The 211,942-nt window shown below is 38.6% G+C and overlaps 3 protein-coding genes across 11 annotated transcripts; 1 reads left to right on the top strand and 2 right to left on the bottom strand.

Annotated features, from left to right (window-relative positions):
• Positions 1–3,178: 3,178 nt before the first annotated feature.
• LOC130249732 (collagen alpha-1(XV) chain-like) lies at positions 3,179–118,452 on the bottom strand. Its single transcript, XM_056484782.1, is given in 43 exon segments — positions 3,179–5,083; positions 5,421–5,470; positions 5,472–5,537; positions 6,572–6,757; positions 7,696–7,755; positions 8,964–9,023; positions 9,198–9,326; positions 10,350–10,414; positions 13,586–13,730; positions 15,078–15,188; positions 16,936–16,985; positions 19,874–19,963; positions 20,786–20,831; positions 23,192–23,233; positions 23,581–23,649; positions 25,325–25,384; positions 25,465–25,518; positions 29,526–29,561; positions 29,682–29,759; positions 31,780–31,842; positions 33,546–33,581; positions 35,436–35,501; positions 40,945–41,028; positions 41,122–41,157; positions 42,064–42,126; positions 47,101–47,145; positions 49,469–49,537; positions 53,370–53,522; positions 54,617–54,652; positions 56,692–56,754; positions 60,528–60,653; positions 61,548–61,616; positions 63,240–63,317; positions 66,978–67,040; positions 69,687–69,713; positions 70,953–71,081; positions 73,849–73,967; positions 75,208–75,334; positions 77,644–77,736; positions 78,113–78,187; positions 81,084–81,631; positions 117,909–117,991; positions 118,122–118,452. Coding segments are annotated over 43 exon segments (3,876 nt in total). The 5' UTR covers positions 118,133–118,452; the 3' UTR covers positions 3,179–4,866.
• Positions 118,453–143,513: 25,061 nt separating this feature from the next.
• TRIP13 (thyroid hormone receptor interactor 13) lies at positions 143,514–155,746 on the bottom strand. Of its 2 annotated transcripts, none has more exons than XM_056484793.1 (14): positions 155,656–155,746; positions 155,319–155,421; positions 153,657–153,822; positions 153,223–153,352; positions 151,916–151,971; positions 150,125–150,215; positions 148,814–148,886; positions 147,816–147,879; positions 147,480–147,566; positions 146,603–146,709; positions 145,827–145,980; positions 145,544–145,656; positions 144,339–144,408; positions 143,514–143,787 (listed from the first exon to the last, which is right to left on the bottom strand). In XM_056484793.1, the coding sequence occupies exons 2-14, from the start codon at positions 155,408–155,410 to the stop codon at positions 143,692–143,694; spliced, it is 1,299 nt and encodes a 432-aa protein (XP_056340768.1). In that variant the 5' UTR covers positions 155,411–155,421; positions 155,656–155,746; the 3' UTR covers positions 143,514–143,691. The 2 variants fall into 2 exon arrangements, with proteins under 2 accessions (XP_056340768.1, XP_056340769.1); XM_056484794.1 differs by having other exon boundaries at positions 143,523–143,787; positions 155,319–155,418; positions 155,656–155,742.
• A 46-nt stretch (positions 155,747–155,792) lies between these two features.
• Positions 155,793–181,338, top strand: BRD9 (bromodomain containing 9). 8 transcript variants are annotated; one of them, XM_056484786.1, is made up of 18 exons: positions 155,793–155,915; positions 157,055–157,275; positions 158,852–158,984; positions 160,634–160,694; positions 161,624–161,768; positions 163,556–163,666; positions 164,417–164,592; positions 165,504–165,593; positions 166,388–166,520; positions 168,775–168,850; positions 170,169–170,264; positions 170,869–171,001; positions 171,773–171,884; positions 173,482–173,514; positions 173,984–174,055; positions 175,331–175,433; positions 177,174–177,341; positions 178,076–181,338. In XM_056484786.1, exons 1-18 carry the CDS (start codon positions 155,846–155,848, stop codon positions 178,174–178,176), a joined length of 2,034 nt encoding a protein of 677 aa, XP_056340761.1. In that variant the 5' UTR covers positions 155,793–155,845; the 3' UTR covers positions 178,177–181,338. The 8 variants fall into 8 exon arrangements, with proteins under 8 accessions (XP_056340761.1, XP_056340762.1, XP_056340763.1 ...); XM_056484787.1 differs by having other exon boundaries at positions 164,477–164,592; positions 173,482–173,520; XM_056484788.1 differs by having other exon boundaries at positions 164,480–164,592; positions 173,482–173,520.
• Positions 181,339–211,942: the final 30,604 nt, after the last annotated feature.

Raw genomic sequence — 211,942 nt, forward strand, 5'->3', positions numbered from 1 at the left:
GAGAAGTGGCTGGAAGGGTTAAAAATGGCACTGACCAGAACTGTGTCGGGGAACAGTTCAGCTGTCAGTCAGATGTGATATTTCTGCTAATAGCTCTGCCTTGGCTGTGATAATTTTCTAGTACATCCTTGGGGATGAGACTAGCCTCCGTTGAAACCTTGAGGCCTGCAATGTGAAAATATATAACTGTAGAGCAAAGCTAAATACTGAGAAATAATTTTTTGGGTGCTAAAACCCACCCATTTAACTCAGTGGGGAAATAGTGTTTTTCCAGTACCAAATCATCATTATGGCTAGAACCTCAATGAGTATGTCTGGAACCAAGGAAGGTCAAACAAAACACCTGTGAGGTGGAATTGTTACTGATCCATGGAAAACACAGTTATTATACTGCTGTTCATGTGAACATACTCAAAGTGCACCATACAAAGCATATATTTCCTGCAATGTTATCATCATCCTGGCTTGAATTTGAATGTGATCTTAGGTACTTCTTATAAGGTCCAACAGGGCTGTCGCCCCCTTTTCTGCTGAAGCATTACTAGTATCCCTGAGACAGGCTGAGGGAAGGTTATATTACCTCTGATCAACACCAGGGTGTGATGCTGAATTGATTTCATATGTATGTTGTGGTTTAACCCTGACTGGCAGCTGACCCCCCCAGAGCTGCTTGCTTACTTCCCTCAGGGTGGCATGGGGGAGAGAACTGGAAGAGTAAAGATGAGAAAACTTGTGGTTTGGGTTTGATAGGTGAAACACAAACAAAGCAAAATAAGGTATTAATTCACTGCTTTTCCCCTTTTCAGGCATTGTTAAGGCATATGCAGGAGAGCAGGGCTGGAATGGAATGGTGGAATGGTGACTTGGGATGACAAATGCCATTGCTGGAATTATTCCCCCTTCCTGCTTCTTCCCCCCATTTTATAGGCTGAGCATGATCCCATCTGATATGGGATATCCCTGTAGTGAGCTGTCCCATCTGTGTCCACTCTCAACTTCTTGTGCACCCCCAGCTGCCTCACTGGTGAGAGGCAGAAAAGGCCTTGGCTCTGTGTAAGCCCTGATCAGCAAGAATGAAAACATCTCTGTGTTAACAACACTGTTGTCAGCACACAGCCAAAACACAGCCCCATAGCAGCTACTGCAAAGAAAATGAAGTCTACCCCAGGAAAACCAGCACAATGCAGAAATTCCCACAGCCTGTGCTGTCTGTAATTCCACTACTCTCTTCTGCCCACACAGGATGAAGAGATGTTCTGACTCTGGGTTCCCTCTCTCACATGCAAAGTCTGCTAGTGCTGGAGCTGAGACATCCACTCTGAGTGCAGCTCCAGGTTAGGCTGTGTGTACATAGAGCCATTACTTAGGCACATTAGGAGTAGAACAGGGTGGTGTTATGGTGGGGTTTTTAAAAATATAGATACAGCGGGAGGGAATATAATAGGAAAAATTTTAGATCAACTGGTAACAGTGGAAATTGCATGAAGTCACAGAATAGGCCTTTTAAGATGCAACAAGTAGCAGCCCTCTGACTGGGTAAAAAGGGAGGCCAGGTTCAGGCTAAGGGATCAAAGTAGTCAAGGAGATGTTAATCTAGAAATATTTCTGTCTCTGGGCAGCTATTGTTGAAGTATTAAGGAGAAGCAGCAGGGAGGAACTGTTAGAGTGCAGGCTCAAACTATATATCAAAACAGCAAATAAAAGCCAAACCCCAATCAGAATTTTTTTTTTTTTTTTTTTTTTTTTTTTTTAAGATGCATGCATGGCATTAATCCCACTACTTGAACACGAAAATGAAATTGCAATTCTAGCATCTAGTTTTTCAAAAATCTAGAAGGCAGGTTCTCTTCTCCAGGACAATACTGGAGTGAAAACAAGACTTGCAAGTATTAATGCAGAAGTAATACCTAAATCTCAGTGCCAAAGAAGAGGAACTGTGGAATCTTCCAGGGAGGACGAGTTGTTCTTTCTTCTTTCACTGCACAGCTCAGAAGCAAGGCTGGCAGTCTTTGGTTACACCAAAATGAGTTTTGCTAATTGTCAGTCCTTTGAGATGGATATGCTGCACTGCAGAAACTTGCAGGTTTGGCTTGATTAAACAGCAATGGGAAGAGAAACTGCTCCTCTCACTGCAGTTCTGGGCAGCGCAGCACACTATTGATAGATGGTAACACAACAAATTTTGTGATTGCCAGAGAAAAGGTCCCTAAGCTGAGGAGGGCAAAAGACCTGCTGATTGCCTACTGCTAGCAAAACCAGTGGGCCAGATCAGGATATTGGGGTATTCACAATTCAGTACAATTAGAACTGCTACATTGATTTCTTGTGCAATTACTGTTTTCAACCTTGCTCTAGTGCTGTCTTTGTGATTACTTTGCCCTATACACAGTTTCTTACCTGAATTAGCAAACATTCTTCCTCAAGTGCAGCTGACCTTCATGTTGGAACCGTGCTGAAAAAGGTACTCTCCTTTGGTGTAGAAAGCTGATTTATTTTTGAGTACCAGGCCAATTTTTTTTCTCTGTCATATTCTTGATGAATGTTATTTTTAGTTTTTAATTATACTAGGGAATCTAAAGAACAATACTGGCTTTGAAAAAAGGTGTGTATTGTTGTTGTTGTTTTCCCAAAGGGAAACATCATCTTTATAACAGGTCTCTCATGCCATTCTCTGGTAAAGGCAACTCCCTTGGTGTGTGAGCAAGCCAGTGAACTCAGCACCACAGCAGCTCAGGTGGTGCACAGTTCATGCTCTGTATACTGTTAAAGGGTGTGCAATAAATTCCTGTAGCCTGCAGATTATTGTTAGAGGTGGGAAGCAAACACAGAGAGTGTTTTTGCAACTTATTGATGCTGCTTAACCATTTCAGTTCCCTGCTAAGCTCTGTTCAGGATACAGGGATGGGTTAGCTCTGTGAAAGGACTGGCACAAAGATCTCTGGATGCATTTTGCTGAACTTATACTCTAGTTCAGTATCTCCTGAAACCTGCATGTTTTTATTCCTTTTCTCTCATCCCCCTTCACAGAGCTCTTCTGTGTGACCCCATGACCCCGCCACCTCTTGTCACTTGTCACAGGCAAAGGGACAGCCAGCTCCCCAAGTGCTGCTCGAGGAAGGGGACTGATGTAGATGAGTGCCTTAAAGCAGAGACCCCACTAGCCATAAAGGACTAAAAGTAGATGGTTCCTGCTTGAAGCAGGTAAAAGCGCTTTATTTTCCCCCCTTGATCCTTCTGTGACTCAGAGTGAAACCCTGCTGTACATAAATAACTCTTCCATCTCTGTGAACTGGAGGAATTTGGCACAAGAGTGGCTCAGTATTTTAGGAAAGTCGACTGTAAATGAGTGCAGTGAATTGTTATGCATACATTTTAAACGTAATACAAATGGCTTTTGCCTTATTGCCACGCTGTAATAATGGAGTAATTTAAATTTTTTGCTTTTCTAGGAAAAAAATGAAGATATCATTCAGGTGACCCTGGGAAATAAGCTTTTATAATCAATTGGGAAAATAAAGCTGTATTTCAAAATATTTAGTTGTATAATTACATCATTTTAGTATTGTAAGTGTAATTTGCTTTTGTCTGTTGACAAATGCTGTCTAGTTATTTAATACTCTATTTGTCAGCAAATGAACATGTATTTCCAACACAAATTCTTGTTTAAATCTTAAAAGAAGTGATAATGTGGAGTTTGACCTCCATAGTCACTGCCTGATAAAACATAAGTAAATATATTGTTTAAGGTATGCAGTAGACAAATATATCAGCAAAATACTTCAGATATTATGGTGATACTATTAGTGAAAAATATTACCATTTCCTGATCATTCTTATAATTGTTGCAGTTATTTTATATTAACAGTTCTTTAATTATGTGAATGCCAGAAGGATAAATTCACAAAAAGGAAAATCACTTTACATATAACTTAGTGGGATAACAATGTGTAGAACCTATTTTGAAGAAACCACGACAGACATATTTCATTCGTCAGTCTGACACAAAAGGAAATGACTTCCTCTAATATGCAATGAAATAAATAAAGGTCAGATGGTTCATTTGTCTGCATTTGCTTTGCTCAGTTCTACCAGTTAAACAGGATGTTTTCTATTAACATTGCTTTCGGGTTTCCTGGTAACAATAGCACCAAAATAAAGACCAGATTTTGTCAATGTGAAATTCACTCCTCCTGCATAAAGTCCTATGCCTAGAATCTGCAAAGAGAAAAGCTGAAATAAGATGTGGGAGCTGCTATATTTCTGTGTAAGCACCAGGCTGAGATCCGTACAAGCTTACAGGAGGCAGGCACTCTGCTTCCACCAAAACTCAGAGGAGGTGAGCACCTTGTTCTTAAAGCTTTGTTTTGCAAATGGGAGCTCTGTGAGGCCTAAGAGCCTCCCAGTATTCTCTGTGTATATGAGCATGTATGAACTGTGCCTTGGGTATCCAAAATCTGTGCAGGTGAAAAGGAGAGCACGGGCCATGCATCTTCTCAGCTGTGGAGCAGCAGCAGCCTTGCTGAGCCAGACTGCTTACCAGGCAGGCTACTGGATCTTCCTCACAGACCACACTTGGCTCCTGCCCTTAGGTGACCTCCAGCTCAGGCAGAAGAACATGAGTTAACTGCTGGCAAGCTTCAAACCACATGGGGTTCAAGTGGAAGGAAGGGCTTTAAGCCAGTAATGTGTGCACTGGATGTTCCACCTAACTGGAATGTGGTTTGTGTTGAGGTATGTTTTCCTTGGCTATTTTTTTTCCTGAAATGTGCAATTACAAAAATTAAAATATTTACATCATTACCAATGAAATTTCAGTGTCAGCTTTTTCTGTCGTCAAATGGAATATTCCTATGTGCAGCAGGTGGATTATTTTCCTTGGGGGTCAGACACAAAACTGTTTTCAATGCAGAGAACAATAAACAGATTATTACAGCTATATACTTTCTGGTCAAGAAGTTTCCCTGTGCTCAGAGGTGATGCTTGTCCCATAGCTCCCACATCAGCTGTGTGCCAGGCTTCACAGTAGTTGCTAACCAGTCGGATCCCATTTGCAGTTGAACCATGCCATATTATTTTTTGAGGCCTGAAAGGTAACATTAAGAAGTTATTTACTGGAAAAATCTCTTGCTTTATTCAACTGCACACCTGTGATGTGTGGTGATCTGCATTCCTCGTGCTTGAAGCAAAGAGTGGTTGGGTAAAGATGAAGACAGAAAGGAGAGAAAGAAAGGAGAACACAACCTGATATCCCATTTCTAGACTACCAGAGAAGGCAAAGAAAATTGGCATAAAGAAAGTGAGAAATTTCTATCACATCTAGTGGCCCAAGATACTGCTACTATTTCTATTAGTAGCTGATATAAGTAGAAGAAAATCTCTTACATGTAACATAGAAAACATAAATGGTAATGTCAACTCACCAAGAGGAATCAGTCATGACATTCCTCCCATCGAAGGAATATATTGGAACACTGAATGTTGAATTGTCCACCATTTCCATCAAATATAGATTCCCAGTTACTGAAAAGGGTTTCTCCCTGTTAAAATTTCAAAGCCACTTTTACAAACAAAATAAGTCCCAAATCTACAATAAGTACACAAATCTACAAATAAGTCTCAAATCCCAAGTCAGATCTCAAATTCCTTTATAGATTTATCTGTAAATTGAAAATTTTATCTGCATTTTAGGAGACTTGTGATTTCATCTTTCCCATCACTTTCTGCATAATATTCCCAAATAAACTTGTCTCTTCTGTCATCTCTATGTAAATAGCTGTCTGGTCCATGCCTTTGCCTCAGAGTTGTCTCTCTGTTCTGTTGTTACTCCAAAAATTCAGCTTGGTCATCCCCTGTCCTTTTCCTCCTAAGGCATTGTTTGAAAAATTGCTTATAACTATTGTAGCTGTAGAGAAAATACAGCCATAACTTCTACTGGAACTTCTGTTAAGGTCACAGTTTTGTGAAAACCCTTGCAAACATTCAGGCCAAACCCTTTGCATTTGGCCTCCTCTCAAACTGCTTTTGAGTTTTCCCAGTCAAAGTTGAGACAATATTGTCTTCACAAATTTCTCTCAAGGCTCTGTGTTTGCATGCACTTCAGAGCAGCATCCGTTCAACATGTTCCGAGCATCATGTGTTATTCCTGTAGGTTTCTTTGGCCGCTTGTCCTGGGAGCCAGCCAATGCTACAAAGACATGGTTTGTTTTCCTCAGTTTTAGAGTGTGTCTGTTTATGTGAGACCACAAAATGACTCATGCTCTAGACTCTCCGTTTCATTGGGGTCTATCCAACAGCATTCCCAAGCATAGAATTTGCATTTTTCTTAGAAATGAGAAAAATAGGCATTTCATCCTGTGATCAGCACTAGAAGATAGAACATAATAACTCAGTAGTTTTCTGCTTCATCACTACTTTTTTTGTTTCTTGACTCTGGCTGTGAAACATGAAGCAAAGCTTCTTCTTTATAAAATGCAGTTTGGGCTGAAACTTAGTGCTTTTGCTATTTTCCAAGATTTTTGGGGGAACCTACAGCCTAGCCTAAATAAAAAAAGCACTAAATACCCATTTTTACCTGGAGATTGACTACTGGCAAATGCTGTCGGTCTGTTTTTCTGACAACTGTGGCCAGGTCTTGCAAGTGTGATGAGAGGAAGGCTCTGTAGGTAGATGTCAAACCTGCAAGCTGGGCCTGCCGAAAACACTGAAAATCTGCTCGCATGTCACCAGACAATGGGAAGTTCAAAGCCACCAGGTGCAACTGGAAGAAAAAAGAAGAAGAAGCACCATTAAAAAAAATACTTATCACACAGGGAAGATACATGTTTGGAACAAAACAGTGCCCCCTCCTCCTGCCAGCACAGAACACGTACCCTTCATAACAGGTATGAAAGTTATTTTTTGCCATAACATTACATTTCCCAGAACCATGAGATCCTTAGCAGAAATATCAATTTATCTTTCAAAGTCAAGGAAACCATAGATTAGAAGAAAGGAAACCATAGAAAGTAATCCACAGAAGGTTATATACTCCTAAAAATAACAATCTTTTAGAAGCAGCTAATATTTTCAATCAGAAATTTTTGAGTTTTCACAGGAACAAAATCCCAAATCCTAAAAACATGGAAAAAATAGTAAGAAGTGACTAGGTACCATTTAAAAATACCAGAAGTAGCATGCTTAAGTCAAGCAGCAAGATGCAAGAACTAATTCACATTCTTGCTTTTTTTTCTTTCTGGTTTCATTTTTTAGATATGCCAGTTATCTTATTTCTTTGTCTAAATATTTTAAAGTATTTTAAATAAAGGCTTAAGTTCTAAAGTGTCTACCTAAGCCAAGCATCACGGTGAAGATTGAAAATATTGTTATGAATATTTTAATTATTTAATTGTTTCACTATGGTTAGTTTAGAAGTTACTCTGTATTGCAGGTGCAATCACTAAATGAAGAGGTATTCCTAACTCAGAGTCAGGGTTTTTTTTTCCTCTGAGATGGGAAAGATCCTGGGATGATGAAAATGGATCTGGAGGGAACAATTTCAAATTGTGTCTGAGATGTCTGAACAAGTTAAAGTGTATTTGTAAATTTTGAAGTAAAATCTCTGAGTTTGCAGAGCAAATATTGCAACTGTCCCTCAAGATGCAAACTATCCCTTTACAAAGCACACATCTGCAGCTGCTATACAGATTTCATACTTACTGCTGGTTTTCCATGGTTCATATTTGATATTGGTCTCAGTGCTGGAATAGACTGAAATCCCTGTTATTTGAACACAAGCAAAAAGAAAAAAAAAGTTAAAGGTCAGAATTTTAGACACTCACTACTTTTTAAATAAAAATTTAATCAAACCTGGAGTCCTGCATTAAAGCAGTCTGCTCTTGATAGGAGCACAAGAACAGTTGAGGAAAATCAAAACTGAAAGAGCAAGCAGGAAGTGAAAACAGAAAACGTAATGGGTGGAAACACTTCTCAACCGTGCTAATTGTTTCAGGAACAGCAAAGTTTCTTCTCTAATTATGGCAAGTATGAGTAACAAGCCATTGGCTGTAGCAGATGGGAAACTCAGGTGGTGTCAACTGGAGGCTGCAGAAAGTTTCTCATAACTTGAGGTCTAGACATTTTCCCAGTGTGCTAGGTGAACTTCTCCCCAACCTACAGCAACCTTTTTTATTTGTTTCTGGCCATCTTCCTTCTCACTGCTCCTTCCTAGCACTCTTTTGCCCTTTCATTTTCTCAGCAGACCAATTAAGCTGTCATCAAAAAACCTTTCTCTATTCCCTTTGTCATTTCTTGGTTTTTATCCTCCCCCAGTTTTTTGGGACAGACAGCATGTTCAGATGCAGGTTGGTACAATAACTTGCAGAATGGGGTCAGGTCCAAACTCACAATTGAGGCTTTAGAGTGCACCCTCTGCACACTGCTGGGTAAGCTACTCTCAGGTGATGATTATGGTGCACTGAATACAGAACTATGACCTTTCAAAGAAAATCTGCTTTTCAGAAACCTTTTCTGACCTTCCTTGAAGGGGATCAGGACTTGATATGACTGATACCAGGCTTATGAAACAGAATTCTCTGGGCTTGTGGGTTTTGGGTTGGTTTCTCTTTTGTTAGTTTTTTGGTCTCTCTTGTTTAGTTTTGGGGGTTTTTTTAATTTTTTTGTTTGTTTTGTTTTGTTTTGTGGTTTTTTGTTTGTTTATTTTTCTGGATTTTTTTTGTGGGCAGCTTACTTTATTCTGCTTTTTGTAAATGTTGCTTTGTCTCTGTAGTGTTTGGAATCTCAGAAGATACTGGAAACAGATGACTGTCCAAGCAAATCAATCTGCAAGCTCATGGAGTGGTAGGATGCTTATTTTGAACTGACAAATCTTGGTGGAAAATATTGTTGTGCAGAGATCTGCATACAACTTCTGCTGAGTGTATCACACATCTAGACTCAGTTTTTACAGTCCAATATTTTGTACTTACATGGCTTGATATGGCTGGAGGAGGAAGGCTGTCAGCAGGGATGGGAATTAACTCACCAAGCTGAAAGAAACAAAAAGGAAAGTAGAACAAAAAATATCACCAGGAGCTTCTGAATTATAAAAAAAAAAAAACAGAGTCTTTGCACCCACACTTCCCTCCCTCTGTAAAAATATCTCCCTCACCTTCATTGTGAGGAAGGGAGTTGGTAAAGATTAGGGTGTGGTGCAATAGTACCTGCAATTTTCTCCATCCTTTCCGAACACGGATAAAAACCTCACTGGTTTCCCTCAGGTAGATTAGGGTACCTTCTGCTACATAATGAACTTTTTCCAACATACCCTCAATGTTTTGGAATGTTGTAACCTGTCAAATAGGAAAATGAAACATACTCATCAGACACACAAAACATTCTGCAAGTTAAATAGTCTCATTTGGACACATAAATGTCAAGGCTTCTTCTGCAGGAAATGCTCATAAAGTCAGTTTTATGTAATTTAATCCATAAAGGAATATGAGTATCTTGCTATTTTGGCATAATAGCATGATCATTCTGTGGATTGTAGTAGAACAACAGCAATTTTGTACAATTTTGTACAGAGTGAAGATTGTTGCATTCCTACCATTTAGCACCCTGGGTCGAAATGGCAGAGTTCAGAAGAGAACTGCAGTTTAAGAATGGGACAAATTTCAGGATAGTGCAATTTCTTTCCCATTTCTTTTTCTCATTTCTTTATTATCAGAAGGCATTGAGTACTTTATAAATCATGCAGACCCTCCTATAGATTTGTATATATTTTAAAAAAATCTTTGTTTTGACCTAAGTAAGCTCAGATCTTCTGTCTGAGACAGCAGCTCCCACCCTGCAACTACAGTTTTCTGTCTTGGGGAACTAGTCTTTGAACATCTGTTTCTTCCCTGAGAATTGCAACAAATGCCCTCTGCTAACTTGAATAGGGCTTTTGTAGGGGTTTCCTCAGGCTTTTTTGGTGGTTTTTGTTTTTGGCAGTTGGTTTATATTTTTTTTTAAAAAAAAAGGGGGGGGTTTGTTTTTTTTTTTTGACAGAAACTATGAATTCTTAATTTAGAAGTTACTGAGACTTCTGCCTTAGCTGCTTTTTTCTTTCTTCATGGATATCTTGGACCCAATTTTGATTAATTTCCTAATATAAGAAAAGAAAACAAATTTATATGTATTCTCTGGCACAATGATTTTTAGATTTTCTAGGGAAAGCTACAGTTTGCAATTTAAAATCATGTGGTTTATGAAACATTCTACTAAATAAAAACACAGGATGGAACTTTCACTCCTCTTTCAGTGCTACTAGTGACCACCAAAAGTTTTGAAGAGAATTTTCTCTAGCAAACTTCCTTATTTTGCTCTCTTACCAGATTCCTGGTGGCAGGTGACCCTGGCTCTCCAGGAGGACCTGGTGGCCCAGGCATTGCAGCTGCTAAAATAAAATAAGCATACAATACATGCTGAAGGTCATCTTTTTTGAGAGAAAATGTGAGTGACACAAAGAAATGACTTAGTGGTGGTGTCCAGGAGCAGTGGAAGTTTTAAATAGCCATAGTCGTGTCCTGAATACCTCAGGTCAACCACAGAAATACATTCTAAGGATTTTTTTAGAAGCAAACAGTCTCTTCTCTGATTTTTGGGGGGTTAAGGCCAACAGATTGCAATCTGTTGTAGAAACTGCAAATGAAGAACAAAACTTATTTAAATAGACCAGAATACTGTTCTTTTAGCTACTGCACATGAAAGAGGAAGAACTTTTTGCTCCTGCCCATATAAGTTTTGAGGGAGTCATTACATCTTTTGCTCTAAAGGCAAATGAAAATCTACTTTTCCTGAGATGAAAAATTTATGTCTGTAAGCTCAGCTTGTGCTACAAAGCAAAAAAGAGTTCTTCAGGAATATGAACTTGGACTTCCAAGACTGCAGCCCATACCACATGGTACCTACTCCAAAAGTGAATTTCTTCACCTTGAGCTGTTTTCTGGAGTAAAAACTTCTTTCTTTTAAGGCAGGAAAGTTTCAAAGATATGGAAGACAAAGCATTTTGTGCAAATGCATGGCATGATAATGGCACTTCAAAGCTGCTTGTAAGAAGGAACCTCAACACAAGACTTGTTTGGTTTTGTGAAACCCAGAGGAGGCTCGAAATCACCTTTTACAAGAAGTATCTATGCACTGAGGCATTTGCAAGTATATTCCAGAGCAGGTCCTTCATGTCAATGGCAGGGGAAGGAGGTCAGCTCTCAGAAGTGTTTACAGCTATTTGCCTGCAGATAAGCTACTCCTCTTTCCCCACATCACAATATGTGAACTCCATACTACAGAATGTGAACTCTGTAATTACAGATAGCAATAGCTTTAAAAGAGATAACTGAACCTCAAAGATAGGGAATAAATTAATATCTGTTCTGAACATTTAGTAAAATGTGTGCTGCCCAAAGAACCTTTTTACAAAGCAAAGAGGAAAATGTGTAGGAGGATGACGAAGGCTAATGGCAGAGAGCATAAATGAAAGTATAGGGACAGAATACTACTAATAATTTGTTTTGTCTGACTGGGTCTCTTAGCTAATATCCAGAAGTGCTTAATCTAAATTACACAGGAAAAGGCCTGAAGACCTTTATGTGCTTCATGGATGCTGTGCATCTGTCTGCATCATAATGATCAGGTACTGATTCACATAAAGCCTATGGTCCAATGTTGAATATGTTAAGGATTTTTTCTTTCTCAAATATTATTCAGAGGATGAATACTTCTGATAGACACTGAATTAATATTATTGACTGGATGACAGATTGGAAGTCTCACCTGCTATATAAACAAGGCTGACCAGGTTCAAGAAATATCTGGAGAGAACAAATTGAAGAGAGATATGTCTTCTCCTCAAACTAGCATACTGGAAGCACAGGTGGGAAAGCAGGCTAATTGTTAGTTCTCAGGAATGGAGACCTGTATTTGGTAGACCTGTCAAAACTTTAGGAAGAACAGATCTCTGTCACAGCATCTCTATTCTGTTGAAATCTCCTTTTCTACTAGTACACCATCCTCAGCTCAGATTAAGGAATGCTCTGGTCTGGTTTTACCTGTCTGGATTCCCATGCTGGTCACAGATCCTAGAGGGAGGAATTAGTCATTTTCTCAGGCATACCTGTCAAGTAATGCCAGAGGAGTCCAAGACCCTATCCACCAGAATCTAAGGCTGGACATAAACAGTATGAAGCTTGTCTTTAGGAAACCTGTGACCCAAAAGGAGTACTACTGTGGGTACTGCCTTTTCATCAGAAAATCAGAGAAGCCCTTGGGTTGGAAAAGACCCTTAAGATCATCACCTCCACTGGTGACAACCAGAACTGCAAACTCTGTACTAAAATATGTCCCTAAGTGCCATGGTTAGCCTTCCAGAGAGGGTGACTCAACCACTCCCCTGGGCAGCCTGTTCCAGTGGCAATCCTTTAGGAGAAAAAAAAATAAATTCCTAATATCCAATTTAAACTTCCCCTGGTACAACTTGGGGCCATTTCCTCTTGTCCTGTTGCTTGTAACCTGGGAGAAGAGACTGCCCCTCCTGGCTGCACCCTCCTTCCAGGCAGTTGTAGAGAGTGATGAGGTCACCTCTGAGCCTCCTTTTCTCCAGGCTAGACACCCCCAGCTCCCTCAGCTGCTCCTCACAGGGCTTGTGCTCCAGACCCTTCCCCAGCTCTGTTTCCCTTTCTCTGGACATGCTCCAGCCCCTCAATGTCGTTCTTGAAGTGAGGGGCCCAAAACTGAGCATAGGATTCAAGGTATGGCCCCACCAGTGCTGGGTACAGTGGGACAATCCCTGCCCTGCTCCTGCTGGCCACACTATTGCTGATCCAGGCCAGGACCATTGGCCTTCTTGGCCACCTGGGCACTGCTGGCTCGTGTTCAACATCTGCCAACCTGCAGCCCAGATCCTTTTCTGCTGGGCAGCTTTCCAGCCACTCTGCCCCAGCCTGTGGAGCTGCCTGGGGCTGCTGTGACCCCAGGGCAGGACCCAGCACTTGGCCTTGCTGACCCTCCTACAGCTGGCCTCTGCCCACTGACCCAGCCTGTCCAGACCCTCTGTAGAACATTTCAGCAGATCAACCTTCCCATCTGACCTGGGGGCAAACTCACTAAGGTGTGCATTTGATCCTCTAGCCCAGATAATTGGAGAGGTCTGGACTCAATATTGAGCCCTGGGAAAAGCCCCTTGTGACGGCCACCAGCTGGATTTAGTTCTATTCCCCACAAGAAGAGTGTTTTGTCCCAGATTTAGCCAGCTGGTCAATTTGATGGATTTTGCAAAGCTGTCAAGGTAACCTATCTCTACTATGCAGATTTCCTCCCAACCACAGCCACAGAAAGATCCTTCAGGTAATTGCATTCCCGTGGCACTAGTCAGTGGAAACTTTCTGCAGAGAAATTGTCCCTTCTGTGCTCTTAGTTCCAACTCACCTCTGGGAGAAATTGCTGGAGGGCAGGAGGAGAGGGGGAACAGCCAGATTCAGGTATGCAGAGGGGGTGCCAGGTGTGAAAGAATTGGTCATGTGTGGGTTGTGGGCTTGTGGCTGGACACTCCTATATAAACTGGAAAGCTCACCTGAGCCATATATTGCAGGGGGGCCTGGTGGTCCAGGTGGTCCAGGTGGGCCAGGAGGTCCAATTTTTCCATAACCTGGTAAGCCAGGTAGGCCAGGTAATCCTGGAGGTCCTCTGGGTCCAACAACTGAGTCCCCTTTTGGTCCCTGTCAGTGGTGAAAAGTATTTCCTTGAATGTACTGGTAGTAACATTTACCAGGTGCCTGTCACTCCACCACCATTTAGACGTGAGCCTGTATGTAATTTTTCCAAGAACGCATGGTATAATGGAAAATGAAAATTTTAACCACGTATTGAAACAAAGTCAAGGATTTACATTTCAGAAAGCTTTCTGAAAATTCTCATGCCTATCCCTGAGCAGCTGATACCTGCAAAACTCTCAACAGTGCTCTCAAAGTCCTGGATCTCTACTCTGCTCATGCTGAGACTCATTGCTTTGATGGGCTCAGAGAGTTTGTGGAAGACTTTAATGTAAAGTGTGTCTATGCAGGGTGTACACCTCATGATGAGCTCTGTCTTCTCCCTCCTGTGATCAAATGTCAGCCCTTAACCTCTCCAGCTGCCAGACTTGCAGAACAAAAAGGCTTCAGCTCCCTTCATTTCCAGTTTAGCAGTGTGTCCTCAGCCTGCCTGAGGAGGGCTTCTGCTCTGTGCTCCATCCTGCAGACATGGAACACATTGGACCCTGGACAAGGAGAGCTCAGCTGTGCCATCCAGCTCCTTCTTGCCTGCAGAACAATTTAGTTTCTAAGCAAAGAGATGGCTCTCAGCAATGTGGAATAGAACCAGGGGGCCTTTTGAGAGTGGTCTTGCTAACCTAATGCTTCATCCTCAGCTGTGGCCCACTCATTCATGATTCTTGACACAGACACAGCAATAGAGGAATGTAATGCACATATTTGTTGCCTGATCCCAGGGTTAAACTAGTTTCCAAAGAATTGGTGAATTTTATTCCAAAACAGCTGTGGTGGCAATTGCAAGAAGATAAAATTAAAAGGTAGACAGTAGACAGTGGCTGAATTTTATAGAAATGGTGCAGATGGCTACACACTGCTATTTTCTTTGTCATGTCTTTGGATTACTAGGGAAATAGAATTAAATATTTAGATGGCCAACAATTTTCAAGTCAGCCTCTCACTAACTTTATATGGTCTATTTTGGTATTTATGGGGGTAGAGGTAGTAGCATCAGGAATTATACATGCTGCTTTGATTTGTAATGCTGTTAATAGCATGATCTACATACCGGTGTAGCTGTATGAGACAGCTGAGCACAACATGACATCAGTATTTCATAGCAAAGTAATTCTGTGCACAGCAGTGAAGTGTCTGTGTTTACACTTAGTGCAATTTTCTCCTATTCACCTAATGCTTAGCATGTAATTTTTTGTATAGTTCCTAGCAATCCTGATGTTTGTCTCTTTTTAGTGCCTTCTAAATTAATTCTAAGTGGGTAGTCACAAATATTCCCATTCTACAAATTGCTTGACTTACGATTATTCCCGGTCTTCCAGGTGGTCCAGGAGGTCCTGTCAGAAAAAATCCTCCATTTGGTTCTCCTTTTTCTCCTTTTACACCAGTGACTCCATTGTCTCCTTTTTCTCCCTTTGAAAAAAAAAAATTTTTAGAATGGTGAGAAGTGAGACTGGAACACAATGCACTGAACTTTTAAATTTATATCAAATATCTGAGTTTGGTAAAGGAAAGCACCTGCTTGAAATGTTTTTAACATCACTTTCTTCTTCTGGGATATGGGATGAAAAGGAATGCTTTCTCTATTGAGGCTGCAAGGCTCACTCAGGTCAAGGGCTGGGGAGGTGGGTTAGGTGGAGGCACAGAAAATGCCTTTGCTGCTGTTTCCTGCTATTCTGCCCAGCAAAACTTTGTTCAGTGCTGTAGCTGGAGGCGAAGGGAGAGTTGGAGGAAGAATAAAAGGCTGGCTTTGTGCTTTCCTCCATCACCAAGGAAAAAGCAAAGCAAGATTGACATTGAACGGACAGATATTTGAAAGTATGTGACAAAGTGAGCAGAGCAGGGTGGGGGTGAGTACCAGGAAAACAGAAGAGACACCACAAAACTGCAGACAATTTAAACAGTATGTCTTCTGCTCTGCATGGCTGATTATCAGTTAGTTTGGGAAACAGAGCAATAGTAAGAAGAAGTACTGAAGTACTACATTATTATGCTCCTGTGCAAGATCAACCAAAGCATTTATACATTTCTCCTCATGTTATTTTTTTCTGTTTGTCTGCGCTTTTTTCCTTTTTTTTTTTGAGTTTTTTTTTTGTCCACTATTTTCATGTTTCTGAGAAATAAGCCTGTGGATAGAAGAGGCAAAGGGCAAAGCAAGAATGGCAGGTATCTGCAGACACCCAGAGGACATGGCTATGTACAGCTCCTCCTCCAACTTCCAGTCTTTGTAGATTCCCAGTAAACACAACTCAAAAGGTTTCTTTATTCCAGACCATTTTGGGGAGTTGAAGGACTAGATGAAAGATGAGTTCATGGCAGCTAAATCTATAAAGCTACAGACATTACATTATAAGGTCAAAGAAACCCTATCAGCTTTGCTACACACATGGGACACTTTATGCCATAGGAATAACTTGGGTGGACTCAGCCAAGCAGAAATAAAATCCTAAAACCAGGCAGCACTAAGAGTCCTTCCAAGAGACTGTCAGCACAACAGTTTTGGTAGTGTCATTAAATGATAATTTGATTCAAAATTTTCCAGTTTTTCTACTGGTAAAGAGTCTTATTCACCTAAAATCACATAAAACAATACCATGTTTTTTAATTTTTGTTACTTGAAGCAGCTAAGAGAATAACAGAACAGCAAGAGACCAAAAAAGTCAAGGTATGGGTATACTTTGCTGTAAGAGCTTCCAGGAAAAGTAGTTTCCATAATTTAATTTTATTCAGTGTGTTTAAAAGATAAATAACATGACATGGAAGTGATTTCCACCCCTCTTTTCCCTCACCCAGTGTTCTAGAAGCCCTTTAGGTAATGGATGTCTTTTACCTGAGCTGGCATGGAAACAAAAGCATTCATTTGAGGCAGATATGTTAGGCAACAGTGAATTATGACTCACTTTAATACCACTGGGAAGGTTAAAAGCCTCAGTAATAAAGTTTCTTTCAAGAGTAATCTTTATAGACCTCTGACAACTGCTATCTCTATACTAATAAACGTGCCTATGTAGCTGGAGTTTAAGAAATGAATGTAATTTGTAATTACTGATGCCCTTATATTTGTGTATTTCACCATGTTGCATTGCTTTATGCATAATTTATAGTAAAGTACACTTTAAAAAAGGTTAACAGAGCTCAAACACAAATGGGATATAATTACCTTTATGCTATTAATAAAGTGGCTGAAATATGATGGAGGCAGAGGTGGACCTGAAAAATGAATAAAATGCAATAAAGTACAATAATTATCTGTAATTTTCTTTTCAAAAACACTGCTTTTGCTATTACTGGTTGAAGAGTTTAAAGGAAAACTATTTACAATAATGGCATTAACCTTTCTATCAATCAGATATTTTTAGTTTGGTTTCCTAACAAAGCAAGACTTATACAGCCTATCTTGTATGTGCCCTGTCTTGTCTGTCACTCTTCCACCTTAATAACTTCTGAATCTATTGGATTTCAGAAAAAATAGAAGCAAAGAAGGCTCAAATATGAAAAATTCCCAGTTTTCTGAAAACATAGCAGCTGGGAGGAGGAGTGAAAGAGAAGCATCCAAGTTAACCCTTAGATGGAAGCCAAGATAAAAGAGCAGCTTTCTATAAGTTTTGCTGGTAGTGGGGTGATCCATCAGTAGATGTGTGATCTTTCCTGCAAAGGCAGCACCAGAACTGACAAGAGAAAGAGACAGTGTTGCTGCTGTTCTGCCAATTGTGTGATAACTCTTCCTTGACATTTTTCTGCAATGAAAACCAGTATCAGGTTCAATGGCTATACCACCTGTGCTGTCTGCCAGTGCTGCTCAGCCAAAACTGTCAAATCCACACAAAAGGTTCAAAAAGCCTTCAAATATTTTCTGCTTGGTATACATTTGGGAACAAAAACCTATTTTGCAGCTTCCCAGAACAGTTCAATGCATTTCCTTCAAATGTGTTTTGATTTTCATTAATTTTTGAGACCTTTGGGCCCAACACTCAACCAGCCATAGGACTCATTTCCCAGTGAGCCAATTCTGATAAAATTAAATCAAGCAAAAATTGTGGGGCAGAAATGTATTCTCATTATGGCACCTGTTTGGGTTTTATTCCAGCCTTACCAATTACAGCTTGCAGCAGTGATCTGCTTGATCCTTGTGTGGGGAAGGGAATGGACAGGTGGAATGGAATGGTAGATGTCCTTCTCAGATCTCTACACTGAAAACTATCTGAGGTCTTTCTAGGATGACCAGTAAATAGTCTAAGAGAGAATAAGGTATATGAAGCCCATGTCTTTTGAGTTTGTTCTCATACTTTTTGTCTTGGCTTCATATTTTTGCATGTTATCAATTAACAGACCCTGTTTATAAGGTTGTAGAGGTGACATTTTGTGAGAAGCAAAAATAAATCCAGTGCACGGACAAATACCACAGTTCAAAAAAGCTTTTTCTGGTTTCTGCAACTCAACAAATGTAGTGGAAAGAGTTTCAACCTCTTTCCCCTCAGAAAATGTTTCTTGAAAAATTCCTGTACTTTATTATGCGACTACCAGCTTGTAAATTTTCTCTCTCAGTGGTTATGTGAACACCTGTGAGAAGCAGAGAACTGCTTTGTATGAAAGAATACTTTAGCAGCTACATCATTAAGCAAAAACCAAACATGAATATTTTTAAAGCATCAACAGAATTGGTCTTAGTTAGCATGCTTCAACTTCACATTGAACAAAATGTTGGAGCCAGTTGATCTATTGGATCAAATGAATGAATCTGTTATTTTAGCAGAAAAGTGAGTTGATTCTTGTATTATTTTCGCCATCCTTTACTGGCTGCAGTTTTACAGTAAAATCATAAGAACAATCCTCTCACAATCTTCTCCTTATGAATCACCTGAAATCATCAGATATAGACAAGAAAATACTTCTAAGAAATTAATTTTTATTCAATACAGAGCCTGAAAAGGAACAGATATGTTCGTGGTGGATAAGCCAGCACAGAAGAGAGAATTTTCTTGTTTTCTGTTTAGGAAAGTTTCTTGCTTCTTTTTTTTTTGTCAAGTTTATTGATGACTGGAATCACTAACTGCTTATTTTAAGATATTGGATCAGAATAAAAATTAATGAGGACAAGACAGGAAAATTTGTTTTACTACAACAAACAGATGTTGTCTTAAAAATAACCAAAATATCTTCTCCAGTCAGCAGAATCATGTGTTTGGAACAAAGACAAAAATATCTATATAGATATGGTGAGGGGTTATAGTTATTATATGGGGTCAATATAGTTACTATCAATGCATTAAAGAAAAATTACTATAAATATGGTATAGCAACATTAATTCAATATATTGCATTTTCTATTTCAAATGATTTCTGGCACTGATTGAAGCCTTATCTCAGTATATGAGATTTCACAAAGTGTGCAGAAAATGAAGCATTTGTAATTAAAATCTTTTCAAACAGATGCTTGTTTCTGTAACTCTTTTTGAATTTGTAAGAATTATAAATGTGTATCAACTTTTTGATACAGAAAGCCAATCTTTGAGTGCAGAATAATTCTTATGATGCTCTTACTGCTAGTGAATTGATATTTTCAGTGCACACAGACTCTTCATGATTTTCACAGATAAATTAGAAAATATTTTAAAAATTAGTTGAAATGGAAATAATCCATTTCCATCTCCTGTAAGAAGCATGACTGTCACCAACAACTGACTGCCTTGAACTCAGAATGCACAGGTGTATTTCCCTGAAATGTGAAGCACTGGATTTCAGCACGACCGGCTCAGAAAGACTGACAACAAAATAATATCTCAGGAAGTGCCCATGATGTCCTTCCAAAATGTCAAGAAACCTCTGATCAGCCACTTCCATTTCGACATCTATTCTTGTACTTAACACATTCTTAGTTCTCACAAATGTGCAGTCTGTCTTTTCAGAAGACACTTTGGACAGCATTCTGAGCTTTGCTGTTCTGTGTGTCAGTTCATCAAGGAACACTGGTGTAAATCTCTGGGCAGATAAGGCTGCAGAGATAAGTATCCAAGTATCTTGCTGAATTGCTTTTCAACTTAAACATATGTTCCTCCACAGGATGTCAATAACATATTATATTTAGTCTCTAATAGTACCTGGTGGTCCTGGAGCACCTCTATCTCCCTTTTCTCCTTTTAAATGTGCTGAACTGTGCAGTCCCCAGGAATCTCTGTTTGCTCTAGCACCTGCCAGAAAAGCAGCAGAAATTCATGAGAACTTGAAAACAGCAGAGACTGTAGCAGTGACAACCAAACCACTGAAAGTGGGAGCAGATTTTTCCATATATGTGAGGCACATGGCTCCTGTCTCTCTATGCCTGTCTCACCCATGATCATTGAATGGCTGCCTGACTGCCCTCTCTCACCAACCCCAATGTGTGCAAGACAATCTCTCTCGCTCATAGGTCAATCTTTTATTCCCCTTTCCCCAACCACCCAGCCTAAGACCCTCTGAACAAACCTGGTTCTAATTCTCCATTTGTGAATTTCACTGGAGCAGATGCAGAAACAGTTCTTGAGTTACAACTGTGTTGTATACCACTACCTCCAGATTCCCTTCCCTTCCCTTCCCTTCCCTTCCCTTCCCTTCCCTTCCCTTCCCTTCCCTTCCCTTCCCTTCCCTTCCCTTCCCTTCCCTTCCCTTCCCTTCCCTTCCCTTCCCTTCCCTTCCCTTCCCTTCCCTTCCCTTCCCTTCCCTTCCCTTCCCTTCCCTTCCCTTCCCTTCCCTTCCCTTCCCTTCCCTTCCCTTCCCTTCCCTTCCCTTCCCTTCCCTTCCCTTCCCTTCCCTTCCCTTCCCTTCCCTTCCCTTCCCTTCCCTTCCCTTCCCTTCCCTTCCCTTCCCTTCCCTTCCCTTCCCTTCCCTTCCCTTCCCTTCCCTTCCCTTCCCTTCCCCCAGTTATACCATAGCCAAGAAAAAGCAAAAAGCTCTTAAATACGAAAAACCCAATTAAAAAAAAAAAAAAAAAAGATAACTTATTTAAACCAAGGTACAAGAAAAGAATCACACACCATGGTCATTAAGAACTTCTTGATTTCCAGGATAGGGAGTGTTCACCTTCAGACAAAGAAATCCATCAAGAATTGTCCATACATATCAAGCAATGGAAATACATTACTTGGTGTGACTGAAAAGCCTGGCAAGTTTGCATGCTAGTAAATATTATAGCAACACTCTGGGATTATCTCCAGTTTGACAGGTCTGAGTATTAGCTGATCAAGTTTTTATGAGGATTATGCTATCCTTGACATGCAACATGCTTTCAGCTGAAGGGTAACATCATGCATTTTGGAGGCATCAGCAAATCCTACTCTCAGTTGTGCCAGTGAAGCATCAGAAAACTCACTCTCCAAGAACAATTCTGAATTTACAGCACTGTATTTGGAAGCAGGGTCTGCTTTTTGACTGTGAGATAACAGCCTGTGTTTACTATTCTTTTCATCAGACCTGGGCTGTGTTATGTCTGATGTTGACCTGTGTTCCAGATGCATTGAGACCACAATGGGGAGGCAGAAGCTGTTCTAGCTTCTATCCTTTTCTGACACCAGCTACCTGTAACAGTGGGCATGCTACCTGCCTCTGTGCCTGTCCTCAAAACAGGCACAATGCAGGAACTGAAATGTGGCACAGTGCTTGGAAATCTGGGTACTTTCTCGTACTATTTAAAGGAAACTAAGCAAGTCTATGAACAAATGGAAGTTGCTGCAACTGGCTAATCCTGTGGTATTAGCCTGTAAAAGTCTTACTCACATGGAGAGCTCCATGAACTTCAGAGGTTCAGACCCCATGAGGAAAACTGGTGGGGTTCAGTCTGTAGCTCTTTATAGACACCCATTTATGTAGGCATGAACAGCAGACTTCTTATCTATAAACTTGGATAGGTTTAGGAGATTACTCACAAATGTAGGACAGATCTATCTAGCACACTCAGGTGCATGAAGAGATGTTTACAAGTACATGTTTCTATTACTTGTGCATGTAAAAGTTAGTGCTATTTTTTCACTGATTGTAACCTTTCTGAAAAGTGGCTATTATTATCTGAAATTCAGAGAAAATAGGTTTGTTTTGTTTGAATCATTCCACAGAGATTCAGAGGAGAGTTGAGGCTGGAAGGCATCTCTGGAGGTTGTCCAGCCTAAAGGAGGATCAACTAGAGCAGGTTTTTCAGGGCCTCATCTGGTCAGGTTTCAGAGGTGAGGCTGACAAATACTTATGTGACTATGGACACATGTTACCCATGTACAACAGTGTTATACAATGGGAGTGAGAAGATCTAAGGGAGAAATGCAAAGGGGTAAAAAAATTATGTGTGGAGGTGGTAAGCCAAAACTGTAAAATGGCAAATTACCATAGAGTAATGACTATTTATCAATAATTCCCAAAAAGATCACAAGTAGGGATACAACTTTTTTCAGCAGTAAGGTTAGGGTGATGATGAGTATCAATACATCTAGCATAGAGGAAGTCAAGAGTTGTTTCTCTAAAATAAGTGAAAAAGAACTGGAGTGCAAATTAGAGGAGAGGGCACAGTATTTTTGGAGCTATACTGTTTAACAGAAAAGTAAAACCACCATCCTGAGCCCTACACTATTCAGGGGTGGGCTGTGGCTCCTAAAGACAAAATCCTTTCCAAGTACACACCCCATAACTTGATAGTAGGATATTACTCTAGGGAAAATACTTCCAGGACTGAGCTATGTTCACCATTCATTCTAGGATGCAATTTCTGTAATTCATTAAACAAAAAGCGCACTAGGACATTCTGAAAATATGAAATGCATCTCCTTTCTTTTCATTAAAGTGTGAAACTGCAGGGCCTTTGAAGGTAATGAAGGCTTTGTCATACTCTTTGAAAGGGAGGAGCAGATCTTCACCTGCTGCCATTCGGTGTGAACAGATTGCATTTGAGGGTCAAATAAAGAACTTGGTCTTCCTTTTCTGATGCATGTCACAATGAAATACATAACAAATATTATTTTGGACAGGGAAATTAAAAACTGCTAAAGACATGATAACATGGGGACTGTATTTATACATACATCTAAAAAATATGTGTACCTGTACTCACATACTCATTATAACACATTCAGGTTTCCAAAACAACTCCTAAACTGTGGAAACACAAGCTTTGAAAGGCATTGAAAGTATTAGGAGAAACAAATAATCAAAGTGCTTTAAGAAAAAGAGTCTAGTGTATCTAGTTCTGTCATATATTTTATAAATGTCTCAGTTTTCACATATGGCTAAATACTTGAAAGTCTGTTACCTTGAGGAACAAGTCACAGATCCCTGGTGCAAAGCAGAAGGCAGGGGGAGAGAAGCTGCAAGGTTATGTTGTTTGGGTGCACAGCTGCTTTGGTTATGTCCTGTCATGGCCATGCATCCTGCTAGGAGCAGGTTCTGCACCTGGGACTTACTGGCATTTTGCAGTGAGGCCTGGGAGGGACTGGGAACACTGTCTGTTGGGAACAGGAGGGAAATTAGTGAGCACAGGTATGATACAGCATGTAATGCACTATACAGATTGAACAGACATGGTGAGGCTAAGCTGGAAACAAACCCATCACCTCCCTGGGAGAAAGCCCAGCTGGCTGCCAGGTCTGTCATCGTGTCCTTCCCTCTCTCTGGGGCCATGGGGGCAAAACTCTCCCATGACAGTGGCTTTGGCTAAGAGATCTTTCTTCACTGCACACACCCACTGTGAACTGTGCTGACTGAAACCAGTCTTGATGTTTCCCTTTCCAAACTGCTTCTAGGGCAGCAGGCTTCTGAGACAAGCCAGCCTCTGATCCCCACTTGTACTTACTCCTTTGATATAAAGGATACGTCCTGGGGGTCCAGGGGGCCCTGGGGGCCCAGGCAAGCCAGGAGGGCCCTGGTAAGAGAAAATGGAAAGAAGGGAGGTATTAGACAAAAATAAACCCCAACTGGAAACTGGAACACCTGCAGCACTGCATATTCAAACTAAATTAAAGACAGTGTATCTCTCATCCAAGGAAAATTAGGTATTCTACACTGATCTAGATCTCTCAAGACTGCTAAGATTCACAGATTTTCAGGTGCCAGTCAGATCTGTGCACACTAATTAGCAACCCTGAGGAACCCTGCTAGACTGGGGGTGTGTGACTGCTTTTTACAAAAAATGTATGTCAGCTCTTTACTGTGCAATTTGAATACTTGGCACAAGGCTGTGTTCACCTTTCAGTCCACATCAATGCAACTTTCTGTGTGGTGACATGTGCCATCTCATCAATAATTAGAGATCCATTAGATTCTATCTTCCCTGAGCACTCCAGGAAGGATGACTAGAACAGGTAACTTTTTTTGTTTGCTTGTTTGCTTTAAACTGTCAGCCTGATGTATTTCATCTAATTATACATGTTACAATAGCTTTTGTATAGTTAAAGCAGACAAGCCAGAAAATGAACTTTCATATTGTTTGAAGATATGGAAGAAAGAAAAATCCACTTTGGCATTTTCTGTCAGTGGGTGGTAATTTTTCTGTCATTTTCTTCCAATTAGAATTTGTGTAATTTGTCTGTTTTCACTTTCCAGGAACTATATTTCTATTTATACCTTCTTGTAGACGTGTAAGCCACACTCAGTACCTGGTCTTTTTTTATTGTGGATATACTTAAATACTTACCAATTCTGTGAAGATACTTACCAATACTCAGTCTCCCTGCTACTTAAATAAAGCAACATTATCTCACTTGTATTTATTGTCTAGATAGACAAGACATTTGTGACTTGCAGTTTGTGTGCCATGTTTTTTTTTTTTTTATTTTGAGCAATGTAGAACCAGAGGCTTTCTACAACAGAATTAATTTGCAAAAATTGCTCTGCCGAAATACAGTGATACTGACTTTATGCTAACACAGTAACATACCCATGTGTTTTTTTCAGCATTATTTCTGAAGCAGAAGAAATAGCATTAGCATTAGCTGCTGTTGTGGCATGGGTACCCCATTTTCCTAGCACAGATTGTCCCATTACATCAGAACAACCACACAAATTGCTCTGCTATTGTGGAGCTTACTGTTTATGCTCAGCAGTGCTAGTTGTTGTGTGGTCCAGTCTCAATGTTTGTCTGAAATCTTTTCATGAGAACAGACTTGCAGCAATAGGAGCTTGGCCCATTACTTGTCATTCCACAATTACAGGTAGTAGGTGAGCATGGACATACTGCCATCTCTGCAGAAGTCATTATTTTGGATACATGTACACGGTGACTGTAGAGGGAGCAGGTATTAGTGAGTATCCCTTTGTTAATAAAGTAGACACCACTTCCTTATGAGATGCTCAAGTGCTGTTTGTACCTGGGCTAGAAAGCTCAGAGCCTGTGGGGGTAGTCCTTGATATATATAAAAGAACTGGAATTCCAAATCCTTTGCTGTTTGAAGCTGCTATGGTAACAGTGAATGACACCCATAGCTGGTACACCTGGGAGCTGACACAGCTATGTGTGTCTGCAAGAACTGCATCAATATAAATCAGATTTCAGATTTCAACAGATTTTATTTTTCAGCTAATTGAAATACAAAACTTACATTAACTGCTTCACCTCTATCACCTTTGGCACCTCTCAGTCCATTCAGTCCTGGACGGCCCTGAAATAAGCAGAAATTATTTAGTATGTGTCAGAAGCAAGTTTTTCTGCCTTTATCCCACTTGAGAGCATAATACATACTGGGCGTCCTGGGAGACCAAGTTCTCCTTTGGGTCCAGTAGGTCCTATTGGTCCCTGAACAACAACAAAAAAAAGTGATTATGGCCCATTTTGTTGACCTATATTTGATTATTTAGAGTAGGAGACATAGTTTTATATCTACATTAAAAATCAGTCTGTGATTGCCTGTAGAGACTGCATGGAACATTCTCTCTGCTTGCTCTGCTGAGTGATCTCAGAAGCTGCGGGCTGCATGTAGCAGTCTGCTCTCATTTGGAAAAGATCACCTATCTGAAATGAAGTTGGAATTCCCAGGGTGTGCAATTCAAAACTGACTCACCATGTATTGAAGAAAACTTAAATGCATCAGTCAGGAAAAGGAAGTTACAGGTGTATGCTTTGTTAATCTTCTTTTTTTTAAAGCTTTTTTTTTCTAATTATTTTTGAATCAGGCTCTGTGACGAAATGTCTGTGGGTAGGTCTAAGAATTCATGCAGTGCCAGGCTTCAACTTGCCTCTCACCATCCTGGGTTTGTGGATTCATGGGGCTGATATTTGAAACAGAATAATTCCTCCTTTACTTATACAAGTTTGACTGACACACCAGGCTCCACAAAGTAACACAAGCCACTGCAAAAAGAGAGGAGAAGCAGCTGCCTGGGAAAGGTGGTCCAGGACTGTGGATGACCTGTGATGGGCATTTACAAGCATGCAGCTCCTAGGCAGCCTGCAAGTGATCAACCAAAAAGCAGCAAATCTGAGAATCTACAAACTTTCAACTGATGTCAGCTTCCTGAAACCCACCGAAACCACAAGAGTCTAGACAACTTCTTTGTGTATGTGTCAGCCTTTCTGGTTTCACTTCCTTTTTTCAGCCTGCTGAAATGCTGAGATGTTCCTTCTTGCGTTACTTGTTAAATAATCTGCCTGTAGATCTCACACGGATACTGCTTACATGTGGCAGTGGGTGTGTTTAACCCTTCACATGATATCATTTCAGTGAAAAGTGATATGTGCATTCATGAAAAATTTATCTGATGGGGAAGAGAATTTCACTTAGCATCTAGCTGAAATTCATGGGTTATTTGTTGTAACTTTTTATCCTGGTGGAACTGAAGACTGGATTAGACCTGAAATTCATAAGCAGCTAGCATATGAACATATCAATTTATAATGCCACCATTGTAATCAGAATTTAAAGCTCAATAATGCCAGTTGAAACTGCTTGAAGGTGGTAAGACTTTCATTAATATTTTATTTTATTTCCTGTTTGAAAGTAATTTCTCCCTATATGATCAAAGTTAATGTCTGTGTCTCAATCAGGCAAGAGATTGCTGGTGATCTAGCAGATGTGAATTTCAATATTGTGCCCCAATATTCCAAAATTCCACCCATCTTTCCATGATACCACATCCAATTATGAGGTTTGAAAAAAAAAAAGAAATCCAAAATGTTATTAAGCATTTTCCTATTTCACTCTCTGGTACCTGAGCCTTTAAAGATTATGTAAATCTGAACTTTAATCAGCAGTGAGGATGATTAGAAACAGACTTCTTTTTTAGTTTCAAGAGCAGTGTCTGACCCCGTGCTTTAACTGGGATTTCAAATAGCAATTAACAATGTGAGAGTTGACTAAGCTGTGGCCACCTTTACTATTTTCTCTAAGTGCCAGCCCAGCCTGGCAGGTGTTATCAACTCCCTGAGACAGAAGCCAGCACTCACAACTAGAAGTGAAAGAAGGAAGCATGGAGGCCACAGGAGTCTGCTTACCACAAAGGAAATTTCATGTACAACAGCACAGGAGATCTGAGCAGACTGACCCTGAGGTTCTTACCAAGTGCTCTCCTTCAGTGACACACAGCCATTTGCTTCACCAACAGGGAACAGCATAATCCAGCATGTGAAATGTTCTCATTTCTCCTGTGGCAGAGCTTGGGTTCAGTCTGCCCCTTCTGCTTTTGCTAACAATGGTACTGACCTCCTGACCATCCCTAGTTCTCATCTGCCAGACTACTACTTCTCTGTAGCTCCTTGTGCTCCAAGATCCTGTGATCCTGTCTTCTGCCCAGCTGAAGGTCTCAAAAAGGAGTAGAGCAATGACTAGGGATTTGATTTTAAATTCTGAAAATTTGTGTATGAGCCTGAGAGCAGAGAGGAACAATCAGAGTCCCCCACTACCTCAAAGTTTTTTCTGGGCCAGAGACTCATTTGGAGCAAAGTGGAACAGAACTATTTCACCAAAACTTTTCATAAGTTGTGTGTCAGAGTCTCTGGCCCAGTACTTGAAGTCTGTATATTTTTGCTGCACAGGACTCACACCAACTACAATGGGATTTTTTTCTAAGGGACATCACCAAATTGCATCACCCCATTAGCAGCAATGCTCAAACAAGAGTTCTGTGCTAAGAAGAGAACTGGCTGAGCAAAGCCTTTGAGACAGGCTCCATGTGCCAAACTTTCCTGAAGTGTAGCCATTCCCACCAGTGCTGGCAAGAACCTCCTTGAATGCTGAGCTCTATGAAGCATCTTGTGACAAAAGGAGATGTAAACCACAGAGTTTGGGGCTGAGAGGAAAAGGACATATCCTCAGGATGCACAGCAAGTAGCAGTGAACACAAACCAGAACATGAGAAATTCCAAATAAATATAAGGAAAAGTTTTTTTACTCTCAAGTTTGTAAATGCTAGGAATGTGCTGCCCAGAAAGGTTGTGGAATTTCCATCCTAAGTTTTTGAAAATTTCACTTGACAAGTTCCTGAGTTGAGAGACCTGCTCCAGGCAGTGATGTGCACACAGATCATCCCTGAAGTTTGCTTTCACTCAAAGTTATTCTGTGTCACGTTGGAAGGGTAGATCATCCTGCAGTCACACCAGGAGGAGGAGAGAAACACCCTTTCTGGCAACTTAGGAGAGCCTCCTCAGGGTATTTTGGCACACAGTAATTAAGAAAGCAGTTACTCAGCACACCCAGTTAGCGCCTTTTGAAGACTACAGAAACTGATGTTAAAATCTCCTACCCACCCACCCTGGTGTGCAGAAATGTCAACACCTACTGACACTCACTAAGGCACAACAGAGACCTGGCTGCATCAAAGCAGAGGCAAAGAAACGTCCTTGACATCCTTGATTTTTGGAATACTAGACTAGAAGAAATTGGAGCCCTGACACTGCTAAATCTGGGCAATTGTTCTTATTTTAGAACTAATTTCTTGTTCTTTCTTACAACCTTCTGTGTCCAGTCAAAAATATCAGACTAAATACTTGAAAGAAGGCCTTTAAATCCTGATTTTGGTACATGGTCTTACTCTTCTTCCTGGTGTGCAGCTTTCTCAGAATCCAATGCAGTTGTAAATTATTGGCATTGACAGAAATTGAGCTGATGTAGTACTTGTTTTAACATAAATCGTATAAACAGAGAATAATTTATGTGGAAAGAGAGAGATCCTCTTGTACAACCTCTTGCTTACAAGACAAAATTTTAAGTTAGATTTGTAGGTTAGGTCTTGCCACTCAACACCTTTTTCCAGAATCCATCATCTCACTGGGCACCTATTTCTGTGTTTAATCACTTTTGATGTGAATTCTTGTCTTTATATAAAAGTGAAATTTCCTTGCTGGAACTTGTGATCTTTTCTCTTTCTTTGTGTTACTTTTCTCTTTCCTGTGCACCTCTGAGAAGGACCTGACTTATTTTTATGATTCCCTTTCAGGCCAAAGCAGGGAGCAACTAGAGCTCCTCTCAGTCTTTTATGTTCAGAGCTAAACAAACCCAGTTCACTCAGAGTCATAAATCATGTAAGTTTCTAGCTCTGATGATATTTCCCTGTCAGTTTAGATAGTAACAGATAGATTTGTTCTATCAGAATTTAAACTCTGCATCAAGTCAGTAGTTCACAGCACCACTTATGTATCAAACACATTATTTTCTGAAGCACACTGATCACCCTGAAGCATGAATTCTCCTTATCCCCACTCAGAAGGAATGAAAACCTAAACCAAACTACCTTTACATTTACTAATATCTGTAAGGTCAAAGCAAAATAAAAAAAATTTAAAAACATTCATCTTTGGAATCATCTTACCATTGGTCCTGCTGGTCCCACCACTCCAGCTTCACCCTGTTGAGGACCAAGACAGAGAGAGCAATGACAAGGAGAATTCCTGCAATGTCTAGCAGAGGTGGCTGGTAACATGGCCACCACATAATTCTGGAGGAACACATCACAGTATTAGCTCACCTTCTCCCCTTTTCTTCCTAATAACTCAGTTAGAGATCCATCAGCAGAAATGATGGCTCCTGGTTCTCCCTTTTCACCCTGCAATTATCAGAGTAATTACTGTTTACAAAGCAGTTCCCAGTGAATCAGAAGAAGTCAAAGCAGCATTACTTTTGCTTGAAGCATGACAGATTAGTCACGCTGTGATATCAAACATAAAGTGATATCAGTATGAGTAGGGTGAATCTTGTTTCTGAGGAAGAAAAGAGATGATCTTTCTTAAAACATAATAAAATACACTAAAAATATCTCCCTGAGACGAATAAGTTCTTATTAAAAAAAAAAAAGGCTTAATTTGCTCTCCTTAGAGTAACTCTCTGAAACATAATGTGTTCACAAAAGGTTTCTGCCAAAGGCAGACAGGTTATTGGTGTCTTCTCGTGTACCATCATCTTAATGGTCAGCAAATCCTGCTGGAAATGCACCATCTTGGTGGAGGAGTAAATGTTTGGATTTTACTATCAGGAAAGCATGAGTCATTCTCTCTATGTGCCTGGCATGATGCAACCTCATTAACTTTAATGAAGGCCAAGTCCCAGCGTTCACTGTGACCCTCTGCATTCCTATTCCACCACCACCACCAATTATCACTTCTCAGTGCTAAGAGCATAGCTCCCACTCTGGACCTTTCAGCTGTAACTTTACACTTCCTACCTCAGGCAGCTTGCTACAACATCTTTCCCAAAATCTCATGGAAGAAATCTGGCTTGAAACCAGCAATTGCATTGCTGATTAAAATGACAGTCCATGTTATAGACCTTTCATTGAGCTCCAAGTGCTGTAACTCAGTTCTTCCCACAGGTCCTTAAACCATTGTGAATCTTTGAACTGTCCTTGAAGATACTTGGATACTTTGGAGTCTCCCTAAAACTCAGGTGGCTTCACTGACTTTATATTGTGTAAGAATTTATGGACCTGAGGTTGAATTTCATGATCCTTTAAGTAAAATGCTCCTAGATGTCTGTACAACTTCACTGTGGTTCCCAAACTTCATCACTCTTGAGCATAGCCTGGTCTTCATAGCTCAGAAACACCACCATATACATCACTATGTTTTTAGTGGGTCCAAATTTAAATCTCTTCAAAGCTTTGAGTTCTTGCCAGTGTGGACACCAGAAGCAAAAAAAAAAAAAAAAAAAAAAAAAAAAAAAAAAAAAGCACCAACCCAAAAAACAAAACTAAAACCTCCACAACCTAAACCAAAAGTCACCCAACCTGTTCTAAGGTTGAGCTGGATCATTTCATGCACTCTGTAAAAGAACAGGAAACCTTATGATAAACAGGGTCTGGTATTTATGGCCTGAGAGCTTTCCTTCTGAGCAATGACAATGCTGTTCATCTGCTATTCCATTTAGACCATAACTGACCATTTCCAAGGCTTCCTATTACTTGAGTGAGAAAATGAGCTCAGCTACTTAGAGAGAATAAGCATAAAGTACTTTTGTTTTTCTTTTTTGGTATCCCCAAGATTATAGATGTTCCTCTTCCCTGCTTCCTGGAGGTGGATGAGAATGGGAAAAAAAATGGAACAGAGCTGATCAGAGCCAGTCTTTAGTAACCTCCCAGCAGTTCTATTAAATACACCTTTTTGTGAAGAAACAAAAGAATGAATCCTAAGAACAGATCCTCAAGTTTTATGCTTTCTTTGGGAATTGTAAATTGTTGTCTTCATTCTGGTAGGCAAAGCCCTCTCTGGCATAGAAGAGGAAAGGATTGATCATTTTTTTATTATTTGGGATTTTGGATAGGATCCCAGGGTGTCAGCAATCAGCTGGCAAGAAGAGATCACTTCATGTTTAATGTTTAATGAGCCTTAACCTGGTAAGTCCATACTGCTCTGATGAATTTCAACACTGGGGCAGGAAGATGAGCTCTTGGTGGGATTGTATCAAGGGATGTCATTTACCATTTTCACATTCCACCTAGTGCATTTTTTCACATGATCTTATTAAAACAACAATTTCCACAAAATTAGAATCATTAAACTTTTAATGTCACTAAATACTTGACATCTAACACATTTCTCAGCATATACATTCCCCTATGCACTTTTTCATACCTGTTGTCCTTTAGGTCCTTGTAATCCAGGCAAACCAGTGTCACCCTTTGGACCCCGAGGGCCCTAGGCAAAAACAAGTACATAAATCCATAGTGATATTTGTGAAGAATATGGAGCTAGGTCATTTTATTAAATGTAACTTAAAATTACTGGCAAACCTGAACTCAAATCTCTCTGGTTGCAATCTAAGAATTCTTACAAAACAAAATTGCTCTCTGAACCAAGTTATTCCCTAAACCAGATATCACATAAAGAAAATCTTTTAGAAAGACTAAAATGAAAAATCCCTGATGTTTATCACAGTGTAGATGATACACATATTCACAAAGGGAAATATGCAAACATTAATGAGAGTGGAAATTCAACCTAAAAGACCCTGTTTCTTCTGTACTCAATCCTCTCTCTCCATGGTCATTCAGCCAGACTGATTTTCAACAGAATTTCTGAAGGTATATTTTAAATAGTAAGTAAGAAAAAAGATAGAGTATATGAAATAGAGTTTATCTATTTGAAAACAAGATGATTTCTTTATCTGTTTTGTGGGGAAAGCATTCCCCTCAAATAAAATTGTACTTTACAATCTTCCAAGACCATTCAGAAGCTTTTTTTTTACCCACCAAGATCTAAACTCAGGTCTACATAATTTCTGCATTAGTCAAGAGATAAATAAAAGACATGAGGTGAGAACAAGAATGGTATTTTAATGTCATTTCAGAAATTCTATAAAGGACAGAGATCAAGAATTTATTATGTCACTTTCTAAATGTTATCAGCTCCTTTTCAAATGAAATGCATTTTTAAGGAGTTTTCCCCCCCCTTTCTTTGGTTTTCTATGCAGTCCACAATACCCAGGACTTAGCAACCTTCTGTAGAATTTTGGGCAATTTGCCAGCATTTTGTTAACATCTTTTGTCAGCTTTCCCAGTTTTCTCCTTAATTATTCTCAGGCAATAGACAAAGGATCCTGGGACCATATGCATGCTCTGAACTGCAGAGCAATCATGACAAGGGAAAATAATTCCATCACATTACACAAAATAGCAATACAATAATTAGAACAATACTATCTGAAGTCATAAGCCAAATAATTACAGAGTATTCTGAGATGGAAGAGACCTACAAGGATCATCAAAGGCCAACTCCTGGCTCTGCCCAGGACACCCCAAGAGTCACACCATGTGTTTGGGGGCATTGTCTGAACATTCCTTGAGCTCTGTCAGGCTTGATGCTGTCAGCACTTCCCTGGGTCAGTCTGAGTGCAATAGGTACATAGCATAGCACAAGGCACCTTCTGATACTATTGTGAAATGCTTACATGGTGGCCCTGGTGTGTTATTATAGAAAATCATAAACATTACCTAAAGGATAAAATACAAAGGGTACATTTTATAGCTTTCCTGTGTTCTGTAGTGGTGATGAAAAAGCCCAAGGAATAACACAGTTACATGTACATATGCAGATAATTTTAGAAGTCCATCTGTTCCACTTGACTCTCCTGTATGGCATAGGTCTTTCCTTAGGTAGCAATTTTCCATTAATTACACCCTGATTTAAACTACAGAACTGACACTGAGATAAGCACATCAGAGTATACTTCATTTCTGACAATAAATTTCCAACTTGGTTGGTAAAGACCTGCAGCATCCTAAATTTATTAGACTTCATACAAATGGTGTACAATATACATTTTAAAAATATTAGACTCTATTGAAAAATACTTAAGAATCCTAGGAAATACTTTTAAATCCTAGGCAATTAATACTTACAGGAAATCCTGGTAGACCTGGTTTGCCATCTGGCCCCTGCAAAATTAAAAAACTCACACCCTTACAAACACATACTGCAGACTTGCTAAACAGAGCATGCATTTTTCATGTATTGTGTGATTTGTGAATATCAACTCATCTGCTACTGAATTAAGAACTTCATTCAGTTGACAGTAAAGGTGTGAACCTCCATAATGACCTATGCTTCTAATTTAGCATTTACTTTCAAAAACTGGCAGGACAGAGATCCAGAAAAGACTGAAACTGGATGACATTTTCTACATATGAATGGCATGCAACCATTATTCAGTCTCTGCCTATGAATCTTTTCCAGAGGCCAACACAGAGACATATTAGCCCCCCACCTTTCCCATTTTGGTCCTGGGTATTTCTTTGGATAGAAAATAGAGTGTGTCATAGGCTGTCATAACCTGTGAATAGAATCACAGGTTAGGACTTTTATTTGGCACATTTAAGATTGCCTTGCTGTGGTGACTGCAGGGGGACACTTTAATTCTGGTTCAGATCAGCAGGGTGTCTATTTCCCCTCCCACTAAGCCCCTCTTTTCTGACTAGGGTTAGAGCTTTGAGACTGAGGTTCAAATCTTTCTCTCTGCAACTGCTCTTAAAGCTACAGCTTTTTTTTTTTTTTTTTTTTATTTTTTTTTTTTTTTTTTTTGTGTGAATGTGACTCTAACATCTGTCACAAAGCAGAGGTTTGAATTATCTTTGGCATGTACCTGTGGCAGAGCTCACACAAGAGGACCCACACTGTCCTGGCATCCTAATATGTCTGGAGTTTAGGAGAACCAAGTCTTTGGGAAATACATGAAAATACTCTTCCTTGAAAACAGTTTCACCATAAGCATGGCTGGGTGCAGCCACAATAACATGAAGCTGTCCTGTGGTGAAACAAGTGGGAAAGAGCCGTGCTGGGCTAGCAGATAAAGGTTACAAGCTGCTGCTGGAGCTAATGCCCTTCTTCCCAGTTCAATGACAGACCCAGTAAATATTTGTTTTGGGACAGCTGTAATAATAAGATACAAAGTTTTTGTAAACTTTTGCTATGTAGAGTGAAATTCTGCTATTGGCTATGAACATTCTGATTTTCCTTGTTGCATTGGGGATTGAACGTGGGGGAGATCACTGTTCCCACCAACAAGAAAACAGATAAAATGAAATACACAAACAAGAACTCACAAATGAAACTAGCTGTAAAGTAAGTTGCTTAATTTGTGGTGGTTAAGATTGTGTTGCAAATTGCAACATGTGGTACACTTTTGGGCAAGTTTGAATAGACTCCACAGCTTGGAGAAGGTAGATTTCTCTTTGGATCAGTCCTAGAAACTTGAAATCATTACCAAGAAGCATTCAGAATTTCAAGTATTTGACTGAACTATTTTGCAACTAGAAGAGAACCTGAATTTTACATCTGTTGTTGTCATGAAATTCCTAGTTTTGAATTCACAGCTATAACTTGTGTGAGACTAAACTCACAGACAGGAGCCTAGCATTTCTAGTTGAAGTCTCAAGCAGAACTGAGCAAAATACTTTTTATCCTAATGCTTTGTGGCTTGAAAAACAAGAAGGAAAAAAATGGAAAAAATGTAAATCTTGGTCTCTATTTTTGCAACAGTCCTACATTTCTATAATTCTGAGCATATAGTTCAGAATCAGAGATAAGCCAATTTCTTTATTTCATACAAATGTGTAAAAGTAGTTTGTTCACACAGAACTCAATTCTGCCTGGAGGTACTTGCACAGAGTTTGGTGCTGAAGTTAGCAGAAACACAATATTAAAGTATAGGAAACTCATCTCTAGTTTATACTCAAAAGGAGATGTTGAAGATAGAGCAAATCTGAAGATTTAATAATGCAACATATACTCACTGGAGGCCCAAGCAGTCCTTTGCTTTCAGTAAAATTAAAAATTCCATCGGTGTCATTGAGAAGTAACTAAAAAAGGAGTTAAGAAACGAGTTGTTTCAAATGGTTTATCTAAGGTACAAACACATTTCTAGAACTGTAAAATTATCTCTTTAGAACTATGAAAAACCCCCAAACATTAATAATTTTCTTTATACATCTGGAATAACAAAACCTAGAATTTATTTTACATTTCTTCTGTAAAGATCTCAGAATGTTTCCAGAAATTTAATTAACTGACTCATGTTTTTAATTTGAAAGCTATGACCCCAAATTTTTCAGGCATTTCTCCTCAGCAAGATAAAGATCAGATGGAGGTTTTAGGCTCCAGTATGTCACTGGAATTCTAAGACAGTGAATCATTTTGAGCACACTCATCCTCTGTTGAAGAGTTGAAGTTTTAATTATATTCTGGACATGTCTGCATCACACCATGCAGTGCCATGCTGTGATTCCTAAGCCAGCACTGATCACACTGCTGTGTCTGAAACTAGCTTGGAACCCCAAGTTGTGATGTGGAGCAGCTCCTGCACTACCCAGCTCTGAGTCTCCAGATTCCTGAACAGCTCAGTGTAAATTGCACTGCTTCCTGTCCTGGAGTTGGTGAGATCCCCATTAGCCCAGGCATAATTTGATTACAGAATCATAATAGTGAAGGTGGACAGGGACCTTTGGAGCTCTGGTCCAACACTCCACCATGCAGGTCTGAATGGATCAGCTCACTCAGGCACTTGCCCAGTTAATTCTTGAACACCTCTAAGGATGGAGATGTCACTATTGTTTTGGGCAGTCAGTCAGGGTAAATTTGATCATCATCAGGGTAAAAAAAGTTTTACTTATATTTAATTGGAATTTCCATTTTTCCAATTTGGGCCTGTTGCCTCTTAAAATATTTCCATACACCTGCAGGAAGAGGCTGGTTATTTTATTATTCTCTTATCCACTTCATAGGTCATCAGTCTGAGAGACTGCATCAGAGGCTTTGCTAAAGTCAGGGTCTACAAATTCAGTGCCCATCCCTTGCCCACAGAGAAGCAGTGATTTTGGTCAGGAGCAAACTGCCATTAGTAAATCCATGTTGGCTGCTCCCCATCAGATTTTGTCCTGATGTTATGATTAGGCTTTCATTTTGGTTTCAGATAGCTAACTTTCTGGTTTAAATAGGTGTTCCCAATATTGTATCACATGGTCTTACAGAACAGTTCAAGACAGACAATATGTAAGTGCTTGCTCCACATAAATGTTTTAGGTGAAAAGATATCTTTACTCTCTTTTTGTTGTTGGTTTAATTTCTTTCATTCCAATGGCCCCATTTGACACTTTAGCCTTGTTTTGGATCTAGAAGTAGGTCCTGAATCTCCTTGGAAGCTTGCAATGGTCCATTTGTTTAGCAGGCAAGCCATGCCATCCATTTCTATATAAGGCTCTGTATGAAGCAGCATATTCCTATTCAAGGTAATAAAAATTTGAATTCCACAAGGCCAGGAGAGAGCATGCCTTCAAATGACAGGGATTTACTTAACACATGAATAAGCATGTTGTCACTGAGGTTTTGTGAGATTGGAAAGCCTCTTTTTTCCCCTGCAACCACGTGCAGATTAACGTGACCAGATCACAATATTTCCCAAGATTTGTTATGAATACAGTATCCAGGAACTGAGTTTCAAACTACCCTGCTTTGAATAGGAGGTTTGACAATCTGGCTTCCAGAGATCACTTCCAATATTCTTATGAGTGTCTGAACACTATTTTTTAAATTCAGATCACACATCCTATCCTATCCTATCCTATCCTATCCTATCCTATCCTATCCTATCCTATCCTATCCTATCCTATCCTATCCTATCCTATCCTATCCTATCCTATCCTATCCTATCCTATCCTATCCTATCCTATCCTATCCTATCCTATCCTATCCTATCCTATCCTATCCTATCCTATCCTATCCTATCCTATCCTATCCTATCCTATCCTATCCTATCCTATCCTATCCTATCCTATCCTATATCCTAATGTCATTTGATCATGGCAGTGCATGGTCAGCTTTCTGTATTTGGGGTCACACTGAATAATTCTTACAGCTGAAGCTTGCTTCCTCTGCTCAGTTCTTTCTGCTCCCTGTCCTCATGTTCTACAAAAAGCACTGGAAGAATTGTCAAGTAAAAATAGAGTTTAGATCCTACAGGCAGCACTCCATCTCCCAGGCTGCATGAACTCTGCTGCACTCTTCAGGGGTAGTATGATGCCCTTGTTCCGACTCTATTTCCAGTTCTACACAGCCCAGAAAAGGAGCAGGACACAGGCTGCTACTTTAATGACAGTAATAAAAGAGTCCTGCTGCTGCAATTGTTCTGCTTTATCTGGTGGCAGAAATCCAGGAGCCCTGGGTTTACATGGTCTTTTCATTGTGGAATCACTCAGTATTCATTGTTTTTGGGCTCAATCCAAACTATATGGAAGCCAGTGAAAAGAATCCCAAAGGCTTTGCTGAGTTTGGAATCAGGCACATTGTATATTTCACACACACACAGTTGATCTGCAAATGGAAATTATGGTTGGAAGTCAGAAAACTACATAACGCTGAAGAAGATTTGAAAACAAAAGGTAGAAGAATGATGATTAGAGGAAAAGATTGTGCTCTTCACAACTTCCTCCAGGTACATAATTATTTATCTTTGGGTCTGGGTGTGCAAACTGCTTTAATAACAACAACTCAGCAATATAACTCTTCAACACATTGAACTGGTGCAGAAAGTGCTGACTACAATAGCAAGGAAAACACTGTTTTCCATATTTTCTTCACTGCTATGTTTATAGCAGCAAACAGAGGGACTGTGGGGTTTTTTTAAACATGACAGGTCAGAGCAGACTTTCTGATCAATCACAGGAGGCAACAGAGGAGGCAGCAAGGACAGGCAGCCTCTGAGACCCACATTGCTGGTGGGAGCTGCAGAAGCCTGGAAATGGACAGGTTCCACTGCAGACCTCAGTTTTACCCTAGCACGTATTTTCATGGCATGGGAAGTGGTTCTTGAAGGAACCAAATCCCCTCCACTCACATGGGGACCAGGTGAAATGAGGACACCAAGGCCCACTTTTCAGAGCAGCTCGATCAATGGCTATCAGCCAGATACTGGTGAGACCTGGCCCTGAGCCACAGCTGTCCATGTCAGCTCTAGATATTTCAACAGTGCTGAAACTGCACTAACTCTTTATTTGCTTTTATTTTTGTCAAGCAGCCTGAAGTTGGTTTAGCTGTAGCCACACAGCCCTTCTTAAGAAAACTTCCTTCTAACTCTGATGGATCAGTCTGCTGGACATCTGAGGCACAAGAAGTATTGTTCTTGGCTACACAATGGTTAATGAGTGACCCTGACCTGGAGAGTAATCTCTCTAAGTGCCCTGTGGTTCACTCAGATCACTGATCTCTGCTGTTCTACCCATATCAAGCCAATATCCACATTACAACAGCTGGCAGTGTTATTTATTTTAGTTCTGCAATTCCAGCTGCAAGTGATAGGTCTGCTTGCAATAGCTCTTCTCCCTATTTGAAACTTACTATGAAAGATGGGACACTGAGTCAACAAAACACACTTGGATAATTTAATGTCTATCTCAGCAAACTTACTGCAAACAAATGTCCTGTTCTTACACAAACATTGGTGAGATAGGAAGAGCTCAATGTCACACATAGTGACGCATACTTCCACACATATTTAATTAGCTGCTGCAAAATCCAGCACACCAAGTCCTCAGAGAAATATTCTGATTAACAGCACAGAGGATTTGATAGTCTTGCTGTACCAGAACACCTATACTACAAATGTATATAAAGCCTTAAATGCTCTCCATTTTTAAAAAGAGTTAATTTCTAAAACCCAAAAGTACTTAGAGAAGGAAATGGGTTTCTGTATGGATTTATAATACACCTAATGCAATACAGATTCTGCCAGGCTCTTTACATTTATGTAATAAAGGTAAAAGTAGTTCATACAGGGGAACTGGAGGATTCAGAATATCACTTTATGTTTCTTCAGACATAGCTTCATGTTTGAGAGCTGTGTGGACTCTGACTAGTCCATGTAAGGAGCCATGCAGACTCCAGCAAACAGGTGTCATTAGTTTATGTCAGCTTCAATAATCTTTTTATGTTCTGTATATGTACTGTCCTCCCTCTGAGGCTTTCACAGTGTTTTTTCAAGTATTAATGAGCCATGGAGCAACATGGTGAGGTTCATTTTTACTGTAAACAGAGCTGTTTAGTCACTGATAAGAGTTAAGGCCCCACAGTGGCACCGTGGCACGGCTGTGAGAAAGAACATGAATTTTTCATCAGCATTTCTGTCACAGCTATCAAGCAGTTCCTCAGAAACTCCAACAGAATTGTGATAAAGTCTAGAGCTGCTGACAGTCCCACTATGTGCAGGATTTGAGAAAGATCCTCACACAGCCAACATTTCTGTGAGTCTATAATTCTGCTCATCCAAGACTCAGGATCCAAGATCCTAGAATTTTGCATGGATTCCCAGTAAATTCAGTAAAGAAAAAACCATTTGTGTTGAGACGGGTGATGTGGCCTATGGGATGCAAATTAATGCTGTATTTGCTATTGCTAGCAGAAGCCTAAGTGAAAGCCCAGTTGTTTCAGCCAAGAAAGGTCATGTGCAGTTCAGCTTCATGATAATGATGGCACCAGGCTCCCCTCAACACAGATGTCCCAGCTGGGCATTTTCTCTTCTTGCAATTACAAAACCCTTCTTACTTCCCTTATATCCATTCTTATGGACATGCCTGGCTGTTTTAGGCACATCCACTTCTCAAATGTGAAGTTTCCTGCAGTCCCTCTCAGTTCCTCTAGATCTTAATGTCATACCAAGCCAGCCCCTAAGATTGCTTGTCAGCTCCAAGTGGGATTCATCCTAATCTCCAGCCTTCCTTACTGATAATAGCACTGTTCTAGAAAGGCTGATGTACACATAGCAAAACTAAAAATATCTTTATCTAAATGTACTGGAGAGTTTTTGTGGGTTCCTACTATGTTTTTTGCTTCCTTTGCTTCCCTTTGCATTTGCTTCCCTTTGTTGCTTCCAGAGTCAGTGCTCTGGTTTGTATAGTGGACAACTGTCAGGAAACTACTCTCCCCCAAATACTGCTGTGCCTCAGGTGCTTTGCTCTGTTAAATATCCCCAGTTTTGTATTTCTCTATTGATTTTTATTTGATGCTCACAGCTCCTGCAGAATCACCTAAAGAGTTTGTGCGAGCTGCTGAATATGACCTCACAATTCTTGTAAGTTCTTCACCCAGTTTCTTCCAATCTAATCTTTTCAAAACAAATCCATTTGATACAGAGACATACTGAGATGGTTTTGTTTTGAGGAGTAGATTTGTGTCCTGAATGTGAGCAGCAGAATTGCCAGTGTGTTAACCAGTTGTGCCCTGTCACAGACCTCAATGCTGGACATGCACACTTACCTCAGGTATTGCTATGACTGGTCCTGGTGGTCCTGGAGGTCCAGGTGGCCCCACAACACTGTTCCCATCCTGTCCTGGTTCACCCTGTTTCAAAAGCATTACATGTGGAAAACCCATACACTAAGTGCTACATTTCACATAGGTTTTTCGAAAAGAATGAAATCTGCACAATCTCACCCGAGGTCCTGGATCACCCTTCTCTCCTTTTGGACCCTGCAGGTGATAAAAAATAAAGTAAAAGAGCATAAGTGATTTAAAAGGGAAAATTATGAAATGTGGTCTCCCTTGCTTCACCAAAAGCACAGCAGTGAGTTGCACGTACAGAATGATCAATCCCCATCTCTCTCAAAACATGCATGGGGCCAGCTAGTTTCAACTCAGATCTTCTGAGGGTTTGATGTTTAAAAGTACATCCCAGAAATTTTGACAGAGTTCACAGAGGACTAGAAGCAAATGAGCACAAAACATTTCATTAGCTGGGAATGAATCCAGTGAACCTTTCTTTCACTGCACTGAAATTAGCCATCCCTGACTGTGCTGTGCTGTGCTTTTCCAGCATCAACCACATCAGTTGTGTTCCCAGGGGATCAGATAGAAGAAGACAGGGGAGCTAAACTGTCATCTTTCAGGCAGCTTATTTCAAATCTTGCTCAGCCCCTCTGTAGAACTCCCTGTGCTGGAGATGCAGACACTTTGTCTGGCACAAGTGAGAGGAAGGCGCCAGGGGATGAGCCATGGGACTTCCCGAGCAGAGCTTGCTGCAATCCTTGAGGGCTTTAAGCATGAGAAATACATTAAAATCACCTATGAGCCTGCTGGCTTTCCTCTAATTAAAGGCAGAGATGATTTCTGAATAATTAAAAGCAGAAGGAGCACTGAGGACTCAGAACTAGACTCTGGAGATGCCTGTATCTCTTCTGACTGATGAGGGAGACATGGACATGGAACACTCTGCTCCTGTGGTTTTAGTCTGAGGTAACTGCTCCAGGCTAAGCAGGACAAACACAGCCCCAGCTCTTCACACTCTACTGCACAAGCACTGATCCTACTGATCCTTAAGACAGAGATTTGGGAGCCAATGTGTGCTAGGTGATCACAGATTATGACAACCCTACTCACCACTTCTCCAGGATACCCAGCAATGCCAGGAAAGCCTGGTTTTCCATCCGTGCCTGGCATCCCCTGGCACAAAAAACACACAGTTATTCTCTCAGAACTGCATTCAGCCTCACATGAGCAGGAGGCTGCCACCGGGGAGGGACAGGATATGGCTCTGAGTGGGCTGGTGGGCACGTTTGGGGGAGGCTCATTATCTCATTAGTCATCTGCTCTTTCCCCCTCTCCACAGCAGGCTTATGGATTTTTTTTTTTCCCCTGCAGCTTCAATCGTTTTTCACTGCTTCCACCCCTGCTTAGCAAAAGGGTGAATTGCATTGCTTTCCCCCAAAATACATTCGATGAGTTATTTCCACCCTCCAGCTCAGTGACTCTCAAGCTGGAGGAAGAGAAGGGATGTAGACCCTGGCATTGGATGTAGACAGGAGTTGGTATGTGGGGCAAAATACACTCCTGCTGTATTTCAATACAGGCCTGTATATGGCTGCTGGGATCTGACAGCTGCCCTGTGCTATGGGAAAAACAGAAGCAGTAATGATAATGCAGTTTGCCCTGAGAAAAAAATGGATAATAGAAGGTTCTAAATTCTTAAAGGACCAGATAAACAGCAAGCTACACTTTTTGCATCTGTTTTTCTCTGCATCATATGAAAGAGCAAAGGAAATGACACAGAGCCTAATGATTCATCCAAGGGACCAATTACTCCTGCTATCTTGTTTTGTTGGTGGGGCTTTAGGGGTGTTTGTTTTGCATGTGGTTTGGGTTTTTTTGTTTGTTTGTTTTTCTTTTTGGCTTTGAGGGGTTTTTTACTTGTTTGGGGCTTTTTTATTTCATTTTGGTTTTTGGAAAATACTGTCTTGTTTCCAACCTTTTGCTTTGCTTGAAAAAAAATATAGTACCACCATAAGAGATTTAATGTGCCTACTTTATTAAAAAAGGTTATTCTCACTGCTATTTCTGTTTTTTTGCTAGTGATCAGTGAAATGTGTGAGTCAGGAATAAAGTATGATTTCTGAAGTACTCTATTCTTCATTTTATAAACAGTTTTATAGACAGGATAAAGGGTGTCTGAACGTTAATGGAATTTAGGCAACAAAGCAACTACTGGGATTTTGGTATCTGCATGAGCAGCAAAAATGATACTTGGGATGTAAGTCTCTCAAGTGCTTATGGAAAATTATAAGTATCTCTCTGCAGCAAAGGTAAATGGGCATAGGAGATAACCTTGGACCAACATAATTTCTGCAACAGAATGTTGTCATTTCAGGCACGTTGGTACTTGCAGGGCAGCTTCCTACCATCACAAATGCTGAATTATTCCTTCCATTAGTTTTCCTAATGAAATTTAAATGGGAAGAAAAGATCCACGATAGATAAGCAGTTTTTTTGCAACTAATGTATCCAGAGACATCCTTATTTCTAACTCCCTTCCTATTTTAAGATTTTAGCTCATTGCTCAGGTGTAAGAGGACAAGGATCTTTTTTAGTTGGAGGGTTAAAGAGAAAAATTGCTTATTTTTTAAATAGCCCTGTAGTCACACCACTTGAAATATACACATATTTCTAATGCATCTATCACATAAAAATAATAAGTATTAGAGAAAGGACCTGAGAAGAAAGTACATGTAGGCATAATAATAAAGAAAATATTCCATAGTCTCAAACTGATTAAGAGGAGTTAAACTACTGTCCTGTGTGTCAAGGCATCAGCTTTAATTATCATGCTGACAAATATCTATGTGAAATGACAACACTCATAATATGTACAGCAGATGGAATTTATGGCAAGAAGAATCCTGCTATATTGTTGGTATTTTTTAAAAATAAACAAGCAGATGCTGCTAGAAGACTGTGATAATACTCTTGTCAATACTCACAAAGCATAACTGCATTAATCTTGTTTCCTAGAGTAAATTTTAGGTTTGGGCTGTCCCAAATGCAGGAGAAGACTGTTGTATTTTACATTTTATTTTATTTTATTTTATTTTATTTTATTTTATTTTATTTTATTTTATTTTATTTTATTTTATTTTATTTTATTTTATTTTATTTTATTTTATTTTATTTTAATTTTCTATGAGTCACATCAGCGCTCTCTGCTGGCTCTTGCTTGCAAAAGACACTCAGGTCAGACAGGGAGCAGCAAGGAGCAGCACAGCCCCAAACAGGAGTTTTGGGGTGGGCTCCAAGAGCAGTTCAAAGCAGAGCAGGCAGGGATTTTAATAGATTTGAGCCTACTTCTGTAGCACAGACCTGTGTCATGGGTGGGGTGATGGCTGCACATCCCCATAGGAAGGAACAGGGGAGACATGGAACTTGTTTTTCTGTCTAAGCTTTGCTAATGTTCATTTTGTTCTGGTGAAAATATAAAGGGCCTTGCAAGATACCTCCAAAGACACACGCCTTTTTGATGCAATTTTAGATGTAATTTTCACCAAATTTTAGGCAGAAGTCTTAAGCACCAGGTCATCCTTGCTCCTGATACTCAGAATTCACCAAAGAAAGGGCTGGTGAAGCCATCCTGGGCCTTAATGTGCTGACAAAGCAAGAAATGTTCATTATTCCCCTAAGTGCATTAAGGGATGAAAGGGGAAAAGAAGTGCCTTAAGGGGAAAGAAACAACTGAGGTTTTAGATCAGGTCAAATAAACATCCCACCTTTGAACCTGGTGGACCTATATTGCCTTTTTTTCCCAACAGAGACACAGTAGGGCTCAAGTACTAAAGTGAAGAGTAATTGCAAAGATTTTAAACATGTATGCTACCTTCCTCAAAAATAAAGGAACCAAATGGAGTAAAACAATTAGTAAAAATATGGCATATTTTTGGTCAAGTGATGCTTGGCATCCATCTGTGATTTGGTTCTGGGATTTTAACCACCCAGTTGCCACCCACATCTGAAGGGTTTGTGGTCACGACTCATTATTTCTGCTGAGCCTCGACCAAGCCGCACGCCTGAGCCCTCGTTTTGATGTCTGAAATCAGCTCATGGTCACATTCCCCAGATCTGCCACTGCAGCCATGACCTCATGCCTCCTCAAAGGACTCACCATCTTCCCCAAAACAGCTAACACAGTCCCCCCACGCTGCTGCTCCCTCCACCTACCCAGGCACTGCGTCAAACTGCGAGTGAAATAATGAGCGCTGCACGGTTCCACTTTGGAATTCTGCAGGATTTTAGCCCGTCCTAGACACGCTTCCTCAATTTTGTTACAGACAGAGAACATCCAATTTTGTTTATTTCTTTGGAGATAGAGAATATAAACTGGAATAAACCAGCCATTGCTTCAAATGTTATGTTTATGCTTACTGCTTTTTGGGTGTTCTTGTATTCAAGCGTGTGTGAAGACTGTAGGCTGTTTTTTAATGAAAACAATTTTTCATAATAATAAAAGTGAAAGCAGAATTTGGATCTGTGCTTACTTGCTCAGAAAGAAAGAAAATTGGTCATAGCTGGTCTTCTCTGACAGCTGTACTCATTTGGGGTATTTGAAGGATGAAAGATGCACAAAACAGAACTATACCTTCAACTCCTCGTGATGCATTAGCTCTTGGTTTTGGGAGGTGGGTGGTTGTTGTATTTTGCCAGTGTTGCCTAGTGAAGTCATTTATAATCATGAAAAGTGGGTGTAAAATTCCTCCCCATGAGAATGATAGTGTATTATAACCACTTTATATTAATTTTGCCATAGTGTACCTGGTTTTGTAAGATGTCATGCAATAGCACGTTCCTTCCTGTTTCTCCTGTATCTTGGGGTGAATGACTCATGATTAAACCAAGATGATGGTGAAGTCTTGTGGCCAAGGTTCATGACTATCTCTGCCTCTCCAGCCCATTTCCTAGACCCTAGGAATCATGCTACCTCCATTTCTGAGATCTTTGTGAAACAAAATTTCTTAAAAACAAAATTTCTAGCTAAGGGCAGAGAACAAGTTTGTTTAAAAATATGTATTTTCAGCTTGGAGACTCAGCACCTACTCATGTGCACAGAGCAGCATCATGTGAGAGCACATCTATTCTTGCCAGTCCACTGCAGTATCACTCACCAACACGTGCTGTGCAAATTGCAATCTTTTCTTTCACTCATAAGTCAGGTGCTCCAGCAGCAACAGGGGTAGTACCCAATGGAGGGACTTTTTCCAGCCCTAGAATCTGACCTTTACAGACTCTAGACAGAGAGGGCTGGCCAGGCCTTTGGTGGCTCTTGTGCCATGAATTAGGTGCATGCAGTTATTGCTGGCAATGGGCAGTCAGTGATTAATGCTGTGGATAAGTTCAGGTGAAAATTTCAGGGGGACAGGATGGGCACTGCCACTTCTCATCCTCCATTTCCTGCTCTTTCAATGCTACTGTTATTTCCCAGGGCAATGAAGGCCTTAAATTTCTTTAAAGTCACATTTAAGGTGTTGTTATGCTGTACTACAAACCTGAGTGGTACTTGAGCTTTACAGAGGAACAGGAAAAGCCTCTTCCTGCCTAAGGACCCATTCTGCAGGTCTGCCCTTTTCTTCTGTGATCTTTCATCTCCCCATTTTTTTTTTCCTCATGGGTTACACAACCAGTAGCAGCATTAAAGTGGAAAAATTCAGTCACTTCTAAGCTCAAATAAAACCAAGGAAAGTAGTTATTGCTCCTCCCTTCTTCCCCCAGCACCTTCCAGAATGTTTTCCTATCACTTTCTGGGATCAGAAGGCCTCCTCATGCAGATTTCTCTTTCAACAGCATACATGCAACCTCTCAGAGACCAGACTGATGTGAGCAACAAAGAAAAATTGCCAAATGTCCAAAAGAAATTTAACAAAGATTCCATGGAATGTAATAGCCCAGTGAGTATTTACTCACTACTCTTCTTGGGTGCGAAATAATTCTAGTAATACACATTTTGCATAGATATCCAGTGTAAATGGGAACAAAATTTGTCCCAACTTAATCAGTATATGAATCTTAAGTGAAAGCTGTTATGTTCAGGCAAATTCTGGGAATATAGAAATAAAAAAATCTAATCCAAAGCAATATAGGTTATCTTTTGAGTGTTTTTACCTTTGGTCCTAATGGTCCACGCTCTCCAGGTCTTCCTACAGAACCCTATAAAAATACACTGAATTTACTGGTAAATCCACATGGCACTTCAAAATAAATTTGTTTCAGAAAAAAATTTACCTCACTACCACAACTGTTACAAAAACAATGCTGGAGACCTGTAGTATTAACAGAGAGCAATAAAATGTACTTTTCCTTACAAATACAACTTCAGTACTGTCACTGCTTGCTATACATATTTTTAGAAAAATATTAGAAATAAATTTATCCAAGTCCATTTGTTATAATGGATTGCTTTCAACTGCTAATGATTTTTTGAATGTGCTTTCTTGGTTAAAATTAAGATATACTGCCAGTTTAGAGGCAACACAGTCTTGCTAGGTTTAAAAGCAGTTTCCCAAAAAGTTTCTTTCAAAAAACATTTGGAAATTCAAATTCCTCTTGTCTCTATATGGTGATATACATGGATTGTAAAGAACAATTATGGCTCTTTGATGGTAAAATGGATGGCAGTTCAGTATTGGTCATTGTACAAAGTTGAATGGAAGAGAAAGGAATTCAACAAAGTGTTTGAATTGCCTTTATCTGGAATATAGAGGCACTAATAAATGGTAATGCTAAATAATGAGAAAACACCAATGAAATTTTACACTGATCTGTAGAAGGAAAAATGGAAACCTTGGAAATGGGAGCTGAGCCATGAGAAAAAATTAATTTCTTATTTCTACTTCAAAACACTACCACTACTTTCTGATAAAAGATTAATAGAAATCTCAACAATGCTAATAAATATAATTTATTTCCTAGCAGCTCTTTTGGGTTGCAGCCCCCTCAGAAGCAGATTCTCTGATTTCACCTAAATACCACTGGGTACTCTGGAGTTGTAATAAGGTGTAAATGGCTCATAATGCAGCACCAGATAGCATGCAAATCATTTTCATAATTACAGCAAAATTCTTATTTTTCTTTTCTTCTTTTTCTCATCTGCCTTCTGTACTGACTCAAACTTTGCAGAGTAATTAAGCAGCAACAGGAAAAATTTGTTCAACTGCAACAAGACATTTTTTGAATATTTATAGCTGAGTGACTTGGAAACAATGCCTGTTATAAAACCAATTTTGAGAGAGTTAGGTTGTGATTAAGGCAGGTCAGAATGGGCAATTCTGGTTGTGGACACCTCCTTGTTCCAGCTAAAAGATTGAATACTTATTTTTGGAACTGTATTTTTGGTGCTATTTTTAGCATCTAGGAAAAGACAAAAGAGGGGGCAAAGTTCTCAAAGCTATCAGCTACAACCTCAGTGACTCACAATTACTAGTACTCTAAACAGCACAGTGAAGAGCTGCTAAAGTCACTCCTGCCTCCAGAGTTCAGCTGGTGTCTGATGATTCATGGAAGATTGTTCATGTCTGTGGAAGCCACCTAATCCAATCACCCCCCTTGGAGAAGGACTGTCACCAGCTTCAGACCAGGTCAGTCATGTTTCTGTCCAGCAAAGTCTCAGTAACTCCAGGACCAGACCTTCTGCAGCCCCCTGGGTGAACTGCCCCAGTCCTGCCCCAACTTCTAGTGAGCAGCCTGCTCCCAAGGCTTAGCCTGAACATCACAAGCTGTAAATCATGCCCAGTCCCTTGCAGCACTGTCTGGCACTATAAGGAACAGTTTGGCTTCATCATGCTTCAGCTGCCTCTCAGAGACTCCTAAGTAGCTACTGGATAATGCCTTTGTCTCCTTTTGTTGCCAGACTAAACCACTAAAGCTCCTTCTATTGTTAACAATGACAGTAAATCCAAATGATCTAGTTGGTTCTGATACATTATATCCCCCTATTCCCTACTTGATGATTTAAGTGGCCCACAATAGTAAAAAATTCTCCTGAGACACAGTGATGCAGAAAAAAGCATCCCTTTGTGTGTGACATTGCTTCCTCACTACCGGGAAAAATTTTTTAGTTTAAAGTGGCATGTCATATTGTGCATATTTAATTTTCAAACTATAACATTACATTTTCATCTTCAGATGTGTGATTGACTTGCATTTGCAAGAAAGGAATCTATTAGAGTGAAAGAGGAACTAGCTAGATAACATGAAAATCCTTATTTGACCCTTTAAAATCTCAAAAATATATGACAGCAGAATAAAAAAATCATTAGCTAATGAGGTATCAGAGAAATACCATTCAGATTCTTTGGAGGACATTCTAGGGCAAGAGAATTCAATTCAGTGTAGTGACTCTCAATCTGTAGCTGTCTGGGGCTATATGTTTCCAAAAGAAGAATGGGGGAAACTTCTGTGGGGAAAAAACCACAAAACAAACCAAACAACTCAACAATAAATTACACTCCCCTCCCCCAAAACACTCACTCACCTTTGGCCCCCTTGATACAGGAATTCTTGATTCACTTAACAGGTCGATGCTACCAGATCCTTCCATATCCTAAGGGAAGAGACAAAATGCTACAGAATTTAAGAATTTATCTTTTGGGGGTTTTCTTGTGATTTCTTGTGGCTTGTTTGCTTTTTTTTTTTAGAAATTCTGTATAAATTTGAAACATACTGAGCACAAATATTTTAATCTTTTCTCATTAACTTACTTTCTGAGACAAATGGATGATGTTCTGGAGACAGGCTTTGCTCAAAAGTGATGAAAACATTTGGTCTTCCTTACAGAAACTCTGATCTTTATTGTCTTACCAACTTGACACAATTGCTCCAGCACTTCAGGCTGAAGAGCATCCAGCAGAAGTGAGACAGTATGTACTGTGTTTAGGCACACTTTTCAGCAGTATTTTTCTGTGCAGCATTTACCTGCCACCAGCTATGGAAACACTAATGGCTAATAAGGGTTAAAAGAAAAATATATGGCAGGGAGAACTTGCAAACAGTTTGGTAAGGGCAGCAATCACTTTTCATCAATAAAGGCTCTTCCTAATTTTCACAGTCGAATATTGAACTCCTGCCTAAAATACTGTTTTCTGAAATTGAGCAGAAAAAAATTTCCACCATCAAATTGTAGAATTAATTGTGTTGAAAGGGCTCTCAGAGACTGCTTGGTCCAACTTCCTGTCAAAAGCAGTGTCAGCAGTGAATTCCAATCAGGCTGTTTAGGGCATTGGAAACACAGCCCTTGGAACCTTCCAGAGATGAAGGTTGTGTTCTCTAGACTAAGCAAGCTCAGTCCCCCAAGACCTTCATTACAGGTTATCTGCTCCAGCCCACTGTCCATTTCCATTGCCCTCTGCTAACTTCAGAAAGAAGTCTCTGTGTGATGGAAATCCTTCTCCATTTCTCATGGAGATATTTTAGTAGTTGTAAAGGAAACTACATAGAAAGCAGCAACCTCCCTCCAGCTTTCATTGTTCTATGGCATTCCTGACCCATGGTAGAAGCAGGAGCTGCCAGTTCCAAAGCAGCAAATAAATAAAAGTGCAGGCTGCCATAATCACTTTTTTCAAGCCCAGCACCTGTCATGCTCCTATCCCTTGTCTTGTTCCTATTCTAAACTTGTCAGACTGTGATTCAAATCATCTGGATGAGCCATGCCAGCAGGAAACTGTTCACTTGCTTTGAGCTGCAGTTTTAGTTGCAGCTGTGCTGGTTTAATTGTTTCCTTTTTCTGTACAGGGAGAGTCTTAATCTTTCTTTGTTTCTCTTCCCTGCTCACAGTCATCCAGCCTTCTTTTGCAACATCAGCATCATGTGTTGAATCCCCTCACTTTCCTCTAGATGACTAAAATGGCAGAAAGCATGTTACTTTCGGGGTCCAAGTGCTCTCTAAAATTTGAGTCAATTAAATTGACTTGTGGCAGAACTGATGGAATACTGAATGTTAGTGCATGTGATGGGCAGGCATGTGCCAGGAATGTCTGCAGAAGGGAGAAGGAGCAGGTGCAAAGGAGAATCTCCACCTCCTAGTGACAGCAAGCCCTTGTGCCAGCTTTCCACGTTAGAGGACCCATACTCCTGGCCAACTTAGCTTTCTGCCAGTTAGTTAGACTTGAAATGGCCCAGCTTAGCACAGCTGTGATGCCCTTGAGAGATGGTCTAAGGGAAAGGGTGGGACACCAATTAGATGACCCTCAGCTACTATTGAATGGCAGCTTAACACCAAAGGTATGGAAAATGTCATCTGACCTGACTCCACTGAAAAACAGAGATCTTGTTCTGACCTCCTCTGCCAACTCTATAAAAGTAAGAGAAGCAGAAGGAATGCACAGCTGGAATCAGGTTCTTCCTTTGGGGTGAGAGACCTTTTGTGCCACTTTACCTGAGATTGATTCAATGTTATTCAGACTTTCATTCTTCTCCTCCGTCATCTATCAGTGTATCAAATAGCAACAGAAAATCTCACATTCACTTTGGCCTGTTTAATCAAACTGCTTAGGGTAAACCACAGTGTGTTTCTGGGCCCTTTCCCTTGACTGCACTGTGCCAGTCTGTTTTTCTCTCTAAGAGAGTGCTTGATGCCTGCTTTATATAACACATCATCTCTTTTGACATCTGCATGTTTTTAATGGGCTTACCAGGTACCTTCTGCAACTCAAACTGTTCTTTTGGCAAGCATAAGTGCCAGCAAACACCATGCCATTTGGTTTTTGCACATTGCTGATCACAGATGCTAACAAGTGCTAACAGGAGTGTTTTGCAGAAACAGCCTTACAGCAATAAACAGACTGCCAACCAAAAGGTAGTGTCACCCTAACAAACTGGCAGACCATGGTGCTGCCTCAACAGATGGCAGGGGTGGGCATCCAAAAGATCAACTGCAGCTAGCAAGCCTGTTTAAATCAGTATTCCTCTCAGGGAAATGACAGTCATGCCAATTTTGTTTGGGCTAGATAAAGTTCAAGATGAAGCCAGTCACGATACTGTTACTGCAGTTAGAGCTCAAATCCTTCTGCATTTGTATCCATAAAAGTGAGGATTCCTAGTTTTCACCCTTCCCTGCTCATCTGCTAGGCTTGCAGAGCTTCCTCTAAGACTTGGGTACCAAAAGTGGCAGAGTTTGATCCTAAGCATCCTAATTTCAGAACTCTTTGGTGACATAATAAAGGCATGCTGCTTTCTACTCAAATAGTGCTAATGGGGAAAAGTGGAGAATCTCTCAAAGAATGTGTCCTCACAGGTCACAGAAGATGACTGCAAGTCAGAGAAACCATCATTCTGGGCTAAAACTCAGACCAGGTCTGGGATGAAGATGTGACTTGCCAGTGGTCCTTAGCTCATTCTGGGACAAGAAGGTATTTATTCAGGGAAGGTTGTGTACCAGGGCAATGTGCCTAGGACAAGGCAAAGGACTGCTTGTAGGCTTAGATTTCAAACTGCTCCTTGCTAGCAATTTCAGTGCTGGCAATTATGATCTTGTGAACTCCTAGGGAGATTTTTGTCCATTGAAATTCACTGACATCAGTGACATTACCAACCAGTAGTGTATCTAGTACGATATTATTTAATCAGACATCAGAAAGCAAATTGGGTCTCTAAACAAGCATTAGTGGTCATGTCTGTGAAACCTCAAAGTGTCTGTAGTAGACAGAAGAAAAATACCAAAGAGTTGGGGTAGATAGTAAGGAAACTGGTATCTTTTATAGAGACCATCACTTTCCTGCAGACATTCTACAAATGGCCAGTAATTTTGGTCAAATATTCTTACTTCTCTAATGAGACTGCCCTGAGTTACTGTGTAAACTCTATTATATCCCATGGCATAAAAACTCTGGAAAGACTTTGCTGAGCCAAACAGTTAAAGTAGAATTGAAAAGTGAGTGAAAAAATGGGAATTAAAAAAGCAAAGACACAAATATGAATATTGATGTTAACATTTTCTTGGCCTCTCTTCACAAAGATGTTAATGCAGCAGGTCTAATTCTTGAACCTGGGTGTTCTTCCCTTGCCTTTCTTTACTGCAAAGCCACTTTCTGCTCCAACATTATCCAAAGGAGCAGTTCTCAAATGATATGCAAAACTCATCTTGAGTGGGCACAATCTCGTGTTTTTAAGTGATGAAGGTATTATTCTCAGAAGTAGAAAAAGTAACATCTGCAATTTTATATTTTCAATAGAACATTTTTGTCCTAAGTAGAACCATGAGGTCAGAAATGAGCAAAGTGTGTGCCTGTATTTACACTCCTCAGCAAATTTCAATCTAGAACAAATTACTTTGTCATCAATTCAGACTTAAATACTTGTGAAATAGCCAGGTGAGTACATTGTCTTTCCTCTGAGGAAGTAGATCCATAGTTACAACAAACTTCAGAATAGCAAAATACCTCAAATCCCAGGCCATAGCTTCGTCCTGGTGGTCCAGGAGGTCCAGGAGGCCCAGGGAGCCCAGGAGGTCCTGGTGGTCCAGGTTTTCCAGGAGACCCAATAGGGCCAGCTTCTCCTTTGGGGCCCATTGATCCAGTCACTCCAGTATCACCCTACAATAAAAATGCAGTCTATTGATGTACTGAGAATGCCTAAGTAGAGGCAAGTAAGTAGTTTTACAGGATTGCAGAATGGTTTGGGTTAGAAAGCTCAGTTCCAATCCCCCTGCAATGGGCAGGGACACCTTCCACTAGACCAGGTGGCCCAAAATCACATCCAACCTGGCCTTGAGCATTTCCAGGAAGAGGTCATCCAGTGGTGATGCTCATGGCCCTCCCCTGGACTTGTTCCAGCAGCTGCATGCCTTCTTTGTGCTGGGGTCCCAGAGTTGGACACAGCTCTCCAGGTGGGCTCCCAGGAGGGCAGAACAGAAAGGGAGCATCACCTCTCTCGACCTGCTGGTCACACGTGCTGCTTCTGGCTGAGCTGGAGTTTGTTTTCCCCAGCAGCCCCCACAGAGCTGTGCTTTGCTCTGGTGTCAGAAAGGTGCTGATAACACACTGGTGTTTTGTCTGCTGCTGAGCAGGGCTGGCACAGCATCAGCACTGTCTCTGTAACAACTCTCTCATCCCCTCCTCCCATCAAGAGGGCTGGGAGTGGGCAATACCCTGGGACAGGACACAGCTAGGCTAAAATAGCTGACCCAAATTAACCAAAGGAATATTCCATACCATATGATGTCAGCTCAGATATAAAAGCTAAGGCAGGGAGGAGGAACAAGAGGCATTTGTTGTTTCATAGTATTTGCCTTCTGGAGCAACTGCTTCCTGGGAAATTGCTGAACATTGATCACTAATGGGCAGTAGAGATTAAATATTTTTTTTCTTTGTTTATATGCATGCAAACTTTTACTTTCTTTTTGCTTTAGTAAACACTGCCTTATTTCAACATGCAAGCTGTTTTCCTTGGTATTCTCTCTCCCCATTCCTGCTTGGAAGGGGAGTGATAGGGATAACCTTGGGGTGGTGTCCAGCCAAGGTTACCTGACTACCCCTCACTTCAGAGAGAAGCAAACTGAGAAACCAGTTCTGCCCACTGCATTAGGCTACACAACAATAATAACCTCCAAGATTTCTCAGCCCTTCTCAGTCGTGTGCTGTGTTACAGTGATACTGTCACTCTATAAACACACTGTCTGTTTTGTTACCTTTGGACCAGCAGAACCACGTAGACCTTGATCACCCTGTAAAAGAAAATAAATTCTAAATACTTAGAATAAGACCATTACTCAACTCTTTCATACAAATGCCCACACATTTCTGTGATGTTTAATTTGATGTCCTTTACATGAAGCCCTTCATCTGAAACATCAGACCTCTCAATTATGAAGAAAACAATCTGTAATTCAGGAGTCACAGTAACACATTAATAGCTCTGGTCTGGTATGCTGACTGGATTCAATCTTGTATTCCAATTATTGCTGCAGATTTTAAGGGTTTGGAGCATACAGGATTAAACATTGCAGGTCACATCCTCATGCTTCTGAATATAAATGTCAAAATTCTTACAGAATATAAAGAAATGGAAACTGGTCCAACTCAAGTTGTCTAGGGCACACTTCCAAACACAGGATGTGATGACTAGGAAGATTTTAAGGTTCCTCTGCAGCAATCAAGATTTCATCAATATTTGCTTTTATACACTTTTCCTGCATACTGTTTTTTTCCATTACTATTTCATGGAAAAGACAGAATAGAATAATAATGCACACAAATAATTATTTTCCAAATTGCTCTGAATCTAGTGGAATAATTTTTATTTTGGCAAGCACCTGTCCTTACTCAATCAGCAGAAATATTTCTTTAATAAAGTCTGAAAAAAATGAGTAAGCACCAGGAATAAAATGATGTTTTTTTCCTAAAAGTAATGGCTAAATTCCATGTCAAATGTCACTCCAATGAAGAAACTGAATCTACTTTCAGTGTATCCTGTTGTTTCTTCCTGTTATCTTCTCTAGATTCCTTTGGAATAAATACAAAACAGATATTGCAATATAAATTAAATCAAGGTTTTCAGAAAAAAAAAAGTAAATATTGAAAAATACTCTTACTTGTATTGAACAGGTGCAGATATATAGTGCTTCAATTCTATTTAGACTTCTATCCAATATACACAATTCAGTAAACATTGCAGGAAGGTAAAATATTGTAGTTCTTTTCTTTTGAGGATTATGATTTCTTAAAAAATTTAATTTCTCTTTAATTTCTTTTCTTTCCCTATCAATCTCCTCCTATAGTCTGTGATTCATGTTAAGTTTACTTCAGCTAGACTTCTTCCTGTTCTTAGGCTCCCTCATGTGAAGCACACACCACTGACTGCAATGGGCAGGGGTTTCAGGTGCTGTTTGTAACACACATTCTGCACTTTCTGGATGGCTGCTGGTTCCCATGTGTGCTGCACTTCTACCAGCCTCAAGCTTTTGCTATCACAACTCAGAACCTTCAGCCCTCCAGAGATAAAATTAAATCAATATCCTGGCCATTTAAGACTTGCCTTTTCATTCCCTTTATGGTGTGTGAGCTTACAATGTACACTTGGGAATTTATTTTCAAGTTCTGGTTGTGTAAGGTGTGTTGTTGAAGCTCACTAGAGGATGAAATAGTCTTGTAGTCTTTGTCTCTGTTTTCTTCAAATCCTTCTTGAAGTGGGGTGTAAAAAAATGGTTCTTAAACAGAGCTTTGATTAGCAATGGATTAGATTAATTTCCCTAGTCAAGTCTATTTTGCATGCGACAGTAATTCCTGAGTGATCTTTCTGTTCTTGACCCATCAGCTTTTCATTGGTGGGCACCTGGTGTCCAGCCAGAGTGGGCCATGACTTTGTCTCTTGCTTGCCAATCTAAATGGTTTGTGCTCCTTCAGACTCTTCTCCCCTGTCACATAATGTGCTGTCACTCTGGACTTCTCTCTTTCCCACTCCAGGCTCTCCTGTCTGAGCCCAGTCATGAGTGGCTTTTGAGTGGCAGATCACAGCAGAGTAGTTCAGACTGCATGTCAAACATTGCATGCTGCAGAAAATGAGACAGCATCCAATAGGAAATTCTGAATTTCTGAATATGCCTTTTGAGATGTGTTCTAAAAAGCCATTAGTATCTGGATTCCATTAAAGAAAACCTGAAGCCAGATGCTCTTGCATTGCAGGAACAACTATTTATGATTTTTACAGCCTAGAATTGACAAAGATTTTCCACTGAAGTAGGAGCAAGACAGACATTTAACTCACCTTTTCTCCCTTCCATCCTGGTGGGCCAACCACTCCATCCCTGCCAGGAGGACCTTGGGGGCCCTGTAGATGACAGTAAATCTAAAGCAGGTGCCACTTGAGAGCTCAGTTTCTAGAACATGTGTTTAAGTGTCAGGGATAACTGAGGATAGAGCATTATGAAACACCAATGTAGTGTAGCACCTCCCACCACTAAGTCTTAACACCTTTATTTCTTGTCTTCTGAGAATTTGGCTTTGTATCAAACCAGGATTTTAATGTATTTTAATAGAAAACTATATGCAACAATCATAAAATAATAAGCAAAACCAGCCCCTAGCATGCTGTAAATATAACCTTAGCATGAGACATTATGGTGCTATCCAAGCAGGTTTTGACAACACTGATGGGATTGAAATCTCCAGGCATCTCATTTATCCACACTTTTGGCAATGTTGTTGCTGGATGAGACCCAGCTGAGGAAACCTTGGTATTGACTAAATCAGTGGCCAGGTTTTCTGTGTGGTAGAATCACTAAAAGCAGTTGTGTTATGGAGGGAATGATGTCAAACAGGAGACTTCTGTGTTGCCACTGCAAACAGAAAAGCCAGCAGGTTGACTAAGGTCTTGATTCATGAAATTCCAGTGATATCCTCACTTGGGAACAATGAAGACTCCCCGTGTGGGGCAGCACTTGGCTTATTCAGCCTCACTTTGTCAGGTGTCTGAGCCTGAAGGTGCATTCCTACACCTGCAGGAGCAGCACTCCTAAAGAGTCCCTCTGCAGAAGAACAGGCACTGTCACTTTGCTTTGATTGAAGGTGCTCATATTGTTCATGACATCTCACTTTAATTTTGCCTTGAAAAGTGTATATTAATTTCTCCACCCAACCTCTGGTGTTGTACCCATGCCTTGGTGTATCCTGCATGCATTTGAGTGAGTAGGCAGGCTGGGAAACACTGGCTTTGTAGGGCCAACCAATAAATCAGTTCAGGAATTGAAGTCCAGCCCACAGTAACTAGGCATGCATGTGCAATATGCAGGTGGGTGTATTGCACAGCCTACACTTTTAAAATTTGGCTCTGAAAGCCTTCAGCTACATTTACAGGGGTGTATTCTGGCCTCTGGGGATCTTTAATAATATTTATTTATTCATCTGTTTTGGAAAAGGATATAAGTGGCTAGTGAAGGAGATAGAAATTTCTGATGTTTTCAGAATTATCTCAAAGACTCATTTTCCTGGCTCTGTCCCTCCCTCACAACCCTGCTTTCTCTCTTTGGATGCCCTCTAAGCCATAGAGCAACTAATTGATTATTTTTAATATTGAGAATAATTAATATTGAGAATTTTCATATTATTACATTTTCATTTTCATATTATTTTATGCATTTTATTATATTATGCACATACAGAAGAGAATAAGAAAAGAGGTTGAGCTAAGAACAGTAACTGTTCTAAAGTTTACTGATTACTTCCACTATACTGCTTAGCAATTTTAGGCTTCATCGTGCTGAAATTGCTAATTCCCTTTAGAGCTTTGGAATAGTCTCTCTTGTGTAGCCTGTAGCTAGCAGGCAACACTGGGACATTTGTTATTCTTGTCAGGGTATAGTAATGCATTTGTGAGCTACCTGAAACAAAAAATTAGGATAGAAAATATCCCTATGCAATGCTATGAGTCAGTTTAACTTCATGTAGCATTTAGAAAAATGTGTATTTAATCAGATCAATACCCTATCAGTATGAGATGCACTGTGAAGCAGTTTGTGCAGGGATAATTCCCATCACAAAATGCAAACATTAACTCAAACATTTCCAAGACACTTGTTGAGAGAAGAGGTGCTAAAGTTCTTGATTTAGCAAGGACTGAAGCCTGTCCCTAAATTCAAGTGACTCTTCTCCTGGAATTAAAATTCACAGCTGAAAACCCTTAATAATACAAATGTGTCAATACTTAATGAGCATTCCCAACCAAAAAAATTCTGCTGGGAATTGACCTCACTTCACTCATGCAGAGTGTGAAAATGTGTGCAAATCTTTGGGATGACAGTTTCTCAGGTCACCTGAATTTGTGGGGGAATCCATGGGTCTGTAGTCTTAATAGCTGGAGTTTTCCTTCAGCAGCCTGCAGATTTGTCCTAGACTGATTCTTCTGAAAATGTTCCTTAGTAGTCTTATAAACATTAACTTCTACTTTTTTAACTGATATGTTTCCTAGGAACTACCCTGAAACAAAGATTCCTGTTGCATCAGAAAATTGACTGTCTACGAGTAATTAATGTTATTGCCTGTGAAATCCCAAATTACACAGGAGAGAATACACTCATCTTTAAAAATAAAAGATGAATCAGTACTTATTTCTCCATTTTCTTTTAATTCCTTTTTACATTATTCTTTTATGGCAGGCTTTAGTAGTATATCCTAGACTATTTAAATTACTTCATATTCTAAAGATGTAGAAACAGCCACAGTCAGAAAAGTTGAAGGTACATTTTGAATTGCAAAGAATTGCAATAGAGAGCCTCTTCATCTAACACTACACTTTATCAAATGTAGTAAATAAAACATTAGGATAACTGTCATTTTTATAAGACTCGCTAATGCATTTTCTTAAAATTACATTTGCAATTCTCAATACAATTTGATCTGTTTTGGATTCAGAAAAGAGTACTGTTGGGAGTTTAGCAATTAGATGGAATTTGGTCAGCATTTCACACTTTTTTATTTTATGCTGCCATCCATATTACAATCAGTAGATGCAGAGAATAATGGATTTCCTTGGCTTCCCATGCACTTGACTCTTGAATCCCATATTTAGACTTTCAGTTGCTTTATTTCTTTCTGCAGTAAAGATGCTGCTTTCCATCTGGATGGCCAAACACTTTCTAGATTTTGTATCAACTCCCAGCTTGGTTATCCTCAAAAAAACCCACTCCAAGACAGCTGAGATATAGTGAGGTCTCCTTTTTAACACCTGTCACCCACACAGTTCCTTGCTGTATGCTAATGACACCTTGTCAGGCACAGAAATGGTGACTCACTTTGAGGTCCTGTGATGTGCAGGACAAATCTTGTCCTGAGAACAACTGCTGTTGGCAGATGGTTGATAGGGAATAAGGGAACCATGCTAGTAAATTCATGGAATCAGAGATTATTCTGAATTGGAAAGGGTCATGGAGTGCAGCTCTTAGATGAATGGCCTGCAGAGATTATCAGAACTATAATTTCAGCTTTATTAGCACCATGCTCCAACCAGCTGAGCTAATCTCATAGTTCCAGAGAGGATTCTCAGAACTGTTCAATGCTAAAATAATGGATTTTCTTCCCTGAAAAAAATGCTTCACTGAGGATTTATTTGCAAGTTGGACTTTACCAACATTTTCAACAGCAGAATTATATTTCCCATGTCCAGAGGAATAACTGCTTCTACCTAGCTGAAGAAAGAATGGAAGAGGGAAGAGGAAATAGGAAAATTCTGTTTATTCTACAAATTCCCTGGAGCTTATAAAAGTGATTTAGCATACTTTATTTTCCTGAAAGGACCAGAGGAAAACTGATGCTTAGTCTTATTCAGTGTTGGCAAAAGCATTCTTAATTTTTATTTATTCTGATCCATATTCACCAGTATCTGTTTTTCAAATGTACATTACTGCAGTAATGTGCTTTGGTTAACAGGACTTTTCTTTTTTTTTTTTTTTTTTTTTTTTGGGGTGTGTGTGTGTGTGGTAAATTTCCATAGGATTCAAGCTCTCAAATTAAAAATAGTCTGCAATTTTATTAAGAATTATACGGACTTAAAACTTAGTGTTGCAGGGCAAAAACAACATCAATGTTTATGCAGAAAAGGGTACTCACTTCAGGACCTGGCTCCCCAGAAGCTCCATCTTCTCCTGGTGACCCAGGAGGTCCTACACCTGAATCAGGTGCTGGCTTTCCTGGAAGACCAGGCAGTCCTGGAGGGCCTGGTGGCCCTGGAAGACCCTGGATAAATCAGCAGGACTGTTAGAAATTATCCTAGCCAGGTTCTTTTCTATATACATGGAAGAGGAAAAAGCTCACATAGACTGTTCAGGCTCATAAAACTCAGCTGGGGTTCCCATCCTGCTTCTGCTTCACTGAGAACCAATTTTAGTTTGACAGACACACCTTACGTAGGGTCACACTGACCTCCCTCACCTGTGCCCTCTGAACTGTGACACCTCACAGCATGCATTGGCAAGCAGGACATTGAAAACAAAAAATTTTGGGCCAGCTCTCTGTAACCCAGTAAAGATCTCAGACATCCCAAGGATTGACCTAATGAGCAGAGACCCAACCACAATGAAACCAAGGGATCATTGAACAGTAGGAAGGGGTTGGTTTTTTCTCCTCTACCATTTTATGAGGTTTCTCCATGTTATTGCTGGAGCACTGAGAATCTCTACTCATGGTCAAGACCTGCTTAATGCTGCCAAACTGGCCTCTGCTCTAAAGATCTATCCTGCATGGACATGAGCAGAGGTATTCAAATTGAATGAATTGAATTAAATGAGTGAAATGTTATTTTAGGGGGAACACTAAATTTGCAAATGATTCTTTGATCTGTGATTCTCATCTCTCTCCTCTCCTCTTTACTGTCTTCTCATAGTCAGACTGAAAGCATTTTCTCATTTTAAAAAGTCCTCTTGCCATTATTTCTTTGGTGGCCACTTCCTGTCTCATACTTCTGCTCCACTCAGAAGCACTTAGGCCTTTTCTGACCTTGAAATGAAACCCTAAAAACTCTTTCTGGATGCTGTAAATTAAGCATGTATATAGCTTGCATTATGAAAAATTCTACAACCTGCATGAGTAAAATAAAGCTCTTTATCATGAGAAATATAAATATATACTTACCCTTAAAATCTCAGTCTCTCTGATGCTCTCAGTATCTCCAGAACCTGATTCTTCAGGTTCCAGTCTATTCTGAAATTAAAATTCCATTTTAAGATATTGCTTCTAAAGATGACAAATGCAGATATCACTTCACGTTTACTGGAAATACAGCTATCATCAATATACTTACAGCAGTCTGTCACCAGTACAATAAATTATAATTCAACAAAAGCATTTTACTTTTGTTGCTGATGTTTCATACCATCTTCTTCTGTAGTCACTGAGCACTGTATTTACCTGCAGGTGCTCTATGAGCTCAGTGATAACCATCCTGCAGGACACACAGGCTACTTGGCTGTTTAAGTGAACTGAAGTTATTTCAGACAAATTTTAACTTCAGAAAGGTACCTGTCAACATTAAGAACATCCTAAAATGCAGATCTAACAAATAACCCCAGTTTCCTACAATGTGCCCCTCATTTAAAAAGCCAAATTTGGAGATTCCTACGACTGTAATCAAAAAGATGACTTTTATAAAGAGAGATCAATATACAGAAGCCTTTTCTAAATCATTCTCTTTTAGAAAAAACACCTTAGTGTTCAGTCCTTGGTGAGTTTCATAGGTGTGTACGTTTTGCAGACTACAGAGAAGTACTACCTGAATAAGCTATTGTAGTACCAAAGCTAATATTTCAAATGCCTGGGAGTTAAGGATGCATTTCTTGGATGCACTGAGACTTCTTCCACTTCACTTCAGAATAAAAGGCTTTAAAATTTGCTGTCACACAGAACAAGAAAGTAAAAGCAATGTAGGACTTGCTGTTCCCTGCTGTATTTATAGAAGTGCCTTTGACTGGGTAAAACTGCTGGCCTGGAGATCTGGGGCTGCCTTGCTGGTCTCTTGAAGGCAGCATCAGTGCAGGCTCAGCAGTGCAGCAGAACACTGTTAATCTGTTTTTATGCTGCAGAAATGTATTGGCTTCATTTATCAGACCCAGAATCAGGGGAGCATATGATCCATTTTGGCCAGTGGAATATGTTCCAAACTATCTAGTTAAATACTCACAATACCCAGTGTGGCAGGTGGTTTTGTGTAAAAGTCCACCCCAGGATTTCCACTGGTGTCAGTGGTGAACTCTGTGTAGCATAAAATCAGTTTTCACACCATGAAGTGAAAATTCAGGCCAGATTCCTTCTTTAGCTGCATGCACATGTATCCTCATGGATATAGGGGGAAAAGTCCAAGAACAGCAGTAATGGATCTGAAACTCATTCCTTAACATTTCCTGAGTACTGAGCATTCCAAATACAAACACTGCCATCATGCTGGTATGTGCTCTAGTATTTAATGACAGCAAACATAACTGACTGTCAAACCATTTCTCTGTTCAGTAGCAGGAAGAAATTAATAATTTAGGCTTAGAATGCCTTTTTGTGGAAATGTTGGTTTCATGTTCTCTGATATATTGTTGCTTTTGCACAGGAGAGCACACGCATCCAGTGACATTTTAAAATGTGGATATTGGGTGTTTATGTAGCTTACAGCAGTCACACTCTTTGATCAGACATTTATTTGCATTTCTGCATGAATGTTTTGGAAAACATGATTATCTCTGTGGCAGTCAGGCTACTTTCCCAGAGAAAACCTCCTGTTTAGTTCTGGATTCCTCTGTGGCAAGCTGAGCTCACTGTCAGGGAACCCCAAATACTCACTAATCCTCTGGAAGGAGCAGATGGTCCTGTGGGTCCTGGTAGTCCAGGGGGTCCTGGCAATCCCTCACCAGGATCACCCTGAAATGGAATTAAGACAAATCAGCAAGGATTTAACCATGTAAAGGCTATAAGCACTAGCTACAATCTGTGTGGATTTCCAGTCACAAGAGTGGCTGCTTAGATGTCATGAGCTGGCTTGGATTTTCTTCATTTCTAAGACAAACTTCCAAGGAATATGATCTTTGCATTGGCAATGGAAGAAAGAACTCTTCCTTTTCTAACTTCTGCAATGAATTTGCAAATGTACAAGCAACATTAACAGCATTAGGCAATGTGTAAGTCTTGCCAGAATAAGGTTTAACTGTGGATCTTACATTTTTAGGGTATGTTATACATGAACCCTCACCCCAACTCCCAAAAAAACCAAACCAAACCAAACCAAACCAAGCCAAGCCAAACCAAACCAAACCAAACCAAACCAAACCAAACCAAACCAAACCAACAAAAAAAAGAGATAGTATTGTCACACCATGGCACTCAGTTTGTAAATTTCTTTCTTTTACTGCTACCCTCTGTAATGCTTTTTTCAATACCACCAAAACATGATTTTTCTTCTGTGTGTTGACCTTTATCTACTGCCAACACAATGAAGGACCCTGTTCAAATATGCGTCATTTTCTCTCATAATTACTACCATTTCTTATAATTTGTCTTTCTTACATCACCTCTGACATTTTGCTGAGGTTAGTTTGAACTGTTTCAGCTTAAGATGTTTGTGACTTTTAATATTTTTTTTGCACAAGTCCAGCATTTTTCACTCAAGTCAAGAGTTGAGGTTTTGCCTCCGCCAGTCTGTGCTTTACCCTCTAACCTGCCAGTTTGTTATCTGGGCTTATGAGCATTTTAATTGTGTTCTCTAAATTCACATATTCAGTTACATAGCAGGAAACACTGACTTTTAGCTGCCTCTTGGTCACTTGCTCTTTATGCTTGAGGGTTCATTAGATAAATGTATTCATTCAGCTCTTTGTTCCCTGGGGCTTTGTCAAACGGTTCCTATAGTGATACTTCAGTCACATCCACAGAGAATGTGTTTAATTAATTTGGGGCTATTTTCACTCTCTGCCAGCCTGTTCATTTACAGATGCTCTTCATTCATTTTCATGCATCCTCGCTTTTCCCCAATGACTTTTACATTAGTTCCTGGCAGTGTTTGGTGCTTGTTTTCATGCAATTTATTCCACTCTGTGTGCACTGCAAGGAAGACAAAAACCCCAGGATCATGGTCATTTTTATGAGGCCTGACGGTATCCATTCCCAAGGAGCATCTCATGGCTGAATCTCTGCACAGAACCACAGTGGAAAAGTGACAGCCAGCTCCCCACTCTTCACTGATATGCAGTCTGCCATTCACTCCTGGCTTTCCATTTTCAGTGAGAAGAACCACAAAGAGGAAGGTGGATCCTACTACTGCTCCTGAAATTTAAATGCTTTTACATTGGAAAAAGTGCTGATTGTCTTTGGACAGCATAAGAGTTCTGAATTTTTGTGTGTGCACAGATCAATTCTTTAAGTTTTGCTCACTCTGCCAACACAGCCAGGCCTAGGAAATCACACTGGTTTGGATACTGAAACAATTTTCTGACCAACTGATAGTTTAAAAAAGGATCAGAGCAATGTCTTCTTGTTTGTCCTGTTTTTACTGAAGGAGTTTTGTCTGTTTAAAGTATTGCCAAGACAAAGCTCTGTGTTTGAAGCTGTCAGCTTTCCTTAGTGCTTTTGAACCTATTGTTAGGATTTTTAGCATTTGTTTGCTAACTTCACAATCTCTCTTTGTAGCATCCCTTGCAAATATTAGTCCGGTTTTTAAAGGAAAAGCTAAACTTAAGATGTCTTTACTGAAGTAGCCATAAAAGTAATCTGGAATAGGTACTGGAGTATTTTTCTTTCCAATTAACTTTTGCTCTCTACAGCTAAGCTGCTTCTCCTGCTGTTAAAATGTTCTCCTTCTGATGGCTCTTCTCATCAATAACCTAAGGCTGGATGGCCTTTGGCTGTGAGGTCAGCTGGAACAGACTGGCTGGGCCACAGTCCTTAGGCACTTGACTATGGGGCTGCTTTTAGCCCTGCATGGTCAAAGCTAGTATTTTGAGTATGGTTTTTTTGTGTATTTTGCATGAAATAACATTAGGCATATACTGAAATCTATCAGCAGGAGTATTTGAAAGTAAAAGTCTTACTGGGATGGGACTGGAGGAGCACAGAGCCCACCTATGCACAGTCTCATCTTGCAGCACACTGGGAGTAGTTAACAACTGATGCTACCCCTGAGGCACTGTGTGAGTGAGATCTTTTTGGTACAGGCCAAAACATTGTCAGGGACCATGCCTGCAAGTCTGAACCCTCAGCAAACCAGTCAGTTCCTGGGCCTGTCCCATTTGGCTGTGCAGGTGCAGCTGCTGAAGATTGGAATGGTCACCTAACTGGAGCTGAGGCTGTAGCAGATGCAAAATAAAATGCATTTGCTAATTTGCACTTTGCTTATAAATAGGGGAAATATATATGGTCATAATCTTTTCCATTTGCTTTGTTTTCATTAAAGGAATCCTGACTGATTTTATGGTTATGTCAGTACCAAGTACCCTAGGGTCACAAGAAGGACCAAAGCAGATTTGCAAGAAACCTAAGAAGCTTCTTGTCAAACAACATTTACATGCCTGCAATGCCTATTGACAGCTGATGAAGTGTTCTGCTGATAATCTGCCTTCCCAGCCTGCCTTTCCTGGAGGACCTGTATCCATACACTGCAGCACTCCAGTTGTGAGTGATCCCACCATGTCTCTGAGAGGTGATAGCCCTGTGGCTGTGCATGGACTTGTGAGTCCTCCTGCTTGTCTCCCGTGCTGCCTGGTTTTGTGAACAGGTACCTGGGACAGGTCCCAGAGCAGAGCAAGGTGTCCTCACCACGATGTACCTGAGATGCCCTGGCTGCCCCACATGCCTTCACTTCCCTACACTTTGTGAGAACCCTCTGCTCAACATTTCTTTTCATTACAGCTGGACTTAGAGACTGGGGGCTGCCATGCACTCTCATAACCTGATTCCTGTCCTGGAGATGAATTCTACCTTTGAAATTATTCTGGATAATTTCAAACAAATCTGAATAGATGAGATTTATATGCGTCATGTTTGTGAATGTATGAAGTCTGTATTGTTTTGTTAAACAGATGAAAGGGATTATTAATTTGACACTTGGAGTTACTATCTGTATGTTGATTTTGTGTACAGCGTGTACTTTAATAATAGATTAATCCATTACATCTCACTTCATCTCAGAAGAGATACAAGCTGTTGCTTCAGATGGTTTAACTCTTATTTTCAATTATGTTCATTTCCTAAGGGTAATATGATTATACTGCTTCTGTTAAATCACTTAGCCAGTAGAGTAAGTTGCCCAGAGCAGTTATACACAACAATTGACTTTTCTTTATTAAGTGTTCAATACATCTTCCTTAGCCCTTCTGTGAAAGCCCAACTTTTTCTACTGCAGTATTATTCACATCCTTGAAAAATACTTATGATTCTGGTATGGTGCCATCCAGCCATTCATGGATGAACAGTAGGATATTTAAATTCTTCCTGTGATTCCATATTGTTATGTCACTCTCAGAGTGTACCAAATTAATACATTGAATAAATAGTATCTGATTGATTGTTGGCTATTAAGAGGACACATACCTTTTCACCTTTTGGGCCTGCTTTTCCTTTCAGTCCTGGCAACCCCTGAAGTCCATTTTTACCCTAAAAGGAAACAATAGTTTTAGTTAGACATTCTCTTTCATGTAGGTTGAACAGGCTGTACACTTAGCAGCAGAGGCTGGATGTAAGGGTGCTGGATTCTAACTCTTGGTTTGTACAGTGGGAGGAGGTATGGGATTTGGCACAGAATGCCCCTGGCAGTGCCCAAAACGTGCCTCTCACCACATCTACTCTTCCCACAACAAAGTGGCAGAGAAGCCTGTTTGGGGGTACAGATGGAAACACCTGCAGGCTGCATTTGGATTTGGCAGAGTGTCAGCAGGACAGCCACAGCACTATGGAAAGGATTTTTAAAACTGTAGGATTTGTAACACACTACTGCCAGCTGCTGCTCTGAGTGCACAAAATCATACCATGAACTTAAGCCTGCTCCCACCATCTACTAAAACTTTTTTTTTTCTTTAATCAACCTGAACTTATTAAGTTTCTACCAGCTAAGATCCTTCATGAGGACACATCTCTGACAGGCAATGTGGGAGACTAGATAGCATTTCACCCTATTTTCCGTTCTAAACTTCACCAGTCAAATGAATCCTAAATTATTATTCTATACTGTTCATATTACCTACATACAATATGCAGATGCTCTTCCTATAGAAGCTTGTTCATTAGCTAGAAAGAACTCCCACCAGCTTTAAAGTCAGTGCTGTTATAAAATGGGACTGCTTATCAATTCACTTAGCACATTCAATAAAATATTCAAAAAGCAAATAAATAGTATTTTTCTACTGGCATTTTGGGAATCTGGACAGCTGTGGTTATGGACTCTACTGAACAAATTTTAGGACTGCCTTAATTTTAAAGATGGGTTATATAATGTCATTAGGGAGAAAAATGTATCTCTAAGACTGAAGGGTGTTTTTCTTCCTATGATGATTTTTCCTGTAGAGTTACTGGTAGCAGGTTCATAGAAAAGTAGCAAACACATGACCAACATGATAAACATAGAATATACTAATTTAATTGGTGAAGCCCCATCAAACCAATAGTAAAGTTGCATGGGTATATGTAAGATTGAAACCCAGATGCACATGGACAAAAGCAAAACTACAAAAAGTACAAGACCCTGTCACAAGGTGCCTATGATAGAAAGTAGGATTGTTTCCACAAGGAAAAGGCAAATGGTTTTTGAAGCATTTGAATTACATTTGAAGAATTTTCTCTAAGTCATATTGGTTTCATAGAATTTTCTTTGAAGATATGCTGCATGACAGGCTTCTTTTAATATATAAAATATAAGCTTCTTATCCAAAAACACCTTAATGACACATTACCTGAGTTTTGGCTAACTCTTTGCAAACCTAGCTACACTTCTTAGAAGATACCAGTGTCTGAAGGCAGCATTCAGAAAGAGCTCAATAATGCACCCCATGAATGACCATTGAATTATTTTTTTAATATCTTAAACCAGTTTAATTTCAGGTTCAGTTGCAGGGGGCAGGAAGGGTCAGGAAACTCCCAGCAGTGGCATGTGTTCGTATAGAAAAAGAGGAGCAGGTATGGGAATGGTGACAGCCTCTGGGTAAGATCCTGGAGAGGGGGAAGATTCACAGTGGCAGATAAACAGAAAAAGAAAGAGAAGGAGAGAAGAAAAAGAAAAAGAAAAAGAAAAAGAAAAAGAAAAAGAAAAAGAAAAAGAAAAAGAAAAAGAAAAAGAAAAAGAAAAAGAAAAAGAAAAAGAAAAAGAAAAAGAAAAAGAAAAAGAAAAAGAAAAAGAAGAAGAAAAAGAAAAAGAAAAAGAAAAAGAAAAAGAAGAAGAAAAAGAAAAAGAAGAAGAAAAAGAAGAAGAAAAAGAAAAAAAGAAAAAGAAGAAGAAGAAAAAGAAAAGGAAAAGAAAAAGAAAAAGAAAAAGAAAAAAAGGAAACGAAGCTGGGCAGTAGAACATCAGTAGAGGACAGATACAGAACAGCAGCTGAGATGTGCACAGAATATGACAGCTATGGGTTTGTTTTTGTGTGCTTTGCTGGACAATTCCTCACACAGAGGATGCATGTGCAGGCTATCAGCAGCTTGTGGTGGACTGACCCAGGGGTGGGAGTTGTCTGGAGAAGCTGGAAAGGAACATCCCAGGAAGAAGACAACAAATGTGACAGAGAAGGCTAAAGCAGAGGAATCCAGAGAAAGGAAAGCAGCAATGAAGAAGCAGAAGATGCAGTCGAATTACTGCACAAGAGTAAAGGGGTGAGAGGTACCTCTCAATTAACTCAAAAGCACTCTCAATTAACTACAAAGTTAATTGCAGGTGAGGTTAGGAGCAGGCAACATGGAAATGTGTCTATGGAGGATCAATGAAGCACCCCTCTAGAAGGGGTGTGAGTATGCCCCCTTTTTGAAATTCCTCTCTGCAAAAAAAGCCAGCCTCACCAGACCTGAATTCCTGGTACAGTAACTTATGATATACCATGCCTCTCACTTTCTTTGCAACTGGGAAATCATAAATTTCTCTTAGAAACCTGGCTTTTGCTCTCTTGACAGCCTGAGGATGTCAACTATGGCACGAACTGTCTTCTAATGAGAGGAGATGAAGAAAACACTTTGCTGCTTAAACCTCAATGTAGCAGAGCCTCATTAAAAATGTTGTGTTTTGCTTAATTCAATTAACCAAAGCACGTATAAGAGGGTACTTACAGGTAATCCATTTTTACCAGGAATGCCCTAAAACAAAACACCTTTGTTAGAAAGATAAATAAAACAATGTAATATTAACTAATTAAATTGTGATGTGCCATGCAGTGACAAAATTACAAAGCAGAACTATATCAAACACTGTGGCACAGTGGGATGTTTTGCACCTCTCTTTAATCTCATGCATCTTGTGCTGATGGTTCACAAGGATTTGAGGTGTGAAATATCCTGGATATAGAGAAGCCACTGAAGGAGAATGTGTTTTAAATTTCAATACAGGATGTAACCAAAAGAATGTATTCTATCACCATCTGTTGAAGCTGGGTGGGTCAGTGATCCTTATCTCTGTGGGAGATATCCTCTGCTAATGGGCCATCTTTAAAACCAGGTGGGGCAGTGTTCTCTATCTTTTCCACAACCCATCCTCCCTCCAGGAAGATATCACCTGCTGCTGGGCCAGTGAGTCCCACTGTATGACTGATAAAATTACATCATCCCACTGGGAGATGCTCCAGCCAGGGAGGGGAGCCAAGCCTTTCCTACCCAGATAAAAACTGAGGTTTTGAACAGCAAGACACCTTATTTACATTGGATTCCAGAGGAAAGTTGGACCTTCCCACATCATCACTGCACCTTTGGGGGACAACTGCACCCTTCTACAGGAGCACTGCTTCAGCTGAACCACATCTGCCACTGCAGGGAGACTGCAGCCACCATTTAATGGGACTGCTACCAACACTCTGACAGACAGGGTGTCAGGTTGGATTCTGACTCTGTCAGTGTTTTTGGGGTTTTTTTATTACTGTATTTTTGCCTGAGAGCCCCTTAATTTCAAAATTATAGTATTTTGGAGGGAAGGGGTTTACATTTCCCATTTCAAAGAGAGGCTCCTGCCTTTCTTAGCAGACATTTGTCTTTCAAACCAAGACAGGTTGTGAGTTCTGCACCTTTGCACACACTCAAACCTGGCAGCTGGGAGGGTGCTGCAGTACTGCCCAAGGTGTTGGAGTTGCTGCTCTAAGAACATTTGTATGTGGGCACAGCAGCTGTTTGCCTTTGCTTTCTGGTGGGTGCCACTCACCAGGTCCCTGTCCCTGGCACCTGTGCAGGGCAGGCAGGATCCTCCTGAGCTGCTGGGTTGAAGCCCATCCTGCAGAAGTGTGACTGGTGTGAAAGGCTGTGTAGTTCCATCTCCCCATGCACATGTGATGGATCACCATTACCCTTTCCAAAATACGTGTTTTCTTTCAACAGAGAGAAAATACTCACAGGCTGACCACGTTGCCCAGGTTTCCCTGGAGATCCAGGAGGTCCTTGATCTTTATTTTCCACATCTTCTATTCCTGATCCTCCTAGAGACTCTGTGGATCCATCCTCTACTTCCTGACCTTTCTGGCCCTGAGTAATTAAAATGTGAAATATGAAAAATATGTTGTATTACTTTTCCCATTTCTCTTTCTTCCCCTCCCACCCCATTCCTTTCTCCTACACCCCTTGGTTTGTTCAATGCAGTCAGAACCTGACAGACACTATACAAACTGCATATTCTGTTCAGAAAAGGCATTCCATATTAAAGATCATTCATGCACCTACAAATAAGTTGCTCTCTGAACTCGTTACCTAGATGCAAATTATAATGATCTTATTTCATATCCACATAAATCTGCACAATCTAAGTCAATAGTGTAAGTTTGAAAAAATACAATTTTCACATACTCAGTCTGACAGGGAAAAAATTGTGGGAGTTAAGATAAACATGTTTAGGTGTGTTTCAGCTAACTTCCCAAAAATCAGGACTCTAACAAAGGATGGTTACATATTGGTTAAGTGGCAGAAGATAAAACGATAACAAAGAGTAAAAACGAACAACAGCAAGAATAAAATATTGCTAAACATTAGTATTTGGTCAAGAGAAACTAATAATAACAAAAGGAATAATTTAAATATTCCAGGAACAAAATAAGACCTTCCAGGAATGAAGCTTGGACATTGATACATATTTAAATTAAAAACCAGTATACAGAGCAAAACATGTAAGCCTGTATCATATTTTGAAATAAGCCCTCATATTTTAAATTACCAACAAAATATTTTGAGTTCCACTAGCAACTAATGAAAGTAGGAAGGATGAAATATAATAACTGCAAAGCATTTTAAAATTAACAGGATGACAGCTTTTAGAAAAGGAACTGTAAGCTGATTTTTTAAAGATCTATCTGGGTTTTGCCAAAAGGAAAGATCTCAATGACCAGCAATTTTTAAAAAATTATTATTATTTTTTTTAATCTAGACTCATTACAGATATGCTTCCCATCTGGAAAAGCGATAGAAGAGAATCTATTTAGTTGAACTGCGGTTAGAGATCATAGCCTGAACAAGATAACAGGATTGTTGGTCCAGTGCTAGAGTACTGAAGGAAGTAGCAGATGATATGGCAGGATCCCTCTCAATCACCTGCCAAAGATCTTGGGATTATGGGCAGGTTCCTGCTGGCTGGAAGATAATCAGTATTATTCCAGTCTACTCAAAGAGTGTAAGGGAAGGTAGAGAACTACAGATCTGTCAGCCTAACCTCAGCTCCTGGAAAATTATGGAGAAGATCATTGAAAAGCATTTAAAGAACACTGCACTTATCAGGAACACTCAGCCTGGGTTCACAGAGCAAAAGTCCTGTTTGACTAATTTGATATCTTTCTGTGGTGAAGTCACCCACATGAAGGATGAAGAGACAGAGCTGGATGTAATTTCCCTGGGTTTTTTGTAAGGTTTTTGACGCTGTCCATTGCAGCATCCTTTGGGACAAATTTTCCAGCTGTAGGATGAGTGAGTTCATGGTGTGCTGGGTGAAGATCTGGCTCAGGGGCAGAGCTCAAGGGTTGCAGTGAACAGGGACACATCTGGCTGGTGACTGGTCACCAGTGGTGTTCCTCAGGGATCAATCCTAGGGCCAGTTCTGTTCAATATATTTCTTGGTGATCTGGACACAGGAGTTCAATGCACCATGAGCAAGTTTGCTGATGATTCCAAACTGGGAAGTGCTGCTGACTCCTGAAGGACAGGAGGCCTTGCAGAGGGATCTGGATAGATTGGAGCATTGGGCAGTGATTAATAGTATAAAACTAAACAAGAAAAAATGCTGGATTCTGCACCTAGGCAGGAGTAACACTGAGTACAAGCAAAAAAAGAGAGAGAAGTGGCAGCAACTTTTAAAAATTGTTATTTTCTAAATGATTGGTCATTATTATAATATATAATCACCCTGGGTATCTGTGTAGTGAAAAATATTTAGAAATTGAAATAAGGTTAAGGAGAACTTGTAAAGATAAGTAAGTAGCAAAACTACTTGTCACAATAGATTTAAGCTTAAAGCGTCACACTTCTTAAATCAAGACTGAAATTTTTTAAAAGAAAAATGGCCCAAAAATAAAAAAAAAATGAGAAGAATAGTAATAATTTATCTGATATTTAGTTTAGTTATTTATTTATATAAATATTATAAATATATATATATAATATATATAAATATTAGAACAGCAGCTTTTAAAAGATGTGAATGCAGGCATGAAAATGATAGAGGAGTTAGAAGTTCTCCAACAAATACTGAAACTTCTTGTATGTCAGTTCCAATGGATGATCCTTAATTTAATGTTTCACCAGTTGCTATATTTTACCACAGTAAACACATGAACACAAGAAGACCCTGCAAGGAGCAACCTTAAACATTTGAAGGAAACATACACAGTGTGGAAATTTTATTCTAAATTTCTGTCATTCAAGACACAGTGGATTTTCTAGCAAAAAGAAGCTGTCATAACTCACTGTAGTTTCAAGCAATAAAAAGAATGAAATTTTGGTGTAGGAGTCTCAAGGCAAGAGGAAGGAAAGGTCATTATTTATTTTTTCTTAGAAAAGAATCTGTGGTGACTCTTGGATTAGGAGTGTTAAATAATAAAAAATGTACTATCAGCTGATTATTTTGAAATACACCAGCAAATATTCCAGTAGCTCACAGGATTCCAAATGGGTGTCCTATGTAATTCTAATTTGCAGGATCACACAGAATTCAGGTTACACACTACCTTACATATGCAATGTGTATCAAAGTCCAGATTTTCCTATTCTTAGGACTAAAAGATTAGGCATACCATAAATCCATTATACAGACCTCCTCTCTTCTTACTTCTGGCAAAACACCAGCACCAGAGCCATCTTCTTCTCTTAACATTTTCTGTGTGACAGGGGAAGACTCACTGTTTCCTTGTCCAGTTTCCATGACAGCTGAATCTAAATAAAATAATTGCTTATTAATGAGAGAGCAAAACAAAACCTGCCCAGAGGTATTTATCAGACAGATGCTGTGAGTTGTATGAAAAAAAAATCATTCAGACTATGGCTAAAATATATTCTAAAGATTAATATTAGACATATTAGAGCTCTGAAAATTTTAAAAGAAAAGAAGAAAAAAAGAGAAAGATGAGAGTAAAATAACCAAACATGTATATTTTAAGGTCAAGGACTGTATTGCACAATCATGTTTTCCTCGAGCTCTAGTCTAAGGGTTACTTATTTGTCATCCATTTAACACAAAAAAATAAGAGTTAATTACAACAGGTACTATCTGAACTACCTATGGAGTTTAAATAGCAACATTGTCTTTGGCCTTATTAATATAACTAGCTGTTCTTTTTGTTTTCTAGGAGTGTTCTGAAGTTGTCCTAGCATGGACAACTGGGTTCCTCACTGCATCAGGCCCTGCTGTCATTGCTTAGCTGCCTACACCTGTACCCAAAACACCCCCCTGGTGCACTGGGCACATTAGAAGTAGTAAATAGTTGTTTATTCCATGGCAGGATTCAGTTTTGCATGAAAGGCTGGGCTTTACTGTATCAGGCCATCAAACAGATACTCATGTTAAATCCCTTTTAAAGATGCCACCTGGCTTTAGAGCCAGCAGGATTATTTGCAGAGGTATTACTCAAGGAGTGCCATGCTTCTTACTGATGAGAGCACAATGAAGAGGATTTTTCTCCTTTCATTCCCTTTGCCTGATACTTGCCTTTGCACAGATTGTCACAGCAACACCTCCTCAGGTCAGTTTCTTAGTTTTACCCAAGTTCTTTTTTTAAAAAAAAATTAAAATATGAACTGCAATTCTGTAACTGAAACTTCCACGCTATAGAAAGGTAAATCCCTTCTCTGCATGCTTAACAAAGATGAGTCTGAGATAAGCCCCTAAACAGAGGGAGAAGTGAGAGATGTGTTGAACAGTGGCTGTAGTTGCTGCCACTTACTTTTGCTGCTATTAATAAATTGCAGTTTAACAGACTGCACTCTCAAAGACCAAATGTTGGATGTGCTAATTCTTTTCTAGCACAGGGGATGTCCAAAACCACTGGATTTTCCTTTCCTGGCCGCACCCAAAATACGACAGTGGTTTTCCAACACAGGGAAATGACAGACTCAAAACCAGAGAATATAAATGATCCCACCCCCCCAAAAAAAACCCCAAAACCCGAGGCAGTGCCTTGTTCTTTAAATTTAGCTGCTTCTGAGGTTTCTTCTGATCTGTGATTTCCAGAGAAATCATTCTCTTCCAAATAAGACAATATGGTTGGGGGGGCTTCCACTGGCTCAGCCAACGTATCTTCAGGCTAAAAAAAAAAAAAAAATCCCAAAGAATGGTTTAGAGGAAAGGCTTATCACGTATTTTAAAGGAAGGACCACTAGATTACCTTCCTCAAAGCACAGTGATCAGAGCTACCACATCTATGAAGCAAACCAGAATTCTGAGAAAAACCAGTGTAATACCTTTGGGCTCCATTCCTCCAAAGCAAGGGATGTACACTTGACAAACCCACAGAGAGGGAGGAAACCACAAGCAATGTACACTTGTCAGACACTGCATTTTCAAGTAGGACCTTTGCCTTGTTTCATTCCAGCTCAGCACTGCTTTACTATTAAAGTGTCTTTATCTCACGAGTTTCTGACTTTTCTTCCAATTCTCTCCCCATCTCACTGGTGGGACAATAAGTGAGTGGCTGTGTGGTGCTTTGTGGCCAGCTGGGATTAAATAACATCTTTCAAAAGGAGGAATAAAAACCAAAAATTCTACTATTGCTGTGTGTAATTTTGAACAGTGAAATAATTATGAAGATTATTAAACAGAAGATAAAAACAATAGCTAAAAGAATGTATATTTTTCTGGATAGAGAAGCTAGACATTGTTCCTGAATTAGCTACAGTTTTATCCAAATGAGGAAAAGTCAAGGCACAGTACGATTTCATGGATTAAATTTTGTGGTGTGATGTAAAATGCAGAGGAGTCATCAAGCACTCACAACCACAAGAGGTGATTTTTCTGCCATTTGGAAAAACCCTACCTGGCTGCAGAAATCTGGGAAAATTAAAGCGCAAATCCTGCATCCAGTGAGGAATTAGCCCATGCAGCAGTACCAGCTGGGGCAGCTGCCTGTCTTTTGATCACTTAGAGAAGGATGAGAGAGCAATGACTGCTTCAAGGCTCAAAGAAGAAGAAGACCCTGATAAGAGGGAGTAAAGAAGACAGAACCAGATCCTTCTCACTGGCTGTAGCCAGTGAAAAGAAATGAGACAAAGCACACACATCAAAATACAAGAAATCCAGGCTATGTGTCAGGAAAAAACCCTGCATTGAAACAGAGAGGTTGTGGAATCTCTATTCTTGAGGAAAACCCAAATCAACTGGCACTGAACAACCTGTTCACTGAGCAACCTGCTGTATTTGGCTCTGCTATGAAAAGAGAATTGCACAGGGCAATTTTCAAAGGTCCCTTTCATACTGAACTAGTCTGTTCTGTGCAAAGCACAAGGTAGGCCAATATAATCTTAATGAGTTATATGTAAAAGACAAAAAAAAATTTATTCAAGCACATCAGGAGCAGTAGGCTGGGTCAATACTTAATAAAGTTATAAAAAGAGTGATCAGAGTATTTGAAGTCTATAATAGAGAAAAAAAAGGTTTTCTTCCATTCATGTTGACCCTGGAAGAGTTAAAATTCCTGCAGAAAAGTGTTCTTGGAAAACTCAGCAGTGGATATGACTAAAACTGAAGCTTTTTGTATGAAAAGGTAGGAAACACAGTCAGTGAATGACAGTACATCACAATCAAACAGGTTTTGCCCTCAGGTTCTGTAAGATTCAACAGTGAAAGAGTTGAAGCCTGTACAATATTAGACAAATGTGAGCATGGTTTCTGTGAAGTCATTTCTCAGAAACCTACTGATTTTCTCTAAGGGAACTAATGAGAACTTGTATTAAAAAGAAGAATGTTTGACACAAGCAGCATGGAAAGCATCATTGTGAGGAATGGGCTGGAATATTTAAGCCTGGTACAAAAATTGAGGAGGACATGATGTGTTAGAAATCCCTAAATATGGTAAGAAACAGCTGTTTACTCTGTCATCCAGTTGATTAGCCACCAAGTAAGAGCTGCAGACAGCCTGTTCAGAAGGGCAAGAAAAAGGTGCATGTCCTTCACAAAACATGTCATTAAATTAGCTAAGGAATTCTGAAGCAGAAATCAGTGGGTGGTAAAATTCTCATTTGTTAAAAAAATCCCAAACAAAGCAAGAAATTCAAGGATGAATAACTCAGCTGAGTCCTACTAACCACATATACTCTTGGCTCAAGCATTTCCTGAGATAAAAATTGATGCAGAGTAAAACTGTTCCCAGGAAGTGTCATATATATTTTCCCAATCTTGTATTATACTATTCCCAAGATCTGGTTGCTGATTGTTGTCAAATACACCAGATTTTTTATCTGGCACTCTGCCATCATTCTCATGAATGGGTGCACATTGTTCTCATGGGACCCCTTGGTAACACCCAAATATAAAAGCTACTCATCCAATCCAGACCCCACCCATTAAAAGAGTAATATTAAAACAGAGTTTTGAAGTAAATAAATGAAATAAATTTACCCTGATGGGAAGACGAGAAGGTGCAAGGGCTTCTTGTGCCTCAGAAATGTCATGGTCTTGGATGCTGCCATTGCCACTGCTGTCCCCTGAAGCCTGTGCAAAACCCAATTAATTGGGAGGAAGTTCATAAAAGTCGGGGAAAAAAGCATGATCTCCAAGGAACTGTCTATATAAATGCAGAAAAATGCCCCTTTTTTCAGCTGGTGAAGCCATTTCACTACTTACAGCATTCCATGAAAACAACCCTTCAGAAAAATAAAAGCCATAGTTCATTTCCTGAAAGGTGTTTCAGGCAGAACAAAATGATACTTTTGAAAAAAATAGGTTTAGGGGTTGAACAGGAAAAAAAAAATCTGCTCCACAGATAATTTTAAGTATGATACTATGTTTTAGTGTTATGAAAGATGTCAAATGGAAATTTACTTTGAAATCTCTGAGGCATTGAGGAAGTGTTTATATGAATACTTACATAAGGGTCATCATCTTCACAATGATCTTCAGTAGCCCTTGGGTCAGATTTGATTGTCAGATGTTGAATGGAGCCCTGCATGGAACACAAAAAACATCTCAAGGAAGTAATATTTTAAGTAGCATGTGTGAGGGGGAGTGAAGGTGGAAGGGTGGGAATTAAACAAAGCAACAAAATATCCCAAACTGTGTTCTGATTTACTTGGAAAATGATCTGAATAAAAATACCATGACAATAATCCGAATTTAAAGATATAAATAAGTTCAAAAATTTTCCTTTTGCAAAATGTAGAGCAGAATATAATGACTGTCATGTCCCAATGACACTAAGATCACCACACTGTATTGTTAGTGCCCCAGCTGAAGCATCTAGTCCTGGATTATGTCATCCACTCTGTAAAACACTGTCTGCTCTTTTTAGTTAAGAAGTGCATGGCAGCTCCAGAAGTGGCATGTGAAAACTCTAAAAATGGAGACAAAGGATGGGAGGGGAATACCACTAAGTGATGAAGTGAGTCAGGAAGAAACCAGTTTAAAACTTTCCAGAGAGGAAATAAAGGAGATGGATTTTCTGATAGCAAATGTTTATTTTTTCAGAGTCACAAACTGTATTTCTCAGTCTGACACTCTGAAGGAGCAGTAACAATTTCATTTAAAACATTTAACTATTTTTTCTGCAGACTCAAAGTGCTTTAAGAAATGTGGTGGGGGGAGTGTTTCCTTATTACAAGTTTTCACAGAGTTAGACATGATGCACAATAGGGCACAAATATTCAAGTCAAGAACCTGTTTACATATAACATACAATCTAGAATATTTTAGAAAATAATAAAATTTGTGATTCTAACTTTAAAAATCTTCTGATTTATCCACCTTTGAAGACCATGAAACTCATGCACTCAGTGCCCCCTGATTTTTCTGGCCTTCTGAGGCAATAGCTCAGTAATCTCAACATCCTATTTCTCTCAAAACTTAATGGGCAACTCAAATATTGAACTATGTCAGGCTGACTGAACAGTTCACTGAAAAATCATACATGAAAGGAAGCAAAACCAATTAAGCAGTCTCCTGGAAGTGATCTTTTTTTTTTCGCAGTACAAGTGAATCACATTTGGAGAACACATTTTTTTCCTCTTGCTCTAATCTGTGGCCCTGGATGGCAAAAAAAAAGAGCAAAATTTAGAGCTCTAATGTTTCCCAAGTGTTACTGCTAGCCAATCCCTCCAACTAGGAAAGTCATGGACCATTCTGCATGATAGGGATGGTAGGTATGTGATATTTAACTTCCTCTCTGTGTCTTACAGCTGCTGCTGCCTTCCCTGTAAAACTAGTTTGCAGCATCTGGCATTGCCACTAATTCAGCTATACTTGGTTGTTGTCTGGCTTTTACTTTTCTTTGCAAGCATCAGGGCTAGATTTTCCTTTGGTTTCAATAGAACTGATGATAGTTATGTCCTTTTGTGTCTGACAACCAGAGCCTTAGACACATGAATTCCCATTAGCCAGAGCAAACCAGCATCCGACATCTATTCATTTGCACAATCTGCTATGATTTGTTTGTGTTTTGGGCAATTAATGTAAACGTTTCTTGGCATAGAAAGAGAGTTTGGGTGAGGTTCAAACATTTAGTTTTTCTACTCAGAAGCAATTGTGGCATATGATGCATGAAGAAAAAAAAAGGCACAGGAACCTAGAGTACAAGTCACAATTAGTGCTAATGAAGCACTCAGAGTATTGGCTGAAATTTATGTACCCAATATAGAATACAGAACAGTCTGTTCAGGGGAAATGCATTACAGTGTCATCCACCAGGCATTTCTGTCATCATATTTACAGATTTATTGGTGATAATCTCAGCAAGTGATCATCACATGTGTTTTCCAGGTGGGATACCAAGGTGGTTTCCTTTCCTTGAGTGTTTCTCAATCCTACTTAGTGATCAAGCATTCACAATACTCCAGTCCTCCTATTTGCCTAAGAAAGGTAGCACCAACCTGCAGTTTTCCTACATATCATTTCCATCCTTTATTTCCTGCTAATCCATATAGTTCTGTGATTCTCGGTGCTTTGACTAGTCAGAAAAATGATAGAAGTACATTAAACTAGCTGCTTACCAAATGGAGCTCACAACCTGCCAGTACACCTGAACTTTGGAAAAAACATCTTTATTGCCTAAAGAAAAGGATCCACTCTGTTTTGTGCTGCTGCTTGACTAATTAAGAAGAGACATCAATCTCACAAAACACAGTACAAGTTCTGAAGTACAGGAAATACAAAACTAGGGCAGATAAAATGTGACATTTTCCTTTACATATGACAATGGTCGATCTCACACATAGTGGCTGCTCTCAATGGCTGAGAATTTCAGTCAGGATGCAGCAGGAAGGATGTTTGCCCTCAAGCTAAGAAGGCTTGGGAGCTTTGTAGTAGTGGTTTTGGTGCATTCTATTTCCTGAAGCACCTGATAAGCTTCAAATAACATACAGATTGCAAAAATACACCCTTATCTTCCAACTATCTTTACCTTTGAGGGCATAATTTTTCTTCTGATGTCAAATATGAATACCTAAATAATAAACGTTTGAAGCATTGGCTTAATAATAAGTTATTCTCAAAAAATTAAGAAAATGAATTCTCTGAAAACTGCCCTTCTTAGAAAGGCCATAAAAATTATGTGACATATTTACTTTGAAATTCCTAATATTCAAACTGAAGATTTGGCTTAATACATGGACTAATAATAAAATTGTGAGGCTCTCTGAACATTTGCTTCATATTAAATTAATATATTCATTTAATTCCTGTTAAACCAGAGATTATATAACTTCACTGTCTAAATTCTAGATAGGTATGGAAAATACAAGCTGTATGATTTGAACCTACTTGGGATATAGCTAGTGTAAGCAGGGTTTCTTGGGTAGAGAGTACATGCATTAAACACTGAGCATATGAATTTATCAGACAGCACTTACCGTGAACTTTTCCAGTCCTGTGGCTCCTGCATTACCAACAAATATCCCAGAGCCAGCTTCAAACACCAAGGCTCGAGCAGACCTTTGGAAGTGCAGCCTCTGGTACTCTTCACAGTCCATGAACAAAGCGACATCATTTCCCTCGACAGCCACCGTGAATTTATTCCACCGGTTAGTCATCACCGGCACCTTGAAGGAAGCAGCCTCTCGGGAGATGTGGGACCCAGGCTCCGTGTAGTACATGATGATCCTCTGGGTGCTGTCCTCCACTGGTGAGATCCTCAGCCCCAGGTAGATTGTCTTCTGGAAGGCGTCGGTGATGGCGAAGAGCACCCCGCCGCCGTCGCGGTTGGGTTTCGCCGTCACCACGACGGCGAAGTCGCGGTAGAAGGGCGACGGCACCATGGCGCTGGTCAGCCGGCCGATGTTGGAGTCTGGGCCAAAGCTGTACGCTGGGAACCCTCCATAGCCCGTGACAAAGTAGACAGAGGGAGGGAGAGGGACTCCGATCAGCTCCGTCAGGTCAAGGTGTCCTTTGGAGCCTCGCTCTGCGCACGAGAAAAACCGTGTTAGTTGTCCTTGGGATGCGCTGCCCCTTTGGTTTGAGTGATTTAAGAAAGGCTGAGAAACTGAAATTCAGGGTTACAACACCAGGGATGTACTGCTGATACTCCAGGCCACAGTCCAGGTAGTGCTTAAGCACATCCAGCTATGCACACATGTTATTTTCTGTCCTTTGACTAGTGGAGGTTACTCGTATGCACATGTAAACATTTGGTGAAACTGAATTGCAACAAGTATTTCCTGCAACTTCAGCTGTCCATAAACTGTAAAAAAAAAAATGCTGAATGTGCTTGCATCGTAGATTCAGTGGAAAACGAGCGACATTTGATTTCTTAAATATATTGTGATAGTTTTTTCTCACAAAGACAGCAATAGCTCTGTACAAACATCACGGCAGAGTTTCACAAAACAGGATAAAATTTAGTGGGATTGCTTTAGCCCTTGCTGTTACCTATGTCTACAACAGAGGTTAGATTTTATTTATTTTCTATTTTTCACATTTATCCCCTTAATTGCACTGTATACACAACAAATACTGTTCAGCAATCACCACTCAGTTTTGAAAGAAGAGTATTTAAGCTTTGGCAAACAGGCAGAATTATGCATCTCTGCCAAACATGCCCAGAGAGACAACTCCTACCAGGTAATGAAGGAGCAATGACAACAGCTAACTCTCTGCACACAATTTTAACTAGAACCTTGGGGAGGCACACTCTAGCAGCACACCAGAAACACAACTATCAATTTTCTTCTTCCATAAGGTAAAAGTAATCAAAAAACAATTTTTAATCATAATGACTGATTCAGAACTGAATCTATACAGAAATTCTCTTTCAAATTTTAAACTTATTCAGTTACCTGTGACTGTAATGGCTATATAGACTGAATAAGTCCAAATGGAATAGTTATGGAAAAGGTATGACAGTTCATCTGAATACCACAAGCAAAATGAACTGAAAAACTTTGCTTAAAATACCTGTTTAAAATCAGGCAAAAGAAAACAATCTTACTCTTTGCTCAGTAAACTGGCAAGCTGGTTCTGATGAAGAGCTAGAGAATTTATTCAGCTGCAATGTACTTGTGTCATTCATTGTTCATATGTACCAGGCAGTACCAGCCTGGAATATGCATGGCAAGTGTTTTCCATTGTATTAAAGGCCTTGCAAAGAAATTGTAAAGTGTTCTTCCTGGGCAAAGATGTTATAGTACAATTGAAATAAATCCTAATGTCTCGTCTTCTCTGTACTTCATAATCATAGAACCATAAAAGTTGGAAAAGACCTCCAAGGTCATTGAGTTCAAGTGTTAACTCAGCCCCATCGTGTTCATGACTACACCATGTCCCCAGCTGTCACCTCCACACACCTTTTGAACACTTCCAGGAGGAACTCATTGACTGAAAAAAGGCTGATGTGCTTCATATAGAAACTATTGCTCTGAAATATTTTTGAAAGCATAGAGGTTTTGCTTAGAAATGGAAAAAACTAGCTCTTCATCTAGAACCCAAATTCCTTTGGCACTTAAATGCTTGGCCAGATAGAATTTTTTTCCTTTTCCCAAAAAGTGGATATACTTCTTTTCTGGCCACACACAGCTAACAATATTTTGATTGTAAGTCTAATATTGGGTCATGTTTTCTATTCACACATATATACACATAAAGGAACCTGCACTACAAACAAAATACATAAGCCATTACACAAGAAGTAAGTAAGAAGGTAAAGAAAATAGTGATCTTGAAGGATAATATAGGAACTGTACACAGATACCAAAGCTACATCCAAATAATCATGATAAAGTGACCAAGAAAGGAGATGGACAATATCTAAGGTCTTCAGCAATCAGGCTTGGATAGTAGGAGTATTAATTAATAGGAGTGAGATTAATAAATACAACTGTAGTTTCACATTTCCCATTCTCTAGGGAAGATTTGTGATTGGAGCTGCAGCCTAGTTGCAGTTTCCCAATCACTTACCCAACAGTGACACACAGAGCCCCAAACACGAGCTCATTCAGCCTCTGAGACAAAATGTGTTTGCAAAAGGTGGCAGCAAAAGACAGCAAAGAGCCAGAATTTTCATTGAAGTAAAATAAGTCAGAAGGGCCAGGAAGAGTCTGAACTTCAGTGAGGCTGGGGTAGAAGCTTCCATTTATCCACTGCAGAAAATCAAAATGAAACAAGAATTGTCTAGCCAGATTCTGTACTTACAGCTCATGTCCAGCTCTTAAAGGATTTATGAGGACCTAGAGACACAGTTAAAAGCAGAATACAGACCTACAGCCACAGGTTTTCAATCATCTCTGACAAAATTAATGTGTCCCTAATGCAGTTATGTTAAGAGTAAAAATACTCTTATTCCCTTACATAAATAGGTAAATGCTGTGCTATTTTAAGTACCTGTAAGCCAGCAGAGAACTGTGTTGCATCAGAATAGTTCTGTTCCAAACATTACTGAGGCACTGGATATTGGGGAGCATCCAGAATTCATCCCATTTATATCCATGTTTTCTAGACCTGGGGCACTAGAAGTTGTAGTACAGAACCAGCTTTGACATTAGCTATATTTTGTCTTAGCAAGCATAACCTCATAAATTGGGATGGTATGTTTGTAATTCAGAGCTATGAGCTATGCTGTACTTGCTTTTGTTACTATTTGTTACTGGATGTTGTAGTTGGAATTGTTATAGAATTTGCTGGTAGCTGGCCATTCCCACTGAGCAGCTTCAGGGACTATTTGAGAAGCACCAGTGTGCTGTAAAAATCATCCTGTAAGTCAGTATGTGGAGGGTTTCAAGGCTGCAGATGACAATAGTAGGGGTTAGGCTGTTGTTTTTTGGGTTTTTTTATTCCAATTTTTGATGTAATTACTTAGGTAGGGTGAAATTTCAAATCTGTGGGATCAAAATGCTTTTTCACTGCTTACAAGGGATGAAGTACAGAGGAAAGAAAAAACCCTACATGCTTGGAGACCTACTACATTTGTTTTAGATGTTAAGGCACAAACACAGTATTTATGTGTTATAAAATGGAATGAAAGCAGGGGTAGAAAAAATATTATACATTCATATAATTTTGCTTATTACACTTTTTGGTTAGGAGCCTCCTTTCAGATGCAGTGTCTGGCACCTGCAGCACTGTCTCTGCACTGTGAACATGTGTTACCTCATCCTGGTTGCATCCTCCTCATGTTTTCCCTCATGGAACAGAGTAGACCCAAATTCTAGGCCTGATCCAAAATCCTTGAATGATCAAGCTGCATAATAGAATCATAGAATTCTTTGTGTTGGAAGGGACCCTAAAAGCCAAGTAGTTGCAGCCCCTCTGCCACAGGCAGGGACATCTTTCACTGGACCAGGTTGTCCAGAGCCCCATCCAACCTGGCCTTGAACATTCCAGGGATGGGACATCCACAGTTTCTCTGAGCAACCTGTGCCAGTGCCTCATCACCCTTGTAAATAAGGAATCGAATCGAATCTAATCTAATCTAATCTAATCTAATCTAATCTAATCTAACATCTGATCTAAACCTACCCTTCAGTTTATGTGTCTGACCACTAGATGCCCTTGGGAAAGTCCCTCTCCAGCTCTATTGCAGGCACCTTTAGGTACTGGAACTTGCTGTAAAGTTTTCTGAAAGCTTTCTCTTCTCCAGAGATGATGCCATCAGGATGCTATATTAAAAGCTACTTTAGGAATATGAATAAAATCCAGAATTTTCTTACAAACAGTAATTTAAAACATGAGATTATTCACTGGTAGTAGGACATTTGTTTTTCCTGCTGTCTACAAGAGCTCATATAAAACTTGAATTACCACAGTCCCTGTTTCTAGCTGATACACCACACTTCAACACAGACTAACTTCAAGGGAGTAAAAAAAAAATCATACTATCACACAGGCTTTGGGAAACTACTACAGTAGAGTCAAAGGCTACAGGGTTACAGATAAAGACACTGTCAGTCTACTTTTAGCCATGGTTTCACTGCTAGAAAGTATAACAGATAATATTTGTCATTTTTGGCCCCAACCACTTATTTATTTTAGCAGCAATATTCATTCAGCTGATATTTTAAGGGTTGTCCCATTAATGTTCTCTATTATATTTTTAGCTAGAAATGCCTGTTAACCATTATTCAGGTAAATCAGCTGCCACATTTAGTCCAATTCTGCTCCAAGTTAATGCACCATGGTGGGCTCATAAGGGTCAGAATAACATGTTCAAGTGGTTGTTATTTGCTAAATATATGAAGACAACCATCCTGTTGCTAAGACTATGACAGTTGGTTTTAACTCACTCAAGGGAGGGCTTGGATGGCTCCACACAGATGAGAGTGGGATGGGCACTGGCTTTTGAATGAAATTACTATTTTCTCTTTATTTTTAGCTTAACTTCACCTAGAGTTTCCCCTGTTCTTCTTCAGGCACTTTTATTGGAGCTGCACCTGGCCCATGCCTGCAAAAGTTCATTCACCCCATGGCCATTAACTCTCATCCAGTGCAAGAACACCTTGTTCCACTGCTGTCCACTGCTGCATGAGCTCCTTTTCATGGTCTTTTAAGGAAATGAGATAATTACAATATTCTACGAAGGCTTTCATAACCAAACAAGGCTCAGAGCAGCCAAGATCAGGCACTTCTCTGTCTGTAAACTTGAGCCAAGCTGACCTTGCTTCCCTGTCCTCTTCCAGTCCAAATAATCATAACTCCAGGTTGTAAGCTCCTTTTCCAGCAGCATAAATAAACCATCTCTGTCTCAATGGTGCAGTGCCTCTGCTGTCTCTACTCTGCACACAGATGTTGTAAATGTAATAGAACATCATTTTACTCTGAGTGGAGTTACCAGGTGCAGTAAGAAAATCACTTCTTCCCTGCTGCCAAACCGCTTTTATTTTGGATTAACAGGAAATATTTATAGCAAAACCATTAGGCAGAGAAGGATTTCCACATCAACCAAATAAAATTGAATGAAGTACTGCAGAGAGAAAAAGAAGGGGAGTATTGCAACACAGTCCCAGATGTGCTGCACAAAATGGAAGGGGCCAGTGTCATTGCTGCTACCAGGAAAAACAGCATTGGCTCTGCTTGGATACATTTTTAGCTGCCATCACTACACTGCTGGAAAACATGGATAGAATATGTTGGTATTAAAGGCTGCAGCATTTCCTTCCAGATGCCTCAGGAAACCTCAAAAGTGCTTTCTGGTGGTGTTGCACACCTGGAAGTCAGGCTGCAGCCAGCAGGAGCTGGGTACTCACTGACACCCAGAGCAGAGCTGGCATTCCTTTGAGAAAAGCACTTTCCAACACTCTGCCAGCTCCTGCTTTTCCCTCATTGTTGTTCTGCCCTCTACTGGGTGAATGCTTAAATATAGCTAATTAAATAGACATAGTTTGCCCAAAAATACTGTTTGGGGGATTCCCTCCCATCTCACCACCAAAATGCTGTCTTCCATACAATCAGTTTTTCTGATTTTTTTCCCTTCCTGATCTACTACTGCACTATTTTCTTATTGTTTTGTCAATTGTTCTACTAGAAGATCTTCCATATATTTTTGAGCACTTTTTTTTGTACATAAACCCAAAGCTCTTTAATGTGTATTCAATGGACTGTTCTATAATGAAAAAAATCTATTCTTCAAACACACTGATTTCTTTGAGCCACAGCAGCAGAAAACACAAAATACAGACACTAAATATTCATTGTCTTTTTTTCCTCACAAACAGATGAGAGGAAAAAGTGGGAAATATTTAGCAATTCAACTCCAGTAGTGAGGCAAAGCTAACTGAGCTGTTAACCAGGTCAAGAGACTGAAACCACTACCTGGAAACTCAGAGTCCTGTTTCTCTTTCTGATTTTGCAGTCCCCTGAGACATCTCTGGACTTGCTGTATTCCTGCCATGCCAGGTTCCCACTCTGTTGATGAAGCCTTTAGAGCCATTTATTTACCTGTGAAAGGGATCTTTTTTCTCATGCTAATCCTTTGGCGATGTAGCAGGGCCATAAATTTCAAGACATTTTTCATTATGATTGCATACATTCCATATATTCCATATGCATTAGTGGAAAAAGCAAAGGCAAATAGTACAGATGCCCTTCATGGAAAAAATTTCCAGACTTACTAGGACATCCACCCTCCTAGAGATAACTCAACAAATCTAACCTGTAAGAATTAAAGAGTCTGCATGGCATTTGCAGCCATTCAGTAGCAGGTTGGGCACTGACTTTATGGAATAAAGTCAGTGTCTGGTGCATGTGTGTAATTGTGATGTGGGCATCTGATTGCCAGCTAGAAAGGCAAGGAGCCTTCAGTGACTGCAAGAGAGCAGGAGATTTTGCATTTCACCACTAGGAAGCAACACAGCACTTCATAAATTAGATGGGAGCTTTGGCTGAGGAGTGAACATTGCTTATGAATCAGCAGTGTCAGTGTCTGCTGTGCAAGCTTTTACATCTAAGCTAGGGTGTTTTAATTTCCATTACGTCTGTGACAAAGCAGATGTGAATTATCACACTACCCTTCTTCTTTCACCATGACCTTGAAAATAAAAGTACATGGTCTTCTGTGTATTTTCTTGGTGTTCTTGTTTTCTCTTTCTCTGTCCCTCTTTTTTTATTTTGAATCTTAAAATTTTAAGGGAGAAAATGATTAAAAAAAAAAAAAAAAAAAGTATTTCTAAGATGGTGAAGACAGTTCACTTCTAAAATCCTGGCAGAGGCAGTTGACTCTCCAAGATTTAAGAGTTGTACATACCAGCACAGAGAGTCTCTGCCCAAATGTGGAAAAACAGACACTGGCATAGTTTGGCACACTGACCTGAATATAAATTCTCATCCCATATAAAGAGGTTGAATGGGAGAGAAGGATAGAGAACACTTAATCAGCAGCTTTTGCCAGAACCTGTCTCCCCTGCAAGGTTCTGTCACAGAATAGAGGCATAAGAAGGATATAGACAGGTGGGATTTGCAAGATGAAAATTAGAAACCATCAGCCAGAAATGCTCCTTTGCCCCTCACACCTGAGTGACTGAGCACTGCCTTCTCCCTGCATTTCCCATGAGTATCATGCCTTCCTGCTTTGCAGGACACTGTGAATGACCCAGAAAACTCCCTCCTGCCAGGAAATCCTGCTGCCAACAGCCTTGTGCATAGTCAGTGCCAGGTGCCATGCTCCCTGCCCATGGCACTCTCAGGATATCTGCTTCATCACAGCAGTAAAAGTCTGTGTGCTCAGTGAGCCTTCAGGCCAGCTTTGTATGCTGTGTGCAGCTTGATCTTGGAAGCAGACCCCACCCAAGAACAAACATCACCTGCAGAGAGTTTTTGAGTGGAACATGAAAGAAACAAAGTGCTGATAGATATTTCTGTAGCTTCTACAGTCTGTCATGATGTCTGTGTGATGGAGGCTGATACATCTACAAGACATCATCAGAGCTTTAGGCAAAGCTCTAAGACCTTCCTCACACAGCTGAGCTGAGAGTAGAAACTCACTTTGTTCCAGTTCAGACTAGATGAGAACAGAAAAATATAAATATTGCAAGAACTGAGGTTATGTTTTGGACTTCTTGTTTTGGTCTTTGTTGTTTTGGGGTTTTTAAATATTAAGGGCTATGAAGCCAGTAAGGTAACAAAAAGTAGAGGATTTTTTTTTGTGTATCCTTGACTCTTCCACAGCACTTTGAGACCTGGTAGACAGTGTCCCTCTCTCTAATGACTAAGCTATCCATCCTTTTATGTTAAGCAACAAAAGTTGATAGTTTATTACTAATGTTTTATTTTCAAGTCCTTAGGAGGACTTAAGTTGTCTTCCAGGAGCATCCCTTTCATAAATGTTTTTAAATTTATGCACCTGATATTTATCATTGCTTTTTATCCTTCTTAGTGTATTCTCCTGTATTCTTTACACTATTGGACTCAGTACCCAATAGATTTGGTTTATAAATGGATTCAGAGAAGTTGAAAAAAGATTGTGAGGTACATGATATGGGAACAGTAAATACTAAAAGTATGTCTTGTGTTGAACATTAACATTTCTGACAGCTAAATGCTTTTATAGCATGAATGCACCAGTAAAAATGTAGAAATAAAATCCAGCCAACATAGTCCTCCTTTTTCCATCTTCCTTTTTCCCAAGAATTTCATTTCCCAAGAGCAGTGCTACAGTACTTTTGTATCTTAGTATAAATCACATATGCTTTTATTATGCTTCTGTTTTTTATGCCTTTCCCCAGTGAATGCACTGAATTTTTAAAAAGTTGATTGATTTTAAACAAGATATCATAAAAATGTCATCTCTAGTCAAAAAGCTCTAGGTTGAAATCCTGGCTAAAGTCCTAAGTGAAAGACCTTCTGGTTTTAAAATTATGACTTGATACAAATTCCTAGAATTTTGTGTTATGATTGGATTCTGTTGCCAGGAAAGGGTAAGCACTCACTAAAACTTTTCCAGCATTTAAGACATCTTATGCAAATATGTTGTTTCTCCAAACAGCCCTCTCTAAGTGGAGACACAAATACATTTCCCACCCTTACTCTGTTCCTGATCCATGAGGTTTGCAAGGATTTAATGGCCATCAGGCCTCTGTGACTTTGTCAAATTTGGTGCATAGAAGTTCAGACTCAAAGCAGGCTCAGAAATCTTTGCACAGACATGTGCTGCAATAATGTATGCATTATTTCCTAGTGAAACCAAGTCAAACTCAAAGCACCACTGTAATACCTGCCTACAGATATCCTCTTAAACACAAATATAGTGGGTTCTTTTCTTTCAGCTCAGTGGAGTAACTACTTTTACTACTTGCAAACCACAGATTTCCCACTAGGGACCTCACACATGGTCCTGTGCAACAGTAAACTAAGCAAATCTGGTTTCAGCTACCTGGCTTCTTAAACAAATATTTTGCTAAGCATCTTTCAGAGGAATTGCTATCTTCATTAAAAGAATATACAAGTTTTCTTTAGAAGATTTTATTTTTACCTAGCTTCAAATGCACACAGCCTCATACATTACATTATCCATGTTTTTGGGACTTTTTCACAACCAGAAATGCTAGAAGTTCAGAAAAAATCCTTAGATGTAGACCTACTCACTGCTGCCTCTGTCTGATAGTTCAAAAAGCTTAAGTCAGTTCTACAAACAAGATTTTTTTTTTTTTTCACAGTCATACTACCATGGAACACCAATAAACTGCTGATTTTTTTCCCAAAAGGCACCATGCAGAAAGTGGCTATGCTATGAAATGTATTACTCTATGTAGATGATGTCCAGAAGTCTTTCCTCATAGTCTAGTTGCATTTTCAGGCATGTATTCCCCCTTTTCACTCCATCCTTGTCTATCTATCACCACATGACCCAAAATGCAGCCTCAACCAGGGGCTTGAGAAACTTGAGAGAGATGAAACAACATTTCACCCTAATTGGAAGATGCCTTTCTCTTGTGCCAAGGAAATCTCATATTTCCAAGGAAATATGGCAGCAGTAATATGGCAAAATTGGAACAACTCCGTGGATCAGACTTTCCAGCAATGCAGTTCACTGATTTAATCAGGCTCAGGCATGTAAATAAGATCTTCTATGTACACATGTGTGTACCAAAGCTTGAGTTATCTAGCTGTGACATCATTGATCACTGCCTGACAACTAAATCAGAGAAACCAGATTGCCTGGTAAATCATAATTAACCATAAGAACATGGACTCAAAGTGAAGTAGATGATGATGCATTTTCCAGCTTGATAAAATTAATTTTAACAGCTCTACCATCATGCAGAATTATTGAACTAATTCTCATGTCTGTGCAGCTTACTGCCCATGTGAGCAGTCCTCCTCTGCTTGTATACAATGTGAATTAATCAATAGCTTCTGTCTATTACAACTGAAACATCTGTTATATTTTATTCAGGATTTCAAGCTGTATGACCAAAGGGGGAAAAATGAAACTTTTTTTTCCAATCACACAGGGAATGTATTATGTTTTACATGTGCATGGCCAAAAATAATTTCATTTCCTCCAGAGTATGTAGAGAATAGATGAAGTCTTGTTTTAGGTAAATACTGTATTTTTAGTTCACTCAAATGTTATTTGAGACAAGAGTTGAAAATAGAGAAAAAAAGATAAAAGTAGCATACAGAAGTAATTCTTAGCTCTTTATACTTGATATGCACTTGAAAGTCTTTCCCAGAGAAGTCTCAACTGTATGCTGTCTCTAACTTGGAGAATATGGCTGATTTACATCTGCATCCAATATTTATAAATCCATTTAAAATGTGTTGGCATATTGGCCTTCTGTTTTTAAAAAGTTGGTTGACACAAAATGTTGTTCTTTTGGCTTAAATTTCAAAGGTTACTTTCTCAAGGCCACTAGTGTTGTGACAAGAATGAGAAAGAGTGAAGTCCTTAGAATTTGTGTTTTTCTTAATGCTCATTTGAACCAAAGATTCAGAAAGCCAAAAAAAGAAACTCACATAATAAGCAACAAACCACAATGCTGTTGGCATTTTTTTGGATTTCATTATATACTTTGCTTTTTATTTTCACCGTCTGAGCCCTCATTTGTCTTTTTAGACATTGGTTTCACCAGTTTCACTCATGATAAGCACAGCTGTGTGTTAATAATAGGACAACTATGTTGCATAAAATTTTAATTAGGTCTGAATGAAAGCATGCCCTTTGGGGTCAGACTCTGACAGAAGTCTCCAGGTAGTGGAAATTCCAGCATCATGCAGCCTAAAGGCTGTGTTTTCCATGTTCTGAGCACTGAGTTCTCCAGACCTTGCAGCTGTCTGCTCTCACCTCCTTTTTCTTCCACCATCAGCTGGAATCACTTTCCTCCTCCAACACTCCATATATAGCCAAATACCACCTCATCTTTGTTCTTTGTTTAGCAGATTCCTGCCAAAACCACTGGACAAAGGCATGCCATCCAATGTGCTGAGCTGCAGCTTCAGGAGGCGTTTTTCAAACTGCAGGCTTTATGACAAATCTCAGAGGCACTGCTGCAGCCCTTCTCCCTGAGAATCTTGTTCTCTGGCATGTGCTGCACACACTGCCAGACCTGTGAGCAGTAATGAGCTTCTACAAGCCAACAGGCACCAAAGCTTTCAGTCTCTTCCCAGTGTGTCAACATTCTTGTCAACAAAAATGTCTCAGTAACCCTCCAAACCTCCCCTCTCTGCTTCCCATTCCCTGCTTGCATTTGCAGACATATCAAGAAAATTTAAGGTGAGCAGGATCTAATTATTCCCCCTCTCTTATCAGTCTTTGAAAAGAATATTAAGCTTATATGGTTTTATTTTGGTGGTTTTATTTTACAAACTAATCTAGTCATTGAATAGTAATACCAATGTACACTTTTCTGGGCAGGTGGCAATTAACATGACTGCTCTGCAATCACAGAGACAACTTGTTCTTCTGGTATCCAGGGTTCACAAATCCTGCTGACAATATGTTCAGGTTCATGCCCTGGAAGCTGAACATCAGGACTTCAGCTTCCATTCCCTGAGCTTTGACCCTCTCTGAGCATGCTACTCTATCACATATTGCATTCAAGGAGAAGCAGAATCATGCTGTAGGTTAAATCTGAAACAGCTACAAAAATTTAGAAGACATTGCTGTTACATAGTTTTTCTGATTCTCAGGAGCTCTGTACATACAGTCAGAAAACCCAGAGAAGTGGAAGTAATTTTCACATGGGGTGAATCATGGCAGTTCTGTTGCTTTTAGTACAGCAATGACAATTTTATATAATACAGCAGCTACTCTCAATACCCAAACTGAGACTCCACAAATGTGGAAACATATGGTTGATGGCAAACCCCAACTTGTGTGCATCAGTTATTTCATCACTTTCTTATTTAATCATCACCCTCTTGTTTAAATGCTAAGTATGCTCCATAGAAACATAAATTACAATTTGACATGATCACAGCAGCTGAATGCAGAGGGTATAAACACAACATTGAAATTTGCAATATGGAGATTAAAAATATCCATCTCCACACACTCTCCCCAAGAACTTCTCCATATGGATTAGCTTCTCTGTGAGCCAGGTCAGTTCCCAGTGGTCTGTCTGGCAGCTGCATTGCTTGCTTTGGAGTTACACCAAGGAACTAGCTGATACAGCCTGTGAGGTCATACATAGGGGCTTTTCTGTTATTTTAAAGAAAGGAAAAGAATCACAAAATTATTCAGCTTATAGAATGCAGCTCCAGTACCTCAGGCTCAATGGGACAAGAGGTTTATCTTGAATCTGGCAGGATGTCTCTCTGTGCAGCTGAAATTTTGTGGCTCTGTTACATGACCACGTGGCCAAACTCACACAGATAGTAATGTATTTGGCTACACTCTCATATCTGGAGTCTGAACATCTGCAGTGACCTGAAGTGACCTAGTGAATTATGGTAGGCCAGAAAATAAAGACAGATTTTAAAAACCACTTAGTAGATACCTAGAACTGTGTCCTAGTAGAGGTTCTGTGCCAGACTGAAAGGGAACAAACAAAAAGATACACATTCTGATCAGCAGGAGAGAGAGTTCAAAAGAAATCCCAGGAATACTGCCAGTATCTCTATTACATCCATCTTACTTGGCAATTTTTGGTGGTTAATAGTAACTGCTATTAATTACAAAAAGTAATACCTACATAGAAGCACAGTTAATGGCAGACCTGCTAGTAACAGCAATCTACTTATGAAGTAGTGCTGGATTTGAATTGCAACATAATTTATGTAGATATAAAAGAATGGATGTTTTCACCATTGTCTTTCCTTTTCTGACTTTTCCTTGTCTCCACAAACACTTTTGGAGAAAGTGGTACCCTCATCCATTGCTTTGATTGCAGTGTCAAAGATTTTATGTTGTAGCAAAGAATTCCTTGTAAGCAAAGGGAGAATGAGCTATAAAGAACCTGACAGAGCTGCTATATATATATATCTACATATTTTTACACACACTCCTTCGTGTTTTCCAGAGGAAATGTGGTTGGAGAAAAGAGAGCTTGGATCCTTTGAAGTCTCTCATATTTGTCACTATTAGAGGCAACTTTCTCAAAGAAGTGCCAAGGATCTGACACACAGGACCTTATTATCATATTCTTACTAATTTATATAAAAACATGAAGGGAGAGAGGAAAGAGGATGGAGTCAAACTCTTTTCAGTGGTGCCCATGGACTGGAAGAGAGATGATGGGCACAAACTGAAATAGCAGAAACCCTCTGAGCTTGAGGGAACCCTTTCTCACCCTGAGGATGACTAAACACTGACACAGGTTTCACAGGCAATTTGTGGAATTTCCTTCCTTGAAGATATTAATAAATGGTCTGGACATGATCCTGGGGTGAGCAGGGAGACTGGACCAGGTGACTTCCAGAGGTCCCCTTCAACCTATAAATGAATAGACTCTAAAGTATTTCTTTCTCCCATTTCAGTGCTTTTCATAGTGAAAACAGCCAGTGATTGACTTCCCAGTTGGAAGTCCCACTTTATTTTCAACATAATGTGCCACTAAGGAGAAACTCTAAAAACCAAGGACTGAATAAATCTTGCTGTGCCAGACTGCTCAGGTAGTTAACCATGAAAGCAGGTGATGCACTAAAAGCTTACAAATCTGAGCTCTCCTCTTGATCAAAACTGCTGAGGTACATGTGTGTGTAGACATGTTTGCACATATAAATATACTATTTTAAAAACTAACTTATCCAGTTGTCACTATATAATGATGAAAATTTTCTTTCTGAGACTTCACGAACCAAAAACACGGAAGTGTGACAAATTAATTCAAATTATGCAACCACTCTGGAATTCCCATAAACATTAAAACAGTATGTGGCAGCAGATTTTTTTTTTTTTTTTTTTTTTTTAACAAGAGCTGCTCAGTCTAGTTTTGAAGCAGTTGATGGAGTGTTTGCTAACAGCAGGGCCTTATGCTGCTTGATCCAGCTTTGCCTATGTGGCAGCTATAGATATTCCAGACTAAAGATCAGATATTTATTGCTCATTCATTTCCACTGAAACAAATCTGAAACAAGCCCTTGTATTTGTACATAGTCCAGTAGTGGAAGAGAGTAAAAACAGAAGCCTAATTCTCTGGCATGCTTCCTGCACCCAAATGCAACAAGCATGAAGATGTGGAGCACTTCAAGTAGGAATGGTTGTGGTTTTCTCTCCTGAAAAAAAACCCAACCACAAATAGTGGACACAGAGCATAGAAATAACATGTTGAAAAGTGTAAAACAAGGCACATATCCTCCACAGATAGCTAGGAAAAAATCCCATACTTCCCTTTGAAAATTTATTTTACTGTTGGGACATTAACAGTGAACAGGACTGCAACATTTGCTTAGTGTAGTCACCAAAGAAATTACCTGTGACATTTTTGAATGAAAAGGAGATTTTTTTTCAGGCCAAATAAATCCCTCAAGAGGGATTGGAAGTACTTTGTGAGCTGTGATTATTTTCATGCACCCATTTTGTGTTTGTTTTTACAACTTTTTTTTAATTAGCCTTTTTTAATTGATGAAATCAGCATGACACAATTCTTATGATGGAAAAATAATTCTTTTAAGAGGTGCATTGATACACATTAGCTCATTGTGAAATAAAACATGAAGCCAAGCTAAATGTCTTTGGATTATAATTCTGGAATAGTTTAACAATACAATAAATTCAGATTCTCTGCAATTTGTATAAAATATCATCGTTGCCTAAAGTTAAGGCAGAAATTTCCAATTTAGCTTTGTAGAGTATGCCTTTACAGTTTGCCAGTAATTGTTTGTCTCCTTGCTGGTACTAAAAAGCCAATATGATGGGACTGAGCCTTCAGATCTGTTAATGAGCTTAATGTTCAAATGTGTTTCAACTTAATGTTGAAATTTGTATATTCCTGGGTTGCCCAATTCTGTGGTCTGCTTCTAGGTGAAGTTATAAATCCTTCAGCTCTCTCAGAGGACTGGGTCTTGACTGATGAAATTATTCTACTTGGATAACAGATTTTCAGTCTTCTCTGATGGAAACTGTGAAATAAAACCAACTCCACAGGAGATTTTTACAGTGCATGTATTGGTCCACTATTTATACTTCCCAGAGTTCATTCTCTTCAGTGAACTAAACATTCTCCACTACAGAAAATAAAGAGTGCTTTACAGAACACATGTATTTTCAACTTTGAGCAATTCAGAGCCAGGGGAAAGGAAAATTTAAATAATTTTTGAATACTTGTCATGTTTTTCTATTTAGTTTCCAAGAGGATCTTGAGCTGAAAGTGGAAGCAGGTTAACTGGACACTGAAACATTATCCTGCTTCACTTTTTCCTTCATGTCTTTGTAATTTCATCATACGTATTTATGATAGTCATGCTCCTCACAACCAGTTTTAAAATTCCTTTCTCAATTTTCATGAATGGAAATTTATTGTTTAGCTTGTGAATGAGATTCATGACTTATAATAAAATGTATTTTAGCTCAAACAATGAAGCCCAGAAAATTATAATCTGCTCAATATATCATCTAAATGTTAAACGCCTCAATTGTCATCAGATGTAAAACATGATTGCAAAAAAAAATAGGATTTTTTTTCAAAGCAAACACTGCTTGACTGTTTTCTTTATACAAAGTCCTCCAGTAGCTACCTTTCTCTTTCTAGAGTTTCCTACATTCCATAGGAATTTCTTCCATTCCTTACATTGATCAATAGAGTTACTGTTTGATTTACAGCAGTCTCTACTCACAGCTTGTGAAAGATGTTTTTCTAGGTGCAGATCTGTTAAAAAAAAAAAAAAATCACTGCCATGATTTAAGTATTTTTTTGTGAAGCTCCACTTCATTTGTCCCCAGCATGCTAACAGTTGTAAAAGGCTGTGAGGAGCAAAACTATTTATTTTAGGATCACATTAAATGACTCTCATATTTTTAAGCACAGATTTTGAAACTCATATTTAGAAGCAGTCAGAATTCTGTGCTTATTTAATATATTCTCCATTCACACATTTCACAACAAGTTGTTTCCTAATGTTAGTGAAATGAGTAGATAATGTTGAAATATTTGATGAAAGAATAAAAGTAACCCCCTGAAATAATTTCATCATTTATGTATCTAAAATGTAAGTTTATTTTTCATTCCCATCTCCTCAATGCTGACACCAGAACTGCTGAAGATAATGAAACCAAACACTTCTTCCTTGGCCATAGAGTACAAACCATTCTAGCACAGACTGGAATCCAGGGTTATATCAGGGTGGAATGGAGTACACAGGAGAGGATGACATTGCCAGTGCTGCTTTGATGGATCACCTTCCCAAGAAATATGATGTTTTGCTTTTAATTGCAAGGCTGTAGGGAATGCCATGCTTATCAACCCACTAGGAGGGTTAAAATACTTATCTCTAGTAGGTCCATCACTAGGAAGTTCAAGGCTAACCAGGCTAAGCCAAAGCTAATTTGATCTAATAATGATCATAATTTGAGTGGAAAGTTGGAACAGATGTTCTCCAGTGTTCCTTTCCTTCCAGCCTGTATTTCCATTATTTGGTTTTACAGGTAGAAAATAATCTTTTATAGCTGCTATTACTCACTGAGAGGTCACTGTGAATATAACTGAATATAACTGGGATTTTAAAGAGGACTAGGAGGCAACAATTCCACTATGAGAATGCAGAGACCAAATTGCACAAACGTTTGAACCTGCTCTACTGATTTGCTAATGAAGTAATAATACTTAAGAAAAATCTTGGAGGAGCAGAAGAGTGGTAGACAGCATTTCTTCTGAAGAAACCTTTACAAAAAGGTTTATAGAGAAGCACAGGGTGGTGAGATGGAGCTGTAAGCAGTGGGAAATGGGGTGAGTGGAGATTGCAGCAAAAAGGAAACCTGGAAGATGTTGCAGCCTCCTGCAGGCTGTGAGAATCCGTGCATGGTAAATGCCAAGGCTGCAAACACCTAAACATGGATTTGGCCCTGCTTGCCAGGTATTTCCCCTCCTAATAATTGATATGAACACAATCCTGGAAAGTGTAGAAGAGCAGCTTCCCAAGTTCTGTTTCTATCAGCTTCAGAAGACACTGGACATTTTCAAGCCTCTTCTCAAGGTATCACAGGCTGCAGGATTTTAGTTTTTTAGACTGGTTCAGAATGGCTCTTAGGGATGTGCCTTTTGGGACATCACCCCACAGATGTGAGTACTCATGTTTCTAAAACCAGGGACTTATTCAAATATTTTCCTGAGCGGTGGCTATGCTATCTTCTTATTCATGATCATTCATTATTAGACAAGTATTGTGAAATTTCCAAAACAAATCTCTGACAATCAAAACTAATGGTGTGTTTAAAAGGCTGAGCATCTTGGTGCTTTTAGAAAGATAAAGTTTTCCTCTGTTTTCTGATGATATCCTCACTGTTGCTGACAACACAGTTTTGTATTTTCTGGCTAAATTTATATTAAATTCACATCTCACTGAAGCTTCTCACAGCTACAGCAAAAGAATCCTATCCAATATCATTACTGTGAGAAGTTACCAGACATCCTACTGATAGGTAGTAGTAGCACCCTCACAAGTAAACCTAATGGGTAAAGGATTTTTTGCTTAAAATGGAAAGAAAATCACCTTTTTGTGAAGAATTACCAAAACAGATGTTTCTTAGACACAGTCAGGTTATCCATCTCTGGATACTGATACTGGGTAATAGTGGATCTAGTTGTTACTGTGCTTCTCACAGAACTGATTTATCCTTGTTTAGTTCTTTAATTTGACTGCAACCAGTAGGAAACCAGACTTTTATTTCATCACCCATCATACACACTGTGGAATGAATCATATAATGGAAAATATTTTCCATGCAGCAGGGAGGGGTATTTCGTAATTAACATGCTTGATATGGCTGTAGATACTAATAGCACTCTAAGTGACACAGTCCAGAACATTTTGCAGGAGCAAATCATGACAGACTTTAATAGCATTTATGTTACCTTTCCTTTCACAAATATTATTTCGGAAGGACTGTGGAATAAAATTTTTCTGTTATCTTGTTAACAGTAATGAGTCTATCAAGCAACTCAACAATGTTAGAGTTACTCAATGATAGGGGATTTTTGCTGGTTACAGGAAATAATCTTGGAGAACTATGGTCTCCAAAGCCTTGGAATAGATACCCCTCTGTCACCTGTAACAGATAAAATAAAAGCGAGCAGATGACCAGGCAAATACTTTTAAAAAGAACTGTAAATGTTTCCAGCCTTGAAATAGGATTTAAAAACACATATGGAGAATCTTGAGGAAGAAAATTATACAAATTAGGCAAATATTACAGAAATAAATACATGCCTTTAAACTAGCAACTCCCAGAAGTGCTGCAGAATCTTACTGAAAACACTGCAGAGTATCATTCCAAGCAAGTCTTGACATTACAATACTCTGACTACTTTTGCATTTTAAGCATGTATTGTCATTTTTAAAAAGCCAGCAATGAGCCTAGCAAGTGTAAAGAAAAACTACTTGGCAAGAATTTACCTTCTTTAGATAAACCAGACTGCATGTCAGCACCCAGCCCTGAGCTACCAGAATTTACTGTGGCACTCAGCATATTGCAAGGGAGAGACAGGGGATCTATGAGATGTCTCAGTGTCTGACTGGGGTATGATTTTTTTAAATTTACTTTTCTACAGCTCAGAGGCAGAACACCATAGAATAATAGAATGGTTGAGTCTGGAAGGAACCTCAAATATAATTTATTTCCAAACCTCCTGCCATAGGCAGGGACACCTCCCACTAGACCAGGCTGCTCAAAGTCCCACCCAACCTGTCCTTGAACACTTCTAGGGATGGAGCATCCACAGCTTCTCTGGGCAACCTGTGCTTGTGCTTCACCACCCTCACAGAGAAGAATTTCTTCCTGATATGTAATCTAAACCTACTCTCCTTTAGCTTAAAGCCACTCCTCCAAGTCTAAAACTAAGTGTATTTGTAAAAAGTCACTCTCCAGCTCTCTTATAAGCCCCCTCAAGGTACTGGAAGGTGCCATAAAACCTTCTCTCTTCTCCAGGCTGAGCAGCCCCAGTTATCCCAGTCAGTCCTCACAGGAGAAGTGCTCCATCCCTCTGATCACCTCCATGGCTCCCTTCAGGGCACACTCAGGAAGGTCTCTGTCTTTCTCATGCTCAATTTTCCACTTTTGAGTATTCTGATTGATTGTAGACTGTGATGAAATGATTGAAACACTGACAGTGGCATGCCTTTGGTCTGGACATTTTTTGTCTACTTTTTAGTCATGATAGGAATGTTGTCCCTTTGTCCTGCTTTTTAAATAACTTCTTTTAACAAAGACAGCAATAATAATATCCAAACATCCTGCCCAGGCTTTCTGAATCAAGCTCTATGGCCATTATAGTGTTAAAGAAAAAATACATGTAATTTTCAATATATGGCACATGAATATGAATGCAATTAAAATTGCTTTTTCAACTTACATAATGTAGGAAGACAAATCAGCTCTTAATTCTTCCAGTTATTTCACACTTCCCATATAAGTCAGCTAAGGGAGATGGATAATGACATCTTACAGACTTTTGGTTATCTTTATGCTTATTATTACTAAAACACAAGGAATTAGTTACTTGATGAATTTCATGAGATCATTTTTCATCACAGATTATAGAAATAGAAGAATTCAAATAGAAGAATTCAAATAGTCAAATAAAATTCCTCTCTGATATTTACAAAATTTTTCATTTAAGACAATTTTTTTTCCTTTCTTCCTCAAGGCTCAAACTTTTATCAGAACTTCTGAAAACAAAATTTTACTACAGGTTTACAAATCTCTCTATATAGATTGTTGAAAATGCTTTCTCTGATTTAGATATTTTATGAAGTTCTTTTGATCTTAACAGTTTTCATAATGTTCCCAGTTATTTCAAAAAATGTTACCTGTGTTAAAAATTTTTTGTGCTTGAAACAGCCGGAAATCCATATTAATCTATGGAACCAATAGTAATTTTTATAAAGCATTCAGAATTATGTTGGACAACCACTAATTGCTGTGCAATGGAGCCATCTTCCAGAGAGTCTTGACACAAATTTTGTTGACACCATTCCAGTGTCCACTGAACATTTCCAGCTCAAACACAGAATGACAGAAACACTCATTAGTCATATATTGCAGCAGCTTGGTCATATCCCAGTCACTAACTGGCAAGGTTGGAAAGAAAATTGGCAGCATTCAGTAAATTCCATCTGCCCTTATTTTTTTCTCTGTGCTGTTTCAGTCTTCAAGGCAGTGATGGGTCTTCATGATGCTACTTTGGCTTTATCACACTGTGCTGGTTTAGGATCCAAGCTTGCAGAAAACAGCAAAGATTTCAACCCCTCTGGCTCCAGTTTTCCATTGCTTTTTATTCATTTCATCATCCAGCTTGCCTGAATTTTCATCTCCAACAGTAAATACCACATAGACTACTCCTATTATTCAGATCCATAGCTCAAATTTCTTTTTCCTAATTGATTTGAGGAGGATTTTCATAATGAAGTGAGTTTTTAAAAAAGACTACTGATTAAAGATTTTTAGAAAACATGATAGTGCCAATGAACTTCTGCTAAAACACAATAATGCTTCTTTTGACAGGTCTGGCATTCTATGCAAAATCAGATACCAAGCATAAAATTGCAACTGATTTTTTCAATTCACATTAATATCTCAATTTCAAGGCTTCAGGAGAGTTCCATAATACAGAAATCCCCATTTTGGGACTGACACAGTGTTAGGAGTTGGACTCATCAGAACCACAAATGAACTAGGAGATGCTGGAACATGTTTCCAAGGGTCAGGAACATTTCATATTTTACAGAGTAAGTGGGGGAAAATTGTTGAGAAAATATCAGTTACACTTTACATTAAAAAGAAGCACAAATTATTATTGCTACTGTAATTTTTAAGATTATCAGAAATGCCTAAGAAAAGCAAATGTTGACTTTATCTAGAGCTTAATCTATAGAAAGCAGATTCTGCAGCTCAATCTCACTTTTGAAGTCCTTCTGTAGTGAAACTTTTAAGTGGAGAAAACAGAAATCTTTTAAAGGAAGGCAAAAGTAGAAGCTAAAAACCCTTATTATGTTTAATCACAGCAGGTTTCCCATGGCTTTGGCACAGTTTCAAATGAAAGGAAATATCCAGCAACAATTGCACCAAATTTGGTCTACAGTGGAAGTAAGGAGGTAAATAAAATCCTTGGCACAGCCTCAGCAGGTGCCAGCTTTTTCTGCACACCTTGAGCCACACTCTGTCAGCAACAAAAATGCACCCTCTTGATACCTCACAAGACATCTGCTTGCTTCAGTCCTCAGTGCTGGCTGGTGCCCAAGTCAGAGTACAAGAAAATGAGTAATTATGGAATAGACTGCCCACTGGGAAAATTAATCCTTGCATCTTTTTGCTGGTCAGCTTGTTCCTTGAGGAACAAGAACTGTGTTCCTTCCATGTTTTAAAAAAGTCCTTTAAAAAAAGTCATGCTGTTGCTTGTGTTTTAGCATCTAGTTCATCCAAATTAATGTTCATTTCCTTTAGTAGTAACAGGAGACCATCTGCTGCAGGCAAACACAATTAGAAGTTGACAGATATCCAAAGGCAGTTTTCCCTCATTAATCTCTGTAGATCAATGGCTGCCCTCTGTGTCAGACTTGTGTATCTTCACTCGGGGTACACAGAGCACCTCCCCTCACAAATGTGCTGGTTTATGGCCAGGGGTCAGAGGTGTTACAGAAATGCTCAGGAAAATAAAATTACTTTCCCTACACAATACATTGCAATCAACTTTTCTGGAGAACAGCTACATTCAACTACTGCAAAACTGCCTTCACTTGGCTGAAATTCAAAATAATCAGGAGAAGAAGAAGCCAGTAACAATACTGAGTTCAAAAAGCAGAGGACAGTTTCTTTTGAAATGATCCAGACTTCAAAGTGTCAGTGTTCTGCATACACAGAACTATGTTTGAAGAGTTGGCTGTAGCATAAAATGCTTTAATGTAGAGAAAGAGGAGGCTGGAAGCAGTTATAAATAGCAATTTCTCTCTGAACAACGTGGCCATTCCCATCTGCTGTTCCTAATGTACAGTTTAATAAATGACAGTTACAATGGATTTGGTCAGTACCCTTGGCATGAAAAAGAGACACCATGGGCACAGACAAAACTGATCTCTGAAATACATCAGGTTTTGGAGTTACAAGGCCACTGGGTTTTGTCAGACAGAATAAAGAAAACTTCAAACCATCTTTTTTTGCTTGTCGGCCAAGGAAGGAGGTTCTCAAGGAGCCATGCCATTGCATCTCTCAAATTTCTTCTCTTGCCCATATTAAAATAACATGAGGCAGCAAAACTAAAATCAAATTATTGTTAATAAGAAGGCAAGATGTTTTTCTTTGGACAAAATATCATACATCTAAAGGTAAGCTATGGTACCCCAAAATCATTATGAGCTGCACACAGGTCTCTCTAGGCTTTCTTGTTGGAAGTTATTATATTGTTACCACATTAATTACTAATTTTAGTAGTTAAAATGGCACTGCAAGTTCAGAAAATATCTCGTTCTCTGCTTTGGCAAACAGACATATTTTTTTCTCAATGTGTAAGCGTGAATAGACCTGTAACAGAATGATGGACCAGGGAATCCCAAAACCCAGAAAGATTTCATACCATCATCATCATCATCAGTGACAGAGTAACTCTGGCTGTGAAAAAGAGGCATTTTGCATAGTGACATCTCCAAGATTTTCAGTCTCCAAATCACACAATGCCTGTGCTGCTGCGGGGCTCTGCCCTGCACCCCAAACCCTCTCAAACCTTCCTCCATACCCCAGGAGAGACAAAGTTCAAACTGTACAATGTTCAATGTGCTTCAGGGATATCCCACAGTATTCCACAGGGATATCCTGGACTTAGGTCTGCCACTTCTGTCTGACAGGAGTTGCTGCTGGCACTAATGGCTTCTCTACAACAAAGGCACCTAAAGGGCACAGATTAACAGTGAGGCAACACCCTGAAGTGAAAGTCTGGACCAGAAGATCATGCAGTGTAACTATCATTCTCTCTGAGACAATTTTAGACACCATGCAGTATGTAACCACTTCAGCTGCAGTAAAAGCCAGGAGGACATTTTTAATTCTGTGCCCAGACAGGAAACCAAGACAGTGCTCTCCACTACATGTTAAAGTCTGAAGACAACTCAGTAACAAAGAGATTCACTTCCAGAGCAGGGACAGAAGCTGCACTGCTCTGTGACAGTGTAGGTCTCATGTGTTTAGCATTCCCTGTAAAAACAGTTCTAAGAAGCCACAGCAGGACTTTCCCTCACTCCTACTTTTGGCAGCTGCCTTTAAACTGAGGCTCTTGCCTTTGGTCTGTGCCTGTGTTATGTTGCAGCTGGCTAGTCCATGTCCAGCCATGAGTCCTGCTGACTCAGACCCAGAGCTTTACCCCAAAACTCCTATTCCTGGCTTGACTTTCTGGCTTCCTGATCCCTGTGGACTTGTGCAATGATACAGACTCTTGGCTGAACTTGGCTGCCATCAACAAACACACTCTGGTCATTTTGCTTTCTTTCTGTGGGAGTGCTGGTGGGGTCACTTGCTCAGATGTTTGGCTTCCTGCTCCCTGACCACTGCAGAGCAGCCAGCCTTTGGTGCTCTCTGACAGAATACACCTGCTGTCGAGAATATGAAAACTGCAGTAACATCTTCCTAAGTATATATTAAGAGCATGCATATATATTCATGACATGGCTTCAAAATGAAGAAAAACTATGAATGAAAAAAAATACTCATGTAATAGAGTGTCAAAACTTTCTTGTACCTAGAGAAGCACATACTGTGTAATCAGATTAATAAGAAGACACAAAGAATTTTTTTAAGTCCAGTGATTTGTAGTCTTGCAAGACAGAATTCTGCCAACTAATTCTTTGCAAGGTCACATGTCTGTAAAACTTTACATAATGAGAGATGCACATAAGAATTTAATATTGATTTATATCACAACTAATCCAGGCCCAAGTCTCTTCTAGCAGAATGATTTCCATTAGGAAAGTGTACTTGTATTTATTTCTGAGTTAAAATTAGGAGAAAGCAGTATAGACAGTGATAGTACAACTGTGTTAGGTTTTACTATATTTTATGAATTTTTGGCCTCTAAGGGAAGAAATATGTGATTGTTTTTTTATCTTGCAGCATACTCTTTTTTGTTTATTCAAGCCTTGATCCTACTGAGGGCTGAGATTAGCTTTTAGGAGCTGAATAAAGCACCAGTTTTAGCAAGGACTCATTGTTGGTTTTAAGTTTAAAATATCCATTAATATTGCAGGTGGAAACCTTTCATAATTTTCAGTGATTACCCTAAATTAGAATGCTGTCTATTTTCTGTGACATGCACATAGTAGGAATAAAACAGAGTCAGAACAATAAATCACATCTTAGCTCACAGAATCACTGATTATCTGTGACTCTGTCCTATTTAGGGCAATCTTCTGGGGATCTGAATTTTTTTTTTTTTTTTTTTTTTTTAATTCGAGGCAAGCCTATCAGATAGAATAGGATAGTTGTTTAAAATAACTAACTCCAGGTAACAAATTATGTCTTGGAGTTAGACAGAGAAGAAATTCTCCTCCATACTCTTCTGTATTGCAGGACATCAAAAAAACGCAATTGATCCTATATATTATATTGATCTTGCTAGTCATATAGTTAATATGACAGCTTTTAATTTCCTGTCTTTAGACAAGTGTCCATGCTCAAGTGTGTTTTGGTTTGAGAAGTGCTTCTTGAAATCAGAGACTTGCCTTTTTATACTGAGAGCTAATCTTGTGCATTAGTAGAAGGACAACAATTCAGGAGCAAATGCCATGACAGCCACAATAGTACCAGGTTTCTTTTATTAATGCAGAGGTGCACTCTGCCTCTGTCCCAAGCAGCTGAAGTTTGTGGCTGGGCCCTTCTGAGACTGGGAGCAAACAGCTGCAGAGCAGGGTGGACCACAGAGGTTGTGGTCAGTGCAGCCTGCCTGACCATGAGCCCCTGAAGGATCAGAGAGCACTTGAATTTCAAAAACCTTTCACTCCCTTGGACAGCAAGGACCATTGTTTGAAGAGCCTCATGATCAGTGGGACCATGAGGACAGCTGAGAAATCATAAGGTTACAGGAACATACTCCCGTGTTCTGCTCCAAGATTATTTTCCCAAAAGCATTCTACAGAACTTCAAAACAAAACAAAATGAGAAGCAGAAGTGGAAATTGAAAGGGAGAATAAAGAGGGAAATGGAGAAATAAAAATGGATAAAGGGTAAAAGGAAAGGGAAAATAGAAGAGGGAAAAAAAGGAAAAACATGAAAAATGGAAAATGGAAAGGGTATATCCTTTGACCTATCTTTAGACAAGTATATGAAGTGGAAAAGCATAGTTTGATTCCACACAGATATTGGGTATTAGTATTAACAGGTTATCAGCTCTCTGATTATTCTAACAAGGCTCAAAACAGCAAGGCATTAAGACAGCCAAGCACAATCCAGGTCTCTTAGTATTAACTATATTCACTTTCCTCATTCTGACTGCCCTTTTCTGTGATCACATCACGGAGAATGAGGCTCAGAAACAAGTTAATTATGTAAAGCTCAATGTTAAGTTCCCCTTTCAAAAATCAACAAAAAAAAGTTTAAGAGAACCCTGCAAAAGTAATCTAATCCAATCTGCTGTTCAATGAAGGGCTGTCCTGAAGAATAATGCTGCCAAGAGCCCTATTTAGTCAAGTTTAGAATACTTGTAAGAATGGAGATTCCACAAACCCTCTCAACAACTTCTTCCAGAACTTAAATGCTGACATAGTGAAGATTTTTATCCCCACTTGCTCAATCAAAATTTCCTTTGTTGCACCTTTTGACTGCTACTTATTCTTTTGCTCTGTTTTATCCTCTAAGAAGACAGAAGATGCCCCTGTTGTCTCTGCCACAATTAAATAGTGATGTTGAGGACCACATCACCACCTCACCCAGGAGTGGAAACTTCTTGAGGTACAGGGTGGCTGAAGTTGTTAAGAGAGACACCTAGGATTTATGAGTCAACAATAATACAGTATTGAACAGGAACAGCTGAGAAAATGGTGATATACCAGTAAAGAGAGAGAGAGGATGTAAAAAAAAATAAAAAAAATGCTGTACACTGCAGGCTATTCTAGCTGCTTAACAGGAATTTCATCTTCAGATGAAGAATGCCTTAAGTTTCTAAACTGCAGCGAGTTTGGGAAATCTGCAGATAATCTGAATGTGACCCTCAATCTTTGGGCTTTCCCTACAGCTTCTGAGATGTATTTTAAGTAAACTGGCAGTTGACAGCTCTTTGTTTCATGACCATTACAGAGGTAGAGACCCATCTGAAGCCCATCAAACTGACCATTGCACTTCAGGGCAGATGCAGGCATCATGACCAAGCTCCTTTCTGATCCTTGTGCAGATGCAAGAGGATGTGGAGACAAGTGCTGAGTGTTGCTCTGTCTCTTCTGCTTTCAAAATACAAAATTTGCTCCTCCTACATACTGTGAATCAAAAATGGAAAGGCTGAAAAAAGTTGGAGGCACACAGTTGTCACAGCTTCCCCAGTAAGGAAATAAACACTACCTGTCAACCACTTCGATGATGGTGTCATCCTAACAGACTGCTCCACATGAATTTTCCTTCATTATTTCTGTCTGCATTGTTTGTGTTGCACTGATCTAGGTTTAGAGATTCATCCATGAAGAAACAGCAGAGCTGAGTATTCAGACCCAGGAAAACCTTCCACTCATATCAAATTAACATATCACACAGGGATTAGTATTTCTAAAATACTTCAATTGTAATTACACACAGAACAGAGGACAAAACAAGATATTCAGGTAGATAGTCTTATACACTTTCCCCATAGTTGTTTTAGGCATTTGTACTAAACAATGTATTTATATGAAGTTTTGTTCTGTTGACTGTGTAGAAGGTAAATGACACAGTAGCTTCATTTGAATGCTCTTTATGGAAATTCTGCAGTGTATCTGGAAATAGTCTTGGAATAGGACACTTAAGATAGGAGTAGCTTCAGTATATCAGAGGGCTTGTAAGCAAGGATTCATTTAACACTCACACTGTAAATACTCGGGAGTGTCTGCATTAACTCCTAGTTGGAGCAGCAGTTTTATCCCCACTTCTTTTTTTAATGAAAACTTCTTTGTTGAACAAGTCAAAGCTCATGTGGGCAAAGCAGTAACATAGTTGCCACAATTCTATTCTGTCTTTTAAAATTCTGTTAGAGAAACGTGAAAAAGGAGCTACAATAATTCAGGTCACCAGTGGTTTGTTTATTTTTCCACTGAGAAAGCATCCTTGAAATTTTATGAATGTTTCCAGTTGCACTGAGCACCACCCCCACTTCCCCACTCATCATATCTCTGGACCAGGGAGTTGCCATGTGGTACTCATTTGTCAGATTTGCATCTTGTGATAGATATAAGTTTCACTATAAGTGCAACAGAAAAAAAAAACCTACACCCCCAACCCCCCCGAAAACCCAACATACAAAAAAAAAAAACCCCAACAAGAAATGCTCATGTAGAATCAAAGCTTTGATTATAGCATAAGGCCACCTTAAGCAGTACTTTGAGTCAAGTATTGTCTGGTGAAAACAAATGGAGCTATACACTAATATGATATAATTTACAGAACACTAAAAACTAAAACTCTTTCAGATAAGTGTTTTTACATTAATACCATTTCCCTACAATAACAATTAAGTGATTTCGATCGAGAGTTTTTTCAGCTGAGAAAACTTTCAAAATCTGTTTTATACCTTCCCTGTAATTGCATGTGAAAGAGACTAAAGACAGAAACTTTAAAAACTCAAACCATGTGTGTTAAACCACACTCATGGCTAGCCTGAACAGGATGAAATGTTTGCTTGTGTTTTTTTTTGCTGTGAAAAGCATGAAAGGGTTTGGGTGATGTGTGCCCATGCCCACAAGCACCGCGCAGTGGCAACACTACTGTGGAGCATTCATTGCAGACCAGGGGCTCTGCCTTACCAAGGCAAGGGCTGTGCTGGCTTGGCAGAGTGTTGAAACACATGGAACTGGAACAGCCTTTGGAAAGTTGAGGACTAAGAAAAGCTAAGGCTCTGGCCCTCTGAGGATAAAAAAGCATCACATTCACAGGAGTGACGCAGTGCATTAAGTTAGTCCGTAGCTAACCAAAGTGGGATGGCAGAAATAAAAATCCCTACTGTGGGCAGACACTGCTCCCTCACACCTCCCTCTGTGAGGCAGCCACTGCACTGGCAAGAAGGATTCCTGATCAATGGATGTTTTGGTGTTAGGAATTCCAAATATGAGAGGATTCCTAGAAAAGCCTTAGATTTTGCATAATTTTCCCCTCAGTTTGCTTTGTAGACCACCACGTACACATTAATGCCTAATTACTCAAGCTACCAGCACACTTGTTTCAATTATCCACAACAACCCTTTTACACCTGAAGTTTTACCTTCTCATGCAAAATGACAGTGCTGAGCCAGAAGTTTACTGTGGGAAAGAAACACAGGGACAAGCAGCAATAACTCTAAATTAATGTATTTCAAGAAATGTTGTACCTGCAGTGTATGCTTGACATCTATTAGTTATTGAATGAAAACATCAAACATATTATAATACAGTGTGTATGCATGATGGTGGGGAAGAAAGGGCTTGATACATACTGCCACCTGGTTCAGCTTCTTTGTACAGCCAAAGAAGAGAAAATTATAAATTTAGAAAACCTACACAGTTCTTCTCCAACCCCAAACAGATCTGCTCTTTCTAGTTGCCTGTTTTTCCCATGAGCATGGCTCACTGCTTAAGCTGTAAAATTTTTGATGGAATAGCTCTTGATTATGGGACTGGATTTTACCTGAGATGTTCTGGGTTCACTTGTCACATCATCCCTGTTGTGAATGCAGATGTTAAGGAGTGTTGGTCTCAGTATGCTCCACAGTGTAGCACAAAATGGAGTGGTGAGTGACACCCAGGAATTGCAACTTCACACACTGATTACACCCCTTCAAGCCAGACTGCTGTGAATACACATCACTGCCCACTCATCTCGTCCTTACTTCAAGAGTTTATCTATGTGCATGTTACAGGAAACTGTGCTGAGAGTCTTGCACAAGACCACAAATCAGCTGTGTTAACTGAGCTGGTTATTCCATTGCTGAAGGCTGTGAGACTCCCAAGCAAGATTTTCCCTTCCCACTTATATGAAGTGACTACTGACTACTCCTAATCACCTCATTCTTACGAGAATGGCTCCCACAATTTTGTGCTCCCACACCTTCCCAGGAACTGAGGTCAGCTGCTCAGCCTGCAGATCCCCAGGTCCTGCTCCTTGCTCTTCTTGGAAATAGGAGTGACATTGGATTTCTTTCCATCCACAGAATCTTCTTCTGATGACCACAATATTTCAAAGATTGCATTCCAAAGTTCTATCTCAATGATATCAGCCAGTTTGATGAGCCTGCAGGGATGTGTCTCATGAGGTTCTGTGAATTTGCAGATATGCAATTGATTTCAGTGTTCCTTCTCTCAGTCTGCCTCAATGGAGGACTATTCATGCCTTCAGACTTTCCCAGTGGGCTCAGGGGCTCAGTTTCCTGGGGGGAAATCTTACAGTAAAAAATGAGGCAAAGATGGCATTGAGTACGTGGGCTGTTTCCATGCCCTGTCACCAGATTTGTTGCCCCATTTCATTTTGCAGCAGATACACATTTTCTGTAATCTTCTTTCTGCTGCTGGTGTACTTGTAAAAACCTTTCTTGTTGCTCTTCTCTTCCTTTGCTAAATTTAATTCCAAGTGGGTTTTGACTTTCCTAAGCTCATTCCCACACTCTCAGACAGTGTGTCTATATTTTTGCCATGCTACCTGACCCTGTTCCCAGCTCTCATATGTTTCATTTTACTGTTTGAGTTTACTTATGTGAAATATCACCAGAGATGAAACAGAGCTTGGATGTCACACAGGTTTATGTTTTGAAACTGTTTTTCAGCAAACCCCAGTTACAGGCTGTTCAAAGTATCCACAGCTTATGGGAAATTTTGAAGCATGTCTTGGAGCACTGTTCTCTCAAGAGTCATCAACTTACTCCTGAGCAGGCAGCATAAAATTAAAATTATTTCTAGGTGGGTTCTGTTCTCCTTGAGTTTATGTTACGTGTAAGAAGGGCAGTGATTATAAAATGCAATGAGTAATGACAGGTGCTATAATGCACTCTTAGTCACTAACCACCAAAAAAGTACAGGGAAAATTCAAAGCTATATTCAGCTTTCCAAAGAAGCAGAGCCAGACATCATGACTGCGTATGGAACTTTGATTCCACAGTTCAGAGGAAGATATGTCACTAATAGGGCTGGAAGTTAACCCTACCTGAGAGTTACTGCAGTAATTCTTCACAGCAAGAAGTGGGTTCAGTGGCAGCAGAGGAGGTAGACCCAGAGTCATAAGACCCAAGAGGTTCCCAAATATGGAATGAACTGGCTGAAGCCCTGTTTGTTAATATTTTGTCTTCTGTACTAAAGATGAAGCAAAAGACATGAGTGATGGGGCAGTTCATATTCAAATCTCATTGCTGAATCACTGCTACCAGATTCAGGCTTCCAGCCATTGAATGTTTGGAATAAAACACACTTGAGTGCCTCCAGAAAACCCTGCTTCTTCTCAGAACCCTTCAGGAAAACTTGGTACAGACCCCAGTTTTTCTCAGACTGGGGTGTAAGACAGTCACAAATGATTTAAAATACTGCAGTTCTTTTTCAGAGCACATTCAGCTCTACCAGTTGCTTTTCCCAAGGCTTTCTGACCAGAAAGTATCCTGAACAATACATCTGATATTTCACACTGCTCATATGAAAATACATCAAAACTGAGGTTTGCTCATTTCACTCATTCTTTGGGAAAATTCTACCTGCAACATCTGTGAATTTTCAGGTTTGGGAGCAGAAGTGGCTAGAGATGAGAAGGTCTCATGAAAAGAATTAACCACACCCTAAATTGTTGGCTAATTTTGTTGTTTTATGAACTTGCTTTAATCATGTGGGTTGGCCAAATGGGAAAAGATTGTTTGAGGACTTAAAATTAATGATGATAAATAGACATACTCTCTCTTATCATTAATGACAGCCTAAATAAAGCAATCAGATTTCAGTAAAATGTAAAATTTACTCTTTCTAGCCAAGGCAAGCTTGCATATATTGGCAAAGCTACTGCATTAATTTGGTCAAATGTGAGATACCATTACAAGAAAAACCAAACTGATCCATGGCTAACACAGAAAAGGAAAGGGGAAGAAATTACAGCCAATAGGACAGGCAGCCTCCAAAACAAGCATTTGATCTCATAATTAACATGTTAGAATTATATTCTTTGGAACCCTTTGAATGTACCAAACACAAATAATGCAGTCAAATCATTCCTCCTGATGCTCATTTATTGAAATGATCCTTCAAATCTAAATGCAAGTGGCAAATGCAAGCACAAATATGATTTTGAGTTCTATTCAAGACCATGGAAACAACTGCTTACTCCAGACTTCCAGAGTGCCCAAGGAGCCTCCAGAGAGGAAATGAAGACAGTCATTATAACACTATATCCACCCCAGCTGGTTTCCTCTTCTGAGGGCTCAAAGAAAAAGCTAAAAAACATCTTCTGTTGCCTGCTAGAGTGGCTTAGGAAGCATGTAGTTTATTGTCCAAGAGAATTAACATGTACAGAGTGTTACACAGAAAAGGAATCCGTTTAGAAAAATGACAGAATGGAACAAATTTTCTAAGTCAGGTTTGCTCTACTGGTGTTATCAATCTCTTCAGCTACTGGAAGAGATGACCCCAACTGAAACCAACTGATTTTCTGTTGTAAATTACTATGTTTTGCATAGAAAGGCCTTTTATCAACTATGAAATCAGGCTCAGCTCCACATTGAAAACATGCACAACAGCTGGTGACAGCTTGAAGACGTGCCTGAAGGATCCCAGTGGCTCATTCAATTTAGACTCAATTGCAGCTTGATGATGTCCAAATGCTCAGTCTGGTACAGGAGGATTGCAATGCCAGCTGAGCTCTCTTTAAGGAGGACTCTGCTCTGTTATCACTGTAATTGTGAATAGGGAAGAACGGGCTGAGCCATCCCTCTCACACGTGTGATTGCACACATTTGACACTCAGAGCACATGCAGTAACTGCTTGGTGGAAAAAAGGTTTTAGATGTATGGACAAGTTTGTTTACACTCATTATGTCAGTTCAGTGGGAAGAGAAGTTCTGGTTTGCTGCTTGTAGGAATCACACCAACTGATCATCAGCCAATGGAAGTCAATAACTCAGGATTCCTCCATTAAACCCAGCAGGTCAGCAGGGCAAAGTTTATGTCAACAGCCTAATGACAGCCTTTCTGTGTACAGAGGGCCAATGAAAGAGACAAATATTTACTTTATGTAAACTATTGCTAAGCATGTTACTTAGGCCAAGAAAGAGCTGTTCAGCTTGGCTAATAATAAAACCCAGATGTCAAAGAGAAATTTGTAAAGCTTCTTTTAGAGTTCATAAACACAACATAAACTGCAGAACCACACACATTTAAACATTTCTTTTTCTATATTTCTTTTAAATGCAGGCACTGATTTGAGTGTAGGGAACTGAGAAACACTGATAACTGCCTAGATAGCCTAGAAGAATAAATGTGACTTCTGCAAGAAGCTAGAGCAAATCATAGGAAGGAGTCTATCACTCAAACTTCAGCAGGGCTAGCATTGAGATTTTCTAACTTTAGGTCTGTCCACAGTTTGGGTGCCAACATGTTCAGGGCTGTGCTCTGGGTACCTTCTGTTCACTAAATTTGTTGTTGAAGAAGCAAAACATGTTAAAAGCAGCCAGGGTAATCAGTGTAAGTGGAGATACATTATCAGGCATAATTAAGGGCCAAGTACATGCACTGCAAGGCAGTGCCAGATAAGATAAGACAGACTATGCTTTTATGAACAGATAGATACATGCTTAATTATCAGCTGAACAAAGCAAGTGATGAAGTAATTCATTAAGATACACAAACCCAAGAAGAATAGAATACTGAACTTGCATAATTTTTGTGAACACAAGAGAAAAACTGCAAAAGCTCTACATGGTTCAAATTACTCTACATTTAGGTTAAGAGGAAGAAAGCATTTTATTCCTTACCTATTTGTATATGTGCAGTGCTAGCTGCAGTGAAATGAAATAAAACCTTTCAACAGAGATAGTAAAATTCATCATTCCAATTCACAGAAACTGCTGAGATTTCAGAACTCCTCTTCAGTTTTACTCTGAAGCAAGGTCACATTACTTCTTAAAAGTTTTGTTGAAATAATGACTGAATCCCATAATTTGCAGACCATGCAGCTCAATGTTAAAGTTCTGAATTAAATATTTATAAATTTTAGATATTTGTTTTACAACTAGTAGTTATAACTTTAAATATAAGTTTTTATACACTTTCCTTTTTTTTCTATCTTCTGTTTTATTCTACCATGAAAGCAGCAGCCAGACATTCTAGGACTTGGAAATGAAAGCAACACTTCTACTAAAAGAAAAGACCCAACACCTCACAAGTTTACTAAAAAGTTAAACTAGAGCCCAGAAATCCTTGAACAATTTAAAAGACTGTCTTCTTAATTTTCCCCCTACAACTTCCCATAATTCTTTTTTTCCCTCCCCTTTTTTTGTGTAGGAAACAATCATAACTAGACAATTTCCTCGAGAGAAACAAGACTTGGTCAAAACATTGTTCCTGATAGGAAACTGATTAAAATTTTTTAACTAGTCTTTCTAGTATCTCTCCCAAAGTCATGAAAGAGCTCAAGCCCTCTGCTGGACATCTGCTGAGGCTTTTATTCAGCATCCTCAACCCTGCCCCACAATTCAGTGCTCCCCTGAATAAAACAAGAAGAAAAAGATGGTGAAGGCAAAGATGGTGAAGGCAAAGAGGGCAATTTTTTCTCTTCTAAACTCTGAGGGTCACTGCTTTGTTTTCAGATTTGTAAAAGATAAGTTGCCCCTTCCCCATCCCTCAGTGAATAGCTCAATCCCTGAACAATTTTCTTGCCATTATTTAACCAACCCAAGAACATCTCAAAGTATTTTCCCTTTTGCATGTAGCAGCACAATGGAACAACAGAAGGCACCTGCCCTGATCCTCTAAAACCACATTGACTCATTCACAGTTTCTCTTTCATTCAAACAAATGTAGGGAAGCAAATCTGTGCTCTGGGTAGACAGAGTAGAGCTAGGCTCAGAAAAGCAGTGCAGCATTGTTCACTGGGCTGGGGAATCCTGGAAAGCAGAAACCTAGAAGGAGACAGTGACCAAAAGGACACTGGATAAAGCACATGTTTAGCAGTAAAAGACCTGAATACCAGAGGGCCAATTCATCTCTCTGTGTCTCCAAACATTTCCACCTTAAATACACAGTTTATTTCTGTGCACTCTACTGCTAAAACTGTGAGAAAGGAAAATGAGGTTATTTCTCCAATAGTTAGACTGGAACATTTAAAGTATGAAACTCTTCAGTTTACAGGTAGAATTTGTATTAGTCATGTATTTGCAGCAACAGAGGAAAGGAATATTATTCCTGCCTCTGGCATTCAACACCTGGTTTCAGAAGTATTTGGGAACAGGAGTTTTTGTATTAACAGGCAAAGGAGTAGGGAATATTAGGGCAAGACAATCATGAAGGAACATATTCCCAGAGCAGTCTCCAAGTCTCCAGTGGTCTGAGGACACTTCCATAACTCACTTGATCTTCATTCATGATAAGGTTAGAAGTCCTTCCAGCAACAGTAAAAGTCTGCACTGGAAGAAATTGTCCAGAAACAATAGGGATTATCCTTCCTACTTCTGACATCTGATCTAACTTTCACAGGTGGGATATTTAAAAAAAAAAACAACAGGTCTTCAGGTAATAGAAACAAGCATAGATCCACCAAAAAAGAAGTTGTGTGTCAAATAAATATTTGCAGTTTTTGTCACTTTATTTGCACTTCTGTTCATTAACTTGTGTGTGCCAAAATTTGGTTCTCTCCCATTCAGACCTCTCACCTGCACTGTCATTCATCAGCTCAAGAAAAACATTTTCACCTGATCTGCCTCCAGTGGATAGACAATATATTATATATCAGTCACCATTCAGAAAGACATTTCTCAATTCTAAGAGCTGGTTTAAATTTGTTTCCTTAATTAATTACATGCAATATATACAGCATTACATGTTCCTTAGCTGTACCCATACAATTTTTTAGTGATAACTAATCTGTGGCATTTTCTCCTACTAAAATAACTACCTGGGGCTTTGGCTTTTAGATGCTAAAGTGCCAGTGATCTATGACAATGTCAATTAGAAAGGCAAAAACCAATCTGAGTAACATTAAAGTCTTCATGTGTGGTATCTACTTCCCATCAATACTTTCTAATGCTCCTATCACACATTTATCTCACATTTACATAACAAATTCCAACTATTTTTTTTAAGAGAGTTGAAAAGAGCTTTTTGGTGTAAATATCATTCCTAATGGCAAAGTAATATGTGAAGCTTTTTCACTTTTCTCAAAATGTAAACGTTTAAATCAGTGTTCTCTCTCACTAGTTAAATGTAAGGCTACGCCTTCCAGAGATGCTGAGGAATTTGGCTGTGTTACAAGAACGTATGATCTGAAATTACAAAAAGACTTTTCACTGAAAGTCCATGAAGACTGGGCTGGTAAAACTAAACATTTAACACGAGAGTATAGAAACCCTCAATTCGCTCAGACTCATACCAGGAGAAATGTCTATGCACTGGAACAAGCAACACATGCATGTCTTTGCACTCACACCATGCCTGGCACATTCCTGATATTCCCACAGTGACACATATATCTATCCTAATTGTAAAAACATTCAGTATTCTGGACTTCTTTAAAGTCCTTTCTGTGAATTATCACACACTGAAGATATACTGAAAAAGCAGGCATGATAGGCTGCCTTAGAGCAGGAGAACCAATGTATTTATTTACCCTCATCCAGAATGAATGGGAATTTAAGCTCCTAACTCACAGCAGCTTTCCTGTATGAAATGATGAACAGTAAGCAGCAGAGAAAATGAAGATCTGAAGCAGTAGAGTCTCTTTCCATATTAGGAAAGCAAAATTTAAAATTCACACTTACTCTCAATTTATAAACATGCTTTGGAGGAGCCTTACCTTCTATGATCTGAGCTGCTGCACCAGCATGGATTGACAAGCCAAAGAGCAGTAGCAACAAGTCCCAGGTCCACCAGGCATGCCTGGAGCAGGTGTGCCAAAAAAAAAAAAAAAGGGGGTGGGGGGGGGTGGGAGAGTGAGACCAAAGAGTGTAACACAGAAACACATGAGGGAAAAAAAGAAAAAGTGAAATTTAGAAGAAACTGTTCTTACCATGAGAGCATTTTCTGCAAGTCAGTTGGAAGAACTTAAGCAAGGAAAAAGTGCAGTGCACATGAGTTTTGTGCTTATGAAAATAAGAAATTAATAAAAACTGGAGCCTGCTGTTTCTCCTCCAACGTTCAGACACAAGTGGAACAAAGGCAGCACTCAGGCTCTCTGTGTGACTCACTGCAATTCACTGCTCCAGCTCTGAAATCTGACTCCGGGTAGACTTTCCTGTCAGACCACTGCCGAAAACTTCCTACTGTGTTTATGGCTGGATACCCCTCGGTGCTGTGCAGCATCCCAGCGCTGTCACCATCCAGCCCTGTCCTTCACTGCTGTGTCCCCTGACAGGCACAGCCTCTCCAGCTTCCCCTGCCCTGCTCACAGCCTCCACTTACCCAATAAAACACCACCTCCAACATCTTCCACCCAGCCCTACACAGGCACTGACACCAGTTCTTACATGGGATGGACATTTCTCCTGCCCTTTTAGCCAAAATTAATCAGAAGCAAGTTTGAAGGTGTGAGCAGGACAGAGCAGCAGTTAAATGGCAGCAAATGCCTGGCGTTCACACACCTGCACTGTCTGACAGATTCTGTCACCTACAGAGACATTCTGAGGTACACCCTTTCCTCTGACAAGCTCTCTAGGTTTAACACTCATATTCACAGAGATTTACACCCTGCATGTAGCTTGGGAGTGTGAGAGATCCTGTAGCTGAGCATTTCCAACAGTTTCCATTAAAAGTGTTATTTTACTCCTCCCTCCTAACTCAATGAAAAGCATTTCTTTCCACTTGTAGCTCTTCAAAGCTAGTACATGCCCAAGGAAGAAATGCTGCAAGGATATGCTTGAAATTAATCAGACAATTTTTAACTCATGAGATTTAACAAAGGCTGCAATTGTCACTTTTTGACTGGGGCACGAGAAAACTTTCCAAGCTTTGCATATGGAAAGAGACCAGTGGGCTTTTGGTAGATCTAGGCTGAAAACTACTGAAAATCACCTTTGGAGAGCCAAAACTAAAAATGGATTTACCTAGGATGGGAAGTGGAAGACACGTAGGAGCAAAAAATTTTCTGCAGTAATGAAAAAACAATCACAATTAATAAACAAAATTAGGAAAAATTTCATATTACTCTAAATAGAATGCTTGAGTTTGGGGGTGGTGGTGGTGTTTAGTTGGCTATTTTGGGTGAGGTTTTTACTGGGTTATTTTAGTGGCTTTTTGTTGATGCAGTTCTTGGGGTTTTTTTGTTTTTTGTTTTTGTTTTTTTATTGCTTGTTTATATATTTACATTCTATTAAATTGGAAAATACAGAGGGTAGGTCTTTAAAATCTAGAATCTTGATTCTACCCCAGACTCCCCTTTTTGGTTAGAAACCACAGTGGGTCAGGTCTCCCCAGGTGTATTTTTAACTAAGCCACAGATCACTTTATTTGCTATTCACCTTCTCCATAATGACAAGGAACAAAGAGATCAAATTATCTTTTAATCAAGTGTCTTACTGTAAACACACACAAGTTTTATCTTATTCAGAGGACCAAGAGTCACCCTTTTCAGTCCCATAGTACTATATCAAGGCTGAAAAATGATTTAATCCTTCACCTTTTCTACTTGAGGCTGTCATCTCTTTGCTTTCTTGCTCCCTGAAATTTCTCATTGGTACCACCACCCACACTGCTTAGAGGAACTGTGTTTGTAACACTTGGTGAAATCATATACAAAACCCATTTATTTTATGCCTTTATCTTGTATATTAGATGTATGTTATCCTAAGACAAAATACTGAGTTTTTAAGCATTCATGGAAAACATATTTATATACAGCCTGGCTTCACTTCTCCATTTTTTTTCAGGTTTGATATTTAACAATAGCTACCAACAGCCATTTTTAGGCTCTTTAAACTATTTTTTAACTCAGCTCCTTCCTTTGATAGGAAAGAAGGAACTTTCTGTCTCTTTATCCACAAAATGTCAGTGGCTTACTGCATAATCCTTCCTGTTGCAATAGAGTTTTTATCCAGTATAAATGACCAAAATATATGTCTGACTTGGTATCTTATAGTAGACTAACACATTTAAGAGACAAATGTAGAAGCAGCCTCTGGATTTATAAAATTTGTAATGAATTTTTACAGTATACATAGCAAAGACTCCATGATTGGATAGTTCTTTCCTCCAATTTTAGAAACCCATAGAAATGAAGAAAGTAATGTGCTATTCATGCAGATGACCTACAAGAAATACTGCTGACAGTGCCTTTAGCTTCCTCTGGACATTTTAACATGGATGTCTGGCCAATGCTCAACATTTTATTCCAATATTGGATAAAGGAAAACAAGACAGAGCACGCTCTTGACCTCTGCAGTCCATTAGTTTTGTATGGAAGGCTGTGGAGGAATCCTTAAATACAAACAGTTTTTTACACCCACTCCTGTAGGTCATTGGGATTTCCTGAGTTTCTAGTGTTCATTTGTAGGCCTAAGAGCTACTAAAGTGCAGGCTCTCTCTGTCTGCTCTATCCATCTATCCATGCATTTCTTGCTCCCCACAAGGGCAGTGACATTTGTACACATCCACTTAGCTTTAACCTTGCTGTTTGTCTCTTCTATTTCAAACACAGCAGTACTCCTTTGAATTAGGACATCTGTGCTTTTCTTCACTACTGTGTCCAGCTGTCTGCAACTAAACTGGAGTTTTCTTTCTTGTTCAAAATCTCCATTTTCCAGGCAGAAGTTTTGTTTACTTCCCCTAGCTCTGTCAACTGATTACACTCCTTAAGGCTCCAAATGTCAGGCCACAATCCTGCTGCTGCAGTTCTAATCTGTTCACTGAGTTAGTCTGACTTTGTTATGCTTCTCATCAGAGGGTGTTTTTTCCTTTCCTGCTGACTGCAAGACAAATTTCTTAGGTGCACATTTCTATCCTCTATAATTGTAGGATATAAGACTCACAGGAATATTCTTGTGCAAAGTTAGTGTTTGAGAAGCCAACCAAGGGCCAAGGTCCAAGACTGGACCAAGGCCTGAGTGAGTTAAGAACTGCACCAGAAAAGAATGAAAGATTTATCTCTTGCTTGGACTTCTCCTGAGCATATACAAATAGTTGGCATTTACCATATCTCCTGACAAGGAGGACCATGGCTCAGTTATGTATTTCATAGAGAAGTATCTGCTTCTTTGTTTTCAGCTGAGGTCCTGCTGATGTTCTTTGATGTCTCTGAGTTCTTGCACTCAATGGGGTTCACCAAATCAATGCCCATTCTTTTTTCTCCATGCTCTTTGTGGCTTAAGAAGTCTCTTTTATATAATCTTTCCACTTGTCTTCTTTCTATACTAAGTGTGAACATACTTGGTTATTTCTTGTACTGCAATCATTCCACACCTCTAGCTGTCTTTTCACTCTTTCTCACAGTTTGTGTGTTCTAGGACATAATTTTTGATCTCTGATGGAGTCAGGAGAATCATAACTTCATGCAGGTAATCCCAAGATTTCTTGAGTGACATGAAAGTGTACTCTGTCCTTTTCATGGTGAGGAGGACAACTGAGGTGCTTTCTTGACTGCAGCCAAGATGACACCTTCATGGAACTCTCATAAGCTTAATAATTCATGCCTAAGAGGTATTTTTATGTGTAATTGGGATTTCTCCTCCCTCTGAATAAATTTATAACAAATGGAAGAAATTAATATAATCTGCCATTTAATTCTCCAGTTATTCCCTGTTAGGAGATCCATTTGGAATTCTTTACAATCTGTCCCATCATTATTAAAAAAACCTTCATCAGCAAAGTTCACTGCATGGCACTCAGCAACTGCCTGCCCTCAATCCCACAAGAAAGATGGAGAGAGGCTACAAGTGCATTTAATGACTTGTAGCCTCTGTCCTTAATGACCCAATGACATAGAGTAAATTTAGATTTTGGAAAGAAAGGCTTTACTGTAAGGGCAGTGAGGCACTGGCACAGGTTGCCCAGAGAAGCTGTGGATGCCCCATCCCTGGAATTGTTCAAGACTAGGTTGGATGAAGCTCTGAGAGGTGTCCCATAGCAGGGCGGCTGGGAATGGGATGATCTTTAAGGTCCCTTCCAACGACTCTGTGGTTCTATGATAAGGAAGGCAGCACAATATCTGTAGAATTTCAGTGGTGACAAATCTCTACTACAGAGTTGTCTGTATATTCCTGACATTTTGCCTCTCTTTTAAACAGCTGTTCACTCACAGAATCATTTCTTGTGCCTTGGCTTCCTGAAAAGCCAATCATTCTGAGTACTCATTTAGGTGATGGATTGCTGCAGGGTGTATCAATTTATCCAGAAGCTCTGAATGACATTTTGGCTTTGAATATGATCAGCTGCTAAACAACTAATTTCACAGTGGTTTGGTAATACACTTTCAGAAGCATAACAGATGATTCAGTATCTGTTTTTCTGCATTTTTATCCTTTAAACAAAGCACCTTAGGAAAAAAAAAATCTATAAATGCATATTTTAATATATACTTATGAAGGAATAAGAGAAGAATCAAAAGAATTCTGTCATTATCTGGCTCTTTAGTACTTAATTTCAATTAATTTGATTTTCTGCCTATTCTATCCCTCCCTCTCAGTATGGAAAAAAATGTGAAATCTTTCACATAAGAAGGCAAAGAAGGCAAAGAGGAATCAGGGACCTGAAGCTTCCAATGGAAATCCTAGAAAGGAAGGAATCTCCCATCAATACTTCCATTGGGAGATGATTTTTGAAAGTGAAGAGACAAAGTCTGTTGGGCACACAGCTGAGTAAGAAAGTGGATGAAAAATACAGAGAAAAAAGGAGAGTAAGACTGAGTGAAAAGCCTGGGATAACAAGCTGAGAAAGAGGTGAGGACAAAGCTAAGATGACTGGAAGCCAGTTAGGAAGCAGAAGGAAAGGGAAGTGTTGGTATGTTACCTGATCCTAGGTAGCAAATGCACCAAGAATAAATGTTTAGGCATATATATTTCTCCTCTACAAACTCTGACTCAGTTTTTTTGCCAGGCAGCATGACAAGAAGAGGAAAAACTAAGTGATATAAGCAAGCATCCATGAAACCTACAGGCAAATCATAAAGTGTGCAATACTTGAATATTTCAAGCAGTTTATGCTGTGAAAAAGGATATTTCAGGACTTCTGGTGGCACTTGCAAGTGTCAACATGCCCCTATCTATTTTTCAGTTTGTGTTCTAAAATGAAAAAACATTGAAAGTATTAACCAATTATTTCGCAGACTCACAAAAATTGCCATTTCTAGAAAGGGCAGAACTGTTTCTGGTGAAGTTTATGGTGTTGGCATGAGACACTAAGTCAGTGTTTAGAAACTGTACAAGCAATTGCAATTATTCAATAGAGCATGTGGGACAACTGCAAAACCAAGCATAAATAGATGTTCTGCTTGTAATTTAAACTCATGTACATGGCAACACTGATCCTATTAGTACACTAAATTAATTTATCATGAGCAGAAGGGTACATAGTTTTAAAGCATATTTGAAAAAAATAAGTCTTAACCATATTAAGTACATGCATTGCACTGAAAGGCTCCATTCAGACTAAATGTCACACATTCCTTTTACATGAATAAACCCAGAAAGAATTATATGCAGCACTTTTGCTGTCTGTCTTCATGTGCAGCTGAGCTGAAGAAGTATTTTCTCCTCCACACACATGCGCACATGGCCTGTCACAGGGCACAGAAATTAAAACCTTCTCCAGAATCTCTCTTCCTTTCTGTGCAAGCTAATTTGACTAAAATATTTTCCTTGTAAAAGTGCTTATAGAGCTTGACTCTATAATAGTGATTACTTTTTACACTGCCTTGAGATAAACCTGTAAAAAGCCTGTTCTTCTATACTGGGAGAAACCTCTTTTCCCACTGGTTTATATAAAGTAGGGTTTTCAGAAAAGTAGAATCCTACTTTTTAAGCCAACCACAAGGTGTTAGTATTCAATCACATTAGATTATTTCCCCAAATTTCTTCTGTGCAAGTCAACACAACAATAAGGACAGGATAAACAAAGAGTAACTGGTGCCATCTATTGTACTTGTGCAAAGCATCTGACTCTGTCCTGCATGATATACAAGTCTCTAAACAGGAGAGATGTGGATTTGATGGATCAGTGGATGAGGAATTGTCTGGATGGTCACATCCAAAGAGCTATAGTCAGTGATTCAATGTCCAGGTGGAAACAAGTAACATTCTTCAGGGCTGGTTTTGGGACTGGAGCTATTCAACATCTAGGTCAGTGAACCACAAAGAGGGTGAAGGGACTGAAGGAACCAATCCCTTCCCAGATCCCTCCTCCCCTCAACCATCTGTGCTCTTGGGATTGTTAATATAATGGAATCTTTAACAGTCTAATTGAAGCATCACCATTATTCTTCATCTAATTATTGCAGGAAAAAGAATGAAAAATGAAGTAGTTAGAGTACTAATATACAGGAAAAGATGCAGTGCTTGCAGCAATACCATTAAAAATTGAACACACACAGTTTTCTTAGCTTCTAACCTTTTTCTGATGTTATGCTCATCCTCTCACTGTCTCTCTGGGTTCTAATCTTGGTGGTTTCACTCTGGTGTTAGCCATGGGGACAAGGACTTAAAGCAAGTTCTCAACATCTGGAGTCCTTTACTGGAGGGAATACTATATTTTTACTTGCTGCTTCTTTCTTCCTCTAACCTAATATACATTTACCTTGAATTTAGGACTTTTTAGGAATTGTAAGCAAAATCTAGGACATAAAAGATATTAAGTGTAATTAAGTGGTAAATTAAAACTGAGATCTATTCAGAAAAAAATCCCATCACCTACTGAGATGAAATGTCGAAATAATAGAGGTGTCAGAACAGAAGTTCATGGTCTCATGAAGTTTAACAGGTTCTCACCAGCTGTCAGTGGGAAAATTCCAGTCAAGGCCACTGCATATGGTGCTCTCAATATGATGGCTACATTTTCTGGCAGGATGATCTATCCATATCTGTATTTAAAAAACAATTTCTGATGAACACAAAACTTCACTTTCAATGTGACAAGGCTACATGTTACAGGGAGGCAGCTTTATTTGCCAACACAGCATGGCAGTGTCACAAAGATCTTTGGAAGACATTTCTCTTCCCTCTTCAAATCTCCCTTATCCAATAGCTCAGCTGTCATTGTATTACTTAGAAAAAATTAAGCTTTCCAACTATCTTAAAACTGGAAGACATTTGTAGGGATTAAGAGAACTAATTATACTCAAAAGCAGACAAAATCAAAACATTTTCAAATAATCTTCAAATCATTCTCTTGGTAAATGATTTTTTTTTGTAGATGTTTAGAAAGTCTGCACTATCCATTCTTAATACTAAAAGGCCATTAAAAATGTTCAAAGCAAAGGTGCAATTTAAATAAAAATGCCAATTTTTATGTCCTAAGTTCACTTCTCAGTTTAGAGAATGGAATTATTTTTCTCCAAAAATAGTGTTGTATATAGAGATATTAAGCTGTCAAAGAACTTTGAGGACAGTATATGACCACTTTAGTCTGGCATCAAATTTTACAGAAGAATTCATTCATTTATCTGAGTATGTCTGTTTCTGCTTCATCCATGTATTTTTGGAAAATGCATTCCATGTGGCAGATTATTTTCAAGCCATTTTGTGAACTGTTCTCCCTCTCTTCTCAAAATACAGTAAATTCTGCCTTCCATATTGCCAACCCTGCCATTACCAATGGAGATTTTTCTTCTCCTGATCACTTTCTGTGTGAGACCTCTGGAATGCCTGTTCAAGAGAAGGCAGCAGAGGTTAAAACTGGAGCTTGCCCACAGGAAGTGGGGTTGCTCATTAAGGGAGCAGGGGAGAGAAAAGATGGGCATTTAAGCATGACAAGAAGGAAACACACAATGCCAGCAGGACAGAAAGTGTGTTTATGCTGTGTGTGACTGTCACAGGATAGCTACCACCCACACTTAACAGACAGAAATAAACACATTACCCACACATGTGCTTGACTCTTTTACCAAAATTTAAGATGCAGTTATTTATGGATCTTAAAAAACATGTTGTGAGCAAAATAAGCTTTGAGCGACAACATGATTCACATCATGTAGTGAGTCTGACTTTTTTTTCATTGTTTCTTTTTTTAGGAAGAGGTGTTTGGCACACAAACACAGCCATACAATGATTTACACAAAACTGCTCAAAAGTAAAAAGAGATCCTCTTCCACAAGTCAAACAGATGATTTCCAACACAGCAGCAAGGATTGTTCAAAACTGCCAGAAGTGTCCACACAGACAAGGTTTATGACTAGAGGTATTCCTTATTAAACAACTCTCAGCAATAAACTGGTAACAACAGGGTTGGGAAGGGCAGCAGGGAGAGACCAGGGAGCAGAGAAGCCTGGCTACATCCATGTGCAGTGCTTCCTGTAATGATGAAGTTCATCACTCCTAAGGGCCTCTGGCAAAACAGGCTCTAAGCTATCACCACCAAACTTAAAGGTTATTTTCACCTACTACCTCTTGAAATGAAATTTCATTGCCCAAATGTTTAATCACAGATTAAGAAGAAGAAATTACCAGTGACAGAGTGGCTCTGTGCTTTAGCCAGGTAAATGATGCAGTCCCTAATACAAGTTTGGATAAATAAGAGTACATTTATTTACCACACTGTCTCCAGTGCTGCAGCAGCTCTCTGAGAGCACTGATGCACTGATGGCCCTGCCGATGCTCAGAACAGACAGCAAGTGCAGTTCTGCTGCATTCATAGCAGTAGAGTACTGGCCTAGGGGAATGAAGACTCATTCCCACAAAAGCCATCAGAACAATTATGGGGATAGGAAAATTTTAGCTTTGACAGCTCTTCTCTATTAATTTTGGCTGACATTAGCCAAGGAGATCTAAATTGTTTTGCCTGTGCATCAAGTCTCCTACTTCTGCTAATTGCTGTGGTTGTTGTTAGTGAATCAGCTTAGAAATTAATTTTTTTTCTCCCTTTGATGCTGAGATGTGATGAGCTTCACTTCATTCATGGGTTAAAAACAAACAACTGTAAAAGCTTAGTTTGCACTTTGATGATACAAATTCATTTTTCCCGATGCTTCCTAAATAATAAACTCTAAAAAATTGCTTAGCAATAGTAAATTAATTAATGCTGTGCCAATATTCTCTGGCTTTTTGGTTCTATTTATGATGGCTTTTATTAAAAAAAAAAAAAAAATTAAAATACAAAATACTCTATTTTCCTCCTTACTTAACACACAAATTAGTATGTGCTAATTCACTCACCCTGTATTTTATCCCTAGCTAACAGAGAGTGCTGTAATACCCAAACACCAATTAAATGAACAGTAACTCTATTCTGAATTGCTGGTGTTTGCACCTCCCTGCTTCAGAAACCAGCTGAGCAGGGAAGACAAGCATGTACTAATCTCCCACAGTCCTGAGTCTCACCCACCTTTCACACTCCATCACTGCATCACCTAATTATAAACATGTTTTTCTTTCAGCTCCCAGTCCCTGCCTGTCTCCCCATCTTCTCACAAGCTGTAAGTTTCTATCCCACTTCATTCCTTTCAGCCACTTTTTTTTTTTTTTTTAGGCCTTGTAGAATTATTTTAGCTTTCTGTATAACAGAACCCAGGGAGAACCTGGGTAGGAAGCAGTAGTAGTTAATTAAACAAAGCTGAACAAATAGAAATAATTTAAGGACATGAGCCAGCAGTGTGAATGCTGAGTGCACCAACATGCACATCTTTGCAGCAGACACATAATCACATCCCTCAAGCCCTTCTAGAAGTCTAGTCAGCTCTATAGGGGGGAAAATCATTACCATTCCCTTTTAGTGTTTCTATCAGTTTTAAAAGAACATGCCTCCTGCTCTGGTATAAATTGGGTATTGGTGGTGTCAGTCACTCCTCAAGACATCACACATTAATTCCTTGCCTATAAGAAGAAGCTAACTTGCTCACATTGTTGCCTAGTCAGACTAGCTGACAGCTCTTGTTGTCACCATCCCTGAAGGGTATGTACAGACCTACTTGGCTTTCAGGGTTTTCCTCTGACTGCCTTGCCCATCTGGAGCAGCCCCAATCTTCCTCAATGACTATGTAAAACCCACTTCTTTGGTGTGCTGGTTGCACAGAAACACTAACAAAAGGAAAGGAAAAGCCTTCTGATTGTATGCTTTGGAGAGAGGAAGTCAAAGAGGGAAAAATATATATTTTGTGCACATTACTTTTACATCAGTCAGGATCATGCATGAGATGCTGCACTGTGCAGCAATAGAGAAAGAGACAAGACATATTTCTTTTTCTCTTCCAAGACTGAAGGTAATCTCAACCTTGTGAAAAATAAACAGCAGTTTCAAGTGATATACATAACAATCCATAAAACAAAACAAGGAAGATATATTTTCAAAACAAAGAGCTGGAGACAATTTTCTGAATAGTATTTGTAAGAGAAACAGGGAGAAGCAGCTCTTAGATTTTGGATTTTCCAAAAAATGAAGCATGAGAGTTATTTGTAATTCTGCTTCTTGGAAGAGAGCAAAACAAACAACAAAAGCAGAAGACTTACTTAACAACCACAAACAGCTAGTTTTCCAGATTTTCCTTCTTCTGTCCTCCATGCCCAGTTTCTACATTTTCTTGAATATTGCCCAAAAAAATGGAGCAGTATGTATGAACCTGCAAAGGCAATGACAGCAGTGTGGGAAATGCCCAGACTAGAAATGGGAACTTACAAGAGTAGTTAACAATTTACTTTGAGACAATTTTAATAGCTGGTAATAAATCAGTAACAGAAAAAGCTTGGTTGGATTTTTGGTACACAGTTGAATATGCAAATAGCAGGAAAAGCTAAATTTTTAATTTAAAACTGAGTGCATTTAGTAAGGTGAGACTGATATGAAATTGGTAGAGAGTCCAGGCAGGTTTATGTCATCCTTACATCGATCAAGGCTTTGTTTTGGTCCCAGAGCTTCTGCTCTGTTGCTGAGGAATTTTCTTTCCCTTAGAAGTGCTACAAATAGCAGGAGAGAGAGCACTGAGTCAGTTGGTTCCTGGCTAGAGCAGCTGCTGCTGCAGAGCACAGGGATCTTTCAAGCAAAGTCTGTGTTGACAGAGGTGACCTGTCAAAAAACACCTGAAGTTTTGCATTGTTTCATTTTTGTAACCAGCCATGATATTAACATATATTAAAAAGGGATTTTACAAGCACTTGCTTGCACTGATAAAGAAACTTGTGTTTCCTTGGCTCCAAGAAAGTATAAACAAAGGAGAAATGGAAAAAACAAGTAAGATTAACAGAAGGTTCTTTTAGCACAGACTCATTTTAGCTTTCCTGAAGCAGTATAATCCAATGCAGATGTTCATTTGCCTCATTCTTGGCAACTGTGTTAGATGAACTTCCTCTCCTCAGCAACATTTTCTCAGGGATTTATTGTCCCTTTGTTAGTCTGCCCTTAAATTGCTCATTCCTTTCATGTGACAGTGAAAACCCAAAAGGGTGACAAATTGAGCTAAACACATGAAAGAACTACAAGAAAATAGTAACATTATGTAAAACTAAATGCAATATTTAAGTGATTTAAGTACAAACAATGATGTCTGCTTTTGCTTTACCATTTCTGATAGTGGAGATGATAGTGGTAAAGAGTCATTTATTAAGCCAAAATAAACCAAATAATTACATAAGAAAATTAGAGAGATAGAGCAGTAGAAGCAAATCAAAGACCTGGACAAGGTTTACACTTAGTAACAAATGCATATATAAATGTGCTTTCTCAGAATTTTTTTCAATAGTCTAAAGCATTAGGTTCTCAGATAAATGAATTTTACTCACAACAATGAGTACACAGCTTCTGATAATATGAATATGGAGCAGAAGGCAGTACTGCCAAGTTCTTTAGCATTCAAGTTGTTCTTTTAATTGAAAACCTTCCCTTCACTTTGATGCAAAAACATTACAGCTGGTCAAAGCCTTGAGTGAACAAATGAGCATTAATTGTTCTAAGGGCCTCATGAGGAACCTTCCCTCTCTCTGTACCAGGAGCTCCAGCAAAGATCAGGGGGTTACAGTCTCTGGGCTGTGTTGCAGATGTAGCTATCTGTGCTCCTATCCCTGTTACCACCTTGACTCAAAAAAAAAAAAAACTGTCAAAGAATTTTAAAAATGTATATGTAAGGAAATGTCTGGTTTGGGGAAATTCGGTTGGAAAAAACCGGTTCGGAATCACTAATTATCCTTATGCTAAAAATAGTTTAACCAAGCCCTGATTTTATGAAACTCTGAAGGGAAAACATTTTTCATTAGGCAATCTTTATATTGATGTTTGTTTTTTTTTTAAATACTAACTGGAGTGCTGAATTCCAGAATCCTATCTATTCCTTTAAAGGTGACTGAGAAAAAAAATCACAGCGTGACCATTCTGGGGGCTTAATGTGATGAATGTCTGCCAGGGGTTGCCAAACCAAGTAGCCCAAGAGAGGCAGGTCCTGCCTGTGGTGAGGCTGAGCTAGTGCTCCCCAGAGGCACACAAACATTCCCAGTATGGGAGCACACCTGGCTGGCCACACAGACCAGCACACAGAACACAGAGCACTCCCAGAGATCACCATCCTGCTCCTTCCTGGCACTGGGATGGAAGCCCACCCTCACATGCAGCCTGGCCAGCTGCTGTCCCCTCCATCCTCTGCTCTTTCAGCTGCCTCTCACACAGGGACACACACATGGGAACAATTCTCCCTGACAGCTGGTCCAGCCCTGCAGTCCTGCCAGCAGCCAATCCTCCTGCTCTCTCCAGGAGCCAGCTCACACATCCTCTGCTCTCTCCAGCATCCAGCTCAGACTTAACAGTCTCCAGCCCATTTCCTGCCACCTAAACCTCCAGACACTCTCATCCACACAGATTGACTCCACCAACTAGGAGAAAATCATGGCCAGGAAAACAGATGGACCAGACATGTATTTATACATGAACAGTCTTTTTTTTTCTCCCTTATCCAGCTATTTTGTCATGACTGTTCCTCCCCAAGCTGTTGTGATTGCCTCACCTACGTCCACCTTTAGTTCTTCCATTTATCAATCCCAAAAATGAGTCCCACACAGTCATTCCACTCCAGCTTAAAATTCATTTCATTAGGAATGGTTGACAGGAGTCAAAGACTGAAAGTATGAGATGGAAGCTGGTGGTGGCATTAGATGGCTGTGCCAGAAATGCAGCTTCCTTTATAGACAGTGTCTGGCCCAGGATTCCTGCACTGACACATAGTTTTAATGTAGCATAAGCAGTGCCTGCAGTCACTCAAACTAAAATATTTTAAAGTGTGGTTGTGGCTGTCTCAGTCAAATATAAACCAGACTCAGTCTAGAAGTACCTACATAAAGATGTTTAGCATTTTAGGAAAAATAATTTTAACAACCTTCTTGTGTGGAACTAATGAGGATGCTTGTCTGGAGTAAGAGTAGTTTGTCATTCCAATATTTAGATGTTTCTACATTCTTAACACTAACAGGACATCCTAAGAGGGATGGGATGGATGATGTTCTCCATGATATAGAAATCATTGTCAGTACTTCAGTACTTCTATTTTTTTTCAGTTTGTTGTTGTTATTTTTATTTGTTGTATTTATTTGTTTTTATTTGGCTTGGTTTGAGTTTTTGTAGGAGGGAGAGTTGGGCTGTTTTTAAGAATAAGTCAGATTTCTAAACAATTCCTTACCTCTCATGAAACACGTTGTGCTGCAACAATTTGAAACCCATTCTTGTCTAATCTTGAAAATTTACTGTTTCTGATCTGAAAAGCAAAAGGTGACACAAAAACTTAGAAAATCTGCTCTACCCAAAATCTCATGGCACATTCCAAAAACTGAACCTACAAACAAATTAGTCACTTTAATCATAACATAGAAAATGTACCAGTAATCAATTTCTGGAATGAAAATCTATATTCTTTCTTACCTGGTGGAATTCCAAAGTAATAAATCTGAATCAGTTTTGGGTTTTTTTACTCTTGTATCTAATGCCTAAAGTATCGATCAAAGAAGGAGTACTCTTCAGTCTAATTTCCTGTCAGCAAAAGAGTATTCCCCAAAATATATTTACAATACAGGATTTTGTGGCAGATCTAACTCCACCAAAAATAAACTTTGCATTGCTTATTCTGCAATCTGATACCCTTTGGCTGCAACTCCCATCTCATCACTGAAAGTTTTGATTGAGATAACCAACACCATTTTACATTGACTAAAACTAGCGAGCAAAAATTTTCTAGATAAAATAAGATCTTCTCATACAGTTGCCTTTTTATCTCACTGGGCAATCTGAGAGCACTGTGAAAGCAAAAGGATAATACCAGGGTCAGGACTAGGGACACTGCAGACTGTCATCAGTGAGAGGTACAGGTAGCCCCAGTGACTTCTCTCTTGTGCACAGGGCAGCTGTGGAAGAGCCCATGGCTCCAATGACACCCTGGTTTTTACACAGAAATAGTACACAGACATGTACAAAATATCTGGTTCGTGCCTCAGAAGGAGGTATTCAGAACCCTGGTAAATTTCTTATTTCATTGAAATAAGGGGGGAAGTTAATTAACTTTACAAAGCCTTCTAAATAAATTCTGTGCTGGCAGAGGAATCACTGCCAGGGGATTCATTAATTTCCACTGAAAAAAAAAAAAGTGGTTGTGTGCTTTCAGTGAACCTTTTATTTTTGATATGGAAAGTAATAGCAAAAACTGTCATAGAGTTTAATGAGCACATACAGGGCTGGCATCCTGAGAAAAACTAAGCTGGCACACAGTTTCTGCCTATTGCCTCCCAAAATTTCCTTTCCACTACCACTACATGTATTAGTTGCCCCACTGAGATTTAGGAATAGGCCAGCAGGAAAAATTCAGTGTGTGTAGTTTTTCAAAGTCTTAGGCAACTGAAGAGTCAGAGCAAGACCGGAGTCAGGTGGAAGGTAAGGACAGTAATTCATAGCCAGGGACAGCAGATGGGAAAGTCTGTGACAAGTCAGCACTCAGTTTGGTTTCAGTTGCTCTGAAGCCAAAGCCTAGGTGAAAGCCAAAGCCTAGAAATGAATCTTTCCATCAGGACAAATCAGACCATGGTCTTTCATCAATTCTCACACACATGAATCTTCTGTGAGCTTACTGAACTGGCAAAGAGTTATTCTGTTCATTTCTGCTGTGCAAGTAAGAACATTTGGCTTACAACATGAAAGCTGAGAACCAGGGTCAGGAAGAAGTATTTGCATGGATGCACAGCCAGGGGCAGCAGGAGAGGGAGGGAAAACCTATTTGCTTTCTTTATTTTGACCAGTTTTGAACACCACAGGAAGCCCATCATGCCCAAAACTCTGCCCACATCTGAGAAAAAATAAAGAAAACATCACAAAAATTATTCAATTTTAAGCAGATTCTTCCAAACTAGTACTTCACCTTGCCCTGCATATTTACAAATTCAATAAGCACAGTAAAATGAGTAAAGAACTATGGATCACTTCTTCATGTCCAGTAAATCTGTAAATAGATGGAAAAAAAATTTTTTTTAAAGTGTGACTGGTCCCACCTTCCCACCTGTCTGTGGCAGTGTGCAGTGTGTGACAGAAAAAGGAAAGATCTCTGAAAAATCAAGCTGGTGACAGCAGATGGATGCACTCCTGTTACAATCTGTTCTCCCCAAAATCACTTTGAGGCACAGGAGCAAAGCAGTGCGTGAGAGCTGCTTGCCTGCAGATAAACAGAAGGTTTCTTTCACTACAGCTAATGCCTCACATTTTCTTGATATGAATATTAAGGATATAGGAATTTACTGGCTCATCTGAATAAACACCACATGTGCAGCTGTACTAAATGTGTCAGCAGTGCACAGAATAGGGCAGTTTTGTGTGCTCAACACAATGTGTTAGCCATGAATAAAATACATGCAGCCACTGTACCTATGTACATCTCAATGCATAATTTATTACAACAGTCATATTTTATTATGTAACTAAGAATTAAAACAGGTTTGTCATATTTGAAAATCATAAATATACATTCACCCCCATGTATACCGTGTATTAATTAAATATTTTTTCTTATGTGTGTTTGTGATCAGAAAAAATCCATGAGTCAGAGTAATTCTGTCAAGAAATGCAGTGATAAAATCACTGGTGCTTGAGACAAAACAAAGGTGATTCTTATAGTCTAGCTCTTCATGGGGAACTACAGAATCAATATCCCATAGCTGTAGTTATTACAGCATCCACTTATTCTGTCACTTCTCACTGGCTTGATATACTTTCAGGATCTAGACTTTTTTGAATTTCCAGAACAAACCTCAGTAGGAAAAAACAAATATTGTTACTTAATTCAGTAGCAATCTCTGTATTCTTTTTACATGAACACAAATCTTCTTGTAACTTTCTGTAAGAGCTGAAAAAAAAATTTTAAAGAGATTGATGAATATACTGTTGAATATACTCATTATTATCAATAAATATGTTGATTAAACTGTTAACAATATCCCTGTAATTTTCTGCTGTCATACTCCAGTCAGACAAAGATTTAATATAAGAAAAGAACAAAAACCAAACTAGGTGTTGAGAGTTGTATTTCATCTTGAAATAAGCACTAGTCAACTATGGGTTTTCTTTGCATAGGGACAGAGAGGGCATTTTAAAGAGCATTAGAAGATATCACATCTTACTTCTTTTTCTGTCCAGGCTTACCCTGGAGAAAAGCTGCTCTCTTTCCTCGACTAGAAAAAGTAGTTCTATAAAATAACAAGAGTGCACATTCAAAAGATATATATTATTGCTTTGAGACAAGGGCTTTTCATGAAGATATTCAGTCAGAAGAGGGCACAGTAGTCAGAGTGTGCCAAGCAGTTTGCAGCTCAGGTAGTACAGACACAACATGGTAAGGAAGAGTGAGAGTTCCCTATTTTTCCTTCAGAGAGGTGAGTACAGCATACATCTCCTTATTTCCCTCATGGGCACAAAAATCTGAAGGTGGTGAGGGCTGAAATTTCATTCCTGTGTCCACTCTGTGAAATCTCAGATTAGTAAGGAGCTGTGTATTTCAGAATTAATTGCAAGAACCTGGTCCAGGATTGTTCTTCTGTATGTGTGAGAGCGAGCAAATACAGGAGATAGTGGGGTTAATTGCTTCAAAAATTATGATTTTGGGGATATTCCATAAGCAATCTGATTAAATTGGTTCTGCCTTGGGCAGATTCAGAAGTCTTTTACAGTATTAATTCTTGGAAAGGTCTGTGATTCCACAGGGCTTTGGAGGGGCAGAAGGCTGTAAGGGCTCATTCACTGCAGAGAGAACCTCTCAGCAGGAGAACAATACCAAGTCTGTCTTTTACAGGTCCTTCAGAAGATGACATTGGGATCAAGAAACTATCCTTGCAAAGCCCATCCCACAATCATAAAGAAATGGATCTTTTCAAGGAAGTATACTTTGCATGTTTGGAACAAGATAAACACAAAAACCAAGCCAAAACAAGGGACTGTGGTAGGCTGGACAGCAAGAGGCATCAGCAGATGTGATAAGGAGCACTCACATGAATGCTGCTGCAGCATTCTTTAGATAAAGATTAAATAAATCACTCAAAACTATTTGACAGTCAGTAGCAAGGCCAGGCATAGGAAATTATAAAAGTAGGAATAATCTGGCTCAAGCATATCAATCACATTTTCTGTTTTTCTTCTTATAAATATACTTAGTACTATGTTAAATAAAGCTGGAAAAACAATAATGTAATAAGCTATGTGCAATTATTCACAATAAACAGTTTTATTTCAGTAAGTCAATAAAAAAAGTATTTAAAATACTATAAAATACAACCTAGTTAATCACTTCAATAAATGCTTGTGGAGCAGTCCAGCTTCCCAGTTAACAGATGTGGGTGATTAAATAAAGGAACAGCAACAGAGAATCTATACACACCATACTGTGCTGTTACAAGTACTGAATGCAAACTGGAGAACAGTGACTGAAGTGGTAAAAGAAGAACAAAGCTAACAAAGGGAAGGAAAAAAAGTTGCATTTATTTGACAAGATGAAACCCACAGGCATCTACAGAGATAAACCTGGATCACCTCCCATTTATAAATCTCTCTAATTGCCTTCAGAAGGTTCCAAATCCAGCCAAGGATGTGGAGAAGATTCTACATTAGTCAAGGATCCAAGTATTTAAATGATTGCAACAGTTGTAGAGCTGGTTTGCAGGCTCTTTGGAGTTCTAATTTTTTCAAAATGCAGAGACCACAGTATGAAGGACATCTGAGGTGGCATTGCCCCATTTAGCTGTAAGGGGCTGATGCCAGCAGGCAGGAGTCAGGGCTCTGAGTGCTCTAGGGTCACCTAAATGGCACAGAGCCCAGGATGGGGCTTCAATCCTGCCACTGGCTGGGCATGGGGACATGCAGCTGCAGGAGGCTGGCATATGACAGGTTGGGACAGCTGGATTTCCCCCAAAAGGAGAGCCAAAAGTCGCCTACATTCTAGCATACTCTCCAGAAAAAAAAAAAAAAAAAAAAAAATTAAAAACTGGCATCTGTGTTTGTGGCATTTTTTGTTTGTTTTTTTCCTGGTTTTGTTTTCCTTTGTTTTCTGTGTGTTGTTTTTTCTCTCCCAAGCCAAAGATTGTTGCTCTTGTCTTGACATTTCTTTGATCAAAGCATTAGCAAAAAGTTAATACTTTAAGAAAAATTCACCAATTCTGTTTCTAATTATTTGCTTTTTTAAAAATGAGAAACTTGTTCATAGTTAGTGTCTTAAGAAAGGGCTAAACTCTGATGTGGGTAATCAAATTCAGATTTGAGGTACAAAACCTTTAGAATAACTGCATCTGACTCTTGGTTTCCATGTCAAAGGAGTCATTAGTTAACATGAAACTTCCATTGAGAACTAGATTACACTCCTCAGAGGTTCAGTGATTTAGCTATATGAAAACTTGACATAACTTACTGTTACACTTTAAAAGTATTAGTGTGCATTGTATTTAATAGTCAATCTACAAATAATTGAAAATGAGAATAATAATTGGCAGCAGGTTAATACAAAAAAAGAGGGCTTTCAGAAAAGCAAATGCTGTTCTAGTTCCCATGGCACCATTCCCAATATTTGTTTTATACTCCTGAGAGAAAAGAGGAAAGCAGAACAAATGTTAAACCTCCCACACAAAATTCTCAAAGTAATATTATAATTCCCCCTAAGGCTCCAGCCTTGCTGTCAAATTGCTTTTCCTGTCAAGTTTCCAAATTCTTATTGAGAAAAGATAATAATTATAATTATCCAAAGTTTAAGTTGGTGAGTTTTTACTAAAATAGTTAAGCTGCAAATTCTCATTGAAGAACTTTGTGGAGTCATTCATTTAATTTGCACAGTATGATTACCACAATGAGAAAATCTCATATATATACATGCTTGTGTAAATGCATTTTTTCCTAATTATCACCTTCATGGGAAAATAACTGGTTTGCATCAGCAATCTCCGTAATTATTTATAACAATTATCTCAGTATTTATTGCTTCACAGAATTATTCACTTGTGCAGATATTATTTTCTGCACTTTCCAAATATGTTGCACAACTTCTGATGTACCATTTTTCTTATCCATTTAGATGATTGTGCTTTCCATAATTCCCTGGGCTCAACAAGAACCTTACTAGAATGCTCAAGAAATACATTTATATAAAATTTTTAAAGATATTTTAGTTCAGCTATGTTTATGCCTTCAGGGAGATGAAATGTTATCAAAGTTCCATTTATCATATTTTATTTGTAAATACATTTTTAATACTGAAGTCCTTAGTATTCACAGAAATTAATTTTTAATTTGACACTCAAGTGGTGGTATCACAGATCTTTAAACACTGAAATAAGACCATACAACTTATCATGGTCTTGTCAGGAGATACACTGAAGTGATTGGAGAAACAGAAAGCAACTAAAGCAACACAAGTAAATTAGTAGCTGGAAAGACACCTTAGCTTCTCTGTGCCTGCATGACAATTCCTCAGTTGTCATTTAGTTAGATTCCACCAGAAACTCAAGTCTTCCCTGTACTAAGTGCAAGAGGAGCATGCAGAGCAGCTCAGATGAGATGCTTTACATAAGATGTGTTAAACAACTGCTTAAAGAAAATTTGCTGCAGGGAAACTCTTTTAGACAGTCACAGTTTTTGGACCAATGTCCTTTAAAAACCCTAACTTTGGCATCAAATGTTAAACAGAAATAATCTCCTGCATCCCTCAGGGACTTAGACAATGTCCTGAAGTACTCCACATAGGTGCTTTTCAGAACTAGAACCTGTTAAAGGTTTTGGGGTGTTCCCATCACCATCACCTTTATTTCTTTAAAGCCATTTGCCAAAAGTCTCTAACCCATAGAGCAAATTTCACCAGATTTGGGGGCCTCTAACAGCACCTTACAGGCAGCTCTTTGCAATCTGAGAAAGATGAGTCCACAGGCTCTGTCTGAATAGAATCCAGATTCTACCTGAATCCTTCAGCTGAAGGATAAACCAATACACACAAGTATCTTTACTAGTGCAGGTTAGTTACAGTCTAGACAGATTAAAGGCAAGATTATTTGAACAGCACCACCCTCCAAAAATCCAACCAACTCCCCAGCTTTATACCAACAAAAAATATTTATGGAAATAGTTGCTAAAACTGGAAACAGTCACAAAAAAGTTAAGCAGTAATTCTTCTTACTAAACAGCTAAATATTTGAGTTAGTTTCAAAGACTGTTCTACATTTCATTGAGATAGAAAAGCTGTCAGGATTATCTCACAGCTATGAGATCTAGGGCCTACTTTCTTAGACAAACTTGGTCCCCTAGACACTTTTTTTTTCTAGTGGGAAATATCAGTTGGGACATTGCTCCCTTTTTGGTGCACTTCTATTTATGATAGTTCCCATCAATTGTGTTTGTGCAGTAAGTATGTCTTAGAATGAGTTTAATAAAAATGTTTAACAAAGTAATTTGATGACTTCCCAATCCTCTAAAGAAAGGCTATTCTACTAGGGTTAATCTTTATCCTGGGGAATTAAAAAAAAGCCAAGCAAATAACAAAACAAAAATCAGCAAAAGACTCAAATGCTTTTGGAGCAAAAATCTCTTACTGGACAGGTGTAGAAACTGCCAGCAGGAGAGGCTGCAATTAACAATCTACTCAGGTGCTCTTCCAGCAAAACTGAGTAACACCTTAGCACCTTCAAGAGGTCTCCAGTTTTGGAAGCACTGCTGAGAGAGGCCAAGTGCTGTGCAGCTAAATGAGCTCTGAATGGATATTCTTTCCTTCCTGGGATTCTCCTTTCCTAGTTACTGTGACTGAGGAGCTGCTGTGGACAAGCTTCAAATAACCTCTGGCTCATAAATCCTTTCCCTGGACCAAGCCCTGCTGCAAAGTTTTATGAAATCAAAAGAAGGACCCAAGCCTCACAGGGATATTCAGGGTCTTTCATTTAGATTGGAGAATCACAGAACAGCTTAGGCTGGAAGGGAACTGAAAAGGTCATCCAGTCCAGCTCCCCTAACATGAGCAGTAACAACATTGATTGGCACTTCTCACCACCAACATCCTATTTTAAAAGAATATCCTAATCTTTGAAGGAAAGATTGATTTATAGTAATTGTAGTTAGTAAGCCTTTAACAGTCTGAAAGACACAAAAGTAAGAGCTACTGCTGTTGGTTTATTTGCATCTATCTGTAATTATAAGCTCATTTTTACATGGAAATAATAGCAAAATCCTGTCTCTACATCAAGATGTTTGAAAAAATGGGGTTCTTCAGTTTTGTTGATAGCAGATGGTCAGAGCCAGACAGTCCTTGTACTAGTGACTTTAACTGGTGGTGTGCTTTGCATTGGTCTCAGTCCTCTGCAAGCTGTGGGGCCCAAATCTTGGTTTGACACCAGGAGCACATACTTGCAGGGATCCAATAATTTGCACATTTAAGATGATGCTTGTAGCAACAGACCTCTCATTGGGGGTAGAAATGAGCCAAGACACAGACTCTCATTCAACAACATAAAAAAGGTCCCAGTTTAAAGCTTAGCCACCCTGACTGACTGCAGCAAGCTCCTACTGTAGGGTCCAGCTGCAGACTGACTGCTGGACTATGACTGCAAGCACTGGTTTGCAGACTCCAAGCACAGCCATGACTGCAGGTTCTAACTCCATCAGACCCAGACTGACCTCACAGCACATCTTTTACTGCAGCCTCTCTCTTCCTTGTTTCATTCTTCTTTGTGATCCTGTGGATCCTTCCTTCTTCCTCAGAGTTCCTCTACCACCTCCAGGTCCTCTTCCTCCAACATCCTCCCTAACCACCCACCCCACCGTTTTTGTCTCACTTATCTTTATTAGTTTCAGCTGCAACCCATTAAGGACAAGGCTATTCCTCTTCTTTGGTAATTAGTACAGCTGTCATTTATCAGGGGCAAGGTCGCCTGTAGTCTCTTCTACACCTACAATGCTGAGCTCTGTTGGAATAGAAAATGCCAGCCCACAGTCCCTCAAGCAGCATCTGCTGTGATGATCCTAAGTCAGGGTGACATCCAGGAGTGTGATTTTCCAGCCCCTTTCAAATGGAAGCACAGCTGTGTAGTTTAGGATGAGAGCCTCCCCTGAGAGCAGAGTGATTTTTGCTTCATACCTGGATTTCTTAGGAGGCTGAGCACAAGCCTAGCATTATTCCTAGATTATCAATTGGAGTAAGGCAACTGCCCTATTTAATGATTACCTCAGATGGATTAATTTGATGATCATTCCCTCTAGCAGCAAAAATCCTTCAAGATATTTCCATGAGAGTTCTTCACTTCTTCCCCAGAGCTGAAACCCCAGAGCAAACTACTGTACAAATATTTCTATGGTCCTAGTGATTATAACTTATTTCTGTGCCACAACAAAAGAAATCTGAGAGAAAGAATTTTTTCTTGGTAAACAGCATGTCCCTAGTCTAGCTTGCTGCATAGTGCTGAGTGCAATACCAAGCCTCTGTTAATTTCCAAAAGTTTGCTTCAAAATCATCATATTGTTCTCAGTGTCTGGCCTTGCCTCTCCTACCCTGGGCTGTCATCCTTTTCTGAACTGAGAATTAAAAGATGCAACAGTGCAGCAATAGAGAGCCAGGAAAGCAGGATCATTCAAAATGAGTATTTTTGCAGGCCCAAAATTTTAGAGTCATTCTGAAACTTTAAAATAAATTGTAGAAAAATCACTGTCTCTGCATCATTTCCAGTGACTAAATTGGGTAATAAAATCCTTCTGTCTTCAACCTCCTCTACCCCAATTTTTAAATTGTCATAGGATCTGGATCAGAAAGGAAAAATTTTTGCTGCTTGGAAAAACATTAGTCATGGAAACATCTCATAAAAATAAGCTGTGCTCAGCTTATTTGCTCAGTCTATATTTGCTTTTTCCAAGAAAAAGAAAAAAGATTTCACTTTTCTATTTCAGGATTACTTAACTCTTCTAAAATCCCACACTGTAATGTGCTTATGCTGAAAGTTTTTGCATTCAACAGGCTCAATATTTCATTATCTATGCTTATAGTGATCTAGATCCCAGATATTTTTCTAAACTCACCAGCCAGTGGAGGAGATGGAAAAAGTGCACTACAAAATAACTTCTGTTGCAGTATAGAGAACTCACTGCTTTTCAACTTTGGATCAAATTCTGCAACAGTTTCCTTTAATTAGGCAAAACATTTTAAATTATTTTTTTTAGAGAGAAACAGAGAAATTCTATGGTGTTACATTACATTACAGCTGACAGTACATCTTGAAGAGGGATTTTCAGCAAAGTCTTGCTCATTAGGGCTTTTGAAACTTTCAGTCAGAATTCCCATTCTCACACGACTTGTTAAATCTCAAGGATTCATTTTTGCCATCTAGTGGCTTTAAGCAGAATTAAAAGAAATTTGCTAATGACAAATTTGAAAATTATTGCTTGTGATAAAAGATGGAAGTTTTAATTTATGGTTATATTTGACAAAGATATTTATACCTGGAAACGAGGACTATTCCCTCCACATAACCATTAAATGAACACTGAAAGAAAACAGGATTAATGTGTGGTCACTGAAACTAACAGCAGTGAAAATAACAGCTGAGGTTACTGCACTGGAGTGTGGGATGGAGTTGCACTGACTGAGGGAGGAGCCTACTCAGAGGAGTCCTCATATCCAATGTGTCTTTTCTTATAGGAGTCCTGGAAATTCATAAGACAATCCAAGCAGAATTCTCTTCTGTTGCCCACCTCCCTTCTATTTTGGGGGGGTGGATAAGGAATAATATTTAATAAATTCTTTCCAAATGTAATATAATGAAGGGTAATGAAATGTAGTATAATGAACACTTAGGCTTAATAGAGAAGCTCTTTTTACATTCAAATAGATGCCATAATAAAAAATTAATAGTACTTCCCAAGTTCCATTCTATTTCTTAACTCATGATGTATATTGTTCATTAATAACTGTAACTAAGGATAAAAATAATTAATTTTATGAATGTATAATATAACATTGATTTAAAAGATATAAATAAAGAAGAAACTAAATGCACTATCACTAAGGTATTTCAAAACCAACAGCTAGGAGTCTCTGAACTGGGTACCATCAACTTGAATCTCTCAATTTTCTCTTAAAAAAACTATTCTGGAAACTCCCTTAACATTCAGAAACATAGAATGATTTAGGTTGGGACCTTAAAGATCATAAATTTCCACTACTCCCATGGGCAGGGTGCTTCCCACTAGTACAGCTTCTTTGGAGCCCCATCCACCCTGGCCTTAAACACTTCCAGAGATGGAGCATCCACAGCTTCTCTGGGCAACCGTGCCAGTGCCTCACCACCATCAGAGCAAAAAATTCCTTTCAGTTATCTAATATAAACCAACCCCCTTTCAGTTTAAAATTGCTCCCCCTTGTCCTGTCACTACACACTCCTGTAAAAAAGTCCATGTCCCTATTTTTTATAAAAATTAAATTTGCTTTAAGGATAAAACATTGTAGATATACTTCATGGAGAAAACATGGTCCACTCTGGTTCACATCCTTTAAAAACATAAAAAAACCACCAAGCTTTACAAAATACATCGTCTCCTGATTTTAAATTTTTGAATCTGACGTAATTAAACCCCATAAAAATGGATATCAAATTTCAAGATAAAGAGATATCTTTTCAAGATGAAAGATCTGGTCTGTCACTGAGCACTTGGAATTCTTCCCAGTTTCATGCCTGTTATTTCAGATGCATGGGTAGTGATTAAGAAACAGGGAACAGAAGCCTGCCCACTTTTAGTAATGGCAAAAGATGGAAAATGACTTAAAGGATTTTACAATCCTTTTATTGACATTTGAAATAAAGGTTTCAAAAAATATGCTGTAAACTTCCTTAGTTGTTTATTAATGAATATTTTGAAAAAGCAGATGACGCATTCCATGTTTTTTAGGGTGGTGACATTTTATTTTGCAAATGCATAAAAGCAGCACATCTTAATATACATTGTTATATATATGAAAAATATAAGAAAACAGTCAACTATAAAACAGTAGAGTATCACACGCAGTCTGCAAGATTCTTTTTTTCTTCAAATTGTTTGTCTACTGCAAGTGAAAGGGCCTGAAGAAAAGTTGTCATTGTAACACTGGGGGACTGAAAATAAGAGAACATTTTGTTAGATACACCACAGCAACAGGCAGACATAGTATTTTACATACAAATCACAGTATTTGAAAGAGAAATACTTGATTTTCATATTATAAAAATAGCAAAATGCTATAAACCAAGCTGCAAGTTTATTTAAAATAAGCTAGCACAGCAAAGTCAACCTTTGCAAAGTCTTCAGTCACAATACTGTATATCTGCTTAGAAAAAGGTTTTTAACAAATTATTATTTATAAAGTGGTAGAGGTTTGGGGTTTTTTTTTCCGCAAGCACCAATATTAATGTTCACTAATTTAATTAAAAGTAGAATGCTCTTGGGCAGGTCAATCCCATCTGTCTTCTTCAATCCCACTCTAAATGATGGGCAGCACATAATTATTTCAGTCTGCAAAGCTGCAGAAACAAGTGCAATTCAGATTAAAAGAGAGGTTTGGACCAATCTTTCACTTCAGGCAGTGTTCAGATGTCTTTCTGTCTGTCTCAAACCCAATCCAAAATATAATGAACAGAATAAACTCACTTGAACATAATAAACTTACTTGAATATAAAGTGCATGTGCTAGAAAAGGAAGCTTTCTTAGGACCCGGCCACCAAGACCTTCACTTTTTCTATGGCAAAACAGAGACAAGTGCTGTTTAAATGCTAAATATCTTCTCTTAAAAGAAGGCCTTTTACTTTGTTTCTCCATTAAGTTGCCCTAAAAGAACCTCAGATGACAATTCAACAAGTCCCTTGCAGCTCTTTTAGCAGGAGCAGGGAGTTAACAGACAAATTCTGCTCCTGGGAGGCTACACAGCATAGTACACAGCAACAGCACAGGCACAGTGCTTACATCAGGACCTCACATCATCGTGCCAATCTCATGAATTTGGGGGGATGACTACCAACTGCTGTTCAGAGTGGTACAGACACAACCACTTTTGGAAGGACTGGGAAAAAAAACTGGTTTGAATGCTGGACCTTATGGGTACTGCCTGTCTCCTTCTACCCACCATTTACACAGTTTCCTTCACCTCTCCCACTTGGTGTTTGTTTGCATCTTTTCCAAGCACCACTCTATGTACGTAAAATGCAAACCTCTGTGCCTGGAAAAACTTACTTGCTTTTACTTCACTCCTCACTGGTTAAGACTGCATACTTCAGGAACAGACTTTCCAGACTTTATGATTATTATTTTGTTCCATAGGGACCAGCACTTTGGAAAAAAACATTGCTTGATATTATGAATACCATTTTTATTGTTTCAAGAACTCTTATGCTGCAGTGAAAGACCATTTACTCTACCAGCATACTCAGCAAACCACAACATTGTCCATTTACACTTTACTCCATTCCCCCTTGTTTCTGTCTTCTTATATCTACATGCTAAATACTGATCCAGCAGATGACAAGGTATTTCAAGAGACTTTCTTAGCAGGACCTAAGGCTCATGCTATTTCTGCTGAAGTGCATTACAATTTCAAACACCCCTAAGGCTAATCCAGCCAGCAACTTGTCAAGAGGACTTCAAATGGCACAGCACAAACCAAAGCAGTACCAGGCCAAGCCAGATCTGAGACTAAGAAATGTTAACAAATTGCAACTGCTTCCACTTTTTGTACCCTGAAGGTTTTTGCACTATCCCAAACAGAAAAAAAAATTTAGTTGTTTCAGATCTCCAGTTGTTAGGAAATCTGGTTACTTTTACACATCATTCCATAACTCAGTATGTAGGTATGAAAAAGTAGAATTTCAGAATCCTACCTTGAGATTTCTTTTAGTACAAGACTTAACCTTGACACATTATTTTCTACAAAGCCGATCATCTCAAGCTCTCTGAGTGTCAGAAGCTGCTGTCGAGGATATATTATTTGACACTAGAAATGAGAGTTACACAGTCGTATGAAAAATAAATGCATTCAAAATTAAATTCTACAGTAAGAGTAGAAATACAGAAAAGGAATGTATTTTTGTTATTTAGGAAATATGATTAAAATGTAAAATTTACTAAACTATGACATTTTACAGTTTTGCTTTCAAGTATTACCTTCATCAGTTCTTCCAGGCAAGAAAGATATATTCTAAATATTGCTGCAGTAGATGGAGGTCCAATGTATTGTTTTATGTCAGCCCTGTCTACAAAGGCCATGTCAATTTTCTCTGTAATATTTGAAGTAGTCAGGATAACTACATTGGGATACCTTCAAGACAAAAACAGATTTTTAGGTCACACATAAAAGATTTATCTCCTTTTGTGGCTGGCAAGTTGAGCTCTTCCTAGGATTCAAATACTTTTATGCAATAAGCTGTCACATCATTCTTGTCAATCAGGAATGATATGAAGCTCTTGGCCAGGTATCACCAGACTATTTCAATGCATACTCTCTTTCCTTCAGCTGTTTCTGAAGTGTCCATAGCTCCTCTATTTCAGAAGTGATATATGTTATCTAGCACCTACTGGCATCGCTTCTGACACACAAAATAGGATTGTGAAAAGAGTTTTAAATTTGAACCTTTAACCAACATGTTTTCCATTTCAATTTTGATGTCTTTTATCCAAGCAGACATCATGATGATCTGTCCTTTTCTCTCCCTGCCTTTAGGGGAAGCATACTGTCTCCATAGATTTGACTGCCCATCCAGGTACATGTAAAATATTCTGCTGGATTACTCCTATTTCTTATCAAAATTAGCATCATTAACAAAAAGCAGTTCACTAACTAATCTGGTTTAGTATTCCATGTAGGAATTGAAATTTAGCAGGAATAGGGATACTGAAACTGTCAATTACCTTTTGCTGTTGCAATAATATTGAAACAATACCTTTTAATCTGGTCTATTTGTGTCAGTACAGCATTGACCACACGAATGGCATCTGAAGGCTCTGTGCCTGCCTTGAAGGCACTGCGGGCTGCTGTGAGGCTTTCCACCTACAAAAACACCCAAACCAATCAACCAAAACAACAACAGAATCACCAAACACCAAAAACCCCAAACACTTTTGGAGTCCTGACAGCAAATGGATAACCCATGCAATACACCTTTGGATTCCTGTGCCTACTATCTGAAACTTCTTCGAAACCTTCTGTTAGGTAGGAATTTCCAGGGTGAAAGAAAGGCATGTCAAGGAAGCAAAGTGTAGTGAGGGAAATCACTGTTTAGACAGCAGAATGAAGCCTGATTTTCATTTTAAAATTTGGATGTGGAGGAATAGGACACACCACCAGAATAATGAATAGGTTGAATTTGGAGTGAGCTTCCCCACAGGAGCTCCAATAAGACAAAGCTAATAAGAACATACTTACTAAGTTGCTTTTGCATGCAATTCTTAAAAAAATCTAATGACATGGAACTGAAATATATTTATGTTTTTTAGAGCTTTACAACAAATGCAAATAATACAAATCTAGGCTACTTTAAAACAATATTACACTGCTAAACATACAGCAGCAAGGGAAATTCCACTAAGGTATCAATACACTTTCAGATGGAATTTACCTGCTAAGTCATACTATGTTCCTTCCAAACCTCTCAAATCTGCAGCAGTCAAGACTAAAGTTCACTCATCTGCACAACGCATAGCTTATGAAATAGCACAAATGTGTTTGATTGTTCTTTATGAATGAGCACTACTGCAGCTCCTTCCCATAAATTTCCTTTCTGCTGTATTTTATGTACAACAATGCTATTGGAATCATACCTCATCAATCAGTACAAACACAAGAGCATCTCTGTCATCAACTAACTCTTGGATCTTCTGGAACATCTTGGTTACAAGCTTGCCACTCTAGAAAGACACCATATGCATATGTTAACTATATCCTTACCACACAACTTTCTAATGCTTATCATATTCAAAGCTGTAAAAGCCTGGGTTTTAAAACAACATTCTAATAAAACTTCTATTTAAGCATTCTCAAACACGTTAATTATTCTGAGCAATCTCTGTTGCCTATGCTTACGAAACAAGCTCAACAGAACAATTACAGTGTAATTTCTAAAATAAGTTTATTTTATTAGGTCTATCAATACATACCTCAGAAAACCATTTAGAGAAAAGGCTATGGCTGTTTATCTCAATTAACTGTCCATACCTATACCTAAAGTATGAAGAGAAAAAGAAGAATCAACTCCATTCTAAATAAAAATCAGTGATATCACTATCACTGTAAGTCTCATTCCTGACATTCTGACCTCAGAATTCTGTGAATAACTACTTTAAATTACTTACCTTTTGAAATAGAATATGTTTTATCAGTATTGTTTTTGTTGCTGGAACTTGTCACGTTGCTGAAAATGTCACTAGAATTCTGTATATTAAATTGCTATTAGAATTTCTTTGAACAGGGTAAGTAACTCTTAGCATGATAATTGCCTCATTCTTCTCTTAATGTAAGATTTTCTTCAGTATAGCAAGAAGTGACAAAGTATCTCAACCACACATTATACAGACTGTGATTTTCTTACATTCAGTTTGGGCGAGAGTCAGATCTTGCCAATAGTTACACATTATTTATGCTACACCTAGTATTTTATATAACATTTATTTTTTTATATAAATTTGTTAAGTTGCTATGAACTTTTAGGCTATTTCTTATTACCTGTATGATATACAAACTGACCTCTGGAGATTATGGCATTTAGACAATCCAAGTACAGAAGAAATTGGTTTAAAAAATCACTACCTATTAAAATCAGGCTCTGTCAAACACGAAGGTACAAAAACCAAAATACTCCTTGATCCTTTGTCCTTTAATATTCATCAATGTACAAAGTGAGCAAAAATTACTGTACTGCCAGTGGAATGTCTTGTACACACTTGGGCACAAATAATTACACATTTTACAAGGCCTTAAAAATATCCTAATTAGTCTAGCAGATCAATTTCATTGCTAGCCCGGTGAACTACAAAAAAGAAGACATATTAGCATTAGGTACAAGTTACTTGAAATCAGCTATGAAATATACTTGGGCTAGTGTAAAAGAACAACTAAGTACAGTAAGCTAAAGTGAAAAATTTCCCAAAAAAGTCACCTGTATGATAGTCGAATTGTCAGCTTCTGAGCCAATGCTTTACAGAGAGAAGTTTTCCCAGTTCCAGGAGGGCCTGGTTTGAAATCAGATCCACACATTACAAAGGTCTGCATTAGATTGTTAATGGCATCTAACAGATTTTTAACTACTTTATTTCATTACAGCACTAATTGTAGAGTAAAAACACAGCAGATAATGATTGTGTACACCAGAGTATTTTGAGAAAATTGCTTACTTGACTATAGTCCTAGAGCTAATGTTTGATTTTATACACTTCTCAATTATTAGTATAATTAGTGTAACATTTTGCATGCAGACACCATAAAGTTAAAACACTCCACAGCCACAGCAGCAAAGTGTGTCACCCCTGCCGGGCTAATGCACATCAGCATTCTCTACAATCAGTGCTATGCTCAAACTTGTATCTTCCTGAAACAGACTCTTCTAACATGGAAAACAGAAACACATCACAATCAGTTTCATCAGCTGCCCACTTTCCCAGAAACGTTTCTTGGGGCAACCTAGGTCTTGGGAACTATACTCTGGGACAAACTTTTTGGATCTGTCTTAATACCCCATGGAAGAGCAACAAAGATTTCCTCCAAAGAGGCAAGTACGAGTATGAGTCTGAAATAAAGTCTTCCATACAAAAACATCCTGAAGCTTCCAAATTGACAGCTGTAACTTAAATACAATCAACAAATATTTCCACTATGACTTTTTATCTTTGAATAGAAGTATTGATGACAAAATTAATGCAAGATGCATTTTGCAAGAAAACTGACTCAGTTGTGTTAATCTCATTTGTGGTATAACCTCTACAGTAAGCTAGGACTGACTGAAGAATTCAGCTTCACTGAAATAGCAGCAACTAAACTAGCAAGAGTTGGCAACAGAACACAGTGTCAACAACACAACATATTGTTTTCCCAGTTTCCCCAAAGTTTTTATAAAGCTATAACTAACAAAATATTTTGTACTGTGATAGAAGTTTACCTAATATATCTTCATATATATCTTCAGTATCTATGTTATTTTTTTCCATTATGTAAAAGTGCAAAAATATCACTTAAAAATTAAGAAATACATAGTTGTCACTGCACTGTAAACTTTAGAATTTAAATTCATACAAAATACAGTACGTGTGAACGTTGATTTGACTCTGACATTACACTTCATCCAAATTTGTACTACTGAGGTGCTTCTTTTGTATCACCTCATTTCATTACACAGGACTGCAGTACAAGTCTTCCCAGAAGGAAAGTATAAATAGATGGCAAATGAATCTACTTGGTTTAAAACAATTTTTACCATGCAGTAGAACAACTCTGTTCCATGATATCAGGTTGCTGTCAACATTTTTGTCAGAAAATAATAATGTTGTTGTCACATAGTCGAGTAACTAAATGAAGAGGACAAATAGAAAGACACAAATTAGAGACACAACAGCAAATACAACTACAAATAGACTCAACCTCTAATGATGTCCATTGTGTACTCATAACAACAACAACAAAAAAAAAGAGCTCGTGTCCTTTACTCACAGGTAAATTTATTTCTGCAAAGGATGGGAATTAATTTCTGTCCTGCCCTCAAGAATAAGAATAGTATGTAGTTGGCACAAATGGAGTCCCGGAACTTTTAAATGAATAAATGAAATGCTTTAGGGATGGGAAACTGATTTCATTTTTCATTGTCCCACATACTGTGTGTCTACAAAACACAAGCTGCCTAAGCACAGAAAGTCAAAAACTCAGACTCTGGGTCTAAACAAGATCAGCTATACATTTGTTCAGTTTGTTGTAGGAGCCCAAAGCATTTGCTGTCATATTTATTTTCCTTTTACTGAAGCATTTGTATCAGCTACTGCAAGGAATTTGTAGATTAATTTGTTCTTCCAAATAAGAGAAGTTGGTGTATTTCCTGGAATGTTTGCTTCTAAAAATAGTGCAGTTTCATTTTAGAATTATCTAGAACTAGGAAGCAGAGCTCTTTTTCAATAAAATGAATATGAACTTCAGGTGTGAATCTATAATGACTTTTACCTATAATAACACCTGATACCACATTATCTTCTGTTGCTCTTACCTGTAACGAGTTTTTGATGCCTAGGTGCTGATGGGACAATAAAATGGTGCTCCTTCAATACCTCATGCTCAAGAGGGAGCACAACACAAGCACACAACAGCACAAACAACTGAACTTAATCCACATATTTTTCAAAATTCTATCGACACTGTGCTATTTTGAAAATTCACAGCAACCATTTCAGAGCCTGTAGAACCTGACCATGCTCAGGCATTTTCATGGTTTAAAGAATAAAGACTTATCACAATTTTATAGCAGTAGTTTTAGTTTTAGCCATTAAAAGCAACTATTTCTTACTACCCACACACACTTACACTCTACAGTGATCAGCTCGCTGTTATTTAGTACACCAGCATGTCTAATTAAATAGTCTTGTCATTTCACAGAGGACTTGGAAAGCTGTTCCATATATTAGACAAATGTGGATGTATTAATTTATATTTATCTTAAAAATTAAGAAGTACAATCACTGGAATGTTTTTCTTTTCTATATTTGGTTATAAATTCTTAAGTGAGAATATTGTATCTACGGTATTACAAATAAGCTACTGAATTAATTATTTGTGCCCAAGAACTCCAGTTAGAAGCTGAATTGAACTATTTGTGAATTTTATCTGGACCACAATTACTAAATTTCAGATTACAGTTTTACTGTTCTACAAGCTCTGGATGTTATCATCACAACCTCTGATGAATGCACAGGATCTTCAAGCTAGAAAATTACCCCATGGAATGTCTTGTTTCTTTCCAACCTCTTGCCAGCATTCAAGTGGCATGGCACTCAGCCCTGGTCAAACCATTGAATATGTATTTGCATGAACAGCCACAGTGCTGACAGACACTACTGCCAAGCCCATTAACTGTTTAGCTGCTGCCAGAAATGAAGTTAAACTCCCATTCCCTTCTGCCCAGCCTGCACCCATATCTCCATAGGAGGCAGCAACTTCAAACAGGCTTAATTTCAGCTCTTACTTCTCCTCAAGCAATCTCAATTGTTATTAATTTCCAACTTACATTTGATTTTACTTCAGTGTCATAAATAAGACTTTCCCAAAGGCCGTGGAATTCAGCTGCAAAAGCAATATATTATATATCTGTTTAGGATAAATCAATCTGGAAACTTGTAACTCATCATAGCAGCACGAAACAGTTTTCAAATTATGCTCAACTAAAATGAAGAATTAAGAACAGATATATGAAAGCAAGTAAAGCATCTGTGGGGGGAAAAAAAGTTATTTTTCTCAAAATGCAAACACCACTTTCTAACAGAAAAATTCAGCAGTTTTCCAATTTCTATTTCCTCCAATAATTGTGATGAGAAATTTAATGTTAAGAAATTAACATTAATGAAAAATATTGTTCTTCCGTCCTTAGTGGAGGATGAACCTACATTTCAACAAGGGAGAAATGAAAACTTGTTGTAGGAGGAGGGTTCTAAGGCAAATTGTATCATTCAACTTTGCTTTTTTTCTTTTCTAACATCAAGGTGTAGAGGACCAAAAAAACCACGCAGCTGAATTACGCATAAAAAACTAAAGTTGTCATTTGAGTATCAAGCATTCCTAGCTGTTGGCTTGTAACTTTCAGCAGAGAAAAGCAAAAAAGATTAAACTATAAACCACAAAACTGTGGCAATAATATCAATGTATCAGATTTAATTCTTTCTGAAAACAAATATAATGGATAGTTAGGCATTTCACAACAAGGAAAGAGTAAGAAATGTTTCAAAATTACTGAGTATCTGAGCTAAAGCTCACACCTGCACTTCTCCTCCCAAGCAGAGAATCAAACTTCCCCAGCACAAGACAGTAACAGGTAGGTCTGGCTCTATCACAAAGGAAGGCCTTATTTTTCCTCTCCAGAAGACAAAGATTAAATCTCTTTACTTTGTTTGTCTGTTCATGTATAAGAGCAGTACTGTCTTGGGCACTGGAAGCCAGCAGTGGGCTCTGGAAAATGAATATTTAAAGTGATGAGTTTCTTGTGGGTCTTAAATAAAACTTGGAATGTAACCAGCAGTCTTAAAAACTTGCATGCTTCTGATTATGACTATACCTTTTAGATCACAAGACCAGTTATTTCCATACATCCACAAATAGTACAGAAATAAATGTGTTTTGGAATCACCTGCAGCAGTTCAGTCAAAACCACAAAGGAGAAAGTCCAAATGTATTTGTCATTAAGAAAAAAGTCCAAACATATTCTTTCTATAGACAAACAATAAATACAAATAATACTTCTAACAGGTAACTATAAACACTTTTAGCCTTTACAATATTTTCTTTATTGCTCAAGAGCTTCCAGACATGTCATACAGGTACCTGCTGGTAGCACCCAGTGATGAGCTGCACTGATATCCTCATTCTCTTCTTCCAGGTTTTCAGAGGTTGGTCCTTCTTCATTCAGATGAAAAATATGAAGAGAAAGACTGCTTAAGCTCAGGTCAATAGGCTAGAATGAACATAAAGAGATTTTTTTATGTGTCATATTTCTCATTCAAAGCTAGTCGAACAAAAGAAAGTTATAGTTCTCAGCTGGCATTTATCTCTGAAGCCTACTACCCCTATTTCACACCTTACAAAGTGGTAAAACCAAAAATTTAGCCACTTTTTCCTAGTTATACTAGTCAGCCTAAGAAGAGATACTACATCATCCTATAGACCTTGTCTTGCTTATGCCCTTAGGGTACCACCAGTCTGCCTACAACTAGCTCAGGGGCACACAAACAGAGCTGCACATTCTTGACCAGGAATACCTGTCTGTCCTTCAGCTTCAGCTCCGTATCCACAATTGACACGGACTGCACGTTGTTGTTAAGGAAAGCGTCGTCGAACTCCGTCCACTTGTAGTCACCAAACACGATGTTGTGTCTGTTCAACAGCTTTAAGACACTTATCCTAATATCTTCTTTCTTGGCCACACTAAAAAGAAAGAAACACCATTACTTTACAGCATGGACATTTATAAGGAAATTTGAATTAGTGTTGGAATGCATTATTTCATACATGAGGCCTTCATGGAAAACAGCTTCCATCTCTCACACACACCAAAAAAACCCAACATACAACAGAACCCCCAATCCTAAAAAAAACAATCAACACAAAAAACCCCAAAGTCACTCAACCCTCCTCCAACATTCTACAGGAAAAAAGAACCTATCAGATTCACTCTGTCTGCAAAAGCAACAAGTTGTTGATAGTTGTTTTCCATTTGTGCATTAAAAGACATAATCCAAATAATTATATTTGCTCTGTGTCAGGTCATATCAGGGGATGCTGAACAAGACAATTAGAAGACTTAAAGAATGGAAAGCAGTCATGCAATCTGTGTTTCAGCAGGAAACCCAGAAAGACTAAGAGCCAAGCTACAGACTGAATTTGGTAAGCTTAGCTTGGAAGCTCCATTACACTTTCAAGACAGCTGAAATGTCAGGATTATTATGGGGACATAATATAAGGAGAATCCCAGAACAGACAAAAACTACAGGAAAAGGAATACCATTTGAAGATTTAACTCAATTTTGCAATTACAATCATCTATAACCAGTGCAAATTCTCAGTTCTCTGTTAAGCCTGGCAAAAATATTTTACACCTTGATTTTCCTAATACCTCAGACATGCTCTCCCATATCCTCCAGATATCCAAAGTGGTAAGATAAGAACTGGATAAATGGACAAAGAGGGCTTATGATTAGTACAAAGATTGGGCAGAGCTGTCAGCAACTTGGGTGGGGAAAGGCTATTAGCACTAGGACCAGCACTCTTTTTGCATCTGTGACAATGGGATGGAAAGTAACTGCACCAAGTTTACGGATAACACCATAACTCCCATAAAGTAGGGAGAACTGTCAGTATTCTGGAGGGTGGGGCTGCTGCTCAGAGGCACCTCTGCAGGTTGGCAATATGGCTTGACTGGAAGATTTTGACACTTAATAAAGGTCAACATGAAATCTTAGCTCTCCATCCATTGCCCAGATAACAGAACAGATCAGAGGCCAAGTGGATGACATGCAGTTTTGCAGAAAAGGGCACGCAGGTACTGGTGGACAAGATGGAAATAAGCCAGCAGTGTGCCCCCTGCTACAAATGAGGACAACCTCATTTGAGGCTGTGCCAGCAAGACTGCAGATGTTAGGGAAAGCAACTGCTTCCATTTGCTGGCTTGGTAAGACCACATCTGGAGTACTGTGAGCAGCTGTGAGCACCAACACAACAGAGACAAGGATAAACTAGGGCATAATGAGACTGCATGACACGACCCACAAGGTGAAACTCGGAGAAGTGTATTTGTTCAATCTTAGGAAGAGAGAGAGGTGAGGAAGCTCCCGTCGGGAGAGGACAGGGAAGGCAGAGCTGGGTCCTGCGGGCTCTTGGAGGCCGAGAGGAACCAGGCAGCAAGCAACGCTCTGACCAGAGACCTGCTCGACTTCTGGTGAACTTCCACATGGATCTGAACGTTGTCACACACGTTTGGGAGCGCTTGCTTCAAATCTCCAGCAGCGTCATCCATCTTTCTCGCTCCTAGGGGAAAAACGACACCAAAGAGAGGAGACTTCCAGCGAGTGCTACGGCACGGACGGCCCTTTCCCAGCGCTCCGCTCGGGTGCACACCGCCCACCGCAAAGACCGGGTAAGGATGGGGATGGGCATTTCCCTCCCTCAGGAGATGGCGACCGCAGCCTCGGGACACGCCGCGAGCGCAGCCGCGCGGGCGGGCGCGCTGCTCCCGCCTCAGCGCCGGGGACAGGGAATCACCTCAGGCAGCCACTCGGGAGCGACGCGACGGGAATCGCCAGAGCCGGGCAGCCGCTGCAGCAGCCGCTGTTTGTAAAGGGCGCGCTGGGCGAGGCAGGGCTGGCCCCTCACCCGGATCTTCCTCCGCGGCGGGCGGGAGGCACGGTCCGCCCGCCCCAGCGCTTCCGGCGGGGCCGGCCGCCGCTCCGCCATGGGCAAGAAGCACAAGAAGCACAAAGCCGAGAAGGCAGAATGGCGCTCGACCTCCGCCACCGCTTACGGTAAGGAGCCGGGGGGAGCCTCTTTGTACCTGGGACGCGCCCGCCCCTTCCCCCGGTGGGGCTGGGGGGCCTGGGCAGGGACCCCGCTCCGAGTCCGGAGCTGCCGGCGGCGGGGGCGGCCCGAGGAACGCGGGGCGGGCCGTGGGGAGGGAGCCCGAGCGGCTCCGTGCTGTCCGCGGCCGCCCCTGAGGGGATCCGGCCGCTGCTGAGGGGATCCGGCCCCTCCCGACGGAACCCGGCCGCCCCTGAGGGAACCCGGCAGTCCCAGGGGGACCCGGCCGCTGCTGAGGGGATCCGGCCCCTCCTGAGGGGATCCGGCCGCTGCTGAGGGGACCCGGCCGCTCCCGAGGTGACCCGGCCGCTGCTGAGGGGATCCGGCCGCTCCCGAGGTGACCCGGCCGCTCCTGAGGGGATCCGGCCGCTGCTGAGGTGACCCGGCCGCTCCCGGAGGGATCCGGCCGCTGCGGTGCTGCAGTGATGCTTAATGTCACCTTGCTCTGCAAGGACCTTGCGACCTTTCCAGGGGAGTCCGAAGAGCCGGTTTCTTGTGTCTCGGAGGTTTGTGGAACATCACAACGTGCGGAACGGCTGTTTGTGCGCTAGGATTTGTTAGTCTTGGGTATTGATTTTCTTTCCAAATTTGTTGTGTATATTTCCGGTTTGCAGCGAATTCTTATAAATAGTTCTAGAGGAGGCTTTGGAGCTGGGTTTGTTTAGCTTGGGGAAAAGGAGGCTTAGGGGAGACCTTATCACTCTGCAGATGCCTGAAGGAGGGTGCAGGCAGGTGGGGTCAGCCTCTTCTCCCGGGCAGCCAGCGACAAGACAAGAGGACGTGGCCTCAAGCTGCGCTGGGGGAGCTTCAGGTTGGACATTGAGAAATAATTTCTTTACCAAAAAGATGATTATGTGTTAGAATTGGCTGCCTAGGGAGGTAGTGGAGTTACTGTCCCTAGAGGTGCTTAGGAAAAGACTAAGTGTGGCACTTAGTGCCATGGTCTAGTTGATGTAGTAGTGTTTGATCACAGATTGGACTCCATCTCAGCACCTTTTCTGACCTAATTGAGACTGATTCTGTAATTGCTGTGTGCTATTAGCTCCCTGTGCATTTATTAATTTTTAATTATTTTTTTTAAATTTAGATTATGGGGACAAGCCTTTGGAAAAACCCTTAAAGCTGGTTCTTAAAGTTGGAGGCAGTGAAGTCACTGAACTCTCTGGGTCGGGCCATGATTCTAGTTACTATGATGATAGATCAGATCATGAGCGAGAACGACATAAAGAAAAGAAGAAAAAAAAGAAGAAAAAGTCAGAGAAGGAAAAAGAAAAGCATCTAGATGATGAGGAAAGAAGAAAGAGAAAGGTAAGCTGTGATTTTTAGAATTCAGACACACCAGCCTTCATTCTTGCTAAAATCTGGTGCAGAACTTTGCTTAACTCACTGTTGCAAGAAGCTTATTGTCTGGAGATAGCACTTCAGAAAAGTAGAAAACCCTTGCGTGTGAGTTCGTGTACTTCAGCCATTTAAAGGAGATACCTTTTGTGATAATTCTATGAACAAAGTAACAGCTTCCTTCTTATAACTTTTTATTTTCCTTATTTATGTGCCTTGAATGAATGCTTCTGTTTTCCAGTTGGATGTTTTGAGAGTATTTTCATCTTTTCAAATAAATCCAGGCTGTGTTTATCTTTTTGAGGTGTGCCAAGTTACTGGACATTGAAATTGATATGTTTACTCAAAACAGCTTCTGAACTGCTGAGTACTGTGGTACATTACTTGGTTGGCTCTTGGAATAACCAAGGCTAGGCTCTGTGACTTTGTTAGTAGCAAGTAGTGTGGTCTCTTTAGTTGTTTGTGTTGAACATTGTAGAGTTTGATTAAAATTATCAGTAAGGCATTGATGGCACAGTTACTTGTACAATTTAATTTTAATACTATTTATTTTATGTAGTAATGGTTCTCAGACCTTTCTGCTTTTTAAATTAATTCCGGTCATGTGGTTTTACTGTTCTTGTGTGACAGTTTTTTCGGTGCTACTTTGTGTGTGTTTGTGGCTAACATCTATCAGTTCCAAGTAATACAAGGCTAACAAAAAAATCAGCTGGAAGTGACAGATCTCATAGGTTCATTCAGAAGCTCTTGAATAGAGCACTGGTATCAGTATATGTACACAATCTTCTTCTTAGTACAGATGTTTCAGGCTGGGACTTGAAGTGTAGCAAAACCAGCTGTCCTTCATACAAGATTTTTCAGTAGCAATTGCCTTTACTGAGTTGTGGCGTGGGGGTTGTTTGGATTTTTTTTCCCAGGACTTCATTATTAATACATTCAAAATAAGCTAATAAATAGCTAAGTAACAAAACCGTAGTGTAAGGAAGGTTAATGAAAGTGTGCTTTTCTGTGCAAATGTTGCTAATGATTGTAGGATTTCAGGAATGACTTAGGCGTGCCTTTGCTTTGAAACTCAGGAAGAGATCATTAATTATCACCAATGCTTCTTATGGTTCTTTTGTTGGCTGAGTTGTCACATATTTTGCTCATTCCTGTTTAATGTGACGAAAAACATGAGAGCAGAGCCACAGACTGGTCTTTATTCAATAGTAAATAAACTTTCTTTGCTCTCTGGTGTAGCTTGTTATTGTGCAGTTTTGCATATAAATAACTTCAGAATTTATTTTTTTAATAAACATGCAGGAATGATAGAACAATGCTATATTAAATACACAGTAACAAAAGATGAACAGTTCAGTTTTAACTGGAGAAGAAAATTGAAAAAGTGATAGTGAATATGGATGTAATATTGTTTAAACCATATTATGACTTGGATTTTGCATGAGTATTCCAAATCAAAATCATGACTGATGCTTACCTTTTGATCTGTGGGATTGTACATTCCAAGTACGTCCCTCTGAAGTATGTCTTCTCTCTGCTGTCCTAGGAAGAGAAAAAGAGGAAAAGGGAGAAGGAACAGTGTGACACTGAAGGAGAAACTGATGACTTTGATCCTGGGAAAAAGGTAGAGGTTGAACCTCCTCCAGACCGTCCTGTTAGAGCATGCAGAACTCAGCCAGGTGAGCAGTGTGAAAGATAAAATTATTTTGGTTCTTTTTAAAAGTACACAAAACAAAGCTTTTGTCAAAGGTACCAAAAGGTAAAATTTTCATGAAGATTTACTGAAATGTAGGCACTTTACTTTTTCCAACATTCAGAACTTTCTGCTGTCTGAAAAGTCAATATTCCTCTTGGTGCTTCCACACTAAAGTAGGTTTGTTTTCAGGTGACTGACATTGCCAAGAACATCTGTCTTTGGCTTCTGGTCCTTGGCAGAATAAACCTCATTATAAAATTATTATTGCGCCTAATTCCTTGTCCTTAGCATTTACACAACAGTGTAATATCTGGAACTATGTTTCACTTAGGTCAAGGGAGAAAAATGTCATGGAGAATTCTTAGGTGTTGTTATGGTTTTTTTTTTTGTTTGTTTTCTAACCTATATGGAGTTTTAGTATTCTTATGGAAATGAATTTGTGGTAATGTGTCTCTAAAGTCTGTAGACACCACACACCACCCCTGTTTTTCATTTACAAATCTTTATTAATTCTTATCACCATCCAAATATTGTGTGTGGCAACTTCTGCTTGTTTAATCCTTTCAGATTTTGCCACGCTTTATCTAACTGTAGCAATTGCTTGATAATTAAAATTCAGCATTACTCAGTGGAAACCTTTACTTCAGAGAATTTTCAATTACATCATGATCTCAGTTATATATAAGCCTGAAATTGGAACCTCGTAGCAAAAAATTGTGTCTTTAGGAATATTGTGAGGCTTGTCTTTGGAATACTGGCCTTTGATGGTCAAGTAATTCCAAGGAATTTTATAATTGTGACCAAACATTAAATTGAGGAATGGTGGCCATGAGCTGTCAAGGGAAATTTTCAGGTCAGAATTATATGTCTCTGGTAGTTAGGAGCCTTAAAAACTGACAAGATAAAAACTACTCTAATTATTATTCTCTTTTCATCTGGTTGTAAAATGGTGTTGGAAAGCATGTAAATTACCCAATCTATTCTGGTGAAGAAAGGAAATGTCTTTCCTCTATCATGATGGAGACTTGAATTTTTAATTCTTGATGCTTCTTTAATGTTTCAAACTTTACTAAAGCCAGTCTCTCTGAAGTAACAGGTAATTAACATGTAATATTTCTTGTGTGATCTGTACAGGAAGTGAAATTGTAATCATTACCTCTCTTGCCAGCAAATCTGCATCTGTTTGTCACTCTGTGATTGAAAGGTTTAGAGAATTGCATGAGATTTATGGTGAAGAAACCATTAAAATTACTTGGCAAACATGTCGTAAGAATGTGAATTTCCCAACTGCAGTATTTGAGCAACCAAGTTTCACTTTTTCTGCAAAAATATATAAAGTAATTACTTTAATCTTACTAATCTTAGAGCTACTAAGTTTAGCATTACATCTGACTTAATGGGTACTAGATTTTAATGTGATGAAAAAAGAAGCTCAGAAAATAAAACAAGAAGAAGTAGGTACTGTGCACTTAGAAATCTGATGTGCTTCTGCTTTGAAATCCATGTCACATTCAGCTTCAGACTAGTACAAGCTGTACTTGTAGTGATCTCTGGTATTTATATTTTTAGATAAACTAGTATGCACATATTCTGTTTCATTGCACTTATCTGTGTTTCCATCTCAAAATGCAGCTGAAAATGAGAGCACACCAATCCAGCAATTACTGGAACACTTTCTTCGCCAGCTTCAGAGGTAATAAATGTTATTGTGTCTTCAGCTTTGTTCAGGCTCTGTCTGATGCATATTTATTGTTACTTGGCAACTTCTTATCCTGGTTTTCTGTTGGAAAGTAGTGCCTAGAGACCTGACTAATATATTTGTTAACCTTTGCAACCATGTCAGACCTGGTAGTTTTTAAAGATAAGTTGAGGAAAATTATTACCAGCTGTGCAATTATAGTATTGCACAGGGAAATAAGTGCTTTGGGCAGAGTATACATGGCCATTATAAATTTATTAAATATTAATGACTTAGTTTAGAGATTAGAAGTGAGTTATTACTCTACAATACTTTAAAAGATTGAACTGTTTTAGTTAAATTTTGTTTTATTCAGTGTCCACTGTCAGATACAAAGCAAATTTAGACCTGGTTACTTGATAACTTCTGAATTTGGAGAGGCTTTTTATTTTATGGTTTTCTTAAACATGCACCCATGTTAAAAAAAATTCTTTTTTTATTTCACAGCAATAAGCTGGATTCAGATCTAATTTTAAAAAATTAAATGTTGCATTTAGTTTTAGAGGACCTTATGAACAGGAAGAATTGAGCTTTTGTCCTCAATGAAACCAAAAGACCAAGTTGGAGTGTAGAGACATAGAAAGCATACAAGAATTAATTAAGAAATACAAGAGCTAGCTTGAATTGATAATTTGATCATTGAATTGAATTGAAAGACATTTTTAATGAAAATTTTCAATAATTTCTTTTTGGAAAAAGTCTACATATGTGAAATCAAAATGCTCTCCTTAATCTGGAAATTTTCCAAACATGTATCTGTTTTATGAGAATGTTTTTAGTGTTTCTTGTTTTTTAAGTAGTACTGTTGTGTCATTAATGTGATACAAAAGCAAGGATCGTTTTGTTTGCTGCTGTAGATCTAAATGTATTGTTTTTATTTTTAGGAAAGATCCTCATGGGTTTTTTGCTTTTCCAGTCACGGATGCCATTGCTCCTGGATATTCCATGATAATAAAACACCCTATGGATTTTGGTACGATGAAGGAAAAAATTGCAGCAAATGAATACAAATCAGTCACTGAATTCAAGGTGAATTAATAAAGATTTAGATATTCCACAACTAGTAACAAACTGAGGATTCTTTTTAGCTGTAGAAGCCTTTCTTACATTAATTAATGCTCATTTTTTTTCAGAATTGAGCACTTTCGTATATTCAGTGTGTTACAAATAATCTGTTAGATTCTACTACAGTCTTCTATAAAATAGTATGGGAACCAAGAACATCATCTAAAATTCTGTGGATTTTATGCTGCTAAACTTCAACAGGAGTAATGTAGTTTGGACCTGTCTGCAAGAAACCTGTGGATATACTGAAGCATCTTGTGTACGAGTCAATAACAACTACATATTTTTTATCTTTAATTGCCCTATTGTTCATATAACTTAATTTGAAATTGTGTTCTGGGAGAAACTTATTTGGCAAGTTTATTTGCAGCTTTAAGTGTATTGTTATTGCTGTAATAATTTATTAGATGCATCATGGTTTTACAGACAGTGCAGTAAGAAATGTTTTCATGGTATTGCTAGCTCCTGAAGGAGAGGAGTTTTCCTTAACTCTTTCATGAAGGTCATGAATTATTAGCAGCCTTTGGAATTGCTTTTTCCTAGACTGATGTTGATATGACAGTAGCCTTGGCAAGAGAGCATTGGCTTTTTTCTTAGGGTTAATCTCTTTCTTTGGAAAGGTCCAGCAAGGTGAGCAAAGAATAGTTTACATTTCTTACATATGCTTTAACAAAAGTTATTATTCTCTTTTGTTAAATATGCTATAAAGGTTTATAGGAAATTGTTAAAAAGGATTTATGGCAGCATTGCCATCAGCAATGCATTCAGGTCTCTAATTCCTATCCTGCTAAAATTGTCTTATTCAGCAGCTTGAAAGGGAAGTTGGGGTGGGAGCTCTGTTAAATTACAGGCAAGGTTGCAATATTGAAATTGGTGGAATAGAAACCTAGAAAAAATGAAAATGGCAGTATTTTTTAGACTGGCAGATTGTTTTATTCTCAAGGACTTAGCTTCTGCTGGTATTCGGAGGAGTAATTAAAGTTTGCTAAAAGTTTGCCCGTGTTAGAGTGAGAAAGGAATTAGTCTCTGTTTCTAGATACATGAGGGTAGCTAATTACACAGAACTACAGAGTTATAAGCTTCATGCAGAAATGAAGTTTGCAGGTTTTTAACCCCTGAAACAAGGTCTGCTCAGAAGGTTACCTATCCGATATAACTTGCTGAGGCTAGTCCCAAGACAGTAAAGAATCTGTCTGAGTAGAGTCTGCAGGAACTCTCTCCTACGTTTAGAAGAGGGGCAATTGCTGCAGAAGACTCATTTGTTTTGCTTCAGAAAAAAAGGGTGTATTTCAAAGTTGGGGAAGCGAAAGACTGGCTTTTTTTGCAGCGCTTGAAAGGCCATCACAAGAAGTAGCACTTCATTGCTTCTTGGCCCATAGTTTGCTTTTCCATATCGCCTTCTCAATTTCTGGCTTTGTGATGGTCTTGGTAATTGGAGGCAGAGGGCTTAAATGCTGTAAGAAGTTATCTTGGTGGCTTGGTCCAGTATTTGGTTAAGGAGATGATGTTATATTTTGCATTCAGGAAAGAGTGTGTTTTTTATAACCAAAAGCCAGTTCCAAAGGAAACAATTGTCTTGGAGAGGTAGAAGAGGCTCAAACCTTTGCAATTGTGCTTTTGGCTTGCATTCATGAGCCTGCTGCTAGAATATTCCTGTGTTCTTCAAAGAGCTGCCAAGATGGAGTGGTATCTTCCAGTCATTTAACAAGGCACTTGAAATGTTTACAGTTCTTTTGTTTTGTATTTTACAGGCAGATTTTAAACTGATGTGTGATAATGCAATGACTTACAACAGACCAGATACTGTTTACTACAAGCTAGCCAAGAAGATACTGCACACAGGCTTTAAGATGATGAGCAAAGTAAGAGACCTATTAAAAACAAAAAGCAGAAACTTTGGGGGTTTTTATGTTGCCATACTTAAAAGGAACAAAGTAACAATGGTAAATGTTGTTTCATCCATCTGTGATGAATTATAGCAGTGCCAGTTAGTGCTGCCATAGTTAAGGGATACCATTCTTGTTATAACACAGTAATTTTTACTTACTTCTCAACCTTACCTGCACCACTGAAGTCTGTAAGAGCTTCTTTCAGTGGAAGCAGTTAAGATCCACATATATCAAACTACTGTAAAATCCTACATCTGGCTGAAACTTTGAAAACAAGATCTCATTTAAGTTTTATTTCTTCATAAATGAGAAAGCACTACTTTTTTCAAGGTGTTGGGTATGGAAGAGTTTTCAGAGGTGTTGCAAATATTTTTTACTCAAATACAGTTGTTGGTTTGTAAAATGTTGGTTTTTTTGGAAGCTACCACGTGTGTGTGCATGTGTGTGTGTGTGCATGTATTACAGTGATGGTAAGTTTTGTGGAAAATAGTTGTTTTTGCATATGCAGTTTGTTTGTTTGTTTGTTTCTCTCTTGATAGTTGGGCTGCAGAAATTCTGATGCCATGCTACCATGACCAAATCATGTTGCATCGCCATTGGAAACGAGACAATAAGAACAAAATAAGGCCATGGCCATTCCCATTCCATCCCATCCCATTATCATAGCACCTTGGCTATGAGGGAAAGGTTAAGTCCCTGCCGCTCTGTCCTTTCTGATTCTAGGAACGGCTGTTAGCTTTGAAGCGCAGCATGTCGTTTATGCAGGACATGGATTTTTCTCAGCAGGCAGCTCTTTTGGGCGATGAAGACACAGCAGTTGAAGAACCTGTTCCTGAAGTTGTTCCTGTACAAGCAGAGACTACCAAGAAATCCAAAAAGCAAAATAAAGAAGTTATTAGGTAAAGGTTTTAATGGGCATGCTTACTGGCTTGTTGCAGCTTTTGTAGTATTAGACAGCAGCAAAGAACTGAGGAAAAAACTCAGTATTTTTCTTTGAGGTCCATAGGAAAAATGAGCAATTTTATTGTGTTTTATTTTTTTATTTATAGGACTTGTTTAATAACCCAGTGATACCTAACTTCAAGCAAACAATTCAAAAGATGACTGCATATTCTTTCAGACACTTAAAATTAATATCTACAGAGATATTTTCATTCTTCTTTATATCTGTATTAAGTAATGAGTAGTTTCTTCTCATGATGGTTTAAAATGTTATTTTATTTTGGATATAGTTCCAGATACCATTTGCATTTTGTCCCTTTTTTTCCTTTCTTAAAGTAGTCTCATCAAAATGTAAGAGTTTCTTTCCAGGAGGGCAAAGTGGTCCCAGATCAGTGAGTGTTTTTATTTACTTTAACCTTGTCTGGCAGGTTATGAAGGTACAGGACATTATTTCTGAAGCAGGTGATAACATCTCCCCAGTGAAATCTTACTAAGCTCCTTGGTAAAATGCATTGCTAGTGCAGTAGTAATCCCCCAGCTAATAGGTACCCCCATGTTACAAATTCATGTTTTTATATCTAAAATCTAGTGTTAATAGATTTTTTTTTTAAATCTGAATTTAAATTTTGTTTAGGATGTTGCAATCCTCCGAACATTCACTCAAAATTCTTGTCCTTTAAGTGTCCTGTCGTGTGTGATAGAAGGTGCCAGTTGTTGAGGAGTTTCCTGCTGTGTACACCCTTTCTTAAAGCTTCAATGAAACAAAATACTCTTAACACATTTGTCTTGTAATAGTATGATCCTGTGATCTTTTTATTGTCTTTAATAGCAAAACTTACTTGTGTATCGGATCTGAATCTCTATACAGAGAGAAATTCTTAGCTAAGCAAATGGAAGAAGATAACCCAGGAGAGAGAAATGGATTTGGTGTGAGGAGATGCTCTACCCAGTACCTAAGGTGTTTGGCCCTAGTGTCTAATGTCCATATAATGCCCTGAAATACTTTGATGTACAACATTTATTTTATATAAAATTTAATGAAGACTGCCATATTCTATGATAACTTCACACTTTTTGATGCTACCTTTTTCTGATTTGATGTGATAGCTGTGTCCTGTTCCTTCCTTAAGTATGCTTATTTGCTATGATTTTATTGGTTTGGAGCTTTAATGAAAAGGGATCTACTGAAAGATAAATGTTAAATTCTCTAATTTCAATTACAAGCAGTTGTGTGATTGATACAGATTAGGAATGCTAATTGCCAATTCTAAAAGAGATAGGAATTAAAGGGCTCCCTGTTAGACTGGGATTTGTGTCCTACTTCTGCAAACATATGACATAATCATCATAAATGCAGCCTGTTGGGTTTTTTCTCTGACAGTTTCTATCCCTCATTGCATCATTTTTTCATCCTCCTGTTTGGTATTTTTGAAAATAGCGTATTCATGCATGGGGGAAACTAAGGATGTATACAGCATTCACCTTGTATTAATGCCAGTTGTACTCCATGTCTCGTTTTGTACTTCATTTTATCAAGGTACAGAAGCAAGTAAATTTTTGAAGTTAAGTAGTTTGGTAGTTCAGCTTCTGCTGCAAAACTTCATCATATGATTATAATTCCACTTAAATGCTGAAGTAGACTAGCACTGGGAGAAGAACAGGACTGGTTATTCTGTTAAGCAAAGCCAGAATTCAGCCCTTTGTTTTGTTTTAGCTTTTAATTTCTACAGCTCCTCCTCTTCTCTTTTTTAGCTGCATTTTTGAACCTGAGGGGAATGCATGCAGCCTGACAGACAGCACTGCTGAAGAACATGTCCTGGCTCTAGTGGAACATGCAGCGGATGAAGCTCGGGATAGGATCAATCGATATCTACCCAACAGCAAGGTCTACTGCACATGGCAGTTTGCAGTTCCAGTGTGTGCCTGACCATTGAATGCTTTGTTTCACCTTAGGAAACAGGCTTTACTGTTAGGCCTGCTGAGGCTGGAACTTCTGGGATGTATGTTCTGTGTGGAATACCTGTACTACTGTAGTCTATCATTTAGTTTCACTGAAAGCCACTGTAGGGGGTCCTAAGTGGATCTCAGGTGCTATTGTGTGTTGAAAATCTTTGCAAATTCATTTGCAGGAAACAGTGAAATGTTTTTCAATCTTGAATAGTAGCTCTTAGCATTGAAAGTGATTAAAATAACATCACACTTCTCTTTTTGTTGCAACCTCAGAAAAAGCAAACTATGGCATAGGATGAGGGGCTGTTAGGATTCCCCGTCTCCTCCCCACCCCAAGAATTAGCATATTTTTCATGTTAAATTACTATTTTTAATGAGGAGAGTCAGTAACCCCTTATAGTTTTGTATTTACAAGTAGTAGCTGTCAGCTGTAGCATGAGTACCAAATACAAAGATCTTTTATTTATGAGGTTTAGATAGCAAGTTTGGCAGTCCTGAATGGGATTCTGGTGTTGTTCCATGTATTTGGGTTTTGTGCTCTTGCAAGGGTTAGATGGACAAGTTTGGTGGTGCTGTTGGTGCAGTTTTCTCTGAAGGATCAATTTTTTTTAGCTGTGGGTTTTTTAGCTCTGTGATGATGGTGGTGGATTCCTTCACTTCCTTATGCTAGGATTGGAGTGCATGCTCCAGGCATTTGCTGCAGATCTGTACTGAGATACATTTACTCTCTTTCCCTTGAATTGTGTGGAGACTTATTCCTACCTTTGCTCCCATTTCTCATCTGTCACTAGTGGCCACTGCAGTTGAGAAAAGAATCCACAAAGAATGTGTCCACATCCTGCATTTTCCACTCTCTAAAAAGTATTGCAGAAGAAACTTTACTTTACTTTGAAGCAAAAGTGGTGTTATGTCTTCAAACTTAAATGTTCATTTCTGGGGCAGTGGCCCTGATTATGCAGTCAATTTAGTCTTAAGTGGATTATGAAGCAAAACTGCAAAGAAGAGTGGGGGAAGGCTTAGCTTCAATGTATTTCTGTTTCTTTGGATAATTAGAAGACTTGCTAGGGTTGAAGGCTGTTTGAAACCTATGAAGTGAGAGTGGCTTCACTCTTCAAAGCAGTACCAGTCTTTCATGCTGATGCAGTCAGTTTTGCACTGTTGGTGGAAATTTCTCAAGGTGTGCAGCTCTTAATTGCTAAGGCTGTTAAATCAGCTTGACAGCCCCACTGCATGTCCCACTGAATCTAGGTAACACTGGCATGTTCTTGGAATTCATTGCTAACTTTTGCCACCACTTGAAGATACTGTTCTTGTTCATTCTCTTGCCAGCATCTCTCACCTCTGTTTTTATTGTATGCCAATACTAGCTTGGCCTCCTGTACGGAGAGATTTTCACATTTTTTTCAGATGGAGAAGGATAAGAAACAAAATAGGAGAGATTTATTGCTGATTTACTTGGAAGTATTTGCTAATTTTATCGTAGGGAGAGAAGAGTTTTCATTTTCCCTTTTTATTGAGAGGTTACTGCCATTTTTTTCTCAATTCATGTGTAGTTGGTTTCTGACATTAGTTTTGCTTGTGGCATCAGATCTGGCTCTAACTTTACAGACCCTGGTGTGGTTTGTTGTCTTTCACATCTGTCTTTAGTAGTGTGCTTGTTCTGCTTTAATAGGTCTGTCACAGCACTTCTTCCTCTTGAAGAATTTGGTAGTGTGTTCATAAAAGTACTTCTAATTAGAGCAAGTTGTGGGTGGGACATGAAAACAAGCAGTTCAATCTGCATTTGAAAATAAGCAGTGACTTTGTTTGTGGATAGGAGTTACACTTCTGCTTCTAAAAAGAATGCATGTTCCAGACTTTGCAGTCAGAAAGGCTGACTCCGTGCAAATAATAATGGAATTGGGTTTGTCTTGGGTGAAAACTTTAGATCTGATTTAGAAAGATAAATAAGGCATTGTGTAGATGATGTATGAACTTCTGCTCCTAAGTCTTCTGTTCTGAAACACTTGCTAGGTGGTCTTAAATAGTTATGACCCAAGGCTCTCTGTATGCAAAAGGGAATACCAAAGTGCATTATTCAATGCAGCTAATAATGCTTTTTATAGTTTTCTCTGTAAATGGGCAACTTCTTCTTTGAGTGTGAACAGCTCTGAATGATTCCTCCTGTATCTTTCTGCTTCTATTCACAGATTGGTTATCTGAAAAAAAATGGAGATGGAACTTTATTATTTAGTGTAGTAAATTCCTCTGATCCAGAAGCAGAAGGTAAAAGCCGTACTCTTTCAAGCAAACATGTCTAGTCTTGAATGTTCTAACAGATTTTGAAGTATCTGTAGATACAGATCCTGTGTAGTATAGACGAGTTTTAAAATTATTTTTAATTTTTAAAAACAATTTTATTTTTTTTCATTAATTATTTCCCAGACCGTCTCCCCAAACACCCCAAAGGTGTTTCTGTTTGCCTTCCATATTTTCACTCATCAGATGATTTGTTTTACTGATGCTAACAGTGAGAAGATAAAATTAACATCTCCTTATAAGTACTTACACATTGCTACAACTTTATAAAGAATTTGGAAGACAAGCTTTTACTGCAAGTACTCTGTAGTGTTAATAACTAATGACAAAAGCTGAATGAAAATGCTGCAAACCTATGTAAATATGCAATGCACAGATGTAAATTTAGAACAATCTTTTTCCTTTTTATTACCTAATTTAAATCACTAGCTATATTTCAGTTTTAAGTTTATGAGGTTTTCTCAAATTTTTTTCTTTAGTTCCTTGATCTTTTCTCTTGATTTTTTTTTTGTTCTGTTTCTGTTATCTATATTGTTTTATGCTTTTCCTTTACTTTAATTTCAAACTCAAGATGCAGAAATATTGAAAATTTGTAATGAGTGAAATGCCATAGTTTTTTAGTGCTGAGTGTCATATTGATTTAGCACTTCCTTCTATGCACCTTTTGAGATTAGGATTTTTTCACAGCTTTCCTCTTGTTTCACTAATGAGTATGTGAATGCTTTTGACTAATTGCATTGAGAGACACAAGCCTGCTAAATTCTTTTTCATTTGGTAGTAAATTTTTCTGGAATGAAATTGAGCATTTTGGCTGCTGTCATGGCTATTACCTATTTCTGAAAAAAAAGGTGATTTAATATCACCTCTGAAATTATGCCACTGAAAATTTCAGGAGTGAAGGTAATGGATTTCTATAAACAAACAACCACTTACTTAGTCAACATAAGAGACTGCAAGAGGCTGCTTTTATCACTTCAGTAATATCTGGATCTCAAAAGTTTGTGAATCAGCTACTAAAATAATTACAAATGCTGCTGTATACTTTAAAAGTGAAATAACTTAAGTAAACCATAAATCTTGTGAATATGACATGGAAGCATATTTATAGCTTGTGTTTGAAATTTATATGGAGAACCTGAATTACAGTACCTACTCTTAACATACAGCTTAGAAGACATTTAATCTTTATGTTAAATACAGCTCTAAAATAGCAAATTCTAATTATTTTTCACAAATTGTAAACATAAAATGCTTTTCTAAGCCTTCTTTTGAATCAAATTGTTAGAGGAGGAAACTCATCCAGTGGATCTGAGTTCACTGTCAAGCAAATTATTACCTGGCTTCACTACACTGGGCTTCAAAGATGAACGAAGAAATAAAGGTAAATACTAAAGACCATGTTTTAGCTTTATGTTTATTAAAAGTTCAAGCAATTACTTGATATAAAATAATTTCAGTTTATACCTGTCTCTATATGAAAATTCACTTGGTTATTTTTATAATATATAATAATTCCATTAACAGCATTTTTCATTAACATTTAATTTTTATTAAGTTGACTTTTTTGCTTATTAAACGTAATTTAATTAGCAGTTTATGGATTAATATTTTACCTATTTTAATAGTTTTTAATAGTTTCTAATCTGCTGTTCAGAAACTGACTGCCAACCAACAGTAAAGTAAATGTACATAAAATGTAGAAATACAAAAGGGAATGTGGCCATGAACCCTTTTCTTCTTGGAGTGGGATGGATAACTTAGTTCTTGATTTTTCAGTAATATAAATATGTTTGTTTATATGGTTAAAATAGTTGTGCCAATTCTAGAGTCTGGAAATGTCCTTGAGATACTGCTCTTGCTTTCAGTTGGAGAAAAAAATACATGGGACTTTCTGTATCTGTTTCAGAAAACACAATCTTTTTTTTCTCCCCCATGTGATCTTTGGCACTTATGCTAATCATTTGTTGTGTGTTTTACCTGTGCAGTAACCTTTCTTACCAGTGCCAATACAGCACCTTCCTTGCAAAACAATTCTATATTTCAAGATTTGAAACCAGATGAGATGGAGCTTCTATACTCAGCATATGGTGATGAAACTGGGATCCAATGTGCCTTAAGGTAAGGGCTTCCTTATTAGGAAGGCTAACTTCTCATAGCAATTTTTTGAAAAGCAGTTTAAATTAGATCTCAACTAAGAGCCTCCAAATCCTGATTAAGTTTTTCTGAAACTTATTTTTGCAGTAAATCACCATAAAATTTGAAGCTAGCTTTCATCCTTCTTTGTTGCTTTTTTTTTTTTTTGCTTTTGGATTTTTGACAGTGGGGAAAGTTTTGGGGGAGTTTTCCATTTGTCCTTTTAAGCTATTCTATTTTATTGCAAAGTTTTTATGGGTCTTGTTATTAGAGTCTTCAACCACAGTATATTATAGGTTGCCACAGATTTAGTGTTTTGCTTTAAACTCAGCAGTAAATACTTTTAAAAGGCAAGTAATATATTTCAGTGGCTTTAAAAGAATGATGTTTTTCAAGGAGTTTCAAAAGAGTTAAAGCTAATGGAAAAGTAAAATGCCACATCATTAAACTTTTGATCTTGGAGGGGAGAAATAATCTCAAGCTTTTTATCCCTTGTGTTTTGTTTTTTAACCCCTAACTTACTATCAATGATAGTTCAAGTCAAAATTTGCTGGTACTTGTGAAAAACAAGTTGCAGATCTACTTTACTATTAAAAGAAAAAGCTCTGTGTCCTAATTGGTTTCTGAAGAAGCATAAAAGAGTTAAGAAAAAAGAAAGTGTACTTGGGAAAGTGTACTTGGGAAAGCATATTTTAAGTTGAAGTAGTTTTTGTGAAAGTAAACATTTTCTGTAATGCTTATCTCCATTCCTGCTAGCTTACAGGAATTTGTGAAGGATGCTGGAAGTTACAGCAAGAAGATAGTTGATGATCTTCTGGACCAGATCACTAGTGGCGACCATTCCAAAACTATTTATCAGCTAAAGCAGGTGTGTCCTGGGTGCACTGAAGTGTCACAAATTCATCAGAATATGAATGAACCTATTGGCTTTTTAATGTTATGTGAGATTCTTTGTTTTCCACTGTCAGTTTAAGCAGTGCAAGCTTAGCTGTTCAACCATAAACCAAATTAGAGGCTGAATTAATGAACGAAGGAGGAATCCTTTTCTCTGGCTGGGTCAGTTCTCCAATGTGGTTCACTATGTGACTGCATATGAGGCAGGAGATGAAGCATAGCAGTGACCAACCAACTGGATGAAGTTTGGGCAGCCTCAATGTCATGACTCAATGTCATGACTTACAGACTTCTGAGTTATATTGCAATGCTTTCGTTAAGGTTTTGGGTTTTTTCTCAATTGAAAAGAAAATATATTTCTCATGGAAGGCTTAATTATTTGGAAGATGGAAGTAAAGTTATAAACCAGATTAATAATCACCAAGTGTCTGTTAGCCCCCAGTGCTAACTTTTACCTTCATGTAGTGTGTCAACAGGAAAAGCTTTTAAGTTATTTACAAATGCACTTTCCTGATGAGATGCATTCTAAGATTGGAGAAGAGAGTTTTCTCAGAAATGTGTATGATTCTGTAATATTCTATGAGAATGTTTGCATTCCCAAGACAAAATAGTCTAAAAAAATTGCGAAATTTCTTAGGATAAATTTTGTGTTATCTTCACTTTGAAAACCACTCTTATTTTGAAATAATTGTCTGCTATTTAAAGTACTGACACTCTGAAAGCTTGAAGAATAAAGAAAGGGAGGCAGGGTGGGAAGATGGAAAGTACTTGGGCTTTCTGACATGGTGGACTACATCTTTGCAGACTTAGAAGTGGAATAGTGTGGGTGGTGTTTGGAAATAAGGAGGTAATAGAATGAAAAACTCTGATGATCTGTTACAATTTTATGAATATTTTTTCTCTACGGGAAAAAGATGGTACATATAACAGGAAGAAATGTAAAGGATTAGTTCAAAAAGTTAAAACCCAATATTTTGAATACTCTTCTACATATAGAAATGTGTGTATGCAACATAATCAATTTAGCTTTAAAATAAAATGTGTCTTTGCCTTTTACCACATTTTTCTATGAATGTCGTTCCAGGTGAGAATTTCTGAAGACCTCTCAAAGGGTCAATGGCTATTTACACTTGAAAATGCTGTTCAATTGTGACATACATGGAGATACGCTGATTTTACACAATTAAGTGTGTTTCAGTGATCATATACATGGTGCTTTATGCTTGAGCATTTTGTACTGCTGCATTTGAGTAAGAATTAGTATCTCTGAAATTTCAACCTTGAATGATTTGTGATCAGAAGTTACTGAAGTAATGACAAAGATACTGCATTTGAATATAAAGTTTGTGAGCAGAAGAAATAGTATAAGGGGACTCAAAGATCAGTTAAAATGCATAGCACTAAAATATATAACAGCAACTGTTGCATTCTAATTGCATTACAGATACATGAAGAAGTTAGCTCTCTCTAGCCTCCTTTTGCATGTGGTTTGAATAGACTTGAAATGGTACAAGAAAAACGTTTTTCTTGTGTGTTGAATATAAGCAGTTATTGGTATTCTTTCTTTCCAGAGGCGAAACATCCCAGTAAAACCACTGGATGAGGTAAAAGTAAGTTATGCTAATAGTCAGACTGTTTGTTTGGGGCTTTTAACTGGGAAAAGTGTTTTGGCATTTAAAGCAGAGAAAGTTATGTTCTCTGAGCTTGCAACATTCAAATTCTTTATTTTATTTAATGTGCCTCTGTTCAGTGTGGTAATACAGAAAAGATTGCTAAGTGGGGTATATGAGAAAGAAGAGGCTTAGGTTATTCTTAGAAAGGCTGTCCTGTTTAGTTACAAATTGTTGGCATGACTGTATGTGATTGCCCTAGAGAGGAGATGGTCCTCATTTTTTTTGTGAATGTTCTACTCAAACATCACAGAATGCAACAGTTTTCTGTGGTGGCCTGGGAAAACCAGTTGTGGAAAACCATTGTGGAAAACCAGTAAATTACACAAACATTCTCAGGGAACATTCTTAGTAAATATAAGCTATGAAATGCTAAAATCTAAAGTATTTCTTTGTTCTTTAGGTTCTGCCAGTTCATATAAAAGAAGAGCACAAGTTGCGTAATACTTGTCTGGATTCTTCCAAACAGATCATGGTAAAGTGGTTGGGGGGTAGGGGAGGGAAACAACAGGATAAAAAATTGTAAACCAAAAAGTAGTATTGAGAGATTATTTTGTTTCAGTGCAAAATCTGAGGTAGAATATTAAAATTACATTATCTAGAAGAAGGTTGCAGTACTGAAAATGAATCCTCTCATATTCAGTCTTTTTGGGTTTGTGGCTTTATTGTTCTTCAACTTATTTCAGAATGCATAACTAAGTCTCAGAGGCAGAAAGACCACGTAGAAATCTGAAAAAGATACTTGATCTGCTGATCAATACTTGAGATTCAGCCTGCTGCAAAATTGGAAAAACTCTGTTAATATTAATGAGTTTTACCACATCCATTGGAAATGCCTGTTAGAAAGTATGGGTAAATAATGCATATCTTATGCTTTTATAGCTACTAATTAAATCTTTCTTTAAGTGATACTTGTTTTATCTTTCAAATTATTTGTGACAACAGAAGATATGCACTGCATTCCATGCCAATTCACATAGAAATTATATGGATCACATTATAGCAACTAAAAAAACCCATAGTTTTATAAATATTTCTTATATTTTATGAAAAGGTGTGGATTTCTCTAGAAGGTGACTGGTTATTTCATATAAATACTAGGTTTAATTTTCATATTTCTAAAAGATAATATATGGTTGTGTGTTTACCTGAGTGTCTCATTTCTCCTGCTGGATCAGGCATCCTCAGAGATTTCTCTTAGAACAGGTTTTGAAGCTTAGTGACTCTGATTTCTTCCTTTGTGCCATTATATTAGCAATATTGCAATGTTGTGGAAAGAAAGGATGTTGTGGAGTACAGGCTGTATTTCATTATCCAAATGTATAGGAAAAATACTAGGGAGGCACGTTCCAGCTAATACTGTCCAGAAGGAGGCCAACTGTACAAAAATAGTCATTAAATCCCATGTTCAGTATGGAGAAGATGAGGGACACTGGTAGTATGTCCAGCTGCTAGGGTTCTACTGTGAGACATGGATGAGTTGAGTGTGTAATTGAGTTTCAGAAGTCCCAGATTATGAGATAAAAGACTTGGGCTACTGTGCACATCCCTGGCCATACATGTGACTGGTCTGTCCAGGAACCTTTTTGAGCTGTCTCTGAATTTCAGGTTAGCCAAGATGATTATGGATGTTCCAGTCTCAGATGTTGAGATAAAACTTCTGAGAGAATGGATTTGTGCTTAAACATTGTAAAGTTAACATGACAGCTTGTGACTCTTGCTAGTCTTTCTGTTTCTTGTATTTTAATAGGTTGGAGAATCTGCTGGAGACAGTAACACTTCTGAATTGGACTTTCTTTCCATGAAGCCCTATTCAGATGTATCTCTTGATATTTCTATGTTGAGTTCATTAGGTAGGTGACTTAATATACATCATGGTTATGGTTTAGTTTTACCATTTAGACAAAATGACAGCTGGATTTGCTAAGACTAAAAAAAGTGTTTGAAAAGTAGTAATAAGTATACATTTGACAGAGGTAAAAGTCTAGGGCTGATAAATGAAATATTTTTCTGTTTTTCCTTTGAGACATCCATGTGTTATCCAAGCTAATTTTTCCTGTACTATTGAAAAAAGTATTTGTACCTCACTATTTTGATAGCTTTGCTTGTATTTCTTGTGTTCATAGTAACTTAAATTTTAAGAAGCAGTGCTTCTCAGAAATTATGTTGCTTCATATGATGTTTTTTAAAATAACTTGGGAATTAGGTAAGTATGTGAAACTGGATCATATTGCCACTCAAAATATCCCAAAACAAAAATCTGAAGAAACTTCTGGTGCTGGATGGACTTTATCTTCAGTTGTATAAAAGAATTTGGATGTTTTTTCAAATACATACCTTTGATAGTTATCCTTTAGATACCACAGGAAGTACTGTTACCATTTCTGTAGGTAGCTGAGCTGGTCAAATGTCTCCAAAGATGTCATCCATGCAAACAACCTGCTTATGTTTTAAGGTATTTTTAATTCTGAGTGTGAAGGAGGCCAAGCTATCTATTATGAAACAAAGCCAAACTAATTGAAGACTTAAAGGGAAAAAAGAATTCTGCAAATTTCTTGCATAGGTGCAGTTTGAAAAGCAATTGTAAGCTCTGATTATGCTGTCTCACTCTAATTTTATTGCAGTTCAATAGAAATTGAATAAATATCCATTTTATAGATAATGTTTAGCCATATCAGTCTTACTGTAAATTTTATGCACCACTGAAAGCTGCTTATACTTTCATCTTTGGCCTTTCTGAAAATAATCATACTGCTAGATTAGTTGGCTTCCAGAGAGAGTTTATGACATTACTTCTTATCATAATTCTTGCAAAAATTAACATTTAAGAAGAGAAGGGAAGGAGTTTATCTTCCTGTTTAAAGTTGAGGGAATTTTTCTTAGGGCTTCATATGAAAGAGTAGCATATATTGGCACATACATCCAGTTCTTTCCAATTTTGCAGTTTAATTTGCCTTACTCCAAAATCAGTATAGCTAGAGAAGATACTGTTCTTAGAACCTTCTGTGATAGGGGTGTCTTTGCATCCATAGATTTCATGTTCTGTTTTAACTGCATTTTGAGTTAGATATTTAAGTGATCTTGCTGACTCTCTTTTGCCACAAACTAAATGTGTTATTTACTTGGAGGGTGGTGAGGCACTAGCACAGGTTGCCCAGGGAAGGTGTGGATTCCCCATCCCTGGAAGTACTCAAGGTCAGGTTGGATGGGCTTTCAGCAACCTGGTCTGGTGAAAGGTATCTCTGCCCATGGCAGGGAGGTTGGTTGGCCTTTAAGGTGCCTTTCCACCTATGCCAGTCTGTCCACCTCTGGCATTTAACAGCCAAGGGAGAAAAATTAAGCTCTTACAGCTATTTAAATACTGGGAGTCAGTTCAGCTTCAGCCATTTCCATGTGGGACTTCCCTTCATCTTCCAATACTGCACAGGTCTGCAGCTGTTGCTTTTTAGAAGTGCAAGGGAAAATTCAAGATGGAGGTAATTTGCATATAGACAATTCTTATGTTAATTAAGTGTAGAACTTTTTATACTGACTTGGTAATTCATGGGTGAATGCACATGTACTAATTATGGGTTTTGGTTGGTGGCTCTTAGGAAAAGTAAAGAAGGAGCTTGATCATGATGATAACCATCTACATCTGGATGAAACAACTAAACTGCTTCAGGACCTTCATGAAGCTCAGGCTGACAGAGTGGGATCCCGGCCATCATCCAATTTGAGTTCCCTCTCCAATACCTCTGAAAGAGACCAACACCATCTTGGTAAAGTTAGCTGTGTCACAGAAGTTGCAGTACTTGTGCTCTATTTGAAATTGGTTTAAACTTAGGTTGTAATGTACATAAATCTTTGTGGGAAACTACTCTGATAAAACAGTATGCTGACTGATTATGTTTTAATTTTTAAATAAGCCTGGCAGAGAGAACTAGCAAGACATACTTTTGACCTCCAGGACTAAGGCCACTAAATGTAATTCCCTATTTTTTTATTAGATGTGATTGAAGTAATTGTGAATTGATAAGTCACTGACAAATCCCTATAAGCACTTGCATTTGATGCCCTTAGTTACACTAAGGAGTGTATAATGTTTATTTTACTTCAGCATAGTTGTGTGCAGCAAGAAACAAGTGGGATTCTACAACAGTGTTTCATTGTCAACTGTAAAATTCAGTGGTAAAATGGGATGATAGTATAACTTACTGCCTAACAATTTGGTGTCTGAGAAGGTAGAAGATGTTGGATGGATGATACTCAGTTGTATAATTATTCAACTCAGAGTAATAGCATAATGATTACTTTTCCAAAAATTATCTAAATTACTAAGAATCTTGTGATTTCTTTTTTTTTCTTTTTTCCTGTTCAATTATTATTTAGATGTCTGTCTTACTTTAAAAGTGTGAAAGGGACATGTGAAATAATCATGCTGATTATATGTATAAACAGCTCTTAATTTTTTTCTGTACTTTTGAGGTTTTGATTTTTTTCCCATATCCAACAGGAAGTCCCTCTCATCTGAGTGTTGGAGAACAGCAAGACATGGTTCACGATCCCTATGAATTTCTTCAGTCTCCAGAAACCTCAAATGCTACTAGTAACTAATATGACATGTACTATATTTATTTTGTATTTTAATTGTATTATGTTTTTATAAAGTTTTTGTCCATGACAGAAACTGCATTTTTGTCCTCTTTTCTATGAGGATTGCTGTATAATATTATCATGTATACAGGATTAAACAAGCAAGCATACAAAAAAACCCCAATTCCAAATGAATTAGTGCATAATGCCATTAGCAGTGTACCAAGAACTGCTTTCATTTTGTTTGTTAAGGGACAGTGTTATCTACTGGTGTGTGAATCTTGACTGAAAACCAACAAATAATGTGTTAGAAAAATTTGTATTTTATAGACACTGAAAAGTGATACTTTTTGCAGAATCATGGCAGCAGTTGTTAAATGTTTGCAGTACAATTATCAACTGCTTCTGTAGATAATGGTTCTGTTATCTACTGTTCAGGTTAAGGCCTGGACATCTCCAAGGAGGAACAAAGAACAGCCTGAATTGGGATCATTATTGTGTTTTCCATCTCCTAATGCTAATAATCTGTAGGAATTGTTTTAAAGCATTTCCCCATATTTTAAAATCTTTTTAAAATCACTGTAGAGAGCACTTCATTTGAGAGTAACAGTACTTGGTGGTTCCAGTAAAATGCTCATTTACAAAACTTCTACCCTGGATTTGAAAAAGATGAATGTTTTTGTGATCCCTTGTATCTTGAAACACAAAGAAAAGACAATACTTGTATTTTTTAATATGATGTGTATATCTCATAGGATGGGAAAAATACTGGCTAAGATGTGCTTTTCAATAATTCCAAAATAAAATTTGGATTTTGTAATACATCAACACTGAAACTGAGGGGTTTTGTACTATATGCAAGCAGATAAATGTTATCAATTTACATTATTTTGTAAATATTAATAAAAATAGAAAAGCGGTTTTGATGTATATCAAATCTGTTGTTCTTGCCAGGGAACAGTTTGCTTCCATCTGAAATTCTAAAGAGTTTTGGGTTGAATTCATGTGCTGCTTCAAAAGATGAATTTCATCATGCCACGTATAGCTATAAATAAAAATAAAAACCAAACCTATTAGTTTTCAGGAAGCATCAAGGAAGTCAGTCAGATAACTGGTAGTAAAGTGTTGATAAAGTCTAAATAGGAAGATTGTTTTGTTCCAAGCAGGAGTGCTGCAGAAAGCACATGTGAGGTTTTCCTGTCTGGGAGTTGTTAGGAATGTGTGAAAGTGGCAGTGTGTGCTTGGGCTCCTTTGCTGCTCCTGCATTCTGATTCATCCTGACTGGGGGTTCTTGATGATGTGGATGATCTGCTGCACTGCGGCCACTGGTATTGGCGAGGATTTGCATGGACACACAGCCTTGTGTCGGCCTGCAGCTTCCCAAAATGATTTCAATTGAAAAGTGTCTTTAAAACTAATGTGCTTTTGATCTCTTTTAAATCTGGTTTGTCATACAGCAAATTTAAATTGATTCCTGTAATAGACTGTAAATTACAGTTGGTGAGAAAATCTTTATTGAAACACTTGCTGTTGAATTGCCTGCCTTAGTTCTTGAATAAAATTCTGCAGAATGTTTAATTTAAAATACCCCTCTAGAGCAATGTGCTGGTTCACTTTGGTTTTTGTTTAAACTGCAGGGTTAATGACTGGAAACTGAAATAATGTGCAGTATCTTATTTGATGCCTTCACCTTGGATTTCAGGCAGAATGCATTCAATCTCTGTGAAATTGTGTAGATCAGCCCTTATGGGCTCTGTGCATTGGTTGTATAAAAGGCTGGATGTTGTTTGCATCATTACTGTACCAGAGAGCACTTTCTGCCTCAGGAAGGTTTGCTTATTTATTCAGCTTATCTGGCCCTTAAGCAGTGTTAGTTATGCACAACCTCTGACTGCTGTTCCATGGGTGCTGGACAATCCCTTCACTAGGCTAACTGCCTGCATTCCCCAGGAAAAAAATGCTTTTAAGGCAAAACTTCTTCCCAGAAGCAAATACAAATGTTTTTGTTGTGGTGCCTTCTCATAAGTGGCAGACATTGACTTGTAACCTCTTTGCTGAATGTACTGAGATATGTGATTGGGGTCACTAAATGCTACAAGAAAGGCTTTCATGTTTCTTTGAGAAATCTCATCCTCCTAAATTTTATAGAAAGATTGGACTCTTGAGCTTGCAGCCTCTGGTAAAAAAATGCTGAAATTTTTAAGTAAATGGTTGAAGTAATATCTTTCAGTCACTTGTTTGTCACAGTGCATTTTCACTGATTCTCAAGCTAAAAGAGAATCTCTTGCTCCTCTTCCATCTTGATGTATGTGCCTGTGCTTGTACCATTGGTACACTGTTGCATTTTCCAAATGATTCTGGTTTATTTGAAAAAAAGCCTTAAGAAGAAATTTTTCAGTCCTTTCCTTACTTATTTGAAGGGTAAAAAATTCCCTTAGCCATGTTTTACTTGCTCTTATCTCTGCAGATTGTAAGTTCATATACACACAAAAGCTTTGAACTAACCAGTAAAGGCCTCTAATCTTGTGGTCCTATTTAAACACCAAGAATTTGAAAAACTTGATTTAGTTCTGTGAGTTTATTGAAAATATATAATTATTTATTTAATCTGAGATAAACACCATTCCTTTCTAGTGTGTTTGGTAGATATTTCCTGTTTGGCCTATTTGGGTGTCCATGGCATCCCATTCAAATCTGTAGTACATAACGTGTAACATCATCTAGCTAGGTGGCACCAGATGTCAATAAACTTCATGTGAGTCCCAGTTGGAATATGCTACCACTGAAATAGAGGGGAAATTCCAGGGTGTTTTGTAAAATCAACCCAGGCTTTCTATAAAAATATTGAGAAAATTAGATGCATTTTTTCTGTTTTTTCCTCCTAATAACTACTGTATCAGAAAGTGTATTGCACTAAGGATGTAAGCAATGTTAAGAGAAACCTTAGATCTGTTCTTCCACAGGCTAGAAATATATCAATGAAAATGTAAAATGGTATATATAACTGTGATTATTCTTTTCTCTTTTATATGTCTATCGTCAATATCATGTTTTAGCACAGTCATCTTCAGTGGCAGCAAAGGGAATGTTGAGACTGCATTGCACATGTAGCAAACATCTTTGTAAACAAGGACTCAGCATGGAGCAACTTTATTCCACTCTCTGAGATACACAAGTACAGGGACAGAATTTACCTGTAAATATTAGGTGAAAAATAAAAATAAAATCTTTCTAATCTTCCTTCCTTGCTCTTTATTAAATAAAAAAAGAAAAAGCACAAAGACATTTTTGAAGCCATGTAGTTTTTTTGCTCTCTGACAGATGTTACAATGAGAGGTTTATGCAGATGAGACCTGACCAGCTGACCAGCAGAAGTAACCTGGTTTCTCCACCCCCACATTCCAGAGGGAAGGGCTGGTTCTTACCATGCCACTCATTTTTGTGTTTGTTGCTTTGCTGTTGTTTATCTACCTGGCCACAGTGGGATTTGGAGTCTGCACACCATTACTTCCATGTGGATGGAAATAAGCTGCTTTTTCTGGTTTGGTTTTTTCCTACCCTCCTACCATCCTCCTTGGAATACGAGTTATTATAAATGCTGATCTGTGTGCTGATAAGGGCAGGGGAGAAGCCCATCCACCTCACAAGGGAGGTTGGGGCATCTCCAAGGGATGGCATTTTTTCATTGTGCATTTAAACCCTCACTTGTCTATTGCAGAACTCAGTTTATGTAGATCAGTTGTGTTTGTGTTGCAGGAGGGTACATGTGTATGTAACTAAATGTGAATTATGTGTTTAAAGAGCCTTTAAGTGGTGGCTGCAAGTAAAGGGGCAGAGGATGAGAGAGTGAGAGCAGCCACAAATGTTTGGAAGGCAGGGGGCAATGCTTTGCAGCTGAATGATTTTTCCCAGAGTGATCAGGAATTACTATAAATCTCAGAAAGTAAGACCTTGCTGTTTCTGCAAGGAAAGACCCCTCAGAAACAGCCCTGTGAGAAGCAGAATGCCCATCTCTCCATTTGCTTATGGAGCACTCAGTCCATCATTGCAGGATTAAAACTTGGTGAATGTGTCATGGAATTGTGAACCAACACTAACTTTATTTTCAGAAGGGTCAACTTGGATAACTTGAAATACCTTGTTTTATGTTAGGTTTGCTTCTTTGGCAGTTCATTACATTACAGAGCACAGTCTGAAGTTCTGCATAATGTCCAAATAAGACTCTTTTCATTTTACATGGGAGAGGGAGAAAGGTTTAACAGCATAATGAGAAAAAAAACACTGATAGGCAGTATTTCATTCACTTTTTTATGTACAAAACATAGATTGTTGCTAGGAAATGGTACGGTGTCAATGGAGCACTCTTATGACAGCACTGTAATTCTTGTTGAAGCAGAGGTTGAGCAGTCAGCACAGCTGTAGATCTAAGGTCTTTTGCAATGTGTTTAAGAAAACAGTCTTAATTGTATCCCTGCTCTTGCTCCTTTTGAACATACCCTGGAAAAAAACAGGTTGCTGGTGATTATCATGCCTTTATAGATGAGTAACAGCCTTGCTGAAGCTCTGATGTGCCTGCAGTTGTGTTTTTTCTGTCATTTGCTTTCTCTGTATTATCAGCTGAGGAGATGTGTGCCAGCTGTGTTGTGTCCCATAACAATTTCCCATGCTGGAGAGATCCAGGAAAGGAAGACAGAGTCCTGTAAATCCAGCAGCATGCTGCATTTCTTGCTCAGGAATCCTTGGAAGAAATGACAGATGAGTTTATCCCATTCAGGTCTTCCCATATATCTCTTTCTCTGGAGGTCTAAGCTAGGAAGACATGAAGAATCCTACCAACAGCTGTGAAGCATCATTTTGATGCTATTTTCAAAATATAATTGATCTATACCAGCTGTAGAATGTAGTAAGAGGTTTTGATTCTGACACTGAAAAAGATATAACAGAAAAGGCAACAAAACAGGAATTTCTCACCTATTTGCCAAAGTGTTTCTAGCTGACAGAAGATTTAAATACAAGAAATACTGAAATTTTTTTTTTCTCTCTTAAATTTCTGCCTCTTTTAGCAAATATTTGAAGAGGCAAAATCCTCAGATTTCTGAATCTCTGCACTGGTCTTTTCTGAATCAGATTTTTTCCCTCCAGCTTAACTGCGGTTCTCTTTCTGATGAATAACAACTTTGCCTAGACATCATAGGAAATAATTGCATTTGGGCACACAATGAGACTTCCTGGACTGGTGAAGAAAACACACCTTCCCATTGTCCTCGTGTTGTGTCAGTGAGCAGTCATTCTCTTCAAAATATTGGTAATTGCTGTCATGGCAACAAAACAAAAACATGGTGTGGCAACTATTTTCAGCTTTGCACACGTGTTATCTCTCCTGGCTGTAAAACACTTCAGGTTTTAACCAGGGCAAGAGGTGTCCTCTGGTTTAAGCCTGGCATGGTTAATTTTTTTCTGAACAATGGTCCAGGTGTATGCAGGGGTTTGTAGTTTTCTTTTTTCTTTTCTTTTCTTTTCTTTTCTTTTCTTTTCTTTTCTTTTCTTTTCTTTTCTTTTCTTTTCTTTTCTTTTCTTTTCTTTTCTTTTCTTTTCTTTTCTTTTCTTTTCTTTTCTTTTCTTTTCTTTTCTTTTCTTTTCTTTTCTTTTCTTCTTTTTCTTTTCTCTTATCTTCTCGTTTTTCTTTTTCTTTTTCTTTTTCTTTTTCTTTTTCTTTTTCTTTTTCTTTTTCTTTTTCTTTTTCTTTTTCTTTTTCTTTTTCTTTTTCTTTTTCTTTTTCTTTTTCTTTTTCTTTTTCTTTTTCTTTCACAGTGGGAAGGAGGGTGAGATAAGCTGGCAAGGAGGGAACGCTTTTGGAGGAATGGGGGTGAATTATGAATCAGGAGTGCACAGCTTTCATGTCTAACTTTTTTTCTTGGGCTTTTGCAATAACAATTTATTGCAAAAATTTAATGCATTTCATGCATCTTTTATTCTTTTTCTCTGCACCAGCTAATGACTCATAAGAGCTGTGAAGAGCACCCAGAAATGTCCAACCCTCAGGAAGGCACTTCATCTACTTCTGAATATTAGGGAGCATTTAATAGTAAATTATTGTCTTAGGATGTAATTCTACTGAGTTGGGGAAGAAAATGGAGCTTAAGGGGTTTTTTTGAGTGTAGATTTACTTTCTTTTTTGAAGAAGGCATGCTGACCTTGCCACATTTTTTGATTTCAGGGAGGAGGATTCAAAAACGTGGAAGAAAGAAAATTGTAACTGAGGATTAATTAATTCCTAATACTAATAACTCGATTTTCAACCCATGCAGTTCTGTGGCATGTCAAAGGCTACCTAAAATCTGAGAAAAGGTGGAGAGTGATATTTAGCTTTCAGTCAGTATGCATAAAAAAATCTGAAAAAAAATATATTCTCCCTTCTTAATATTCAAAATTTACATGTGTCCTTGAGAGGGAAAGGTGTAAAATGAACATAGGTCTAATTTGAACAAGAGAAAGATAAGCTATGCTGGATAATTTTTTTCATTTTCTCTTATTATACTGAAGCTTTTACCAATAAAAAAAGCATTTTAAGTGATTTAATACAAAACTGTTAGAAGGGGCACATACTTGATCACAGTCTGTTCTCCTGTGAGCAATTTTGTCATTAATACACTTGATGCTTTCTTAACTTGTTTTAACACATCACTGGTCTTCCAGTCATCACCTTGTTTTCTCACCCTGTTGTTGCTACAATTTACCCAGCAGTGAAAAAGGTGCTAAGAAAAATTTGAATGATTCTGCTCCAGTCTTTGACAGAAATAAATATGAACTTGTCATCAAGAATCAACACTTACCTCTGTAAAGACAATGTATAAATTATTAGATTAAGGAAACAAGCTCCAGGTTTTAGGGTTATTCTGATTTTTATTCTTTTTTTGGGCCATATTGAAACTTTATAATAATTCTAATTGTGCATACATGTACTGTCATTATATATAAAAAATTCCATATTTTTTATTAAAGCAATCTTTTACTACAATCTGTATGCTCACAAGCAGAGAGAAGATATTCATTCTGCTCTTTAATCTTTAAAAGTGCTTTTATAAAAATAATGTTATTGCTTCAAGGTACAAAATTAATTAAAGCACTGCTTCTATGTATTTTATGGATCTCTACAAATTTTTTTTTAAGTCTGTCACACACTTTCATGTATAGAATTAGGCCATTGCAGTAGCTGCTTTGAAACTGACTCAAATTCAGTAGTGCTTTTATGATACTTGTTAAACTAAGGACAAATTCACAAGTGGTTTTCTTCACTAGTTTATAAAGAAATCAGCTTTGAAATTTTCATTTCCCTTCTACATAAACTTCAGGAATTTTCAGCTCTTACTGTGCTTCCAGTTTGTTTCTAGTCTATCTGTAAATACCTTTAAGTTAGGTACCAATAGCTCTGATTGTTTTAGAATAGTGTTTACTCATCATTAGGATTTGGAGTTAATTGTTCTGAAAAGCAGGGACTACAGAACTGACTTGAAAGCCCAAGAAGTGTGATCTGATGGAGCTGGTTCCCTTAGGTAAGTGTTTAATTCAAAACCTTGTCTTTTCCCTGCTCCTCCTAGTCCTGCAAGTGGGAATAGGCTTTGTATTTCTGTCTAGAATGGGTTCACATTTACCCTGCTCAGCAGAGCTCAGTACCCTGTGAAAACACATGGATGAGCACAAACTGCTGGGTTTGTGCTCCAGGAGGTCACAGCCATCCTACCCCAGCTCTGAACAGTGTGGTTTAATCACAGTGGGATGGAATACATTGACTAGGCATAAGTTGGGATGTACCTCCTTCCCTCACTGACCATTTTTCTTGCACTATTCAATATTTGCTGTCTCATTTTCTCAAAAATACATGGAAGTATTTTTAAAATAATAATAATAATAATAATAATAATAATAATAATAATAATAATAATAATAATAATAATAATAATAATACCACTCCATGCAAATCTTCAAGTACAACTTTTTTACATGCCTTTCAATCTTGCCTTTGGCATGTTTGCAGAAGAAATAATTGAACTAATAAGGTTAGGTTAGCTGAGTGCTGAATGGGTGTAATGGAACAAAACTAGAATTGACTGCCTCTAACTTCATGTATATATTTGGTTTATATAGAGAAAACTGAAAAATTTTCTTTGTTCTATGCTGATAGTATGCATGATATTGGATCTAAAAATTTCTGCTTACAGGACTCATTCTTTAAAATATTAATCTATCAGATTGAAATATCTGTTATACATCTTATGCAAATATTTTTTGAAGACCCATGTTTGTCTGTTTTTCAACTGAAGGATGCTAATCTAATGTAGAAAAAATATAATGTTCTGTTAAATGTCCACAGGCAAGATTTGTAGGAACAGCAAAACATTTGAAAATGGTATCTTATGTATTTTCTACCTTGTTTGATCTTTTTTCTGTAACAACATGGTGGACAAAATCTTGATTGCAGTGAAGATGATTTGACTTGGAAGTAAAATTAAATGAATCCTCATGAACAGCATGAGGAAACTGGTCAGAAGAAAAATATGTGCAAGAGAGAGGAGGAAAAGACACCGTATTAGGAACCTCCAATATGGAAAACAGGGCAAGATATGGATGGCTTGGTCTTCTCTTCAGAAGAGTCTGAGTAATTTTTCTTGTGAACAACCAGATGGTGTTTCTCTCTTGCTGCCTGTCCTCCATCTGAGGAGAGCAGCAGCTGCCTAAAGTAAAAAAAAAGTCTGTGGGTTGGCCATTATTTAAAGGATTGATGTTTGAAAAATCAAACAAAGAGTAAAACTGTGGAAAGCAGTTCATGCTGTTACAAAAAATGTAGGAAGGATGGAGAGAGAAGAGAAAAAAATATAAGTATTTTGGTAAAATAACATTGAACAGTCATTCTTTTCTGCCATGCTGTGCAAAACCAGAGCCGAAAGGATTTTATTGGAATTTGCATTTTTGGCACCTGGAAGGGAAATGATAACTCCTCAAATTTGTTTGAGATCATGTGGATTTGTGTATTTCCTTGGACATGTTTGTGTGCCTTTTGCTGCATATGCACCTTTAGCCAAGCTGAGTGGCCACCACTGAGGGTAGAGAAAGCAGGTTCCAGGGCACCTGTTTGTCAGTTTGGTTAATCCAGGTAAACAGCCCCTAAGTTAAACACCCACACCCTTAATTGGGAATATGTACAGTTGCATTTTGAAGTCTCTGGACAAAAAACACTGCACTCTGTTTATCAGAGAAGTTCTGCCTTTTGAAAGTAGTGGCAGATCTTCCAAATAATACTTTTCCATATTATATACTAAATGAAGCTCTAACAAAAGTTCTTTTTTGTTTTGAAAACAATCAGTTTGAAACTTTTAATATTTTTGAAGGGTTTTGGGTTGTTACTCTTTTCCATTTTCTTGTTCTTTTACTGCTGCCTCAGAACCAGATCATTAAACTGGTCATAGCCTGGTCATTAAACTATAGTGTGAAATCTGTCCAGCTGAGCTCACACAATACAGGTTAAACTGCCTCTGACATAAGACATACAGCAAACTTGTAGCACTGTTCCTGATGGATGAAATTACTGAATAACTTTTGGAGAACTAACATTTCACTTCTGCCTTTAAAACAAAGCGAAAATCCTCTGGGTGATGACAGTGAATGAATTAACAGGGTGCATAAGGTTTCTTAAGCAGTAATGTGGAGCTTAGTTCCAAATTATTTGCATCTCTAGGTCCTCTGTTTTAAGGTGCTTCCTTTGGCTTAGGGCTTGGCCAATGTTAATAAAATATAAATATTTATACTGGCCTTTGAATTGTTAACTGACTCAAGCAATAGCTTAGCAACTGAGATAACAGAGGAGGTTATCTCTAGCATTCTCTAGCTATGAAAGTCTTCAGAAAAAATCATCTCGTGGCCCATAGTGCACAGGGACTACAACATTTTTGGAGTTTACTACTAAACAAACTGGCTTGCAGTGACTTGTGGTGCTGTGCCCTGGCATTCCTGTTGTGATTCAGGATAGCCTTGTAACTTGATTTAAGAATGAAAGGAATTGATGAAGTTATAATACTATGGGTGTGATGAGCACAGAAAGGCTTGTTGGTGTTTGCACTAAACCATAAAGCTGCAGAGATTATTTTCTAGCAGTCTGAGTTAGCAAATCTTCATGCTTTAAATTAAACCCTGCAATGTATGAGTGTGTGCGTGTGTGTGTCACATCAGTATGTGTAATACATGTGTGTGCTTCAGGCAAAGAATAATGCAAATGATTTTCCATTTTAAAGTGCTTCTTCTGCTGCTCTTATTTGTGTTTTGTGTATTAGGGGTTTTTGTTTAGTTGGTTTTTTGTTGTGGTTTTATCTTTTTAATTTTTTTTTTTAAGAAATTAGATATTTCTATAATTTCATGTTCTTCCCATGCTGGGGACACTGGAGCTGGATGCAGTGCACAAGGATGGTGTTTCATGAGATAGGAGTAGAGGCCTATTCCATCAATGCTTTTTTAGCTGATGGAAAAAATACAAGCACACTTTCTTCTTATGACTTACAGATTAATCAGAGAAGCACAATATATTTTTTAATTTAAAATGCACAAGATTTTGTTTTTCTACCCCTATGCCTAGAAAGTAGATATCAGTATCTTGGTAAACTTGAGCTGTGTTTTATAGAGTATTAGCTGTGAACCCCCTTAAAAATTAAACACCACCTGTACTAATTTAAAATAGTTTTGCACTGTTGCACAAGCAAGCAATATCTAGTGCATTAAAAAAACCTAAGCAACTGTAGCAGTTGTGAAAAAATATGATTATGGTTAACTGGAGATTTATTTCATTTGCAGTATCCAGTTCTGAAGGATAATTTGTGACACCTTTTTTTTCTGAATGATATGATGGGTTGTAGTTGGCTGCTAAAGATTTCCTAGGATAATTCTCAGAGGAAGCCAGCACAACAATGTGCTTGCAGAATAGTAAAATTATAAGTAAGGTAGAGTTTGATTAATGCTGCTCTCAAAGGAAAGCTTTTTTCTTTATTCCTCTCCAGAAGTGGGTTGGCACTCCTGTAGTCAGACTGTAGCACTGATTATGTTGATTGCTCTATCCATTTATAAAGATGGAAATAGAAACAACACAAGCCTCCTAGTATTGGACCTTTTTACACCTTGTAGTACTTAATTATTTTCTGTTTAGTTCAGGTATTTCTAGAGGCCCATCTATTCTGGGCTTTGCAAATTGCCAAGCAGCCTCATGTTACTGCCCTTGGCTGGTACTGCTGATACTCTGAATATCTGAAAATTAGAACTAGATTTCAGTTTATGCTTTGCAGCTCCAATTTAGGAGTGCTATCAGTGTAAATATAACAGTTTTTTTTCTCTTGTTGCCATATTTAATATTTTCTGGCTCGACAATTTTTTTCAGTTAGTGTCTCCTAAGAGTAGGACCCCTACAATGTGGGTCATGGTGATTGCAGCAAAGCAAACAGACAAATGTTCAGTCTTCTACCTGCAGACCAGAGGCCCTAAAACCATCACTAAAAAAACAAGAAAGATTGTTGTGTCCTTCAAAGGCATTTACTCATTCTTGGGTTGTGACATGCCATAAATAAATTGCCTGTGCAAATAGTGTATTTATTACTATACTGGGACCACTCCTCACTCAAAAAATAATACTACTACTGTGCTGTCTTTGTAAAAATATTTTCCACCTAGAAATGCAATCTTGTAGCCTTTAGCAGAAAGCTAAGGGAATGTGCTATAGGGGTGGTATGAAATCAGGCTGAAATGTGATGTTCCTTGAAAATTTCTAATATTTAAAGATTGAGCCAGCTCCAAATAAAAGATTTGAGTGTCAGCTGTACCAAAACTTTAGAAATGTCATTCATTGCTTGCTTTACCAGTTTCTCTCCAAATTCTCAGGTAATTCACTCAGGTAATATGTATATGCAGAGTTGATTCATTTTATTAAAAAATTCTTACAAGATGAAACTGAAGTTCTTCAGTTCTGAGCTTTATTAAGCTAAGAACAAGCCTGCACTACAAGTAAACTTTTGGCTTTCAGTCAAAATTGCTAATTTTCTGCAATAATTCAGGCATTGCTCATCTTCTCTTTCAAATAATATCACATGATATCCTTGTAGACAGATATCCCTGCTTAATACCCCCGTTAAAGATCTGGATGGTAGGGCAGAGTGAGCAGCTCAGCAATGATGCAGATGATACAAAGCTCTGAGGAGTGGGTTTTGTACCAGACAGATGCAGAGAGGAACCTCATGAGGTTCAACAAGGGGAAATGCAAAGTCCTGCAAGCTGGGGAGGAATGACCCCATGCACCAGTACACACTGGAGGCCCTCTGGATGGAAAGCAGCTCTGCAGAGAGGGACACTGGCATCCTTGGTGGCCTGCAAGATGCCCACAAGCCAGCAAAGCACCTTCATGTCTGTACTGAGTTGCAATACAGGATGTGACCAGAAATGTGTATTCTATCACCATCTGTTGAAGCCGGGTGGGGCAGTGATTCCTTATCTCCGTGGCACATATTATCTGCTAATGGCCCATCTTTGAAACCAGCTGGGGCAGTGTTCTCTATCTTTTCCACAACCCATCCTCCCTCCAGGAAGAGATCATCTGCTGCTGGCCCATTGAGTCCCACTGTATGGCTGAAAATTACATCATCCCATGGGGAGAAGCTCCAGCCAGGGGGAGGAACCAAGCCTTTCCTACCTAGATAAAAACTGAGATTTTGGACAGCAAGATACCTTATTTACATTGGATTTCCTACCTAGATAAAAACTGAGATTTTGAACACCAAGGTACCTTCTTTCCACTGGATTCCAGAGGAAAGCCAGACCTTTCCACATCATCCCTGGACCTTCAGAGGAAAACTGCACCTTCTACAGGAGCACTGCTCCAGCTGAACCACATCTGCCACTGCAGGAGGATGCAGCCACCATTTGATCGGACTGCTACCAGCACCCTGACTGACAGGGTGTCAGGTTGGATTCTGACTCTGTCAGTGTTTTGGGTTTGTTCTTTGTAATACTGTATTTCTATTTTAATTTTCCTAGTAAAGAACTGTTATTCCTAATTCCCATACCTTTGCCTGAGAGCCCCTTAATTTCAAAATTATAATAATTTGGAGGGAGAGGGTTTACATTCTCCATTTCAAAGAGAAGCTTTTGCCTTTATTGGCAGACACCTGTCCTTCAAACCAGGACAATGCCCAAAGCAGCCATCTGTGTTCTGAGCTGGGTGAAACATCCTTGTCAGTGCTGGTGAAACACATCTGGAATGCCATGCCCAGTTCTGGTTTCTCCTGGCACAAGTGGGATATGGACTCTCAGGAGCAGTTCTAGCACAGGCTGATGAGGATGGTGAGGGAACAGGAGCACCTCTCATTCAAGAAGAGGTTGGGAGAGATGGGTCTCTTCTTCTCACCCTACTGACAGAACAAGAGAAAAAGGGAAGAAAATTAAAGCGACTGTCCACACAAAGAATATCCTTCCCTTTGTGTTAAGTTTGGTTTTGGTGTTGTTTTTTTTTTTTTTTTTTGGGTTTTTTTGTTGGTTTTTTTTTTAGTTTTTGTTTTTGTTTTTGTTTTTGTTTTTGTTTTTGTTTTTGTTTTTTTTCAGTAATTAGTGATCATTATTTATATGCTCCCTGAGATAATTATTCTTTTGGTCATGTCCTCTGATCCTTCTTCTGTTGCCAGAGGGTTTAGGTCAATTACAGTAGTTGAAGATCAGAGAAACTAAACAACAAGGAAGAACAGTTGGTCACTGAGCAAAATGCCAGGGCTTGAAGACAGACAAGAAAATTTTCATTAATATTCAAGTGAAGTAAAATGTTTCAACCTGCAGATATGTATCTTGAAAGCTGCAGTTGCAGACTGTCATATATCAGTCACATTTCCTGAGTTATTTTGCTGCTTTACTACCAGATTTCTTTTGCCATATTCTGAGCAGTTTACTCTCCTCAGTATTTAGTATTTATTTTACACTTTTATCCTAATTTATTAACTTCTAAGATGCCTTACTTAAAGAGCTCTGAATCTGTATGGTCTCGTATACTCCAAATTGGGAAAAGTATTCTATTTGAAAATATGCAACAAATGAATTTTAGACATGGGATATGGGGATGTTTGGAACTAACTAAGCACTGCTAATATTTTCCCCAAATGGACAGGATCACTGGGTGACTATTAGATTATGTAAGTTGATATCAATTTCCATTTTATAACAAACAGAATGAAATTAATTAAATTTGTTCAATTCCTGATCTATGAACATGAAGAAAAAAGTTTCAGTTTAAACAATGCTTATTTTTTTGGAAAGTGGGGTGGTAGTGGGTGTAGGTTGTGGGAAGAGTGTAAGAAGAAGATATAAATTATGTTATTTAATATGAAATTTATATATGTCCCATACACTTGTATGAAAACTCAGCAGAAAGCAAGAGTTTTTTTACATTTCTAAACCAAATAAGAACTAAAAAGACCTTTTTGTAGTAAAATGTTGAGGACATGAAGAACATGAACCATGAAACCTTAAAGGCATGACTTTTTGACTATAAGAATTTGTTTTCCAAGTTAAACTTATTAATATTAAATTTTCTTTTTTTAACCTAAGTGTTACGATCATTGTGTTGTGAGGATTTCATGTCATTAGTTCAAGATCTTTTATTCATTAAATAATAATTTTAAAAATCCCCTGTCATTTTGCATTTTCTTCTGGAAATCAGCATTTTAGAGCTCTTGACTGCTGATGGAGACCATCAGCTCATCCTCATTTTGTTGGTTTTGAGGTACAGGAGCACTGGAGGGTCTTCAAGGCTTCCTCGCTGAACTGTTACCTAAATCTGAGGCTGGTAAAGACAAATTTTCAGGAAAATCTTCAGCTGCCATATGGCAAAACATTAAAACTCAACACTCAAACTTGGTAGGAAAAGTCAAGATGTAAGCTAAAATCCCATATAAATATTCTACTAAAACAGCATATAAAAGTGTGCTTTAAAATAGAATTTTTTCATAAAAAGATATATATCTGTCAATATATTAACAAAGGATTTTTTAAAAACTAATTAGTGTTTCATTAATCTTCATTAATTAGATGGAGAAATTTTGAAATTTCAAACTGAAAAGGAATGGGGTTTAGGGAGTTTTTATTTTCATTTTTATTTTATTTTGTTAGTTTTTATTTTATATGGAAATAGGAAAAAGCAAGATCTTAGATTAACTGTAAATTGACATTGCTATGTTATTTGATGTAAACAAAAATATTTACTTTTCAGTTAGATAACATTAAGGTTTGATGTTGATACTCAAATAGAAATGTAAGCAATGTTCCAATTCTATTAATTGATCTGTGCTCTCTTTTCCAAAAAGCAGAGTGAATGAAATTTCACCTTTATAAGTATATACACTCCCTTACATCCCTTTCAACTTTCAGTTTTCCAAAGGTTTAACTTTGTTAAAACCTGAAGGCAGAGATAGGGAAAATATTGCTTTTCCCGATAAGGATGGTAGAATTTTTTTGCAAGTTGTGATTTTTTTTTTTTTTTAATTTACAGAGTCTAGCACTCTGTTTTTGTAAATACAGTTTACAGTAGGCTTGAGGAAGAAAATAACTATTTTCAGCCCTTGATAAAAGTTATGAAGCTTTTTTTTGCTCTCAACTATGTGCTACAGGAAAACCTTACATAGCATAGAGATAACCAATCTGTATTTTCTTTCCTTAAACTGATGCAGCATTCTGAAATGAAACTAGTAGGAAACATGTGCATGATCTCACTATAGCTCCATGATCATTGCATAAAACAGTAATGCAATGAATATTTTTAATAAGACCAGAAACCTTAATTGCTTTAAGATTTTATTTCTGTTGCCATAGCGATTCTGAGAAAACTCTAATGCAACAACTGAATCAACTTCCTGCCGTGGAAGCAATCCAAAAATCAGAACAAAAGCCTCCTACAGACTGGACGTGATGTCCTGGATTGTTATCATCCAGCATACATGTCTCAGTAAAGTAGCAGCCTTTCCTAGTCTTACTCCTAGAATGCTCCAGCTTCTTGTCTAGGGGGAGAGACCAGGTAAGTCTGTTCTGGAGTGGAAGTGTCCAGACCTTCCACTGAAAATTCTAATTTTACAACAGATTTAGTGGGCAATTGGTTTAGACAGGTTAAAAAGGCATGAGGCAATTGCACTCTTCTTCAATAGTTTAGTCTTAAAAAGAAACGCAGCGTAGCTCTCTGAATATCTTTTTGTAATGAACATTACTGACCTTATTTCCATTCCTTCTCTCTTCTGGTTGTTGGTGATATGTCCTTTTGCCTGCTGCTGAGAGAACAGCTGAGGTGAGTGGCACAGGAATACAGCACAGCAAGGAAAAACAAGTTATTGCCACCTGTCCTCCTATCCTTGTCCCCCAAACAGCAGCAGGAAAACTAAGCCAAGCATTCCAGGTTTAGCCACATGTTTGCCTCTCTATTACACCATCTCCTTTTGCTGTTTGCAGGAACAATTTAGATCCATTCTGCTCATCCCTAGAACAGCTGCCTTCAATCTTGCCTGGGCCATTGAGAAATCTTGAGCCAGTTTGGAGGCAATGAAATGAGGACACAACAATAGAATTGATATCATGGATAGGCAGTTTTTATGTCACTGGTTCTCTGGTAAACAGAGAATTATTTTATGAGACACATACACATATTTTGGTGAAGAGAACAGGTTTGCTTTTCAAAAGGTTAGGTGTTGTCTGAGAAATAATTCCTAGAAGTCTACAGCTACCAAGGAAACCTGCAGACATGTCTAGTCATTTTCTGTGTTAAAAAATCAGGTTTGAAACTGTCAAGATATATCATATTTTCAATTAAATACCCTCTGTAAAGGGTAAGAGGAATATGAAAAATCACCTGGGTGTTAACAGAAGCATTAGAAAGGTGTTAAATACATCTTCAGAGAACTTGAAACTAAACATATCAGACACAAAATTAAGTGACACAAGTCTGCTGGGGCTTTTTTGCCCCTGTACCCACAGTACCAAGATGTTTTGACACAGGCATAAATATTCTTCTTGGCTGCCTTGATGCTGAGCTTGTCCCAGAAACTGCAGTGCAGGAGGAAGAGGGCAAAATGTGAAAGCATTCTTGCACTCTGGCAAAAGAGAATGGGAACAAAATTCAGAAAGTGACCAAAATTTAGATTAAGTTTCATGTTATTCTTAGTAGAAGAAACAGTAGCAGCACTGCAGGGAAAATAACAGGTGTATTTTGTGGTGTTACAGAAAATATTTATACAATCCTTGAGTTCAGCACAGACTTTTTTAGCCTACACAAGAGATTTCAGTGGGCCTCTCAGCCTAAAGAAATCACTTTATACCACAGAAAATGACAGGCATTAATAAGTTCTGACAAGCAATTTAACTACAGCAGTATATTTCAAAACAGTGCTCTTAGATTTGTTGTGATTTTTTCATGACAAAGGTGTTGCAACAAAACAAAACCTCTCTAATCTCAGAAGACCCATTTTTATTTGTGAGTTCTTTATTTTGCTCCTGGTTATTGGCAAGTGTTTGAAATGTCCTTTGTTAAATTGAGGGAATGTTTCACAAATTATTTTTTTTCAGAAAGAGAAATTTTATTTCCTACCTCGCCTAGTCCAAGACATACAGAATTGAACAATTGCTTTAAAATTGCTTTAAAAAAGTAAACAACCACAAAGAAGGTTTCTATGTAAAGAGTGTCAAAAGGCATAGGAGAATCTGAGCTGTCTGCTTTCATGTTAGTATTTAAAAACATATATTTTAAATCTGTGAAACTATAGCAGGTTCTGCATATTCTTCCTACAAAGAAACAAGTGAACTTTCTTCTTTCTACATCTTTGATTCAAGATTAAAATCTTAATGTGGGAAATAGTCTTCATTCTGGAAACCCCACACATAAAGTTTTGTAAATGCCCTTTCAACCTAGGCCACGTTATTTTAGATTTGAAGTTGCAGCAAATGCTGGCATAGGTATTTTATTGTAGTGCAAACAGAATCCTGAGAGGAAAAGGTTCCTTTTGTAGCCTGAAATCTGATTCTGTGCTGTTTTGTCCACCTATAAAGTCCATGTGGCTTATGGGGACTGGGGCATTTTTGCCCCAGGAGATGACAAATATCTATTTAAAGAAGTGGCCAAACTTGTTTCTTGTGGCCTGGGCTGCTGTAAAAGATAAGAACTGTCTTGGCTGTCTCCAATTTTACCTGGAGGGTGTTGAGATACACTGTGGGTGTGTTTGTGCACACTCACCTGAACTGAGTGTATTATTAGCACACGCTGAAATGAAAGTGCACTTTGATGATTGATATTCCTAATAAGTAAGAGCTTTGAGCAGGTACAAATGCACTTCTAAATCAGTGCACTTCATTAACTAACTCCTTGAATAGTGGGAAGGCTGGCCAGGGAGCAGCTGGCCCACTTCCCTGAGCCCTGATTCTGGCTGCTACAGCCTGTTTTGCTGACCATCAGGAACCACATGCTTTGCTGCTTTTCATTTCACACTCCTGAGTATAAATTAAGAGTTAATCAGAGTGGCTCCTGGATAGTCAGACAGGGAACTCTTCTTAACAATTGCCCTGCTTTGACCATACAGCTGTTGACTGAAATTACCTTGTGGCATTAAAAGTTTTAGTGGGTTCTGCACACTTTACCTGTCATCAGTCACTTTTGCCACACACATGGGTAAGAGCTGCTGGCTGAGTGGAATGGGGAGGAGCAGCAAGTGCATATTTCAGTGAGAAAGAACTGGAGGTATCAAACCAAGAATAAAGTAGTAACAGGTTACTTTTCAGGGTCTTCCCTTCACTTTTAATTCCTTGGTGTTCTACTGCCTTTGCATAGCTGATAAAATCTGCAAGTCCTGGTCAACCCCAGTTAAATGCTATTTTGAGAAACAAACAATGCAGAAGTCACTTGCACATTTTGTGCTAGTGAAGTGCACAGAATTTGTCAGCAGGTTACAGACTGCTTTGAGTATTCAGTTCAAGCCACTTTGATTGGATAAGGATCTGGAGTTTAATTAATTTTGTCACCATTTTGATGTCTATTAATGTATTTACACCATTTCTACATGACTAATGTCATATAACAGCCATAAGAGTGTAAGCAAAAACTGCACTTTCTATGCTGCCCTGCTTTTTGTAGCCTTTGTATCTGCCTTGACAGGACTTTCTGCCAAGCTCTAATTGGCTGGAATATTCACTGAACTGAAAATTGCTGTCAATGTTTGCTTAAATATGCAAGTATTTGTTGTAAATACCTGTGATGATTGGTTAACTGTAGCTCTTCATGCAGGATCTGCAAAGATTAAGGACACAGTTTACCCTGGAAAGAACTCTTTTAAAAAATTAACAACAACAACAACAAAACAAACCTGTGTAACTTCTTTTCTAATGTCCTTTCCCTTTAATTACTCTTTAATTTTATTTTAATACTTTATTTTAATACTCTTTTCCTTTTAATTACTCTTAATCCTTTTAATTAGTCTTGTAGAAATTACTAATATCTTAGTTTTCAACATCTAGAATGAAATTTTATTTGGTAATTTTTACATGCATTCATTTTTTTGTTTGATTTTTTTTTTCCCATGTACTGTGTGAGTCAGATCTGTTAGTGTAAGGTGTGGATTTCTGGCAGTTTCTCAAGTACATACATCATGGAATCATCTGTTTGTTGTTCATCAGATAGCAATCATGTTTTCTACAACCCAAGTAGTAAATGAGCACCTTTAAAGAATTTTGGTGAAAAATCCTGAGATGGAGTAGATACTGATTTTAAAGGCTATTTTTTGGTTTTAGCTGGTTCACAGGACTCTTGTCATATTATGCTCACTCAGTATATTTTCAGAAATATTACCTGAAAACCAGATAAAAGCAGAACAGCTTGTAAAAAACCATGGAAACACTGAAGAGTAGATTTTATCATTCCAGAAGGAGTTTAAAGCACAGCCACCCAACAAACAGCTGAATTAAGGTGTGTTCAGCAGTTTGAAGCTATGTATCATATGGATGTCAAAACATCTTTGTGTGGCAACTGTTTGAGGCTGTTTCTTCTTTATTAGGGAAGGCACCTGGCAACAGCAGTACAGAACAATTTAATTGACAAAGCTCTTAAAGAAAACAGAGATAAATCTGAAAATGAAGATGTGCTCTTTTCAGTTGTGTTATTTATTTGTATTTGTTTAAACAGAGGCTCATCAAGTTGTTTGTTATGAATAGTTCTCATAGCCTTCAGATGCAGTCTGTAATCAGAGCAGTAATAAGGAGCCTTGACATTTTTCTTAGAATTGTTCTTAAAAGTAGCCCTTGCCCTGTACCCTCTGGGAATATATGTGTGCATATGCACATTTCAATGTTCATAGAAGGAAGAATTATTTGTCAAGAGCATGAAGTAAAATTTGAGAGCCAACAAATATTTTCACAAATTTTTCAAGGGAGACCTGAAAAGAAACAAATAATTGCTTGCAGTTTGTTGGATTTTTTAATGAATTGTTTATTGGTGCATTGTATTGTGACCTATTTAGCTCATAGTATGTTTCTACACAGCTGCCCTTTACTAGTTCAGTTGAAATGCTAATTTTCTCTTGTGTATGCACATACTGTCTCTCACAAAACGCTGCTGGGGATGTTATTCTTCCAAGAGACCAGTGTGACAGTCTTTTCGACTGAATGGTTGGGGTTTTCTACTGAGCAGTGTCTGGAATTGGATGTGGAATGTATGCAAAGATAATGAAAATTTCTCTATAATAATTAATAGAAAGAATCCAGCTGTCTGCCCCTGCTTTGTGTGTTCCTGATACAAATAAATGAGGACATTTTAAAAGCACTAGCCTCTCTTCTGCACCAGCCCCTGATGGCTTACCCTTCACTTACTCAATTGTTTGGGTTATGTTTACTAGTCATTATTGACCTCTTTGTTAACATAGCTACTGTTGACATCACTCCCTATCCAAGAGAGATAAGGCCTTGTGTTCTGTTGCATCGTTACAGGGCAGCTGTCCAAGTGCAAATTGTTCATCTATATTTGAAATATTTGTCTTCTGAGCTCTGTAATGAGACTTGTTTACATGGGGGAGGGGTGCAGAAAAACCCTTCTAAATGAATGCAGTAGACTCAGTATAAAACCCCACAATAATTCAGTGAAATAGCAAGGAGAATGTGTTTTCCAGCTGCTGTTTGTAGATCCCTGTTGCTAGGGTGCTTGATATCACAGAGTATAACCCTGTCCCATGGTTACGGTCCGCCTATCTTTGCTTTTCTTAACAACAAGGTTAAAGACTATACCCCCATTACTTATCTGATTAGAACCAGCTCAGAAAATTAATTCTGAGAGAAAAGAATCTTATGAAGCTCATATAATCATCAGGATGTTGGATTTCATTAATGAACTCCTAAGCCCGTGAATGACTCATTGGAGAGGTGGACATGGAAACCTGCCTTGCTTGCATTCATGTTATTGGCTTTAATTAGGGGAAACATGTCCTTCAGTGTGATAACTTGCTGCTGTAAGAACAATGTCTTTGCAGAAAAGGGAAGCTTTTGCTCTTTAGAACAAGGCTGGCTGTTTGCATCTTGCATTAAAAGCCTGAGCCACTTAACCATGTAGTCACTGGACAACTGGATCATACATCTCATTGCCCTTTTCTATGCTAGTAGGTTGTAGAAGACTGCTCCTTCTCAGTTCACTCAAACATCTCCTTGGTACTGATTAACCAGTGTCAAAATGTGTTGTAGGAACTGCAGGAAGCAAGCAAATGAGTTTTTTTCCTGCAAAAATCCCAATGCTTTGTGCTCTCAACAAATAAAACAACAAAAAGGAAGAAAGTAATGCATTAACACCTCTGGCTGGAAGAAAAGAAAGCAGAGATCAGAGAAAATATCCCAAGTTACCAAAATACTCCTTTGGGCCTCTAGTTTTCTCTACTTGGTGATTAAGTCCCATTGTCTTCAATGGTAAACCTTGTTTACCATTCACGAGCTGAATCAATCCTTCCCTGACCTCATTAGCCCAGCTGCTGGCTGTATTCTAAGCTATGTGGCTGCTTAGCTGCATCTGACATGCTATTCTTTCTTTTTCTACCACCAGTCAGGACCAGAACAGCTCAGAGGGCTTTAAACTCCTGAAGAAATCCAACTGCTGTTAGTCTGGGCTGTAAATCCCCTGGCTTGTTATAATCCCTCAGTGCAGTGACATGCACAGTGCTTGAAACTTCAAAGTGCCAAGACTGGGGCTGGTATTAAGCTGAGAAACACACATGCAATCAGTCTTTTTAAGATGGGATATTTTGATTAAAAACGCTTTCCTGAGTTTCTCAAGTTTTCACTGCATTGATGCCTTGCCATAAAGAATTCTCACCAATAAATCAGCCTTCTTTTAATGGTACTTTCTGAAAAGGAGATTCTGAACAACATCCAGCTACTTTGCCATGGCTCCTCTGTTCTGGGAGCTTACTGGCCCCAAATTCATCTCTTGTGATAACACAATCTCAGGGTTATTCTTGTGTTTTTACATGAGTAGTAAGTGTTCTAGAAATGGCTGTAAAGAATGATTTGCTTGTTTTGCCTCTTTGGCTGTGCTTTCTCTTTTTTTCTGCTCATGTCCAAACATGGGGGCAGGAATGAAAAACTAAGATGCAGCTTGTCATCTGCTGGTCACCTTCCAAGAAGTGACTTCCTTCACTAGAGTTAAGGTGGTTTATCACCTCCATATGATCACTACAAAGGGCAGATAATACCAGACTGTTTTTAAGTTTGTGGTTGTGCATCTGCCATACTGAGCATATTTTGGTTAGAGGGCACCATTGATCCTTTAGATTTTCCATTTGTTTGGGCAACTAAACCTATTTGAAGGGATGAATAACAGGCTACAGTAACAGTCATAATGTGACCCACATATGAATGACCAAACTGCATGGTCCCAACTGCAGTGGGGACTTGAAAGAAAAACCCTTTAATGGACAAGTACAGGGTCCAAATTCCACCCCATCAGTAATTTTTCAATCTCCTGTTTTAGATAACAAAATGCCTGTAAATGAGCTTCACACATTCTCTTAGCTGTATGTGTGCAAAGTTTAAAATTTAAAATTAAATGACCAGTTCTGAGGAGGCAGAATATTAGTCCAGGAGGATCCTTCTCTGGTTTGACAGGAATTACTTGAAGAGTACCAAGGAACACCAAACTGAGTATTCCACCAGAAGGGTGCTCTAACCACTCCTAAAGTTCCAGTATTCATGGGCTTTTAAAAATACTCCTCTGAAAAAGTAGAGTTGAAGAACCATCATCAAAAAATAAGTAGTTCTGCAAGAAGGCTACTGAAGTTTTAAGTTCCTATAATTTCTTTTAAATCTCTAGCTTTAAAATGGTTCAGTTGCTTACAACCAGTGTCAAATCATACGGTACCAGAGGGGTTAAATTACCAAATTCAATTCCAAAAGAGTTCCTGTCTGTACAGATGTGGCTAAAAATAGTCAACATTACCAGTTCTTAGTCTTATCAGGAATTGTTTGTCAAACTAAACCCTAGATGTGAGAGAATTCATAGATGTTCCTGTATGCTCATAATGCCAACATGACAGTTCTGTGAAATTCCCTGGTTTGTTGAATTTTCTCTGCCCATACATGTACTATAATTTTCTCCCTTTTTAAACTTCTGCTTGTAAAGTCCTGTTTTAAAAGGTTATAGATATACTGGATGTCTGGATGATCCAGAATATTTACCACCTTGGCCACCTGCAGCTTTGCCTAGCTGAGTCTTGAAAACTTTCAGGGCTGGAAATATCAAATATCTCTGGCAATCTGGCAAACTTGTTCTGATATTTTTCCTGACATCCAGCACAAAAATGATAAAGCAAGAAGAAGTCCACAGCTTTAAAAAAGCAAGACATCTTTCTTCAAATGATATCTAAAACTTTAGCTATCCATATTTTAAAGGGGAAGAAGTGGGTCTTATTTAACGCCAACATTTATCCAAATAAACAAGGTGAGAACTTGTACCAGGTTGACAAGTGAACACATCACATTATTTTTGCTAATTTCTTGTGGTGAAAATCTAGCAATCCTGAAAATGGTAATTTACTTTCCTTTCTCCTATCCTTCACACCTGTTGCCTTTTTTTCCCAAGATTTTCCAGACACATTCATGGGCATCCCTCTAGGACTGGTTGGAAAGATTCTGCAGACTTCTGTAAGAACATTATTATAATAATGATAAATCATGTACAAGAGTCTAAAGCTCTCAAGTGAGCTTAACTGAAGAGATATTGTTGTGGTAAAGCACACTCTATTTTTTTTTTTCCATGTGAGATACTTCTTCACTTCCCAGCTCCACTTTTTACTTAAAATTCTTGTTCACACCACCTTTGAAAAAATTATTATGATTTGTGCAACACTGCATGTTCTTTGTTCCTAGAAATGATAGAAAAACTTTGTTGAGCTCTGTCAACCCCCTTCAAGTCAATGTGTGAGAGAAAAATGTTTCCTTCTCTGTGCAGTCAGGGTTGTCTTTGTGGGCTTAGTGGGTGTTTTTTCATTAGTTCTGTGGGGAGGTAATAAGCATGGGTTTGTATGTTTATTTTATTACAGAACACTAGTATGCTGAGGGCATGATGAAGCAGATGATATTCTCTGCTTTGTTGCCCTTGGGAAGGACTCAGACTGTCACAGACTGGCAGCCAAACAGTTTGTTGGAACAGCAGCTTTAGAGTATGACATAATGTGCTTTCAAATCTCTTCTGAGTTGGGTCAAAGGAAAACAACCCAAAGGATTGACCACAAAGAGAGGATTTGCCTGCTGTAAGGTTGCTGAGGGGCTCTGACCCAGATATAAGTGGAACTGTGGCATTTTCTTTCCAGTAGTACAAAAATGAAGAGGGGAATCCACTTCCAGTTTAAAGTAGACATTGGCACTGGTTCTAGAACAGGCCCCAGAACCCTGTCTGTTCTCACCTAAAATTTCATTTTGCTTTATTTTTAAGATTAGCCTTGTGAATAATTTTAGTGTGGGAGAACAACTGAGAAGCTCTACTAGAAATTACATAATTCCTCTGCAAATAATGCAGCAACTATTAACACTATGCCTGTAAATTAATTTATTGTGACTTTTAAAGTGAAACTCATAGAAATCAAGCTCCTATGAGAAATGTTGAGGTGGTGCTTTGCATTTTGCAGATTCTTCTGTAAAACAGTTTTCAATTTTATTGCTAAGCTTTGACTGCATATCATAACTTTTTATCAGCATAGTTATGCTAAATAATTAGCATTATTAGCTAAATATGCCAGGAGTTAAACTCTATGATCCCCATGTGTCCCTTTCAACTCAGCATATTCTCTGATATAGTCTCCTAGGAGAAAGTAGCATAGATTTTTCCAATGGCAGATAATATAGCACTGGGAGACAGTGTTTTCAAGAACAGAGCTTTTAGCCATTCAGTGTTCTCACATGAAGCTAAAAAACTCTTGTAAAAGTGCTAATTCCCATGCCATTTTTCATTCTCATTTCAGGCCAGGATTTCTGGTACTGTATTGCCTTGATTGCAGCTTTGCTTTCCCTCCAGAATTCGGTTTAGATCTCTGATACTCCTTTGTACCCTAATGTATCCCCATCTGATCCAAAAGAGGGAACTGCTTGGAGGAGATGGGGAAGCTGACCAGTACACCAGGAATTAAATTCAGTAGTAAATTAAATGAGAGAATGAATTTGGGAATACATACCAGGCAGAATCTAGCCTCTTGTAAATGCAGCTTTCCCTTGTAGCTGTCAAGGGTTTTTTATGTATTTAAAAGAGAAGTAAATTTGAAATAGCTTGAGGCATTTAATATCTTATTCAAACAGATCTGTGAAGGCACTGTGGCTGGTATAATGCAATAATTGCCTGGAATTTCCAATCTATTCCTGTTCACTAGAATGGCCAGACACGCTCCTGGCCAGCAGAGAATGGTATAGCCATTATTGCTGCTGTATTTGGGTCCATGACTTGAAACTGGTTTGTTTTTTTTAAACTGTGACACTGCCTCACATAGACCACAGTTAGATCTGCTTCTTATCTCCGTGGCTGGAGGTATGTACTAGTTTTTTATTATATCCTGTTGTGTCTAAATTAGCTAATTTCAGTGGAGGACCAATCAATGTGGCATAAAATGTAAGAAAACTCTGTGTGACCATACAGAAGGGGATGATTTTTATTTCAAAGCTTCTCTCACTTAGCTCACTCACTTTTATTTCACTCATTCTGTCAGAAGAACCAAGGTATGTATATTCAAGTGGTGTGGCCAGGATTACTTCTGGCAGCATGTCCTGGTTTCCACTAGGGTATAGCTAATTCTTTTCCTAGTAGCTGGTACAATGTGATGTTCTGAATTCAGCATGAGACTGATGTTGATAACACACTGATGGCTCAGTTGTTGCTCTGCAGGGCTTACCCTGAGCCAGGGTTTTCAGGTTCCTGTGCTCTGCCAGTGAGGAGCTGCACAAGGACCTGGGAGGGAGCATGGCCAGGACAGCTGACCCAAACTGGCCAAAGGGATATTCTGGACCACAGAACACCATGTTCAGCATACAAACTGGGGAGAGTTGGCTGGGAGGGGCCAATCACTGCTGGCAGATGGGCTGGGAGTCAGGCAGTGGGTGGTGAGCAATGGTACTGTGCGTCACTTGTTTCTTTTGGGTTTTCTTCCTTCTCTTTTTGTTATCTTGCTTTTCATTATTATTATTAATCACTATTACACTTAAATTTATTTTGATTATTAAAATGTTCTTAACCCATGAATTTTTATATTTTTTTTTATTCTCCTCCCCATTATGGTGTGGGGCTAAGGGGGGAGTGAGTGATTGGCTGCTTGGTGCTCAGTTGTCAGCTGGGGTAAAACCACAACACAGCAGAACAAGGGGCACTGCTTACTAAGTCCTTGGCACATGTCCTGGATTATTCATTATCTGTAACTATATCCTGGTTCTCCTGAACATATCTTTTGTACCTTTCTAAGTTCAATTACAGTAATTGTTAAAATTCTTTTCTTTCATCGTGTCCTACCTCTGAGTGTTATTAGCACTACTATTTTATTAATTATTGTTTTGCCTCCTTTTCTAACAATAGTCTGTTCTTTGTTTGCCTAATTAAATATCTTGATAAGCTGAATGTTTATGTGCTGAGACTGTGATGACCTGCTGTTCTGCAGCAAGGTTTGGAGTGTGGGTAAGGTGAGAAAGAAGATGCAGGGAAATTTCTTTAGCTCAATATGAAAGACCTGACAACAAATGGCTTAATAAAATAGCTGCTTTAAGAAGTCAGAATAAATAAGACAAAATTAAAACAGGAGTATAGGTAGGGAGTAAGCCTATTGTCCCTTCAGATACTGAGCAGCATGCAGCATCAGGTGGACCCTGGGCAGACTTTGGCACAGCATGCTATGCAGATACCATCTGTGGACAGAAGTTCCTCCTCTTTGGTCCTTCAAGATATTTAATAGTGTTCTTATAAGTAAACAAGTCTACTCCTGAAGGTTCTGGAGGTGAGAACTTCTGGCAGCACTGCTGGACATGGGCAAGGTGGAGCAGGAGCTGCCTGCAGCCAGCTGCTGGGGTGACTCTGCAGATGTGGGACACACAGAGCAGAGCACAGCCCGAGGGCCACACTGGTGTGCAGGGCACAGCAGGGCACGGCACAGCACAGCTCAGCACAGCTCAGCACAGTGCAGCTCTGTGCCTGCTCATGCAAGCTGCAATGTGGATCACCAGCTCCTCTACCTCGAGCAAGTGGCTTCCCAGGCAGGATAAACACACCCACTGATCCAGGTGTTACCAGCACTTGCTGTTTGTTTTTTCCCCTCTGCACTCACTCATGTATTTGCGTTCATACTTGATTCATACCAACCCAAATATTTCTGTTTCTCTACTTTTGTGTGTTGTTCCTGGAAGTATAGTGGAAAATTCTGTCTCTCTCACTCAGTGCTTTTTTCCCCCTTTGACTCAAAAAATGTAAGAGATCATGAGTTTCACCTCTGAAATGTTTTACTTCAAAAATAGCTGTTTGTGAAATTAGTTCTACTTTACATTAAAGATCACAAGAATCCAAAATAAGAAGCTGCATCAATCTGTGTACTCATCTTTCCTTCTTGTTATCAGAGGAAGCACAAGACTGGGTTATCAGACTGCTGGCCATGAAACACAGTGCTCTGATTTATTTCATAAAATACTATTCTGGACATGAACTGACAGAAGGGTTCTGAGACAGTCATTATGTAACCTGGGGTTTTTTTTAGTCACTTCTGGGTGTGGTTAAATATATGAAGAATGGCATGGTAAAATTCAGTGGTTTTATTCCAGACTAACTTTTTTGGGAAAAAGGGTAGATCATGTTACATACTGTAAAACTTTGCCAAATAATTTTCACAGAGATTTCTCTCTATCATGCACTATGCTTTTTTTTAACCCTTATATTTCATTTTGGTTTTTTGCTTAGCACTTTTCTGTTTTACCCAACTGATAGACCAATAGTGCTTTGAAAAAATGTTTTCCGTTTGCACTTAATAAAATAAATCAATATTATTTTAAGCCAACTATTTATGAATCATTAGCTTACAGGGGAATGTAACAATTCACTGAACCAGAGCTTTGGAAACTGAGTTATAGAGCTCAGTTGAGATGGTAGCTGCTAAACCAGCTTTGAGTACATTGTAGTCAATTGCCTATGGGACTTTTATGTCCTTAGAACTGAAGAAGCTGCCCCTTTGATTCCAGTTATTTTCACATCTCTTGGCCATATGAGAAAAATTAATTCTTCTGGCTCATATTAGAAATTCTTCTGCTATAACAAAGGAGTGTAGGAGCATATTGAATGAATTTCCAGTGTTGAAAGGTTTTTTCTTTGTTAATTTAGTACCCATGAATGGATTTCTGTTGATGTTTGTGGGTTTTTTTCCCTTGTGGCACATCAAGTATTTTCCTTCTGCATTTCTGTGATGCAGAACTAGTTACTGTTCTTCTCCTGAATAGGATACACAACCAATATAAAAGTACAAAGCTGACAAAATATATCACGTTTGCTCTGAGTAACTCAACTGACATGATTTTAGTGATCATTCAACCATGAGCATTTAAATATGATCTGAGACTATTCTAGGAGAAGCCTGATCCCCAGTGTAGCTTTGTTGTCTGACATGGTTTGTATGGCTGCTCCACATGTGCACACACACAAAACACAAACAAAACTAAAGCAGCCTCCCCCCACCCCCAAGAAAAAGAAAAAAAAAAAAAATCAAGGGTTATACCTCAGCATTTGAGGCCATGAATGTCCTCTAGCAATGCATGCCTGATTTAACCCCATTTTAATGCCTGAGTTCTTTTCCTCCTTACACTGACTTGCTCTTGTTCACCGTGGGAGTTTTGCATTCCTAGAGCAGAAGTAGCAGAGTACGTTTTCCTATCTCAGGTATTCCCATTCATAGCCTGACACAAAATAATCTACTTGTAGCAGTACTTTGACACATCAGAGTATAAAATTTGCTGGTTTACATGTGGACAAATACTCTACTCAGACATCCTGTTACAATGGTGATAGAAGTGGAAGAAGTCTAATCTAAATGCCTGAACACAAAGATGACTTGATCAGCTTCAGCAAAATTTGACAGACCATGTGCCTTTTTATGTGGAAAGAACAGTCTCCAATTCCATTGATTAATCGAAAACTTGTTGTATTAATTGTAATTATTGACCAGAAAATACTCTGATTTTACTCTAGATGGCTGCTTACTTCATATTTTCTAGTTGCTTGGTTCCTATTTGCAAGAGAAGGACTCAGCTATTCAGAAGCTTCTAAGGAATAAGCACCAAGTGGGCAAATATGATGTTAGACATAAATCAAAAACAGCTCAGAATTTGAGAACCTTGTTTGCATTTGATCCTTTATTTCTTGTTGAACCACAGTCCTAAGCAGTACCAAACAGATTATGTGTTGATACAGTTTGGTTTGGTTTGGTTTCTTTGGGCTTTAATCTGAATTTTCTTTCTTTTTTTTTTTTTTTTTTTTTTTTTTTTTTTTTTTTTTTTTTTTTTTTTTAAGTAAAAGTAACTGAGAAAGTTGCAAATCAAATGCTACCTCCTTTTATGTTAATGATAAAGGTCTTAAATTTAGTGGGGCTAGAGCTTCATGTGTTGATTTTAGGTTGAACTTCAATAAATCCATTTATGGTGCCAGTACATACTCATACTGATCAGATGAGTTCTGACAAAGGTCTGTTTGTCTTAACACCAGTAGAAAAAATGTATCACAACTAAGCCTGCTGAATAGGTTAATGTTATTCTCTCTAGACAAGATGTAAGATGACAGGTGGTAGCTGCTTGGATAATATTCACTTAGTTTTAACACAGATCTACATCTCTTACCAATTAATTTCCTAATCAATGAATGCTTGTTAACAGTTGTCTGTTAAAAAATGTCACAATAAAAGAATTCTTACTTTCACACAAAGAAAATACTTGTGGAATCTAGTGCCAGGGGCACTCAGCAACATTTGAGATGAACAAATAGGTGATGCTGAGCAATGCTTCATATATTTTGCTATTTGCTGACACAAAGAATTAAAGCTAAACTGAACAAAAAAATACCCAGCATTTCAGATTCCAGCAGCTGACTGCTGCAAGTACCTCTTCAGGAAGCTTCTGTTCTGTGGTCAGTCTTGCTAAAGTTTTCCTCTTTCATTTTGACTTTCCCAGCTCTCCCTGATGCATTTGAGAATGTAGGTCACCTAAGGTAAAGCAGTGCTGAAAAAGCCTTGCACTAAGGAAACAGCATGGCATGGCCGTTTCCATAGAAATTCCATCAAGCTTTTTTACTGTCTTAACTGCAATGCTGAATCTTAGGTATTAGGCTTCACTGAAGCTTACCCTCTCTGCAGTTCTGAGATCCACCTCCTGGCCATTTCCCCTCCTGTCAAAAAGAGAAGTGTAATTTATATCCCCTCCTAAGAATATTTTAGAGCTCTGAAAAAGCACTGTGCTAACAAAGAGTGAAATGGGGACTATACATGTTAAATTGAATAAACTACCAAAAAGGGACAACAAAATGTTTTTCGATGATTAACTGAGGAAGAAAGAAATCAGAGAATAAATAAGGCTTCATCAAATATTTTAGTCTTTGTCCATTGTATGAAATTATATGGAATATAGATATTTGGAAATGGCTCAGTGGTACTTTTGAATGTGCTGTCTTTAACTACAAAGTCAGTGGCTTTAACTACAGAGTCACTTTACATAGAGTTAAGATATTCAGTGGATGAAGGACCTGTCTCATCATAACCTTTACATCCCTGAATGCTTCCCTAATAAGATTTTTTTCCTTTTAAGTAATGACTTTGTGATACAATATTCTACATCACTCAGATTCCTTACTGCAAAATGGACTATCCCAAATTTATGTGAGCAAAACAGGTGCAGAGGGAAAATGAGAACATTGATAGCTTCTCCATGGAAAGCCTGTGCAAATTACACTACTGGAATCCATGTTTCTTAAATTGTGATCCAAAGCACTCAATGTGCTGCAGAGTTTATCCTTTCCTACAGCTGTTCTGCATTGTCCTACTTTTTGTTAGTTTTTGCTTTTTGGAAGGGCATTGGGGAAGAGAATGTAATAGAAGTTGGAACAGTGTTCTGTCTGAGAGAAAGATCATGTGATGAGTTCTCCCAAAAAGGGCTTATGTGCAACAGAGAAGACTGAGTGAGAAAGGGTGTTTTAAACTTTACAGCTTCTGAAGCTCTGATTGAAACCTAAGTTTTCATTACAGTTCATTACTTTTCATTACAATTTTTGATGGAAGGCTTGGCAATGAAAATTTTATCTTGGTCAGTCATTTGCAGGACTATGCTCTGTACTATTAGAGTGATCAAGTTATTTCATTAATGCATGTTCACATCTGCTGCAGTCTGGCTTCCATATCTGCATGACTTTATCAATAATTTATATTTCAGTAAAAATGATGAGCAGTCCTGATTCCTTAAATATAATCAGATTAGCTTCTGTACAAAGTTACAGGACTGCATATAGCAAAATACAGAATGTCCTAAGTCAAACATTTTGTGTATGAGAATGGCTCATAGTTTTTTATGCTTGGTTACTGATTTGAACTTCTGCCACACTGTTCACGAATTTAAATGTTCCTTGCAATTTCAAACATTTAGAAATACATTTGTACTGCTAGTGGGTATCTGGCAGGTAGCTAGTTTTGCCCTCCTGTAAAGTGACTATGTAAAGTGACAAGTAGCTGTACATAAATGGACTGTGTGTAACACAGTACGGCATATTGACAGTATGTATGCCACACTTAGATATACAAATGACAATATTTATGGCTATTGATAAAACTTGGAAAGCCATATATAATTTTCATAAGATGGAGTTTTACTTTTTGTAACTATTCCAAGAAGTGGTTAAAACAAGGAAAAGCCTGAACAACCTCTATTTTTCTAAATGTAGTGACTACTAGGCATCTAAGAGTTATTCCATTATTTTGATGGAAGTTTCAACCAAATTAATGCTTTTTGATTCACACAAACTTCTGATTAAAACTTATCATATTTGAAATTTACAAGTGAACTGAAGTGACCTTTTACAATAATTACGTGATGTTGGTGATACATTTTCCTACCCAGGCCTGATGGCTCAAGAAATCCTTTTATTTACTCTTTAGTAGCTCTGGCTCAAGACAGGATGTGTCTTCCGATTCACTGAGTAACAAAAGGTTTATGTAATCTACCATTTTGTCAGTGTTACATCTCATGTCTCTCAATCTGGGAGCTAATGTTGAAGTTTTCCATCCCTGGTGGAACTGGCTTAATGTATTAGCAAAGGAGCTGTCTAAGCAGGAAAGAATTCTGTGTCTTGTGGAGAACCAGGCAAGGAAGGAAGAAACAGCAAAAAAAGAAAAAATTAAAATAACAAAACATTTGAACAGAATTCATGTGAGGCTAGACACAGAAATAACAGAAAGGGGCAGTAAGTATAGAAACTTGAAAAGAGGCTGTGTCAAATGCAGGGAAGAGATCTACATCACTTCCAGAAGACTGTCTTGAAACAGAAGTGGCATGTTAGTTGATGGGGAGAATGAAGTAGGAAAATATGTACAGTTTTCTTTTGAATAGATTTGTTTTCTTCTTGCAGTGTTAATTAAAATCAGTAACATTCTTAAATTCAACATGAAATCTGGTTGTGCTTTTCTTACTGTGTAGCTCTGGAAGGGGAAAATGCAGAGCAAGTTTTCTACTCTCTGTAGAAAGACGTTGCCATCAGACCAAAGGCAAGAAAGGTCATCCTTAAACTGCAGCTTGCAGGAATTTCATACTCTGGAAGTCCCAGTGGGACCCAGGTTACAGGTCTGCCCTCTGCTCCATTCCTGGGTTCTAAGGATGGGTACTCCTGCTGCAGTAGCTTGGGAGTATTTAAGGAGAGCGTGTCAGAGACAATGGCATTTGATCAGTCATTCAGTCTGCTTAGAAGAGCAAAAGAGAATTTAAAATGTTGGTCACGCTGAAAAATCATCAGGTCAGGTCTCATGGGAGCCCACACAATTGGCCTGTGCCAAGAAGAAAAGATGGTATCCTTCATCCACAGCAACAGCCTACAAACACAGCTGTACTAACCTCCTGGGGAAATGCAGCTAATCTCAGGATAAGATAGTGAGATCTCCAGGTTGGGGTCAAGGGTCTTTTCTCTTGTGAGAGAATAGACTTCCTGAGGAGACCGAGATAATCAAGGGTTGGACTACTCTCCAGA

The sequence above is a fragment of the Oenanthe melanoleuca genome, chromosome 2 (assembly GCF_029582105.1).
Source record: "Oenanthe melanoleuca isolate GR-GAL-2019-014 chromosome 2, OMel1.0, whole genome shotgun sequence".
NCBI lineage: Eukaryota > Metazoa > Chordata > Aves > Passeriformes > Muscicapidae > Oenanthe > Oenanthe melanoleuca.

Coding starts and splice junctions, on each gene's coding strand:
- BRD9 (XM_056484785.1), top strand. CDS start 155,846: ATGGGCAAGAAGCACAAGAAGCACAAAGCCGAGAAGGCAGAATGGCGC. Junction 173,521..173,983: donor AACCACTGGATGAGGTAAAA/GTAAGTTATGCT, acceptor TTTGTTCTTTAG/GTTCTGCCAGTTCATATAAA. Junction 174,056..175,330: donor ATTCTTCCAAACAGATCATG/GTAAAGTGGTTG, acceptor GTATTTTAATAG/GTTGGAGAATCTGCTGGAGA.
- TRIP13 (XM_056484793.1), bottom strand. CDS start 155,410: ATGGATGACGCTGCTGGAGATTTGAAGCAAGCGCTCCCAAACGTGTGT. Junction 148,887..150,124: donor CAGAGTTGTTCTACTGCATG/GTAAAAATTGTT, acceptor ATTTCAAACCAG/GCCCTCCTGGAACTGGGAAA. Junction 143,788..144,338: donor CACATGCACTTTATATTCAA/GTAAGTTTATTA, acceptor TCTTATTTTCAG/TCCCCCAGTGTTACAATGAC.